Here is a 288,358-nt window from a genome sequence, read left to right on the forward strand (position 1 = left end):
ACACCCATCTCTGAGTCAGGGTTGTGGGTTCAAAGAAAATCTGTTTTTCTTTTTAACTGTCTTTTTATTGTTTATTCGTTCCTGGGGTGTGGGCGTTGCTGGCAAGACTGGTATTTATTGCCCATCCCGAATTGCCCCTTGAGAAGGTGGTGGTGAGCCGCCGCCTTGAACCGTTGCAGTCCGTGTGGTGAAGGTGCTCCCACAGTGCTGTTAGGGAGGGAGTTCCAGGATTTTGACCCAGCGACAATGAAGGAACGGCCGATATATTTCCAAGTCAGGATGGTGTGTAACTGGAAGGGGAACGTGGAGGTGGTGGTGTTCCCATGCGCCTGCTGCCCTTGTCCTTCTAGGTGGTTATTGTGTTCCTAACACAGATGAGGCTGCACACAGGGAGGTGAAAGTAACAGTGACCTCAGTCTTTAATAAGACACTCCAGAGTGAGGAATAGGCCTTAGGGGCCGGCTTATATACAGTGCTCCCAAGGGATGCTGGGATCCCTTGGGACTTCAGGGGATGAGCTCCCTGGTGGTGGAACATGGGAGTGCATGCTTTACAGATACACAACATCACTCCACCCCACAAAGTCAAAGTGAAAACTATTTATAAGGTGAGGCGGTCGGGACAAATGTCTGTTCTGGTGTGTTGGCTGTGCCCTCGCTGGGCTGGCGTGTTGTTGGCACTGCAGGGCTGCTAGGTGAGCCTGGCCTTGCTAGGCTGTTGGGCGTGATGGGTTCGATTTCCTGGTCCGACGTGGTATCGTTGATCCTTTGGGTGTGTGTTGTGGGCTCGAAAAAGGTGGTGTCTGCTGTGGGTTGTTCAGGGCAGTCTGTGAACCGCAGTCTCGTTTGGTCCAGGTGCTTTCTGCAAATTTGTCCATTGACTACAAACACCCTACTCCCTTCTTTAGCTATCACCATGCCCGCGATCCACTTGGGACCATGTCCATAGTTTAGCACATACACAGGGTCATTCAGATCAATTTCCCGTGACACAGTGGCGCGACCATCGTTTACATTTTGTTGCTGCCGCCTGCTCTCTACCTGATCATGCAGGTTCGGGTGAGCCAGCGAGAGTCTGGTTTTAAGTGTCCTTTTCATGAGGAGCTCAGCCGGGGGAACCCCTGTGAGCGAGTGGGGTCTCGTGCGGTAGCTGAGCAGTACTCGGGACAGGCGGGTTTGGAGTGAGCCTTCTGTGACTCGTTTAAGGCTCTGTTTGATAGTTTGTACTGCCCGCTCTTCCTGCCCATTGGACGTTTAAATGGGGCCGAGGTGACATGTTTGATCCCATTGCGGGTCATAAATTCTTTAAATTCGGCACTGGTGAAACGTGGCCCGTTGTCACTGACCAGTATGTCAGGCAGGCCGTGGGTGACAAACATGGTCCTCAGGCTTTCAATGGTGGCAGTGGTGGTGCTTCCCGACATTATTTCACATTCAATCCATTTTGAAAAAGCATCCACCACCACTAGGAACATTTTACCAAGAAACGGGCCCACATAGTCGACATGGATCCTCGACCATGGTCTGGAGGGCCAGGACCACAAACATTTGGTGCCTCTCTGGGCACGTTCCTCAACTGAGCACATACGCTGCATTGCCATACACAGGACTCTAAGTCAAAGTCGATACCTGGCCACCACACATGGGATCTGGCTATCACTTTCATCATTACGATACCCGGGTGTGTGCTGTGGAGATCTGAGATGAACGTCTCCCTGCCCTTTTTTGGTAGCACTACGCAGTTACCCCACAACATGCAGTCTGCCTGAATGGACAGCTCGTCCTTTCGCTGCTGGAACGGCTTGATTAGCTCTTGCATTTCAACAGGGATGCTGGCCCAGCTCCCATGCAGTAAACAGTTTTTTACTAGGGACAACAGAAGATCTTGGCTGTTCCAAGTCCAAATCTGGCGGGCCGTGACAGATGATTTATCATTTTCAATCGCTTCCATGACCATCAACAAGTCTGCGGGTTGCGCCATTTCCACCCCCGTGATGGGCAATGGCAGCCGACTGAGAGCATCCGCACAGTTCTCGGTGCCTGGCCTGTGGCGGATGGTATAGTTATACGCTGATAGCGCGAGTGCCCACCTTTGTATGCAGGCTGAGGCATTAGTATTTATCCCCTTGTTTTCAACAAACAGGGATATGAGAGGCTTGTGATTGTTTTCCAGCTCAAATTTGAGGCCCAAACAGGTACTGATGCATTTTCTTTACCCCGAATACACACGCTAATGCCTCTTTCTCAATCATGCTGTAGGCCCTCTCGGCCTTAGACAAGCTCCTGGAAGCATAGGCGACAGGTTGCAACTTCCCCGCAAAGTTAGCTTGTTGTAATACACACCCGACTCCATACGGCGACACGTCACATGCTAGCACAAGTCTTTTACACGGGTTATACAATACAAGCAGCTTGTTGGAGCATAAAATATTTCTGGCTTCCTCAAAAGCAATTACTGTTTTTCCCCCCATACCCAGTTCTCACCTTTGCACAATAACACATGTAGGGGCTCTAAAAGGCTGCTTAACCCCGGTAAGAATTTACCAAAATAGTTGAGGAGTCCCAGGAACGACCGCAGCTCCGTGACGTTCTGTGGCCTGGGCGCATTCCTGATAGCCTCTGTCTTGGCGTCTGTGGGCCGAATGCCGTCCGCCACGATCTTTCTCCCCAAAAACTCCACTTCTGTTGCCATGAAGACGCATTTCAACCTCTTCAGCCGCAGCCCTACGCGATCCAGTCGCTGGAGGACCTCCTCCAGGTTTTGTAGGTACTCGGCGGTGTACCGACCCGTGACCAATATGTCGTCCTAAAAGACCACCGTGTGTGGTACCGACTTGAGTAGGCTCTCCATGTTTCTCTGGAAGATCGCTGCAGCTGACCGATTCCAAACGGGCATCTGTTGTAGATGAACAGTCCCTTGTGTGTGTTGATGCAGCTGAGACCCTTCGAAGACTCCTCCAGCTCCTACGTCATGTAGGCCGAAGTCAGGTCAAGCTTGGTGAATGTCTTGCCTCCTGCCAGCGTCGCAAATAGCTCGTCTGCCTTAGGTAGAGGGTATTGGTCCTGTAGCGAGAAACGATTAATAGTTAATTTATAATCGCCGCAAATCCTGACCGAGCCATTACTTTTGAGTACTGGAACAATCGGGCTGACCCACTCACTGAATTCCACTGGGGAGATGATGCCCTCGCCTTGCAGTTTGTCCAGCTCGATTTCCACTCTCTCCCTCATCATGTGAGGTACCACTCGCGCCTTGTGGTGAATGGGTCGTGCATCTGGGCCCAAGTGGATCCACACCTTCACCCCAGACATGTTTCCAATGCCTGGCTCAAAAAGGGAAGGAAATTTGTTCAGAACCTGGGTACATGAGGCCTCATCGACATGTGATAGTGCTCGAATGTCATCCCAGTTCCAGCGGATTTTGCCCAGCCAGCTTCTTCCAAGCAGTGTGGGGCCATCGCCCGGGACAATCCAGAGTGGCAGTTCGTGCACCTTGCCCTTGTAGGTGACCTTGACCATGGCACTGCCCAGGACAGTGATAAGCTCTTTGGTGTACGTTCTCAGTTTCATGTGGATGGGGCTCAGGGCTGGTCTGAATGCCTTGTTGCACCACAGTCTCTCAAACATCTTTTTAGTCATGATGGATTGGCTAGCGCCAGTGTTAAGTTCCATGGCTACGGGTAAGCCATTCAATTTTACGTTTAGCATTATAGGTGAACATTTCGTTGAAAATGTATGCATCCCATGTACTTCAGCATCTGCCTCCTCTCTCTGAGGCTCGAATTGCTTTGATCCACCATGGACCGATCTTTCTCTGCAGGTGGTTAGCAGGTTTTGCAGAACTTGCAGCTCGTCTGCAAGATCGTTGGAGGTCCCCCATTGTTCCACAGCTCTTGCAAACATACCCTTTGAAGCGGCATGAATAGGCTGAATGGAAGCCTCCACAATGCCAACAAGGTGTGAATTGCCTTGCATTCATCCTTTGTTGGGGACTCTGAGTCATCTGGGTCACCTGAGGCTGCTGGCAGTTGCAGACTTGTGGTTTCTGCCCTGTACATTTCTGCTCGCAAACACAATTCCAGTTAATTTATGAACATTGCTAGCACTTGTGTGCTGAGAGATTTGTTTGGTGTTATCACTGGTGGACGTAAACGCCTGTGCTATCGCAATGGCCTTACTGAAGGTCGGTGTCTCTACAGTCAAGAGTTTTTGTAGGATGGTTTCGTGGCCAATGCCCGGTACAAAAAAGTCTCTGAGCATTTGCTCCAGGTAGCCATCAAACTCACATTGTCCTGCAAGTCGCCTTTGCTCGGTAACATAGCTCGCCACTTCCTGACCTTCAGATCGCTGGCACGTGTAGAACCAATACCTCACCATCAGCACACTCTCCCTCTGGTTAAGATGCTCCCGAACCAGTGTACACAGCTCCTCATACGACTTATCTGTGGGTTTTACCGGAGCCAGAAGATTCTTCATGAGGCTGTAGGTCGGTGCCCCGTAGACTGTGAGGAGGACCGCTCTACTTTTTGCAGCGCTTCTTTCTCCGTCCGGCTCGTTGGCTACAAAGTACTGGTCTAACCGTTGACATAGGCTTCCCAGTCCTCACCCTCTGAGAACTTCTCCAGGGTGCCCACAGTTTGCTGCATCTTTGCGTTGGATTCGTATACTCGTCGCCAGTTATTGTGTTCCTAACACAGATGAAGCTGCACACAGGGAGGTTAAAGTAACAGTGTTCTCAGTCTTTAATAAGACACTCCAGAGTGAGGAACAAGCCTTAGGGGCCGACTTATATACAGTGCTCCCAAGGGATGCTGGGATCCCTTGGGACTTCAGGGGATGAGCTCCCTAGTGGCAGACCATGTTAGTGCATGCTTTAGAGATACACAACAGTGGTCGAAGTTGTGGGTTCGCAAACTGCTGCAGATGAAGCCTTGACGAGTTGCTGCGGTGCATCTTGTGGATGGTACACTGACGGTGCGCCGGTGATGGAGGGAGTGAATGTTGAAGGTGGTGGATGGGGAGCCAATCAAGCGGGCTGCTTTGTCCTGGATGGTGTCGAACTTCGAGTGTTGTTGGAGCTGCACTCATCCAGGCAAGTGGAAAGTATTCCATCACACTCCTGAATTGTGCCTTGTAGATGGTGGAAAGGCTTTGGGGAGTTAGGAGGTGAGACACTCGCCGCAGAATACCCAGCCTCTGACCTGCTCTGGTAGCCACGGTATTTATGCGGCTGGTCCAGTTAAGTTTCTGGTCAATGGTGACCCCCAGGATGTTGATGGTGGGGGATTCAGCGATGGTAATTCCATTGAATGTCAAGGGGCGGTGGTTAGACTCTCGCTTGTTGGAGATGGTCATTGCCTGGTACTTGTGTGGCGCGAATGTTACTTGCCCCTTCTCAGCCCAAGCCTGAATGTCGTCCAGGTCATGCTGCATGAGGGCACGGACTGCTTATTATCTGAGGAGTTGCGAATGGCACTGAACACTGTGCAGTCATCAGTGAACAGCCCCACTTCTGACCATATGATGGAGGGAAGGGCATTGATGAAGCAGCTGAAGATGGTTGGGCCGAGGACACTGCCCTGAGGAACTCCTGCAGTGATGTTCTGGGGCTGTGATGATTGACCTCCAACCACCACAACTATCTTCCTTTGTGCTAGGTATGGCTCCAGCCAGTGGAGAGTTTTCCCCCAATTCCCATTGACTTCAGTTTTACTCGGGCTCCTTGATGCCACACTCGGTCAAATGCTGCCTTGATGTCAAGGGCAGTCACTCTCGCCTCACCTCTGGAATTCAGCTCTTTTGTCCATGTTTGGACCAAGACTGTAATGAGTTCTGGAGGTGATTGGTCCTGGCGGAACCCAAACTGGGCATTGGTGAACAGGTTATCGGTCTAGATGTGGCAGGACTGCAGAGCTTAGATCCGATCCGTTGATTGTGGGATCACTTATCTGTCTATACCATGCTGCTTCCTCTGTTTAGCATGCATGTAGTCCTGTGTTGCAGGTTACCCAAGTTGGCATCTCATTTTTAGGTATACCTGGTGCTGCTCTTGGCATGCTTTTCTACACTCCTCATTGAACCAGGGTTGGTCCCCTGACTTGATGTAATGGTAGAGTGAGGGATATACTGAGCCATGAGGTTACAGATTGTGGTGGAATACAATTCTGCTGCTGCTGATGGCCCACAGTGCCTCATGGATGCCCAGTTTTGAGCTGCTGGATCTGTTCTGAATCTATCCCATTGAGCACAGTGGTAGTGCCACACAACACGATGGAGGGTGCCCTCGATGTGAAGGCGGGACTTCGTCTCCACAATGAATGTGCGGTGCTCGCTGCTACCAATGCTGTCATGGACAGATGCATCTGCGACAGGAGATTGGTGAGGACGAGGTCAAGTAGTTTTTTCCTTTGTGTTGGTTCTCTCACCACCTGTCGCAGGCCCAGTCTGGCAGCTATGTCCTTCAGGACTTGGCCAGCTCGGTCAGTAGTGGTGCTACCGAGCCAATCTTGGTGATGGACATTGAAGGCCCCCACCCAGAGTACATGCCCTTGCGACCCTCAGTGCTTCTACCAAATAGTGTTCAACATGGAGGAGTACTGATTCATCAGCTGAGGGAGGGCAGGAGGTGGCGATCATCAGGAGGTTTCCTTGCCCATGCTTGGCTTGAAGCCATGAGACTTCATGGGGTCCGGAGCCAATGTTGAGGACTCCCAGGGCCACTCCCTCCCGACGGAATACCACTGTGCCGCTAGTGGGACAGGACATACCCAGGGATGGTGATGGAGGAGTCTGTGACATTGGCTGAAAGGTATGATTCTGTGACTATGACGCTGTCAGGCTGTTGCTTGACTCGTCTGTGATGTCCCCAGATGTTGGTGAGGAGGACTTTGCAGGGTGCCGTTGCCGTGTCCATAGCCGGTGCCGAAATCGATGCCGCGTGGTCCGTCTGGTTTTATTCTGATTGTTTTTTGCAGCAGTTTGACACAACTGAGTGGCTCGCTGGGCCAGTTCAGAGGGCAGTTCAGAGTTAACCACATTGCTGTGGGTCTGGAGTCACATATAGGCCAGATCGGGTAAGGGCGGCAGATTTCCTTCCCTGAGGGACATTAGTGAACCAGATGGGTTTTTACGACAATCCGGTTGTTTCATGGTCACCATTATGATACTGGCTTTTATTTAATTAATTGAATTTAAATTCCCCAGCTGCCATGGTGGGATTTGAATTTGTGCCTCCAGATCATTAGTGCAGACTCTGGGTCACTAGGTCAGTCCATGTTACAATATCATAGTGGTTATGCTGCTCGGTGATGTGCTGGGAATGCAGATTTGGGTTTTGGAGTTCTGGGTGCTGAAATGACTAATATTGGCCTTACTAAGCAGCAATGAAAGGAAGTAAGTGGGCTGGATTCTCGGTTGTCGAACTTCTCAGTAAGTGCCCAGAGGGGGCGTTAATGGAAGCGTAAGAGGTTACCGACCCGGAGCTCAGCGTTTAGCGCCCCGACCGGAAATTTCTTAGCGGCTCACCGGGGGCACAAACCAGTAGTGACCGGCTGCTGCCGATCGCTCCGATCCTGACGTATTCCTGGTGCGACACCCATGCTTACGCCCTGGTCGGTAAATTCGGTGCGTGCGCCTCACTGAGCGCCCGCCAAGAACAGCGTCTGGAGAAACAGTCTTGCAGAGTCGTTAACTGATGGCTACTTAAAGAGATGAGGAATCGCTTCCCTGGGAGGTCACAGTCAGTGCAACATTTACACACAGCACGGTGCGGGAGCCTCCCAGTTTGCAGCGACAGGCACACAGAACAGTACGGGTTGGAAACAAGTGCTTTTGAAAACTTTAATGGGATCATTACTATGCCGTGCCTTTAAGACTCGGCTTTTCCCGGGATCTCATTCGGAGTTCTGCGCATGCGCAATGGATCCGCAAAATGTACCGACCAAACTTTCATTATCGGCCCGCTTCCCCCCACTCCCCCCCCCTCCGCCCTCCTCCCCCCTAGCTCTGGTGTGCAATGGCTCATTTATCGCCCTGTCAGCTCTTTGACCGATTCTGCCAAATTTCTGGGCGGGAGGCGCAAGCTTTTTCAAGGCGCTAAAATTACCGTCCCGTCTGGATTAACGTCGCAATAGAGGTGCGACCAAATTTCTCCACCAATGTATTTTAATCTCATGAGGTCTGAGCATTTTTGTTCCTATCATGTAAATATCAATAAGGAGCATGTGGGGGTCAATTTAGAACTGTCTTTGCCCGGCACTGACGAGCGGGTGAAGGCTGCCCTCGCCATTTTGAAGCCATTACCACCGGCGATGTGGTCGCCGCCATTTTGAAAGGGGGCCTAGCTCCGGGTGTCCAAAGCGCTCGCCTGTTTCAGCCGCTCGGCCCATTTTAACCTGGAAATCCGTCATGAACAGGACCCCCATTACCATTTTTAATCAGTACGGGTCGGGGAATGGGCGCACTGCAGTCCACGGGCAACGGAACCGAAGACGCCCGATCAAAGGCAAGTGTCTAACTATTTCTCGGTGCCCCGGAGGGGGCAGGAGTGACCCACAAACCTAATCGGGGCAGCTGCCTTTCTGGGACCCTCCTCCCCAACTCCGTGACCGCAATCCCTGCCTCCCCCGCCCACCCCCATCCCCCTCTCAACAACCTAACGTGCTGGTGGACTCCCTGGCCTGACCTTCAGGGCGCACTTCATCGGGAGGCCTGTTTGGCGCCTCGCAGCTCATCTGCCAAATTTATGTGAGGCCTTGGGCCTTGAACAGGCAGGCGGGCCACTCTGCCTCCGACACAGATCCCCGTGTTTTCCAGGTGCAAAGAGTGTGAACCCACACCAAGTCCCGCTCGCCCATCACCCGCTGTGCTCGCTGACCTACATTGGCTTCCGGTTAAGCAACGCCTCGATTTCAAAATTCTCATCCTTGTTAAAAAATCCCTCCATGACCTCACCCCTCCCTATCTCTGTAATCTCCTCCAGACCCACAACCCCCCGAAATGTCTGCGCTCCTCTAATTCTGCCCTCCTGAGCATCCCTGATTGTAATCGCTCAACCATCGGTGGCCGTGCCTTCTGTTGCCTGGGCCCCAAGCTCTGGAACTCCTAAACCTCTCTACCTCTCTTTCCTCCTTCAACAGGCTCCTCAAAACCGACCTCTTTGACCAAGCTTTTGGTCACATGCTCTAATTTCTACTTGTGCGGCTCGGTGTAAAATTTTTATCGCATAACACTCCTGTGAAGCGCCTTGGAATGTTTCACTACGTTAAAGGCGCTATATAAATACAAGTTGTTGTTGCTGGAACACTGAAAATGTAACACTCCTGCAGCGATGATCTGCTGACTCTTCTGGAGTTGCTAAGGAGCCATTTAAGCAACGACAAACTGTGGGACTTCCCACCAGTCCACACGTTAGCAAGGAAGGTGCAATATTTTTTGGCACAATGGAGGTTTTGTTTCCGGTTAAGGCAGTAATGGCAAAGCTGAGATCACCCAGCGAAGGGAAGGCGAAACATGACAATTTACGACAAGTAGACCCCCACGATGGGCCGCGAGGGTCATGTCAACGGGCCGCTTACAACTATTTTGTTGCACCTATAAAAACAAATGTAAATCAAACGCCCCCTTATTAAAGAGGCATTAAAACCGACAATTTAAACAAATTCACTTTTAGCAATAATGGTTCCAATTAAAATTTGGTTGCCGGGGGGTGATGATGCACTCCAGTCCCTCCGGCGCCCACCTCTCGCGGACGGCCGCGAGCGTACCGGTGGACATCGCGTGCTCCATCTCCAGGGACACCCTGGCTCAGATGTAACTGCGGAAGAGAGGCAGGCAGTCAGGCTGAACGACCCCCTCGACCGCCCGCTGCCTGGACCGGCTGATGGCCGCCTTGGCCGTGCCCAGGAGCAGTACTAGGAGGAGATCCTCCGACCTGCCCGCTCCCCTCCGCACAGGTTGCCCAAAGATCAGGAGCGTGGGACTGAAGTGCAACCAGAATTTGAGGAGCAGCCCCTTCAAATATTGGAAGAGGAGCTGCAACCTCTCGCATACAACGTAAATATACAACACGGACTCCAACGGGCGGCTTACATCAGCTGCCAATCGGTGCCTGGCCTGGGGACTGTCTGTAATGCGGGGGAAAGTGACAGATAGGGGAATTAGAATGATGAGCAGTAGCGTGATCAGAGGCCGTGCATGTGACTTTGCTAACTGCTCACCGGAGTTTCACGTTGACGAACTGCACGCTCAGCGTGAAAGTTGCTGGAAGAGAAGTGAGAATTTTTACAGAATTGTGAAAATTGCACCACAAAAGGAAGGCCCCCTGCCCCATCGCGGACACTAATCCGTGCGCATGACTAACTGTGCGTATGTCAGCTCAGCAGCAGCAGTGAGGCCGAATGAATTCAGTCCGCTGTTGTCAGTTCTGAACTAGCCCTGGCCCCTTCAAACATCTTCCTGTGACAACTCACTCTTGACGTTGTCTATCCAGCGCTTCCTTGATCATCCTTGTCTTCTTGTTCCCTGGACCTTCAGGGAAAGTAGCCTAGTCTTGCAATGTACCCACACCACCCTTGGACCATCTCATCATCAATAGGCAGTCTCTCGAGTCGAGGATGACTTGCTTCCCCGTCAAAAAGTTCACAGGTGTTTCAATGAAGGACCGAAAATTCCAGGTCCTGAACGACAGCCTTAAGGGTGGAAGATGCCTGTGCGTGGATTTTTTTAACGTGTGGTGGCCTTTATACACCAGCCACCACACGGGCTTGACAGAGCCAGGTCTTGGTCCAGTGGCAAGGGTTAACCAAGACGACTGGAGACCTGCTGTGCTGCGCGGATCTAATGTGCGCACATATCGCAGTGTGGGCTGGCCCCGTGCTGCCCCCTGGGCCCTCGCCCCTCCTGGGCCCTCTATACAAGCGTTGTCTCCTGTCCAAGCCACATGCTTATTATATCAATCCTGATTCTTTGCATCCCAGATACTCCCAATATTCCTCTCAACCACCGCATCTCAGCTGTCAGTATCTTTTGCTCGCCAACCTCTCTCATGTTCCAGCTCTCAGACCTGTATAATAACATGGGGATAACCAACGCTTCATGATCCACATGAGTTGTCCCCCACCCAAATTACCTGGATGTTTGGCCTGCTCCGCAACACGGAGAGCAAGGGCTGACTCACAAAACGTGATCTGAGCTCCTTCGCCCCTCAACCTTCAGGAGTTTGGGAAGAAGAGAAAAGAAAAATTCATTTTATAAAATAAAAATCTCCATCGTCTTGGCTGCCCGTGTCCTAACTCGCACCAAGTCCTGTTCACCCATCACCCCTGTGCTCGCTGACCTACACTGTCTCCCGGTTAAACAAAGCCTCGATTTCAAAATTCTCATTCTTATTTTCAAATCTTTCCATGGCCCTCGCCCCTTCCTATCTCTGTAATCTCCTCCAGCCCCACAATCCTCCCGAGATATCGGCGCTCCTCGAATTCTGCCCTCCTGAGATTCCCTGATTATAATCACTCAACCATCGGTGGCCGTGCCTTCTGTTGCCTGGGCCCCAAGCTCTGGAACTCCCTGCCTAAACCTCATCGCCTCTCTATCCTCCTTCAACGGGCTCCTTACAACCTACCTCTTTGACCAAGCTTTTGGTCACCTGCCCTAATTTGTACTTCAGCGGCTCGGTGTCAAATATTTTTATCGCATAAAACTCCTGTGAAGCGTCACATAGAAACATAGAAACATAGAAAATAGGTGCAGGAGCAGGCCATTCAGCCCTTCTAGCCTGCACCGCCATTCAATGAGTTCATGGCTGAACATGAAACTTCAGTACCCCATTCCTGCTTTCTTGCCATATCCCTTGATCCCCTGAGTAGTAAGGACTTCATCTAACTCCCTTTTGAATATATTTAGTGAATTGGCCCCAACCACTTTCTGTGGCAGAGAATTCCACAGGTTCACCACTCTCTGGGTGAAGAAGTTTCTCCTCATCTCGGTCCTAAATGGCTTACCCCTTATCCTTAGACTGTGACCTCTGGTTCTGGACTTCCCCAACATTGGGAACATTCTTCCTGCATCTAACCTGTCTAAACCCGTCAGGATTTTAAATGATTCTATGAGGTCCCCTCTCATTCTTCTGAACTCCAGTGAATACAAGCCCAGTTGATCCAGTCTTTCTTATTAGGTCAGTCCCACCATCCCGGGAATCAGTCTGGTGAATCTTCGCTGCACTCCCTCAATAGCAAGAATGTCCTTCCTCAAGTTAGGAGACCAAAACTGTACACAATACTCCAGGTGTGGCCTCACCAAGGCCCTGTACAACTGTAGCAACACCTCCCTGCCCCTGTACTCAAATCCCCTTGCTATGAAGGCCAACATGCCACTTGCCCTCTCAACCGCCCGCTGTACCCACATGCCAACCCCCAACGACCGATGCACCATGACACCCAGGTCTCGCCGCACCACCCCCCTCCCAATCCGCCACCACCCAGATAATAGTCTGTCTCTCTGTTTTTACCACCAAAGTGGATAACCTCACATTTATCCACATTATACTTCATCTGCCATGCATTTGCCCACTCACCTAACCTATCCAAGTCACTCCGCAGCCTCACAGCATCCTCCTCGCAGCTCACACTGCCACCTAACTTAGTGTCATCCGCAAATTTGGAGATACTACATTTAATCCCCTCATCTAAATCATTGATGTACAATGTAAACAGCTGTGGCCCCAGCACAGAACCTTGCGGTACCCCACTGCCTGCCATTCTGAAAAGTACCCATTTACTCCTACTCTTTGCTTCCTGTCTGACAACCAGTTCTCAATCCATGTCAGCACACTACCCCCAATCCCATGTGCTTTAACTTTGCACATTAATCTCTTGTGTGGGACCTTGTCGAAAGCCTTCTGAAAGTCCAAACACACCACATCAACTGGTTCTCCCCTGCCCACCCCACTGGAAGCATCCTCAAAAAATTCCAGAAGATTTGCCAAACACGACCTCCCCTCTACAAATCCATGCTGACTTGGACCCACCACGCCACCATTTTCCAAATGCGCTGCTATGACATCCTCAATAATTGACTCCACCACTCCACCCACCACTGAGGTCAGGCCGACCGGTCCACAATCCCCCGCCTTCTCTCTCCCCCCCCCGCAAAAAGTGGGGCCACATCGGCCACCCTCCACTCGATAGGAACTGATCCAGACTCAACGGAATGCCGGAAAATGACTGTCAATGCATCCGCTATTTCCAAGGCCACCTCCTTAAGTACTCTGGGATGCAGTCCATCAGGCCCTGGGGATTTATCGGCCTTCAATCCCATCAATTTTCCCAACACAATTTCCCGACTAATAAAGATTTCCCTCAGTTCCTCCTCCCTACTAGACCCTCTGACCCCTTTTATATCCGGAAGGTTGTTTGTGTCCTCCTTAGTGAATACCGAACCAAAGTACTTGTTCAATTGGTCTGCCATTTCTTTGTTCCCCGTTATGACTTCCCCTGATTCTGACTGCAGGGGACCTACGTTTGTCTTTACTAACCTTTTTCTCTTTACATACCTATAGAAACTTTTACAATCCGCCTTAATGTTCCCTGCAAGCTTCTTCTCGTACTCCATTTTCCCTGCCCTAATCAAACCCTTTGTCCTGCTCTGCTGAGTTCTAAATTTCTCCCAGTCCCCAGGTTCGCTGCTATTTCTGGCCAATTTGTATGCCACTTCCTTGGCTTTAATACTATCCCTGATTTCCCTAGATAGCCACGGTTGAGCCACCTTTCCTTTTTTATTTTTACGCCAGACAGGAATGTACAATTGTTGTAATTCATCCATCCGGTCTCTAAATGTCTGCCATTGCCCATCCACAGTCAACCCCTTAAGTATCATTCGCCAATCTATCCTAGCCAATTCACGCCTCATACCTTCAAAGTTACCCTTCTTTAAGTTCTGGACCATGGTCTCTGAATTAACTGTATCATTCTCCATCCTAATGCAGAATTCCACCATATTATGGTCACTCTTCCCCAAGGGGCCTCGCACAATGAGATTGCTAATTAGTCCTCTCTCATTACACAACACCCAGTTTAAGATGGCCTCCCCCCTAGTTGATTCCTCGACATATTGGTCTAGAAAACCATCCCTTATGCACTCCAGGAAATCCTCCTCCACCGTATTGCTTCCAGTTTGGCTAGCCCAATCTATGTGCATATTAAAGTCACCCATTATAACTGCTGCACCTTTATTGCATGCTCCCCTAATTTCCTGTTTGACGCCCTCCCCAACATCACTACTACTGTTTGGAGGTCTGTACACAACTCCCACTAATGTTTTTTGCCCTTTGGTGTTCTGCAGCTCTACCCATATAGATTCCACATCATCCAAGCTAATGTCCTTCCTAACTATTGCATTAATCTCCTCTTTAACCAGCAATGCTACCCCACCTCCTTTTCCTTTTATTCTAACCTTCCTGAATGTTGAATACCCCTGGATGTTGAGTTCCCAGCTCTGATCATCCTGGAGCCACGTCTCCGTAATCCCAATCACATCACATCACGGGACATTAAAGTCGCTATATAAATACGAGTTGTTGTTGTTGTAGAGTAAACAGACTCCGCTTCTGGGGAAGCTGGATAAAGACATGAGGGAGAAAGGAATAGAAGGATATGGTGATGGGGTGAGATGGAGAGGGTGGGAGGGGGGTGGTGTGGAGCATAAACACCGGCATTGGCTTGTTGGGCGGAACGGCCAGTTTCTGTGCTGTAATTCGACGTGATTATGTTCTCTTCTTTTGTCCCACTATCTACCGTAATCCCACTTCGCTGCCCTATCCCTGTATCCTTTCAAATACTTATCCCAATCTCTATTAAATGATGGTCCAATCCTTTACTCACTCGCCACTTGTGGGGAAACAAGTAATTGTAGAATCATCGCAGCACAGGAGGCCGCCATTCGGCCCATCATGCCTGTCCCGGTTCCGAACGAGCGATCCAATTGGTCCCACTCCGTCCGCTCGATCCCCGTAGCCCTGCAAATGATTCCACTTCGAGTATTTATCCTGTTGCCTTTCATTATTGAATCTGCTTCCACCACCCTTTCAGGCAGTGCATTCCAGACCATAATAACATTTTAATAACCCTCTGCATGTAAACACATTCCAGCTTCCCTCATCATTCTTCCAGTGTCATATATCCCCTTATTTCCCACAGTACAACAGTGACTTCACAAGTACCTCATTGGCTGTTATTACGCTATGGGACATCCTGAGATTGCGAAAGGCGTTATGTAATATTACGTCTACAAGATGCACTGCAGCAACTCGCCAAGGCTTCTTCGGCAGCACCTCCCAAACCCGCCACCTCTACCATCGAGAAGGACAAGGGCAGCAGGCGCATGGGAACACCACCATCTCCACGTTCCCCTCCCAGTCACACACCATCCTGACTTGGAAATATATCGGCCGTTCCTTCATCGTCGCTGGGTCACAATCCTGGAACTCCCTCCCTAACAGCACTGTGGGAGCACCTTCACCACACGGACTGCAGCGGTTCAAGAAGGCGGCTCACCACCACCTTCTCGAGGGCAATTAGGGATGGGCAATAAATGCCGGCCTTGCCAGCGACGGCCACATCCTGGAAGGAATAAAAAAAACTAATAACAAGAACAATCTTTTAGAAAGTAAGATTTGGATTTATATAGCACCTTTTCTCGACCTCGGGACATCTCAAAGCGCTTTACAGCCAATGAAGTACTTTTGGAGTGTAGTCACTGTTGTAATGTGGGAAATGCGGCAGCCAGTTTGTACACAGCAAGCTCCCACAAACAGCAATGTGATAATGACCAGATAATCTGTTTTGGTTATGTTGATTGAGGGATAAATATTGGCCCCAGGACACTGGAGATACTCCCTGCTCTTCTTCAAAAGAGTGCCATGGGATCTTTTACATCCACCTGAGAGGGCAGACGGGACCTCGGTTTAATGTCTCATACGAGAAACGGCACCTCCGACAGTGCAGCGCTCCCTCAGCACTGCACTGGGAGTGTCAGCCTAGAGTGGGACTTGAACCCACAACCTTCTGACTCAGAGGCGAGAAACTGCTGCCCACTGAGCCACAGCTGATGTATTACTACTTGCTATTTTAATATCTTCTATAAATAACTATACTTTTGAAGTTTGGGTCGATGGTTGTAAACTTCCCTAACCCGTATTTCTCACTTTCCGTTTTACGTAGGTCAAACCTGGATAAATACTGGGGAGGCCCGAGAGCTACACAATCTTCCGTTAGGTTAAGAAGTCACACCTCGCCCACAGTGACACACCTCTGCCCTGAGACCTTGGAATCACGGGGACAGAGTATACTCCCTACGTGGAAACTATTGCTTGAATGCTGAGTCAACTTTCCAATGAATTAGTTCATTGATCTGCGAGCGGAACATTAAGTTATGGGGTCGTGTTGATTTGACTGAAGGACCAATTCGCTCCGCATGAAGTCGGTATCGTTGTCAAGCAGCTTCTTTGCAAATCCCTCACTGTCGCCCGCCTTCATTTCTCCTCAACCCATTTAATATTAATGGTCCCCGGTCCGGCAATGCCTCGGTTTGAAAATTCTCATCCTTGCTTACCAATCCTTCCATGGCCCTCGTCCCTCCCTATCTCTGTAATCTGCTCCAGCCCCACAACCCGTCGAGATGTCTGCGCTCCTCAAGATTCACAGCCCTCCAGGCATGACCGAGTTTCCTGGAATTGGGGGTGTCCCCCCCAACCCCCCACAACCTCACCCCTCGCCCCCCCCCCCCCAGAGCGCAGCCTCCAGCAGCCCCGGGAGATTCGTGATTTAAATTTCCCGCTGCAGTGCGCCCCTCACCCCGCCTCGCGCCGTGACGTGGAGTGTGCACAGGAGGGGGCTGGAAACTCGGTGATCGGGGGCTGGGGGATTGGGGGCTCAGTGATCGGGGGCTCGGTGATCGGGGGCTGGGGGATCGGGGGCTCGGTGATCGGGGGCTGGGGGATCGGGGGCTCGGTGATCGGGGGCTCGGTGATCGGGGGCTGGGGGATCGGGGGCTCGGTGATCGGGGGCTCGGTGATCGGGGGCTCGGTGATCGGGGGCTGGGAGATCGGGGGCTGGGGGATCGGGGGCTCGGTGATCCGGGGCTGGGGGATCGGGGGCTCGGTGATCGGGGGCTCGGTGATCGGGGGCTGGGGGATTGGGGGCTCAGTGATCGGGGGCTCGGTGACCGGGGGCTGGGTGATCGGGGGCTGGGTGATCGGGGGCTGGGAGATCGGGGGCTGGGAGATCGGGGGCTCAGTGATCGGGGGCTCGGTGATCGGGGGCTGGCGGCTCAGGGGGCTCACAATCGGGGGGCCCGGTGATCGAGGGCTGGGGGATCGGGGCTCGGCGATCGAGGGGCTGAGGAATCGGGGGGGGCTCGGTGATCGGGGCTTGGTGATCGGGGCTCGGTGATCGGGGGCTCGGTGATCGGGGGCTGGGTGATCGGGGGCTCGGTGATCGGGGGCTGGGTGATCGGGGGCTCGGTGATCGGGGGCTCGGTGATCGGGGGCTGGGGGATCGAGGGCTGGGGGATCGGGGGCTGGGGGATCGGGGGCTGGGGGATCGGGGGCTCGGTGATCGGGGGCTCGGTGATCGGGGGCTGGGGGATCGGGGGCTGGGTGATCGGGGGCTCGGTGATCGGGGGCTGGGTGATCGGAGGCTCGGTGATCGGGGGGCTGGGTGATCGGAGGCTCGGTGATCGAGGGCTCGGTGATCGGGGGCTGGGGGATCGGGGGCTCGGTGATCGAGGGCTCGGTGATCGGGGGCTGGGGGATCGGGGGCTGGGGGATCGGGGGCTGGGGGATCGAGGGCTGGGGGATCGGGGGCTGGGGGATCGGGGGCTGGGGGATCGGGGGCTCGGTGATCGGGGGCTGGGTGATCGGAGGCTCGGTGATCGAGGGCTGGGGGATCGGGGGCTGGGGGATCGGGGGCTCGGTGATCGAGAGCTGGGGGATCGGGGGCTGGGGGATCGGGGGCTCGGTGATCGGGGGCTGGGGGATCGGGGGCTGGGGGATCGGGGCTCGGTGATCGGGGGCTGGGTGATCGGGGGCTGGGGGATCGGGGGCTCGGTGATCGGGGGCTGGGGGATCGGGGGCTCGGTGATCGGGGGCTCGGTGATCGGGGGCTGGGGGATCGGGGCTCGGTGATCGGGGGCTGGGTGATCGGGGGCTGGGGGATCGGGGGCTCGGTGATCGAGGGCTCGGTGATCGAGGGCTGGGGGATCGGGGGCTGGGGGATCGGGGGCTGGGGGATCGGGGGCTCGGTGATCGAGGGCTCGGTGATCGAGGGCTGGGGGATCGGGGGCTGGGTGATTGGGGGCTCGGTGATTGGGGGCTTGGTGATCGGGGGCTCGGTGATCGGGGGCTGGGGGATCGGGGGCTGGGGGATCGGGGGCTCGGTGATCGGGGGCTGGGGGATCGGGGGCTCGGTGATTGGGGGCTGGGGGATCGAGGGCTGGGGGATCGAGGGGCTGGGTGATCGGGGGCCCGGTGATCGGGGGCTGGGGGATCGGGGGCTCGGTGATCGGGGGCTGGGGGATCGGGGTCTCGGTGATCGGGGGCTCGGTGATCGAGGGCTGGGGGATCGGGGGCTCGGTGATCGGGGGCTGGGGGATCGGGGGCTGGGGGATCGGGGGTCCGGTGATCGGGGGCTCAGTGATCGGGGGCTCGGTGATCGAGGGCTGGGGGATCGGGGGCTCGGTGATCGGGGGCTGGGGGATCGGGGGCTCGGTGATCGAGGGCTGGGGGATCGGGGGCTCGGTGATCGGGGGCTGGGGGATCGGGGGCTCGGTGATCGGGGGCTCGGTGATCGAGGTCTGGGGGATCGGGGGCCCGGTGATCGGGGGCTCGGTGATCGAGGTCTGGGGGACCGGGGGCTCACAATCGGGGAACACATTTGAAATGAGGGGGCTCACAAATTGGGGCTTGTCTGATATCAGATGGTGTCTTAAACAGCAGGGTTCCAGAGGCGGGGGAGAGGGGGAGAGAGAGAGAGAGAAGGAGATTTTGGAATGGGGGCTCGGGGAGAGAAGGGGTCTCGGAGGAGAATGATGAGGGGTTGACATGGGGACCAGCATTTCCTCCACAGACAGGATCAGCTCCAGCGACGAGGTGAAAGTGGAGCAGCCAGTAAAGGGTCTGATGGATACCTGGGGACCTCACTGTGGGGAAACAGATTGTTACCCCGGGTAAGTGAGGCAGTATTCTCATTGATAAAAATGGGAGCTCTGTTTGTACGGACTGCCATTACTATCAATGAGAAAACACCCTAAAACACCCAAACACAACATAATAGGTAAATAAACACCTGGGAACTCTGACACCGAGGATTCTTCCTGGAAGACCCAAGGGGGGAGGAAGGTTCTGGAATTGATAGCTATTGGACCATGGGATACTTCACCACATCTGCCATGAAACCACAAGCAAAGGTTGCTGGGAATCCAACCGTAATACGGGAAATGCCATGTGGTCAGAATGTCACATGATCAAACCTCCATGAATGCCTCCCACAACGTTGGCAAACCCTACCGTTCCTCTAATTCTGCCCTCCTGAGCATCCCTGATTATAATCGTCAACCATCGGTGGCCGTGCCTTCAGCTGCCTGGGCCCCAAGCTCTGGAACTCCCTCCCTAAACCTCTCCGCCTCTCTGCCTCTCTTTCCTCCTTCAAGACGCTCCTTGAAACCTAACTCATTGACCAAGCATTTGGTCACCTGCGCTAATTTCTCCTTACGTGGCTCGGTGTCAAATTTTGTTTGATAATCGCTGCTGTGAAGCACCTTGGGACGTTTCACTACGTTAAAGGCACTATATAAATACAAGTTGTTGTTGTCAAAAGGGTGCTGAATGTTTGGAATTCTCTCCCCCAGAGGGCTGTGGCTGCTCAGTGGCTGAGTATATTCAAGACAGAGGTCGATAAACTTTGGGAAACAAAGGGAATTAAGGGATATGGGGAGCGGGCAGGGAAGTGGAGTTGAGGTAGAAGATCAGCCATGATCTCATTGAATGGCGGAGCAGGCTCGAGAGGCCATAGGGCCTACTCCTGCTCCTAATTCTATGTCCCTATTGTTGTTGTCCTATTACTGTCCCGGGAAACCATTGGCCCAGAAATTGAGGTCGGAGGCTTCCTTCGTACGAACACCTCCGACCCGAAACAAATCTGCGAAAGTACCAGGCGGTCCCGGAGGAGCGTAGGATCCCGCCGGAGCCCTTCATTCACTGCGCAGCACACGGGGAGATGCCTTTCAGTACGTGCGTACATGCTGGAGTCACATGGGCCTGGACCACCAATCACCATACAGCATTCTCATTGATAAAAATGGGAGCTCTGTTTGTACGGACTCCCATTACAAGCAATGAGAAGACACCGAAACACAGTGTAATAAATAAATAAAACACCTCACATATTTAAAATTCATTGACATTAAATGTAATTAAATGTTTTAGAAAAAATATAGATTTTTGGGAATTTTTAAAAATGTTTTATAGGGTTAAAAATAAACTTACCTTAATGAGTAAGATTTTTAATATAAAACTGAGTGTTTCACTTTCATTTTTATATGTTTTTACCAGGCGTAAGAGTTTGAAGGACATTCGCTGGGCGTGAGTTGGGCAAATAGCCCGATCTCTCCCGCACGATGTCCTTCTCCCGGGGATGCAGAGGACCTGTGCGGAGATATCTTGACACATCGGAAAAGCCATTTCCTGGCGCATGCGCATCGCGCCCCGAGAACCGGCTTTTGCGAGGCCTCGCCGGGACCGTGCTCACTCCATACGCGCCCGGTGAGGCCGCGATTTATGGCCATGTCCATTGGGCACAGGTGCTTCGTATTGTTGAGGACCGAGGCTTGGCGATTGGTGAGGTGCAACACTACCACCATGTGGTAAAAAACGGCATTGCAGCAAAGCACCTGTTTGGCACAACCGGAACCCAGCAACTCACTTGCTGGAAGAGGCCACTTGAAGGAAGACTGTGCATTTATTTAAAACCGTTATTTAAAATTGTTTTTGCAGCTGTATGCACGCTTCGCTTCATTTTTACCCAATGCTATGTCTTCATCTTTTGCTGTGGGCCCTGCACCTCAGGTGGGCTGAAGGTCGGGGCACCTTCCCAGAGCAATGTCGGTGCTGCTCTGGGTTGGACACCAACTGTAAAACAGCCCTGTTGTGTATTTGCTGCATGGGGTCTTAGCTTAAGAATTCATAGCAACAATTTGCTATTAGGAAATAGCAAAAGGTTTAACAATCACACAACACATTACCACTTCATCCACCAGGCTCACAATTGCACACCTCATCGTGGATGAGACCCAACTGGCTGGGGTTTTATTGAGTCTTGTGAACATCACGTGACTGGGTAAGCCACTCACAATGCAGTAGCTCTACAAACCTGTGAGCTTACTCACAGGGGCGTACATTACACGTACCAAGTGATAATTCCAATTCAAATGGGATATAGATCGTTAAGGGACGATTGTTGAGGTTTTTGGTTTTTGAAAGGATAGAGAGAAACTTTTTCCACTGGTGGGGAGTCTGGGACAAGGGGATACAACCTTAAAACCAGAGCCAAGCCAGACTAGACGGGGGGGGGGGGAGGTGTAATTGATCTATGCCAGGGGCATGAAGTGGGCATCGCCATCCCCTTTTGCACCGCTTTGAATTCAAAGTGAATGGGACACTGTGTAAAACGGACTGCCCATTCGCTACCAGCCCGCTTCGCGCAGGCAGAGGCCAATGTTACCCTCGAATGACCCACACGGGCCGCTGAAGGAACCCACAGAATTGATCCTAATCCCCGCAGGTACTGAATACAGCATCTCCCAGTGCCAGGGTGAGTAAGAACACCACAGTCACATTGAGCTCGTAGGGAGTTCTCCACCGTGGATTTAACATTCATGGAATCATAGAATTATAGAACATTCTGACACAGAAGGAGGCCTTTTGGCCCATCGTGTCCCTGTCGTTCGAAAAAGGGCTACTCAGCTGTAATAGAGCTCCGCCTATTGGATCACTGTGGTAATGCAACGACTGCTGTAAAAACAATGCAAGTCACATGGTGATAGAGAACCAGTGGCAACTCCTGCATCAGATGCACTAGAAACAAGTCGAAGAGAAAGTCAGTCTGAGTCCAAGTCAGGCGGACGAACAGTCTGAAGTTGTAGAGAGACCAAATGTAGATCAAAGGCATCTACGTGAGATAAACTCTCCTCAGGCTCACCCTGGAATGAGTCTAAGTTCGACACCAAGTTTGGAAAGTTCTGTTCAAGAGCGAAGGTATATTCTTCAAGACAGAAAACAATTGGTTACGTTTGATTTATAAATATGGCAAAATAAGTCCATATCTTTGGTTGTGTATAACCATGCAAGTTATTGATGTTGATTATTTTGTTATGGACCAGTTCGCCCAACATCGGTCATTGGGAAAATGTTGGAGTGCATATTAAAGAAGCAGTAGCAGGACATTTGGAAAAGCATAATTCAATCAAGCAGAGTCAGCATGGTTTTATGAAAGGGAAATCACGTTTGACATATTTGCTGGAGTTCTTTGAGGATGTAACGAGTAGGGTGGATAAAGGGGAACCAGTGGATGTGGTGTATTTGGATTTGCAGAAGGCATTCGATAAGGTGCCACATAAAAGATTACTGCACAAGATAAAAGTTCACGGGGTTGGGGGTAATACATTAGCATATGTAGAGGATTGGCTAACTAACAGAACACAGAGAGTCGGGATAAATGGACATTTTCTGGTTGGCAAACAGTAACTAGTGGGGAGCTCCAGGGATCAGTGCTGGGGCCTCAACTATTTACAATCTGTATCAATGACTTGGATGAAGGGACCAAGTGTAATGTAGCCAAGTTTGCTGATGATACAAAGATGGGTGGGAAAGTAAATTGTGAGGAGGACACAAATAATTTGCAAAGGTATTTAGACAGGCTAAGTGATCGGGTAAAAATTTGGCAGATGGAGTATAATGTGTGAAAATGTGAGGTTATCCACTTTGGCAGAAATAATAGAAAAGCAAATTATAATTTAAATGGAGAAAATTTGCAAAGTGCTGCAGTACAGAGGGACCGGGGAGGGGGAGCGAGGAAGGGTCCTTGTGCATGAAACACAAAATGTTAGTCTGCAGGTACAGCAAGTAATCAGGAAGGCAAATGGAATGTTGGCCTTTATTGCAAGGGGGATAGAGTATAAAAGCAGAGAAGTCCTGCTACAACTGTACAGGGTATTGGTGAGGCCACACCTGGAGTACTGTGTACAGTTTTGGTCTCCATATTTAAGAAAGGATATACTTGCTTTGGAGGCAGTTCAGAGAAGGTTGATTCCGGAGATGAGGGGGTTGATTTATGAAGATAGGTTGAGTAGGTTGGGCCTATAATCAGTGGAGTTCAGAAGAATGAGAGGTGATCATATCGAAACATATAAGATGATGAAGGAACTCGACAAGGTGGATGCAGAGAGGATATTTCCAACCATTGGGGAAACTAAAACTAGTGAACATAGAAACATAGAAACATAGCACATAGGTGCAGGAGTAGGCCATTCAGCCCTTCGAGCCTGCACCACCATTCAATATGATCAGGGCTGGTCATGCAACTTCATTACCCCATTCATGCTTTCTCTCCATACCCTTTGATCCTTTTAGCCATAAGGGCCACATCTAACTCCCTTTCAAGTCTCAGAATAAGGGGCCGCCCTTTTAAAACTGAGATGAGGAGGAATTTCTTCTCTCAGAGAGTTGTAAATCTGTGTAATTCTCTGCCCCAGAGAGCTGTGGAGGCTGGGTCATTGAATATATTTAAGGCAGAGATAGACAGATTTTTGAGCGATAAGGGAGTAAAGGGTTATGGGGAGTTGAGTCCATGATCAGATCAGCCATGATCTTATTGAAAGACGGAGCAGGCTCGAGGGGTCAAATGGCCGACACCTGCTCCTATGATGTTTGTATGATGGAGAAGTGTAACAGAGCTCCACCTAGTGGACTACAGTGATAATGCAACTACTGATGCAAATACAAAAAAAGTCACATGATATATTGGGGCCATGTTGTAGAATGTGTGCGTTAGTGATGTTGTAACGAATATATCGCACCAGCATAATGCCACCTTCCAGCACTAGGTCCGTAGCCCTGTAGGTTGTGGCACTTCAGGTGCACATCCAAGTACTTTTTAAATGTGGTGAGGGTTTCTGCCTCTACCACCCTTTCAGGCCGTGAGTTCCAGACCCCCACCGCCCTCTGGGTGAGCATTGGGTCGAACAAATGGCTGAGGACTGTCGGAAGCGAGTGTTACAGCGGGTCTTCTGTCATTCCCTTTCAGTACAGATGGGCATCTCGGAGGAACAGGAAGCAGAACAGTAGGCAGGCATGATGCTACCATCTCCTGGGACCCGCCAGCAAACAAGAAAAGCGTTTGTGCCATAGACCTCACTTTCTCCCCATTCGATCTTCAGGACTGCCTCATGAAATCTGGCGCCTGGGCATGCGATGGATCGAGGGTTGGTGTCGTATTGATGGACAGTCAAGTGAACCAGAGAGAGTTCTGTGACAATGCACAAAGTGAAACCATATGCGCAACACGAGGACAATGGATCTGATGGCCACTCATTAAACACCGTTTATCTCGTCATTTATTTCACGGCTGTTTGTGGGAGCTTGCTGTTTCTTTTATTCATTCCTGAGATGTGGGCGTCGCTGGCAAGGCCGGCATTTATTGCCCATCCCCAACTGCCCCTTCTTGAACCGCTGCAGTCCGTGTGGTGAAGGTGCTCCCACAGTGCTGTTAGGGAGGGAGTTCCAGGATTGTGACCCAGCGACGATGAAGGAACGGCCGATATGTTTCCAAGTCAGGATGGTGTGTGACCTGGAGGGGAACATGGGGTTGATGGTGTTCCCATGCACCTGCTGCCCCTGTGCTTCTAGGTGGTAGAGGTCGTGGGTTTGGGAGGTGCTGCCGAAGGAGCCTTGGCGAGTTGCTGCAGTGCACCTTGTAGATGGTACACACTGCAGCCACGGTGCGCCGGTGGTGGAGGGAGTGAATGTTGAAGGTGGTGGATGGGGGGCCAATCAAGCGGCTGCTTTGTCCTGGATGGTGTCGCGCTTATTGAATGTTGGAGCTGCACTCATCCAGGCAAGTGGAGGGTATTCCATCACACTCCTGAATTGTGCCTTGTAGATGGTGAAAAGGCTTTGGGGAGTCAGGAGGTGAGACACTCGCCGCAGAATACCCAGCCTCTGACCTGCTCTTGTAGCCACAGTATATATGTGGCTGGTCCTGTTAAGTTTCTGGTCAATGGTGACCCCCAGGATGTTGATGGTGGGGGATTCGGTGATGGTAATGCCGTTGAATGTCAAGGGGCGGTGGTTAGACTCCCGCTTGTTGGATATGGTCATTGCCTGGAAATTGTATGGCGCAAATATTACTTGCTCCTTATCAGCCCAAGCCTGAATGTTGTGCAGGTCTTGCTGCATGTGGGCACGGACTGTTTCATTATCTGAGGAGTTGTGAATGGAACTGAGCACTGTGCAGTCATCAGTGAACATCCCCACTTCTGACCTTTTGATGGAGCAAATTGGCTGCTGCGTTTCCCACATTACAACAGTGACTTCAAAAGTGCTTCATTGGCCGTAAAGCGCTTTGGGACATCCTGAGGTGGTGAAAGGCACTATATAAATGCAAGTTCTTTCACAATGGTAAAGCTGCTCCCTCTGCTGGTAGCCAGTGAAGCTGCAGCTGGAGATGAGGCTGAGAACACGGGCCAGTTATTACACCTATACTGACCCCCAGTGGTTATTATCAGTAGTGCTATAATCCCAAAAGGATTGAAATTATCACAGGTTTTCGGACTGAGAATTTTTAAAATCAAGTGCCCTGACCCTATCACAGTGAATCTGCTCTGCAGCAATAAAACCAATCTTACCGATTACTGCCTGCAAAAATAAACATTGAAATTAACTCACAATTTATTTTTGACTTGCAGATTGTAAATAGATATTTTCAATTACTCTTGCACAAATGCGACAATTTAAACAAAACAGACAGATTGGTGGGTGTCTAGCAGTGAAATACAGGGCAATAATTAAACATACAGGTTCTGATAACATGGTTAATGCACCTTGTTAGCACACTTAATAGCTGATTCTCTCAGCCCTTTATTCCTTTTAGTTAAGCTTTCTGCTTTTTATTTTATCCATTTTTCAGGGTTGATTTTTGGTCTCATCAGATTTTAGTGACACCATCCAGGACAAAGCAGCCCGTTTGATATGGCCCCCCATCCACCACCTTCAACATTCACTCCCTCCACCACCGGCGCACCGTGGCTGCAGTGTGTACCATCTACAGGATGCACTGCAGCAACTCGCCAAGGCTTCTTCGGCAGCACCTCCTAAACCCGCGACCTCTACCGCCTAGAAGGACAAGGGCAGCAGGCGCATGGGAACACCACCACCTCCACGTTCCCCTCCCAGTCACACACCATCCTGACTTGGAAATATATCGGCCGTTCCTTCATCGTCGCTGGGTCAAAATCCTGGAACTCCCTCCCTCACAGCACTGTGGGAGCACCTTCACCGCACGGACTGCAGCGGTTCAAGAAGGCGGCTCACCACCACCTTCTCGAGGGGCAATTAGGGATGGGCAATAAATGCCGGCCTTGCCAGCGACGCCCACATCCCAAGACATAATTTTTCTTCAAGAAAGTGCACGTGATCAGCAGCACACCCACCACCCTGAACATCCGTTCCCTCCAACACTCTCCGATCACTCCACCAGTCAAACTGCATTCATTCCCCTTCTCCAATATGTTTATGATTAATAAACGTAAGTGTTCAAACAAAATGTAAATAAAAACACGCAATATTTATTAACTTTTATTTTTCTCCCGACTTGCTCGCTGCTGTTCCCTGCAGATTAGTCGTTAAAATCGTGGGGTCTCCATGGTAACCGTGGGGCTTTGGCAAAAGCCAGCCGTGTATCAACACGCTGGGCCGACGGCAGCACACCACTGGGGGTTTAACGGCTTAAACTTGGAATCAAGGGGTTTGGGGATTGGGCGGGAAAGTGGAGTTGGGGTCGAAGGTCAGCCATGAGTGTCAGCTGTGACTCACGAGAAATAAGAAATAGGAACAGGATTCTGCCATTCGGCCCCTTGAACCTGCTCCGCCATTCAATAAGATCATGGCTGATCGGATCATGGACTCAGCTCCCCATAACCCTTCACTCCCTTATCGCTCAAAAATCTGTCTACCTCCGCCTTAAATATATTCAATGACCCAGCCTCCACAGCTCTCTGGGGCAGAGAATTCCACAGATTTACAACCCTCTGAGAGAAGAAATTCCTCCTCATCTCAGTTTTAAATGGGCGACCCCTTATCCTGAGACTATCACTTGATGTTACACAGGAACAGGAGGAGGCCGTTCAGCCCCTCCAGTCTGTTACACAGGAACAGGAGGAGGCCCATTCAGCCCCTCGAGCCTGTTACACAGGAACAGGAGGAGGCCGTTCAGATCCTCGAGCTTGTTACACAGGAACAGGAGGAGACCATTCAGCCCCTCGAGCTTGTTACACAGGAACAGGAGGAGACCATTCAGCCCCTCGAGCTTGTTACACAGAAACAGGAGGAGACCATTCAGCCCCTCGAGCCTGTTCTGCCGTTCAGTTAGGTCACGCCCGATCTGTATCTCAACTCGATTTACCCACCTTTGCTCCAAATTCCTTTACCTAACAAAAAAAATGAATGATCTTAGAATTGTACCCCCTCAGCATCCATAGCCATTATGTGTGTGGGGCGGGGGGGTTGGGGTGGGGGTGGGAGGGGGAGTTCCAGATTTCCCCCTCCTTCGTGTCACAGAATTGGATGCACGAATACGGAGTGGGCAACCCGCCCAGAAAATGTAACATACGGGATTTATAACGAAACACAGAGCTCGTAGAACATTCCTGCTGACGGGTGAGTCAAAGGGGTAAAATAAACGGGGTCGCCAACACTATTTGGACATATTCCCAGCGGTGTCATGACATGACCTCCCGCCCCCAGCAACCCTGCAGAGAAAAAGAGGCCTTTTACCCCCATTTCCAATGTGTCTGTGGTGAATACACAAAAGTGTTGACAGAATATCAGTGCCCTTCTGACAGTGCACCACTCCCCTGGAGTATCAGCCTAGATTTTTACACCCAATTTCCTGAAGTGGTATTTGAACCTACAGCCTTCTGATCCCCAGGTGAGTGGGCTACCCACTGAGCCACAGCAGTAAGTGTGTAGAAGTTTGGGGATGTCACCATGTAAAAACATGATCAATTAACAGCTGACAATGCACTGGGAGAAACCGGACAGGGTGGTGTACAGTGAACTGGTGCGTTCTCCTGAGAGTGGGACGGCTGATTTTCTGCCTCTGCTTGCATGTGTGTGTGTGTGTCTATCCGTGTGCACATTTACGTGCGTGTACGCGTGAGTTTTTCCTTCAGTGTCATCACTGTAATGTATTTGCTTCATGGGTTCTTTGCTTAAGAATTCATAGCAACACATTGCTATTAAGAACGAGTTGGTTTATTAACAAAGGTTTAACAATCACACGACACATTACCAGTTCATCCACCAGGCTCACAACTGCATACCTCATCGTGGATGACCGAGACCCTACTGGCCGGGGTTTTATTCAGTCTTGTGAACATCACGTGAGACACTCCAAAAGTACTTCATTGGCTGTAAAGCGCTTTGAGACGTCCGGCGGTCGTGAAAGGCGCTATATAAATGCAAGTCTTTCTTTCTTTCAGTGCCAGAACTGTAAGCTGGATTTAATGTACAGCGTGTTATCTTATCCTCAATCAATTGTCACGAAATGACAGCATTTATACCCAGGAAAATACAGTACTTTGGAAACAGACTGATGTAAATAAAAATAACAAGGTTCAGATTCTTAAATCTCCCATTTTGAAGTTTTCCCATCTTTCACTGCTGTTAGTGAAAGCTCCGAATCTGTGATTGCTGTTAGAGGAGAGGAATTGCCCCCTCCTTCACAGACTGAGTCACTTTACCAGGTAGTGATAAGGACACAGTGGTAAGGTCAGCCAGGAATAGTCACTGGAGGTATTCAATACGTGTGTAACTTCACCGCTCACAACAGCACGTATCTAAGGCCCTTCCCTTTGTGTTTTGCAGGTTCATTATCTGACCACAGTTCAGCAGTTCAACGTCCCAGTGCAGAGTAAGGGAGTATTTACTGGATCGGCCACTGTGCAATTTCCTTGTCGACACCAAATAACCTTTACTCTTGATTGGCGTGGCCATTCCTGGAACATTATCGTGTCCAAAACAGTTCGTGCTGCGTTGATTAATACTTGCCAACGTAGAATAGAGCAAAACGCAGTTAGCTGCGGGACAGAGGGAGGGATTGGAATGCTGTGCAAGAACAGGCAGCGATGTGTGTTAGCTGTGGCGCAGTGGGTCAGAAGGTTGTGGGTTCAAGTCCCACTCCAGGGACTTGAGCACAAAAATCTAGGCTGACACTCGCAGTGCTGAGGAGGTGGAGGTGCTGTCTTTTGGATGAGACGTTAAATCGAGGCCCCGTCTGCTCTCTCAGATGGAAGTAAAAGATCCCGTGACACTATTTCAAAGAAGAGCAGGGGAGTTATCCCTCGTGTCCTGTTTATCCCTTAATCAACACAACAAGATATTATCTGATCATTATCACATTGCTGTTTGTGGGAGCTTGCTGTGCGCAAGTTGGTTGCCATGTTTCCCACATTACAACAGTGACCACACTCCGAAAGTACTTCATTGGCTGTAAAGCACTTTGGGAGGTCTGGTGGTCGTGAAAGGCGCTATATAAATACAAGTCTTTCTTTTATCTTAAGTATATCAATTGCCTTTATCATTTGAAACAACTTAATTAGATCACTCCTCAATCGTCTAACCACATGGGGATACAAGCCAGGTTTGTACACAGTGCAGCCACACTGCGCCAGTGCAGCCACACTGCGCCAGTGCCAGAGGGAGTCAATGTTAATGCCGCAGGGCTGTGCCAGATCCAGGAGGTTGAGCTGCAGACGACTTGTGCAACAGGGGCAGATATTCCTGTGGGTGTCTGTTACATCTTTGCTCCCATTGGAACCTTCCAAGCCACCAAGCCATGTGCCAAGTCAGCCAATTGGTAGATGGGTCAAGCTCAATGGAAGAGGCCTCGTCTGTTGGGCCAACATGCACGTCACTTTCACTGCCAGCCAGGAGGCGTCAGCGGCACAGGGAGAGTGGGGATCCCAGGGACACAGGGGACCGTGGATGGCATCGTTAGACGATACTGACCACTGAGCCTGGTCACCACCTCCTAGCAGGCAAGAGGCTGACCCCTGGGGTCAGTGCTCTGACGGGCGACCTTTCTTTAACTGATGACGTACAGCAGAAAGACCACTTTGCCGTCCGTTCGACCAATGCTCGGGCAGGCTCTGTTACAAGCAGTCTATCCCCCCACCCCATCGCCTCACCTCGATTTTCTCACGCAATGCTTTACGTCCCACGAAGAAAATCTGCCCAGTGCTGGTCTCCGCAACAAATTACACAGAATGTACAGCCCAGAAATAGGCCATTCGGCCCAAATGGTGCATGCCGGTGTTTATGCTCCAGACGAGCCTCCTCCCACCCTACTTCATCCAACTCTATCCACATATCCTTCTATTCCTTTCTCCCTCATGCGTTTATCTGGCTTCCTTTCTGGAAAACGACATCCTTTCTGACTGTGACAAGGGTAAACTATCCCTCCTCGTCCTTCTTGACTTGTCTGCGGCCTTTAACACGGTTCACCACTCCATCCTCCTCCAACGCCTCTCCACCGTCATCCAGCTCGGTGGGACTGCACTCCCCTGGTTCCATTCTTATCCATCTAATCGTAGCCAGAGAATCTCCTGCAATGGCTTCTCTTCCCGCCCCCGCCTCGTTACCTCTGGTGTCCCCCAAGGATCTATCCTTGGTCTCCACCTATTTCTCATCTCCATGTTGCCCCTTGGTGACATCATCTGAAAACACAGTGTCAGTTTCCACATGTACACCCAGCTCTACCTCACCACCATTTCTCTCGACCCCTCCACGGTCTCGAAATTGTCAGACTGCTTCCTACCTCATCCAGTTCTGGATGAGCAGAAATTTTCTCCAATTGAATATTGGGAAGACCGAAGCCATTGTCTTTCGGTCCCCACCACAAACTCCGTTCCCTAGCCACTGACTCCATCCCTCTCCCCAACTTCTGTCTGAGGCTGAACCAGACTGTTCGCAACCTTGGTGTCATATTTGACCCTAAATTAGCTTTCACCCACATAGCCGCAGTATAATTAAGACCGCCTTTTTCCACCTCCGTAACATCGCCCGTCTCCGCCCTTGCCTCAGCTCATCCGCTGCTGAAGCCCTCAACCATGCCTTTGAAACCTCTAGACTTGACTATTCCAACGCACTCCTGGCTGACCTCCCATATTCTACCCTGTGTAAACTAGAGGTGATCCAAAACTCGGCTGCCCGTGTCCTAACTCGCACCAAGTCCCGCTCACCCATCACCCCCTGTGCTCACTGACCTACATTGGCTCCCGGTTAAGCAACACTTTGATTTCAAAATTCTCATTCTTATTTTCAAATCCCTCCATGGCCTCGCCCCTCCCTATCTCTGTAATCTCCTCCAACCCCACAACTCCCCGAGATATCTGCGCTCCTCTAATTCTGCCCTCTTGACCATCCCTGATTATAATCGCTCAACCACTGGTGGCCGTGCCTTCTATTGCCTGGGCCCCAAGCTCTGGAACTCCCTGCCTAAATCTCTCCGCCTCTCTACCTCTCTTTCCTCCTTCAAGACACTCCTTAAAATCTACCTCTTTGGCCAAGCTTTTGGTCACCTGCGCTAATTTCTACTTATGTGGCTCGGTGTTAAATTTTTATCGGGTAATACCTTGGGACGCTTCACTACGTTAAAGGCGCTATATAAATACAAGTTGTTGTTGTTGTCACTGCAGGTAGGAGGGGAGCCAAGGGTCGATCCTGTGGGAAATATAAGCAGAGTGTGGGCTTGTCTAGTCACAATGCTCTGGCCATCATGAGTGTGTGGTCGGCTTGACAACCCAGCTGGTCATTTCCTGACAATATGTATGTTCATATCAAGAACTAACACCAGAGAAGGGCCATTTTTGTGATTGGGGCCCAGGAGAGGCGAGGGCCCAGGGGGCAGCACGGGCCAGCCCACACTGCGATATGTGCGCGCACTAGGTCCGTGCAGCAGAGCTGGTCTCCAGTCGTCTTGGTTAATCCTTGCCACTGGACCAAGACCTAGCTCTGTCAAGCCCGTGTGGTGGCTGGTGTGCAACGGCCATCACACGTTAAAAAATCCACGCTCAGGCATCTTCCATCCTTCAGGATGTAGTTCGGGACCTGGAATTTTAGGTCCTTCATTGAAATACCTGTGAACTCATCTTTTTTTTTCGTGGAAGAAAGTCATCCTCATTTCGAGGGACTGCCTATGATGATGATGCATGTTCATATTAACATCTAACACCAGAGAAGGGTCAGTTTTACGCTGTAGGGTCAATGAGAACTGGAGTGACACTGTCCAAACTCAGATCATAATCAGCCTTCATCCCATTGTCCTTGTTGGATTTAACCCCCGAGACATCTCTCGCGACCCTACTCAACTGTTTCCTGCATCAATTCCAATCAGACAGGTGTCAAAGAATACAAGCTTAAAGAGGTAGTCATTATCTGGCTGAACCATCAGAAAATTAGCTTCTTCTGCACGGTTACAGGCCAGGTGCTTAGATGTTATCGATCAGTCAGGGTACAGAGCACTGTTGTCAGCGCTAATCCAACTCATGTTTTATCAGGGCATTATTTGGGTATTCGAAGACTTGACCAGACCTGCACTGTTGCTCATCAAATTGCCTTCTTCTAGATGTCCCATTGGTCCTTTGAACTAGCTTGATTGACAGCTCTGTTCGCAAAGACATCTCAGTGGGGAATATCTTCTGCAGGCTCTCTCCATATCCTCATTTCCACATCATAACAGCCAGATAGAACTCCATGAGGAAAAAAAACATGCATTTTGACGGATCGTAAGTTTGAAGATTCCAAAAATTCAGATGCTTTTTTTTGGTATTACACGTTCAAGAAATGGTTTCAAGTAACTTAACTTCTGTATTTTGTTGTTTACCAACTATAAAACACTCTTGCCTCTGTGTATATATAAAACTTGTAATAAACTCTATTCGAAGTCTTAACCTGAATCTCCTTGGAGCTTCTCAAACTTTGCTGCTGGATTTCTGCTAAAGTTCTGAAGATTTAGCAGCAGACCCGGGAGAAACCACGAGGAAATCCCACCCCCACCTTTTCACCATGCTATTTTTCTACCTATTGAAGAGCTCAGGAGAGAAGGATGTGTCATCCTTCTAGTGCAGTGTAACAATGTATAAGTTACCGGCCTGCCTAGTTGCTGTGAGAACAAATAGAAAATGTTGGAAGACGGTCTGAAGTGTGGATAGTGTTGGCCAATTCTTCTGATGGAGTATAATGTGGGAAACTGTGAGGTTATCCATTTTGGTAGGAAAAATTTAAAAAAGCAAATTATATTTAAATGGGGAGAGATTACAAAATGCTGTGGTACAGAGGGACCTGGGGGGTCCTTGTACATGAAACACAAAAAGTTAGCATGCAGGTACAGCAAGTAATCAGGAAGGCAAATGGAATGTTGGCCTTTATTGCAAGGGGATGGAGAATAAAAGTAGGGAAGTCCTACTACAACTGTACAGGGCGTTGGTGAGGCCACACCTGGAGTACTGCGTACAGTTTTGGTCTTCTTATTTAAGGAGCGATATATTTGCATTGGAGGCAGTTCAGAGAAGGTTCACTAGGTTGATTCCTGAGATGAAGGGGTTGTCTTATGAAGAAAGGTTGAGCAGGTTGGGCCTATATTCCTTGGAGTTTAGAAGAATGAGAGGTGATCTTATTGACATGTATAAGATTCTGAGGGGGATTGACAGGGTAGATGCAGAGAGGATGTTTCCCCTCGTGGGGGAATCTAGAACTAGGGGGCATAGTTTCAGAATAAGGGGTCGCCCATTTAAAATGGAAATGAGGAGGAATTTCTTCTCTCAGAGGGTCGTGAATCTTTGCAATTCTCTACCCCAGAGAGCTGTGGAGGCTGGGTCATTGAATATATTTAAGGTGGAACTAGGTAGATTTTTGAACGTTAAGGAAGTCAAGGGTTATGGGGAGCGGGCAGGGAAGTGGAGTTGGGGCCAAGATCAGATCAGCCATGTTCATATTGAATGGCGGAGCAGGCTCGAGGGGCCAAATGGTCTATTCCTGCTCCTATTGCTTATGGTCTTTGAGAGAGGGAGGGGGAGTGATCAGGAGAGGGAGGGGCAGTGATTTGGAGAGGGCAGGGGAGTAATCGGGAGAGGGAGGGGCAGTGATGGGGATGGGCAATGATTGGGAGATGGAGAGGGAGTGATCGGGAGAGGGAGGGGCAGTAATCGGGAGCGGACGGGCAGTGATCGGGAAAGGGGGAGAGGGGAGTGATCGGGAGGGGGGGGGGAGGGGGAGGGGGCAGTGCTCGAGAGAGAGGGAGGGGCAGTGATGGGGGGGGAGGGGGAGTGATTGGGAGAGGGAGGGGGAGGGGCAGTGATGGCGAGAGGGAGGTGGAGGGGGCAGTGATGGGATGAGGGAGGGGGAGGGGCAGTGATGGGGAGAGGGAGGGGGAGGGGTCAGGGATGGGGAGAGGGACGGGAGGGGAAGTGATGGGGAGAGGGAGAGAGAGGGGGAGTGATGGGGAGAGGGTGGGGGAGGGGGCAGTGATGGGGAGAGGGAGTGATCGGGAGAAGGAGGGGAGGGTGCATTGATCGGGAGAGGGAGGGGGAGGAACGATTGGGAGAGGGAGAGGGAGGGGGAGTGATCAGGAGGGAGAGGGAGAGTGATCGGGAGAGGGAGAGGGAGGGGGCAGTGATGGGGAGAGGAGGGGAGGGGGCAGTGATGGGGAGAGGAGGGGGAGGGGGCAGTGATGGGGAGAGGGAGGGGTAGGGGCAGTGATGGGGAGAGGGAGGGGGAGGGGGCAGGGATGGGGAGAGGGAGGGGAGGGGCAGTGATGAGGAAAGGGAGAGAGAGGGGACAGTGATTGGGAGAGGGAGGGGGAGGGGGCAGTGATAGGGAGAGGGCGGGGGAGGGGGCAGTGATGGGGAGAGGGAGTGATCAGGAGAGAGAGGGGTAGTGATTGGGAGAGGGAGGGGGAGGGTGCATTGATCGGGAGAGGGAGGGGGGAGCAGTGATCGGGAGAGGGCGGGGGAGGGGGAGTGATCGGGAGAGAAAGGGGGAGTGATCGGGAGAGCGAGGGGGAGGGTGCATTGATCGGGAGAGGGAGGGGGGGAGCAGTGATCGGGAGAGGGAGGGGGAGGGGGAGTGATCAGGAGGGAGAGGGGGAGTGATCGGGAGAGGGAGAGGGAGGGGGCAGTGATGGGGAGAGGGAGGGGGAGGGGGCAGTGATGGGAAGGGGGAGGGAGAGGGGGCAGTGATGGGGAGAGGGAGGGGGAATGATCGTGAGAGAGAGGGGGAGTGATCGGGAGAGGGAGGGGGAGGGGGCAGTGATGGGGCGAAGGAGGGAGAGGGGGCAGTGATGGGGAGAGGGAGGGGGAATGATCGGGAGAGAGAGGGGGAGTGATCGGGAGAGCGTGGGGGAGGGTGCATTGATCGGGAGAGGGAGGGGGGGAGCAGTGATCAGGAGAGGGAGGGGGAGGGGGAGTGATCGGGAGGGAGAGGGGGAGTGATCGGGAGAGGGAGAGGGAGGGGGCAGTGATGGGGAGAGCAAGTGGGAGGGGGCAGTGATGGGAAGGGGGAGGGAGAGGGGGCAGTGATAGGGAGAGGGAGGGGGAATGATCGGGAGAGAGAGGGGGAGTGATCGGGAGAGGGAGGGGGAGGGGGCAGTGATGGGGAGAAGGAAGGAGAGGGGGCAGTGATTGGGAGAGAGGGGAAATGATCGGGAGAGAGAGGGGGAATGATCGGGAGAGAGAGGGGGAGTGATTGGGAGAGGGAGGGAGAGGAGGCAGTGATGGGGAGAAGGAGGGAGAGGAGGCAGTGATGGGGAGAGGGAGGGAGAGGGGGCAGTGATGGGGAGAGGGAGCGGGAATGATCGGGAGAGGGAGAGAGAGGGGGCAGTGATGGGGAGAGGGAGGGAGAGGGGGAAGTGATGGGGAGCGGGAAAGGGAGGGGGCAATGATCGGGAGGGGGAGAGGGAGGGGCATTGATGCGGGGGCGAGGGGCAGTGATGGGGAGGGGGTGTGGTCAGTGATGCGGGGAGGGGGCAGTGATCGGGAGGGGGAGGGGCAGTGATGGCTATTATTCTGCCTTCACCACTATGGCGGGCTGTGTCCATTGGCCGTAACGAGTGCGCTCACCCTACCCGCCATATTGGATGCTCAGGCGCCAGTTTTGCGGCATCGAATTCCTCGGCCTGTAAGTGCACCAAATGTCCAGAGGGAGACTCCCCATCAGTGATGTCACTAGAGCAGCCCCACAGGAAGGGGGTTCCCCCTTGAGAGTTTCCATGCCAACAAACTTGACATTAAATATGAACATGAACTGCCTGGACTCACCTTCCCCTTTAAGGTGTTCCCATTAACAGGCCTAAGCCACTGATACTGATAACCACAGTTACCTTTCCAAGGTAGCCGTTTGGAATTGAATAAGTTAATTATCGATGAAATACTTTGGACCCGTTCTCGATTAGCAACATGCTGTGATTCACCTCACAATCTCGGGCAATGTCAGAATGTGTCATTATGTTCATCAAACCCGAGTAACACTCAGCTCTGAATCCTGGACTGCCGCTGCTGCCCTGTCACTGGGACCCGCTGACACATGTAAGCCAAGGGGTAGGCCTCGTCTTTGGTAAGAGCTTCTGTGTGAGCTGTGTAACTCGGCTTAATAATTAATCGGCAATGGGAGGCTGGAACAGCAGCTTTAGTAGCGATTCATGCTTTTGCAAACCAACATCACTAAAACAGGTGATCTGGGTCATTATCACATTGCTGTCTGTGGGAGCTTGCTGTGCGCCAATTGGCCGCCACGCTTCCCACATTACAACAGCGACTGCGCTTCCAAAGTAGTTCATTAGCTGTAAAGCGCTTTGTGAGGTCCTGAGATTGTTCTTTCATTAGATTGTATTCCGATGTGCCCTTTAATGCACTTGTCAGCCTTGTATATTGTGAGTCCGTACTACAATTTGTCTGCCACACATTGCCGTGTTGTAGAGATCCCAGACCAAACTACTGAGGAATCCTCAAGGGTCGAGCTTCTGTGATGCAGTCTAAGATTCGGAAGTCAACCCAACAGCCAAGAGTTTAACGCCCGACCACATCCCCAAAAGAGAAGAGCTGACCATTCCTACAGTAAGGACACACAGCTTCTCCGTGGAGTTGATGAAGCAGTGGTGCCTTTTAAGGAGCAGCTCCCATCAACTAGACACATGTTTCATCAAGCAGGAGTGTCTCTGCCTGTTAATAATTTAGTCACTGAGTAACCAGTGCTAAGCTCATGGTCTACAGGGCTGTAGTGATACCCGCCCTCCTGTATGGCTCAGAAACATGGACCATGTACAGTAGACACCTCAAGTCGCTGGAGAAATACCACCAACGATGCTGCCGCAAGATCCTATAAATCCCCTGGGAGGACAGACGCACCGACATTAGCGTCCTCGACCAGGTCAACATCCCCAGCAATGTAGCATTGACCACACTTGATCAGCTCCGCTGGGCGGGCCACATTGTTCGCATGCCAGACACGAGACTCCCAAAGCAAGCGCTCTACTCGGAACTCCTTCACGGCAAACGTGCCAAAGGAAATGTTACAGGGACACACTCAAAGCCTCCCTGATAAAGTGCAACATCCTCACTGACACCTGGGAGTCCCCGGCCAAAGACCGCCCTAAGTGGAGGAAGTTCATCCGGGAGGGCGCTGAGCACCTCGAGTCTCATCGCCGAGAGCATACAGAAATCAAGCGCAGGCAGCGGAAAGAGCGTGCGGCAAACCAGTCCCACCCACCCCTTCCCTCAGTGACTATCTGTCCCACCTGTGACAGAGACTGTGGTTCCTGTATTGGACTGTTCAGTCACCGAAGGACTCATTTTAAGAATGGAAGCAAGTCCTGCTCGATTCCGAGGGACTGCCTGTGATGATGATGAATGGGGCCTGGAGGGAGAATTGATCTGTCAATAGCATCTGGGCTCTCGATCATCCCGAGTGCCAATGTGCAAATGCTACACCATTGCTCAAGTAAGGATAAACCCAGCAACTACAGGCCGGTCAGTTTAACCTCAGCACTGGGGAAGTTTTTAGAAACGATAATCAGGGACAAAATTAACAGTCACTTGGATAGGTGCGGATTAATTAAGGAAAGCAAGCACGAATTTGTCAAATCGTGTTTAACCAACTTGATCGAGGTTTTTGATGAGGTAACAGAGAGGGCTGATGAGGGCAATGCGGTTGACATGGTGTACATGGATTTCCAAAAGGTGTCCGACAAAGTGCCGCATAATAGGCTTACCAGAAAAGTTGAAGCCCGCGGAATAAAAGGGACAGTGGCAGTGGAATTGGCTCAGTGACAGGAAACAGAATAGGGGTGAATGGTTGTTTTTCAGACTGAAGGAAGGTACACACTGGTGTTCCCCAGGGGTTGGTTCTAGGATCACTGCTTTTCTTGATGTATATTAATGACTTAGGCTCTGTCTTGAATATACTCAAAGTCTGAGCGTCCACAGCCCTCTGCGGTAGAGAATTCCAAAGATTCACCATTCTCTGAGTGAAGAAGTTTCTCCTCATCTCAGTCCTAAATGGCCGACCCCTTAGACTGTGACCCCTGGTTCTAGACTCCCCAGCCAGGGGGAAACATCCTCCCTGCAACTACCCTGTCAAGCCCTGTAAGAATGTTGTATGTTTCAATGTGATCACCTCTCATTCTTCTAAACTCTAGAGAATATAGGCCTCGTCTACTGCTTGCTGTATCTGCATGTTAACTTTCAGTGATTGGTGTACAAGGACACCCAGGTCCCTCTGAACACCAACATTTCCCAATCTCTCACCATTAATAAAATACTCTGCTTTTCTATTTGTCCTACCAAAGTAGGATAACTTCACATTTCTCCACATTATATTCCATGCCATGTTCTTGCCCACTCACTTAGCCTGTCTACATCCCCTTGACGTCTCTTTGCATTCTACTCACTAGTTGCTTTCCTACCTAGCTTTAATATCACCAGCAAACTTGGATATATTACACTCGGTCCCCTCATCTAAATATAGATTGTGAATAGCTGGGGATCAAGCACCGATCCTTGTGGCAGCCTACTAGTTACAGCCTGCCAACCTGAAAATGACCCGTTTGTTCCTACCCTGTTTTCTGTCCATTAACCAATCCTCAATCCAGCCTATTACCACCAATCCCACGATTGGGCAGAGTTTGCACTGCGCAGGCTTTGCTCCATGGTTACTGCCTTTAATGTATGCACCAGTGAGCATGAAAGGGTTGTTTCTCGGTTTTTGGCTGCACTTCAGTCCCACACTCCTGATCTTTGGGCACCCTATGCGGAGGGGAGCAGGTAGGTCCAAAGGCCTCCTCGTAGGACTGCTCCTGGGCACGGCCAAGGGTGCTATCAGCTGGTCCAGGCAACGGGTGGTTGAGGGGGTCATTCAGCCCGACTGTCTGCCTCTCTTCCGCGGTTCCATCCGAGCCAGGGTGTCCCTGGAGATGGAGCACGCGGTGTCCACCGGTACGCTCGCGGCCTTCCGCGAGAGGTGGGCGCCGGAGGGACTGGAGTGCATCATCACACCTGGCAACCAAATTTTAATTTGACCTTTTAAGGTTCACAAAGTTTTATTTGTTAATTTGGCGGTTCTAGTGCCCCTTTAGTAAGAGGGCACTCGGCTTCATCGTTTAGGTGGAGTGTTTGCTAGTGCTGTTGGGGAGGATTTAAACTAATAGGACAGGGGGATGGGAATCTATGCAGGGAGACAGAGGGAAGTAAAATGGGGGCAGAAGCAAAAGATAGAAAGGAGATAAGGAAAAGTGGAGGCAGAAAAATCAAAGACAAAGATCAAAAAGGGCCACATTACAGCATAATTCTAAAAGGACAAAGAGTGTTAAAAAAACAAGCCTGAAAGCTCTGTGTCTCAATGTGAGGAGCATTCGTAATAAGGTGGATGAATTAACTGCGCAGATAGAGGTAAACGGATATGATGTAATTGGGATTACGGAGACATGGCTCCAGGGTGACCAAGGCTGGGAACTCAACATCCAGGGGTATTCAATATTCAGGAAAGATAGACAGAAAGGAAAAGGAGGTGGGGTAGCGTTGTGGTTAAAGAGGAGATTAACACAATATTAAGGAAGGACATTACTGTGGATGAGATGGAATCTATATGGGTAGAGCTGCGAAACACCAAAGGGCAGAAAACGCTAGTGGGAGTTGTGTACAGACCACCAAACAGTAGTAGTGAAGTTGGGGATGGCATCAAACAGGAAATTAGTGATGCGTGCAATAAAGTTACAGCAGTTATCATGGGTGACTTTAATCTACATATAGATTGGGCTAACCAAACTGGTAGCAATATGGTAGAGGAGGATTTTCTGGAGAGTATAAGGGATGGTTTTCTGGACTAATATGTCGAGAAACCAACTAGAGAGCTGGCCATCCTAGACTGGGTGTTGTGTAATGAGAGAGGATTAATTAGCAATCTTGTTGTGCGAGGCCCTTTGGGGAAGAGTGACCATAATATGGTAGAATTCTTCATTAACATGGAGAGTAGCACAGTTAATACAGAGACTACGGTCCTGAACTTAAGGAAAGGTAGCTTCAATGGTACGAGACGTGAATTGGCTAGAATAGACTGGTGAATGATACTTAAACGGTTGACGGTGGATAGGCAATGGCAGACATTTAAAGATCACATGGATGAACTTCAACAATTGTACATCCTTGTCTGGCGTAAAAATAAAACGGGGAAGGTGGCTCAACCGTGGCTTACAAGGGAAATTAGGGATCGTATTAAATCAAAGGAAGATGCATATAAATTGGCCAGAAAAAGCAGCAAACCTGAGGACTGGAAGAAATTTAGAATTCAGCAGAGGAGGACAAAGGGTTTAATTAGGAGGGGGGAAATAGAGTATCAGAGTAAGCTTGCAGGGAACATAAAAACTGACTGCAAAAGCTTCTATAGATATGTAAAGAGAAAAAGATTAGTGAAGGATCAGGTGAATTTATAATAGGGAACAGAGAAATGGCAGACCAATTGAAAAAATACTTTGGTTCTGTCTTCACTAAGGAAGACACAAATAACCTTCTGGAAATACTAGGAGAACGAGGGTCGAGCGAGAAGGAGGAACTAAAGGCAATCCTTATTAGTCAGGAAATTGTGTTAGGGAAATTGATGGGATTGAAGGCCGATAAATCCCCAGGGCCTGATAGTCTGCATCCCAGAGTAGTTAAGGAAGTGGCCCTAGAAATAGTGAATGCATTGGTGGTCATTTTCCAACATTCTATAGACTCTGGATCAGTTCCTATGGATTGGAGGGTAGCTAATGTAACCCCACTTTTTAAAAAAGGAGGGAGAGAGAAAACAAGGAATTATAGACCGGTCAGCCTGACATCGGTGGTGGGGAAAATGTTGGAATCAATTATTAAAGCTGTAATAACAGCGCAATTGGAAAGCAGTGACAGGATTGGTCCAAGTCAGCATGGATTTATGAAAGGAAAATCATGCTTGACAAATCTTCTAGAATTTTTTGAGGATGTAACTAGTATAGTGGACAAGGGGGAGCCAGTGGATGTGGTGCATTTAGACTTTCAAAAGGCTTTTGACAAGGTCCCACACAAGAGTTAGTGTGCAAAATTAAAGCACATGGTACTGGGTGTAATGTACTGATGTGGATAGAGAACTGGTTGGCAGACAGGAAGCAGAGAGTAGGAATAAACTGATCCTTTTCAGAATGGCAGGCAGTGACTAGTGGGGTACCACAAGGTTCAGTGCTGGGACCCCAGATATTTACAATATACATTAATGATTTAGACAAAGGAATTGAATGTACTATCTCCAAGTTTGCAGATGACACTAAGCTGGGTGGCAGTGTCAGCAGTGAGGAGGATGCTAATAGGCTGCAGGGTGACTTGGACAGGTTAGGTGAGTGGGCAAATACATGGCAGATGCGGTATAATGTTGTTAAATGTGAGGTTATCCACTTTGGTGGTAAAAACAGGAGGGCAGATTATTATCTGAATGGTGACAGAATGATAAAGGGGGAAGTGCAATGAGACCTGGGTGACATGGTACATCAGTCATTGAAAGTTGGCATACAGGTGCAGCAGGCGGTGAAGAAGGCAAATGGCATGTTGGCCTTCATAGCGAGAGGATTTGAGTATAGGAGCAGGGAGGTCTTACTACAGTTTTACAGGGCCTTGGTAAGGCCACACCTTGAATATTGTGTACAGTTTTGGTCTCCTAATCTGAGGAAGGGCATTCTTGCTATTGAGCAAGTGCAGCGAAGGTTCACCAGACTGATTCCCGGGATGGCAGGACTGACATATGAAGAAAGACTGGATCGACTAGGCTGCGTTCAATGGAATTTAGAAGAATGAGAGGGGATCTCATAGAAACATATAAAATTCTGATGGGATTGGACAGGTTAGATGCAGGAAGAATGTTCCTGATGTTGGGGAAGTCCAAAACCAGGGGTCACAGTCTATGGATAAGGGGTAAGCCATTTAGGACCGAGATGAGGAGAAACTTCTTCACTCAGAGAGTTGTGGGTATGTTGAATTCTTTACCACAGAAAGTTGTTGGGGCCAGTTCGTTAGATATATTCAAAAGAGAGTTAGATGTGGCCCTCACGGCTAAAGGGATCAAGTGGTATGGAGAGAAAGTAGAAATAGGGTACTGAAATGCATGATCAGCCATGATCATATTGAATGGTGGTGCAGGCTCGAAGGTCCGAATGGCCTACTCCTGCACCTATTTTCTATGTTTCTATGTTTATTTAAAAGAGTTGTAGAGCTGTTGCATTGTGAGCGGCTTAGCCAGTCACGTGATGTTCACAAACCCCAGTCAGTTGATCTCGGTCATCCACGATGAGGTATGCAGTTGTGAGCTCGGTGGATGAACTGGTAATGTGTAGTGTGATTGTTAAACCTTTGTTAATAAACCAATTAGTTCTTAATAGCAATGTGCTATGAATTCTTAAGCAACAAACCCATTAAGCAAATACATTGCACTGCCCAACCTTTATCTCTGGTAAAAACTTTTGCTTTTTGCTGAGTGTGGGGCCAATAACGGCCTTTGTCATAGAAACTCCCAGCCCACTTTCAACTTTTCCAAAACAGAGATGACACATTGCCACCGTATCAATTTAATTTGTAATTGCAACGAGCCACTGCGAAAGGCAATAATCCAACTGAGGGTGTTGGCCTGGTGTTAATAAAACACAGGGGCAAAGGTCAAGTGGTTTATGATCCATTTGAACTTGAGCATCAGGTCCTGCAATCCATTCCTTTTGTCAGGTGCTATGATTTCATGGGAGTGGTGATATTGAGTTTGGAGTTGATTCTCTCCAATGACTAGCCTTACACATGAAAAAGAAAAAAAAAATTTCATCTCTACAGCGCCTTTCATAACTACAGGACGTCCAAAAGCACTTTACAGCCAATGAAGTGTAGTCACTGTTGTAATGTGGGAAACGCGGCAGCCAATTTGCGCACATCAAGCTCCCACAAACAGCAATGTAATAATGACCAGATAATCTGTTTGAGCGATGTTGGCAGAGGAATAAATATTGGCCAGGACACTGGGGATAGTATGCAGGTACAGCAAGTGATCAGGAAAGTCAATGGAATCTTAGCCTTTATTGCAAAGGGGATGGAGTATAAAAGCAGGGAAGCCTTGTTTCAATTATACAGGGTATTGGTGAGGCCACACCTGGAATACTGCACGCAGTTTTGGTTTCCATATTTACGAAAGGATATACTTGCTTTGGAGGCAGTTCAGAGAAGATTCACTAGGTTGATTCCGGAGATGAGGGGGTTGACTTATGAGGAAAGGTTGAGTAGGTTGGGCCTCTACTCATTGGGATTCAAAAGAATGAGAGGTGATCTTATCGAAACGTATAAGATTATGAGGAGGCTTGACATGGTGGATGCAGAGAGAATGTTTCCACTGATGGGGGAGACTAGAACCAGTGGGCGTGATCTTAGAATAAGGGGCCGCCCATTTAAAACTGAGATGAGGAGGAATTTCTTCTCACAGAGAGTTGTGGAATTCACTGCCTCAGAGAGCTGTGGAAGCTGGGACATTGAATAAATTTAAGACAGAAATAGACAGTTTCTTAAATGATAAGGGAATAAGGGGTTATGGGGAGCGGGCAGGGAAGTGGAGCTGAGTCCATGATCGGATCAGCCAAATGGTGGAGCAGGCTCGAGGGGCCGTATGGCCTACTCCTGATGTCTCTCCTTCGAAATAGTGGCATGGGATTGTTTACATCCACCGGAGATATGGTCTGAAAGAGGGCACCTCCAACAGTGCAACATTCCCTGAGCACTGCACTGGTGTGTCAGCCTATATTTATGTGCTCAAGTCTCTGGGGGTGGACTTAAACCCAAAACCTTCAGATTCAGAGGCGAGCATGCTGGCCACTGAGCAACAGCTGACTCGGAGGTCACTGGTACCATTGATCTCTGGTTAAAGTATGAACAATTAAGATCTAATGACTGTGAGCTGAGTGAGCAGGGACTTGGGACTGATTACCAGGAAACAATATAAGCTAAATGTGTCGTGAAAGAGCAAACACTCCCATGTCCTGTTGACATTCTTAAATCAAATAACATTAGCAGTATTCAGAAGCGCTTATGAGTTGGGACTGACTTATTAAGGATTGAATTGCTACAAAATAATGCACAAAATAAACAAGCTGAACTCAAAAGGGTGACCCCTTCTGCTAATATGTTCTACAGGACATTTTATGTGGTTTATAAACAAAGGCCTAGGAATTGGATGATGTGTGTCCCAATTTACATTTATGATCATTTGTCACATTGATCACATTGACATTACATAATTGTTGAAAACAGGTTAACCTGAGGAAGTTTAAGGGCCTATTCCATGATTCCCCTCTCTTCTGCAGTGTCAGTCGTAGCTCAGTGGGTCGCACTCTTGCCTCTGTAAATTAGAGAGTTGTGGGTTCAAGTCCCACTTCCAGGGACTTGAGCACAAAATAATATAGGCTGATACTTCAGTGCAGCACTGAGTAAATGCTGAGGGAACTGGTGGGTTTGGGGTCAGGTGGGATGATAAAATGGAGGTGCTGTCTCCCGGATGAGATGTTAAAATGAGGTCCTGTCTGCTCTCTCGGTGGACATAAAAGATCCCATGGCACTATTTTGAAGAAGAGCAGGTGAGTTATCCCCGGTGTCCTGGCCAATATTTATCCCTCAATCAACATAACAAAAACAGATTATCTGGTCATTACCACATTGCTGTTTGTGGGAGCTTGCTGTGCGCAAATTGGCTGCCTCATTTTGTACATCACAACAGTGACTACACTCCAAAAGTACTTCATTGACTGTAAAGTGCTTTGAGATGTCTGGTGGTCGTGAAAGGCGCTATATAAATACAAGTCTTTCTTTCGTTCTTCGTTACCCGGGCTTGGATCATTGTCTTCCTCTAAACACAGGATAGATCCCAGGCTGATATTGTCATCACTTCTGTAGTGGGCCTGCTGTTCTAAAGTTTCGCATTCAACAAGCTCAGCACGTTTCCCACGAGAAGCACAATGTAAGGTTCGCAATTCACGTCTAAGTGAGTCTTGGGGCCCCCTCCACAACCTCTCCCTCACTTCCTCCTCTCCACAGCCCGGCCTAGTGCCACAGGCCTCCATAACACATCAGCCAGCCCCTCAATCTAGCTGGCTGACCACCGGGGAACGAATACAATTTTTAAAAATGAGGTTAAAAACCAGCATGTCCCACATTTCCGGGGGCGCTCGAACCACACCCCCACCTCCGGGCCCTTGAACTGCCCCGCCTTCCTGTAAATATTGGAGCCAAAGTGTCTATTCTGGGGGCGGGGGTCAGGGCTCAATGAGGGGAATTTTAATCCCCAAAACGGGTGGGTTTGGGGTCAGGTGGGATATTAAAATGTTCAAAATATCAAACCCAACCCCGACCCACCTCGAACCTGTCCACTTTTGGTTTGAACAGAGGCGGGAATTAATCAGATTTAATCTCCATTGTAAATTTAACCCTGGTTTCCCTGGAGGAAACCCGGCAGCTAAAGGGAGGCGAGGGCAACTGGATCGAGCAGGTAATAAGCTTTCCACTGATCTGCTGCATAGAAACATAGAAAATAGGTGCAGGAGCAGGCCATTCAGCCCTTCGAGCCTGCACCGCCATTCAATGAGTTCATGGCTGAACATGAAACTTCAGTACCCCCTTCCTGCTTTCTCGCCATAACCCTTGATCCCCCGAGTAGTAAGGACTTCATCTAACTCCCTTTTGAATATATTTAGTGAATTGGCCTCAACTACTTTCTGTGGTAGAGAATTCCACAGGTAAAGAATAGTGGAGAATGCGGTCATCCAGCGTAACTGCTTCTGCCCCCATGTCCCCCATGATTGGACACCCCTCCCCAGGACACAATGTTTTCCCTCCGACACACAATCTCCCACCAACCCCTCGGTCTTTCCGCGCCTTCCCACCCTCCTCTGCGCTCCCCTGCTGTGGCCTCCGATCTCCCACCAACCTTTCTGATCTTCCCCTCCAAATGCCTCCTATCTCCCCCCACTCTCCAGCCTTTCCCAGCCCTCCCTCCCACCTCTCCGCTCCCCGGTTGTGGCCTGGTGTTGAAAGCCTACTTGCCCGATAGCCAGCCAGCCTCTCTCTCTGGCTGGCTGCAGCCAAAAAACGGAGACAAAACGTGTTAATCCTGCCATTAAATTCAGCAGGGCCTGGGGGAAATCCGTTCTTTCGGGTTTCCCCACCGCAAACTGCAAAACAGATCCCCCGACCCCACTCCACTGGGAGGGATTCAGATTCCTGGGGCATTGGAACCGGTTCTGGGGGAGGTGGGACCAGTACAAACCGGACAGTCTGCACCTGGGCAGGACCGGAACCAATGTCCTAGGTGGAGTGTTTGCTAGTGCTGTTGGGGAGGAGTTAAACTAATATGGCAGGGGGGATGGGAACCAATGCAGGGAGACAGACGGAAACAAAAAGGAGACAAAAACAAAAGACAGAAAGGAGATGAGGAAAAGTGGAGGGCAGAGAAACCCAAGACAAATATCAAAAAGGGCCACTGTACAGCAAAATTCTAAAAGGACAAAGGGTGTTAAAAAAAACAAGCCTGAAGGCTTTATATCTTAATGCAAGGAGTATCCGTAATAAGGTGGATTAATTAACTGTGCAAATAGATGTTAACAAATATGATGTGATTGGGATTACGGAGACATGGCTCCAGGATGATCAGGTCTGGGAACTCAACATTCAGGAAGGATAGAATAAAAGGAAAAGGAGGTGGGGTAGCATTGCTGGTTAAAGAGGAGATTAATGCAATAGTTAGAATGGACATTAGCTTGGATGATGTGGAATCTATATGGGTAGAGCTGCAGAACACCAAAGGGCAAAAAACGTTATTGGGAGTTGTGTACAGACCTCCAAACAGTAGTAGTGATGTTGGGGAGGGCATCAAACAGGAAATTAGGGGTGCATGCAATAAGGGTGCAGCAGTTATAATGGGTGACTTTAATATGCACATAGATTGGGCTAACCAAACTGGAAGCAATACGGTGGAGGAGGATTTCCTGGAGTGCATAAGGGATGGTTTTCTAGACCAATATCTCGAGGAACCAACTAGGGAGGAGGCCATCTTAGACTGGGTGTTGTGTAATGAGAGAGGATTAATTATCAATCCCGTTGTGCGAGTCCCCTTGGGGAAGAGTGACCATAATATGGTGGAATTCTGCATTAGGATGGAGAATGAAACAGTTAATTCAGAGACCAAGGTCCAGAACTTAAAGAAGGGTAACTTTGAAGGTATGAGGTGTGAATTGGCTAGGATTGATTGGCGAATGATACTTAAGGGGTTGACTGTGGATGGGCAATGGCAGACATTTAGAGACCGCATGGATGAACGACAACAATTGTACATTCCTGTCTGTCGTAAAAATAAAAAAGGGGAGGTGGCTCAACCGTGGCTATCAAGGGAAATCAGGGATAGTATTAAAGCCAAGGAAGTGGCATACAAATTGGCCAGAAATAGCAGTGAACCCGGAGACTGGGAGAAATTTAGAACTCAGCAGAGGAGGACAAAGGGTTTGATTAGGGCAGGGAAAATGGAGTACGAGAAGAAGCTTGCAGGGAACATTAAGACGGATTGCAAAAGTTTCAATAGATATGTAAAGAGAAAAAGGTTAGTAAAAACAAACGTAGGTCCCCTGCAGTCAGAATCAGGGGAAGTCATAACGGGGAACAAAGAAATGGCGGACCAATTAAACAAGTACTTTGGTTCGGTATTCACTAAGGAGGACATTAACAACCTTCCGGATATAAGAGGGGTCAGAGGGTCTAGTAAGGAGGAGGAACTGAGGGAAATCCTTATTAATCGGGAAATTGTGTTGGGGAAATTAATGGGATTGAAGGCCGATAAATCCCCAGGGCCTGATGGACTGCATCCCAGAGTACTTAAGGAGGTGGCCTTGGAAATAGCGGATGCATTGACAGTCATTTTCCAACATTCCATTGACTCTGGATCAGTTCCTATCGAGTGGAGGGTAGCCAATGTAACCCCACTTTTTAAAAAAGGAGGGAGAGAGAAAACAGGGAATTATAGACCGGTCAGCCTGACATCGGTAGTGGGTAAAATGATGGAATCAATTATTAAGGATGTCATAGCAGCGCATTTGGAAAGAGGTGACATGATAGGTCCAAGTCAGCATGGATTTGTGAAAGGGAAATCATGCTTGACAAATCTTCTGGAATTTTTTGAGGATGTTTCCAGTAGAGTGGTCAAGGGAGAACCAGTTGATGTGGTATATTTGGACTTTCAGAAGGCTTTCGACAAGGTCCCACACAAGAGATTAATGTGCAAAGTTAAAGCACATGGGATTGGGGGTAGTGTGCTGACATGGATTGAGAACTGGTTGTCAGACAGGAAGCAAAGAGTAGGAGTAAATGGGGACTTTTCAGAATGGCAGGCAGTGACTAGTGGGGTACCGCAAGGTTCTGTGCTGGGGCCCCAGCTGTTTACACTGTACATTAATGATTTAGATGAGGGGATTAAATGTAGTATCTCCAAATTTGCGGATGACACTAAGTTGGGTGGCAGTGTGAGCTGCGAGGAGGATGCTATGAGGCTGCAGAGTGACTTGGATAGGTTAGGTGAGTGGGCAAATGCATGGCAGATGAAGTATAATGTGGATAAATGTGAGGTTATCCACTTTGGTGGCAAAAACAGAGAGACAGACTATTATCTGAATGGTGACAGATTAGGAAAAGGGGAGGTGCAACGAGACCTGGGTGTCATGGTACATCAGTCATTGAAGGTTGGCATGCAGGTACAGCAGGCAGTTAAGAAAGCAAATGGCATGTTGGCCTTCATAGCGAGGGGATTTGAGTACAGGGGCAGGGAGGTGTTGCTACAGTTGTATAGGGCATTGGTGAGGCCACACCTGGAGTATTGTGTACAGTTTTGGTCTCCTAACCTGAGAAAGGACATTCTTGCTATTGAGGGAGTGCAGCGAAGGTTCACCAGACTGATTCCCGGGATGGCAGGACTAACCTATCAAGAAAGACTGGATCAACTGGGCTTGTATTCACTGGAGTTCAGAAGAATGAGAGGGGACCTCATAGAAACATTTAAAATTCTGATGGGTTTAGACAGGTTAGATGCAGGAAGAATGTTCCCAATGTTGGGGAAGTCCAGAACCAGGGGTCACAGTCTAAGGATAAGGGGGAAGCCATTTAGGACCGAGATGAGGAGGATCTTCTTCACCCAGAGAGTGGTGAACCTGTGGAATTCTCTACCACAGAAAGTTGTTGAGGCCAATTCACTAAATATATTCAAAAAGGAGTTAGATGTAGTCCTTACTACTAAGGGGATCAAGAGGTATGGTGAGAAAGCAGGAATGGGGTACTGAAGTTGCATGTTCAGCCATGAACTCATTGAATGGCGGTGCAGGCTAGAAGGGCCAAATGGCCTGCTCCTGCACCTATTTTCTATGTTTCTATGTTTTCCACTCCCACCCCACCTCCGAGCTATCGGAGCAGTAAGCCCTGACCCCACCCCAAATGTAGACATATTGAACCCTGACCCCACTCCAGAATAGAGAGGTTGAACTTTGACCCTACCCCAGAATAGGCACATTGACACATTGCAGGTGGATTCACTCTGGAGCATCCGCGATGCTGAGGATGTCGTGAATAGCGCGTTTAGTGAGCTGGCCACACCGCAGGTAAAGGGTACACAGCCAGATAGGGGATGGGTGACCAACAGGAAGAGCAGTGGAAGGAAGATAGTGCAGGGGTCCCCTGCGGTCATCCCCCTGCAAAACAGACACACCGCTTTGGGTACTGTTGGGGGCGATGACTCATCAGGGGAGAGCAGCAGCATCCAAGTTCATGGCACCGTGGGTGGCTCTGTTGCGCAGGAGGGCAGGAAAAAGAGTGGGAGAGCTATAGTGGTAGGGGATTCTATTGTAAGGGGAATAGATAGACATTTCTGCGGCCATCGAGACTCTATGATGGTATGTTGCCTCCCTGGTGCAAGGGTCAAGGATGTCTCGGAGCGGCTGCAGGACATTTTGAAGGGGGAGGGTGAAGAGCCAGTTGTTGTGGTGCATATAGGTACCAACAATATAGGTAAAAAATGGGATGAGGTACAAGACGAATTTAGGGAAGTAGGAGCTAACTTAAAAAGTAGAACCTCAAAGGTAATAATCTCAGGATTGCTACCAGTGCCACGTGCTCATAGCAGGAATAGCAGGATAGCTCACATGAATACGTGGCTTGAGGAGTGGTGCAGAGGGGAGGGATTCAAATTCCTGGGACATTGGAATCGGTTCTGGGGGAGGTGGGACCAGTACAAACCGGACGGTCTGCACCTGGGCAGGACCGGAACTGATGTTTTAAGGGGAGTGTTTGCTAGTGCTGTTGGGGAGGGGTTAAACTAATATGGCAGGGGGATGGGAACCAATGCAGGGAGACAGAAGGAATTAGAATGGGGGCAGAAGCAAAAGATAGAAAGAAGAAAAGTGGAGAGCAGAGAAACCCAAGACAAAAGGCAAAAAGGGCCACATTACAGCAAAATCCTAAAGGGGCAAAGTGTGTTAAAAAGACAAGCCTGAAGGCCCTGTGCCTCAATGCGAGGAGTATTCGGAATAAGGTGGACGAATTAACTGCGTAGGCAGCAAGTAATGAATAGACACGTTGAACCCTGACCCCGCCCCAGAATAGACACATATGAAGAACGAGTTGGCTAAGGTAGATTGGAAAAATAGATTAAAAGGTATGGCGGTAGATAAGCAGTGGCTAGCATTTAAAGAAATATTTCATAATTCTCAACAAAATACATTCCATTGCGAAACAAAAACTCAACAGGAAAAGGGATCCATCCATGGTTAACTAAAGAAGTTAAGGATAGCATTAGATTGAAAAATAAGCTTGTAGTGTTGCGAAGAATAGTAGTAAGCCTGAGGATTGGCAGAGTTTCAGAAGCCAGCAAAAGGATGACCAAAACATTGATAAAAAGGGAAAGAATAGACTGAGAGAAAACTAGCAAGAAATATAAAAACAGATTGTAAGAGTTTCTACAAGTATGTAAAAGTGAAGAGAGTAGCAAAAGTAAACATTGGTCCCTTAGAGGCTGAGGCAGGAGAAATTATTGTGGGGATTAAGGAAATGGCAGAAACATTAAACAAATATTTTCTTCACAATAGAAGACACAAAAAGCATACCTAAAATGGTGGGGAACCAAGGGTCTAATGAGGGCGAGGAATTTAATGTAATTAATATAAGTGGAGAACAAGTACCAGGAAAACTAATGGGACTAAAAGCCAACAAATCCCCTGGACCTGACGGCTTACATCCGAGGATTCTAAAACAAGTGGCTGCAGAGATAGTGGGCGCACTGGTTTTGATCTTTCAAATTTCCCTAGACTTTAGAACGGTCCCAGCGGATTGAAGGTAGCTAATGTAACCCCGCTATTCAAGAAAGGAGGGAGAGAGAAAACAGGGAACTACAGACCATTTAGCCTGACATCAGTCGTCGGGAAAATGCTGGAATCCATTGTTGAGAAAGTGGTATCAGGGCACTTAGAAAATCATTAGGCAGAGTCAACATTGTTTTATGAAAGGGAAATCATGTTTCACAAATTTATTAGAGTTTTTTGGGGATGTAACTAGCAGGGTAAATAGAGGGGAGCCAGTGGATGTAATATATTTGGATTTCCAAAAGACGTTCGATAAGGTGCCACATAAAAGGTTATTACACAAGATAAGAGATCATGGGATTGGAGGTAATGTATTAGATTAGATAGAGGATTGGTTAATGGACAGAAAACAGAAAGTCGGGATAAACGGATCATTTTCAGGTTGGCAGGCTGTAACTAGTGGGATGCCGCAAGGATCAGTGCTGAGGCCCCAGATATTCACAATCTATATCAATGATTTGGATAAGGGGACTGAGTGCAATGTATCCAAGTTTGCTGAAGATACCAAGCTAGGTGGGACAGTAAGCTGTGAGGAGAACACAAAGCGTCTGCAAAGGGGTATAGACAGAGTGAGTGAGTGGGCAGTAAGGTGGCAGATGGAGTATAATGTGGGGTAATGTGAGTTTATTCGCTTTGGTAGCATGAATAGAAAAACAGAATATTTTTTAAATGGTGAGAAACTTTTAACTGTTGGTGTTCAGAGAGATTTGGGTGTCCCTTGTGCATGAAATACAGAAAGTGAGCCTGCAGGTTCAGCAAACAATAAGGAAGGCCAATGGCATGTTGTCCTTTATTGCAAGGGGGTTGGAGTACAAGAGTAAGGAAGTCTTGCTACAATTGTACAGGGATTTGATGAGACCACACCTGGAGTACTGTGCACAGTTCTGGTCTCCTTATCTAAGGAAGGATATACTTGCCTTGGAGGCGGTGCAACGAAGGTTTACTGGATTGATTTCTGGGATGAGAGGGCTGTCTTATGATGAGGGATTGTGTAGAATGGGCCGATACTTGCTGGAGTCTAGAAGAATGAGAGGTGATCTCATTGAAACATACAAGATTCTGAAGGGGATTGACAGGATAGATGCTGAGAGGTTGTTTACCCGGGCTGGAGTGTCTAGAACTAGGGGGCACAGTCTCAGGATAAGGGGTCGGTCATTTAAGACAGAGATGAGGAGGAATTTCTTCATTCAGAGGGTTGTGAATCTTTAGAATTCTCCGCCCTAGAGGGCTGTGGATGCTGAGTCTCTGAATATATTCAAGGCTGAGATAGATAGATTTTTGGAGTCGAGGGGAATCAAAGGATATGGAGATTGGGCGGGAAAGTGGGTTTGAGGTCAATGTTCAGCCGTGATCTTATTGAATGACGGAGCAGACTAGAGCGCATGTATGTCCTGCTCCTGTTCCTATTTCTTATATTCTTATGTACTCTGACCCCACCCCAGAATAGACACCTTGAACCCTGACCCCAACCCAAAAAGGGCCATTGAACCTTGACCCTACCCCAAAATGGACACATTGAACCCTGACCCCAACCCAAAAAGGGCCATTGAACCCTGACCCCACCCCAAAATAGACACCTTGAACCCTGACTCCAACCCAAAAAGGGCCATTGAACCCTGACCTTACCCCAAAATGGACACATTGAACCCTGACCCCAGCCCCCCAAAATTGCAGAAAATAGAAGAATGGTGAAAGACGAATCCGTTTGTCAGGGATTGCCTTGCCGCGGCAATGTTGGGCATGGACTGCGGAAACGATCGGCAGCTTCTACCTTCACAGGCCAGGTCCCCGTCCTGCACAGGGTTAATACGGAAAGGTATCTGTGGATTTACAAGATGCAACATTTCGGGCTGTTTGCCCAGTTCACGCACTTGGCAAAGCTCCAAATGTCTATTTGCAAATTGTACGCTGCCAGGTACGGGATCCAGACACTGTAACAGAACTGTGAAACTAAAAGGGCCCCTCCCACTCACACTCTTTATCTTGGACGAAAAAGCAGATTATCTGGACCATTATCACATTGCTGTTTGTGGGAGCTTGCTGTGCGCAAATTAGCTGCTGCATTTCCCACATTACAACAGCGACTACTCTCCAAAAGTACTTCATCGGCTGTAAAGCGCTTTGGGATGTCCTGAGGTGGTGATGGTCGCTATATAAATGGAAGCTCTTTCTACTTTCTTTCCTGCACCAGCTCTTAAAACAGACTTGTTTTCAAACCCCAGCCGGCTCATGGGTAATGATATGTAAACCGTGCCAAATCATTTGGTTGTTTAACCACTGAACTTGGCAAAGAGAAGCAGAGGGAGACTGACAGACAGACAGAGCATGCATGGGCAGGCTTGAAGTTAAATGGTGAAGTCCTGAATGGGAAGGAGTGTCCCACGGAGGGAGACTGTAGCAGCTTGTTTGGCTGAGGTCGAGGCACACAGTGGAGACTGAAAGACAAGGATCGCATATCTTGAGCCATTCTGGTGATAGCCGGAGCCAAGTTACAATGTAAGTACTGCAGGCAAATGTTCTCTGCCTCCTGCTTGCGCACCTGTTAGAAAAAGGTTGCAGCAAGCTCGTCCCTGAATACCGTCACGGGAGCGTAACTTTGCAAAACTTTATCCGCTGACCCCTGACGCCAAATCTTCTTGCTTAATTCTGAAGATTGACAGCAGAGGCATTGATAGGATGGGAATCTCAGGTGGGCAAGGACCTAAAGTTGCAAACTTTAATACAAGTGCCCCCCTGATTAAAGGGAGGCACCAAAACCGACAAACTTAAACAAATTGAACTTTAGACATTAAACGGTCAAATTAAAATGTGGTTGCCGGGGGTGACGATGCACTCCAGTCCCTCCGGCGTCCACCTCTCGCGGAAGGCTGTGAGCGTACCGGTGGACACCGCGTGCTCCATCTCCAGGGATGTAACCGCGGAAGAGAGGCAGGCAGTCGGGTTGAACGACCCCCTCGACCGCCCGCTGCCTGGACCGGCTAATGGCCCCCTTGGCCAGGCCCCAGAGCAGTCCTACGAGGAGGCCTTCGGACCTGCCCGCTCCCCTCCGCACAGGGTGATCGGGCAAGGACCTACAATCTGGATGCCGCTCCTTCTCGGTTACCCTACGGAATTGAAACGTTTTAAAGCCAGGTACCCACGACGCAACAAATGTCCTGTTTTGCGGTCTCTTTTCCCGTTATTCTCAGCGCTGCTTTTGGCAGACGATCTCCCTCCCAGAATGCATGGCGCTGCTCTGCTCGCGTCAATTACAATATTGACTACACTCCACGGTTACTTCAATCGGCAGTAAGGCGCTTTGAGATGTCCAGTGGTCGTGAAAGGCGCTATATAAATGCAAGTCTTTCTTTCTTTTCCTACTGCCAGGCTCGGATTTGGGTGGGCCTGGGTGCTAATTGGGTGGGCCCTTGGCCTAACCAGGCCCACCCATGACTAGGCCCCTGTCTCATAGCCAAACAGCAGGTTTTTAAAAAATTCATTCTCAGGATGTGGCCGTTGCTGGCAAGGCCGGCGTTTATTGCCCATGCCTAATTGCCCCTTGAGAAGGTGGTGGTGAGCAGCCTTCTTGAACCGCTGCAGTCCGTGTGGTGAAGGTGCTCCCACAGTGCTGTGAGGGAGGGAGTTCCAGGATTGTGACCCAGCGACGATGAAGGAACGGCCGCTATATTTCCAAGTCAGGATGGTGTGTGACTTGGAGGGGAGCTTGGATGTTCAAACACCATGGGGGCCAGACTTTCGCTAAAGGCCCTCAACGCCCGATTGCCCGCTGAGAAGCACCGCTAACGTTCGGCGACAAAAGCTGGCGAGAATTTCCAGTTTAAAGTTTAAAGTAAGTAAAGCTAATCGCCCGGCGAGAAAATGGGTGTTGCACACTCATTGTTGGCGGTTTTCTCAGCGGGCGACTTCAGAAGTGGCCGATACCAAGGCAAAAACTTTCGTGGAGACTCTCGGCCGGCGGAAAACCAGTTGTAATGCCGAGAAAATGGCCGACAGTGAAGCCGAAAGCCTGGCCCCTTGTTTCACAATCTAACATTTCAACTAGTCTCATACTTATCCTCAGAGACCTCGCAGTTATAGTCCGGTGAGCAATCAGGAAGTAGATTCCGTTGGACCAGTGGGAAAAAAATCATTGCTGTCTTCCAACAGATTTGTTTCTGTGTAAATTTGCAGCAATTGATTCACATGAAACAGGAAGTGAATGTACTCGTCTCAGAAAAGGAGGGTTTTGTATTAATACAATGTTACTGAACAAATATATGATAAGAGGGATGGTGCTGCCTGACTCCAGAAGTTTGTAAGTGAGCTGAATTCTCTCCTCCTAAAGATACACAAGAAAATTAACGCACCTCTGTCTCTTTCCCAACTTCAAATTCATGGGCTTTGTTGGGCCGCGTATAGTGTAACTTTTCAGAGTGCATTACAGGTTGAGCGTCCGAAATCCGCAGTTCCGAAATTCGGAATGCTCTGAAATCCGGACACCGGGCCAATCCGTGGCAGGGTCGTCCGGAAACCAGAAAAGGTTCCCAAAACCGGACTCCCCCGCCTTAGAAACATAGAAACATAGAAACATAGAAAATAGGTGCAGGAGTAGGCCATTCGGCCCTTCTAGCCTGCACCGCCATTCAATGAGTTCATGGCTGAACATTCAACTTCAGTACCCCATTCCTGCTTTCTCGCCATACCCCTTGATCCTCCTAGCAGTAAGGACCTCATCTAACTCCTTTTTGAATATATTTAGTGAATTGGCCTCAACAACTTTCTGTGGTAGAGAATTCCACAGGTTCACCACTCTCTGGGTGAAGAAGTTCCTCCGCATCTCGGTCCTAAATGGCTTACCCCTTATCCTTAGACTGTGACCCCTGGTTCTGGACTTCCCCAACATTGGGAACATTCTTCCTGCATCTAACCTGTCTAACCCCGTCAGAATTTTATATGTTTCTATGAGGTCCCCTCTCATTCTTCTGAACTCCAGTGAATACAAGCCCAGTTGATCCAGTCTTTCTTGATAGGTCAGTCCCGCCATTCCGGGAATCAGTCTGGTGAACCTTCGCTGCACTCCCTCAATAGCAAGAATGTCCTTCCTCAGGTTAGGAGACCAAAACTGTACACAATACTCCAGGTGTGGCCTCACCAAGGCCCTGTACAACTGTAGCAACACCTCCCTGCCCCTGTACTCAAATCCCCTCGCTATGAAGGCCAACATGCCATTTGCTTTCTTAACCGCCTGCTGCACCTGCATGCCAACCTTCAATGACTGATGTACCATGACACCCAGGTCTCTTTGCACCTCCCCTTTTCCTAATCTGTCACCATTCAGATAATAGTCTGTCTCTCTGTTTTTACCACCAAAGTGGATAACCTCACATTTATCCACATTATACTTCATCTGCCATGCATTTGACCCCCGCCTCGGCCGCCCGACCTCCGCCCGACCTACGGCCACCTGACCTCCCCCCTACTTACCTCGGCCGGCCAACCCACCCCCGCCCCCTCACCTCGGCCGCCCGACTTCCCCTCCCCTCCCCCACTCCCCTCCGCTTCCCTCCTCCCCTCCCCCTCTCCCCTCCCCTAACTACTTCGGCCCAGGTAAAGACATTCCAAAATCCGGAAATACCCGGAATCCGGAACGGCCTCGGTCCCGAGGTTTCTGGATTTCGGACGTCACACCTGTACTCCAGGTCACCATTTGCAGGATGCTCTCAGCCGCAGGAGGTATTTGGGCAGCCCCTCAGCAACAACAACTTGTCCTAATATAGCGCCTTTGACGTAGTGAAACGTCCCAAGGTATTATAAGACAAAAATTTGACACTGAGCCAAATAAGAAGAAATTACTGCAGACGACCAAAAGTTTGGTCAAAGAGGTAGGTTTTAAGGAGCAGCTTATAGGAGGAGAGGTAGATAGGTGGGGAGGTTTAGGGAGGGAGTTCCAGAGCTTGGGGCCCAGGCGACAGAAGGCACGGCCACCGATGGCTGAGTGATTATAATCAGGGATGCTCAAGAGGGCAGAATTAGAGGAGCGCAGACATTGCGGGGTGTTATGGGGCTGGAGGAGATTACAGAGATAGGGAGGGGCGAGGTCATGGAGGGATTGGTAAACAAGGATGAGAATTTTGAAATTCAGACGTTGCTTAACCAGAGGCCAATGTAGGTCAGCGAGCACAGGGGTGATGGGTGAGCGGGTCTTGGTGGGAGTTAGGACATGGGCAGCCGAGTTTTGAATGACCTCCAGTTTATGTAGAATGTGGGAGGCCAGATAGGAGTGTGTTGGAATAGTCAAGTCGAGAGGTAACAAAGGCATGGATGAGGGTTGCAGCAGCGGATGAGCTGAGGCAGGGGAGGAGACGGGCGATGCTACAGGGGTGGAAATAGGCGGTCTTGGTTATGCTGCGGATATGTGGCCAGCAGCTCATTTCAGGGTCAAATACGACACTAAGGTTGCGAACAGTCTGGTTCAGCCTCAGTCAGTTGCCAGGGAGAAGGATGAAGTCGGTTGGCTAGGGAACGCAGTTTGTGGCGGGGACCAAAATCAATGGCTTCGGTCTTCCCGATATTTAATTGGAGAAAATTTCCAAGGGGATCTAGAGTAAGGTGGTCCAGCCTCTCCCCCAGTCGGTGCTGTTCTGATCCCCAGATTCTCCCCAAACGCTGACCCTTCTGAATTCACCATAGAGCCATTTTCTCTGCTGTCGGATTTACGGCCTTCGCTGCTTTTTTATTTCTACTCCCCCCGTTGCTACGGAAACCGAGTTTGAGGGGACATGAAGCCTAGCACACAGGCCCACTTTGAACTTGCAAACTCTGTCCGCTTTGCGTCTTGTAACCCTCACTTATTGGACCTGTTCCTGAGCGTTTGACACGGTTGACGGCGTTTTTGTTTCGTCACACTTTTCCCATATAGATCTCCCACTGTCTGGGATTAACCACCCCATTGGCTTGTACAGGCATAGCTGATGAAGAGTTAAATTATGAGGACAGGTTACAGGGACTAGGCTTGTGTTCCTCGAGTTTAGAAGATTAATTGGCAATCTAATTGAGGTGCGTAAGATGATTAAAGAATTCAATAGGGTTAGAGAGCGAAAAACTATTCCCTGGAATTTGTTCTTGGTGAGAGGTCATTTGTAGTAACTTCCTTGTATATTTTTAACAGAAGAGAATCTAGCTCACGACACAACCTCAGGAGTCAGGCAGCACTATCCCTATTATCGTGAATTGGTTTAGTCACAATGTATTAATACGCAACCCTTCCCTTTCTGAGCCCAGTGTAACTTTCACTCCCTCGCATCAATCACTGTAAATGCACACAGCAACAAGGTCGGTGAAAGATTTAAATGATTTATTGGGCTTTTTTTTTGTCCTCTTGACTGTTTAGTCGAAAGCTAATTCCTGGCCTCTGGCCGGACTGGCACTGCGAGGTCACTGATGTAAGATATGAGACTAGCTGAGACGTTAGATTGTGAGACGAGTCTCCTGGAAATGCCACTTGGCTGTGAAAGCGGGGCCTAGTCATGGGTGGGCCTAGTAGCATCCAATGCCAAGTCTGGCAGTCGGACAAAAGCGAGCCACAAAGGCCAGTCTTTGAGGGACACTGCCCAACAGAAACAGCGATAAGAATAACAAAGAAAGACTTGCATTTCTATAGCACCTTTCACGACCACCGGATGTCTCAAAGCGCTTTACAGCCAATGAAGTACTTTTTGAAGTGTAGTCACAAGTGAAGTGCGGGAAACGCGGCAGCCAACTTGCGCACAGCAAGCTCCCACAAACAGCAACGTCATATCTGTTTTTATTATGTTACATAAGAAGATAAGAAATAGGAGCAGGAGTCAGCCATTTGGCCCCTCGAGCCTGCTCCGCCATTCAATAAGATCATGGCTGATCTGATCAAGGACTCAGCTCCACTTCCCTGCCCACTCCCCATAACCCTTTACTCCCTTATCGTTCAAAAATCTGTCTATCTCCCCCTTAAATATATTCAATGACCCAGCCTCCACAGCTCTCTGGGGTAGAGAATTCCACAGATTTACAACCCTCTGAGAGAAGAAATTTCTCCTCATCTCAGTTTTAAATGGGCGACCCCTTATTCTGAGACTATGTCCCCTCGTTTTAGTTTCCCCTATGAGTGGAAATATCCTCTCTGCATCCACCTTGTCGAGCCCCCTCATTATCTTGTATGTTTCGATTCTTTGTTGATTGAGAGATACATATGAGGGATACATGTTTCAAAATAGTGCCATGGGATCTTTCATGTCCACCTATGAGAGAGCAGACGGGGCCTCGGTTTAATAGCTCCAAAAGACGGCACCTCTGACAGTGCAGCACTCTCTCAGCACTGCACTGGACTGTCAGCCTAGAATTATGCACAAACGGTTAATGTAATAATTATGTCTTTCTCTCTTAGGCAGTCCCTCGGAGTCGAGGATGACTTGCTTCCAAACTAAAAATGAGTTCTCAGGTGACTGAACAGTCCAATGCGGGACCTAGTTTCTGTCACAGGTGGGGCAGATGGTGGTTGAAGGGACAGGTGGGTGGGGTGCTTGGTTTGTCCTACGCTCCTTCCGCTATTGGCCCTTGTTGAGTCGAGGTGTTCGGCGCCTTCCAGGATGCTTCTCCTCCACTAACGGTAAAGAGAAGGGCAAGAGGTGGGGGTCGGGGTGGGGGGGTGTGAGCCTCTAAATGCCATCCTGTACAGCTGTCCCGAAATTGTTTCAATGTTACGTCTGTGGCTCCAGGGGTACGTTGCCGGGCAAAAGCTAAGCACTCCGGGAGAGGAATCCCGGTCTTGGGGAGGGAGGAGGGAGGCCGGGGCAAGGTGGGGATGTCGCGGGGGGTGGGTGGGGGTGGGTGACGAAGGATTCTCTGCGGGGCCCGGAGGAACACTCCTTCTCCTCTCGGACCACAAGGAAACTAAACTAAAATATGCCAAACCTACCTTGCCCTGGCCCTGGCTGCTGTTCCGGGCAGGTTTTGGCCCAGCTAGGAGGCCACCACCGCTCGCCTGCTCAGGCCTCTGGTTAAAGCAGCAGCTCGCGACCTCGATGACACAACAGCCCGATCCGCATGTTTAAAGAGGACCCCGTCAGCTTGGGGAAGGGTGTCATGGCCGCCTGCAATTCAAAATGGCCGCCGGCCACGTCTGGGGGCAGGAAAGGAGTGGGCAGTCCCCCATCATCCACTTTAACTGTGGAAACCAGGCCGGGTGAGGGGGGGTTCACATAGAACCCGTGGTTTTGATTGTGGGCTGGGTTGTAAGGTATGGACCTGTGAGTATGCTCACGGGTTTGTTAAGCTGCTGCCCTGCCTCTCTTCCACGGTTACATCCGAGCCAGGGTGTCCCTGGAGACGGAGCACACAGTGTCCACCGGTACACTCGCGGCCTTCCGCGAGAGGTGGGCGCTGGAGGGACTGGAGTGCGTTATCACCCCGGGGAACAGAATTTTAATTTAATTTGGTAAAGTTCCCATGTTAATTTGGACATTTGTGGGTTCTAGTGCCCTCACAAAAGGGGGCACTTGATTTAAAGTTCTTACAAAAATAATTGTAGAGCTGCTGCATTGTGACTTAGCCAGGCACGTGATGTTCACAAGACTCAATAAAACTCCGGCCAGTTGGGTCGAGGCAATCCACGATGAGGTATGCAATTGTGAGCCTAGTGGTTGAACTGGTAATGTGTAGCGTGATTGTTAGAAACATAGAAAATAGGTGCAGGAGTAAGCCATTCGGCACTTCGAGCCTACACCACCATTCAATAAGATCATGGCTGATCATTCCCTCAGTACCCCTTTCCTGCTTTCTCTTCATACCCCTTGAACCCTTGTAGCCGTAAGGGCCATATCGAACTCCCTCTTGAATATATCCAATGAACTGGCATCAACAACTCTCTGTGGCAGGGAATTCCACAGGTTAACAACTCTCTGAGTGAAGAAGTTTCTCCTCAACTCAATCCTAAATGGCCTACCCCTTATCCTAAGACTGTGTCCCCTGGTTCTGGACTTCCCCAACATCGGGAACATTCTACCCGCATAACCTGTCCCGTCCCGTCAGAATTTTATATGTTTCTATGTAATTTTAATAAATTTATTATTGCCCCTTTGTTCTGGACCCCCCCCCCCCCCCACAACCATAGGAAACAGTTTCTCTCTAGCTACCCTATCAACTCTTTTAATCTTAAACACTATTAAAGTGTAGCAAAGTATATTAACCCCTGAGGTCTTTTTTAAGTAGCTATATTTAATGCCCCTCGCTCAGTGTTCCCTGTCCCTCTGGGGCTGTGGGTGGGGGGAGCTGCCTTAACGCTGACTGACCCAAGCGGCTGCTGTTCGCTCCAAGCCAAAACGGGATTTGTCACCGCCTTGTGGCCAGAAATCAAATTTTTCCCGTTGAATATTTAAAGAGGAATATGGATTGCCCAACCGGCAAAAGTTTGGAAAGTGTGTGTGCAATTTCAATTTGCTGGGTGCATAACTGAATGTTCAGGAAGGGTCTACCCTCAGGTCTGTGCTGCTGGAGTTGGCTGATTTTAGCCAAGGGTAGCTGATGGCCAGACACTGCCACTGGCCTCAGTTCTCCTGGATAGGTTAGAAATCAAATCAGGCCCTTCTGATCACTGCAATGAGCCCCCGATGGAAAGTGCGCGCGTGGACACTGATCAAAGGACTCGGCTGTGAAGTCCTCCACAGTTGAACAACTGCCGACAGCCACTGTCCAGAGTCGGGAAGGATGGATACCCATCACCTGAGTGACTCTATCCCAGTGGGAGTCAGGGGGTGTCAGAAGGGCGGTAAGAGAAGGGATAACCAGCCGTGGATAACCAAGGAAATAAAGGAGAGTATTAAATCAAAGACCAATGCATATCAGGTGGCCAAGGTTAGTGGGAAAATAGAAGATTGGGAAAATTTTAAACGACAGCAAAGAATGACTAAGAAAGCAATAAAGAAAGGAAAGATAGATTACAAAGGTCAACTTGCGCAAAACATAAAAACGGATAGTAAAAGCTTTTACAGATATATAAAACGGAAAAGAGTGACTAAAGTAAATGTTGGTCCCTTAGAAGATGAGAAGGGGGATTTAATAATGGGAAATGTAGAAATGGCTGAGACCTTAAACAATTATTTTGCTTCGGTTTTCACAGTGGAAGACACAAAAACCATGCCAAAAATTGCTGGTCACAGGAATGTGGGAAGGGAGGACCTTGAGACAATCACTATCACTAGAGGGATAGTGCTGGACAGGCTAATGAGACTCAAGGTAGACAAGTCCCCTGGTCCTGATGAAATGCATCCCAGGGTATTAAAAGAGATGGCGGAAGTTATAGCAGATGCATTCGTTATAATCTACCAAAATTCTCTGGACTCTGGGGAGGTACCAGCGGATTGGAAAGCAACTAATGTAACGCCTCTGTTTTAAAAAGGGGGCAGACAAAAGGCAGGTAACTATCGACTGGTTAGTTTAACATCTGTAGTGGGGAAAATGCTTGAAGCTATCATGAAGGAAGAAATAGCGGGACATCTAGATAGGAATAGTGCAATCAAGCAGACGCAGCATGGTTTCATGAAGGGGAAATCATGTTTAACTAATTTACTAGAATTCTTTGAGGATATAACGAGCATGGTGGATAGAGGTGTACTGATGGATGTGGTGTATTTAGATTTCCAAAAGGCATTCGATAAGGTGCCACACAAAAGGTTACTGCAGAAGATAAGGGTACGCGGAGTCAGAGGAAATGTATTAGCATGGATAGAGAATTGGCTGGCGAACAGAAAGCAGAGAGTCGGGATAAATGGGTCCTTTTCGGGTTGGAAATCGGTGGTTAGTGGTGTGCCACAGGGATCGGTGCTGGTACCACAACTGTTTACAATATACATAGATGACCTGGAAGAGGGGACAGAGTGTAGTGTAACAAAATTTGCAGATGACACAAAGATTAGTGGGAAAGTGGGTTGTGTAGAGGACACAGAAAGGCTGCAAAAAGATTTAGATAGGTTAAGCGAATGGGCGAAGGTTTGGCAGATGGAATACAATGTTGGAAAGTGTGAGGTCATCCACCTTGGGGAAAAAAACAGCAAAAGGGAATATTATTTGAATGGAGAGAAATTACAACATGCTGCGGTGCAGAGGGACCTGGGGATCCTTGTGCATGAAACTCTTTTGAGTTTCTTGTGCATGAATCCCAAAAAGTTAGTTTGCAGGTGCAGCAGGTAATCAGGAAGGCGAATGGAATGTTGGCCTTCATTGCGAGAGGGATGGAGTACAAAAGAAGGGAGGTCCTTCTGCAACTGTATAGGTTATTGGTGAGGCCGCACCTGGATTACTGCGTGCAGTTTTGGTCACCTTACTTAAGGAAGGATATACTAGCTTTGCAGTGGGTACAGAGACGGTTCACGAGGCTGATTCCGGAGATGAGGGGGTTACCTTATGATGATAGATTGAGTAGACTGGGTCTTTACTCGTTGAAGCTCAGAAGGATGAGGGGAGATCTTATAGAAACATTTAAAATAATGAAAGGGATAGACAAGATAGAGGCAGAGAGGTTGTTTCCACTGGTCGGGGAGACTAGAACTAGGGGGCACAGCCTCAAAATACGGGGGAGCCAATTTAAAACCAAGTTGAGAAGGAATTTCTTCTCCCAGAGGGTTGTGAATCTGTGGAATTCTCTGCCTAAGGAAGCAGTTGAGGCTAGCTCATTGAATGTATTCAAGTCACAGAGAGATAGATTTTTAACCAATAAGGGAATTAAGGGTTACGGGGAGAGGGCGGGTAAGTGGAGCTGAGTCCACAGCCAGATCAGCCATGATCTTGTTGAATGGTAGAGCAGGCTTGAGGGGCTAGATGGCCTACTCCTGTTCCTAATTCTTATGTTCTTATGTTCTTATGTTCTTATGAGGTCCCCTCTCATCCTTCTAAACTCCAATGTATAAAGGCCCAGTTGATCCAGTCTCTCCTCATATGTCAGTCCTGCCATCCCAGGAATCAGTCTGGTGAACCTTCGCTGCACTCCCTCAATAGCAAGAACATCCTTCCTCAGATTAGGAGAGCAGAACTGAATACAATATTCCAGGTGATGCCTCACCAAAGCCTTGTACAACTGCAGTAAGACCTCCCTGCTCCTATACTCAAATCCCCTAGCTATGAAGGCCAACATACCATTTGCCTTCTTCACCGCCTGCTGTACCTGCATGCCAACTTTCAATGACTAATGTACCATGACACCCAGGTCTCGTTGCACCTCCCCTTTTCCTAATCTGCCGCCATTCAGATAATATTCTGACTTCGCATTTTTGCCACCAAAGTGGATAACCTCACATTTATCCACACTATACTGCATCTGCCATGCATTTGCCCACTCACCTAACCTGTCCAAGTCACCCTGCAGCCTCTTAGCATCCTCCTCACAGCTCACACCGTCATCCAGTTTAGTGTCATCTGCAAACTTGGAGATATTACACTCAATTCCTTCATCCAAATCATTGATGTATATTGTAAAGAGCTGGGGTCCCAGCACTGAGCCCTGCGGCACTCCACTAGTCACTGCCTGCCATTCTAAAAAGGACCCGTTTATCCCGACTCTCTGCTTTCTGTCTGCAAACCAGTTCTCTATCCACATCAGTATATTACCCCCAATACCATGTGCTTTGATTTTGCACACCAATCTCTTGTGTGGGACCTTGTCAAAAGCCTTTTGAAAGTCCAAATACACCACATCCACGGTTCTCCCTTGTCCACTCTATTAGCTACATCCTCAAAAAATTCCAGAAGATTTGTCAAGCATGATTTCCCCTTCGTAAATCCAATGCTGACTTGGACCGATCCTGTCACTGCTTTCCAAATGCGTTGCTATTTTATCCTTAATAATTGATTCCAACTTTTTCCCCACTACTGATGTCAGGCTAACTGGTCTATAATTACCCGCTTTCTCTCTCCCTCCTTTTTAAAAAGTGTGTTACATTAGCTACCCTCCAGTCCATAGGAACTGATCCAGAGTTGATAGACTGTTGGAAAATGATCACCAATGCATCCACTATTTCTATACTCTGGGATGCAGACTATCAGGCCCCAGGGATTTATCGGCCTTCAATCCCATCAATTTCCCTAACACAATTTCCCACCTAATAAGGATATCCTTCAGTTCCTCCTTCTCACTAGACCCTCGGTCCCCTAGTACTTTCGGAAGATTATTTGTGGCTTCCTTCGTGAAGACAGAACCAAAGTATTTGTTCAATTGGTCTGCCACTTCTTTGTTCCCCATTAAAAATTCACCTGAATCCGATTGCAAGGGACCTACGTTTGTCTTCACTAATCTTTTTCTCCTCATACATCTATAGAAGCTTTTGCAGTCAGTTTTTATGTTCCCGGCAAGCTTCTTCTCATACTCTATTTTCTCCCTCTTAATTAAACCCTTTGTCCTCCTCTGCTGAATTCTAAATTTCTCCCACTCCTCAGGTTTGTTGCTTTTTCTGTCCAATTTATATGCCTCTTCCTTGGATTTAACACTATCCTTAATTTCTCTTGTTAGCCACCTTCCCCATTTTATTTTCACTCCAGACAGGGATGTACAATTGCTGAAGTTCAGCCATGTGATCTTTAAATGTTTGCCATTGCTTATCCACTGTCAATCCTTTAAGTATCATTTGCCAGTCTATTCCAACCAATTCATGCCTCAAACCATCGAAGTTACCTTTCCTTAAGTTCAGGAATGTATTTTCTGAATTAATTGTTTTCACTTTCCATCTTAATAAAGAATTCTACCATGTTATGGTCACTCTTCACCAACGGGCCTCGCACAACAAGATTGCTCATTAGTCCTTTCTCATTACACATCACCCAGTCTAGGATGGCCAGCTCCCTAGTTGGATCCTCGACATATTGGTCTAGAAAACCATCCCTAAAACCATCCAGGAAATCCTCTTCCACCGCATTGCTACCAGTTTGGTTAGCCCAATCAATATGTAGATTAAAGTTACCCATGATAACTGCTGTACCTTTATTGCATGCATCCCTAATTTCTTGTTTGATGCTGTCCCCAACCTTACTACTACTGTTTGGTGGTCTGTACACAACTCCCACTAGCGTTTTCCGTAGCTCCACCCATACCGATTCCACATCATCCAAGCTAATGTCTTTCCTTACTATTGCATTAATTTCCTCTTTAACCATCACTGCCACCCCGCTTCCTTTTCCTTTCTGTCTATTCTTCCTAAATGTTGAATACCCATGGATGTTGAGTTCCCAGCCTTGGTCACCCTGGAGCCATGTCTCCGTGATGCCAATTACATCATACCCGTTAACTGCTATCTGCGCAGTTAATTTGTCCACCTTATTCCGAATACTCCTCTCATTGAGGCACAGAGCCTTCAGGCTTGTCTTTCTAACACACTTTGCCCCTTTAAAATTTTGCTGTAATGTGGCCCTTTTTGCTTTTTGTCTTAGGTTTCTCTGCCCTCTACTTTTACTTTTCTTCTTTGTTTTTTAGACCTTTGTTAATAAACCAACTAGTTCTTAAGAGCAACGTGTTGCTATGAATTCTTAAGCAAAGAGCCCATGAAGCAAATACATTACATGGGTGTGAAAATTAGTCCAGGGGAAATGTGAAATGCCACCTGAAAAGTGACAAACCCTTACCCTATTATTTGCCAAAGGTGGTGAAGACTCTTAACATTGTGTTCTCTTTATTGTTTCGAAAGAAAGTGGCTTTACATCAAACTAATGAATAGGGCGATTGGGAGAGAGTACACCAGGAATTGGGGGAGAGCCCCTGTAATTGGGAGAGACCAACATGAGGGATTTGGGGAGAGCATCAGTGAATGGGGGATTTGGGGGGAGAGCCCATAGGAATTGTACAAATTGGACAACCAATTGGTGATAGTTCTGTCGATTTGCATCTCAGTATCACTTTACTCGTGAATGATTCAGCAAGAGTGTTTGCACCTTTTTAAATTGGCTGGTGGTACAAGTATCTCACCTCCTGACTGCCCAAAGCCGTTCCACCATCTACAAGGCACAAGTCAGGAGTGTGATGGAATACTCTCCACTTGCCTGGATGAGTGTAGCTCCCACAACACTCAAGAAGCTCGACACCATCCAGGACAAAGCAGCCAGCTTGATTGGCACCCATCCTCCACCTTCAACATTCATTCCCTCCACCACCGGCGCACCGTGGCTGCAGTGTGTATCGTCTACAGGATGCACTGCAGCAACTCGCCAAGGCTTCTTCGGCAGCACCTCCCAAAACCGCCACCTCTACTATCTAGAAGGTCAAGGGCAGCAGGCGCATGGGAACACCACCACCTCCATGTTCCCCTCCAAGTCACACACCATCCTGACTCGGAAATATATCGGCCGTTCCTTCATTGTCGTGGGTCAAAATCCTGAAACTCCCTCCGTAACAGCACTGTGGGAACACCTTCACCACAGGGACTGCAGCGGTTCAAGAAGGCAGCTCACCACCACCTTCTCGAGGGCAGTTGGGGATGGGCAATAAATGCCGGCCTTGCCAGCGATGCCCACATCCTGGAACAAATTTTTATTTTTTAATTCTCATCAGTGATGGGTGACAGACTCCTGCAAGGCCTGACCCTTGGCCTCGGGGATAGCCACGTTCCTTGGCTGTGAAGGTCAGGAAAGGGGTGGAGCCTCAGTTCACTGGCTCTCTGCTGCTGTTAATATTGTCGTGGGATTTCCAGGGGCATTTCTGGGGTGTGCAAGGCCTTCATCTTGAGCATCCCTGATTATAATCGTTCAACCATCGGTAGCCGTGCCTTCTGTTGCCTGAGCCCCAATCTCTGGAACTCCCTGCCTAAACCTCTCTGCCTCTCTTTCCTTCTTCAAGATGCTCGTTAAAACCTTCCTCTTTGACCAAGCTTTTGGTCATCTGCGCTAACTTCTACTTATGCGGCTCGGTGTCAAATTGTTGTATCTCATAACGCTCCTGTGGTGCTATATAAATACAAGTTGTTGTTGTGGATCAAGTGTGGTCAGTGCTTTAATGCTGGGGATGTTGGCCTGGTCGAGGACGCTGATGTTGGTGCGTCTGTCCTCCCAGGGGATTTGTAGGATCCTGTGGAGACATCGTTGGTGGTATCTCTCCAGCGACTTGAAGTGTCTACTGTACATGGTCCAGGTCTCTGAGCCATACAGGAGGGTGGGTATTACTACAGCCCAGTAGACCACGAGCTTGATGTAGACTATGATGATGATGTTGTTGTGGAAGACAGGCCTAGTGGAACCATTCCAATGAGAACAGAAAGCAGAAAGAAAGACTTGCACATAAGGAGATATTGGGACAGAGGACCAAAGATTTGTAAAAATGTGGGTTTTAAGCAACATCAATGGAGGGGAGAGAGGTGGAGAGGTGGAGAGGGTCAGGGAGGGAATTCCAGAGCTTAGGGCCTAGGCAGCTGAACGTTCGACTACCGATGGTGGGGCGTAGGAAGGGGGGGATGCTATACTGGACCGGGAGCCAATGTAGGTCAGCAAGCTTAGAGGTACGATGAGTGGACAGGACACGATGCGAGGCAGCAGCATGTTGGATGAGCTCGTTTATAGAGGATGGAAGGTGGGAGACCAGCCAGGAGAGTGTCCATGACCAGTGAAGGGCTGGAACATGGGGCTGGGGGCACGCAGGGGTAGGGGGATGGAGAGGGAAATCTGCCTTAAATATTCTACAGGAGTACAATCGATTGTCTTTGGGGTTAACTGTTTAGCCTAGGCTGTGCTCACCCAAGCCTGGCAGAAAATGTAGACGGCGATTTTGAGACTTTTTGTCTCTGTGCTGCTTTGACCATTTATCGTAAACAAGTTGTCCAGATTTTTGAAGATCAAATCTTCTTTCCCCTGCCCTCCAATATTGATCTGGGCATTTTCTGTTGTAGCAACTCGGGACCTAATTGGTACAGCTTTATAACATTATGTATGGCACCCTGTATTCTCGCAAACGGAATACGCACCCAAGGTGTTCGTTATCTCGGTGTTACCTGAGTGATTGAGGATCAACTTCAGTGAGTTCCTTTGAGGTTTGTATTCGTCTGCCGACGTGGCGTATTTTGGAGGACATTCTGAGCAGGGCTGCATGGTAACAGGCCCAGGACGTGCTCGCATTCTGAACAAACCATTAGTTAGCATGGCACGAGTTCACGGAAGCAGCGGGGGGCAGTTTTCAACTGTGGTTGTCCATTTTTTGCCCCCCAAAAAAAGGTGTCTGGCAGTTGAAGATTGTGGCGGGGGGGGATGTGGGGTGTGGGGGGTGGGGGTGGGGGCACCTCGGCTTCCCCATTGATGCCAAAGTCCAACCACCCTCCTCGTGTCATTTTCAGTTGGGTCTCTAAATGGGCGAACAGCATGTCCACTTGTTGCAGAATGGGGGGAGGGGAGGGCTCTTTAAATATGCAAATCAGAGTCCTTTACCTCTTTGCAATTTGTAGGTACAAGTGGGCGGCGTTCCCTACCCATTGGTGCCAGGCATTGAGTAGCCCTAATATGCAGTTCTTAAAGGGAACACTCAGCAATAATAATGTGTATTTATATAGCGCCTTTAACATAGTGAAACGTCCCAAGGCGCTTCACAGGAGTATTATGCGATAGAAGTTTGACACCAAGCCACATAAGTAGTGTCATGTATTCAACCAGCATTGTAACCCATGTATAAACTGACCTAAGTTGTACACCGTGAGAACACTGACCACTAGGTGGGAGACACTCCTAACCTGGACCTTCAGGTATAAAAGGGGAAGCTCCACCCACCTTCATCACTTGAGTGCGAAGGAATAAAGGACAGGTCACAGACTGACCTTCTCTCAAGCATGGGCCTCGTGTGCATTTATACTGTGTAGTAAGGACGTATCAATGGCGACGAGAAACTGGGATTTAAACCACGCGAGCATGGCCACTAGCAGAACAGACGAGAGGTACTGTGTTAAGGAATGGTTGGGACATAGATTCAACATTGTTAAAGCAGCACACAGTTCTCCAGGCAGACAAGGGCAGTCAGGCATGCCCCAACATGTAGTCGAACCCAGAGGGGGAGTTCGACAGAGACAATGGCAAGCTGAACAGCGATTCACGCCATTGCAAGGGACAATGCGGCCAGTAATGGGGCCATCAACACCTGTTAATGGTGCATTCAAGGACAATAACAGGGGCAGTCAGGGACGATCGACTGGCAAGGGACCTTTTGTTTCAAACCGCAACTCATGCTGGAGGCGTGGAGGCATACATTCAGCCGGAGTTTGCAGAGATGAGCAAAATACCTGCAGAAATTGCAGAAATGGACACTGGGGGAAATCGCTGGAAGCTGAAGTTCAGCGAGTTAATGTGGAGCACGTATACAGTTCATACACCAGAACGCCACCGATAATGATGAAAGTGCTCCTCAATGGCATCCCAGTATCAATGGAGTTAGACACGGGTGCCAGCCAGTCCCTGATGGGTATCAAACAGTTCGAAAAGTTGTGGGCATCCAAGGCCAGGAGGCCAAAATTATCGCCGATTGACGCATAGCTACGGACTTACACAAAGCAGATCATTCCAGTGTTAGGCAGCGCCACGGTAGTCGTGACCCACAAAGATTCGGAGAACAGGTTGCCACTCTGGATTGTCCCAGGGGACGGTTCTGCACTTCTGGGGAAGAGTTGGCTTGCTGTCATGAACTGGAAATGGGGCGATGTCAATGCAATTTCCTCTGTGAAGCGAGTATCATGCTCACAGGTCCTGGACAAATTTGACTCATTATTTCAACCCGGCATTGGCACTTTCATGGGGGCCAAGGTAGTGATTCACATAAACCCGGACGCCAGACCAGTACACCACAAGGCCAGAGCGGTGCCGTACGTGATGCGGGAAAAGATAGAAGGCGAATTGGACCGCCTGTTGAGGGAAGGCATCATCTCGCCGGTCAAATTCAGTGACTGGGCGAGCCCGATCGTGCCGGTGCTCAAGGCGGATGGGTCGGTCAGGATATGTGGCGATTACAAGGCACCATCAATCGGGTGTCACTGCAAGACCAGTAGCCGCTACCGAGAGCGGAGGACATCTTTGCGACGCTATCCGGTGGCAAACTTTTTTCAAAATTGGACCTGACCTCAGTTTACATGACCCAGGAGCTGGCGAGTGAGTCGAAGAAGCTGACCACCATCACAACACACAAGGAGTTATTTGAGTACAACAGATGTCCGTTCGGGATTCGCTCGGTCGCCGCGATCTTCCAACGAAATATGGAAAGCCTCCTCAAGTCGATTCCAGGGAAGGTGGTTTTTCAGGACGACATCCTCATTACGGGTTACGATACTGAAGAACACCTCCACAACCTGGAGGAGGTGCTACGCAGACTGGACCGGGTAGGTCTGCGACTGAAAAAGGCGAGTGCGTCTTCCTAGCTCCAGAGGTAGAATTCCTGGGGATGAGGGTAGCAGCAGACGGGATCAGCCCTACTGCATCCAAGACGGAAGCGATCCAGAGAGCACCCAGACCCCGTAACACGACGGAGCTGCATTCATTCCTGGGGCTCCTGAACTATTTTGGTAACTTTCTTCCCAAAGTGAGCACGCTGCTAGAGCCGCTACACGTGCTCCTACGCAAAGGTCGCAAATGGGTCTGGGGGGACAGCCAGGAAAGGGCTTTTAATAAAGCACGCAATTTGTTATGTTCCAACAATCTGTTAACGCTATATGACCCATGTAAGAAACTTGTGTTAACGTGCGATGCGTCGTCCTATGGTGTCGGGTGTGTGTTGCAGCATGTCAATGCCAAGGGTCAGTTACAGCCAGTAGCTTATGCCTCCAGGAGTCTGTCCCAGGCAGAAAGGGGCTACGGGATGGTAGAAAAGGAGGCGCTCGCATGTGTATATGAGGTAAAGAAAATGCACCAGTACCTGTTTGGCAGGAAATTTGAGCTGGAGACAGATCACAAACCCCTAACGTCCCTTTTGGCCGACAACAAGGCCATAAATGCAAACGCATCGGCCCGCATACAGAGGTGGGCACTCACGTTAGCTGCCTATGACTACACAATTTGGCACAGACCGGACACCGAAAACTGCGCCGATGCACTCAGCAGGCTCCCACTAGCCACCACTGAGGGGGCTACCGAGCATGGTGCTGAGATGGTCATGGCTGTTGAAGCTTTCGGAAGCGAAGGCTCACCCGTGACAGCCCGTTAGATTAAAGTCTGGACAAATAGAGACCCGCTATTGTCTCTAGTCAAGAAATGTGTCCTGAATGGGGACTGGGCAGCCACGTACAGGGCATGCCCTGAGAAATTTAAACCATTTCACAGGCGCAAGGATGAACTCTCGATTCAGGCCGATTGCCTACTGTGGGGAAATCGCGTAGTCATGCCCCAGATGGGTAGAGAGGTGTTCATCAGAAAACTCCACAATGGGCACCCGGGCATTGTCACGATGAAGGCAATTGCCAGGTCACACGTTTGGTGGCCAGGGATAGACGCAGATCTGGAACTTTGTGTTCGCAGGTGCAACACGTGTGCCCAGCTAGGCCATGCGCCCAGGGAAGCCCCCCTTAGCCCCTGGTCATGGCCCGCCAAGCCTTGGTCACGCATCCATGTGGACTACGCAGGTCCTTTCATGGGGAAAATGTTTTTGGATGTAGTAGACGCCTACTCCAAATGGATCGAGTGTGACGTTTTAAATTCAAGCACATCCTCTGCCACGGTAGAAAGTCTACAGGCAATGTTCGCCGCCCACGGTCTACCGGACATCTTGGTCAGCGACAATGGCCCGTGCTTCACAAGCACTGAATTCCAGGACTTCATGGCAGGCAATGGAATTAACCATGTTAGAACGGCACCGTTCAAGCCAGCCTCAAACGTCCAGGCAGAACGAGCAGTGCAGATAATCAAACAGGGGATGCTCAGAATCCAAGGGGGTTCCCTACAAAGCCGCTTATCACGCCTCCTGTTGGCCTATAGATCCCGACCACACTCGCTCACAGGGGTTCCACCCGCAGAGCTACTAATGAAAAGGACGCTCAAAACCCGATTATCCCTTATACACCCCACCATGAAAAAAATTGTCGAGAGCAGGCGCCAGTCACAATATCACTACCATGACAGGAATGCGAGGGCGCGATGTATTGATGTAAATGATCCTGTTTTTGTCCTCAACTACGCTGCAGGGCCCAAATGGCTCGCAGGCACTGTGGTTGCCAAAAAGGGAAATAGGATTCTGGTAGTTAAACTTACCAATGGACAAATCTGCCGCAAACATGTGGATCAAACAAAAAGGAGGTTCAGCAACCCCATAGAAGAAGCAGAGGAAGAACACGATATAGAGTTCACTCCACCATAGGTGACCGAACACCGGAACCAAAGGGAGGAGAGCCCAGTCACTGTGGGCAGTCCGGACAGGCCTGAGGCACTGCAAACTCAGGCCAGCGCCCAACAACCGGAGCCCCAACTCAGGCGCTCTACAAGGGAGCGTAAACCACCAGAGAGACTCAACCTGTGATCCCAATAAGACTTTGGGGGGGGAGGTGATGTCATGTATTCAATCAGCATTGTAAGCCATGTATAAACTTGACCTAAGTTGTACACCGTGAGAACACTGACCACTAGGTGGGAGACACTCCTAACCTGGACCTTCAGGCATAAAAGGGGAAGCTCCACCCACCAGTGCTCAGGAATAAATGACAGGTCACAGACTGACCTTCTCTCAAGCATGGGCCTCGTGTGCATTTATACTGTGTAGTAAGGACGTATCAAGTAGAAATTAGCACAGGTGACCAAAAGCTTGGTCAAAGAGGTAGGTTTTAAGGAACGTCTTGAAAGAGGAAAGAGAGGTAGAGAGGTGGAGAGGTTTAGAGAGGGAGTTCCAGAGCTTGGAGCCCAGGCAACAGAAGGCACGGCCACCAATGGTTGAGTGATTATAATAAGGATGCTCAGGAGGGCAGAATTAGAGGAGTGCAGATATCTCGGAGGGGTTGTGGGGCTGGAGGGGATTACAGAGATAGGGAGGGGCTCAATGAAAGGCCCCAAATATTTGTTTTTCTTTTTTTCTTTTTGAGAAGCCAAGAGGGGCAGGGGCGTGCTTCCTGCCTCCACGAAAATACCCTGGGTCACCCCTGGGGGGGCGCTCAAACTTGTGTGTGATTATGCTGCAAAGAGAATGGGTCGTCACTGTCTTATCACAATAAGAGACTGGCAGGTCCCTCCGTTGTACCGAGTGACCTCAGCTCTGCTCACCAAATACCTGCTCGGTAAATACACAGCCCTATAGCCATGAACCGGCAGTGCAATTATGCCAAGCATTTTACCAGGCTTTCACGACCACCGAGAGGTGAGAGTGCTGCCCACTGAGCCACGGCTGACACAAAGTGAAACGATCTGGAATCATGCGTTAAAAACGAAACCCGACTTTCAGATACAACTTTCTAATTCTTCAAATAGACAATAATGGAGTTGTCGAACACGTCAAGATTTGCTAAACAATCATCAAGTTAGCTCCAGTTCTGTGAACGGGTGGCATAGGTAGTCGACAAAAAAAAAAACATCTTTTTAAACAAATAGGTGCAGGATGGCTGGCAGACAGTGACACAACTTGACCTTAAATATGAATGGGGAGACAAGTTATGGTGAGATATACACCCCCCCAGTGACCACATAAAAATGACTGGATTTTCTTGCATTACCATGACATTAATAATGAGAACTATTCCACACTACAGACTGCGAGTATTCTTCCTGTAATACCAGCAGTTAAAACATCTTCACTTCATACCTACTAGTTTCTAATGAAATTTATTTTCCTGATCAACAATAACTTGTATTTATTTAATGTAGTAAAACATCCCAAAGCCCTCCACAGGAGAGTTTTCACAAAATTTGACACTGAGCCACATAAGGAGCTATTCGATCAGGTGGCCAAAGGCTTGGCCAAATAGGTAGGTTTGAAGGAGTGTCCTAAAGAAGGAGAAAGAAATACATGCATTTATATAGCGCCTTTCACGTCTCAAAGTGCTTTACAGCCAATGAAGTACTTTTGGAGTGTAGTCACTGTTGTAACATGGGAAATGCAGCAGTCAACTTGCGCACAGCAAGCTCCCACAATCAGCAATGTGATAATTGCCAGATAATCTGTTTTTGTGATGTTGATTAAGGAATAAATATTGGCCAGGACACTGGGGATAACTCATGCCATGGGATCTTTTATGTCCACCTGAGAGAGCAGGCGGGGACTCGGTTTAATGGTCTCATCTGAAAGGCGGCACCTCTGACAGTGCAGCACTCCCCTGGGGGTGTTAGCCTAGATTTTTTTTTAAGTGCTCAAGTTCCTGGAGTGGGACTCGAACCCATGACCTTCTGACTCAGAGGCGAGCGTGCTGCCCACTGAGCTGCAGCAAGCTGAGCAATGCGCGGGGAGGGGGGGTAAATTGGGCAAAGCGTCGCAGAAACATAAGGAAGGCTGAGGGGAACGATAAGATAACGTTCAAGAGAGTGATCACACGCATGTGCCGGTGGGACTTGCGTCGATAAAGATCTGGGCACCATTTGAAGATGCTGGGACGTCCCTTGGTTGGGTAGGTCTATGCTAGATGGTGATGGGCTAAGGAGAGATACAACCTCTTTAACTGTAGTATAGGAACAAGATCACAATGGGAGTTACGGGTTTAAAAGATGATTTACAATGCTAAACAGGGTTGTCCCAATGGGGGCTAAAAATAGGCAAAGTGTTCAGAAACAATTTATCCTTAATTGGCTGGTTCAGAGGTCAAGAGGTTATGAATTCAATGACCTTTCATTATTCTTAACCTCATGTTCTGTTATTCTGTTATGTGACTATACTCCTTTAATTATTGAACTCTTTTTTTTTATATATGCCAACGTGAATCTTAGAACTGGACGATACAAATTCTTTAAGTGATAAGAAGCACGACTACAGTATGGAAAACTCCGGATTTGAAATGGAGGTAAGCATTTTCAGTGTCCTTTGAATATGTTGGATCCACTTTAGTCAGAGTGAGCTAGCTAATTCTATCCGATTCCTGTTATTTGTCCCCTTTCTCTGTAGGACGGTGCATTTTACAAACCCCCAGGTGACCCACTGCCCCAACCTTCGGAAAGGAAAAGGAATCCTAAGTTTCTGAGGTACAGATCACAAGGAATTCTGAATTGTCTCCCTCACACATCAGCGTGGCTTCACCTGTTTGTTTCCAAAGGGAATATAGGAACCTGACCTGAGGATTAGGAGGAGGCCATTCACTCCCTCGAGCCTCCTTCACCATTCGATTAGGTCACGGCTGATCTGCACCGTAACTCCATCTTCCTGCCTTAGCTCCATCTCTCTTGACACCCTGACCGAACAGAGCTCTGTGGGGCCGAAATTGCCCCTCTGGGAAAGGCCTGGGAGGTGCTAATAGAGCGCAGGTGCAGGAGCGCACGGGCTCGGTGTCCAGAACGCTCACCCCCCGGAATTGTCCCCGGGCCTCAGAGCGTGGAAAGTGGTTTGCCGCCGCCACTCCCACCCGCCGTTAATGTACCGGCATCATCGCCGTGCGTGGCGACCCCTTTGCGAGGTCGGCGAGGGGGCGATGCCACCGACAGATTCTCGGTGCGAGGAGCTGTGGTGGCTGGGGCGCCCCGCCAGCTCTTAAAGGGGAGGTGGTCGCGTGGCGGACACCAACTTTTTTCCGTCGGGCCGAGTGGGCTGCAGATTTCGCAGCGGCCCTCTCCTTTAAAATAACGCATCAGCGTGATGCGGGATATCAGTGCCCCGCGAACGTTCGATTACCGCCCCCACATTTTTTTTTGCCTCTAAGAGGCCAATTTCACTCCAGGGCCGGCACTTCCCGCCACGGCGCTAAACTTTCGTGTGATTCAAATTATGGGTTCCAAACTGGGCATGGGGAGATTTCGGCCCCTATCTAGCTCCATTTTGAAAGCTCCAATTGTCCCAGCATTCACATAGCCTTTAGGGGAGGAGAGTTCCAGGTTTACACTCCCTGTTATGTGAAAGAGTGTTTCCTGATTTCACCCCTGAACGGCCAAGATTGCATTTTAGGATTACGTCCCCTCTTTCTTGATTCCCCAGCTGCCACTGTCCCTTTTATTCCACGGGCTTCAATTTTTCTGGCAAGCCTATTTTGTGGCACTTTGTCGAACGCCTTTTGGAAATCCATGTATCCCACATCAACCACATTACCCTCATCAACCCTCTCTGTTACCTCATCAAAAAACTCAATCAAGTTGGTTAAACACGATTTGCCTTTAACAAATCCGTGCTGGGTTTCCTTAATTAAACCACACTTCTCCAAGTGTCTGTTAATTTTGACCCTGATTATTGTTTCTAAAAGCTTCCCCATGCCGAGGTTACACTGACCAGCCTGTAGTTGCTGGGTGTAACCTGTGTTGTTACAGTACCTTTAACATTCAAAAAATGCACCAAAATACTTCACAGGGGAAAAAAAGGGAAATGCTTCAAATGAATTGGAGACTTCCCAACAACTTTATAAAGTGGCACCAGCTTGTTTGTATTTGGTTGTTGGTACAGCTATTGTCTCCGAGAATCCCCAGCCATTCGAGAGTGCTCTTACTGTAACTTTGACAGGATTGCACCAGATTGGCCAGTAACTAAGACTGGACCCAGTGAGTCCGTGCAGCACGCATGCAGTGCTATCACAGAACATTCATCGTTATCAACAGGATCTCCAGCGGCTGATTACTCAGCGGCCTCAACCTGGCCAACATACCCAGCATCGAAGCACTGACCACACTTGATCAGCTCCGCTGGGCAGGCCACATTGTTCGCATGCCTGACACAAGACTCCCAAAGCAAGCGCTCTACTCGGAACTCCTACACGGCAAGCTTCGATGCTGGGGCTGTTGGCCTGGTCAAGGACATTAAGTAATTAGGCGCTGGAGGTCCTGTTGATAACTATGAATGTTCTGTGGTAGCACTGCATGGGTGCTGCACGGACTCACTAGGTCCAGACTTAGTTACTGGCCATTCTGGTGCAGTTCTATCAAAATTACAGTAAGTGCTTTCTCGAATGGCTGGGGATTCTCGGAGACTATAGCTGTACCAACAACTTGTGGGGTGCTGCAGGGATCAGTGCTGGGAAACCAACTATTTACAATCTATATTAACGACTTGAAATAAGGCATTGAGTGTAACATAGCCAATTTTGCTGACGATTCAAAGATGGGAGGAAAAGCAATGTGTGAAGAGGACACAAAATATCTGCAAAAAGACACAGACAGGCTAAGTGAGTGGGCAAAAATTTGGGCAGATGGAGTATAATGTTGGAAAGTTTGAGGTCATGCACTTTGGCAGAAAAAATCAAAGAGCAAGTTATTATTTAAATGGAGAAAGATTGCAAAATGCCACAGTGCAGCGGGACCTGGGGGTACTTGTGCATGAAACACAAAAGGATAGTATGCAGGTACAGCAAGTGATCAGGAAGGCCAAAGGTATCTTGGCCTTTATTGCAAAGGGGATGGAGTATAAAAGCAGGGAAGTCTTGCTACAGCTATATAAGGTATTGATGAGGTCACTGCGGACAGTTTTGGTTTCCATATTTACGAAAGGATATACTTGCTTTGGAGGCAGTTCAGAGACAGTTCACTCGGTTGATTCCGGGGATGAGGGGGCTGACTTATGAGGAAAGGTTGAGTAGGTTGGACCTCTACTCATTGGAATTCAGAAGAATGAGAGGTGATCTGATCGAAACGTGTGAGATTATGAGGGAGCTTGACAAGGTGGCTGCAGAGAGGATGTTTCCACTGATGGGGGAGACTAGAACTAGGGGGCATGATATTAGAATAAGGGGCCGCCCATTTAAAACTGAGATGAGAAATTTCTTGTCTCAGAGGGTTGTAAATCTGTGGAATTTGCTGCCTCAGAGAGCTGTGAAAGCTGGGACATTGAATAAATTTAAGATCGAAATAGACAGTTTCTTAAACAATAAGGGGATAAGGGGTTATGGGAAGCGGGCAGGGAAGTGGAGCTGAGTCCATGATCAGATCAGCCACGATCTTATTGAATGGCGGAGCAGGTTCGAAGGGCCGTATGGCCTACTCCTGTTCCTATTTCTTATGTTCTTATGTTCTTATGAGCCCAAGGTGGGCAGAGGAAACGTTACAAGGACACCCTCAAAGCCTCCTTGATAAAATGCAACATCCCCACCGACACCTGGGAGTTCCTGGCCAAAGACCGCCCAAAGTGGAGAAAGTGCATCAGGGAGGGCGCTGAGCACCTCGAGTCTCGTCGCCGAGAACATGCAGAAAACAAGCGCAGGCAGCAGAAGGAGCATGCGGCAAACCAGACTCCCCACCCATCCTTTCCTTCAACTACTGTCTGTCCCACCTGTGGCAGAGACTGCAATTGGACTGTACAGTCACCTAAGGACTCATTTTTAGAGTGGAAGCAAGTCTTCCTTGATTCTGAGGGACTGCCTTAGACGATGTCACCACTATTCCGCCAGAAGTCACCTTGGCGCGCTCGATTAACATCATTGCTTGCGTTCGGAACTGAACTGGCAGAGAAAGATTTCACACCTGTACAGCAGGAGGCGCTCTTGTGAGGCTGAGCTCTCAGGCACTGTGTTGGGCAGGGTAGATGGAGCTTTACTCAGCAATTGGCTATGTTATACCTGGTCTGGGGAAAAGAGCTCATGGAATAACCTGGAAATCCTTACTCTGAGCGATGAGTTGAAATATTTATGTTTCTCTTTTTCAGCAAAATATCTCAGTCTGTCTCAGGAGCAAAGTTGGCATACAAAGCCCACGCCGCTGTAATCAAACATGTCATCTTGGGCATCGTCATTGCAGGTAAAAGTTTTTAATGGAGGGCACTGGGTGGCAGTTTACCATTTATCTTCTCCTCTGGGACCTGGGTTTAAATCCTCCTGCCACTAATGAGGTGATTTCCCTTTCTTGCCAGCTATAATTTGGGGCAGTCTTAACATTCAGTTTTGGTCAGTGTGAACAGTGTTGGTCTCCTTACCCAATGAAGGATATCCTTGCCTTAGAGGGAGTGCAACAAAGGTTCACCAGACTGATTCCTGGGATGAGGGGATTGCCCTATGAGGAGAGATTGAGTAGACTCGTCATATATTCCCTAGGCACGAAATTGCCCCTTTTTATAGCCCAGTTAGTGCCTCCAGGGGGCGCTAACGGGGCACCAGGACATTGTTGCCCGGGGGAGACAGCGGTATCACTGATGAATTTTGCTGAGGCACAAACTGCTCCCGGACGGTAACTGTATCCCCCTGCCGCCATTACCGCCCCGAAATGAGCAGAACGAAAAATCCAGCCCCGAGCAGTTCAGGTATCATTCTGGTAAACCTATGCTGCACTCCCTCCAAGACCGATATATCCTCCCGAAGGTGTGGTGCCCAGAACTGCTCCCAGTGCTCTAGGTGTGGTGTAACCAGGGCTTTGTACAGCTGCAGCATAACTTCTACCCCCTTGTACTCTAGTCCTCTAGATATAAAGGCCAGCATTCCATTAGCCTCTTTGATTATTCTCTGTACCCGTCCATGACGTTTGAATGACAGATGTACCTTGTCCCCCAAGTCTCTTTGGACCTCCACTGTTTCTAGCTATTCACCAGTTAGAAAGTACTCTGTTCTATCCTTTTATTGGTCCAAAGTGGATGACCTCACACTTATCTGCATTGAAATCCATGTGCCACAGTTTTGCCCAATTCACTTAATCTATTAATGTCTCTTTGTCATTTTACGCCTAAGAAAAATGAAGCTAAAATCCTCAAATGGTTTATTTGTTTCTCTCCCGCCCAGGCTTTTTGGCATTCCTCATCACCGCCTGTGTGCTCGACTTTCAACGGGCCCTCGCTCTCCTCATAATGACCTGTGTGGTTGCTTTCTTCGTCATTTATGATCTCATAAAAAAGCATCTGGGAAAACGGATTGTTGACCTCTTCACCCCTGTGACATCCTTCCTCCAGAAGCACTCCAAGTGGTTTAAATGGTGAGTCACATCATTCAACTCGGTCTGCACACTAAAGCCGCTCTTCCTGTGTGCCCTCTGGTGTTCGATATTGGTCTGGTCGGATTCGCTTTGCTCCCACAGGGCGATTTAAAGAAGGAACGTGCATTTGTACAGCACCTCTCATTGCATCAGGTCATCCCAAAGTGCTTTACAGCCAATAAAGATAGTCTGTTTTCTTTTAGTGATTTTGGTTAAGGGATAAATATTGGCCACGATAAGTTTCCTTGCCATTAATCTAATTTAAAAAAAACGGCAAACATCTTGGAGGAACATATTGAAAGAGCAAGCTCCCACAAGCAATGTGATAACGACCAGATAATCTGTTTTTTTTTGTTATGTTGATTGAAGGTAAATATTGGCCAGGACACCAGGGCGAACTCCCCTGCTCTTCGTCGAAATAGTGCCATAAGAACATAAGAAATAGGAGCAAAAGTCGGCCATACGGCCCCTCGAGCCTGCTCCGCCATTTAATAAAAACATGACTGATCCGATCATGGACTCAGCTCCACTTCCCTGCCCGCTCCCCATAACCCTTATTCCCTTATCGGTTAAGAAACTGTGTTAAATTTATTCAATGTCCCGGCTTCCACAGCTCTCACGTCCACCTGAGAGAGCAGACGGGGCCTCGGTTTAACGTCTCATCCGAAAGACGGCACCTCCGACAGTGCAGCACTCCTCAGTATGTTACAGCAGCATCGGCCTAGATATTTGTGCTCAAGTCCCTGGAGTGGGACTTGAACCCACAAACCTTCTCACTCAGAGAGTGCTACACACTGGCTGACACCATAATGAAATGTGGTGGCTGGTGTGTAACGGCCAGCCCACGTTAAAAGAATTCACGCACGGGCATCTTCCACCCTTTAAAATGAAGTTTGGGACCTGGCCCGCATTGGTCTCATTGGTCACCTTAGAACTCATATTAGTGTAGAAGCAAGTCATCCCTGACTCCGGGGGACTGCCTCAGGGAATGAAACGCTCTAAATTATAAAGCACTTCACTCTAAAATTGGTGCACTCTCCAAAACAGGCTCGACCCTCATCCCAATGTCATAGGTTGTTAAACAAAATGATTTAAAATAAATAAATGGGCTAACGAATGTTTATTTTGCTCCTGTTTCTTTCTACCAGGATCCTTGTCTTTCTGGCCTTGGCGGGGTTGGTCGCCTGGCTTGCCATCGACACAGCAGAGAGGCCGGAGCAGCTGATCTCCTTCGGAGGATTCTGCCTGCTCATCATCCTGCTCTTTATTTTCTCCAAAAGGCCAACGGCGGTGAGTGGCCTCACCAAACCTCCACCAGACGCGAGCCGATCGGACGAGGCCCTGTGACGACAAAATCGGGGGTGTGGGGCGGGCATGGGATGGTGGGGGAGGCTACCAGGTCAGGAGGCCGTGAAGGCCCATTTACCAACTCTCGCCCAAAGCGTGGGGGGGCAGGGGCAGGGGCAGGGGCAGGGCAGGGACAGGGGCAGGGCGGGGGCAGGGTCAGGGTCAGGGTCAGGGGCAGGGCAGGGTCTGGGGCAGGGGCAGAGCGGGGGCAGGATCAGGGTCAGGGTCAGGGTCAGGGTCAGGGCAGGGGCAGGGGCAAGGTCAGGGTCAGGGGCAGGGCAGAGCGGGGGCAGGGGCAGGGCGGGGGCAGACAGAGCAGGGGCAGGGGCAGGGGCAGGGCAGGGTCAGGGTCAGGGGCAAGGTCAGGGGCAGGGGCAGGGCAGGAGCAGGGCAGGGGCAGGGTCAGGGGCAGGGCAGAGGGGGGGCAGGGGCAGGGCGGGGGCAGGGGTAGGGCAGAGCGGGGGCAGGGCAGGGGCAGGGCAGGGGCAGGGCAGAGCGGGGGCAGGGCAGGGGCAGGGCAGAGTGGGGGCACGGCAGGGGCAGGGGCAGGGCAGAGCGGGGGCAGGGCAGGGGCAGGGCAGAGCGGGGGCAGTGGCAGGGGCAGAGCAGAGCGGGGGCAGGGGCAGGGGCAGGGGCGGGGCAGGGGCAGGGGCAGGGGCCGGGCAGAGGGGGGCAGGGGCAGGGCAGGGGCAGGGCAGAGCGGGGGCAGGGGCAGGGCAGGGGCAGGGCAGAGTGGGGGACAGAGTGGGGGCAGTGGCAGGGACAGGGCAGTGGCAGGGCAGGGGCAGGGCTGGGCAGGGGCAGGGCAGAGTGGGGGCAGGGGCAGGGCAGAGCGGGGGCAGGGGCAGGGCAGAGCGGGGGCAGGGGCAGGGCGGGGCAGGGGCAGGGCAGAGCTGGGGCAGGGCAGAGGCAGGGCAGGGGCAGGGCAGAGCAGGGGCAGGGGCAGGGGCAGGGCAGAACAGGGGCAGGGGCAGGGGCAGGGCAGAACAGGGGCAGGGGCAGGGGCAGGGCAGAACAGGGGCAGGGGCAGGGTGGGGGCTGGGCGGGGGCAGGGGCAGGGCAGAACAGGGGCAGGGGCAGGGGCAGGGGCAGGGGCAGGGCAGGGGCAGGGGAAGGGGAAGGGGAAGGGGCAGGGACAGGGTGGGGGGAGGACGGGCAGGGTTGTCCGGCACAGGCCCAACCCCCGGTCGAAGCGAGGCTAATTTTCACAGCCAAGCCCTTGTCTCCGCACCATCGCGGACTGGAAATCCATCCACTGGTCTCTGTATACGCTGCATCCAATGTTCCCTTTAAGCGATCTGCAGGTTCCGCCCAGCCTGTTCATCGGCGTTATAATGGACAAGCCACGCACACACGCGCAGTAATTCAGTGGGTCACACAGCACCTTAAAGGGACCCAGGAAGAAAATTAGCGGCAACATTGACCACATCATGGTCTGATTCAGGTGTGATCCAATTTCTGGGCCTGTGCTTTTTAATAAAAGAATTAAAGGGGCATGGTGATGGAACCAGTAGCTGGTTGGGAAAGGCGGGGAGTCGATTTTTGGAGTGGCCAGGAGAATCATTAATCCCGACTCCCTAAAAAGCCTCATCAGCAGCACTGCTGATGAGGCTGCTCCGAGCCCGGTGCCAATGGCAAGATTGTGCACAGCGCTTCCCACCTGTACTGAAGATTGACACAGCACATAGAGGCATTGGGCACCAAAGTAAAGAAGTTCTGCTCAACCTTTACAAAACACTGGTTCGACCTCAGCTGGAGTATTGTGTCCAATTCTAGGCACCGTACTTTAAGGAGGATATATAACTCCACCCACTGGACTGCTGTGTCATTGCAGCCATTGCTGTTTTATGAGAATAAGCAGTTCAGGTCACCTGACAGGGCTTCCTGAAGTTATGGAAACATAAAAACCTAGAAATTTACAGCGCAGAAGGAGGCCATTTCGGCCCATCGTGTCCGCGCCGGCCGACAAAGAGCCCCACGGCCCTCGGTCAGCAGCCCTGAAGGTTACATATAAACCTATGAACAATGAACAATGGCGGAGAGGTAAAGAGCACCCAGCCCAACCAGTCCGCCCCACACAACTGCCACACCCCTTAAACTGAAACTTCTACACTCCACCCCAACCGGAGCCATGTGATCTCCTGAGAGAGGCAAAAACCAGATTAAAAACCCAGGCTAATTTAGGGATCTTACAGCCATCTTACAGCCTGTGTGTGTTTGTGATGTCGTACTTGTCAATATATGTATACTCTGTACATACTACCACTAGAGGGTGCAACTGTGGGAGGCCCAGGCAGCAGCAGGTATAAAAGGCTGGTCACCACATTGTTGCTTCGCTCTGCAGTTTGAATAAAGAGACTAAGGTCACAGCAGTTCAAGCACAGCACTAGGCCTCGTGGAGTTAGTCTACAGATAAGTAGAGACACATTAACTGGCGACGAGAACAGATCATGGACTTACACGCAGAGATGGCTGCCATTGGTAGTTTAGAAAATATGTCAAGGCCTTAGCGAAGGTGCAGAGGAGATTTGCCAGAATGGTACCGGGGATGAGGGACTTCAGTGACACAGAGAGACTGGAGAAGTTGATCTCCTTAGAGAAGGCTAAGAGGAGATTTGATAGAGCTGTTCAAAATTGTGAGAGGGTTTTTGTTGTGTATGGAGAAAGAGTCAGACTGAACACTGTGAGCTCAAAGTAACGTGTGACCTTAGTCTTTTATTGCCTCTCCAACCTGTGAAGCCTCCTTAGAATTCAGCAGAGGAGGACAAAGGGTTTAATTAGGAGGGGGAAAATAGAGTACGAGAAGAAGCTTGCCGGCAACATAAAAACCGACTGCAAAAGCTTCTATAGATGTATGAAGAGAAAAAGATTAGTGAAGACAAACGTAGGTCCCTTGCAGTCGGATTCAGGTGAATTTATAATGGGGAATAAAGAAGTGGCAGACCAATTGAACAAATACTTTGGTTCTGTCTTCACGAAGGAAGACACAAATAATCTTCTGGAAGTACTAGGGGACCGAGGGTCTAGTGAGAAGGAGGAAGTGAAGGATATCCTTATTAGGCGGGAAATTGTGTTAGGGAAATTGATAGGATTGAAGGCCGATAAATCCCCGGGGCCTAATAGTCTGCCTCCCAGAGTACTTAAGGAAGTGGCCCTAGAAATAGTGGATCGGTGCATTGGTTATCATTTTCCAACAGCCAATCGACTCTGGATCAGTTCCTATGGACTGGAGGGTGGCTAATGTAACACCACTTTTTAAAAAGGCAGGGAGAGAGAAAACGGGTAATTATAGACCGGTTAGCCTGACATCAGTAGTGGGAAAATGTTGGAATCAATTATTAAGGATGAAATAGCAGTGCATTTGGAAAGCAGTGACAGGATTGGTCCAAGTCGGCATGGATTTATAAAGGGGAAATCATGCTTGACAAATCTTCTGAAATTTTTTGAGGATGTAGAGTGGACAAGGGAGAACCATTGGATGTGGTTTATTTGGACTTTCAAAAGGCTTTTGACGCGGTCCCACATAAGAGATTGGTGTACAAAATCAAAGCACATGATATTGGGGGTAATATACTGACGTGGATAGAGAACTGGTTGGCAGACAGGAAGCAGAGAGTCGGGATAAACGGGTTCTTTTCAGAATGGCAGGCAGTGACTAGTGGAGTGCCACAGGGCTCAGTGCTGGGACCCCAGCTCTTTACAATATACATCAATAATTTGGATGAAAGAATTGAGTGTATTATTTCCAAGTTTGCAGATGACACTAAACTAAGCAGTGTGAGCTGTGAGGGGGACGCTAAGAGGCTGCAGGGTGACTTGGACAGGTTAGGTGAGTGGGCAAATGCATGGAAGATGCAGTATAATGTGGATAAATGTGAGGTTATCCACTTTGGGGGCAAAAACGTGAAGACAGAATATTATCTGAATGGTGGCAGATTAGGAAAAGGGGAGGTGCAATGAGACCTGGGTGTCATGGTTCATCAGTCATTGAAAGTTGGCATACAGGTACAGCAGGCGGTGAAGAAGGCAAATGGTATGTTGGCCTTCATAGCGAGGGGATTTGAGTATAGGAGCAGGGAGGTCTTACTGCAGTTGTACAGGACCTTGGTGAGGCCTCACCTGGAATATTGTGTTCAGTTTTGGTCTCCTAATCTGAGGAAGGACGTTCTTGCTATTGAGGGAGTACAGCAAAGGTTCACCAGACTGATTCCTGGGATGGCTGGACTGACATATGAGGAGAGACTGGATCAACTGGGCCTTTATACATTGGAGTTTAGAAGGATGAGAGGGGATCTCACAGAAACATACAAGATTCTGATGGGATGGGACAGTTTAGATGCGGGTAGATTGTTCCCGATGTTAGGAAGTCCAGCACCAGGGGACACAGTCTTAGGATAAGGGGTAGGCCATTTAGGACTGAGATGAGGAGAAACTTCTTCACTCAGAGAGTTGTTAATCTGTGGAATTTCCTGCCGCAGAGAGTTGTTGATACCAGTTCATTGGATATATTCAAGAGGGAGTTAGATATGGCCCTTACGGCTAAAGGGATCAAGGGGTATGTAGCGAAAGCAGGAAAGGGGTACTGAGGGAATGATCAGCCATGATCATATTGAATGGTGGTGTAGGTTCGAAGGGCCGAATGGCCTACTCCTGCACCTATTTTCTATGTTTCTATGTAAATACCTGTGCTCCCAAGGGATTATGGGATCCATTGAGGCTCCAGGGCATGAGCCCTCTGGTGGCTGTACAGAGTAAATACAAGTCCACAGATATAACAATTTTGATGGAGTAAATCAGGAGAAACTATTCCAGTGGCAGGAAGGTCAGTAACCAGAGGGCACAGATTTAAGGTAATTGGTAAAAGAACCGGGAAGAAATGAAGAGAAACCCTTTAACGCAGCGAATTGTTATGATCTGGAACGCACTGCCTGGTAGGCTGGTGAAAGCAGATTCCTTCGAAACTTTCAAAAGGGAATTTACAAAATACTTGAAAAGGAAAAAATCTGCTGAGCTATGGGGGAAAGAGCAGGGGAGTGGGGCTACGAGGATCGCTCTTTCAAAGAGCCAGCACATGCTCGATGGGCCGAATGGCCTCCTTCTGTGTTGTTTTATTCTATTAATCTCTGACTCTATGACCAGGTTGGTCAACAATGTTCATAACAGCCTACACAAAACATGAACACCAAACATTGGCCGCACACTTCACCCCAAACAAGTAGGGTAAGCCTCAAAGGGTGTGCCGATATGGTTGGAGTGTGATGCAGCGATATTTTCGATCTATGCCATTGTTCCAATGATGTACGCTAACTGTCGTTTCCCGCCACCAAGGTGTCTGCGAGAACGCTGTTTATGGGGCTGGGCCTGCAGTTTATTCTTGGCATCTTCATCATCAGGACTGAACCAGGCTTTCAAGCATTCAACTGGCTGGGCATGCAGATTCAGGTACGATCCAAGGGGCTAGGATATAGATGGGGCGTGCGGGGAGTGAGCAAGTATAGGATGCAACCTCCACAAAATGTACTTTTTAATGAACAAATCATCTAAAAATAATATTGCACTTTGATTGCCCACTGGTCTCTGGCGTACACACTGGTCTCTGGAGTATACACTGGTCTCTGGAGTACACACTGGTTTCTGGAGTACACACCGGTCTCTATACACACTGGTCTCTGGAGTATACACTGGTCTCTGGAGTACACACTGGTTTCTGTATACACTGGTCTCTGGAGTATACACTGGTCTCTGGCGTACAAACTGGTTTCTGGAGTACACACTGGTCTCTGTATACACTGGTCTTTGTACACACTGGTCTGGAGTACACACTGATCTTTGTACACATTGGGTCTCTGTACACACTGGTGTCTGGAGTATACACTGGTCTCTGGAGTACACACTGGTCTCTGTATACACTGATCTCTGGAGTACACACTGATCTCTGGAGTATACACTGGTCTCTGGAGTACACACCGGTCTCTGTACACACTGATCTCTGGAGTACACACTGGTCTCTGAAGTATGCACTGGTCTCTGTACACACTGGTTCCTGGTGTACACACTGGTCCCTTGTGTACACACTGGTCCTTGCAGTACACACTGGTTCCTGGTGTACACACTGGTCCCTGGTGTACACACTGGTCCCTGGAGTACACACTGGTCCCTGGTGTACACACTGGTCTCTGTACACACTGGTCTCTGTACACTGGTCTCTAGATTAAACACAGGTCTCTGGAGTATACACTGGTCACAGGTGTGTACACTGCATCCAATGTTTCCTTTAAGCCATACGGCCATGCAGCGATTCCATCCAGCTTGCTCATCGGCATTATAATGGACAAACCACGCACACAAGCGCGGTAAATCAATGGGCCAGCAGCACCTTAAAGGGACCGTGCACCCAAAAAGACAATTAGTGGGAATGTTGACCGCATCATGGTCTGATTCAGACGTGATCCAATTTCTGGGCCTGTGCTTTTTAATAAAAGAATTAAAGTGGCGAAAGTAGCAGACGTTGTATCAATTAGTCGGACGGTTTGAGGTGCAGAGGGCAGAGGACGGTCGGTTGGCAGAGGCTGTGAGCCGGTGTATATGGTTTAAGTTTTAGTCCTCAATAAAGCTATTCCATTTCATTCAATCTTGGATTACACAGCACTCTGAGATAACTTCAAGATAGAAACCTCACAGTTACCTGCTCTAATTCTTCCCTCTTTCATTTTTTCTTATAGACCTTTTTGAACTATACAACAGCAGGATCCAGCTTTCTGTTTGGTGACGAATTGATCAATGGCATTTTCGCCTTTCAGGTCAGTCTTGTACTTTCTGATATTCAGGTGAATGTGGTCTCCTGCCCAAATCATAGTTGGGATGTAATTATCAGGTTAAAATCATTTATTTGGTGCCCCCCACCAATCCCAATGATATTACAATAAACGATTTTATGGGATGTTAACAATAACAACACCGTGCATTTTTATAGGGCCTTTAACATAGTAAAATGTCCCCGGGCACTTCGCAACAGCGTTATCAGACAAAATTTGACACCAAGCCACATACCCTGATATTAGCGCAGATGACCAAAAGCTGGGACAAATACGTAGGTTTTAAGGAGCTTTTTCCAGTCATCGACCCGAATCGTTAACTGTGTTTCTCTCTCCACAGACCCTGCCTGACCTGCCAAGTGTTTCCAACATGTACTGTTTCCAGCATCCGCAATATTTTGCTTTTGTATTAATGTTTAATTCACTGCCGCTTCTCTTCCAGGAAAGCCCACCTTGAAGAAGTTCTGCTCTTCTCTCTGACAGGATTTCCGTTTGTCTCTTTTGCCTTCTTCATCTTCATTGCTTTCTGTCACATCACTAACTTTTTCCCGTTCTGACGAAGGGTCACCGACCCAAAACGTTAACTCTCTTTCTCTCTCCACAGATGCTGTCTGACCTGCTGATTGTTTCCAGCATGCCCTGTTTTTATTTCAGGTTTTAAGGAGCGTCTTAAAGGAGCAGAGAGAGGTAATGAGGCCAACAGAAGGCACAGACATGAATGGTGGAGCGATTATAATCGGGGTTGCTCAAGAAGCCAGAATTGGAAGAGCGCAGATATCTCGGGGGGGGGGGCGCGGTTGTGGGGCACGAGGAGATTACAGAGATCGCGAGGGGCGAGCCATGGAGGGATTCGAGCACATGGATGAGAATTCTGAAATCGAGGCGTGACCGGACCGGGAGCCAATGTAGGTCAGCGAGCACAGGGGTTGCAAAGTATTGCAAAATAGAACGAGCTAAATATTGCTGCTCTGATAAATGAAAAAATTGCTATCTACCTTCCGCAACAATTCCAGTTATCTATTGAGAGCGGCTGATCCAGACGGCCAGTTCCGTGACCGATGTATCATTCACTCAGGGAGACCAACAATGCCGATCGGATTGAATCGGAATGAAATACTAGAAGGGTTGCTGTTGCAATCCATGTGACTGCAATTCCGAGTCAGCAGCTCAGGCTTAATCGGCGCTTCAGGTCAAAAGCTTGTCACCAGAGCTAAACTTCTAAAAAAAGACTTGCATTTCTATAGCATCTTTTAACACCAGCACCGCATCCGAGTGTCAGCCTCAGTCACGTGCTCCAGTCCTGTGGTTGGCAGTGGAGAAATAAATGTGTTTTTGCCTTTCGCCTCGTGCTAAGTTCGCTGCATTAGTTCCTTCAGTCTTTGAGGTGATGTTCCATCTCTCTGTCCACAGGCATTGCCGATTGTGGTTTTCTTCAGCTGCGTGATGTCCATTCTCTACTACGTCGGTGCAATGCAGTGGCTGATCATCAAGGTACAGAGAATTACATCGCATCTACAGCCCAGAAACAGGTCCGTGCCGGAGTTTATGCTCCACACGAGCCTCCTCCCACCCTTACTCCATCTCATCCCATCAGAATATCCTTCTATTCCTATCTCCCTCGTGTATTTATCTAGCTTCCCCTTAACTGCGTTTGCATAACAGAAGAATTAGGAGCAGGAGTCGGCCATTCGGCCCCTCGAGCCTGCTCCGCCATTCAATAAGATCATGGCTGATCTGATCATGGGCTCAGCTCCACTTCCCTGCCCGCTCCCCATAACCCTCGACTCCCTTAGCGCTCAAAAATCTGTCTATCTCCACCTTAAATATATTCAATGGCCCAGCCTCCACAGCTCTCTGGGGTAGAGAATTCCAAAGATTCACGACCCTCTGAGAGAAGAAATTCCTCCTCATTTCCATTTTAAATGGGCGACCCCTTATTCTGAAACTATGCCCCCTAGTTGTAGATTCCCTCACGAGGGGAAACATCCTCTCTGCATCTACCCTGTCGAGCCCCCTCAGAATTTTATATGTTTCAATAAGATCACCTCTCATTCTTCTAAACTCCAATTAGTATAGGCCCAATCTGCCCAACCTTTCTTCATAAGACAACCCTTTCATCTCAGGAGTCAACCGAGTGAACCTTCTCTGAACTGCCTCCAATGCAAGTATATCTTTGCTATTCGCTTCAACCCCCCGCTGGGGCTGCGAGATCCACATTCTCACCACCCTCTGGGTAAAGACATTTCTCCTGTTGGATTTATTTGTGTTGATCTTATATTTATGACCCTTATGTTTGGACTCCAAGTCTAACCTTATCAAATCCCTTGATAACCTTAAAGACCACGATAAGTCACCCTTCAGCCTTCATTAAGGCTGAGAATAATAAGGTAGAATAAGAAACGCTTTTATTATATTTGTTCATTAAATTTAATGTGAGATTCCCTCCCTCTCTTCTTATTTAAGGTACTGATACGCTGGCCCCACTGATTTCTCAGAGTTTTACCACAGCCACACCATCCTCTATGAGTGAACGCACTGAGGAATGACCTGCTCCACCTCTGACCCTATGACACTATGTTGGAAGGTCACATATGACGGGAATGATTGGGACATTGCCCATGTGGGAGTGCGGGGCCTTTATTCAGCACTTCCTCATGGTGGCACAGCGGAGAGTGAGAAGTCAGCACGCGGTGACAATGTGAAGTAAAGTCCATCTCCCACCACCCTGTCGTGTAGCTGTCCCTGCTGCTCCGCCACGCTGTGCCACCCCACCACACTGTGCCATCCCGCCACACTGTGCCACCCCGCCACACTGTGCCACCCCGCCACACTGTGCCACCCCACCACACTGTGCCATCCCACCACACTGTGCCACCCCGCCACACTGTGCCAGCCCAACACCCTTTGCTACCCCACCAATCTTTGCCACCTCACCAAACTATGCCATCCCACCATGCTGTGCCACACCACCAATCTTTGCTACCTCACCAAACTGCTCCATGCCACCACACTGTGCCACCCTGCCAACCTAATGCCACCCCACCTCCATTTTGATGCTTTAAACAGAAATCAACCATTGTTGTATCCAACTTCATCCCAATATGTCGTCTGTGTGAAATCCTCAATGGTGCTGGGTGTTGTTTTAACAGATCGCATGGTTGATGCAGGTGACGATGGGCACATCGGCAACGGAGACTCTGAGCGTCGCTGGCAATATCTTTGTGGGACAGGTAGGTAGCAGACGAAAGGCAAAGCTTTTCCTCGAGTTACGTGACAGCCGTTCTACCTTCCCTCATCCCGACCCCTCTCCCCCGCCTTTGATGAGAAGACCAACAAGATAATTAAATCTAAAGAGGAGGACTTGAGGTGGCGTCAGCGATTGCTATCCCCGGACGCACAGCAAGTCTCCCAAGTCTCTGGGTCAGTCAGGAACAACAAGCCAATGACTGGAATGTTTATAAAAATCGATCCACCTTCTGAAACCTATTGCGTATGTGGCAGACGGATGTTTCTTTTTCCAGACAGAGTTCCTGTAACATAACAATGAAGGAATGTTCATTTCTTTTCAGACCGAGGCCCCACTGCTCATCCGACCCTATTTGTCAGATATGACCAAGTCCGAAATTCATGCGGTAATGACCGGCGGCTTTGCCACGATCGCTGGCAGTGTACTCGGAGCATACATCTCCTTTGGGGTAAGTGTGCTGCTATGCTTCAGCCTCCCTCCCCCCCCCCCCCCCACACACTCTATTGGTGCACTATCTATAGCTACACACTGTTGCCTCTCCTGAACCCTTCACACAAAGGGTCGTTTGGATATTTGGAACTCTTCTCCCACTCCAGAGATTTGAGCACATAAATCTAGGCTGACACTCCCAGTGCAGCCTTCGGCCGCCTAAAGAAAAGAGTGTTTGAAGACCAAATCTAGCACCAAGCTCATGGTCTACAGGGCTGCAGTAATACCCACCCTCCTCTATGGATCTGAGGCATGGACGATGTATAGACGGCACCTCAAGTCGCTGGAGATATATCACCAAGATTCTGCAAATCCCCTGGGAGGACAGACACATCAACATCAGTGTCCTCGACCAGGCTAACATCCCCAGTATTGAAGCACTGTCCACACTCGATCAGCTTCGCTGGGCAGGCCACATAGTTCGCATGCCAGATACGAGACTCCCTAAGCAAATGCTTTATGCGGAGCTCCTTCATGGTAAACGAGCCAAAGGTGGGCACCATCAAAGCCTCCCTGATAAAGTGCGACATCACCACTGACACCTGGGGGACCCTGGCCGTAGACCGCCCGAGGTGGAGAAAGTGCATCCAGGAGGGCGTTGAGCTCTTCAAGTCTCAACGCAAAGAGCGTGAAGAGGTCAGGTGCCGACAGCGGAAGGAGCACGCGGCAAACCAGCCCCACCCACCCCTTCCCTCGACGAATGTCTGTCCCAGCTGTAACAGGGTCTGTGGCTCTCATATCGGACTGTTCAGCCACCAAAGAACTCACTTTGGGAGTGGAAGCAAGTCTTCCTCGATTCCGAGGGACTGCCTATGATGATGAGTGCTGAGGGAGTGCTGCACTGTCGGAGCTGCCGTCTTTCGGATGAGACGTTAAACCGAGGCCACATCTGCTCTTTCAGGTGGACGCAAAAGATCCCATGGCACTATTTCGAAGAAAAGCAGAGGAGTTATCCCCGGTGTCCTGGCCAATATGGATCCCTCAATCAACATTACAAAAAAAAAACAGATTATCTGGCCATTATCACATTGCTGTTTGTGGGAGCTTGCTGTGCGCAAATTGGCTGCCGCGTTTCCCACATTACAACAGTGACTACACCCCAAAAGTACTTCACTGGCTGTAAAGCGCTTTGAAACGTCCGGTGGTTGTGAAAGGCGCTATATAAATCCAAGTCTTTCTTTTCTCTTCAAAAAGCTGGAGGCCAATTGAAAATGTCAAAACTGAGATTGATCATTTTTTGATAGGCAAGGGCATTAAGGGTTAGAGAATAATGTTTAGATACTAGATCAGCCATGATCAAATTGAATGGTGGAACAAGCTTGAGGGGTTGAATGGCCCATTCTTGTTCCTATATTCCTATGAATGGCAGTAGCATGCACTGGTCTAACAATTACCCTTTTCTCAATGGGTTATGCACCGGAGCTCCATGTGGACTACCCACCACTCACTATTAATCTCCCCAATAACAGAAAAAACACTTTAGAGCATATAATTCTGGTTAAAGGTGTTGTGTTCCTAACACAGATGAGACTGCACACAGGGAGGTTAAAGTAACAGTGACCTCAGTCTTTATTAAGACACTCCAGAGTGAGGAACAGGCCTTAGGGGCCAGCTTATATACAGTGCTCCCAAGGGATCCCATCATCCCTTGGGAATTCTGGGGATGCGCTCCTTGGTGGCGGAACATGGGAGTGCATGCTTTACAGATACACAACATCACTCCCCCCCCCAAAGTCAAAGTGAAAACTATTTACAAGGTGAGGTGGTCGGGAGCTTTTTTTTCCCTGGTGGACCGCCTCGGTACAAATGTCTGTTCTGGTGTGTTGGCTGTGCCCTCGCTGGGCTGGCGTGTTGTTGACCCTGCAGGGCTGCTGGGTGAGCCTGGCCTTGCTGGGCTGTTGGGCGTGATGGATTCGATTTCCTGGTTCGGTGTGGTGTCGTTGATCCTTTGGGTGTGTGTTGTGGGCTCGAAAAAGGTGGTGTCTGCTGTGGGTTGTTCAGGGCAGTCTGTGAACCGCAGCCTCGTTTGGTCCAGGTGCTTTCTGCAAATTTGTCCATTGTCTAGTTTGACTACAAACACCCTATTCCCTTCTTTAGCTATCACCGTGCCCGCGATCCACTTGGGACCATGTCCATAGTTTAGCACATACACAGGGTCATTCAGATCAATTTCCCGTGACACAGTGGCGCGACCATCGTTTACATTTTGTTGCTGCCGCCTGCTCTCTACCTGATCATGCAGGTTGGGGTGAACCAGCGAGAGGCTCAGCCAGGGGCACCCATGTGGGGTCTCGTGCAGTAGTACTCGGGACAGGCGGGTTTGGAGTGAGCCTTCTGTGACTCGTTTAAGGCTCTGTTTGATTGTTTTCACTGCCCGCTCTGCCTGCCCATTGGAGGCTGGTTTAAACGGGGCTGAGGTGACATGATTGATCCCATTGCGGGTCATGAATTCTTTAAATTCGGCACTGGTGAAACATGGCCCGTTGTCACTGACCAGTATGTCAGGCAGGCCGTGGGTGGCAAACATGGCCCTCAGGCTTTCAATGGTGGCGGTGGTGGTGCTTCCCGACATTATTTCACATTCAATCTATTTTGAAAAAGCATCCACCACCACCAAGAACATTTTACCGAGAAACGGGCCCGCATAGTCGACATGAATCCTCGACCATGGTCTGGAGGGCCAGGACCACAAACTTAGTGGTGCCTCTCTGGGCGCGTTGCTCAACTGAGCACATACGCTGCATTGCCGTACACAGGACTAAGTCAGAGTCGATACCGGGCCGCCACACGTGGGATCTGGCTATCGCTTTCATCATTCCTATACCTAGATGTGTGCTGTGGAGATCCGAGATGAACGTCTCCCTGCCCTTTTTGGGTAGCACTACGCTGTTACCTCACGACAGGCAGTCTGCCTGAAGGGACAGCTCGTCCTTTCGCCGCTGGAATGGCTTGATTGGCTCTTGCATTTCAACGGGGATGCTGGCCCAGCTCCCATGCAGTACACAGTTTTTTACTAGGGACAGCAGAGGATCTTGGTTGGTCCAAGTCCTAATCTGGCGGGCCGTGACAGGTGATTTATCATTTTCAAACGCTTCCATGACCATTAACAAGTCTGCGGGCTGCGCCATTTCCACTCCCGTGGTGGGCAATGGTAGCCGACTGAGAGCATCCGCACAGTTCTCGGTGCCTGGCCTGTGGTGGATGGTGTAGTTATATGCTGATAGCGCAAGTGCCCACCTTTGTATACAGGCTGAGGCATTAGTATTTATCCCCTTGTTTTCAGCGAACAGGGATATGAGGGGCTTGTGATCGGTTTCCAGCTCAAATTTGAGGCTAAACAGGTACTGATGCATTTTCTTTACCCCGAACAAACACGCTAATGCCTCTTTCTCAATCATGCTGTAGGCCCTATCAGCCTTAGACAAGCTCCTGGAAGCATAGGCGACAGGTTGCAACTTCCCCGTAATGTTAGCTTGTTGTAATACACACCCAACTCTGTACGACGACGCATCACATGCTAGCATAAATCTTTTACACGGGTTATACAATACAAGCAGCTTGTTGGAGCATAAAATGTTTCTGGCTTTCTCAAAAGCAATTACTTAGTTTTTTTCCCCATACCCAGTTCTCACCTTTACGCAATAACACATGTAGGGGCTCTAAGACGGTGCTTAACCCCGGTAGGAAGTTACCAAAATAGTTGAGGAGTCCCAGGAACGACCGCAGCTCCGTGACATTCTGTGGCCTGGGCGTGTTCCTGATAGCCTCTGTCTTGGTGTCTGTGGACCAAATGCCATCTGCCGCTATCTTTCTCCCCAAAAACTCCATTTCTGTTGCCATGAAGACGCATTTCAACCTCTTCAGCCGCAGCCCTACGTGATCCAGTCGCTAAGGACCTCCTCCAGGTTTTCTAGGTGCTCGACGGTGTCCCGACCCGTGACCAATATGTTGTCCTGAAAAACCACTGTGTGTGGTACCGACTTGAATAGGCTCTCCATGTTTTTCTGGAAGATCGCTGCAGCCGACCGAATTCCAAACGGGCATCTGTTGTAGATGAACAGTCCCTTGTGCGTGTTGATGCAGGTGAGGCCCTTCGAAGACTCCTCCAGCTCCTGCGTCATGTAGGCCGAAGTCAGGTCGAGCTTGGTGAACGTCTTGCCTCCTGCCAGCGTCGCAAATAGGTTGTCTGGCTTAGCGGGTATTGGTCCTGTATCGAGAAACGATTAATAGTTACTTTATAATCGCCGCAAATCCTGACCGAGACATCACTTTTGAGTACTGGAACAATCGGGCTGGCCCATTCGCTGAATTCCACTGGGGAGATGATGCCCTTGCGTTGCAGCCTGTCCAGCTCAATTTCCACTCTCTCCCTCATCATGTGAGGTACCGCTCGCGCCTTGTGGTGAGTGGGTCGTGCCTCTGGGACCAAGTGGATCCGCACCTTCGCCCCAGAAACGTTTCCAATGCCTGGCTCAAAAAGGGAAGGAAATTTGTTAAGAGCCTGGGTACATGAGGCCTCATCGACATGTGATAGCGCTCGGATGTCATCCCAGTTCCAGCGGATTTTGCCCAGCCAGCTCCTTCCAAGCAGTGTGGGGCCATCACCCGGGACAATCCAGAGTGGCAGTTCGTGCACCGTGCCCTCATAGGTGACCTTGACCATGGCACTGCCCAGGATAGTGATGAGCTCTTTGGTGTACGTTCTCAGTTTCATGTGGATGGGGCTCAGGGCTGGTCTGAGTGCCTTGTTGCACCACAGTCTCTCAAACATCTTTTTACTCATGATGGATTAGCTAGCGCCCATGTCCAGTTCCATGGCAACGGGTAAGCCATTCAATTTTACATTTAGCATTATAGGTGGACATTTCTTCGAAAATGTGTGAACCCCGTGTACTTCAGCATCTGCCTCCTCTCTCTGAGGCTCGAAATTGCTTTGATCCACCAAGGACCGATCTTCCTCTGCCACGTGGTGGTTAGCAGGTTTTGCAGAGCTTGCAGCTCATTTTCAAGCTCGTTGGAGGTGCCCCATTGTTCCACAGCTCTTGCAAACATACCCTTTGAAGTGGCATGAATAGGCTGAATGGAAGCCTCCACAACGCCAACAAGGTGTGAATTGCCTTGCATTCATCCTTTGTTGCGGACTCTGAGTCATCTGGGTCACCTGAGGCCTGCTGGCAGTTGCAGACTCGTGGTTTCTGCCCTGTACATTTCTGCTAGCAAACACAGTTCCAGTTAATTTATGAACATTGCTAGCACTTGTGTGCTGAGAGATTTGTTTGGTGTTATCACTGGTGGACATAAACCACATTGCTATCACAATGGCCTTACTGAGGGTCGGTGTCTCTACAGTCAAAAGTTTTCGTAAGATGATCTCATGGCCAATGCCCAGTACAAAAAGGTCTCTGAGCATTTGCTCCAGCTAGCCATCAAACTCACATTGTCCTGCAAGTCGCCTTAACTTGGCGACGTAGCTCGCCACTTCCTGACCTTCAGATCGCTGGCATGTGTGGAACCGATACCTCGCCATCAGCACGCTCTCCCTCGGGTTAAGATGCTCCCGAGCTAGTGTACACAGCTCCTCATATGACTTATCTGTGGGTTTCACCGGAGCCAGAAGATTCTTCATGAGGCTGTAGGTCGGTGCCCCGCAGACTGTGAGGAGGATCGCTCTCCTTTTTGCAGCGCTTCCTTCTCCGTCCAGCTCGTTGGCTACAAAGTACTGGTCTAGCCATTCGACATCGGCTTCCCAGTCCTCACCCTCCAAGAACTTCTCCAGGATGCCCACAATTTGCTGCATCTTTGCGTTGGATTCGTATACTCGTCGCCAGTTGTTGTGTTCCTAACACAGATGAGACTGAACACAGGGAGGTTAAAGTAACAGTGACCTCAGTCTTTAATAAGACACTCCAGAGAGAGGAACAGGCCTTTGGGGCCAGCTTAGATACAGTGCTCCCAAGGGATGCTGGGAACACTTGGGACTTCAGGGGATGAGCTCCCTGGTGGCGGAACATGGGAGTGCATGCTTTACAGATACATATCAAAAGGTGCAAGTGAGTATTATGTATATAGATTAGGATTATGCTGAAGCATAAGTAAACAGAAACAAACAATAGTATGATTACTTATAAAGTAACCAAGGTTGAATCAGTCTGTAAGAGTTTTAAAACATTTTCTTCCACATATATATATTCCGTACATTTCTTACACTGTCCAAAAAGTTGCTTGAATGTGTGATTATGGTATTTGTTCGTGAGCAAGACATGTCTGTCTTCCACATTTAGTCACAATCAAACTCTAGATCAAAGCAGAACATTTATACTTGGTCTGTTCCTTTACAGAAGCCAGATCCATTTCTCAACATGCAGGGATTCCTTGTGGAGCCCGGAAAACTCCTGCTCCTCCTATCTTTCAAAAAAAGATGCTCTTCCCTGGGCCCCTTCTGACCCTGGGTTCACCTCCTGACCATTTCCCAGCACTGAACTTTACCAAAGAAACCACAATATTGAACAGTAAAATCTGTCTAAAGTTATATGTAAAAAAAAAGTCTTGCATTGACATAGCCGGGCGTCTCAAAGCGTTTTACAGCCAATGAAGTACTTTTGGAGTGTGGTCACTGTTGTAATGTGGGAAATGCGGCAGCCAATTTGTGCACAGCAAGCTCCCACAAACCATAATGTGATAATGACCAGATCATCTGTTTTTTTGTTGTTGATTGAGGGATAAATATTGGCCAGGACACCATGGATAACACTCCTTCAAAATAGTGCCATGGAATTTTTTACGTCCATGTGAGAGAGCAGGCAGGGCCTCAGTTTAACGTCTCATCTGAAAGGCGGCACCACCAACAGTGCAGCACTCCCTTAGCACTGCACTGGAGTGTCAGCCTAGATTTATGTGCTCAAGTTCCTGGAGTGGGACTTGAACCCACAACCTTCTGGCTCAGAAATGAGTGGGCTACCCACTGAGCCACATACTTCCTAATATAAGTCTTAATTTGGTCGGTTAATTTCAATTCTGTCCCAACTGCAAAGCTTAAAAAAATAATAACGCTGTCAAAAAATTGAGAGATATGTTATGGTGGTCAGTTTCTGTTCCGTCAACTGCTTCAATTATGTGACATTCTGATCTTGCATTACAGATTAGCGCATCCAGTTTGATAGCCGCCTCAGTAATGGCGGCACCTTGCGCACTTGCTCTGTCGAAGCTCAGCTACCCTGAAATCGAAGAATCCAAGTTCAAGAGTGAAGAAGGAGTGATAATAGATTGTGGGTGTGTAATACTAGCCGCTACTCATAGCGTTCATTTCATGGCGGAACAACCCGGGACTGCTGTTATTATATACAACTACTGGGGGTGAAAATACCCAGCGGGGCCGATCGGTGAGTCGGGCGGAAAATAAAAATGGCAGCGCGTGCTGCTCCCGACCTCCCCTTTAACCTCCGCCCCGGGAGCAGAGGTCAGCCAGGGTTCACGGCCCGTCAGGCTGGCACTAACGTCGCTCACAGGGCGCTGGCCGATTTACACCGTGGGGCGGAAAGGGGTCGGCATGCCACTAAGGGGGTTGGCGCACGCAGCAATGACACCATCGGCATTGCGTGGCGGCCCGGGGCGTATCTTCTCAGCGCCTCCGCTAACTCCTGGGCCATTTTGCTCAAACCTTGCCCCCCCCCCCACTCCCCGGGTGAAAACAGTTTCAGGAGGCACTAATGAGAGGTGCAAACCAGGGCAATTTCGAACTCCCCGCTATGTGCAGGAGTGGGTTGTGCTATAGGTTTAGTACGGTAACTTCAGATCCAGCCCAGATTGCTTGGAATGAATGGTTGCTCTTCTACGGGCTACCAAGGTCCCCGGGTTGGATTTAGAGGCCGGTTGTCCTGATCTCCTGCACTATCCCTAACTCACAAATACCCCTGCTGCCGTCAGGAGAGTCTGCCGACGTTGCCATCAGGAGTTCGGCGACTCTGTACATTAAAACTAACAAGTCCCGTCCCCGCCTCGAACTCGTTGGCTGACGCAGTGGTGTCAATATACATTCCGATCTTTAACAAACGTGTCTTCAGTTATGTGGGCGGACTGGAGATGCTGGGGTTGTTCTCCTTAGAGCAGAGAAGGTTAAGATGAGATTTGACAGAGGTGTTGAAAATCATGAAGGGTTTAGATAGAGTAAATAAGGAGAGACTGTTTCCAGTGGCAGAAGGGTCGCTAACCAGAGGACACAGATCTAAGGTGATTGGCAAAAGAACCAGAGGCGAGTTGAGGGAAAAAAGATCACACAGCGAGTTGTTGTGATCTGGAACGCGCTGCCTGAAAGGGTGGTGGAAGCAGATTCAACAGCAACTTTCAAAGGGGAATTGAGTAAGGGAAAAAATTGCAGGGCTATGGGGAAAGAGCAGGGGGAGTGGGACTGACTGGGTAGTTCTTTCAAAGAGCCGGCACAGGCACGATGGGCCGAATGGCCTCCCTCTGTGCTGTATCGCTCTATGATTTGCTCAATTTCTCAGTCATGCAAGAGCGCGTTGTCAGCCATGTTGGAATGAAAGTAACTATTGCTCTTTCACTTATTCAGCGGAGAACAGAATGTTCTGGAAGCGGCCAGTAACGGCGCCTCTGCCTCCATTCATCTGGTGGCCAACATCGCGGTGAACCTACTCGCCTTTTTAGCTGTGCTGGAGTTTTTAAACGCAGCGCTCTCCTGGTTTGGAGGGATGGTGGATTATCCCAAGCTCAGTTTCCAGGTACAGCACATTTATTCCGCAGAGCTCCGCCTGCCACGGGGTCGGAAACCTGCGCTGGCCACTCCGCCACCCCACGGAGAACGATGTCAGGGAGACAGACTTTGCTCAGTGCAAGACAGCTCATGGTAACCTCACCCGCTAATTTATAGCCATCGCAAGCTGTCACAGCAACTCAGTCAGCCTTAAATCAGTGAGGAATAGTCAGGAGAAGCAATAAAGTGGAAAGACGAGGGAATCATTTTGTGAAAGATAATGACTTATTTCAACAAGCAGAGTTACAGAGAAATTACACCATTACATCAGGCCGTTTGGCCCAGCCAGTCAGTGTTGGTATTTATCCTCCACATGATTAGGGCTCCTAACCAGTGTCCCCGCCCTTTTCCCATATCTCTTGCTCCCCGATTCCTGCTCCAACGATCGATATAACCTGTTCTTGAGGGCTAGAAATACCGGGCGACAACTTTTCAGGGAGCGCAAAAAGTATCGCCGGGCGGAAAAGATTTGCCGCTGCCTGGAACTTCCGCTCCGAGAGGGAAGTGAAACGTTAAATCAAGCGCTAACCACTTCCTTTCGAGCGCTGAAGGGAGTGAGAGGGGCTGCTCCGGGTAGCGCTGCCATCTTTGGAGGCCCCTACCCTCGCGTAAAGGGAAGAGCCAATGACGGGCTGAATGAATCTTACTGCTGTCTCTGTGGGGCCACGGGACCTGTGCTACGCACCTAGCAGCCCCGAGTGCTCTGAGAAAGGGCAGGGCTCATCAATCGCCGGGGGCAAAGGAAATCAGAAGGCACCAGAATGGAGAGGTAAATAAATGTTGCCCTACCTGACCACCGCTCCCCAAGCGGCCGGCCGAGGTGACAATGCCTCCCGCAGCTCCCGCTGTTGACGCCCGGAGATGCTGCAGGGAGCGGGACCGAATATCACATCCGGGGCGGTAATGGGTAACGGATGGCATCAAGAAAGCGAGGTGGTAAGCGTTAGCAACAGCGCAAACCCACCAGGGAAGCTTGCGGGTGTCGGTGATTTCCCCGCTCCCGGTCAGTAACGTGACATCAACCCACTCTCTTTTTGAAAATGAATATTACACTGGTTACTGTCCAAATCCCAATTTCTCGAGCTGCACTACTTCTTCCTCCAGTTCCCTTCAGATCCTTGAATGTATCTTGCCGGGACCGATTCCTATGGCGGGGATTCTAGCGGGGTCACCAGTGGACAACTGAGGAGAGCGGGATTGAGGAAAATGAGGGAGTATATTGGTAAAAGTGACAGGTCTATTTGGCAGAAAAGGTTGAACCAAAGCTATCATCAATATAGAGAGTGGTATTCAGAATGATATAATAAAGATAAAGGAGGTTGAAGTGTACGGGTACATTTTGCAGGCTGGAATTTGGGTTACAGCACGTGATCGGCGCAAAGGTACTGATGACCCTGTGAATGAGTTCATTTCATTCACAGTATCCAAACAGCGCACTCAACTGCTTCCGGCTAAATCCACGACAGTGACTTCCGATTAATAATGACATAGGAGATACGGCACAGAAGGTCTACCTGTCCATGCCAGTGTTTATGGTCCATACGAACGTACGAACAATGACAGACAGGTAAAGACCGTCTGGTCCATCGAGTCTGTCCCACACAATTGCGCTACCTTGTGTATCACAACATATACACTCCACCCCACCCCAAACCATGGGATCTCCTGGGAAAGGCAGGAAAACAAATAAAAAACCCAGGTCAATTTGCGGGGAAAAGAATCTGGGAAATTCCTCTCCGACCCATCGAGGCAATCGAAACTAGTCCAGGAGATCGCTCTGGCCCGGAATTCCCTGCAGTACCGACCTTCTGTAAGAGTTAATCTCCATCGCAGCCAGAAACAAATCCAGCTTTTGCTTGAAGGAATTCAGCGAGTCTGCATCCACCACATGAGAGGGCAGCTTGTTAGGAGTCTGCTGTTCTCTGGGGAAAGAGCCACCTCCTGACATCTAACCTAGATCTAGCCTGATACAACTTAAATTTGTGCCCCCTGGTCCTGCCTAACCTATTTCATTGAAATAAACAGTCAGCTGGAACACTGTCCATTTCCTTCATTATCTTATAAACCTCAATCATATCTCCCCTCAATCATATCATCCAGACGAGGCTCCGTCCACCCCTCTCCATATCACCCTATTCCACTTCTATTCCTGTCTCCCTCGTGTGTTTATCCAGCTTCCCCTTAACTGCCTCTATACTATTCGCCTCAACCAGTCCCTGTGGTAGTGAGTTCCACATTCTAACCACCCTTCTGGCATTTGTCTTGAATTCCCGATTGGATTTATTAGTGACCATCTTATATTTATGGCCTCTAGATTTGGACTCCCCCACAAGTGGAAATATTTTCGCGATGTTTACCCTACTGTTATATATTTGCTTCAGGAGTTTTTTGATTAGGAATTCATAGCAACACGTTGCTATTAAGAACGAGTTGGTTTATTAGCAAAGGTTTAACAATCACACATTACCAGTTCATCCATCAGACTCACAACTCATCGTAGATCCCCTGAACCCAACTGGCTGGGGTTTTATTGAGTCTTGTGAACATCACGTGACTGGCTAAGCCACCCCCAACTCAACAGCTCTACAACTATTTTAATTGTAACTTTAAATCAAGTGCCCACTTCTGGTAAGGGTGCTAGAAGCCACAAATTTCCAAATAAAATTTTAAAGGAAACTTAAATCAAATTATAATTTGGTAATGGTGCACTCTAGTCCCTCCGGCGCCCACCTTTCGAGGAAGGCCGCGAGCGTACCGGTGGACACTGCATGCTCCATCTCCAGGTACACCCTGGCTCGGAAGAGAGGCAGGCAGTCGGGCTGAACGACCCCCTCGACCGCCCGCTGCCTGGACCGGCTGATGGCCCCCTTGGCCGTGCCCAGGAGCAGTCCTACGAGGGGGCCTTCCGACCTGCTCGCTACCCTCCGCACAGAGTGCCCAAAGATCAGGAGTGTGGGACTGAAGTGCAACCAGAATTTGAGGAGCAGCCCCTTCAACTATTGGAACAGGGGCTGTAACCTTGCACACTCAGTAAAAACAAGGAACACGGATTCTTCCAGACCGCAGAAATTGCAGGAGGCCTGGGAGCCCGTGAACCGACTTAAAAACTTATTGCACATGACTGTTCCGTGCACCACCCCCAGGACAAGTCCTCAATAAATAGAGGGAGGACTCCACATAGAGTGCACTCCATTGGAAATCCCCGCCTCCTCCGGACGGCAAGATGGTGCGCCATGACGTGTCCGGACGGCAGATGAGGGTGACAACGTGGAGAGTGTGCAAGAGCAGCCCATACAGGAAACCCCTCTGCACAGAACTGAAAGGCACAGAGGGGATTTCCCCAAGGAGGCTCAAGTTGTGAGGCACCGGTTCGCAAGGGAGGTTTCGGGGCTTGGCGCCGATGAGGAATTCCGTCCGGACGGGGGTCAGTTCGGATGAGATCGCCCCACGCTCTTGAGCCTCCTCTTGCTACATGGGCCTTCAACAGCTCTACAACTATTTTGGTTCAACAGCTCTACAAGTCTTTTGTTGCAAAAACAAAATCAATTAAATCAAGTGCCCCCTGATTAAGAGCGGGGGACACTCCAAACAGTTTTCAAGAGCCCTTTTTTTGGGGGGGGGTGGTTGGTTTTTTATGTGAGGTTTTTTGTGCTTTTTTTGGGCACTAAAACCACAAATTATACAAGTGCCCCCTGGCTAAAAGGGAGGGGACACTAAAACCCGGCACAATAAAACAAATTAAACTTTAAAACATATAAAATCAAATTAAAATTTGGTTGCCAGGGGTGATGATGCACTCCAGTCTCTCTGGCGCCCACCTCTCGCGGAAGGCCGCGAGCGTACCAGTGGACACCGTGTGCTCCATCTCCAGGGACACCCTGGCTCGGATGTAACCGCGGAAGAGAGGCAGGCAGTCAGGTTGAACGACCCCCTCGACCGCCCGCTGCCTGGACCGGCTGATGGCACCCTTGGCCGTGCCCAGGAGCAGTCCTACGAGGAGGCCCTCGGACCTACCCGCTCCCCTCCGCACAGGGTGCCCAAAGATCAGGAGAGTGGGACTGAAGTGCAACCAGAATTTCAGGAGCAGCCCCTTTAAATAATGGAATAGGGGCTGCAACCTCACACATTCCATAAAAACATGGAACACGGACTCCTCCAGACCGCAGAAATTGCAGGCGGCCTGGGAGCCCGTAAACCGACTTAAATATTTATTGCACGGGACTGCTCCATGCACCACCCTCCAGGCCAAGTCCCCAATAAATAGGGGGAGGTCTCCCGCGTCGAGTGCGCTCCATTGGGGACCCCAACCTCCTCCAGATGGCAAAATGGTGCGCCCGGACGGCAACGTGGAGAGGGTGCAGGAGCAGCCTGTACAGGAAACCCCTCCGCGCAGAACTGAAAGGCACGGAGGGGATTTCCCCGAGGCAGTCAAGTTGTGAGGCGCCAGCTCCCGAGGGAGGTTCCGGGGCTTGGCGCCAATGAGGAATTCCATCCGGATGGGGGTCAGTTTGGGTGGGATCACCCCACATGCTTGAGCCTCCTCTTGCTACATGGGCCTTCAATAGAGCTCTACAACTCTTTTGATTTAAAGACTACTGCACCGAGTAATCCCAGACAGTCCCCCATCCAAGTACTAACCAGTCCTGACTCTGCTTAGCTTCCAAAATTAGACAAGATCAGGCATTTTCAGACTAGCATGCCCATAGGCTCAGCCCTACAACTCTTATAGTTGCACAAAACAAACGTTTAAATCAAGCGCTCCCCCAATCTGGGGGACACTCCAAGCATTTTTCCAGGCCCTTTTTTTTTTGTTTTAAATCTGTGAGCATCCTCACAGGTGCATACATTAACTTTTCTTAATCTTAAAGTCCTCTTTCAGGTCAGCACTCAACCTTCTCTCGAGAAAAGAGCCCCAGCCTTTTCAATATTTCCCGATAGGTGCAGGTATACCTCTCAGCTCTGGTTTCAACCTTAAAAATAATAAAATATGCTTAATTGCCCTAACTGCATTCTGCAAGCTCGCTTATGTCTAGTGGGAGCTGGAAGTCCTGAATGAGGTCTATTCTATATTGTTTATGCAGGTCATCTGCTCCTATGTCTTCATGCCACTTGCCTTCATGATGGGCGCGGACTGGAACGATTCTTTCCTCGTGGCCGAACTGATTGGAATCAAACTCTTTCTCAATGAGTTTGTGGCCTACCAGAAGCTTTCCATGTACCAGCAAAAGCGCCTGGATGGCATGGCCGAATTTATTGATGGGAAGAAGCAGTGGATATCAGTGAGTATGCACAGCGCCGACAAGGGGTTTGGGCTCAATTTCAGCCTATAAGGAGTCAGTCCCCAAAGAATGCTGACAGCCAATGGATTCAAACCCGGGAGAGTGCACTGACTCCAACGTGCCGCCCAGTCCCATTGGCCCAGAAATTCCGGTCGCAGGCTTCCCGCAGACAATTGCCTCCGACCTGAAACATTTCTACGAAAGTATCCGGTGGTCCGGGAGGAGCATGGGATTCTGGTGGGGAGTCCTTCTCTTCCCGCGCTGCGAAGCGCGCTCCCGTCCTCCAGGTTCCCACGCAGAAGGTGCAGTCACGTGCTCAACCAATCAGGTACAGTATTCCACAGCATCCTCATTAATAGCAATAACTCCGTATCTATGAACTCTCATTGCTATTAATGAGAAAAAAAAATCAAAGGCACTAAACACCATAATAAAAAACACATCTCACATAATTAAAATTAATTGAAATTAAAGCTAATAAATATCTGAGAGAAAAATGTTTTTTCCGAGTTAAAAATTTTTTAAAAATTATGCTTAAAAATAAATGTAACGTAGTGGGCAGGGTTTTTTTTTAAATAATATGTTTTTTTAATGTAATTTAATTATATTTTTGTGTGTTTTAAAACACTTACGCCTGTAAAAGTATGCTATGCACCTGCTTTTATCAGGCGCAAGAATTTTGAGGACATTTGCTGGGCAAGATATGGGTAAATCCAGCAGTCTTGCCCGTGCAAATGCCCTCGCTCCCGAGAAGCGCCGATCCATCAAGCTCGAGCTTGACAAATTGGAAAAGCCGGTTTTCTGCGCATGCGCATTGTGTGCTGAAAACCGGCTTTTGCGATACCTTCCCGGGTCCGTACACACTCCGTACACACTCTGTAGGGACCCGAGGAGGCCTGACTTTCAGGGCTATTAAGTCATCTTTATAGCCTTACTGCTAGTTTTGTGTGGTAAATTTGAGTAAGGAGAAAACAAGCGGAGAGGGTGGCCATCTTAACCCGACTCGCTCAGCAGAAACCCGGCGGGCTGGCAATTAAAATCGTCCCGGGCTCTTGCCTGTCCGAGAGCCATCATGATCGCAATATCTGCAATTTTAAGCTGCTCTCCTGAGCAGGCAGCACGGACAGGCGCCAGCCCGGAGCCAACAGGGTCCTTCTTCACATACGCATGTTGTGGCCTGATGACATCATGGAGACCCCGACTGCAATTTTAACTCAGGCCTGAGTGGGGAATCCACCTGGAGTTAAAATCAGGACCGCATTTCAGTTAAGAACCTTACAACCAGCAAATTGTAGACTGGATTTGTGCCCAGGTTTAGCTCCGGCGCACCGTGCCACCAATTTCCTCCGGTTTGGGGATTTCATATTCAGTTAAGTCACAAGCAACGTTACGTAACCCAAATTAGGAGCAGTTCCTGGATGCACCTGTGGGATCAGTACGCTACGGCAGTGCCCCTGATGAATGGGAAAGGTTGACGCTTTCTGTTTTATTTTCTGTAGATCAGAGCAGAAACATTGTGCACATATGCCCTTTGTGGCTTCGCGAACTTCTCTTCAATCGGTGTGATGCTTGGAGGACTCTGTGAGTAACTGGTACAAAAATCAGCCAATCAATGTGCACGTACTAAAAGGCCTTCACTGTCACAAGTTAATGGAATGTATGCGCCTGTGAGGATGCCCTGAGTCCGTTAGGTGCGTCGAGGAGGCTCAGGCACGTGGGGAGATCCCGTCCAAACTGATCCCCTGTATGGACAGAATTCCTCACCAGCGCCAAGCCCCCGAAACCTCCCTCGGGAGCCGGCGCCTCACAACTTGAGCCTCCTCCGGGAAATCCCCTCCGTGCCTTTCAATTCTGCGTGGAGGGGATTCCTGTACGGGCTGCTCTTGCACACTCTCCACTTTGCCATCCTCGTCTGCCGTCTGGAGACGCCATGGCGCACCATCTTGCCATCCAGAGGAGGCGAGGGTCCCCAATGGAGTGCTTGCTACGTGGGAGACCTCTCTTTATCAATTGGGGACTTTGCCTGGAGGGTGTTGCACGGGGAAGTCTCATGCAATAAGTTTTTAAGTCGGTTCACGGACTCCCAGGCCACCTACGTTTTCTGCAGTCTGGAGGAGTCCGTGTTCCATGTGAATGTTGAATGTGGCGAGGTTGCAGCCCCTCTTCCATTATTTGAAGGGGTTGCTCCTCGATTTTTGGCTGCACTTCAGTCCCATGCTCCTGATCATTGGGCACCTAGTGCGAAGGGGAGCGGGCAGGTCGGAAGGCCTCCTCGTAGGACTGACCAAGGTGGCCATCACCCGGTCGAGGGGGTCGTTCAGCCTGACTGCCTGCCTCTCTTCCGCGGCTACATTCGCGCCAGGTTGTCCCTGGAAATGGAGCACGCGGTTTCCACCGGTACGCTCGCGGCCTTCCGCGAGAGGTGGGCGCCTGAGGGACTGGAGTGCACCATTACCAAATTATAATTTGATTTAAGTTTCCTTTAAAATTTTATTTGGAAATTTGTGGGTTCTAGCGCCCTTACCAGAAGGGGGCACTTGATTTAAAGTTACAATTAAAATAGTTGTAGAGCTGTTGCATGGTGAGTGGCTTAGCCAGTCACGTGATGTTCACAAGACTCAATAAAACCCCAGCCAGTTGGGTCTAGGTCATCGACGATGAGGTATGCAGTTGTGAGCCTGGTGGATGAACTGGTAATGTGTCGTGTGATTGTTAAACCTTTGCTAATAAACCAACTCGTTCTTAATAGCAATGTGTTGCTCTGAATTCTTAAGCATATAACCCACGAAGCAAATAGATTACAGATAAATCTCTGAAATCTTCAAGTGTTTTAAAACCATGTCACCAAACCACTACTTTCTGCTTTCCCTCGTCCGTTCTGATTAATTCTTCCCAGTTTATTTTCCTCCTATTGCTTGCCTCCTCTCCTGAAGACACGTTTGGAGAATGGCTCCAGGCTTCTTTCACCCAATGAAGTCAAAAGTACTTCATTGGAAGTAAAGCACTTTATGACCCTTGTACATGGCTTTCTTTGACCTAACAAAGGCCTTTGACACTCAACCGCAAGGGATTATGGAGCGTGCGCCTCTGTTTCGGCTTCCCGCAAAAGTTCGGCACCATCCTCCGCCTGCTCCATGACGACATGCAAGCGGTGATCCTGACCAACGGATCCACCACAGACCCAATCCACGTCCGGACCGGGGTCAAGCAGGGTTGCGTCATCGCGCCAACACTCTTCTCGATCTTCCTTGCTGCAATGCTCCATCTTACTCTCAACAAGCTCCTCGCTGGGGTGGAACTAAACTAAAGAACCAATGGGAACCTGTTCAACCTTCGCTGCCTCCAGGCTAGATCCAAGGTTGTCCCATCCTCTGTCATCGAGCTACAGTACACGGATGACACCTGCATCTGCGCACATTCAGAGGCCGAACTCCAAACCGTCGTCAACACCTTCACCGAGGCGTACCAAAGCATGGGCCTTACACTAAACATCCGTAAGACAAAGCTCCTCCACCAAACTGACCCCGCCTCACAGCACTGCCCCCAGTCATCAAAATCCACAGCGCAGCCTTGGACAACGTGGACCATTTTTCCTACCTCGCGAGCCTACTATCAGCAAAGGCAGATATCGACGATGAGGTCCAACACCGCCTCCAGTGAAGACCAGGACCTCAAATCTGGCACCATGCTTATGGTCTACAGGGCAGTAGTGATACCCGCCCTCCTGTATGGCTCAGAGATGTGGACTATATACAGTAGACACCTCAAAGCGTTGGAGAAGTACCACCAGCGCTGCTCCCACAAGATCCTGCAAATCCACTGGGAGGATAGACGCACCAACGTCAGTGTTCTCGATCAGGCCAACATCCCCAGCATCGAAGCATTGACCACACTCGACCAGCTCCGTTGGGCGGGCCACATCATCCGCATGCCCGACACGAGACTCCCAAAGCAAGCGCTCTACTCGGAACTGCCACACGTCAAGCGAGCCCCAGGTGGGCAGAGGAAACGTTGCAAGGACACCCTCGAAGCCTCCTTGATAAAATGCAACGTCCCCACCGACACCTGGGAGTCCCTGGCCAAAGACCGCCCTAAGTGGAGGAAGTGCATCCGGGAGGGTGCTGAGCACCTCGAGTCTCATCGCCGAGAGCATGCAGAAACCAAGCGCAGGCAGCGGAAGGAGCGTGCGGCAAACCAGTCCCACCCACCCCTTCCCTCAACCACTGTCTGTCCCACCTGTGACAGAGACTGTAATTCCCGTATTGGACTGTTCAGTCACCTGAGAACTCACTTTTAGAGTGGAAGCAAGTCTTCCTCGATTTCGAGGGACTGCCTGTGATGATGATGAGTTAAGTGACATGTCACTATTTTATCATGTCATTTGGGGCATAAGAGCATAATCAATGTAATATAATATCAATATAAACTGCTAAAGCTGCAGTGTAAAATTTGGTTTGTAGCAGATTTAGACCGAACTTCCACTTATAGAGCATCTTTCACATTCTTGGTGCACTTCGCAGCCAATGAAGTACTTTTGGAGTGTAGTCACATGTTGTAATGTAGGGAAGCCAATTTGTGCAGAGCAAGCTCCCACAAACAGCAACTGAGATAAATGACCAGGTTATTGGTGGTGTTGACTGAGCAATAAATGTCGGCCAAAACACTGGGAGAACTCTCTGCTCTTCTTCACACAGTGCCGTGGGATACTCTATGTCCATCTGTACAGGTTCATTGTCTCACCCAAAAGCCGGCACCTCTGACAGTGCAGCACTCCCTCAGTACTGCACGGAAAATGTCAGCCTAGATTATGTAGGGAGGATGTTTCCCCTTGGTTGGGAGTCTAGAACCAGGGGTCACAGTCTCAGAATAAGGGGTCGACCATTTCGGACCGAGGGGAGGAGAAATTCCTTCACTCAGAGGGTGGTGAATCTTTGGAATTCTCTACCCCAGAGGGCTGTGGAGGCTCAGTCGTTGAGTATATTCAAGACAGAGATCGATAGATTTTCGGATACTAAGGGAATCAAGGGATATGGGCACAGTGCAGGAAGGAAGAGTTGAGGTCGAAGATCAGCCATGATCTTATTGATTGGCAGAGCAGGCTCGAGGGGACATTTGTCCTTCTCCTGATCCTATTTCTTATATTCTTATGTGCTCATGCCGTGCAGTGGGGCTTGAACCCATGTCTTCTGATACAGAAGAAGGAGTCCTGTCACTGAGCCAAACCGACACGTTTGGCATCCAACATCACAGTTAGTGTTTGGAGTAGGCTGCTTCAGGAACTGAACCTGTTTGGAGCTCCCTCCGTACGGCAACACCATCCCTTTTAGAGCTCAATGCAAAGAATTGCGCATAAGACCTGCTCCTACAGTGTCAGCCGTCGCACTCTCGCTTCTGAGTCAGAAGGTTACATAAGAATACAAGAAATAGGAGCAGGAGTAGGCCATACGGCCCCTCGAGCCTGCTCCGCCATTCAATAATATCATGGCTGATCTGATCATTGACTCAGCTCCACTTCCCTGCCCGCTCCCCATAACCCCTTATCCCTTTATTGTCTATTTCTGTCTTAAATTTATTCAATGTCCCAGCTTCCAAAGCTCTCTGAGGCAGCGAATTCCACAGATTTACAACCCTCTGAGGAAAGAAATTTCTCCTCATCTCTGTTTTAAATGGGCAGCCCCTTATTCTGAGATCATGCCCTCTAGTTCTAGTCTCCCCCATCAGTGGAAACATCCTCTCTGAATCCACCTTGTCAAGTCCCCTCATAATCTTATACGTTTCGATAAGATCAGCTCTCCTTCTTCTGAATTCCAATGAGTAGAGGCCCAACCTACTCAACCTTTCCTCATAAGTCAACCCCTTATCTCCGGAATCAACCTAGTGAACCTTCTCTGAACTGCCTCTAAAGCAACTATATCCTTTCGTAAATATGGAAACCAAAACTGCACGCAGTATTCCAGGTGTGGCCTCACCAATACCCTGTACAGCTGTAGCAAGACTTCCCTGCTTTTATACTCCATCCCCTTTGCAATAAAGGCCAAGATACCATGTGGGTTGCGGGTTCAAGACCACTCCAGGGACTTAAGCACAAAATTCAGGCCAGTCGATTCCAGAGATGAGGGGGTTGACTTATGAAGATAGGTTGAGTAGGTTGGGCCTCTACTCATTGGAGTTCAGAAGAATGAGAGGTGATCTTATCAAAACATAAGATCATGAAGGAGCTTGACAAGGTGGATGCAGAGAGGATATGTCCACTCAGGGGAAATTAAAACTAGGGGACATAGTCACAGAATAAGGGGCTGCCCATTTAAAACTGAGATGAGGATGAATTTCTTCTCTCAGAGGGTTGTAAATCTGTGGAATTCTCTGCCCCAGAGAGCTGTGGAGGCTGGGTCATTGAATATATTTAAGGCGGAGATAGACAGATTTTTGAACGATAAGGGAGTGAAGGGTTATGGAGAGCGGACGGGGAAGTGGAGCTGAGCCCAGGATCAGGCTCGAGGGGTCAAGTGGCCTACTCCTGCTCATATTTCTTATGTTCTTATGTGCAGTGCTGAGGGAGTGCTGCACTGCCTTTCAGACGAGACATTAAACTGAGGCCCCCATCCTCTCTCTCAGATGGGTGCGGCACTATTTCAAAGAAATGTTGGGGAAATTCACCAATATTTATCCCTCAACCAACATCTGGGCATTATCAGTCACCACACTGCAAAAAGTACTTCATTGGCTGTAAAGCGCTTTGGGACGACCTGAGGTCGTGAAAGACGCTATATAAATGCAAGTTCTTTCTTTCTTTCCGTTCGACTCAACTACATTTCTTTTTCTCTCTCTCTGCAGCCAGCATAGCTCCAAATCGTAAGAGCGACATAGCGGAGATCGTAATCCGCGCCTTGATCACGGGATTCCTCACCTCGTTGGTGAACGCGTGCGTCGCAGGTAGGCAGCCTGCTCGTAACGTTACACTTTCGTCTGCAGCGCTTGTTAATTCTGTCGCGCGTCCCCTCCCTCACCCCGCACCAAGCATGAACCAAACATCCCGCAAGGAAAAAGCGTCAACCCCTAATCGTGGCCGGGCTCTTACATTTATTTTCCCGTGTCTTAGGAATTCTCTTCGTGCCCAGGGACATTGTGGACTGTGTGAGTTACCTCAACAGCACTACCTTCAACGGAACCACTGCCGACACCTACACCTGCTGCCAAGATCTATACGGCAGGTCAGTTCCTCTGCTGTTCGATGCTGAATCCTGGGCGTGAAATTGGTCTCTGCCAGTGGCGGGGAAACAGCAACTTGTATTTATATAGCGCCTTTAACATCCCCCAGGCAATTCGCAGCAGTGTTATGCGATAAATATTTGACAGCGAACCACCAAAGTAGAAATTAGCGCAGGTGACCAAAAGCTTGGTCAAAGAGGGAGGTTTTAAGGGGCGTCTTGAAGGAGGAAAGAGAGGTAGAGAGACGGAAAAGTTTAGGCAGGGAGTTCCAGAGCTTGGGGCTCAGGCAACAGAAGGCACGGCCACCGATGGTTGAGTGATTATAATCAGCGATGCTACGGAGGGCAGAATTAGAGGGGCGCACACATCTCAAGGGAGGTTGTGGGGCTGGAGGAGATTACAGAGATAGGGAGGGGTGAGGGCCATGGAGGGATTTGAAAATAAGGATGAGAGTTTTGAGATCGAGGCGTTGCTTAACTGGAAGCCAATGTAGGTCAGCGAGCACAGGGGGTGATGGGTGAGCGGGACTCGGTGCGTGGTAGGACACGGGTCAGCCGAGTTTTGGATCACCTCTAGTTTACGTAGGGTAGAATGTGGGAGGCCAGCTAGGAGAGCGTTGCAATAGTCAATAGTGATGCCCATTTTACACTGCTCACCAGTTTTCTTTCTCAGTGACTTCGAGCCACTGGCAAAGACCAATGTAACCCCCTCTCTCAGGCGACCTACCTACCAGCAGCCTTTTTCTAGTCTTAAGACCAATTGGTTCATAGTTCTTGCTGACTGCGGCTGATTGAACTGGTCTGCCCTGCATGACGCTCCAGCTTTTTATAAAAGAAAGACTTGCATTTATATAGCGCCCTTCACAACCACCGGAAATCTCAAAGTGCTTTACAGCCAATGAAGTACTTTCGAAGTGTAGTCACTGTTGTAATGTGGGAAACACGGCTGCCAATTTGCGCACAGCAAGCTCCCACAAACAGTCATGTGATAATGACCAGATAATCTGGTTTTTTTTGTTATGTTGAGGGATAAATATTGGCCCCAGGCCACTGGGGATAACTCCTCCTGCTCTTCTTCGAAATAGTGCCGTGGGATCTTTTACGTCCACTTGAGAGAGCAGACAGGGTCTAGGTTTAACGTCTCATCTGTAAAACGGCACCTCCGACAGTGCAGCACTCCCTCAGCACTGCACTGGAGTGTCAGCCTGGATTTATGTGCTCGAGTCCCTGGAGTGGGATTATGAATCCATTAACTTTTGGCCCAGAGGTGAGGGTGCTACCCACTGAGCCACAGCTGACACTACCAGCAAGTCCTGTTTTGCAGGTTATTTGGGAGGGTGTAGGGCTTGCTGCAGGGTGGGCGGGGTGCCAACTCTTGCATTAGAACTCCAGCGAGCTGGATTCAAACACAAATGGTGAAGGCAGGGAGGTTTCACAGGGGTGACTGATGATCTGGCACTTCCGGCAGGGGAGCAGTGCTCAGTGGGAGCTTCCCTCGGGAAATATTTGCCATGCAGCCCAGCGATTGGCTTGCGTTCACCGCTGCGGTTCTCCAAGTTACGCCACCTTGCCGAGACAACCGGATCCTGGAATGACCCCTCAGACCCTCAAACCCCACCTCCTTTCCGAAAGAACAAACGGCAATTTAGTTCCAAGTGGCAGGGCTGAAATATTGTCTTGCATTCTTAATCAGTGTGAGCTGTGGCTCAGTGGGCAGCACTCTCGCCTCTGAATCAGAAGGTTGTGGGTTCACAGTCCCACTCCAGAAACTAGAGCGCATAAATCTAGGCTGACACCCCCAGTGCAGTGCTGAGGGAGTGCCACACTGTTGGAGGTTCTGTCTTTCGGATGAGACGTTAAAACGAGGCCCTGTCTGCTCTCTCAGGTGGACATAAAAGATCCCAGGGCACTATTTCGAAGAAGAGCAGGGGAGTTGTCCCTGGTGTCCTGGCCAATATTTATCCCTCAATCAAAAAAAACCCAGATTATTTGGTCATTATCACACTGCTGTTTGTGGGAGCTTGCTGTGCGCAAATTGGCTGCTGCGTTTTCCCACATTACAACAGTGACTACACTCCAAAAGTACTTCATTGGCTGTAAAGTGCTTTGGGATGTCTGGTGAAAAGTGCGATATAAATGCAAGTCTTTATACTTTATTCATGCCTCTCTTTCCCCGAAGTTAAAAACAACATAAACTCAAGTTATTATATTTAAAACATCAAAAAAAGATATAAAAAAATGCAACATCTATGGCCCTCCCAGAATTCTCCACCTCACATGTTCGATTGCAGAACCCCTTGGCAATATTGGCCCGTCTCATTGGCTGAATATCGCAGCACAGCCTGCAATGCCAGTCCATGATTGGCCGGTTGTCTTGACCAGACAACTATGTCTGGGGGACACCACCACTTAATAGGCCACATGGCCCACTGTATGCAAAACAGGACTTGCTGATAGTGTCAGCTGTGGTTCAGTGGGTAGCACCCTCACCTCTGGGCCAAAAGGTAATGGATTCCTAATCCCTCTCTCATACTGAGGGAACGGTAGCATAGCGGTATGTTACCGGATTAGTAATCCACAGGCCTGGACTAATGATCTGGTGACGTCAGTTCAAATCACACCACGGCAGCTGGGGGAATTTGAATTCAGTTAATTAAATAAATCTGGAATGAAAAGCTATTGTAAGAAATAGAGCAGTAACAGGAGTTGGCCATTCGGCCCCTTGAGCCTGCTCCGTCATTCAATAAGATCATGGCTGATCTGATCTTGGCCTCAACTCCACTTCCCTGCCTGCTCCCCATAACCCTTGACTCGCTTATCGTTCAAAAATCTGTCCATCTCCACCTTGAATATATTCAAAGATCCAGCCTCCACAGCTCTCTGGGGCAGAGAATTCCAAAGATTCACGACCCTCTGAGAGAAGAAATGCCTCCTCATCTCCGTCTTAAATGGGCGGCCCCTTATTCTGAAACTATGCCCCCTAGTTCTAGATTCCCCCACGAGGGGAAACATCTACCCTGTCAAGTCCCCTCAGAACCTTATATGTTTCAATAAGATCACCTCTCATTCTTCTAAATTCCAGTGAGTACAGGCCCAACCTGCTCGACCTTCCCTCATAAGACAACCCCTTCATCTCAGGAATCAACCGAGTGAACCTTCTCTGAACTGCCGTAACAGTGACCATGAAACTACCAGATTGCCGTAAAAACCCATCTGGTTCATTAATGCTCTTTAGGGAAGGAAATCTGCTGTCCTTACCCGGTCTGGCCTATATGTGACTCCAGACCCACAGCAATGTGGTTGACTCTGAAATGCCCCAGCGAGACCCTCATGCGCAATTAGGGATGGGCAATAAATGCCGGCCTGGCCAGCAACGCCCACATCCCAGGTACGAATGAAAAAACAAAAGACTCTTGCTCTTTCTTCTCTGTATACTCACGAGCAATTCCAACCCAAAGACTCGCAGCCTGTCGCTGCCTCTGACCACCCAAAAACCCAGCCTCACATACGCCGACCAGAACTGGCAAAAGCAAACAGCATCCAAAAATCTGACACAGGCCCCAAAATGGCTGACCACTTACGTACCGCACAACAGAAAGTGAGCCCTGATTAAAAGCTTGCGAGCAAGGCCATTGCCTTGAAGTCTTTGCCTCAAAGTTAAATCGCTGTGTATTGTGTGTGGGGGTCAGGGGGCTTGTTGACTGACAGGCCTTTTGCTGCCCCGTACTTATGTTCAGATCTGTTGTTACCTTACTGACCCTCTCTTTCTCTCCACAGTGTGGTGGCCACTGGAAATGGAAGCATTAACTTCGATGGACAATGGTCAAGTGTTGATCAGAGTTTTAAGTTTTTATCTAGCTGTTGTGGTGTGTATAACTCTAGTGCGTGTATAGTGTGAATTATACTATTCCCCTCCTTCCCCCCGCCCCTTGTAAATAAGATAACATGTATAAGCCAAACAAACATTTGCTTCTTAATCTGATAAATCGTATCACCACACAGTCCTGAAGCACAGAGATTGCCTCCATTAGTTCCCTACAGGGCAAGGGTTGGAGCTGTGTGTTCTGTTACATGTACGTCTAGTTCTAAGTGCGGCATTGATTGTCCTCCCTTTTGTACTGAGTTTTTAATGTGACATCATCGCAGTGATCCTCGATTGTCTATTTGTCAATCTGTTGTGGAGGGGGAAGAGAGAGAGTGAGACCCACACAATGACATCACCAAAATGTGCCTAAATTGTCCATCAGTCTGTTAGGGAGCGGGGAAGAGAAAGAGAGAGACACACACTGTTATGTATGTAAACTTTATAATAGTGTAAGACTTGCCACCAGGGGGGGCGCACCTGTTGGAGACCCATGAGTCACCTGCACACCTCGTGCAAGCAAGTATAAAAGTTTGTCTGCCATGCTGCTTCTTCACTCTGGAGTTTGATTAAAGAGACCAAGGTCACATCAGTTTGAGCTTACGGCATACAGTCTTGTGGAGTTATTCTGAACATAACAATTGGCGACGAACTTTCACACAGTGATGGCTGCCATTGGTATTCTTGAGAGATTTGCTGAGGGTGATGATTAGGAAGCCTTCATTGAGCATCTTGACCAGTACTTCGTGGCCAACGAGCTGGATATGGACAGTAATGCGGTCAAGCAAAAAAAAGCAGGGCGATTCTCCTCACCGTTTGTGGGTCCACGATATACGGCCTCATCAAAGATCTGCTAGCACCGACAAAACCAACAGACAAGAACATATGCAGAGTTGAGGAACAACTCAAGCCAAAGGAGAGCAGTTTAATAGCCAGGTTTCGCTTTAATATGCAACATTGCTCCGAGGATGTGGCGAGCTATGTCGCCGACCTAAGACGCTTTGCAGGACTGTGCAAATTTGCTGGATTTTTGGGGGAAATGTGGTGGAACTTTTTCGTGCTTGGAATCGGCCACGAGGTCATTCTTCACCAACTGCCGTCTGCCGAATCCCTAGATCTGAGCAAGGCCATCACGATAGCCCAGGCTTTCATGTCCACAAACAATAACACTAAGCAGATATCTTCTGAGCATCGAAGCTCACCGGCAAGTACTGTGCATAAAATAACGCCTTCAGCAAGCAGAACTGTACAAGCCCTACACGCCTGCAGAGCGCTGTCTTCAGTGGATGATGCCTCGTGCGCTATTTGAGCCAGGCATCGGCAACTTCACAGGTGCCAAAGATCCATCTAGTCCCTGATGCACGGTCCGTTCATCATAAGGCCTGAGCAGTTCCATATATGATGCAGGAAAAAGTCGAGATCGGACTTCAACGAGAGGGAATTATATCACCAGTCGAGTTCAACAAGAGGGCCAGTCCAATTATTCCGGTGTTGAAAAGCGATGGCATGGTCAGAATCTGCGGAGACTACAAAGTAATGATCAACCGAGTCTCGTTACAGGACCAGTACCCACAACCCAAAGCGGAGGACCTGTTCGCAACGTTAGCAGGGGGGAAGTCGTTCACCAAGCTGGATCTAACCTCTGCTTACATGACACAGGAGCTGGCCGAACCTTCGAAAAGATTGATGTGCATCAACACGCACAAAGGACTGTTCGTATACCACAGATGCCCTTTTGGGATTCGCTCGGTTGCTGCCATTTTCCAGAGGAACATGGAGAATCTGCTGAAATCGGTTCCGCACACCATTGTGTTTCAAGACGACATCCTGATCGCTGGTCTTGACACCACCGAACACTTGCACAACCTGGAAGAGGTTCTAAAGCGACTGGACAGAGTGGGACTCAGGCTGAAACGCTCCAAGTGTGTTTTCCTGGCACCAGAGGTAGAATTTTGGGTGAGAAAGATTGCGGTAGATGGCATCAGACCCACGGACTCTAAGACGGAGGCCATCAAGAATGCACCCAGACCACAGAATGTGATGGAGCTGCGTTCATTCCTGGGACACCTCAACTATTTTGGTAACTTTCTACCCGGGTTGAGCACTTTGCTGGAAATCTTTGCATTTATTGCTACGTAAGGGTGACGACTGGGTTTGGGGTAAAGCTCAAGAGACAGCCTTTAACAAGGCCAGAAACCTGCTATGTTCTAACAAGTTACTTGTATTTATGACCCGTGTAAACGTTTAGTACTAGCTTGTGATGCATCTTCGTACAGGGTCGGGTGTGTGTTACAGCAAGCCAATGTGTTAGGCAAACTGCAACCAGTTGCATATGCGTCCCGAAGTTTATCTAAGGCTGAAAGAGCCTACAGTGTGGTTGAGAAAGAAGCATTAGCATGCGTATACGGAGCTAAGAAAATGCACCAATACCGATTTGGGCTCCGGTTTGAGCTCGAAACCGACCACAAACCGTTCATTTCGTTGTTCTCAGAAAGCAAAGGTATTAACACCAATGCTTCATCCCGCATCCAAAGATGGCCACTAACATTATCGGCGTATGACTGTTTAATCCGCCACAGACCAGGCACTGAGAACTGTGCGGATGCCCTCAGTCGGCTACCATTGCCCACCACCGGGGTGGAAATGGCGCAACCCGCAGATTTGCTCCTTGTAATGGATGTTTTTGAGAGCGAGGGATCACCTGTCATGGCTCGCCAGATCAGGACCTGGACCAGCCAGGACCCGGTGCTATCACTAGTAAAAAACTGCATCCTTAATGGGAGCTGGTCGGCGGTGCCAGGGGAAATGCAAGACGAAATTAAGCCGTTTTACCGACACAAGGATGAAATGTCCATCCAATCGGATTGTCTCCTATGGGGGAATCGCGTGGTTTTGCCAAAAACGGCAGGGAAACGTTTATAAGCGACCTTCACAGTACCCACCCAGGCATAGTCATGATGAAGGCTATTGCGATGTCGCATGTTTGGTGGCCCGGCATTGATTCGGACTTAAAATCATGCGTACACCAGTGCAACACGTGCTCACAATTGAGCAATGCACCAAGGGAGACCCCATTGAGTCTGTGGTCATGGCCCTCCAAACCTTGGTCCAGGGTCCACGTAGATTTCGCTGGCCCCTTTCCAGGAAAGATGTTCCTAGTAGCAGTGGACGCTTACTCTAAATGGATTGAATGTGTAATAATGTCATCATGTGCATCCACTGCCACCATCGAAAGCCTCCGGGCCATGTTCGCCACCCATGGTTTGCCCGACGACCTTGTTAGTGACAATGGGCTGTGTTTCATCAACTTGGAGTTCAACGAGTTCATGACCCGCAATGGCATCAAACATGTCAGGTCTGCCCCATTTAAGCCCGCATCCAACGGTCAAACGGAACAGGCAGACCAAACTATCAAGCAGAGCTTGAAACGCGTGACGGATGGTTCCCTGCAGACCCAGTTATCTCGGATTCTGTTCAGCTACCGCACGCGACCCCACTCACTCACCGGGGATCCCCTTGCAGAATTGTTAATGAAGAGAGCACTGAAAACCAGGCTCTCCTTAGTCCACCCGGATCTCAATGATCATGTAGAAACCCAGCGTCACCGGCATAACATGTACCACGATCGCGTGGCTGCAACACATGACATTGAGGTGAATGACCCTGGGTTGCTGGCACTGTTTTAGCCAATGAGGGGAATAGAGTGTTTGTTGTCAAACTTCTGAATGGACAAGACGTGCAGAAAGCATTTGGATCAGACCAAACTGCGATTCACTGACAACCAAGAACAGTTTGGAGAGGACATTACCATCATTAATCCACCAACACACACCCAACCAGCAGTCGACCTCGCTGTCAACCACGAGGATGAACCCACCGTGCCCGACAGTCCGATCAGACCAGCCACACTGCAGTGCAGCAATGATCCGACCGACTCACCCATGCCAGGACTTCAACTTAGGCGATCAACCCGGGAACGCAGAGCCCCTGATCACCTCAACTTGTAAATCACTTGTATCTAAGACTTTGGGGGGGGTAGTGATGTTATGTATGTAAACTTTATAGTAGTGTAAGACTTGCCACCAGGAGGGCGCACCTGTTGGCTACCCAAGGGTCACCTGCACACCTCGTGCAAGCAAGTATAAAAGGTTGTCTGCCGTGCTGCTTCTTCACTCTGGGGTTTGATTAAAGAGACTACGGTCACATCAGTTTGAGCTTACAGCACACAGTCTTGTGGAGTTATTCTGAATATAACACACACCCACCGTGACATCACCATAATGTGCCTCGATTGTCCATCAACCTGTAAGGGAGCGGGGAAGAGAAAGAGAGACACACACACCGTGACATCACCACAATGTGCCTCGATTGTCCAAGTTGTCCATTTATCGGTCTGCTGTGGAGGGGGGAAGGGAGAACGTGACACACAAGCAGTGACGTTCTCACAATGAGCCTCAGCTAACTGATTCACCAACCTGTTAGGGCGATCAATCAGCAACTGTCAGGAAAAGGTCGCAATTGTCCTTACAATGGCGAATGTAACAGCACCCGCCCCGTCTCCCCACTATCTTCACTTACAGTCAGAATCAATGCCTTGTCAATCTGGTCTATATGACCCAATAACGATGGCGTCCCTGGGAACAGCAAGTGACTACACTCCAGTATAATCAGGCAGTGAAGCATCTGGCAAATAGTGGGCTGCGCTATCCACGAATGCGGCCATTTCTTGGATCTGAACAGTTTGACCTATCACCCCCACTGTTGTTCTGGCCCCTCCTCCGGATTGAGGTATAGAGTTAGCACCACCCAATCAGAGGCAGGACTGTTTACTGTTGGGACTTTTCCGAAGGGTCAGGCCACTTCACTTTCACTTGGGATTTTTCACAAGTGGAAAAATCTAACAGTGCAAAACTCAAATCTAATCTATACCTTACTCAATGGATTCACTTCAAAGAATGCAAATTAAGATTGTAATGTATTTACTTCAGGGTTCTTTGCTTAAGAATTCATAGCAGCACATTGCTATTAAGAACTAGTTGGTTTATTAGCAAAGGTTTACAATCACACGACACATTACCAGTTCATCCACCAGGCTCACAACCACCTGCCTCATCATGGACCCCCCCGAACCCAACTGGCCGGGGTTTTATTGAGTCTTGTGAACATCACGTGACTGGCTAAGCCACTCACAACTCAACAGCTCTACAAACCTGTGAGTATACTCACCGATGCATACATTACAAAGATTAAGGGCATGGCTGAGTCCATTAAGAGGGCATCCGAATGCCTTTATTACCTCTAGACATGACTATTCCAACGCACTCCTGGTCGGCCTCCTACTTAAACTTGAGGTCATCCAAAACTCGGCTGCCCGTGTCCTAACTCACACTAAGTCCCACTCACCTATCACCCCTGTGCTCGCTGACCTACATTGTCTCCCGGTTAAGCAATGCCTCGATTTCAAAATTCTCATCCTTGTTTACAAATCCCTCCATGACCTCGCCCCTCCCTATCGCTGTAATCTCCTCCAGCCCCACAACCTCCCCGAGATGTCTGCGCTCCTCAAATTCTGCCCTCTTGAGCATCCCCGATTATAATCGCTCAGCCATCGGTGGCCGTGCCTTCTGTTGCCTGAGCCCCAAGTTCTGGAACTCCCTCCCTAAATCTCTCCGCCTCTAGTTCCTCCTTTAACCATGCGTTTGGTCATCTGCATAATTTCTTCTTATGTGGCTCGGTGTCAATTTTTTTGTTGCCTTATAACGCTCCTGTCAAGCGCCTTGGAACATTTTACTACATTAAAGGCGCTATATAAATATAAGTTGTTGTTGAATGAGATCCGCTGAAGTCCAAGGGGGTGAATTTCCGAGGAGCGAGGTGGCGGGGGGGAGAATTTCCTGCCTGTCCGACATCACCAGCAGGCAAGCCACGGGAACTCCCTAAAATCGGCATTACCGTAGGGGTTTCCAACGCTCCAGGTCTGCCCTGGAGCCTCCAGGAATTGAAGATTAATCTCCGGGACACTGCTGCAAGCAAAGCCGGGAGAAAAATCACAGGAACGTTAAAAGAAAAAATTCTTTGGAATTATTAGTGATAAAAAGAACGGAGATGGGAGGAAAAGGCTGTTTGATTGACAGTCACGTATCATCCAATCGGGTTCTCTTTCCAATTGTTCGTCGAAACGATGGACGTGTCACGCAACCAATGGAGGGAGTGTGGGGGGGGGCGGGGTGTTTGGAGGCAGGAGATCATGTGATGACACTTCCAGGAAAATGGCCAACCAGAGTTGTCGACCCATGAAGGGCACCTGCGCCATTTTGGTCCTCGGCTCTGGCTCTGAAGATGTGCAGGACGAGCGGAAGAACCAGTGTGGACCTTCACTCCCCCCCCCCACCCCTCCCCCTCCACCAAGTGCCCTAGCTACACGGAGGTCAAGAAGTGGTCTGCTGTGGGCTGAAGCAGCCCTGCCCTGTAGCTGAAGGGGCGGGAGTCGCTGTGACTTCTGAGCATGTTACATCAGCTGACAGTTCAAAGCAGTTCAGGCGGGGGCTTCAAGAAGCCATCCCGATGCCTGTAACAAAAGATGGGCCGAATCCTCCGAGACCCCATGCCAGTCAGTTTCGGTCTCCTAATCTGAGGAAGGACGTTCTTGCTATTGAGGGAGTGCAGCGAAGGTTCACCAGATTGATTCCCGGGATGGCAGGACTGACATATGAGGTGAGACTGGATCAACTGGGCTTGTATCCACTGTAGTTTAGAAGAATGAGAGGGGATCTTATACAAACATATAAAATTCTGATGGGACTGGACAGGTTAGAGGAAGGAAGAATGTTCCCGTTGCTGAGAAGTTCCAGAACCAGGGGTCACAGTCTAAGAATAAGGGGTAGGCCATTTAGGACCGAGATGAGGAGAAACTTCTTCATTCAGAGAGTTGTGAACCTGTGGAATTCCCTGCTGCAGAAAGTTGTTGAGGCCAGTTCATTAGATATATTCAAGAGGGAGTTAGATATGGCCCTTACGGTCAAAGGGATCAAGGGGTATGGAGAGAAAGCAGGAAAGGGGTACTGAGGTTGAATGATCAGCCATGATCTTATTGAATGGTGGTTCAGGCTCAAAGGGCTGAATGGCCTACTCCTGCACCTAATTTCTATGTTTCTATGTTTCTAGAATCATACGGCATTGATGGTCCATTCGGCCCATACTGATTGTGCCGGCTCTTTGAAAGAGCGATCCAATTATTCCTCTCGCTCTGTTCTTTCCCTCTCGACACCGGGGATAACTCCCCTGCTCTTCGTCGACATAGTGCCATGGGATCTTTTACATCCACCTGAGAGAGCAGACGGGGCCTCGGTTTAACGCCTCATCCGAAAGACAGCACCTTCAACAGTGCAGCACTCCCTCAGCACTGCACTGGGAGTGTCAGCCTAGATTCTTTGTGCTCAAGTCCCTGGAGTGGGACTTGAACCCACGACCTGTTGACTCAGAGGCGAGGGTGCTGCCCACGACTGGCAAATGGCGGGCCCTTGCCCACTGTCTGCTATTTTGCAACGCGCAAGTGGATCTGCCGACGGTACTGGGGTCTCTGCCAAATTCCGCCCGATCATCCCGTCATTTTTAAGAGGATGGTTCTGAGCAAACCCGCATGTGCAGGGTGGATTTGTTCTGGGTTTAGTGCCTGAACACAGGCACGAATATTGGGTGCTAAACCTTTGCGCTTGTTCTGTGCCTGAATAGTACTGCTCTTGAGTGTTCTGCTTTTCAGATGCCGAAAGAAAGACTCTTTAAAGCACCTTGCACAACCCCAGGACATCCCACAGCGCTGCCCAGCCAATTAAGTTCTTTTTTTGAAGTGTAATCATAAGAACATAAGAAATAGGAGCAGGAGTCGGCCATTTGATCCCTCGAGCCTGCTCCGCCATTCAATAAAATCATGGCTGATCTGATCTTGGCCTCAACTCCACTTCCCTGCCTGCTCCCCATGACCCTTTATTCCCTCATCATTCAAAAATCTGTCTATCTCCGCCTTAAATATATTCAATGACCCAGCCTCCACAGCTCTCTGGGGCAGAGAATTCCACAGATTTACAACCCTCAGAGAAGAAATTCCTCCTCATCTCAGTTTTAAATGGGTAGCCCCTTATTCTGAGACTATGCCCCCCAGTTCTAGTCTCCCCCATCAATGGAAACATCCTCTCTGCATCCACCTTGTTAAGCCCCCTTATTATCCTATATGTCTCGATAAGATCATCTCTCATTCTTCTGAACTCCAATGAGTATAGGCCCAACCTACTCAACCTATCTTCGGAATCAACCGAGTGAACCTTCCCTGAACAGCCTCCAATGCAAGTATATCCTTCCTTAAATACGGAGACCAAAACTGCACGCAGTACTCCAGATGTGTTTCACCAATACCCTGTGCAGTTGTAGTCACTGTTGTAGTGTAGCAAACACGGCACAGCAAGGTCCCACACAGCAACAAGACAAATGACCAGCTAACCCGTTTTTTCATGGCGTGGGTTGAGGGATAAATATTGGCCAGGACTCCCCTGGCCCTCTTTGAATTGTGTCACGGGATCTTTTATGTCCATCCAAGAGAGGGTCTCAGATGAACACCACAGCCGAAAGACGACACCTCTGACAGTGCCGCACTCCCTCAGTACTACATTGGACTCTCACCTTAGGTCGTGTGCTGGGACTCTGGGATGAGAGCGCTAACCACTGGGCCATACCCCACTGTGCCTGTAGGGAGCACAGCATTGTAAATTACATGGAAATGAGTGTCAGACGCCTCGGTGCAGTTCAGGAGCAGACTGCTCCGAAAACAAATATCTGCTGCTACCTCTCCCAGAGCTGCCATTTACCGTCTTCAGGGACAGGCTGATATTTTGTCAAATTATTGGCATTGCCAAATAAAAAAAATAAATGTTTAATACTTGCTTCGGACTGTTTTTTTCACTTACCAATGGAGGCTGCATTCAGTATGCCGAACAAAAGCAGGAGCAGTTGCCACAGGAACTGGAGAAGAGTGTCAATCGACACGACTGTGACAGTTAATGTGTTGGAGGCGGAGCGGGACTTGTGGCAGGACTCGCAGCAAACAGTCTATACCTTACAGCCAACAAATTCTATTTACTCAGCAAACAGGGTCTATTTAAACAGCGTACCACAGCAAACAGTCTACAGAATCTATTTTTAAAAAGAATCTCTACGCGCTGCAGCAAAGAGAACTCATGACCAAAACTACAGCAGCGGCTCCCGATTAAAGCAAGAGTATTTCTCCAGCAAAATGGAGAGTAGTTACATACAAATTATACAAGTAAAAGCAATCACAGTCACTTACAACAGGACAGTCTCCAGGCAGGATTGACGGGGGGGAATTACCCAATCATTAAAATTATGGCCGGGCTAGCGATATCACTATATGCAGCCTAACTGGAGTGGTGGCTCAAATATAAACAGAGTGTTTCAGCTAATTTCCCTACTCAGCTTGTTCCTGCGGGCTTTATATAGTTTGGTGCAGGAACTATCTGATACTCACTGTTATTTTGCCTGGGCAGACAGAGTGGCTTCACCGGGACACGCACGGATACACAAGCACCAGACACCGGTAATACATAACGAGCGATCCAGTAAAACTAAAAGAGCATGCCAGTAATGGGAAACAGTCATTTGGTTATCAGGGCCAATATCATCATCACAGGCAGTCCCTCCAACGAACAAAAAAAAAGGTCCCTCGAACGAGGATGACTTGCTTCCACATGAGTTCACAGATCTTTCAATGCAGGACCCGATGTTCCAGTCCTGAACTCCAGTTGAGGGGGTGGAAGATGCCTGTGCGTGGATTTTGTTTAACGTGTGGTGACCGTTGCACATCAGCCACCACACGGGCTCGACAGAGCGCGGCCTTTATCCAGTGGCAAGGGTTGAACCAGGACGACTGGAGACCAGCTCTGCTGCACGGACCTAGTGCGCGCACATATCGCAGTGTGGGCTGGGCCCGTGCTGCCCCCTGGGCCCTCGGCTCTTCTGGGCCCCGTACCCTCAGTCGCCGCCCACGATGTTCCAGGGCCCAATGCTCCAGCTCTATTTATAGCCCCGACCTGCGGTAGTGTTCTCACCAATAAGGCAGGTCATAACCTACGGTGCCCACCGGTCGCAGCAGGTACTGACCAAATTGGTGGGCACCGGGTAATCGTGCCCCATACTCACCCGGCCATGCTAGGGTTGCCAATTCCTCGGGACGTGCTCCTGGAGGTTTCATCGCATGACTTCTCATCTCCAACTGCCCCTCCCTCACGTTCGGTCGACCAACATGTCCATCTTCGCAGCGCACCGCCTTCCAATTGAGAAACGAACAGACTCTTCCTTACCCGATTGATGCTTCTCAACTTCAGTTAAACAGCCCTTTTACCCCCATCTCCAATGGGCCTTTTTTTAACATAAGAACATAAGAATTAGGAACAGCAGTAGTCCATTCGCCCCTCGAGCCTGCTCCGCCATTCAATAAGATCATGGCTGATCATGGAGTCAACTCCACTTCCCTGCCCGCTCCCCATAACCCTTGACTCCCTTATCATTCCAAAATTTGTCTTTTTTATAACTACTCAACAAAAGTGTTCAAATATATATTTTTTTAAAGCACAGAATCTTTTTAATGACCTGGTGAGTTTCCTCCAGGATTGCCCGCAGCAGTATCCCCACCCCTCCCCCCACCTCCCTCCGCCCCTTGGAGACCAATCTATTCAATTCCTGGAGACTCCAGGACAATCCTGGAGTGTTGGCAAACCGAGGTCACGCGCTATCTCACTGAAGCGTATAAAATTCCTACAGGGCCAGATAGGTTAGATGAGGGAGGACATTTCCTCTGGAACCAGGGGTCACCGTCTCAGAATAAGGGGTCGGCTATTTAGGACTGAGATGAGGAGAAACTTCTTCACTCAGAGAGTGGTGAATCTTTGGAATTCTCAACCCCAAAGGGCTGTGGAGGCTCAGTCTTTGAACATATTCAAGACAAGAGATCGATAGGTTTTTGGATATTGAATCGAGGGATATGGGAATAGGGAAAGTGGAATTGAGGTAGAAGATCAGCCATGGTCTTATTGAATGGTGGAGCAGGCTCGAGGGAGCAAATGGCCAACTCCTGCTCCTGATTCTTATGTTCTTATAAGAGTATATCCTAGTTCTGTGCTCAGGAGGCCTTGGGCTGATTTTCGGTCCATTGCCGCCTCCCGGCATCCAGATGACTGGAGACCAGCTCTGCTGCACGGACCTAGTGCGCACACATATCGCAGTGTGGGCTGGGCCCGTGCTGCCCCTGGGCCCTCGGCTCTTCTGGGCCCCGTACCCTCATTCGCCGCAGCTCCGCCCACGATGTTCCAGGGCCCGGCGCTCCAGCTCTATTTATAACCCTGACCTGCGGTAGTGTTGTCACCGGTAAGGCAGGTCATAACCTACGGTGCCCACCGGTCATAGGTTTTTTTCTCCGGAAGGGCCGAAAGCATTTCCGGGCAGGCAGCCGCCTCCAGCGCCCCGCGGGACACTGGGTGCCGGGTTTGCGGGGGCGCGGAGCAGTACCGCCCGGGGGAGGCGGGACGGTGTGCAACTGGTTGCGACACCGGCTCGATATTTGGTTTGCGCCCGATCCGTAGCGCCCCGTAGCGCCCCCTAGTGGGACCGCCTGTGAAAGATGGCGGTCCAAGCTGTACTGCCACACTTAGGAAAGGAATGTTGACCTCATATAAGTGGGATTGTTTTTTATTTCTGCCATTAATGTTGACGTGGCGGCAGTAATGTATTGGGAATGTTTTTGGTATTTTTTCAAAATTATTTTCCACAGAAGCCTCTCTTAGGGCGTTAGGCCGGCTGTTTAGCTCGGGATTTCCAGTTGCTCAGCTGGCCTAGCGCACTACAAGTGGTGTGGACCGCCTTCCTTAGTGCCCTACTCCACACTCAGGGCCCAGCTGATGAATTTTACGGCAGGAGACGGAAACCATTTCCTGCCGCAAACTTGACACTCCGCCCGGATTAACTCCGCGACCAAGACGCGACTGAATTTCCAGCCCCTTAAGTTTTCACCTGCACAGCGCCTGCCGATTACTTTGCAGGCACCATTCTGCACCAAACGTGCAGACAACTGTCAAAAGGGAGCAAAATGGATCGCATGAGAGGTTGACGGCTGCCTGTCAGGAAGCAGATTGATATATAGCTCGCTCTGAAGGTGGCTTGAACTTCCAATTGACCGAGTTACTGATTAACCTTCCACCACCGTGTGGTTAAATGCATACCAGACAGCTTACACTGCCGTATCTTTAAATAAGCATCTCAAAGCATTGGCTGCCTCACTTGCTTTGCCACCTCATTCGAAGTCCAAAGTGCAAACCGCCCTATCAAACCAGACAGAATCCACATAAACAGCAAACTTCAGAACTTGTATCTAGATCAGTAAAACCTGGAGCTATAATTAACCAGAACATTGCAAATAACAAACCTTTATTGACTCAATCAAAATTTCCAAAGAATCAATACTTAATATGTGATTAATCCTTAACAGACGGTAGTAAATAAAAATCGTACGGGTTGCCTTGAACAAAGAGTAGATTTGCTCGAAATCTGTCAATTAACAAGCTGCTACGAGAAACAATAAGAAGAATAAAACCGGTCGACCACCCAGCATTGAACTCGACACCAGCTACGGACACGACAAAGATACACCCAGCCCAGCCGACCCGGCAAAGTCCTCCTCACCAACATCTGGGGACTTGTGCCAAAATTGGGAGAGCTGCCCCACAGACTAGTCAAGCAACAGCCAGACATAGTCATACTCACAGAATCATACCTTTCAGCCAATGTCCCAGACACCTCTATCACCATCACTAGGTATATACTGTCCCACCGGCAGGACAGACCCACCAGGGGTGGCAGCACAGTGGTATACAGTCAGGAGTGAGTGGCCCTGGGAGTCCTCAACATTGACTCCGGACCCCATGATGTCTCATGGCTTCAGGTCAAGCATCGGCAAGGAAACCTCCTGATGATCACCACCTACCGCCCTCCCTCAGCTGATGAATCAGTACTCCTCCGTGTTGAACACTACTTGGAAGAAGCACTGAGCATAGCAAGGGCACAGAATGTACTCTGGATGGGGGACTTCAATGCCCATCACCAAGATTGGCTCGGTGGCACCATTACTGACCGAGCTGGCCAAGTCCTGAAGGACATCGCTACCAGACTGGGCCTGCGACAGATGGTGAGAGAAGCAACAGATAGGGGAGTTACAGAGAAACTATTTCTGCTGGTTGGGGAGTCTAGAACGAGGGGGCATAGTCTAAAGATTAGAGGCAGACCTTTCAGGAGTGAAATTATGAAACACTTCTACACACACAGTGTGGTAGAAGTTTGGAACTCTCTTCCGCAATTGACAATTGATGCTAAACCAAGCAGGTCGAGCATAGGCAAGGAAACCTCCTGCTGATTACCACCTACCGCCCTCCCTCAGCTGATGAATCAGTACTCCTCCATGTTGAACACCACTTGGAAGAAGCACTGAGAGTAGCAAGGGCACACAATGTACTCTGGGGGGGAACTTCAATGTCCATCCCCAAGATTGTGGTTAATTTTGGCTAATTTTAAATCGGAGATTGATGGTTTTTTGTTACAGTGTTAAGGGATATGGGCCAAAGGCGAGCATATGGAGTTTGGTCGCAGATTAGCCATGGTCTCATCGAATGGCGGAACAGGATCGAGGGGCTGAATGGCCTACTCCTGTTCCGATGGTCCTATAAAAGATATTATGCCTAGTGTCCACTACACATTCCCAGTGCCTGTGGTGTCCACTGGCCAGGGAAGGACTGCTCCAGGGTGCCTTTTCTGCCTAAACCAATAAGGAGACACAGTGTTGCCAAAGAGTAAACACAAGTGCCTCCTATTTAGAGGGGCACAACGATTAAGGAACTCAACCATAAAAGAAAGGAAATTGATTTAAAAAAATTTAGTATTATTCCCAGTGTCCACAATGGCGTCCAGGCCCTGTGGTGCCCATCGTTCGGGAAGGCCTCAAGTGTATCAGTGGACAAGCCGTGCTTCTTCTCCAGGGATTCCCGGACGCGGACGACACTGCAGCACAGAGGCAAGCAGCCCAAGCGAACTGCTGCAGGGTGCAGACTTGTCACAACATTTCCCCAAGCAGTCAGAGTTTTTGGTGACTTCCATACAGATGAACTTTCAAAGCTGGTAGCTGCCATTCAATTTTTTGTTTAGTGGAAGGCTGGGTTTTTTAGGTATCAGCCAGGGCTCAGTGGGAAGCACCCTCGCTGCTGAGTCAGAAGGTTGTGGGTTCAAGTCCCACTCCAGGGGCTTGAGCACATAAATCTAGGCTGACATTCCAGTGCAGTGCTGAAGGAGCGCTGCACTGTTGGAGGTGCCGTCTTTTGGATGAGACGTTAAACTATCTGCCCTCTCAGGTGGACATTAACTATCCCATGGCATTATTTCAAAGAAGAGTGCATAAGAACATAAGAAATAGGAGCAGGAGTAGGCCATTTGGCCCCTCGAGCCTGCTCCGCGAGTAGGTGAGCTCTCCTGGTGTCCAGGCCAATATTTTTAAAAATCAGGTTATCTGGTCATTATCACATGTCTGTTTATAGTTTTTATAGAAAAGTTTGTTTGTTGGGGGGGACCTTCCTGTGTGTAAATTGGCTGCCGTATTTCCTATGTTACAACACCAATTTCACTTCAAAAGTATGTCATTGACTGTAAAGTACTTTGGGACGTCCTGAGATCAGGATTGGTGCTATAGAAATGCAAGTTCTTTCTTTTTTGTGGGGCCGGTTTCTGCACGGGGTAAGTTAACTTTCAAACGGATGCTGATGGGCGAGTTACCGCAGTGTATCCTAAAGTCATAAGCAGTGGCCGTTCCACTGGCGCTTACACTTTCTCTGATGGCTGGGGATGGTCAGTGAAGACCAGCTCCAGTGCCGACACATTATGCTCTGTGCAGAATGGGTGGGTGCTCTAGGCAGCCATCTTTCTTGGTGGCCTTCCCTTGAAGCAGCAAGTCAATTCATGGTTACCTGTGTGAGCCAGGACACTTAGAGCACTCCCTGCGCATCTTCAAATGGGGCCAGGAGATCTTTTATATCCATTTAGTCAGCCGGGATCTTGCGGAGACATCAGAATGCATGCAGAAATCAAGCGCAGGCAGCGGAAAGAGCGTGCGGCAAACCAGTCCCACCCACCCTTTCCCTCAACCACTATCTGTCCCACCTGTGACAGGGACTATGGTTCTCGTATTGGACTGTTCAGCCACCTAAGGACTCATTTTTAGAGTGGAAGTAAGTCTTCCTCGATTCTGAGGAACTGCCTATGATGACGAGTCAGCTAGGGACCAGTGGGTAGCACTCTGACCTCTGCGTCAGAAGGTTGTGGGGTCAAGTCCCACTCCAGAGACTTGACCACAAAAATCTAAGTTGACACTCCATCATCATCATCATAGGCGGTCCCTCAAATGAGGATGACTTGCTTCCACTTGAGTTCACAGATATTTCAATGAAGGACCCGATGTTCCGGTCCTGAACTCCAATTGAAGGGATGGAAGATACCTGTGCGTGGATTTTTTTAACGTGTGGTGACCGTTGCACATCATAATGGGGAACAAAGAAATGGCAGGCCAATTGAACAAATACTTTGAAGACACAAATAACTTTCCAGAAGTACTAGGGGACCGAGGGTCTCGTGAGAAGAGGAACTGAAGGATATCCTTATTAGGCGGGAAATTGTGTTAGGGAAATTGATGGGATTGAAGGCCGATAAATCCCCGGGGCCTGATAGTCTGCATCCTGGAGTACTTAAGGAAGTGGCCCTAGAAATAGTGGATGCATTGGTGATCATTTTCCAACAGTCTATCGACTCTGGATCAGTTCCTATGGACTGGAGGGTAGCTAATGTAATACCACTTTTTAAAAAGGGGGGGAGAGAGAAAGCGGGTAATTATAGACCGGTTAGCCTGACATCAGTAGTGGGGAAAATGTTGGAATCAATTATTAAGGATGAAATAGAAGTGCATTTGGAAAGCAGTGACAGGATCGGTCCAAGTCAGCATAGATTTACGAAGGGGAAATCATACTTGACAAATCTTCTGGAATTTTTTGAGGATGTAACTATAGAGTGGACAAGGGAGAACCAGTGGATGTGGTGTATTTGGAATTCAAAAGACTTTTGACAAGGTCCCACACAAGAGATTGGTGTGCAAAATCAAAGCACATGGTATTGGGGGTAATATACTGACGTGGATAGAGAACTGGTTGGCAGACAGGAAGCAGAGAGTCGGGATAAACGGATCCTTTTCAGAATGGCAGGCAGTGATTAGTGGAGTGCCGCAGGGCTCAGTGCTGGGACCCCAGCTCTACGCAAAATACATCAATGATTTGGATGAAGGAATTGAGTGTAATATCTCCAAGTTTGCAGATGACATTAAACTGGTTGGCGGTGTGAGCTGTTAGGGGGACACTAGGAGGTTGCAAGGTGACTTGGACAGGTTAGGTGAGTGGGCAAATGCATGGCAGATGCAGTATAATGTGGATAAATGTGAGGTTATTCACTTAGGGGCAAAAACGCGAAGACAGAATATTATCTGAATGGCGGCAGATTAGGAAAAGGGGAGGTGCAATGAGACCTGGGTGTCATGGTTCAGCAGTCATTGAAAGTGGTACAGCAGGTGGTGAAGAAGGCAAATGGTATGTTGGCCTTCATAGCTAAGGGATTTGAGTATAGGAGCAGGGAAGTCTTACTGCAGTTGTACAGGGCCTTGGTGAGGCCTCACCTGGAATATTGTGTTCAGTTTTGGTCTCCTAATCTGAGGAAGGACGTTCTTGCTATTGAGGGAGTGCGGCGAAGGTTCACCAGACTGATTCCTGGGATGGCTGGACTGACATATGAGGAGAGACTGGATCAACTGGGCCTTTATACATTGCAGTTTAGAAGGATGAGAGGGGATCTCATAGAAACATACAAGATTCTGATGGGGCGGGACAGTTTAGATGCGGGTTGATTGTTCCCGATGTTGGGGAAATCCAGAACCATGGGACACAGTCTTAGGATAAGGGGTAGGCCGTTTAGGACTGAGATGAGGAGAAACTTCTTCACTCAGAGAGTTGTTAACCTGTGGAATTCCCTGCCGCAGAGAGTTGTTGATACCAGTTCATTGGATATATTCAAGAGGGAGTTAGATATGGCCCTTACAGCTAAAGGGATCAAGGGGTATGGAGCGAAAGCAGGAAAGGGGTACTGAGGGAATGATCAGCCATGATCATATTGAATGGTGGTGTAGGTTCGAAGGGCCGAATGGCCTACTCCTGCACCTATTTTCTATGTTTCTATCAGCCACCACACGGGCTTGGACACTCCTGAGGAAGTGCTGCACTGTCGGAGGTGCCGTCTTTCGGATGAGACGTTAAACCAAGGCTCTGTTTGCCCTCTCAGGTGGAGGCAAAAGATCCCACGGCACTATTATTATGAAGTACTTCATTGGCTGTAAAGCGCTTTGGGACGTCCTGAGGTCATGAAAGGTGCTATAGAAATGCAAGTTTTTTTTAAATTCAACTTGAGGGTTATGAAGTACATTGCTAAATTCTTCAAGGAGTGGCAGGAAGCTTTTAATGGGAAAGTGACTGGGTCATGCGATAAGGAGATTTTATTAGGAATGACACCTTGACCTTTGCTGAAATCAGATAAACCCAGCTTCTTGATCAAGTGTTCAATTCACTCCGCCCTTAACAGGCATGGAAGGCCGGTTATAATGTCTGAAATATTGCTGAGGCTACAATCACATGATATGTTAAGTATGTGTGACAGTCGGGGAGATAGGTTTATCAGGCTGACCTTGCTATGTAAACATACAGGAGGGTCAAGGAGACTTCTGAAAGCAGGTAAGCGTGTGGGCACGGAATCAAAGTGAAAGGAAACTCCTCTCCAGTCCAACTCCAAGCTTCAATTATAATGTTGGCGAGTCACTGCCGGACGCGACTAATGTCAACGACATAAAGTTGTTGCGCGTGCGCAGTTCCAATAGCCTCTTTGTTTTTCTCACCGGACTTCGTTGTCAGCAGTCATTTTGATAGAATGGAGATTGCGTTAGTTTTGCTGGTCGCCAGAATCATTCACAGCCCAGCTTCTTAAATGTAGCCACGGCGCCCAAAGGTTCAGGAAAGGTCAGTAACTGTTTATAAACTCCTAATGCATGTAAAAAGCTAATGACCACGATTCGATGTAAATATTTGGACAACAACACAACTTTTATTTATATAGCGCCTTTAACGACGAGAAGACTTTGCAGGTTTCACGGTGAAGTTGTGCAAACAACCTGTTTAGATGATAGGAAAGATCTTTTTGTTTAAAAAAAAGAGAAACATATAAAACTTGGGTTAAAGTTAAGCCTGCAGCTTTTGGCTGAGGAATCGCGGCTATTTTCAATGTGGGACCGTCTCGAATTCAAAAAGAGTCGGACAGAAAAGACTGTGAACATTATCCCGCTAAGTTGCGTGTTTATTAATCAAAATGCGAATGGGAAAATGTGCGCGTTTTAAATTTTATTCGCATTTCTTTATAATAAAATTATTTCCAACAAGGGAAAAACCCCGCTAGATTGGCATTTCCGCAGACCTCCGTCTGTGGTGAAAGTTATTTTTTAAATTTGGAAGCCGACAGCTTGTCATTGAAAGTTGGCATGCAGGTACAGCAGGCGGTGAAGAAGGCAAATGGCATGTTGGCTTTCATAGCTAGGGGATTTGAGTATAGGAGCAGGGAGGTCTTACTTCAGTTGTACAGGGCCTTGGTGAGGCCTCACCTGGAATATTGTGTTCAGTTTTGGTCTCCTAATCTGAGGAAGGACGTTCTTGCTATTGAGGAAGTGCAGCGAAGGTTCACCAGACTGATTCCCGGAATGGCTGGACTGACAAATGAGGAGAGACTGGATCAACTGGGCCTTTATACATTGGAGTTTAGAAGGATGAGAGGAGATCTCATAGAAACGTATAAGATTCTGACAGGACTGGACAGGTTAGATGAGGGAAGAATGTTCCTGATGTTGGGGAAGTCCAGAACCAGTGGACACAGTCTTAGGATAAGAGGTAGGCCATTTAGGACTGAGAGGAGGAGAAACTTCTTCACTCAGACAGTTGTTAACCTGTGGAATTCCCTGCCGCAGAGAGTTGTTGATGCCAGTTCATTGGATATATTCAAGAGGGAGTTAGATATGGTCCTTACGGCTAAAGGGATCAAGGGGTATGGAGAGAAAGCAGGAAAGGGGTACTGAGGTGAATGATCAACCATGATCTTATTGAATGGTGGTGCAGGCTCGAAGGGCCGAATGGCCTACTCCTGCACCTATTTTCTATGTTTCTATGTTTCCTCCAGTAGCTTGTGATTTGTTGGTAGGAGTCACTCCGCCATGTCCTCACTGAAGTAATCAGCAAGCATTAATACCTGTGTCATATCTGAATAGCGGCCGATTAGGAAAAGGGGAGGTGCAGCGAGACCTGGTTGTCATGGTACATCAGTCATTGAAAGTTGGCATGCAGGTACAGCAGGCGGTGAAGAAGGCAAATGGCATGTTGGCTTTCATAGCTAGGGGATTTGAGTATAGGAGCAGGGAGGTCTTACTTCAGTTGTACAGGGCCTTGGTGAGGCCTCACCTGGAATATTGTGTTCAGTTTTGGTCTCCTAATCTGAGGAAGGACGTTCTTGCCATTGAGGAAGTGCAGCAAAGGTTCACCAGACTGATTCCCGGAATGGCTGGACTGACATGAGGAGAGACTGGATCAACTGGGCCTTTATACATTGGAGTTTAGAAGGATAAGAGGAGATCTCATAGAAACATATAAGATTCTGACGGGACTGGACAGGTTAGATGAGGAAAGAATGTTCCCGATGTTGGGGAAGTCCAGAACCAGGGGACATAGTCTAAGGATAAGGGGTAAGCCATTTAGGACTGAGATGAGGAGAAACTTCTTCATTCAGAGAGTTGTGAACCTGTCGAATTCTCTACCGCAGAGAGTTGTTGAGGCCAGTTCGTTGGATATATTCAAGAGGGCGTTATATATGGCCCTTACCGCTAAAGGGATCAAGGGGTATAGAGAGAAAGCAGGAAAGGGGTACTGAGGTGAATGATCAGCCATGATCTTATTGAATGGTGGTGCAGGCTCGAAGGGCCCAATGGCCTAATCCTGCACCTATTTTCTATGTTTCTATAGAATCGTTCGGCACAGAAGGAGGCCGTTTAGCCCATCGTGCCTGTGCCAGCTCTTTGAAACAAACATCCAATTAGTCCCACTGCCTCCAGCTCTTCCCTCAGAGCCCTGCAAATGTTTCCTTTCAAGTATATATCCAATTTGCGTTTGCAAGCTACCATTGACTCTGCTTCCACCAACCTTCCAGAGCACAACATCCCGATTATTCCACTTGGCCCTCGCTGACTTTGGATCATTTTTATACAACAGCGATAGACCTCACAACGACGTCAATCTTCACTCTTCTGGCTTTCAATTGGTTGAAAACGAATGGCGCATAGGAATAGTTTGTAACAACTCAAAACCCAGTGGACAGAGGGAGAAACATAAAAGGGTTTGAAGGTCCGTTTTTTAAAAAAATATACTTAAATGCAAGTGACGGACTAAACCAGGAAAAATAAAAGGTAGAATTAGTTTGGGTCTAATACTACAATAATAAAGCTGCTCAGAACAACCTGAAGCATAAGAACATAAGAAATAGGAGCAGGAGTAGACCATGCGGCCCCTCGAGCCTGCTCCGCCATTTAATACGATCATGGCTGATCTGATCATTGTCTCAGGTCCACTTCCCCGCCCGCTCCCCATAACCCCTTAATCCCTTATCGGTTCAGAAGCAGTAGGAGTGACATTCAGAGCGAGGACATCTTTTCAGCAGTGAGAGGGATGAAAAACTTGGATTTATATAGCGCCTCGCACGACCATCGGACGTCTCAAAGCGCTTTACAGTCAATGAAGTAGTCACTGTTGTAATGTAGGAAATGCAGTAGACAACATGCACACAGCAAGCTCCCACAAACAGCACTGTGAGAATGACCAGATAATCTGTTTGTTGATTGAGGGATAAATATTGTCCAGGACACCGGGGATAACTACGCTGCTCTTCTTCGAAATTCCACCCACTTGAGAGGGCAGACAGGACCTCAGTTTAACATCTAATCCGAAAGACGGCACCTCCGACAGTGCAGCGCTCCCTCAGCACTGCACTAGCGTGTCAACGTAGATTTACGTGCTCAAGTTCCTGGAGTGAGACTTGAACCCACAACCTTCTGATTGAGAGACAAGAGTGCTGCCCACTGAGCCACAGCCTTTATTGTGTAGATTAGGATTTCAAGTTGTCAATTTTGGAGGACAAGCTTTGGCAGAGATGAAAGGAGGGGGCAGGGAAGGGAGTTGGAGAGTGAGCATTGAGGGATGGAGAGACTGGAGATGGAGAACAGTCAGGTCGTGGCACATTTTTCAGCTTGGTGGGCAATCAAACTTTGTTTCCTTTCAAATGCATTGAGGTAAAGTTAAGCTGATTTCTTTATAACTAAAAGAAAAATCGAATCAAAGCAATTTCAGTTGGACAATATTTTATTTCTTTCCTCTTAGTGTGATACAGTGATGTGAATTTGAAAAGACTTGAGTTTGAGGGACGTGCATATTAACCTCGGTACCTTCATTATTAACATAGTCAATACATTGAAAATCAAACTTCCTTTTTATAATGAAATGGTTACAATGAAACACCTCTTATAATGAAATCTTATAACATAACTCCCTTTAGAATGAAATTTATTTTATAACAGTACTCCCCTTGATATTGAAACTTCCCAAATTGTTAAATATTTCTAAAGTCCCAGTGGAACTAATTATTAATTTAACTCTTCATATCATGAAACTCCTCAATGAAATTGTGATGTGGTATTTTTGATGCATATATAAAGGGGGTTCCACTGTATTCCAGTTACAGTTGAGCAGGAATAGTCTAAACAATATTAATGGAACATACATTTGTTTCAATCAGATAGCAGTCAATGCTTACATGATACAAATGTGAAGAGAAATGCTTTTTTCCCCACACCGAGCCTGATTTTTAAACATTCTCAAACAGCCGGTGAGTGATCAGAATCGTAGAATTTTACAGCACAGAAGGAGGCCATTCGGCCCATCGTGCCTGTGCCAGCTCTTTGAAAGAATGATCCAATTAGTCATTCGTCCAGCTCCCCCAGCTCTTTTCCCATAACCCTGCTAATTATTCCTCTTCAAATACATGTCCAATTGCCTTTTGAAAGTTCCACCACCCATTCAGGTCGTGCGTTCCAGATCTCAACAACCCTCCCTGTGAAAACCTCTCTCCTCATTTCCCCTCTAGTTCATTTGCCAATTATTTTAAATCTGTGACCCCGGGTTACCGACCCTCCTGCCAGAGGAAAGAGTTTACCCCTACTTGCTCTGTCAAAAAAATTCATCATTTTGAACTCCTCTATTCGGTCTCCCCCTTAACCTTCTCTGCTCTAAAGAGAACAATCCCAGCTTCTCCAATCTCGGCACTTACCTGAAATCCCTCATTCCTGGTATCATAAGAACATAAGATTTAGGAGCAGGAGGAGGCCATTCGGCCCTTCGAGCCTGGTAAAGCTCCTGTACACAAAATATTAAACACCTTGGGGTAAAGTTTCCTGGTCCTGAACCTGATGCCTGGACATAGTGAACGTCGGAAGGTCGGGGAAGTGTCTGTTACAGGCACGTGATTCTATCCGCCAGATTTTCCTCTCATTTAAATTGGAAAGACTTTTAATAACAGGGTTTTCCCCAGATCTATGGCTAAGAGCAGAATCAAGTGTTCCCACTTGCTCCTCCCACCCTGCCCTCATCCCTCACCCATTCACATGCCTAATATTGCCCGTTCCCCCACACCCCACTACCTCTCCAAATGATAGGGAAATATCGAAGGTCTCTCACTCCGACCACCTCCTGCACCAATTACCCTAAGCGCCTGTTACTTCCTACCCGCCCATGCATCCTACTCCTTCCTTCTCCCTCCTAACACATCCCACCACTGGTCACCTCGCTCACTGGCCTTTATTCTGCTTGGGCCGATGGACAATACAATCTGTGTCCTACATCCCTCTCACCAACCACCAATTGGGACCCAGAGCACGTCACTGACCTCCTGACCTGAAGCACAGTCTGATTCTCCCACCAACCTCTCCCTCTCCCCTATCATCTTCCACCCCGAGCACCCATCACTTCCTAGCCCCACTGTCTCCCTTTCACACATTCTTGTCCAAATGGTTTTGATCTCAGTCTTTACAATGAAGCCCTTCATATCTTGCCTGAGTTTCCCCAATACTATTCAATTAGTGTTACAGGCAGCAGTTGAATTTCCTCATATTGCACATCACCGTGCAGAAAACCGGTATGCTCTCTGCCATACCATCCACCACCTCCCACCTGAAATATCACAAGGGCCACAGGGAAGCTGAAGGAATCTGGGGTGACTGTACAAAGTAAGAGGAAGAGACAGAACAAAAAGAGGAGAAAGAGGAGAGAAAGGGAAATGGAGAGTGACTGGGAAATGGAGAGCGCGAGACACACTCACACACAATCAGAAGAGCAGACACACAAGGAACTTGCAACACAGAGTCAGGAAAGAGAGGCACTTTTCCTCTGGCTCTGTGGCTATTGCCATGGGAGATACACTAGAATGTACAGTCAATGTCTTAAATCAGGTGTCACACCTCAGCTGTCACACTTTAGAATTCATGCAAATTTCTGTGTCGCACTTGCACACAATTAAGTGAGATTTCATAGTCATAAAACAATGTCACAATCATCACTTAATAGGTCCAAAACCCAGTAGGAACAATTACCACCAATTGGCAATTGGTCGTCAGCAGACAGCCACCAATAAGAACATAAGAAATAGGAGCAGGAGCAGGCCATACGGCCCCTCGAACCTGCTCCGCCATTCAATAAGATCATGGCTGCATAACCCCTTACTGTCTATTTCTGTTTTAAATTTTTTTTAATGTCCCAGCTTCCACAGCTCTCAGAGGCAGAGAATTCCACAGATTTACAACCGTCGGAGAAGAAATTTCTCTTCATCTCAGTTTTAAATGGGCGGCCCCTTATTCTAAGATCATGCCCCCTAGTTCTAGTCTCCCCCATCAGTGGAAACATCCTCTCTGCATCCACCTTGTCAAGCCCCCTCATAATCTTATACGCTTCGATAAGATCACCTCTCATTCTTCTGAATTCCAATGAGTAGAGGCTCAACCTACTCAACCTTTCCTCATAAATCTACCCCCTCATCTCCGGAATCAACCGAGTGAACCTTCTCTGAACTGCCTCCAAAGCAAGTATATCCTTTCGTATATATGAAAACCAAAACTGCACGCAGTATTCCAGGTGTGGCCTCACCAATACCCTGTATAGCTGTAGCAAGACTTCCCTACTTTTATACTCCATCCCCTTTGCAACAAAGGCCAAGATTCCATTGGGCAAAATCAATGAACCCATCCCAAATACTTTCTGATTATCCTTTCAGCCAGAAGATTGGTTCCTCATTAAGCTGAGGAACTTGCTGCTGGAAATAAGATTTGTAACACAAGAACGGCATTAAATATTAAATAAACAAGAAAATGACTGAATTTGCCTGTACAATGTATTTTGCCGGGGGCCTGTGCTTCTCTGAGAAGCCTAGCACTCGAGTTGGTGGAGTTTCCCAGGGCTTTCACTTTGTTGGGTGAGAGAAAGGGATCAACAAGGCGGCAGTCTACAACTCCCATAATTCACTTCACCACCTAGTGGCCCACTGTAGTCTCACTTCCCTGTCCTTCCAATGGTCTCAATCACTTTGTAAAGCAATCTCCCTGAACCCGTTAGCATAACTCTCTGGCCAAAGAGGCAGGGTTTAAGCTGGGTCTTGAAGGAGGAGAGAGAGAGGTGGCGTGGTGTAGGTTCGGGGACGGAACACACAGCTGCCATATGATTGACAGTAAGATTGCTTTTTGAAAACCCTTCTGTCCAGTGATGGAAAAAAATACAGAGGATGGTCACCAGTAACAGAAAGGCAGCCATTATAAAGGAGCACTGACATTTATTTATATAAAAAGGGTTAAAACAATGTGCAGCATGAACTTCAGCTGAGTTAACTTTGAGAGTGAGAAACAATGCAAACGACTATATTCAATGAGTTGTTTCTTTGCCAAATACAAATGGCTGCAAGTCTCAAATTAATCTTTTCTCTCCCCATACATTGTCCATCGATTTTAAACTTCTCATCCTCGTGTTCAAATTCCTCTGTGTAACTCCCTCCATCTCTGTAACCTCCTCCAGCCCTACCACCCTCCGAGAACTCTGCTCTCCACCAACCCCAACCATTTTATGCATCCCCCACTGACGTCGCCCACCATTGGCAGCCGTGTCTTCCCCCCCTGAACCTTCGCCACGCCACCTCTCTCTCCCCCTTCGAGACCCAGCTTAAACTCTGCCTCTTTGGCCAAGCGTTTGGTCACCTGTCCTAATGTCTCCTTCTTCGGCTTGGTGTCAATTTTTGTCTGACTTACGCTGCTGTGAAGCATCTTGGGATGTTTTATAAAGATCAAGGGCTGGATTTTTGTCTTTGCTGACTTCGGGGCAGTAATGGCGGTGGGTGGTAAAGTTAGCACCCGGGAACAGTTTGCGCCTCAGTCATCAAAATTGGGCAGCTGGGCCCCCGAGTGCCGGGGAGGGGGGGGGGGGGGGGGTGGGGAGAGCGCTAAGGGAGGTGTTGCACACCTCTCTCAGGGCGCTAGACCGGGCGAGCATGTGAAAATCCCGGGTTGAACAGCCGACCTGGGAGCGCTCTGAGAGGGGGCCTGGGGAGTAAATTAAAAACCTGGGAAAAGAAAACACCAAAAACATTCCCAATACATAGCCCACGCCACCACAACATAAATCGCGAAACAAAGAATAAACAGGTACTTACCTCACTGCAGCCGGTGTAGGTTGGACAGCCCGCTTTCACAGGCGGTCCCAGCAGGGGGCGCTGCGGGGCGTACTGGTCGGACGGGAGTCAAAATGCGAGCCGGTGTTGCAACCAGCGGCGTTGCACACCGGCTCAACTCTTGCAGGTAATGCTCGGCGCACCGCAAAACCAGCCCCCAAAACCCCCGTCCAGAAGAGCTCACCGCTGCCACTGCCGCCCCTCCGGGGAGAAAGCAGAGGCGGACATCATCGGAAAATCCGCCCCCAAAGGTGCTATATCAATGCAAATTATTGTTATATTAGAGAGTTCAATAAGAACAGCCTTATTTATTTGATTTATGTGTATGGGAGTGAATTCAAGAATTCGCAATGAGGGCAGAACATTCTGAAAGGACTATACCAATAGTCAGGTTTAGAGGATGATTTGGAACAGAAATCTTGTGCTTATTTAAGTAGAATCTTTTGGTAATGCAAGTGCTATTGCAAAGATATTTAGTAAAGGGGGAAAAATGCAAATTCGTTTCATTTGCTGTTAGGGTTTATATTTCTTGGTCCATACTGTAATGAATTGTGCCCATATTAGAATTAACTAGATTAGATCAAGGATTCTGACGAAGGGTCATCGACCTGAAATGTTAACTCTGTTTCTCTCTCCACAGATGCTGCCCGACCTGCTGAGTGTTTCCAGCATTTTCTGTTTTTATTTCAGATTCCAGCATCCGCAGTGTTTTGCTTTTGTAGTAGGTTGGACTAGTTTGCCCAACTGATAATCAAAGCGATGAGCTGCTACATTCAGTCTTTCAAGAAAGAGTTTAATTGAGATTTTGTGGAACTGAGTGGTGCGGTAGGTTAGACACTGGGGAGGAAAAAGAAAAGCACCTTTCACCTCGGGACGACCCAAAGCGTTTTACAGCCAATGAAGTACTTTCGGAGTGTAGTCACTGTTGTGCGCACAGCAAGCTCCCTCAAACAGCAATGTGATAATGACCAGATAATCTGTTTTTGTTATGTTAATTGAGGAATAAATATTGGCCCCAGGACACCAGGGATCACTCCACTGCTCTTCATCGAAATAGTGCCATGGGATCTTTTACATCCACCTGAGAGAGCAGACGGGGCCTTGGTTTAACGTCTCATCTGAAAGACGGCACCTCCGACAGTGCAACACCCTCTCAGCACTGCACTGGGAGTGTCAGCCTAGATTTATGTGCTCAAGTCTCTGGAGTAGCCAAATTAATAATATATATATAATATATATATGCATATATAAAACAACTTGTATTTATATAGCACCTTCAATGTAGTAAAACAGCCCTGCAATATTTTTGCTTCATGGTTTCTTTGCTGTTAAGAACTAGATGGAGTATTAACAAAGGTTTAACAATCACACTACACATTACCAGTTCATCCACTAGGCCCACAACTGCATACCTCGTCATGAATGACCTAGACCCAACTGGCTGAGGTTTTACTGAGTTTTGTGAACATCACATGACTGGCTAAGCCACTCCCAATGCAACAGCTCGACAAAGCTGTGAGCATGTTCACTGGTGAATACAGTACAAGCCCAAGGCACTTCACAGGAGCATAAATCAGACAAAATTTGATACTGAGCTAAAGAAGGAGACATTAGGGCAGGTGACCAAAACAAAGGAGGGAATTTCAAATCGAGGTTTGTCCAATTATTCGTCATAACTTTGGTGGAAGAGTCAATGGAAACCCCAGAACTGATGACTGGGAGAACATCAGCAGAAATTCATTCCCTCTCTCGTCACTTCATAAACTTGGTTCAAATCCAACTGGACGGATGAGCAGGAAGGGGGGGGGGGGGGGGGGAGGGGGAGAAGAGAGTCTCTTCATTCTGCTGGCTCTAAGGGTCCTATGTGAAATGGGTTTTGCCAATTTTAATCCAGTTCTAGTGGGCACGGGTTCATGGCACAAATCAATGCCAATTTGGCATTAAGTGGCAGTGTCATTCGGACAGGCCCAACAATGGTTGCTGTGGGAAATGTACAAGCACCCCACCGGTGCAGTAGAGGGCGCTCTTCTGAGGTGGGAGCAAAGGCAAGTGATTGGGACAAAGCAGAGGTCGCTGTTCCCTGTCTCAAACTGTGCTGTACCAGACCTGGCTAATGTCTGATCATAACACTGGGTGCCCAGAATGGCATTAACATTCCTCACTTTGCCAAACACAATTGAGGCGTTTCAAATTATAAAAAGGGTGGGAGAAATTATTTCCTCTGTTGCGGGAATCCAAACAAAACAGGGCACAATCTCAAAATTGGAGCCCGCCCTTTCAGGAGTAAAATCAGGAAGCACTTCTTCACACGAAGGGTAGTGGGAATCTAGAACCCACTCCCCCAAAACGCTGTGAATGTTGGAACAATTGAAATTTTCGAGACTGAGATTTTTATTAGCTAAGGTTATCAAGGGATATGGGGTAAAAGGAGGATAAATGGAGTTAAGGTACAGGTCAGCCATGATCTAATTGAATAGGGGGAGGGGGGGGTACGAGACAGGCTCGAGGGGATGAGTGACCTACTCCTATTGCAAAAATTCTATTTTTTTGCTCAAATCGTTGTATTTATACCTTCAGCCCATGAAGTAAATGCAGAAGGTAAAACATAAGAAATAGGGGCAGGAGTAGGCCACTCAGCCCCTCGAACCTGCTCGGCCATTTAATAAGATCATGGTTGATCTGATCTTGGCCTCAACTCCACTTTCCTGCCCACTCTCCATAAGCCTGGACTCCTCTGCAGTTCAAAAATCTGTCTATCTCCGCCTTGAATATATTCAATGAATATTCAGTAAAATATTAATGTTTAACGCAGTTTAAAGTTGAAAGAATATAAATCTCTTAATAGGTTCTTCTACAGCAAGCTGGGATGTAACATATTCAGAATTCCCAAGGTGTACACGAGCGGTTAATTCATGGACAGGTGTCCATTTAAGCAGCTGGTGATGACTCCGCCATTCACACCCTATCGCGACTCGTCCTTTGTTTCCTAACTTGTGCCATTATCATCTCAATTCGGCCCATCATCCCATTTGTCTCTCAAATCTCTCCTGCCTTCCACCCTATCACAGACCTTCCCTTTTGTTCTTTCCTCCCCTCCCCCTTCACTGTCCCTGCACTTCCTTAAAAACATAGAAACATAGAAAATAGGTGCAGGAGTAGGCCATTCGGCCCTTCGAGCCTGCACCACCATTCAATATGATCATGGCTGTTCATGCAACTTCAGTACCCCATTCCTGCTTTCTCTTCATACCCCTTGATCCCTTTAGCTGTAAGGGTCACATCTAACTCCCTTTTGAATATATCCAACGAACTGGCCTCAACAACTTTCTGTGGTAGAGAATTCCACAGGTTCACAATTTTCTGGGTGAAAAAGTTTCGCATCTCGGTCCTAAATGGCTTACCCCTTATCCTTAGACTGTGACCCCTGGTTCTGGACTTCCCCAACAACCTTTAAGAACCTTTACATCTCGAACTTTTGCCAGTTCTGACGAAGGGTCGTCGACCCGAAACGTGAACTCTACCTGACCCCTCAGATTTCCAGCATTTTCTAGTTGTATTCCATTTAAGCAATGTTTGACTGGTGTGGGGGGGGAAAAAAACATTTTAGGCTCACAACTGTCCGTGACAGAAGTAATCCAACACAAGCACTGATAACCAGAATCTGTTCTGTTCTCGATATGCCTGTCAGTCAGTGGAATCATCCAGTCAAGAGACACAAGCCAAGGGCGGGGCCCAGAAGACAAAAAAGAAGCATCTCTAAGATATCTGGGACTATGTCCACTGACTCTCACTTTAGCTGTACCACTGACCTGGTTCGTCTGGCACAGGTCCAGTTATATGTAGCATAACTGCAGGAAATTCTCAGAACCAGTCCTAACTCGGAATAGAGCTGTATCGACGGATCCGCTCATTTAATGTAAACAGCACACAAGACTTCAAGAAAATTAGCGCCTGTATATATACAGGCTCTTCCTACGTCACCCGTTCTATTTTGTCGTTGGTGCATGTTTGGCCAAACGCGCAGCCACTGCCATCAGAGCCGAATGACTCACTGGCCCAATCATATCAATTATCGCTAGTCCGAAAGCTGAAGCGGAAGGGTTTTCAACTCTAACGTGTGGTCATTAATGGCTGTGCCAAGCCTTTGGGATTGCATGCTAATGGCACCTTTGGGGGTGGGGGGGGGGTGGTGACAGTGTTCGGGTCAGTGTGGTTTTACTGTATCGAATAGCAGCAGCGAAATATGCAAATACCTCCATCCTGCCAGCAGCCCCCCCCCCACCTGGCTCTCCAGTAAGAGCTACATGGTCTGTGGGATGACCAATCACTACCCGAGAATACTCACTCCAATACCTCAACTTTAAAAAAAAATTTTCCCATAAATATATATATACACACAATGTGCATTTCACCCTCATGACTGTCTGGTGTAGAAGTACCAACTTGCATTGGTACGCTGCAGCGTTACCACGGTTTCCGCTGTGCCAAGTCACGGGGTTGCAGCACCAAGTGCGAATGGCCACACCGCCATCCTGGGGAACAGCAGGGCTGAGATCCAAAGTGGGCCGATCGTGATGAGTTTTTTTTTCTGCGCTCAGGGTGCACTCACTTCCGGTCAACTTGGATCTTGCTGCCATTCCAGATCACTCCCGCACCAGACATTTCGTCAAGCAACTACAACAGGCGGACCGGTCCACACTGGGGGCATCCCCACAACTGTGCCCCAAGTTCAAATGCTGGGTGTGGATTTGGAAATAGCCACTCCTTCGCAAGACTGATCTCAAGCCAATAGGCCAGAAAAGCCAATACATTGTACCCCTGAGCCGACACGTTGGTTAAATATGTCATTCAACTGGGCCAGCTCCACGATGCCATAGCAGCACTTGCAATTGACCAACGCCCTGTCTGAATGCTTAATGCGCTGGCGTTGCATTCCTGTGTGTGCGACATTAGGGCAAGAGTTCACCGCTGAACTTTGCCCATCGGGATTCCTACCCTTCCAATTGACAGGTGGTGCGGTTTAACTAGGTCTCCGCACTGAGCCAAAGGACGTGTACCCAATGTGGGCATTTGTGTCAGGAGTTTGGCTCAGAACGATTGGTTGTGTTCTCAAGCCATTCTGGCTGAGCGTTTGTGCTCAATATGTGGAACATGGAGCACGTCCCACCCTTTTTATTGTTCCATCCGGTGTCCGTATTCAACACTCCTAGGTCAAGTGCAGAAGTTGCTGTACACTGGAGTTCAGACACCTCTACTCTGCCCCAGCAACATGCCTCAATTGGCAACATGCATTCCCATTGGCCACACCAATTATTCTGGTGGGCTCCAATAGGCTGCTTCGCTTTGCGGCTCTGTGCAATCGGAGCGCCAGGAAAGCAACATCATAAGAATTTTGAGCAGGAGTCGGCCATTCAATAAGATCATGGCTGATCTTCTACCTCAATTCCACTTTCTTGCCCGATTCCCATATCCCTCCATTCCCTCAATAGCCCTTAACATCAGAACGACCGTCATGTGTCGCTCGCCTGTCTTTACACTTGGCGTCTGGCACTCGGCTCCTGTATTCACGCAGGGAGGTAACAACAGACCCAGACTGCTGTAGGTTAGACGATGTGGCGTGCTATCGACTCCACAAGACCCGAGCATCAGGAGTCAATGGCACTGGTGTGACTGCGAGGGGAACGTCGGAATTTTATTCCGAATGGATAAGCCAAGATGGGCCAAACGCCTCATCTATGTCTATGTCGCGTCCCCTGTGTGCATTGACATAAAAGTGCCTTATGAATGGGCTACCGACTTAGTGCCGCAGTCAGTTGAAGTTTGTGCTGGGGACTGGGTTCAAAGTACCAAGAGTAATTAGCTGGCCAGTGAGAAAATGAATGATAATCCTATCACCCTCAGCTGGCCCTGAATCCAGGGGCGAGAAGACAACCAGAGCAGATTTTCCTACAGTTCTGTTTTTGGATTCCTTAGCAGCGACACAGAGAGGAAAATTGGGCGGGGAGGATCACATCTTGGTCACGCACCCCTCCCAATTTTCCATCTTATTTGAACGGCTGGACAAAAAAAATCAGGGAAGGCATCCATTATGCACTTGTGATCCTCCCCCAAGCAAATTTAACCAAACAGCGAAAAGATACGAACGTAGGGGATGGCATGTCAGCACCAGGAAGTGGGACTGGGGATATCACCGTCTGCCAACGCCACCTGAATCCACAAACGGGGCACTCGGAGAAGAGGTGCGGTAACCCATGTCATTCAGTATTGGGGTTTTGTGGCGACAGATTGAGCCGGATCACTCGGCTTAGCGAGCTACAAACTCTTGCCACTCCTTCGCCCCAACCTCGCCACTCCTGCTGTACCTGCCCACACTGCAATCAGCCGTCGCCCTCCTGCAGCAGAGTTCGGGGCCCTGAAGAGGCGAGGGCCCAGGGACAACACAGGCCAGCCCACACTGCGATGTGTGTGCGCACTAGGTCCATGCAGCAGAGCTTGGTCTCCAGTCGCCTTGGTTAATCCTTGCCACTGGACCAAGACCTAGCTCGGTCAAGCCCGTGTGGTGGTTGGGGTGCAACGGCCACCATATGTTAAAAAAAATCCACGCACAGGCATCTTCCACCCTTCAGGATGTAGTTTGGGGATCCGGAATATTAGGTCCTTCGTTGAAACATCTGTGAACTCATCTCTTTTCGGCGTGGAAGCAAGTCATCCTCGTTTCGAGGGACCGCCTATGATTAGTGAGCTAGAATCAGCCTGTACACTGCCGTGAACAACCTCGGCCAAGTGTCCTTACGTTCCACCACTTGCCGAGGGACATTTCCCAAATAGAGTCACGTTCTTCAGTCATTGCAAAAAAGAAAATAACAAACACAAAGCAAACTAAGACCAGCATTTTTGAAGAGTTATCCTTGAATCAAATACAAAACGTGTGTCAATCTCCCAATAATGGTCCCAGGTAGCCCTCCATCCGACTAGTTATAATATATACCGAATAGTTTGCTTACCCGTAATCTGCTGCTAAAAGAAAAAAGAAATACTCGTAACACTAAAGTACCCATCACATGGCACAGTGCATCTTTAGGGTCTTAATCACTGCCATCTTTAGCACCCTTTCATCTATGTCTTACCACCTCAGCATGCCTGTCACAGAGGTCATCCCTGCCCTAAACTCAAAAGCCAATTAAAAAACAAGAATAAAGCATACTCTATATATTATAAAGAACAGCAAACTGCAGGCGGTGAGGTCAAGAGCAAATGCCCAGGTTCTGCCGATGCTCAAAAAACACACAAGCACAGTTCTCCTGCTTTGTGGCATCTCCAGACTCCCCCGGAGGCAGCACTTGTCACTCAAATGTCACCCACCCACGTTCGTCCTCCTAATTTAAAACCCCCGGAAGCTTTTTGTGGACGTTCAGTACCCGGGGACATTATTGCCGATGACACTTTAACCATCGTTGGGTTTCTCGTATCCCTCATTTGACTCAAATCTTTCCACATTAAACAATTGCTTGCCAAAAAAAAACCAAAGTGCTTGATACCCTGCCGCAGTCCGATGGCCGGTGGCTCCAACGTTCCTACCGCAGCTTGACAAACTTGGGGATCTCCACAGTTTTGTGTTTTAGTCCTTGCTGGGTGGTGTCCTCTGCACTGCCCGCTTTCCGGGTGGTGCTGGGGCTTGTCGCGCTCTTCCGAGACGCCTGTGGGCTCGACAGGCCTTTCCGTTGGGCCAATGGGCTCGACAGGCCTTTCCGTTGGGCCAATGGGCTGGACTGGCCCTTCCTCTGGACTTGTGGGCTGGACTGAGCGGAGTGAGTCTTCCTGGTCATCAATGGGCTCTTGGACTTGGCCTTATAAGTTTGGAGACAATCGAAGCTCTTCAGTGACTTTAGTCCCAGTGCCTCACAGTAGCGGTTGCACTGATGGGCAGTGGCAAACTCTTCAATAACCGAGGAAGAACAGTTTCCTGTCAGACCCTGATACCTGCAAAAAGAAACCCAATTCAATTTTGAGCACCACAAACAGGGAGAGGGAGGCGTAATGTCTGCACCTGCGAGCTTGCTCAGAGCCTGGTGCAGCTGTTGAGTCGTGAGTGGCTTAGCCAAAGACTCCCAAAGCTAGCGCTCTACTGGGAACTCCTACACGGCAGGCGAGCCCCAGGTGAGCAGAGGAAACGCCTCAAGGACACCTTGATAAAGTGCAACATCCCCACCGACACCTGGGAGTCCCTGGCCAAAGACTGCCGTAAGTGGAGGAAGAGCATCCAGGAGGGCGCTGAGCACCTCAAGTCTCGTTGCCGAGAGCATGCAGAAATCAAGCGCAGGCAGCGGAAGGAGCGTGCGGCAAACCTGTCCCACCCACCTTTTCCTTCAACCACTGTCTGTCCCACCTGTGACAGAGACTGTAGTTCCCACATTGGACTGTTCAGTCACCTACGAACTCATTTTTTTTTTTTTTTATATAGAGTGGAAGCAAGTCTGCCTCGATTTCGAGGGACTGCCTATGATGAGCCAGTCACGTGATGATCACAAGACTCAATAAAACCCCAGCCAGTTGGGCTCAGGGGTATCCACGATGAGGCAGGTGGTTGTGAGCCTGGTGGATGAACGGTAATGTGTAATGTGATTGTTAAACCTTTGTTAATAAACCAACTAGTACTTAATAGCAATGTGTTGCTATGAATTCTTAAGCAAAGAACCCATGAAGCAAATTACATTACAGGAGGGAATAGTCAGAAGCGACCCTCCCACCTCTCGTAATGGAGCTCTTTAAGATTATGAAAGGGTTCGATAGGCTAGACATATAGAAAGAGTTTCCACTTATAAGGGAGACCAAAACTAGGGACCATCAATATAAGATGGTCACTAATAAATCCAACAGGGAATTCAGGAGAAACTTCTTCACCCAGAGAGTGGTTAGAATGAGGAATGGTTGAGGCAAATAGCAAAAATGCATTTAACGGGAAGCTAGATTAACACATGAGGGAGAAAGGAATAGAAGGTTATGCTGCTCAGGTGAGAAGAGGGATGGGAGGAAGCTCGTGTGGAGCATAAACATCGGCACGGACCCGTTGAGCCGATTGGCCTGTTTCTGTGCCGTACATTTTATGTAACTCTAAATAATCAGCAGGCCTAACTTCTTCATATGCACTCTTCCATTAATATTTTAGATACAAATTATAATTTGCTTAAATCTGTGAATGCTTCCTTTCATCAAGCTGATGGAAGTCAATGGTTTTGTAGTGTCAGCATCAAGCAGTGACAGTCAGGTACAGAGTGAAGCACCTTCCACACTTCTCAAACAACGTGCCCTCTTCCGAAGATTGTCTACTACTGTACCCGTGTGAATCTTTCCATTTCACACACCGGTCGTTCTACGTATCCCGCTCTCAATTAATTTGCCAAAATCAAATGGAAGCAGAAAATGCTCGAGTTATGCAGTAAAGGGAAGATGTGTCTCTGACAGAGCCTCTAGAATTGCGGATTAAGACACAAAACACTGACTAATCGCTCGCTTTCAAACTCCGCTGCATTCCCAGAGTTTTCTGTTTTTCCTTTCCATCTCTTGTTAATTTTAAGTGCCAATTTGGGTCGATTAGTCAGTTTTGTGCTCTGCATCCATGCCACAAGGCAATGGGTTGAGAATAGCCAAAGATATTTCACTTATGTTACATTTACTTCCATTATAAAATTCTCATCCTTGTTTTCAAATCCCTCTATGGCCTCACCCCTCCCTATCTCTGTAATCTCCTCCAGCTCCACAACTCCCCTCCCGAGATATTGTTGTAAATCTGTGGAATTCTCTTCCCCAGAGAGCTGTGGAGGCTGGGTCATTGAATATATTTAAGGCGGAGATAGACAGATTTTTGAGCAATAAAGGAGTGAAGGGTTATGGGGTGCGGGCGGGGAAGTGGAGCTGAGCCCAGGATCAGATCAGCCAGGATCATATTAAATGGCAGATGCTCGAGGGACCAAATGGCCGATTCCTGCTCCTATTTCTTATGTTCTTATATCTGCGCTCCTCTAATTTTGCCCTCTTGACCATCCCTGATTAGAATCGCTCAACCCTTGGTGGCCGTGCCTTCTGTTGCCTGGGTCCCAAGCTCTGGAACTCCGCCTCTCTACCTCTCTTTCCTCCTTCAAGATGCTCCTTTAAAAGATGCTCATTGATCAATCTTTTGGTCACCTGACCTAATACCTCCTTATGTGGTTCGGTGTCAAATTTAGTTTGAAGCACCTGCCGCCTTTTGCTACACTAAAGAAAAAAAAAAGAAAAGAAAAAAAAAGGCACTATGTAACTGTAAGTTGTTGTTGTTACATATGACAGAGAGAGGAGACTTTTTTCAGTCTGGACTGGATTCAAATTGAGCTTGAAAGAGTGGTGTTCTATGATAAGAATATAAGAAATAGGAACAGGAGTCGGCCATACGGCCCCTCGAGCCTGCTCCGCCATTCAATAAGATCATGGCTGATCTGATCATGGACTCAGCTCCACTTCCCTGCCCGCTCCCCATAACCCCTTATCCTTTAAGAAACTGTCTATCTCTGTCTTAAATTTATTCAATGTCCCAGCTTCCACAGCTCTCTGAAGCAGAGAATTCCACAGATTTACAAACCTCCAAGAGAAGAAATTCCTCCTCATCTCTGTTTTAAATGGACGTCCCCTTATTCTAAGAGTATGCTCCCTAGTTCTAGTCTTCCCCATCAGTGGAAACATCCTCTCTGCATCCACTTTGTTGAGCCCCCTCATAATCTTATACGTTTCTATACGATCACCTCTCATTCTTCTGAATTCCAATGTGTTTAGGCCCAACCTACTCAACCTTTCCTCATAAGTCAACCCCCTCATCCCCGGAATCAACCTAGTGAATCTTCTCTGAACTGCCTCCAAAGCAAGTATATCCTTTTGTAAATATGGAAACCAAAACTGCACGCAGTATTCCAGGTGTGGCCTCACCAATACCCTGTATAGCTGTAGCAAGACTTCCCTGCTATTATACTCCATCTCCTTTGCATTATGATTAAGTTTGATCTGGATAAATCACAACCTTTACCTACCCTTTGGAATTCGTTGCAATCTGTACATCTGTGATCTTCAGTCCCACTCCTGTATAGAGAAGCACACAGACAGAAAACAACACAGTTCAGTGAGCTGCCTCATTCGATTTAAAGTAACACACCCTCGAATTCCCCTGGGACCACGCTCCCCCGACGCTGACCAACGGACCCTCTAAGCTGCTCGGCCGCACAGCAGTTTGCTGGACCCCCCCGCCGCCCTTAAAGGGGCCGTGCACACGAAAGATAAAACTCTGGGGGAACAGTGGTGCTGACCCTACCTTGGGGAGTCAGTGGGAGGGCATCTCATTGACGTGAGGCAGGTGGGCACTGCTTCACAACGGGTGCATCTCCCATTGGTCGCTTCACCCAACAGCTATAGTCTTGGCCCCATCAACCCCTTGAAGAAGAGGACTGATGTGGCAAAGCTGTTTTGAAGAACATTTAGGGGGTCCAGGGTGTTTGAGGGGGGCAAGTGGGAGCCCCATATGCCCTTGTGGAGGCCAGTACACCTCTACTATTGGCGTCCGGTCTGCACCAGTCTCAGCAGAGCAGAAACTCCCAGCTTACAGAGTCCCCACCTCTTGGCTCTGCTCCATGACTGAAATGTATCCACTGGTGAGCATGTTCACAGGTTTGTAGAGCTGTTGATACGCGGAGGGGATTCCTGTATGGACTGCTCTTGCACATTCTCCACCTTGCCATCCTCATCTGCCGTCCGGATACGTCATGGCGCACCATCTTGCCATCCGGAGGAGGTGGGGGTCCCCAATGGAATGCACTCTAAGCGGAAGTCCTCCCCCTATTTATTGTGGACTTGACCTGGAGGGTGTTGCACGGAGCAGTCCTGTGCAATAAGCTCTTAAGTCGGTTCATGGGCTCTCAGGCTGCTTGCAATTTCTGCGGTCTGGAGGAGACCGTGTTCCACATCTATGTGGAATGTGCGAGGTTGCAGCCCCTCTTCCAATATTTGAAGGGGCTGCTCCTCAAATTCCGGTTGCACTTCAGTCCCACGTTCCTGATCTTTGGGCACTCTGTGTGGAGGGGAGCGGGTAGGTCCGAGGGCTTCCACGTAGGACTGCTCCTGGGCACGGCCAAGGGGGCCAGCAACCGATCCAGGCAGCGGGCGGTCGAGGGGGTCGTTCAGCCCGACTGCCTGCCTCTCTTCCGCGGTTACACCCGAGCCAGGGTGTCCCTGGAGATGGAGCAGGCGGTGTCCACCGGTACACTCGCGGCCTTCCGCGAGAGGTGGGCGCCGGAGGGACTGCAGTGCATCATCACCCCCGGCAACCAAATTTTAATTTGATCTGTTTAATGTCTAAAGTTTAATTTGTCGGTTTTAGTGCCCCTTCAATAAGGGAGCACTTGATTTATAGTTTCCACTCAAAATAGCTGTAGAGCTGTTGAGTTGGGAGTGGCTTAGCCAGTCACGTGATGTTCACAAGACTCAATAGCTCGACAAACCTGTGAACATACAGGTGCATACATTACAATGGCCATCATTTAGCTACTAAGGGACAGGTGGAGGTTTTGACCCTTATAAAGCAGCTATAGAACGGCAGAAACTTAGCAGAACCCCCCCTTTGGGGAATTTCGATCTCCGCAGCTTACAACCCTTGGAGAGTTGGACCTTCCCCAGGTGCAGAGAGAGCTCACACAGAAGCTTCACCTGGCATCAAGGCTCAATGCTGTTGCTTTCCATCTCGACACCAGGGCTGGACTTTATTAGGGTCGATTTTTCAGCTGACAGCATCACTGACGCTGGCGTCGAATGGACAAGCAAGAGTCGGGAAATTGAATTGAGCTCCATAGCGCCAGAAGCTGGTCGTAACTCACAGAATGATACACCACAGAAGGAGGCCATTCAGCCCATCGTGCCTGTGCCGGCTCTTTGAACGAGCGATCCCAGTTGTCCCATTCCCTTGCTCTTTCCCCCCATAGGCCTGCATATATTTTGCTTCTCAGGTATATATCCAATTCCCTTTTGAAAGTTCGTATTGAATCTGCTTCCACCGCACTTTCTGGCAGGGTTTTCCAGATCACAACAACTCGCTGCGTAAAAACAACTCTCCTCTGGTTCTTTGCCAATGAAGCTGGGTAACACTCAATGGTCTGTAATTCTGTGCAAGAGGCTGGATGGAGCCAGTGCACTGTGTAAATATTAGCATACAAACACTCAACACTATTTACTTTGGCGGTGAGGCACTGACAGAGCCAGTTTAGAGACTATAAATGGAACATTCAAAAGTTCAGTGTTTGTATTCCACCATTCCGTTCTACTTGTTCAGAGCCCAGGCCCGATGGCAAGATCATCCGCCAGAGAATTCTCACATATTACAACCAGAACACGTGGTAACTCCAACAGAGACACACAGTCACCAGACTGCCAGGGACCTCAGACACAGTAATACAGGCACCACACTGTGAGAGATCTCAGACACAGGATGAGGGGTGATCTTATAGAAACATTTAAAATAATGAAAGGGATAGACAAGATAGAGGCAGAGAGGTTGTTTCCACTGGTCGGGGAGACTAGAACTAGGGGGCACAGCCTCAAAATACGGGGGAGCCAATTTAAAACCGAGTTGAGAAGGAATTTCTTCTCCCAGAGGGTTGTGAATCTGTGGAATTCTCTGCCCAAGGAAGCAGTTGAGGCTAGCTCATTGAATGTATTCAAGTCACAGATAGATAGATTTTTAACCAATAAGGGAATTAAGGGTTACAGGGAGCGGGCGGGTAAGTGGAGCTGAGTCCATGGCCAGATCAGCCATGATCTTGTTGAATGGTGGAGCAGACTCGAGGGGCTAGATGGCCTACTCCTGTTCCTAATTCTTATGTTCTTATGAGATGGAGGAACGAGCCACCAATAGTGTGCATGGATGCTCCCATGGATACCGAGGTGGCCATTGACATTGGACAGATGTAAAGATGCAAAACTTAGGCACTATATAACAAGGCATGTGACTAAACACACAGCTGGTAAACAGCATGGGAAATGGAATGTGGCGGACTCAATAAAACACAAAATAACATGTGCCCGCTGCGACTAGATCTACAGGGACCTGAGGCACATTAGACTCTCTCAAACACCATTTTTCTCAGATTAACGAGTGTATGCATACATTACGGGGCGAATTTTCCAGACTTCTGGGCTCCGTTTTTCGCCCCGGAGCGGCGGCAACAGCGGGGCTGAGGTGTTCTGGGCGGGCGGTCAGCCCCCAGCGCCCCGCAGCGATCTCCGGGTCCGGTTTAGCGGCGGCGCGGAGCAGCACCGCCCGGAAGAGCTGCGCCCGGTGTGCAACGCCCCCTGGCGGTGACATCGGTGAGCTTTTTGAGGTCCCGCCCGACCCGTCCGTCCCGCAGCGCGCCCCGCGCGACGGCCTGGGAAATCGGGCGGTCCAACCTGCACCGACTGCAGAGAGCGAAGTAATGCCGTCCTAAGACAAGCGTGATTGGTTTTTCTTTTAATTTTTTTTTGCGATTTGTATTGTGGAAGGTTATTGTGTTTTTTTTCTCCCCAGGCGTCTCTCGGAGCGCTCCCGGCCCGGCTCTTTAGCTCAGGAGTTTCCCACCCTAACGCCCCGAGAGAGAACACCTCCCTTAGCGCTGCCCCCCGCCCCCCCCCCGCCCCACACTCAGGGCCCAGCTGCACAATGTTACTGACTGAGGCGCAAACTGTTCCCGGGCGCTAACTTTACCGCCCCGCCGCCATTACCGCCCCGAAATCATCAACGCCGAAAATTCAGCCCAACGACTGTACCAGGCAAGAAATTAGACTGATACACGGGCAGAGAAATCAGACGGATGGAAGCATGCCCAAGAATACGGAAATGGCATTTGACAAATTCTTGAGACACAAGCAAACAGGAGACTTGGCCTACTGCCTGCATGTTTTCAACATTGTGCCCAGCTGTGCCACTGTACAGATTGGCATGTGCTCACTAAAAATAATTTTACATGGGATACATCACTGAAATCACCCCATTCACAGTGCACTGGATACTTTGGAATATCCTTTACAGCCTGGTCTATTTCCAGATGTTCAGTTTGGGCTCTAAAATGCACTGGCCTCTCAAGCAAAATGTTCTTTTGCTCCACACTTTCTCAATGGAATTGTCAAGCAGCCATTCTCGAGCAGTAATTCCCACCACACTCCGGTGTTAGCGAGAGCTTTGTGTGCACTAGGCACGAAGGCAACCCACCAGGTCCGGTGTTAACCCCGGGCAACAATCTCGCACTCCTCCGTTTTATTCACAGAGACCTATACTCGTCATCGGTCAGGGCAGGTCATTGGTGCCTAGTCAAAGGGCAGGCCGCTAGTGCTGTTCAGCGATATAAAATGAGCCAAAGGTGGGCAGAGGAAACGTTACAAGGACACCCTCAAAGCCTCCCTGACAAAGTGCAACATCCCCACCAACACCTGGGAGTCCCTGGCCAAAGACCGCCCTAAGTGGAGGAAGTGCATCCGGGAGGGTGCTGAGCACCTCGGGTCTCGTCGCCGAGAGCATGCAGAAATCAAGCGCAGGCAGCGGAAGGAGCGTGCGGCAAACCTGTCCCACCCACCCTTACCCTCAACAACTATCTGTCCCACCTGTGACAGGGACTGTGGTTCTCGTATTGGACTGTTCAGCCACCTAAGGACTCACGCTTAGAGTAGCAGCAAGTCTTCCTCGATTCCGAGAGACTGCCTATGATTTGATTTAATTTGTACAGTACAGGCTCCCTCATTGAGTTCTCCATGTTTACATTGTTGAAAAACAGACACCAGTAATGACTGTGTGTTTTCATTGTTGTACAGTAGGGATGTATGAATGATGGGCTGTATTTATATTGCTGCAAAACAGACGGCATGTAAATTTGTTTGAATTTAGGCTGTTGTACAGTAAGGGAGTGTGATTACCGATGTTCTGTGTAATTTCTTTTGGCTGCGTGGCCCAATCAAAATTTTGCACATGCGCATTTCTTTTCAATTGAAAAGCCGGCTCCTCGGCTGCAAGGGACCCCTAGAGCAAGGGAGCATTGGTGATCACTGGTGGAGCAGGGTGGATAAGGGGGAACCAGTAGATCTAGCATATTTGGATTTCCAGAAGGTATTCGATAAGGTGCCACATAAAAGGTGCCACAAGATAAGAGTTCACGGGGTCAGGGGTAATATATTAGCATGGATGGAGGATTGGCTAACTAACAGAAAACAGAGAGTCGGGATAAACGGGTCATTTTCAGGTTGGCAAACTGTAACTAGTGGGGTGCTGCAGGGATCAGTGCTGGGTCCTCAACTGTTTACATTCTGTATCAATGACTTGACTGAAGGGACCGAGTATAATGTAGCCAAGTTTGTTGGCCTTTATTGCAGAAGAGATGGAGTATAAAAGTAGGGAACGTTGTGATGAGTCAGCGTGCTGTGACACGTTCACATCGCACTGACATCATCAGCACGGCGCTGATGAGCTGAGCTCGGCGAGTACCGCACCAACGCTCCGTTACCGCCGCCAACATTTTTTTGCCTCTAAGAGGCCAATTCCGCTTCCTGTGCCAGCGCAAAAGAAATCATATGCAGCGAATTGACCGCAAACTCAGCCCCATGGTGTCTATTTCACTGAGCTTTATAGCTCAGGGGAGCCAGTGTAATCGACCTGTAATCGCACTCGGTCAAGTACACGTTGCCTGGCTCGGGGTACATAGAAACATAGAAAATAGGTGCAGGAGTAGGCCATTCGGCCCTTCTAGCCTGCACCGCCATTCAATGAGTTCATGGCTGAACATGCAACTTCAGTACCCCATTCCTGCTTTCTCACCATACCCCTTGATTCCCCCAGTAGTAAGGACTTCATCTAACTCCTTTTTGAATATATTTAGTGAATTGGCCTCAACAACTTTCTGTGGTAGAGAATTCCACAGGTTCACCACTCTCTGGGTGAAGAAATTCCTCCTCATCTCGGTCCTAAATGGCTTCCCCCTTATCCTTAGACTGTGTCCCCTGGTTCTGGACTTCCCCAACATTGGGAACATTCTTCCTGCATCTAACCTGTCTAACCCCGTCAGAATTTTAAACGTTTCTATGAGGTCCCCTCTCATTCTTCTGAACTCCAGTGAATACAAGCCCAGTTGATCCAGTCTTTCTTGATAGGTCAGTCCCGCCATCCCGGGAATCAGTCTGGTGAACCTTCGCTGTACTCCCTCAATAGCAAGAATGTCCTTCCTCAGGTTAGGAGACCAAAACTGTACACAATACTCCAGGTGTGGCCTCACCAAGGCCCTGTACAATTGTAGCAACACCTCCCTGCCCCTGTACTCAAATCCCCTCGCTATGAAGACCAACATGCCATTTGCTTTCTTAACCGCCTGCTGTACCTGCATGCCAACCTTCAATGACTGATGTACCATGACACCCAGGTCTCTTTGCACCTCCCATTTTCCTAATCTGTCACCATTCAGATAATAGTCTGTCTCTCTGTTTTTACCACCAAAGTGGATAACCTCACATTTATCCAGATTATACTTCATCTGCCATGAATTTGCCCACTCACCTAACCTATCCAAGTCGCTCTGCAGCCTCATAGCATCCTCCTCGCAGCTCACACTGCCACCCAACTTAGTGTCATCCGCAAATTTGGAGATACTACATTTAATCCCCTCGTCTAAATCATTAATGTACAGTGTAAACAGCTGGGGCCCCAGCACAGAACCTTGCGGTACCCCACTAGTCACTGCCTGCCATTCTGAAAAGTCCCCATTTACTCCTACTCTTTGCTTCCTGTCTGCCAACCAGTTCTCAATCCATGTCAGCACACTACCCCCAGTCCCATGTGCTTTAACTTTGCACATTAATCTCTTGTGTGGGACCTTGTCGAAAGCCTTCTGAAAGTCCAAATATACCACATCAACTGGTTCTCCCTTGTCCACTCTACTGGAAACATCCTCAAAAAATTCCAGAAGATTTGTCAAGCATGATTTCCCTTTCACAAATCCATGCTGACTTGGACCTATTATATTACCTCTTTCCAAATGCACTGCTATGACATCCTTAATAATTGATTCCATCATTTTACCCACTACCAATGTCAGGCTGACCGGTCTATAATTCCCTGTTTTCTCTCTCCCTCCTTTTTTAAAAAGTGGGGTTACATTGGCTACCCTCCACTCCATAGGAACTGATCCAGAGTCAATGGAATGTTGGAAAATGACTGTCAATGCATCCGCTATTTCCAAGGCCACCTCCTTAAGTACTCTGGGATGCAGTCCATCAGGCCCTGGGGATTTATCGGCCTTCAATCCCATCAATTTCCCCAACACAGTTTCCCGACTAATAAGGATTTCCCTCAGTTCCTCCTCCTTACTAGACCCTCTGACCCCTTTTATATCCGGAAGGTTGTTTGTGTCCTCCTCAGTGAATACCGAACCAAAGTACTTGTTCAATTGGTCCGCCATTTCTTTGTTCCCCGTTATGACTTCCCCTGATTCTGACTGCAGGGGACCTACGTTTGTCTTTACTAACCTTTTTCTCTTTACATATCTATAGAAACGTTTGCAATCCGTCTTAATGTTCCCTGCAAGCTTCTTCTCATACTCTATTTTCCCTGCCCTAATCAAACCCTTTGTCCTCCTCTGCGGAGTTCTAAATTTCTCCCAGTCCCCGGGTTCGCTGCTATTTCTGGCCAATTTGTATGCCACTTCCTTGGCTTTAATGCTATCCCTGATTTCCCTTGATAGCCACGGTTGAGCCACCTTCCCTTTTTTATTTTTACGCCAGACAGGAATGTACAATTGTTGTAGTTCATCCATGCGGTGTCTAAATGTCTGCCATTGCCCATCCACAGTCAACCCCTTCAGTATCATTCACCAATCTATCCTAGCCAATTCACGCCTCATACCTTCAAAGTTACCCTTCTTTAAGTTCTGGACCATGGTCTCTGAATTAACTGTTTCATTCTCTATCCTAATGCAGAATTCCACCATATTATGGTCACTCTTCCCCAAGGGGCCTCGCACAACGAGACTGCTAATTAATCCTCTCTCATTACACAACACCCAGTCTAAGATGGCCTCCCCCCTAGTTGGTTCCTCGACATATTGGTCTAAAAAACCATCCCTTATGCACTCCAGGAAATCCTCCTCCACCGTATTGCTTCCAGTTTGGTTAACCCAATCTATGTGCATATTAAAGTCACCCATTATAACTACTGCACCTTTATTGCACGCACCCCCAATTTCATGTTTGATGCCCTCCCCAACATCACTACTACTGTTTGGAGGTCTGTACACAACTCCCACTAACGTTTTTTGCCCTTTGGTATTCTGGAGCTCTACCCATATAGATTCCACATCATCCAAGCTAATGTCCTTCCGAACTATTGCCTTAATTTGCTTCTTCACCAGCAATGCTACCCCACCTCCTTTTCCTTTTATTCTATCTTTCCTGAATGTTGAATACCCCTGGATGTTGAGTTCCCAGCCCTGATCATCCTGGAGCCACGTCTCCGTAATCCCAATCACATCATATTTGTTAACATCTATTTGCACAGTTAATTCATCCACCTTATTGCGGATACTCCTTGCAATAAGACACAAAGTACTTTGTGAGCAATCCGATCGGTTCGGCACAGTGCAAGTTTAACCCTACCTTGCAAGTCAGTTATTAGCAAATTGCCGTTCGTCCATTGGTAAATCCAGTGTTGAAAGGTGTGACACTTCAGTTCAATTTCAGAGCCACTTTTCTCCGTCAGATTTTTGCTCTTGTCTTCCATAGAATACTTCATGAATTGTCCATTCAAATCTTTCTCTATGGTTGCATAAGGGATATTATTGGCGGGGCGATAGAGCAAGTGCAAAGGAAGTATCCTGGAAACACAAATTCCAAGTTAGCAACAAATGACTGACAGACATGCTTTTGAAAATAAAGATATACAAATAATAGAATTGTGCGTCAAAACCACTTACTCGGGCACTGGGCCAAAGGCTTCTACCACCCGAGCCTCAGCTGCGAATATTTTAATGTATTCTCTCGCTGTGTTTTGAAGCTTACATTCCTGTAAATTTTTAAAAAAGAATTAGCAGGAAGAATTCCGTTGTGTCCCGTATTTTAGGGCGGTAACAGTCGGCAGGCGCGAGACTTTGCGTCAGGTGCAGAAGTCCCGCCTCTCGCAAGAAATTGGGGTTACCGCTCCGGAAGGAGGTGAAGCCCAAAATAACGGGGCGGACGGGTCGGGGGCGGGGCGGACAGGTCGGGGCGCAGCGATACCCACGGGCCACGTAGCGCTGTCATGTAGCGGGGGCTCTTCCCGTCTGTAAAGTCCTGTCCCCTCAGTACAGATTCACACGAGGCATGTAGTGAAGTCAAGGTCACTCTGGACCTGCACCTTTATTTCACAGCTCTGGAATGCTGCACTTGCCTGATTCCTGTCCTTATGTACCTGTCTCTTGCAAGTGCACCCCTGGTGGTAGGTTATGCTGGTGGTTACAGGTCATATCTTATTACAGTCATGTATAGCATGTTAGGATACAGTTATATATAATAATGTAAGATACATGACATCACCCTCCCCCAAGGTCTTATTGTCTTTATTGGTTCAGTCTCTCAGGTGGTCAACGCTCTTGCATGGAGCGTCGGAGTTGTAGTTCAGTTGTTTGCCTTGGTGTCTGTTTTTCTTTGGGTGTGGTTGCTGGTATCTCGCCTGAGCTGTGTGTTTCAATTGGTGTGATTGTTGTTGACTCGCCTGGGCTGTCTGTTGGGATTGCCCTTTCCTCAGGTTGTTCCCTCTGTCTGTCCACCAGGTGTGGTGCGAGTTCCACATTGTAGTCTGCCTCTGGTTCCGCAATGTTGTTGGTAAATCTGCTTTTGACTTGGTCTACATGCCTCCGGCAGGTTTTGCCATTGTCCATTTGTACTACCAGTAGCCTGTTTCCTTCCCTGCCCGTTACTGCAAGCCATTTGGGACCCCTGCCATAGTTTAGTACAAACACTTTGTCCCCTATCTCATTCCATCTCCCCCTCGAATTTCTGTCATGGTACTCAGTCAGCTTACGGCGCTTTGCCTCAACGATTTCGTGCACGTCTGGGAAGATTAATGAGAGCCTTGTTTTTAAAGTCCTTTTCATCAACAGTTGCGCGGGGGGGGATCCCAGTCAATGAGTGCGGACGAGATCTGTATGCCAGCAGCAGTCGCGACAGGCGACCCTGCAGCGTGGGACCTTGGATTTTAAGCATGCCTTGTTTAATGATTTGCACTGCTCTCTCCGCCTGGACGTTGGAGGCCGGCTTGAACGGTGCCGTCTTGACGTGATTAATGCCGTGGTCAATTATAAAGTCTTGGAATTCTGCGCTGGTGAAGCACGGACCATTCACTGACCAATATGTCAGGGATTCCGTGCATTGCAAACATGGTTGCGAGGCTCTCCACAGTGGTGGAGGTTGTGCTCGAGTTTAAAATGGTGCATTCGATCCACTTTGAAAATGCATCTACAACTACGAGGAACATTTTGCCCATGAATGGGCCCGCATAGTCTACATGTACCCGCGACCACGGTTTGTTGGCCAGGGCCAGGGGCTCAGTGGAGCCTCCCTGGGGGCACAAATGGTGCACCTTCAGACGCAGAGCTCCAAGTCCGCGTCAATACCAGGCCACCAGACGAGAGATCTGGCTATGGCTTTCATGAGAACGATCCCCGGGTGCTGGTGGTGGAGCTCCCGGACAAATGCCTCTCTGCCTCGCAGAGGCATGACTACTCGGCTGCCCCACATCAGGCAGTCTGCTTGGAGTGATAGCTCATGCATGCGCCTGTGAAAGGATTTTAATTCCTCGGGGCAGGCATCACGAGCCTCTGCCCAGTCACCTGTTAGGACACATCTGTTTACTAAGGATAACATGGGGTCGCTGGCCGTCCAGGCTCTGATTTGGCGAGCTGTCGTGGGTGAACCTGTGGACTCAAAGGCATTGATTGCCATGACTATCTCACAGTCCTGTTCGTCAGACCCTTCCGTGGTCGCCAGGGATAGCCTGCTGAGCACGTCGGCCCAGTTGTCTGTGCCTTATGGTATAGTCGTAGGACGCCAGCATGAGTGCCCACCGTTGAATTCGCGCCGAGGCGTTGGCGTTTATTGCCTTGCTCTCGGATAGGAGGGACGTGAGGGGCTTGTGGTCGGTTTCTAATGCGAACTTGGCCCCGAAAAAGTTATTGGTGCATCTTTTTGACACGCATGCGAGTGCCTCCTTCTCTACCATTCCGTACCCGCACTCCGCCCGCGAAAGTGACCTGGAGGCATAAGCTATGGGTTGTAATTTGCCTGCACTATTGACATGTTGCAAAACGCACCCGACCCCATACGCTGACGCATTGCATGTGAGAACTAGCCTTTTACCTGGATCAAAGAAAGTCAAAACACTGTTGGAACACAGAAGGCGCGTTCCTGGGCGTCTCCCCAAAACCAATCGCACCCCTTCCCGAGTAGCACGTGGAGAGGCTCCAGCAGCGTGCTTAAGTTCTGCATTAAGTAATTGAGTAGCCAGAGAAAGGCGCGCAGTTCTGAGACATTCCGGAGCCTGGGTGCCAGGCGAATTGCTTCTGTTTTGGACTCTGTTGGGCGGATTCCATCAGCGGCAATCCTTCTGCCCAAAAATTCAACCTCGGGTGCGAGAAACAGGCACTTGGATTTCTTGACTCGTAGGCCTACCCGATCCAACCGCTTTAGTACTTCCTCCAAATTACGGAGATGGGAGTCGGTGTCCCTGTCCATGATAAGTATGTCGTCTTGAAATACAACCGTCCCCGGGATGGACTTGAGCAGACTCTCCATGTTGCGCTGGAATATGGCAGCTGCCGACCTGATGCCGAATGGGCATCGATTATATATGAAAAGGCCTCGATGTGTTTTAATGGTGGTGAGTAGCTTGGATTCCTCGGTCAATTACGCAGATGTGAGGTCTAGTTTTGAGAAAAGTTTAACTCCAGCCAATGTGGCAAATAAGTCCTCCGCTCTGGGCAGCGGGTACTGGTCCTGTAGGGAGACTCTGTTCATGGTAGATTTGTAGTCCCCACAGATTCGTACGGATCCATCAGGCTTCATGACTGGGACGATGGGACTTGCCCAGTCGCTAAATTCCACAGGTGATATAATGCCTTCCCGCAGAAGCCTGTCTAGTTCGTGTTCAATCTTTTCGCTCATCACATAGGGTACAGCTTTGGCCTTGTGATGGACCGGTCTAGCATCCTGTGTGATGTAGATTTTGACTTTGGCCCCTTTGAAAGTGCCCACACCTGGCTGAAAGAGATGTTCAAATCGCTTTATAACTGTTGAGCAGGAGGTCCGTTCCTCTAATGACATGGCATGGACATCATCCCATTTCCAGTTTAGTTTTGCCAGCCAGCTTCTCCCCAGCAGTGTTGGGGGGTCTCCGGGGACAATCCACAGGGGAAGTCGGTTCACTGTCCCTTTGTGTGTGACAGAGAGCATGGCGCTGCCGAGGACTGGTACGATTTCTTTGGTATAGGTCCTTAGTGTGGTGTCGACCCTTCTTTTTGGTCTGTCTCTTTTATGCAGCCACAGTTGTTCAAATTGTTGAGCGCCCATGAGAGATTGACTCGCTCCCGTATCCAGCTCCATGTTGACAGATATCCCATTGAGTAGGAGGCGTCCTGTTGTAGGAACAGCGGCCATTGATCGTGTTGACCCGCTGTACACCGGTGTCCCGGGTACTGTCCCCACCATCTTCTGGTCCGCTTTCCGACCCATCCGATTCGTATACCAGCCGAGCTGCCGTCTTTTTGCACATGCGGGCCAAATGCCCTGTATATTCACAATTGCTGCAAACAGCCTGCTGAAATCGACATCCCCTTGCCGAGTGCCCACCCCCACACCTCCAGCACAGACCCGTTCCATTGTTTAAAGAATGAGCTGCATCTGGCTGATCTCTCTTGAGCTTCTCTCAGTTTGTAGTTGATTGCTCGCATTGTGGGTTGATGAGGTGTGAACGGCTGTTCCTGTGGCCCTTGATGGCTTCTGGCGCCACTGCCTGCTGTCGAGAGCCTGTTCTCCCGGTTTTGTCTGTGTGTGGGGGTAGCAGCTTGTTTAGTGCTGTGAACTTCTTGTTCCGATATTTCGTTAGTTGTCGTACCTGCATTGTAAATCAACCTCGTTTCTTCTTCTCCTACCAAGAATGTCTGTGCAACCAGTGCTGCTGCCTCTAAGGTCAAGTTCTTGGTTTCTATGAGCTTTCAGAATATGCCTGCGTGGCCTATTCCTTCAATAAAAAAGTCTCTCAGTACTTCTCTCCTCAGTTCATCGAAGAACTCACATAAACTAGCCAACCTCCGAAGTTCCGCCACGAAGTCGGGTATGCTCTGGCCCACACAGCATCTGTAGTTGTAGAACCTGTGTCTAGACATGTGTAGGCTGCTCGCTGGCTTCAGGTGGTCTCTTACCAGTGTGCTCAATTCTTCAAACGACTTGCTTGCTGGTTTCTTGGGTGCCAGCAGATCCTTCATTAAAGTGTATGTTTTCGAGCCACAGCTGGTCAAGAGATGGGCTCTTCTCTTGTTGGGCGACGATAAGGCAGACCAGTCTTTGGTCACAAAGCTTTGCTGGAGCCTTTCTATAAAGTCTTCCCAATTGTCTCCCGCATTGATCTGATCCGTTGTTTGCCATTCTGTGGATTCTGTAATCCCGTAACTCGTCGCCACTGTAAAGTCCTGTCCCCTCAGTACAGATTCACACGAGGCATGTGGTGAAGTCAAGGTCACTCTGGACCTGCACCTTTATTTCACAGCTCTGGAATGTTGCACTTGCCCGAGACCTGTCCTTATATACCTGTCTCTTGCAAGTGCACCCCTGGTGGTAAGGTATGCTGGTGGTTACAGGTCATATCTTATTACAGTCATGTATAGCATGTTAGGATACAGTTATATATAATAATGTAAGATACATGACACCGTCATTAAAGGGGAGGGCCCAAGCTGCATACTCTGCAGTGAAGAAAGGTTCCTACCTGGACCACCAGTGAGCATGGAGCTTACCGATCGCGACACGGATCCCGCGTTCAAAGCAGCAGGACAAAATTGGTATAATTTTTTTAAACCCATACCTCCCATGTAACTTGTGCCCAGTGAGCAGCCGGCCGCCTGGTTCACCTCCCCGGAATCTGTCGCTGTCATCGTCCAGTACAGCTTCGGGGGGGCGATACCCACTATGGGGGCGCAGCACATGGTGACGACATCATTGCCGGCGGAGCAGGGCACTACGGCTTACCGCCACCGCTAAACTCCCGCTGAATTTAGCAGGAGTCGTTAGCGGTGCCCCACTGGCGCCCCCTGGGGGCAGTAACGGGAGGTGCAAGCACCTTGAATTTCTCGGCCTCAGTCCCCTCACAGATAGATTCAAAATGTTGTCGTCATCACCATCGTCATTAACACCACCACCAGAGTAAGGACATTAAAGTCTTATAGCATAGATTGACCAGGAATGGGAAACAGAGGAGGGAGACTTGAGATATTGGAACTATTCCCGCTGTAGCAGATAAGGCCGTTTTTCAGAGAGTTTTTATCATATAATTCTGATAGAGTGAATAGGAAAAGACTGTTTTATCCGGCTGGGAAGTCACTGATGGAGGGCGAGAGTGAGGAGAGATGCGTACCGACAGTAGGGCCCATTTTGATGAGCGAGTATGCTTTTTTAAAATTCAAGTATTTTCCATTTGTTTACATCAGCCTTTCTGTTGAATTATTAAACACTAATTTTTACTTAAACAGTGAGTGCTAATCATATCAGGAAAATCTGGAGTTGGGAAAGCGAGCAGTAGTTTCCATAGGTAGTCACGATGGAATCCACCCTGATCTCATGAACCGTCTCTAGCCAGAAGCAGCCCCTTACCTGCATAGTGATATCATGGTTGCTTGCGACAAGGCCATTTTCACTCTTGGTCCCGTAAGAAATGCAGTTCCGCACTTTGATTATGCAAGTCGCGCCAGATTCGAATATCGGTTCCAATCCGTAGATAACCTTCACCCGGCTAGCCTTGCGCCGAAACCCGTCGCCAAAATTCAGCTCCTTTGTCATAATTCTGCCGAAGAGTTTGTTGCCCCAGAAACCTGCGTCCGTCAGACCTTTGGTGATGAGCATCGGCATCATCTCAATCTCCTCGCCCACTGTAACACAGAACCAAACCGGCGAGGACGCACTGGATTATAAACAATGGCGGAGCTATGATTATTAACGCAACATCAGCAGGGGGGGGGGGCGGGGGGACAATGGGGTTTTCTATCTTACCTTCAATTTCTTCTCTTGAGATAAATGCATATAACACTGCAAGAAACAAAACCAGTTAGATTTTCATTCAAAATAACACAGCAATGTATTGAACAACGGTGACAACAAATTAAAACAGACTTGCATGTATATAGCGCCTTTCACAATCTCAGGATGTCCCAAATCGCTTTACAGCCAATAAAGTACTTTTGGAGTGTAGTCACTGTTGTAATGTGGGAAACGCGGCAGCCAATTTGCACACAGCAAGCTAAACTCCCACAAACAGCAATGTGATAATGACCAAATAATCTGTATTATGTTGATTGTGGGATAAATATTGGCCAGGACACCGAAATAGTGGCATGGAATCTTTTACATCCACCTGAGCGAGCAGATGGGGCCTCGGTTTAATGTCTCATCCGAAAAACAGCACCTCCGACAGTACGGCACTCCCTCAGCACTGCACTGGGAGTGTCAGCCTAGATTTATGTGCTCAAGCCCCTGGAGTGGGACTTGAACCCACAACCTGCTGACTCAGGGGCAAGAGTGCCACCCACTGAGCCACAGCTGATTCTCGAGGGGGGGGGTCGGCCATTTAGGACCGAGATGAGGAGAAATGTCTTCACTCAGAGGGTGGCGAATGTTTGGCATTCTGTACCTCAGAGGGCTGTGGATGCTCAGTTGTTGAGCATATTCAAGACAGGGATCGCTAGAGTTTTGGATGTTAAGGGAACCAAGGGGATCGTGCGGGAAGATGGAGTTGAGGTAGAAGATCAGCCATGATCTTATTGAATGGCGGAAAAAGGCCGAATGGCCTGCTTCTGCTCCTATTTTTTATGTTATGTTCAAAGATTCTTGCTGCCACACATTCTGCAACTGTTCAGCATAGATTTGCCACAGTCCCCGCTGTGACGGGTTCAGGAGAGCCTTCGGACAGCTGGCAGGCCAAGTAACCAAGCTTGCCCATGGCCTCCCAATGTGGCACTGCCTTCCTGCCTTACCAAAACACCATGTACCGCTCCACACAGTTCAGTGAGGTGCCGAAGATTCTCCCTCACCTTCGCTGCTGAAGAGGAAATCGGTGGCATCAGAACCGTATTCATTCTCCATGACACATCGGTAAACGCCGCAGTCCTTCGCCGAGGCCTGGACAATTGCCAATGACACTTGACTCTCATCACCAGTGCTGAAAAAACACAATGAGGAAAGGATCAGACGGCACTGGCAGTAAACGCCTCGGGCCAAGGGACCATTCCCTCAGAGACCGTTTCCCCCGAACGGAAACATTCCATGGAGGAGAAATTCGCTCGCACACCTCAGTTGGGGCGATGTCCCGGGCGGGGCGGGAAATTTTGTGCGGGCAAATGGTTTGCGTCTGCCGCGGCAAAATTCACCAGCTGGGCCCGGAGTGTGGGGCGGGGCACTAAGGGAGACGTTCCTCACCTCTCTTAGGGCGCTAGGCCGGCTGAGCAACTGAAAATCCCCGAGCTATACAGCCGGCCTCGGAGCGCCATAACAGAGGCCTCAGGGGGGGGAAAAAAACCTGAAAAACACATTGCCAATAAATAACTCACGCCACCCAACATAAATCGCAAAAAAAACCAATCACACTTACCCGAGGTGGACATCACTTACCTCACTGCACCAGGGGGCGCTACGGAGCGCTATGGGTTGGTCGGGAACCAAAAGAAAATCGATCCGGTGTTGCAACCAGGGGACGCTGCACACCGGCTCACCTCTCCCAGGCGGTAATGCTCCATGCCCCGCTGAAACCGGCCCCAAAAACCCCGGCGGGACGCTGGAAGCTGGCCGCCCGCCTAGAGGTGTTTACCGCCGCCATTGCCGACTCTCCGGGGTGCTAACAGGGGCGGCAGAAGACCGAAAATCCAGCCCCAGCTCTCTTATCTGTTGGCCTGTTTTCCTGCGGCACAGTTAGAGATTGCAAGCCCCCCGTCACTCAATGAGGTCCTCTTCAAAGAGCTGGAGTCCACAGCTCGGAGGTTTGGCCTTTGTGAAGCTAACACTTCCCCTAATGTCCAAATGCACCATTAATGTTTCTATAGGTGGCATCGGCAGCTCCACTTCATAGCGAGGGGATTTGAGTACAGGGGCAGGGATGTGTTGCTACAGTTGTACAGGGCCTTGGTGAGGCCACACCTGGAGTATTGTGTACAGTTTTGGTCTCTTAACTTGAGGAAGGACATTCTTGCTATTGAGGGAGTGCAGCGAAGGTTCACCAGACTGATTCCCAGGATGGCGGGACTGACATATCAAGAAAGACTGGATCAACTGGGCTTGTATTCACTGGAGTTCAGAAGAATGAGAGGGGATCTCATAGAAACGTTTAAAATTCTGACGGGTTTAGACAGGTTAGATGCAGGAAGAATGTTCCCGATGCTGGGGAAGTCCAGAACCAGGGGTCACAGTCAAAGGATAAGAGGTAAGCCATTTAGGACCGAGATGAGGAGAAACTTCTTCACCCAGTGAGTGGTGAACCTGTGGAATTCTCTACCACAGAAAGTTGTTGAGGCCAATTCACTAAATATATTCAAAAAGGAGTTAGATGTAGTCCTTACTACTAGAGGGATCAAGGGGTATGGCGAGAAAGCAGGAATGGGGTACTGAAGTTGCATGTTCAGCCATGAACTCATTGAATGGCGGTGCAAGCTCGAAGGGCCGAATGGCCTACTCCTGCACCTATTTTCTATGTTTCTATGTTTCTATGTAACTGGTAGAGTGGACAAGGGAGAACCAGTGGATGTTGTGTATTTGGACTTTCAGCAGGCTTTTGACAAGAGATTAGTGTGCAAAATTAAAGCACATGGTATTGGGGGTGGGGCAGGTCGCGCTGTGGGGGTGGGGCAGGTCGCGCTGTGGGGGTGGGGGCAGGTCACGCTGTGGGGGGGGGGCAGGTCGCGCTGTTGGGGGGGGGGCAGGTCGCGCTGTGGGGGGGGGGGCAGGTCGCGCTGTGGGGGGGGGGGGCAGGTCGCGCTGTGGGGGGGGGCAGGTCGCGCTGTGGGGGGGGGGCAGGTCGCGCTGTGGGGGGGGTGCAGGTCGCGCTGTGGGGGGGGGGGTGCAGGTCGCGCTGTGAGGGGGGGGGGCAGTGAGGGATGCTGGCTCCCTTTGGAGCAGAAGTGTAGCTTCCTGTTAAAGGGCAGGTACTAAGCAGCATGGCTTGACCTTACAGCAAGAGTTAACAGCATTTCCCCAGTCTCTTAGACCTGGGAGAAAATGCAACAAAAATGAGGGCGAGATGAGGCTGCAAGTAATGGAACAATTAGTTAAATGAGCGAAGTGAGTATTGGCACCACCGTGTTAGCCAATGAGTTGGAGGCAGGATGGGCCTTATATTAGGACTTTTTTTTTCATTCCCAGGATGTGGGTGTTGCTGGCAAGGCCGGCATTTATTGCCCATCCCCAATTGCCCTTGAACAACTGATTTGCTTGTTGGGCCATTTCAGCGGGGCAGTTAAGAGTCAATCACATGGTGTGGGTCTGGAGTCACATATAGGCCAGACCGGGTAAGAGCGGCAGATTTCCTTCCCTAAAAGGACATTACACAAAGTCTATTTTGCAGCGAAGTCTATTTACTCAGCAAACAGAATCTATTTAAGCAGTCTCTACGCACTCCACCCGTCCCAAAGATCCTTTGTTACCCGATTAGATGGTTCTTGACAAACAGCCTTTTTATAGTTAATAAACAAGAGAGTTGAAAGAATTTTTTTTTTTTTTTTAAATGCCCTTACGTTATTTTCTCCTGGGTTGTTCTGGAGATTAATTGTCAATCTCTGGAGACTCTGGGATAATCCTGGTGTTGGCAACCCTAACCCCAGCGGTTTTGCATAGTGCTGGACATGTGCCTGGTGCCTGACCAGAATCCCGCTCCCTATTAGGGCGAGAAATTCGGTACTGTCCGCTTTGAGGCGGTGCCTGCGCCGGGGCACTATCGTTGGGCGATACAACTGAATATCGCACTAAGAGGAGAGTGTAGTGCTAAGGGAGAGTTGCACACTCCTCTTCGGGCGCTAACGGAGCGATAGCGCAGGAGGCCGACTCAATTGCTGACGCGAGGATGCCGGCATCCTAGCGGCTGAAGATGAAAATTAAAATCCTGCTGAAAATGTCAATAAACTTCACCCACACTTCCCCACTACTGCAACAAATAAACAGAAGTTGGAAAAGTAAAATTTCAGCCCTTTCCTTGCACCCCGGATGATATCGGCGGGGGATCGTCACTGGACCGACTGCTTTCCCCGTCCAGTCTCAGCGCCAGGTGCTACCGCAGGCGAGAGTCAATTTTGCAACTATGGGGCCACGGGGGCGTTGCACACTTAATGATGTCACTCAGTGGGCGGGGCTCGCGGGCGCAGCCTAATCGGTCAGCGCCACCGCCAAACCTTCACTGGAGTTTACGGCGCTCGGACAGGAGCTGCTTAATGGCCTCTTAGCGCCCTTCTCTGGCGCTAACGGTGGTGCTAAACAGCCCAATTTCTCCCCCATGACTTTGATCAGCTGCTTATAGCATTGCCCAGATGAAACTACAGTACGGAATCTATCCATTTGGATAAAATGACCTAAACATCTATCACTCGGCCCCTGGTGCAAGAAGGAAAGTTGCATAAGCTGGCAACAGTTACCTCCGTTTCAACTTGTCCACGTGAAGTCCGTCTTTCTGCCATGTAATGGTGGAATCGCTCAACACGTTGAAGAACTGGCACCAAAGCTTCAGGTTCCCAGAAGCATCCGAAAATTGCTCTGCTCTAATCTTTCGAATCACCTGAGGAGCTAAAGGAGGCAAAATGTAAAAATGTCGGTCACCAGCGGCACAGAGAAGCAGGACCTCAAAGCAACAGTGAATGGTGACCATTGAGAACGTCCACCAATTTCAGGTCTCATCCCAGCCCTGGCTGAAATGCTCCTGTAGTGTACGCACCCGTGAGCATGCTCACAGGTTCGTTGAGCTGATGAGTTGTGAGTGACAAGACTCAATAAAACCCCAGCCAGTTGGGCTTGGTGGATCCACGATGAGGTACGTGGTTGTGAGCCTGGTGGATGAACTGGTAATGTGTCGTGTGATTGTTAAACCTTTTGCTACTAAACCAACTAGTTCTTAATAGTAATGTGTTGCTATGAGTTCTTAAGCAAAGCACCCATGAAGCAAATACATTACAAAACAAATACATTACAGCTCTCAGAGACCAGCTTTATTTCAGGACACGCCGTGGGCAAACTCACCTCACTACAAGAGTAAGAGGCAAAGTCAGGACGTATATATAGTCTGCCTCACCGGTAGGATAAACGGACTAATTCTCCGTTCCCCACAGTGTATTCCTTCCATATGATCCAGCTAGCAAGATGCGTTTGTGTAAAATTAAACCGTCAGATTAAATTTTATTTCTTTTTCAATTTAGTTTAATGCCGATTATGACAAAAATGGAACGCACTTTAAGGGAAGCCAGGATTACTGGCTCAATATTCCAACTGTGTTTGCCAATGTGCAGTGCAATGATAATCATAAAACCTTCATCCAAGTCACTGTGGCACTTGCGCGAGATGCTACTGCAATAAAACTGTCACTGATCCCTTCCCTCCCCGTGACAGTGACAATTCTACAATATGACACAAGCTGGTCTCGCTCGCTCTCTCTCTCTCCCCATCTTCCCAGACACAGCCGTCCCCCATCCAGAAAATCACATTTAGTACCAACAACCATTTGGATTTATATCGTGCCTGCAATGTAGTAAAACATCCCACAGCACTTCACAGGAGCATTATCAGGCAAATTCTGACACCGAGTCATACAAGGAGATATTAGGACAGGCTCGAAGGGCCGAGTGACCTGCTCCTGCACCTATTTTCTATGTTTCTACAACAACAACTTGTATTTATATAGCACCTTTAACGTAGTAAAACATCCCAAGGCGCTTCACAAGAGTATTATGAGATAACAATTTGACACTGAGCCGCAAAAGTAGAAATTAGCGCAGGTGAGCAAGCTGGTCACAGAGGTAGGTTTTAAGGAGCGTCTTGAAGGAGGAAAGAGAGGTAGAGAGGCGGAGAGGTTTAAAGAGGGAGTTCCAGAGCTTGGGGTCCAGGCAACAGAAGGCACGGCCACCAAAGGTTGAGCGATTATAATCAGGGATGTTCAGGAGGGCAGAATTAGAGGAGCGCAGATATCTCGGGGGGGGTTGTGGGGCTGGAGGAGATTACAGAGATAGGGAGGGGCGAGGTCATGGAGGGATTTGAAAATAAGGATGAGAATTCTGATAGCCAAGTTTTGGATCACCTCTAGTTTACGTAGGGTAGAATGTGGGAGGCCAGCCAGGAGCGCGTTGGAATAGTCAAGTCTAGAGGTAACAAAGTAACAAAGGCATGGATGAGGGCTTCAGCAGCAGATGAGCTGAGGCAAGGGCGATGTTACGGCGCGTCCTGAAGGAGGAAAGAAGTAGAGGGGCGCAGAGGTTTAGCGAGGGGATTCCAGAGTTTAGGGCCTGGACAGCGGAAGGCCCGTGGTGGAGCAAAGTAAATCAGAGATGCCAGATTTAGAGGAACTCTCAGTTCTTGGCGGGTTGTAGGGCCAGAGATGTTTTAGATCCAGCAGAGTCATGAACACGCAATGTTTTTTTAAAAAAAAAAAGAGATTAGCTTGTCTGTTCTCCATCTCTCTACCGAGTGGCCAATCTCAACAACGCTTCCTTACGGGAAGAGAGAAAAATCGGGATCCGGCCCAAAATCATCATCTGCAACGCGCTGCCTGAAAGGGCGATGTAAACATATTCAATTGTGACTTTCAAAAGGGAAATCGGAGATACACGTGAAAAGGAAAAATCTGCCGGGCTATGGGGGAAGAATAGGAGAGTAGGAGAAATTGGAAGAGCTGACACTGGCACGATGGGCCGAAGGCAGCTGTAAGATACTGTGAGCTCTGTGGTGTATGTAGCACACAAATCACTGACTCCACACGGTCTGGTGTTGATCTAACTGCTGTGACCTTCGTCCTTTATTGTTCAGCTCCAGAGTGCCTCTCAGGTGTGGTGGTCAGCCTTATATAGTGCCAGTTGCAGGTACTACCAGGTTTCCCACCACAGCGCCCTCTGTGGAGTGGCATAGTGCTTAAATGTAATGTAAGGGACTGGGATGATACACACATCATTACATAATATCACCTTGCCCCCCCGCCCCCCAACCAGGATGCAGGAAAACGATACACACATCATTACATAACAAGCTCAAACGTGATAGGGACAAGCTGCAGAGAAATGAACAAGCGATGTTTTTAAAGAGATTAGCTTCTGGCCGTTCTCCTTCTCTCGCAGAGGTGGAGTTTCTGTCGGGAAACCCAGAAGTTCGGGTTTCCCTGCATGCCGTGGCGTTTTGCTTAACAGATTCCCTGCCCGGAAGTCAGCTTGATTGACACGTTTGGCTTTTAGTTGGGCAGGTAGCCCCCCCGGGGGGGTGCCCGCAGCTGCAGGTAAGCTGGAGCGGGTCGGGAGTTACAACAGTCTATTTTACAGCAAAGTCTATTGACTCACCAAACAGCAAACAGAGTCCTATTTAAACAGAGTCTCTACGCACTGCACCGTCACGCACCAATAACCCCAGGAAGAGGTTAGATCCTTGACCCGAGAGGGGAGGGAGCTCCAATCTCGGGGCAGCCGATCTACGACCCCTGGTTGGGGGGGGGGGGGGGGGCGATTTATGGCTGGGTGGGTCTGAAGGGGGTGGGGGGGGGGAAAGCACTTACCTTCTCCCACTTCCCCCCCCCCGCTAAGCTATCCTTGCCTCCCTTCAGCTGCCGCGATTCCTGCAGCCTGGGAAACCTGGCCCACCGGGGTTAAACATGAAAAGCAGCCTCATTCAAATATTTTGGGGGTCGAAATTGGGCTTTGTAAGCCGCCCGTTACCCCGCACGCTCAGCGGTGTCGACACCTCACCCGTCGGCTCGTTGGCAGAGGCGCCATGAGGCAAAGCCGCGGCGCGTGGTGAGGTCATCCAGCGTGCAACACCGCTTTGACGTCTCTGTCGCGACACGGTTCCCGTACCGACAGGCGGCCGTACAGCCTGGAAAAAGCGGTCGTAACAGAGCGGAGCTCGGGCGGAATCGGCCAGAAAGGAAGATAAGTTTTTCTCTTTATTTATTTCTGCATGTTTTCATTAGTTTTAAGAATGAGGAAGTGCGTGTGGATCGGAGAAGTTTTTAGTTCGTTTTTTGCTTCCTTTTTTTTCCAGCGCGACAGCAGCGCCTCCCCTCAACGGGGAAATTCAGTCGGCCTCCTGAGCTCCCGCCCGAGGGTGTGTGTGCAATGCCACTTTTAGAGCTGTGCTCTCATCTTTGGGCGTAAAAACTGAATTTAGGACTTTGAGGCTGTACCTAACACGCAGCGGTAAAATCAGCGCTCAGGCAGTGACACCGTCTCAAAACCAGCGGGACCCAATTTCAACCCTTAACTTGTCCCAATGCCATCTCCTTTTGTCTCGCACCATCATCCCTTTTGTCTCTCGAATCTCTCCTGTCTTCCACCCTATCACAGACCTTCCCTTTTGTTCTCTCCGGCCTTCTCCTCTTTCCCTGCCCCTGCACTTGCTTAAAACCCGTTACATCTCTAACTTTTTCCAGTTCTGACGAAATATAGAAACATAGAAAATAGGTGCAGGAGTAGGCCATTCGGCCCTTCGAGCCTGCAACGCCATTCAATGAGTTCATGGCTGAACGTGCAACTTCAGTACCCCATTCCTGCTTTCTCGCCATACCCTTTGATCCCCCTAGTAGTAAGGACTACATCTAACTCCTTTTTGAATATATTTAGTGAATTGGCCTCAACAACTTTCTGTGGTAGAGAATTCCACAGGTTCACCACTCTCTGGGTGAAGAAGTTTCTCCTCATCTCGGTCCTAAATGGCTTACCCCTTATCCTAAGACTGTGACCCCTGGTTCTGGACTTCCCCAACATTGGGAACATTCTTCCTGCATCTAACCTGTCCAACCCCGTCAGAATTTTAAACGTTTCTATGAGGTCCCCTCTCATTCTTCTGAACTCCAGTGAATACAAGCCTAGTTGATCCAGTCTTTCTTGATATGTCAGTCCTGGGAATCAGTCTGGTGAACCTTCGCTGCACTCCCTCAATAGCAAGAACGTCCTTCCTCAAGTTAAGAGACCAAAACTGTACACAATATTCCAGGTGTGGCCTCACCAAGGCCCTGTACAACTGTAGCAACACCTCCCTGCCCCTGTACTCAAATCCCCTCATTATGAAGGCCATCATGCCATTTGCTTTCTTAACCGCCTGCTGTACCTGCATGCCAACCTTCAATGATTGATGTACCATGACACCCAGGTCTCGTTGCACCTCTCCTTTTCCTAATCTGTCACCATTCAGATAATAGTCTGACTCTCTGTTTTTACCACCAAAGTGGATAACCTCACATTTATCCACATTGTACTTCATCTGCCATTCATTTGCCCACTCACCTAACCTATCCAAATCACTCTGCAGCCTCATAGCATCCTCCTCGCAGCTCACACTGCCACCCAACTTAGTGTCATCCGCAAATTTGGAGATACTACATTAAATCCCCTCATCTAAATCATTAATGTACAATGTAAACAGCTGGGGCCCCAGCACAGAACCTTGCGGTACCCCACTAGTCACTGCCTGTCATTGTGAAAAGTACCCATTTACTACTACTCTTTGCTTCCTGTCTGACAACCAGTTCTCAATCCACGTCAGCACACTAACCCCAATCCCATGTGCTTTAACTTTTCACATTAATCTCTTGTGTGGGACCTTGTCGAAAGCCTTCTGAAAGTCCAAGTACACCACATTAACTGATTCTCCCTTGTCCACTCTACTGGAAACATCCTCAAAAAATTCCATAAGATTTGTCAAGCATAATTTCCCTTTCATAAATCATGCTGACGAATGATCACCGACCTGAAACGTTAACCTTGTTTCTCTCTCTACGGACGCTGCCTCGCACGCTGAGTATTTCCAGCATTTTCTGTTTATGCTTCATCCAAAAGCTGCCACCTGGGAGCGGATTGGCTGCCCGCCCCTTGTCCCGCCTCCGTTAAAGCTGGAAGGGGGCGGGTCAGAGATTTTTTACGTTTCTAAGGAGCCACTATGGGGCGCATTTGTCGGGCTTTTGCGCTCCGTTTTTCGCCGCAGAGGGGCAGCAATGGGGGTGAGGTGTTTTGGGCGGGCGGTCAGCCTCCAGCGCCTCGCGGGGTTTTCGGGGCCGGGTTTTGCGACGGCGCGGAGCAGCACCGCCCGGAAGAGCCGCGCCCGGCAAGCAACGCCCCTGGTTGTGACTCCCGCCCGAACCACGCGCCCCGTAGTGACCACCGCCTGGGAAATAAGGCCCAACCTATACCGAGTGCAGAGAGGCGAGGAGTGGACTCCGAAGGCAAGTGTGATTGTTTATTCTTTTCAGTTTTTTTGCGATTTGTGTTGTGGTGGCGTGGGCAATGTTCTGGGAATGTTTTTGTGGGTTTTTATTTTTCTCCCCAGGCAACTCTCGGAGCTCTTTAGCTCAGGAGTTTCCCACCCGAACGCCCGAGAGAGGTGAACAACGCCTCCCTTAGCGCTGCGCCCCCACACTCCGGGCCCAGCCACCCAATTTTGCAGACTGAGGCGCAAACTGTTCCCGGGCGCAAACTTTACCGCCCCGCCGCCATTACCGCCCCAAAATCATCAAAGCCGCAAATCCAGCCTTTCAAAGGGAGCAGGGTGAGAGATAGCTGCACACCACTATGGCTCCAACTCTCCGACCCACGCCCCCTGGGACAACGGGTCCTTGCCGCGAACACGGAATTTTCTCCAGGGTCTCAGTCGCACTCCTACCTTTAAAGGGGTTCTTCGTTGATTTGACCTCGTCCGCTTTCACTTCGCTTTTAACGGAGGCCGATTTGGAGTCCTTGGCGGTCTCTCCTTTGGCCAGCGGCGAGCTCCCGCCTACGTCTCCGGGCTCCTCGTAGAGCTTCGGCACTTCGAGCATGGACATCTTCCGGGACACGGTGGGGGAGCGCCGCTCCGCCGGCGCAGCCGGGGTCACCGCGGGGGCCTGCAGTAGCGCCGCCCCTCGCCGGGGGGGCGGCGGGAATAGGCTCGACGGGTCCTCGGCGTGACCGGCCTCCCCCTGCCCGTGCGGCAGTCTCTTCGCCCCCTCCTCTTTCTTCGGCTGCGTTGGCGCATCGGGCGCCGGCCCATCCGGATCGTCCGGCTGCTTCGAGCGCGGCAGGAAGATCTTGCGGCGGGCGCCCGAGGCAAGCTCCGCTGGCGTGGCGGACGGGATGACGGGCGGGGCGTCGTTGGGCTTGATCTTGGCGCTGGAACCTGGCGGTAGAGGCGCGGCGGGTACGTCTCTCTTCAGCGCCTCGTTGTCCTCGGCACTGACGGCGGCTGGGCTTTTACGCGGTATGTTCTCCACCACAATGGCCGGTACTTGGCTTACTTCTGCCGCGCCGGTGTCCGACACGTTCTTTGCTGTTTGTGACTCGCTGCCAGACAGTACATCGTCCGCGCTTGGTATTGCTGGTTTTGGAATGGAGACCGCTTCCTCACTTGGAATACACGTCACTTCCAACAGCTTGCTTCCATCCCCGGTCACCTCTTTCACCGCACTCTCTCCCACTGTGCCGACCAGACACGGGGCTGTGTAATCATCTGCTTGGCCTCCAGCCGGTGATAAAGCACTTACACCTTGCCCTTCCACTGCACCTTCAGGACTCTCAACATCCAAGGTTGGCGGGAGAGTAGAGGCCTCCCCGATGCCTGGCTCCTCTGGTGCCCCCGTTATATTTAGCTCTGTGTGGCCCACGGCGGGGTTTTCCCGAGGCTCCGCCGTGACAGAAGCAGCCGGGCGCGGCAATGCCTGTGTATCGGCAGGCGTGGGAGCACCGGTGGCGCGGTGGTGTCCGGGAGTGTCCGGTGGCACGGCGGCAGGGAGGGCGGAGTCAAGGTCCACCTCCGCCGCCGGCGAGGCCAAGATCAAGGCGTCTGCGTTCGGCTCCTCCGCGGCGGGCAGCTCCGCGTGGTCAACGCCCGCCCCCGCCACCGGTCCAACAGGGCCGCGTTCTGCTTCAGCGGCGTGGGGACGTTCGGTGCTGGCCGGCAATGCCGGTGGTGGGGGGTGGACAGTCTCTACCGCGGTGGCCGGCCGCGTTTGCGCCGCGTTGCGAGGTGGGAGCACGCCCTGGCCGGGGATACCGCTTGGCTTTGGCTGCGTGCCGTCGGAGGTCGGGGTGGCTGGAGCGGTCTCCTCACCGGAGATGCCGTTTTGCTCGGAGATGTCCGTCAGGTCCGATTTCTCCGCAGCGACAGGCAATGACTTAGAAGGGTGTGGAACTTCTTTCGATGGTTGCAATGCGCCGTGCGATGGCGGTTTGGGCACAGGCGAGATAGTGGGCGTCGCTTCCGGTTTCTCCACATCGGCGGCGGGAGATATGTCACCCAATAGGAAACTGGGTATCTTTAGGTAAGACAGGAACTTCCCGACGATGTTGGCGCCGAAACTGTCCGCGGATGCGTTCCCCGGCACACTCTCCTCAGGCACTACTTCCTCCGCACGATCGACATCCAGCCATTCGCCTCCAGCCTCGGCAATCACTGCCTCGGGTACGTTTTCGTCCGTGGCGGTTGCTTCGACGAAGGGAGGTGCCAGGTCGACGGAAGCTCCTTCCGCCGACGTACAGCCGGCCTTTTGGCTTGCCGTGGTTGTCGCCTCCTTCGCTTCAGGGGGCGCGTTGTCTGCGGGGGCTGGGCCCGCTCCGGGGTTTCGAGGCACGTCCACGATTGGGGCGCGATCGCCAGCGGGAGCAACGTCCATCGCTTCGACGTCGCTTCCGAGGTCCGGACCTGGCTGGCTGGCCGTCTGCGTAAACTGGTTCCTCTTCCCGGCGGCCGGCTGCTTTTCCTCGGCGCCCTGAGGCGGTAACGCGCCCCGGCCGGGGGAGTCGCTTGGCTGCGGCTGCGCCCCCTCGGAGGCCGGGGTCTCCGGGGCGGCAGGCCCACCCGAGGGGTCTTTTGGCTCAGAGATGTTCGAGGTGTCCAATTTCTCCCGCTCACCATTAACACTGTGCACATCCCCTGCCTTCTCAGCAACTGGTGAGGCATCAGGTCTCGCCTGTTCCTTACACCCCACCACCTGAAATACAAAACAAAAAAGAGAGATGAAATCAGTAACATGATTTATACCACCAAAAGAAAGACTTACATTTATACAGTGCCTTTCACGAGCACCGGGCTTCTCAAAGCGCTTTACAGCCAATGAAATACTTTTGGAGTGTAGTCACTGTTGTAATAGAAACATAGAAAATAGGTGCAGGAGTAGGCCATTCGGCTCTTTAAGCCTGCACCACCATTCAATAAGATCATGGCTGATCATGCAACTTCAGTACCCCATTCCTGCTTTCTCTCCATACCCCTTGATCCCTTTAGCCGTAAGGGCCATATCTAACGCAGTAGCCAATTTGCACACAGCAAGTTGCAGCAGTGTGATAATGATCAGATAATCTGTTTTTTTTAAGTTGTTCATTGAGGGATAAATATTGTTCAGGACGCCGGGGATAACCCCCCTGCTCTTTTTCGAAATAATGCCATGGGATCTTTTACATCCACTTAAGAGCAGACGTGATCTCGGTTTAACGTCTCGTCCAAAAGATGGTCCCTCCAATAGTGCAGCACTCCCTCAGCACTGCACTGGAGTGGGACTTGAACCCACAACCTTCTGACTCAGAGGCGAGAGTGCTGCCCACTGAGCCACAGCCTACACTGTAAAAGGAACCCAAACAGCAGAGAATGAAAGACAGACAAACAAAATAAGACAACAAGAAAGACTGGGAAAGAGAAGGAATATCAGCATCCACAGTAATGCATTAATAGAGGAGATAAATGTTTGATGAATGAAAACAAATAAGGCAAAGTATGTATCTGTGCCTTTTATATACATTTTCACTCCGGCACATGGTAAATGGCCGTCGCACAGATTTGTTCACGGGGCCGGAAACAGCTGTAGTCAATAGTTCAGACGCCACATTGAGTTCATTGTAAGAAACATTCCAATCGTGAAACAACAAAAGGAATTATGAAAGGGAATTGAAATTGTCATGTATCCTACATGGTTACTGCTTGCACTATTACAAGGTGTGCCACCAGAGGGCACTACGGTGGGAGACTTCAGCTTACCTGTACAGGTGTGCCTGGCCTAGTATAAAAGGCAGGCCACCAGGTGTGATCCTCACTCTGGAGTTATCAATAAAGGACTAAGGTCACTACAGTTCAAGTACAACACACTGCCTCGTGGAGTCATTATCAGAGCATCTAAAGACATAACAGAAATGAATGTTGACACGAGGGAGTTATGGGGCTCAAACACCACTCCCATCACTGCCTCAATCTGACCATCATATCGTTCAATCTGAAGACAACACAGGGGCAGAGAATGCAAACGTTGCTCAGTGCAGCGGACCACCCTGAGCAGAGCAGTTTATGGCGCCTTCTCTTGCTTCCAACAATAACTAGAGATCAAATGTGTCAACATCACAAGGTGTCAATTGAATTATGAATACAAACCAGGCAAATCTGCAGCCCAGGCACATAGCACGTCAATAAATCAGTGCTAACTGGGTGAGATTCAGGAGTGGTGGGGCACGATTACTGGCGTGTGAATAGTGAAAACAGGTTGTGCGAAGGTGATCTCCTTCAGCTTACTGTTCCAGGCGTCGGGGCCTCTTACAATGACTCCTCGGCGCTGGATTTTTGGGTCTTCCGCGCTCCGTTTCTCACCGGAGCGGCGGCAATGGCGGGGTGAGGTGTTCTGGGCGGGCGGTCAGCCTCCAGCACCCCCCGCAGCGATCTTCGGGTCCGGTTTTGGGCGGCGAGGAGCAGCACCGCCCGGAGGAGCTGCGCCCGGGGGCAACACCGGCGCGGGTTTAAGCTCCTGACCCACCCGTCCGCCCAGCGGCACGCTCCGCACTGACCGCCTGGGAAAACCATTCCGTCGGCGAAGAGCTGAGTAACGACTCCTGAGGCCAGTGTGATTGCTTTTTCTTTTCATTTTTTTTTGCGATTTGTGTTGTGGTGGCATGGGCAATGTTTTTGTGGTTTTTGTTTTAGGGTTCCCCCCCCCCCTCTCCCCCCAGGCGTCTCTCGGAGCGCTCCCGGCCCGGCTCTTTAGCTCGGGAGTTTCCCACGCTAGCGCTGAGAGAGGTGTACAATGCCTCCCTTAGTGCCCCGCCCTGACTCAGGGCCCAGCTGCCCAATGTTACTGACCGAGGCGCAAACTGTTTCCGCCGCTAACTTTCCCGCCCCGCCGCCATTACCGCCCCGAAATCAGCAAAGCAAGCTCCCGCAAACAGCAATGTGATAATGACCAGATAATCGTTTTTTATTCTGTTGATTGAGGGATAAATATTGGCCAGGTCACCGGGGATAATTCCCCTGCTCTTCGAAATCTTTTATGTCCACCTGAGACAGCAGACGGGACCTCGGTTTAACGTCTCATCTGAAAGATGACACCTGACAGCGCAGCACTCCTTCGGGAGTCAGCCTAGATTTATGTGCTCAAGTTCCTGGAGTGGAACTTGAACCCACGACCTTCTGACCCAGAGTGTGCTGCCCACGGAGTCACAGCTGACACTGTGAAAAGAGACGGTGGCTGTTTGTGGAAGCTTGCTGTGCGCAAATTGGCTGCTGCGTTTCCCATATTACAAAGCAACCACACTCCAAAAGTACTCCATTGGCTGTAAAGCGCTTTGAGACGTCCAGTGGTCATGAACGGAGCTATATAAATGCAAGTCTTTTCTTTTTTTAACCGACAAAGTGCCGTTTGCTTAATAAATGGGGAACGGGGATCTGAGACACACAACACCTCCGAGCCATTGCTCCCATGCTCGCCAACGCACTTCAAGCATCGCACTTGGGGATCACACTTGGCTCAAATTCCATGTTCCTGCGAAAGCAACAAATACCAAGTGATCTGGGAAAGTGTCAACCAGCACGGAGAAGGAATGAATGACATCAATGATGATGTTCAAAAACTATTAAAAATAGGCATAAGCAACAACTAACATTCTCCGGGATGTGGGCATTGCTGGCAAGGCCGGCATTTATTGCCCATCCCTTATTGCCCTCGAGAAGGTGGTAGTGAGCCGCCTTCTTGAACCGCTGCAGTCCGTGTGGTGAAGGTGCTCCCACAGTGCTGTTAGGGAGGGAGTTCCAGCATTGTGACCCAGCGACGATGAAGGAACGGCCGATATATTTCCAAGTCAGGATGGTGTGTGACTTGGAGGGGAACGTGGAGTTGATGGTGTTGCCATGCCTTTGCTGCCCTTGTCCGTCTAGGCGGTAGAGGTCACAGGTTTGGGAGGTGCTGCCGAAGAAGCCTTGGCGAGTTGCTGCAGTGCGTCTTGTAGATGGTACACACTGCAGCCACGGTGCGCCGGTGGTGGAGGGAGTGAATGGTTAAGGTGGTGGGTAGCGTGCCGATCAAGGCGGCTGCTTTGTCCTGGATGGTGTCGAGCTCCCAGAGAGTGTTATTGGAGCTGCACTCATCCAGGGCCTTGCAGGTGGTAGAGAGGCTTTGGGAGTCAGGAGGCGAGACACTCACTGCAGAATACCCAGCTTCCGACCTGCGCTCAGCGCCATGACATTTATGTGACTGGTCTATTTCAGTCTTTGGTCAATGGTGACCCCCAGCATGTTGATGGTGGGGGATGCAGCAATGGTAATGCCACTGGATATTAAGGGGAGGTGGTTACGCTTTCTCTTCTTGCAGATGGTCATTGCCTGGCACATGTGTGGCACGAACATTACTTGCCACTTAACATGCAGGCATAGAATAGACTGCTTCATTGTCTGAGGAATTGTGAATGGAGCTGAACACGATGCAATCAGCAGCAAACAGCTTCACTTCTGACATGATGGAGAGAAGGTAATTGGTGAAGCAGCTGAAGATAGTTGGATGCCGCCCTAGAGAGTCCCCGCAACAATGTCGTGGGGCTGACATGATTGGCCTCCAACAACCGCAGCCATCTTCCTTTGTGCCAGGTACGACTCCAGCCACTGGAGAGTCTCTCCCCTGATTCCCATCGACTTCAGTTGCACCAGGGTTCCTTAGTATCACCCTCGGTCAAATGCTGCCTTAATGTCAAGGTCATTCACTGCCCCTCACCTCTGGAATTCAGCTCTTGTGACCATGTTTCTGCCAGAATCCAAACTTAGCATCGGTGAGCAGGTTATAGAATCGTACAACGATACAGCGCAGAATAAGGCCATTCGGCCCATCGTGCCGATCAAAGATAGTCTCTTTGAAAGAGCTATCCAATTAGTACCATTACTCAGCCCTTTCTCCATAGCCCAGCAAAATTTCACCCTTCAAGTATGTATCCAATTCCCTTTTGACACTTATTATTACATCTGTTTCCATCACCATTTCAGGCAGTGAATTCCCGATTGATGAGAAAATGCTACTTAATAGCACTGTTGATGACACCTTCCATAACTTTGCTGATGATTGAGAGTGGGCTGATAGGATGGAAATTGGCCAGGATGGACTTGTCCTGTTTTTGGACAGGACATACCTGGCAACTTTCCACATTGTCGGATAGATCCCAGTCTTGTTGCTGTACTGGAACAGCTTGGCTAGAGGGGCGGCTAGTTCTGGAGCACAGGTCTTCAGCACTACAGCCGGGAGGGCCCATAATCCTTGCTGTGTCCAATGTGTTCAGTCTTTTCTTGATATCACGTGGTATCAATCGAATTGGCTGAAGACTGGCTTCTGTGATGGTGGGGACCTCAGGCGGAGGCTGAGGTGGGTAATCTACTTGGCACTTCTGGCTAGGAATGGTTAGAATCATAGAATGGTTACAGCACAGAAGGAAGCCATTCAGCCCATCGAGCCCGTGCCGACTCTCTGTAAGAGCACTTCAGCTAGTCCCACTCCCACGTCCTTGCCCCGTAACCCTGCAATTTTTTTCCCTTCAGATACTTATCCAATTCCCTTTCAGGCAGTGCATTCCAGATCATAAACTGGCTGCATAAAAAAGTTTTTCCTCACAATGCCAGAAGAACCAAAGGCAATCACCTTAAATCCATGTCCTCTGGTTCTTGACCCTTCTGCCAATGGGAACAGTTTCCCTCTATCCACTCTGTCCAGACTCATGATTTTGAACACCTCCATCAAATTTCCTCTGCTCAAAGGTGAATAAGCCCAGCTTCTCCAGTCTATCCACTTAAAGGATTCCTCATTCCTGGAACCATTCTTGTAAATCGTTTCTGCACCCTCTCTAAGGCCTTCACATCCTTCCTAAAGTGCGGTTCCCAGAATTGAACACAATACTGGGCACCACATTTTAGGAAGGATGTGAAGGCCTTCGAGAGGGGGCAGAAAACATTTACGAGAATGATTCCAGGGATGAGGGGCTTCAGTTACGATACACTGGAGAAGCTGAAGTTGTTCTCCTTGGAGCAGAGAAGGTCGAGAGGAGATTTGATCGAGGTGTTCAAAATCATGAGGGGTCTGGACAGAGTAGATAGAGAGAAACTGTTCCCATTGGCGGAAGGGTCGAGAACCAGAGGACACAGATTTAAGGCGATTGGCAAAAGAACCAAAGGCAACACGAAGAAAAGCTTTTTTACGCAGCGAGTGGTTCGGATCAGGAACACACGGCCTGAAAGGGTGGTGGAGGCAGACTTAATTGTGGTTTTCAAAAGGGAGTTGGTTAAGTATCTGAAGGAAAAAAAAATTGCAGGACTACAGGGAGTGGGACTGGCTGAGGTGCTCTTGTAGTGAGCCGGCACGGGCTCGACGGGCCTCCCTCTGTGTTGTAACCGTTCTATGATTCTACTCTCTGTTTCCTGTCACTTAGCTAATTTCGTATCCATGCTACCATTGTCCCTTTTATTCCATGAGCTTCAACTTTGCTGGCAAGCCTATTATATGGCACTTTATCAAATGCCTTTTGGAAGGCCATGTACACCACTTCAACTACATTGTCCTCATCAACCCCTCTCTGTGTTCTCATCAAAAAACTCAATCAAGTAATCAAGACGGTGGGATAGGACATACCTTGGGACAGTGCAGAAGGAATCTGTCAGGCTGTTGCTTGACTAGTCTGTGGGACAGCTCTCCCAACTTTGGCACCAGTTCCCAGGTGTTAGTGAGGAGAACTTTGCAGGGTTGACTGGGCTGGGTGTGCCGTCACCATATCCTTATCTGATCTTAGGTTGTAGACGAGCAGTCCGTCTACATAATAATTCTTATTATTTTTTTCAGTAGTGGTTTGAAAGAGCTGAGTGGCTTGCTGGGCCATTTCAGAGGCCAGTTATGAGTCATCCACATTTACGCGAGATTAGAATCATGTCTGGGCCAGACCGGGTAAGGACAGCAGGTTTCCTTCCTTAAAGTTATAGCGGGCCCCACAGTACAACCTGAAGGATTGAACCTTCCTCGCAAACAGTGGACAAACATCGACCGTGAGCCACCTTCTCCATAGGTGGAAGATTAAAGCGACCGTGGAGCTCCTAATCAGACCCTGGAGCCCATTGAGTATTGCCCTCAGAGGGAATTCGCAGGCAGCCTACTAGATATCCACATTATTACACCAGAAGCTTTGGCCTGGATATCCAACTTAGATATTGACGTTTGATTTGCTTTGCTACTGCCATACGGAAGAGTGAACTAGTTGGGTTTTTACGACAATCCGACAGCTTCATGGTCACTTTTACTGAGACCAGCTTTCTACTTCCAGATTTAGTTTGGGTTTTTTTTTTAAAAACTGAATTCGAATTCCCCAGCTGCCGTGGAGAGATTGGAACTCAAATTCTCTGGATTATTAGTCCAGGCCTCTGGATTACTCCTGCTGATCCTACTGAGTGAGGGATATTACTGAGCAAGGGATATTATTGAACAAGGGATATTACTAGATATTACTGAGTCAGGGATATTACTGAGCGAGGGACATTACAAGATATTACTGAGTGAGGGATATTACAGAGTCAGGGATATTACTAAGCGAGGGATATTACTAGATATTACTGAGTGAGGGATATTAGAGTCAGGGATATTACTAGATATTACTGAGTGAGGGATATTACTGATCGAGGGATATTACTAGATATTACTGAGTGAGTGATATTACTGAGCGAGAGCTATTACTAGATATTACTGAGCGAGGGATATTACTGAGCGAGGGATATTACTAGATATTACTGAGTGAGGGATGTTACTGAGTGAGGGATGTTACTAGATATTACTGAGTGAGGGATGTTACTGAGTGAGGGATGTTACTAGATATTACTGAGTGAGGGATGTTACCGAGTGAGGGATATTACTAGATATTATTGAGTGAGGGATATTACCGAGAGAGGAATATTACTTAGCGAGGGATATTACTAGATATTATTGAGTGAGGGATATTATTGAGTGAGGGATAGTACTGAGCGAGGGATATTACTAGATATTACTGAGCGAGGGATATTACTAGATATTACTGAGCGAGAGATATTACTGAGTGAGGGATATTACTAAGCGACGGATATTACTAGATATTACTGAGTGAGGGATGTTACTAGATATTACTGAGTGAGGGATATTACTGAGAGGGATATTACTGAGTGAAGGATATTACTAGATATTACTGAGTGAGGGATGTTACTGAGTGAGGGATATTATTGAATGAGGGATATTATTAGATATTAATGAGTGAGGGATATTACTGAGTGAGGGATATTACTGAATGAGGGATATTACTGAATGAGGGATATTACTGAATGAGGGATGTTACTAGATATTACTGAGAGGGATATTACTGAGTGAGGGATATTACTAGATATTACTGAGCGAGGGATATTACTAGATATTACTGAGTGAGGGATGTTACTGAGTGAGGGATATTACTGAATGAGGGCTATTACTAGATATTACTGAGTGAGGGATATTACTAGATATTACTGAGTGCGAGATATTACTGAGCGAGGGATATTACTAGATATTACTGAGTGTGGGATATTCCTGAATGAGGGATATTACTGAGCGAGGGATATTACTAGATATTACTGAGTGAGGGATATTACTGAGCGAGGGATGTTACTAGATAGTACTGAGTGAGGGATATTACTGAGCGAGGGATGTTACTAGATATTACTGAGCGAGGGATATTACTAGATATTACTGAGCGAGGGATATTACTAGATATTACTGAGTGAGGGATATTACTGAGCGAGGGATGTTACTAGATAGTACTGAGTGAGGGATATTACTGAGCGTGGGATGTTACTAGATAGTACTGAGTGAGGGATATTACTGAGCGTGGGATATTACTAGATATTACTGAGCGAGGGATATTACTGAGTGAGGGATATTACTAGGTATTACTGAGTGAGGGATGTTACTGAATGAGGGATATTACTGAATGAGGGATATTACTGAATGAGGGATATTACTAGATATTACTGAGTGAGGGATATTACTAGATATTACTGAGAGGGATATTACTGAGTGAGGGATATTACTAGATATTACTGAGCGAGGGATATTACTAGATATTACTGAGTGAGGGATATTACTAGATATTACTGAGTGAGGGATGTTACCGAGTGAGGGATATTACTAGATATTACTGAGTGCGGGATATTACTGAGCGAGGGATATTACTAGATATTACTGCGTGTGGGATATTCCTGAATGAGGGATATTACTGAGCGAGGGATATTACTAGATATTACTGAGTGAGGGATATTACTGAGCGAGGGATGTTACTAGATATTACTGAGTGAGGGATATTACTGAGCGAGGGATGTTACTAGATATTACTGAGTGAGGGATATTACTAGATATTACTGAGCGAGGGATATTACTAAGCGAGGGATATTACTAGATATTACTGAGCGAGGGATATTACTGAGTGAGGGATATTACTAGGTATTACTGAGTGAGGGATGTTACTGAATGAGGGATATTACTGAATGAGGGATATTACTAGATATTACTGAGAGGGATATTACTGAGTGAGGGATATTACTAGATATTACTGAGCGAGGGATATTACTAGATATTACTGAGTGAGGGATATTACTAGATATTACTGAGTGAGGGATATTACTGAGCGAGGGATATTACTAGATATTACTGAGTGTGGGATATTCCTGAATGAGGGATATTACTGAGCGAGGGATATTACTAGATATTACTGAGTGTGGGATATTCCTGAATGAGGGATATTACTGAGCGAGGGATATTACTAGATATTACTGAGTGAGGGATATTACTGAGCGAGGGATGTTACTAGATATTACTGAGCGAGGGATATTACTAAGCGAGGGATATTACTGAGCGAGGGATATTACTGAGTGAGGGATATTACTAGGTATTACTGAGTGAGGGATGTTACTGAATGAGGGATATTACTGAATGAGGGATATTACTAGATATTACTGAGTGAGGGATATTACTAGATATTACTGAGAGGGATATTACTGAGTGAGGGATATTACTAGATATTACTGAGCGAGGGATATTACTAGATATTACTGAGTGAGGGATATTACTAGATATTACTGAGTGAGGGATGTTACCGAGTGAGGGATATTACTAGATATTACTGAGTGCGGGATATTACTGAGCGAGGGATATTACTAGATATTACTGAGTGTGGGATATTCCTGAATGAGGGATATTACTGAGCGAGGGATATTACTAGATATTACTGAGTGAGGGATATTACTGAGCGAGGGATGTTACTAGATATTACTGAGTGAGGGATATTACTGAGCGAGGGATGTTACTAGTTATTACTGAGCGAGGGATATTACTAGATATTACTGAGCGAGAGATATTACTAGATATTACTGAGCGAGTGATATTACTAAGCGAGGGATATTACTAGATATTACTGAGCGAGGGATATTACTGAGTGAGGGATATTACTAGGTATTACTGAGTGAGAGATGTTACTGAATGAGGGATATTACTGAATGAGGGATATTACTAGATATTACTGAGTGAGGGATATTACTAGATATTACTGAGAGGGATATTACTGAGTGAGGGATATTGCTAGATATTACTGAGCGAGGGATATTACTAGATATTACTGAGTGAGGGATATTACTAGATATTACTGAGTGCGGGATATTACTGAGCGAGGGATATTACTAGATATTACTGAGTGTGGGATATTCCTGAATGAGGGATATTACTGAGCGAGGGATATTACTAGATATTACTGAGTGAGGGATATTACTAGATGTTACTGAGTGAGGGATATTACTGAATGAGAGATATTACTAGATATTACTGAGTGAGGGATATTACTGAGCGAGGGATATTACTAGATATTACTGAGTGAGGGATATTACTGAGCGAGGGATATTACTAGAGATTACTGAGCGAGGGATATTACTGAGCGAGGGATATTACTAGAGATTACTGAGCGAGGGATATTACTGAGCGTGAGAAGTTACTAGATGTTACTGAGTGAGGGATATTACTGAACGAGGGATGGTGCTGAACATCTGCAGTAAATGGTGCTGAAGTTCATCGCCCCGTTCTACACTTTGTCACAAGTGTGCGCAGTCTGATCAAACCTTTTTAAAGTCACAGGGCTGGGGAGACAAGAAAGACTAACGTTTATTTAGCGCCTTTCACGACCAATGGACGTCCCAAAGCGCTTTACAGCCAATGAAGTACTTTTGGAGTGTAGTCACTGTTGTAATGTGGGAAACGCAGCAGCCAATTTGCGCACAGCAAGCTCCCACAAACAGCAATGTGATAATGACCAGATAATCTGTTTTTTTGTGATGTTGATTGAGGGATAAATATTGGCCAGGACACCGGGGATAACTCCCCTGCTCTTCTTCAAAATAGTGCCATGGGATCTTTTACGTCCACCTGAAAGGGTAGACAGGGCCTCGGTTTATCATCTCATCCGAAAGACGGCACCTCCGACAGTGCAGCACGCCCTCAGCACTGCACTGGAGTGTCAGCCTAGATTTTTGTGCTCAAATCTCTGGAGTGGGACTTGAACCCACAACCTTCTGACTCAGAGGCGAGAGTGCTGCCCACTGAGCCACGGCTGACACTGTAAAGGAACACAAACAGCAGAGAGTGAAAGACAGACAAACAAAAAAAAGACAGCAAAAAGGACTGGGAACTCCATCATCATAGGCAGTCCCTCGAAATCGAGGAAGACTTGCTTCCACTCTAAAAGTGAGTTCTCAGGTGACTGTACAGTCCAATACGGGAATTACAGTCTCTGTCACGGGTGGGACAGACAGTGGTGGGAGGAAAGGGTGGGTTTGGGGTCCGGCTCAGCAAAGCCCCAGCTCTGCACGAGGTAGAAAAGGCCATCAGTCAGCTGAAAAACAACAAGGCATCGGGAGCAGATGGAATTCCCGCTGAGGCACTAAAGTATGTCGGAGAGGCACTATTAGCACGAATGCATGACCTCATCTCTCTCATCTGAAAGGACTGGGAACGACCACAGCTGACAAAGCAGATCTAAAATACTTACATTTTTCCGTCACATTTCTCAATCAGAGGAAGTTGTATTTTGAATGCACAGGAAGCCAAGATTAAAAGGGGAAAAATTAAAATATAGAACAGTATTAATCCTTCCGTTGGAGAAGTGTGGTAAAACAAGTCAAGTAAGAATGTAACCAGACGGCCTACTCGGCTGTGACCTAAGCACTGAAGAAAGACAGGACCCACCTGAAATTCCCGCGATTTCAGTTTAGATTTTGAGTAGCATAACATTGTTTGAAACAGATGAGAAGCGCGTTAAGTTATAGTGTAGAAAGTAAATATCCATTCATTTTTGACGCTGTTCTTGATAAAATGAGATGTCCCTGATTTTAGCCACTTATCCTTAATTTTTGGGGCCTTGTCCCCGATTCCCATGCCTGCAGGTTGAGCAACACATCCCAAAGTACTTACAAATGTCTATTCATAGCTGCAGTTTATTTATGACCATCGCTCTAGCATATATATTCTTATTTGGATAATTGGTGATCAAAGCTGCTTATCAAAAAGGGCTAGAAGGGCAACTCTGCTCCTTGTTATCTTTCTATTTCAGAAACCCGACTTGCTTCATGCTGAAAAGTGTGATATCTCTTATTTAATAACAATAGAGCATTATCTGTAAGACTGACAGCGGCAGCTATCTTTGTAACACAGGAACACAAGAACTACGAGCAGGAGTAGGCCTCGGGCCTGCCCCGCCATTCAATAAGATCATGGCTGATCTACCACCTCAACTCCACTTTCCTGCACTATCTCCATATCCCTGAATATCCCCTTGGAGGGCAGACGATCAGGCCAACATCCCCAGCATCGAAGCACTGACCACACTCGACCAGCTCCGCTGGGCGGGCCACATCGTTCGCACGCCTGACACGAGACTACCAAAGCAAGTGCTCTACTCGGAACTCCTACACGGCAAGTGAGCCCCAGGTGGGCAGAGGAAACATTTCGAAGACACCCTCATAGCCTCCTTGATAAAATGCATCATCCCCACCGGCACCTTAAGTGGAGGAAGAGCATCCGGGAGGGTGCTGAGCACCTCGAGTCTCATCGCCGAGAGCATGCAGAAATCAAGCGCAGGCAGCGGAAGGAGCGTGCGGTAAACCAGTCCCACCCACCCTTTCCCTCAACGACTGTCTGTCCCACCTGTGACGGAGACTCTAATTCCCGTATTGGACTGCACAGTCATCTGAGAACTCACTTTTAGAGTGGAAGCAAGTCTTCCTCAATTCCAAGGGACTGCCTATAATGATGAATATCCAAAAAATCTTATCAACCTCTGTCTTGAATATACCCAATGACTGAACCTCCTCAGTCCTTTGTGGTACAGAATTCCAAAGATTCACAACCTTCTGAGTGAAGAAATTTCTCCTCATCTCAGTCCTAAATGGCCAACCTCTTATTCTAAGACAGTGACCCCTGGTTCTAAACTCCCCAGCCAGGGGAAACATCCTCCCTGCATCTACCCTGTCAAGTCCTGTAAGAACTGTGTATGTTTCAATGAAATTCCCTCTCATTCTTCTAAATTCTAGAGAATATAGGCCTAGTCTGCTCAATCTCTGCTCGTAGGACAATCTCCACATCCCAGGAATCAGTCTGGTAAACCTTCATTGCGCTCCCTCAATGGCAAGTATATCTTTCTTTAGGTAGGGAGAAAACTGTACACAATACTCCAGGCGCAGTCTCACCAGGGCCCTATATAATTTCAGTAAGACATCTTTACTCTTATATTCAAAGAAGATCATAAGAAATAGGAGCAGGAGTAGGCTATTTGGGCCCTTGAGCCTGCTCTGCCATTCAAGAAGATCACAGCTGATCTGATCTTGGCCTCAACTCCACTTCCCTGCCCGCTCCCCATAATCCTTGACTCCCTTATCATTCATGAGAGGTAATCTCACTGAAACAGACAAATAACACTTCATTAGATCTCTGTGCTTGAAACCTCTGGCTTTATCATTTCCAAAGCACTCACCAATATCCGGTGACAGATACAGATGATGATTCCAATGCACTCCTGGCTGGCCTTCCATCTTCCACCTTCCATAAACTTCAGCTCATCCAAAACTCTGCTGCCTGTGTCCTAACCTGCAACAAGTCCCGCTCACCCACCACCCCGGTGCTCGCTGACCTACATTGGCTCCAGGTCCAGCCACACCTCGATTTTAAAATTCACATCCTTGTTTTCAAATCCCTCCATAGCCTCGCCCCTCCCTATCTCTGCAACCTCCTCCATATCTACAAGCCTCCGAGATCTCTGCGTTCCTCCAATTCTGGATTCTTGCGCATCCACCATTGGTGGTACAATCCACAGGCCAGCCCACCCTGCGATATGTGCCTGTACTAGGTCCGTGCAGCAGAGCAGATCTCCAGTCATCCTGGTTCAACCCTTGCCACTGGACCAAGACTTAGCTCTGTCGAGCCCATGTGGTGGCTGATGTGCAACGGTCATCACACGTTAAAAAAATTCCCACACAGGCATCTTCCACCCCCTCAATTGGAGTTCAAGACTGGAACATCGGGTCCTTCATTGAAACATCTGTGAACTCGTGCGGAAGCAAGTCATCCTCGTTCGAGGGACCGCCTATGAATAAGTGAATCCTCCATTGATGCACCGTGCCTTCAGCTACCTAGACCCAATCCCTAAACCTCTCCGCCTCTCCATCCTCCTTAAAGACTCTCTTTAAAAACCTCCTCTTTGACCAAGCTTTGGTCCTAATGGCACAGCGTCAGTTTTTAATCAGAAATACGCTCCTGTGAAGCTCCTTGGGGTGTTTCACTACAGTAAAGCTGCTATATAAATGCAAGTTTTTGTTGATAAGTTGGGAAGCAAACATACAAGTGGTCAAGGGCCCACAGCCTTCTGCACAGTCCATATACGAGAACATAAAGTGCACGGAACAGAAAAGGCCAATCGCTCATTAGGTCCACTTCTTCCACACACTGTACGGACTACAATATCCTGCGGGTTAGGATGTGGGCAGCAGAGGTTTGAATGAGCTCAAGTTTCACAGATCATCTTAAAAGGAGCAGAAAGGGAGGTTCAGGGAGAGAATTCCAGAGCTTAGGGCCCAGGCAGCTGAAGGCACGACCACCGATGGCTAAGCGAAGGAAATCGATCACGCACAAAGGTCCAGAATTGGAGGAGCGCAGAGATCTCGGTGGCTTGCTATTAAGAACTAGTTGGTTTATTAACAGAGGTTTATCACACTACACATTACCAGTTCAGCCACTCGGCTCACAACTGCATACCCAATCGTGGATGACCGAGACCCAACTGACTGGGGTTTTATTGAGTCTTGTGAACATCATGTGACTGGCTCAGCCACTCAATGCAACAGCTCTACAACTATTTTAGTTGTATCAGTAATCAAGTGCCCCCTGATTAAAAAAGGGGGGGGGGCACACTCCAAAAACTTTTCAAGTGTCCCCTTGTTTTTTTTTTGTTTTTTTTGAGGGCACTAGAAACACAAATTATACAAGTGCCCCCTGGCTAAAAGGGGGGAAGGGGGTGCACTAAAACCGACAACTTAAACTTTAGACATTAAATCAAATTAAAATTTGGTTGCCGGGGGTGACGATGCACTCCAGTCCCTCCGGCAACAGCTCACAGGTGCATACATTACAGTGGACTCTACCCCCCCCCATGTTTTATTTCCCCGGGGAAAGTTGTGCATAAATACTCCCTGAACTACAATCGTCATCAAGTGAAACTCCAGAATATTCATCCCTCCTGACAACTCCACTATTCAACGCTGGCCTGCTGCCCACAGGAAAGAAAGTTGTTGGGTTTATAAAGTACATTCCACATCCTCAAGGCATCCCAAAGCACCTCACAGACAAATAATTACTTTTCAACTGTTGTCGTGCAGGTAAAAGTGACAGCCAATTTGTGCACAGCAAGATACCACAAACTGCAATGAGGAGCTACTCTGTCTTTTTGGTAGTGCTGGTGAGAAGGACAAATATTGGCCAAGACACTGGGCTTGTCTGAATAATGCCATGGAATTTCTGCGTTCAGCTGATCAGATAGACGGGACTTCAGTTTAGCGCCTCATCAGAACGACTATAACACAGCACTGAAGTGTAATTAAATCTCGCAATGACCCCTTGCAGACCTCTGGGTTCTTATGACCTGATATTTCTTGCACGGTAAACTGAACTCTCAGCGACTTTGTTCTCAGACAGATTGGTAATCTCCACGCCCTGAGGGGGCTCGACAAGGTGGATGCAGAGAGGATATTTCCACTCATAGGGGAAACTAAAACTAGCAGACATAGCCTCAGAATAAGGGGCCGCCCATTTAAAACTGAGATGAGGAGGAACTGCTTCTCAGAGGGTCGTAAATCTGTGGAATTCTCTGCGCCAGAGAGCTGTGGAGGCTGGGTCGTTGAATATATTTAAGGCGTAGATGGATTTTTGAGCGATAAGGGAGTAATAGGGTTATAGCGAGCGGGCAGAGAAGTGGAGCTGAGCCCAGGATCAGATCAGCCATGATCTTATTGAATGGCGGAACAGGCTCGAGGGGCCGAATGGCCTACTCCTGCTCCTGCTCCTATTTCTTATCTTATGTTCTAACCAACCTTGCCATGCATGACAGATGTCATCCTTGACCCTAGACTTACAATAGAAAATTAATGGTGATGTTTTGCTAACCGCCTCCATAAATATACAAGTTGAACTATTGTTCAAAGCAGGCTTTGTCTTACTACATGCACAGAGTGCCAGGAATACCATAGAAGCCAGCGTCTGTAAACAAAGGCAACCCCAGGCTCAATGCAATAAAAGGCGGCTTGGGCAATGTTCTGCATGATTTCCATGAACAAGTATGAAATGTTCAGATAAAGTGGTGGGTAATTCCATCACAACTGTGTGTACGCTTTAGACAGACCCCGTCAATAAACAGCACCGCTTGGATTTGGCAGCCAAGGATTCCTTGCAGTTTGACTGGCTGGTTCTCACTGCAAGGGTTACCATCATCATCAAAGGCAGTCCCTTGAGTCGAGGATGACTTGCTTCCACGTCAAAAAGTTCACAGGTGTTTCAATGAAGGGCCTAATATTCCAGATCCCGAAGTGCATGTTGAAGGGTGGAAGATGCCTGTGCGTGGATTTTTTTAAAAATGTGTGGTGGCCGTTGCACACCAGCCACCACACGGGCTTGACAGAGCCAGGTCTTGGTCCAGTGGCAAGGATTAACCAAGACGACTGGAGACCAGCTCTGCTGCACGGACCTAGTGCGCACACATATCACAGTGTGGCGGCATACCACTCCAGGGAGCAGCACGTGTTGGAGCAGGAGAGCAATGGCAGTGAAAAGGGGCGTCACCAAGATCTAGGTCAGTGATTGGAGCACGGGCACGTACAGCCGGAGCGGCGAGGTCAGGGCGAAGGAGCGGCAAGAGATTGTAGAGGGATGTTATCGGGACCCAGGAGAGACGAGGGCCCAGGGGCAAGGGCTACACTTAGACCAAGAGTGCCCCTTTCTCCAACAGGTTAGCGGCAGATAAGGGAGGCTGTAATGGATTGCATAGAAAGCATGGCACAGAGTGCCAGCCGGTGGCTCAGTGGGCAGCACCCTCTCCTCGGAGTCAGAAGGTCGTGGGTTCAAGTCCCACTCCAGGAACTTGAGCACCTAAATCCAGGCTGACACTCCAGTGCAGTGCTGAGGGAGTGCTGCACTGTCGTAGGTGCCATCTTTCAGATGAGACGTTAAACCGAAGCCCCATCTGCTCTCGCAAGCGGACATAAAAGATCCCATGCACTCTCGAAGAAGAGCAGGGGAGTTATGTCCGGTCCTGCCCAATATATTTATCCCAAAAAACAACATAATGATCAGATAATCTGTCTTTTGTTATCACATTGCTGTTTGTGGGAGCTTGCTGTGCGCAAATTAGCTGCCACGTTTCCCACATTACAACAGCGACTACACTCCAAAAGTACTTCATTGGCTGTAAAGCGCTTGGAGACGTCCGGTGGTCGTGAAAGGCACCTAATAAATGCAGGTCGTTCTATCAGAAACAGGCCATTCGGCCCAATCTGCCCGTGCCGAAGAAAGCTAAATGGCTTTGTTGTAGGAAGTAGGCACCTGCAGAATATATCAAAACTCATAAGTTTAAAGTGGCCACACATAAAATGGCTGCCCAGGCATGATGGGAAATCAGGCAGTCAAGCTGTGAACTATTGACTGTGCAATGACCGAGCAATAACCCGGTGAGGCCCACTACCAGGAATGCCTTGGATGCAGGATAAGAATAATAAACCAATTATTTCCCCAAGAAGAAAGAGATAGGAAGAGAACCTATCTCCTGTAACAAGGTCATCAATCAGCCCGAGCTGACAATAACCGAACATGTAGTTCCTGAGACACCAGGGGAATTCTATTGGGTTAAAAGAACCTATATGTAATCTATAATCGTTGTGATTGGCTTGTGTCCAGCCGTGATGGGCTGAGTAACTGTAGTAAACTGTTTTAACTGTTGTAAAACATATAAAAGTCCATGTAACCCTTTGTTCTGTGGAGAGAAGCCTGGATTCAGTCCTGAGACTTCCTCCCCGCTGAGCGTTAATAAAGGCCGCATCTGGCATTGAACCAACTCAGACTGTTGAGTGATTCTTCTGAGAAAACATTCACACTAACAGCTTCCTGGGTAGGGGCTGCACCCTTCAGCTTTCCATGTCTCAATAAGAACTGAGAGAAAGATGCTTTTGCCCAGGGGAGGTGCCTTTAAATGGATCAGTGAAGGAAGATCATACTGAGGCCATTATATACTGACACCAAGGCACAAGGGACCACACCTTTGACTTTCTTCACTGACAACCTACTTGTGGTACAGGTTGAATGTATGCTCACAGGTTTGTAGAGCTGTTGCAGCGGGCAGGTCCGAAGGCCTCCTCGTGGGACTGCTCCTGGGCCTGGCCAAGGGGCCATCAACTGGTCCAGGCAGCGGGCGGTTGAGGGGGTTGTTCAGCCCGACTGCCTGCCTCTCTTCTGCGGTTACATCCGAGCCAGGGTGTCCCTGGAGATGGAGCATGCGGTGTCCACTGGTATGCTCGCGGCCTTCCGCGAGAGGTGGGCGCCGGAATTTGACTGTTTATAGTTCACAAAGTTTTATTTGTTAATTTGTCAGTTTTAGTGCCTCTTTAATAAGGGGGCACTCAGCTTTATCATTTAATGAAAATAGTTGTCGAGCTGTTGCATTGAGTGGCTTCGCCAGTCACGTGATGTTCACAAGACTCAATAAAACCCCAGCCTGTTGGGTCTAGGTCATCCACGATGGGGCATGCAGTTGCGAGCCTGGTGGATGAACTGGGGCACAATGGACTACGTACAGCAGGCACCTCAAAACACTGGAGAAGTACCACCAACGCTGCTTCCGCAAGCTCCTGCAAATCCATTGGCAGGATAGGCGCACCAACATCAGTATCCTCGCTCAGGCCAACATCCCCAGCATCGAAGCACTGGCCACACTCGATCAGCTCCGCTGGACGGCCCACATCACCCACATGCCTGACACGAGACTCCCAAAACAAGCGCTCTACTCGGGAGCTCCAACACGGCAGGCGAGCCCCAGGTGGGCAGAGGAAACGCTTCAAGGACACTCTCCAAGCCTCCTTGATAAAGTGAAACAATTCCCACTGACTCCTGGGAATCCCTGGCCCGAGACTGGCCAAGTGGAGGAAGAGCATCCGGGAAGGCGCTGAACACAGAGTCTATTCACCGAGAGCAAGCTGAAGGCAAGCGTTGACAACCCAGGCTCCCCATCCACTGTTCTTTCAACCCACCTGTGACAGAGACTGTAGGTCCCGCATTGGACTCTTCAGTCACCGGAGAACTCATTTCTAGTGTGGAAGCAAGTCATCCTCAACTCCGAGGGACTGCCTATGATGATGACGGATGAACTGGTAATGCGTAGTGTGATTGTTAAAGCTTTGTTAATAAACCAACCAGTCCTTAATAGCAATGTGTTGCTATGAATTCTTAAGCAAAGAGCCCACCAAGTAAATACATTACAACAGGAACGATGCTTCCTGTGGAAGAATAAAAAAACAAAACACGGCTAATCTATTTATAACTCTCTCAGCAGCTGAGGAACCATTCACTGCCCACACCTCTGCAAACGATATCGTCTTGCGTGGTTTCCAAAAGAAAGTGTTAAGAAGAGGGTCAACTTTATTTCTAATTAGCTGATATTTTCCTGGCCGGTGCCCCGGTGTACATGTGTTCTGGTATCATGTGTACCCAACATAGATGAGCGTGTGGTTTTTGCCTCGCATTCTGGAGGTGACCCATCGCTGCTATCAAAAGCACACAGCCACAGCAGATGTCATCATACTCAACAACTGTCAAACAGTGCATGCTTAATGCCGCTATAAATAGGCCTGAAGTGCCTCTTGTATTACCCTCCAGCCCAACTGGAACACAGTCTGCCGTGAGGTCATGCGGGACGAAGAAGGCGCTTACCTCAGCGAGGGCTTCGCGGGCCAGTTGCTGCGTCGGCGAGCTTGCTTTCGGGCCTTCGCCAGGCTCCCCTCGCGCAAGTGGCAGCGACGCGCTTGGCTTGTCCTCGGGGTGAGGGAGTGCCGGAGGCTGCAAGGGCTGGAAAGCGGGTCGTGGAGTCGTATCCGGCACACAGAGAGGGGCACTGAAGGCCGGGGGAGCCCCTTTCCCGGACACGCCGACGTAGCCCAGGCCGCACTCGAAAGATTCACTCCTGTTGCTGGGCTCAGGGGACTGCCGAATATCATCGGCTATGTTGCGGTCAAAGGTGTCTTTATTTTGAATTTCTGACTGGACACAGGGCATTGCGATGTCCATTGCAGCCCCCAACGTTTCCACAGTTTGCGGATCCTCAGATGCCGTGCCTCGTTTCGGGTCACAGGTCGGCATCGCGGACGTTAAGTTCGGCACGTCAACGCTCTCCCTTGAAACAGCCTCCTGACGGTTAATGCGTCCCCGGAGCAGGGAGCTAGGCTTGTCAGCAGTCTCCACCACTTGAGGCAGTTGTGGTTGCCTGTGCTTCTTGGGTTCCTGAATAGTGTCAAAGTACATATCTTTCATCGAGAAATACACATCTCTGGCTGGGGACTGGGGACTGGAATACATTGGCTCTTGATCAATGGCTGACTTTGCATCATTTGTGAACTTAGTCCCTTCGGGTCCTGCGTCCTTGGCTGACCGGCAATCTAATGGCAATAGGTCCTTTTCTTTGCCACCTTTTGGACTGGAAGGCACTGCCAAGTGTTGCCTCCGTCCAAACGTCACTGATGATACCTGCTTATCAATCTCCATGTAGTCTCTAGACTGAAAGGGCCGGGGAACCCCATGCGGCTTGTTTCTCTTCGAAGTGTCTGGGAGGCACGATGGCAAAAGGCCAGGGTCCTTGCTGCCACCCACACCATTCTGTGCATTGTCAGCGCAGATGCCCTGGGAGTTGCCCTCGGCTTTCCCCATCGGTACCTCGCCCTCTTCTTCCGAAAGCCTCCTTTTTTTCTTTCTGGCCGCAAACTCCTTCCCCGTGGGCCGCGCGGCAACTAGCTCAGCCGCTTCGTAGAGGTAGTCGCTGAACGAAATGCCATTCTCCACCAAGCCCTCCAGTGAATTATCCGCCGGCGGTTTCCCATCTTTAACCGCCACAAGCGGGGTCCCTTGGGGACCCGTCACGTAGCCATTTTGAACCTCGGGCGCCGGAGCGGGCGGTTTGTCCGTCGTATCGGCGTTCGGCGTGCCCGTCACGTTCTGGTCCTCGAGATCGGGGACGTGCACTTTGACCCCAGCCTCCTCGTTGTCCAAAGAGTCAAATGAGCGTGCGTTGGCTTCGCCGGGTGACTTCCGCTTGCGCTGGGCCCGCTCCGGACTCGCCACCCGCAGGGGATCGCGGCGTTGAGCGTTGGCTGCGAGCGCCATGTTCTCCTTGCCCCGATTCTGCTCCAGCTCCCGCCGTTTGGTCTCCGCCTTCTGCTTGATCCTGGCAAACCAGCGCTGGTGGATCTTGTATTCGTCCATGGTGCCCACCTCCAGGACACCCGAACAGGACACGATCCCCTTGTTGTTCCTGGCCGAAGCCTGGTAAATGGCCGCATCATCTTCTGTACACCTGTTGGCACAAACGTGTCGAGGTTAATCAGCAGCTTTCCTCCTCTCCCCACAAAACTGAAGCCGGTCAGGAAATTAAGTGTTCAGTACGCAGGGATACGGACATTGAAATGTGCACTGATATGGGACAACATCAGATGAAGTTGGGTAGGGGTCAGGGGGTAGTCACTCTCATAGGAACAGGAGGAGGCCATTCAGCCCCTCGAGCCTGTTCCGCCATTCAATTAGATCATGGCTCATCCCTATCTTAACTCCATCTACCTGTCTTGGTTCTGTACCCCTTGCCTATCAAACATCTATCAAACTCAGTCAACGCAGGAATCCCAAACCCGCCACCTCTACCACCTAGGAGGACAAGACCACCACCACCTCCACATTCCCCTCCAAGTCACATACCATCCTGACTTGGAAATATAGCGGCCGTTCCTTCATCGTCGCTGGGTCCAAATCCTGGAACTCCCTCCCCAACACCATGGTGGGAGTACCTTCACCACACGGACTGCAGCGGTTCAAGGCGGCGGCTCACCACCACCTTCTCAAGGGGCAATTAGGAATGGGCAATAAATGTTTGCCTTGCCGTCGACGGCCACATCCCATGAACGAATAAAAAAAAAAATTCCAGATGTTGGAGAAATCAATAGCACAGTACACCCATGAAAATGTGAGCCTAAAACTTGCCTTCGGCTTACAGTAAAATAAATACAAGGAGCAGGTCCCCATGTAAGTCAGAACTGGGTTTCCGCGTGACATAACCAGAGCAGCACCTGTCAGGAAGGGAAAGGTGACAGCGGTAGCTCTTCCGAGATGGGAACTATAAAACTAAGCAGTGACAAACCGTCATAGTGTCAGCTGTGTCTCAGTGGCTAGCACCCTCGCATCTGAGTCAGGAGGTTGTGGGTTCAAGAGCCTCAAGCACATAAACCTCAACTGACACTCCCAGTGCCGTGCTGAGGGGGTGCAACACTGTCGGGGATACCGTCTTTCGGATGAGATGTTAAACCGAGGCCCCGTCTGCTCTCTCAGGTGGACGTAAAAGATCCCGCGGCGCTATTTCGAGGAAGAGCAGGGGAGTTATCCTCGGTGTCCCGGCCAATATATATCCCTCAATCAACATCACTAAAAAAAAAAAAATTATCTGGTGATTAACACATTGCTGTGCGCAAATTGGCTGCCACCTTTACCGCATTGCAACAGTAACTACACTTTGTTGGTTATAAAGCGCTTTGGGATATCCTGAGATTGTGAAAGGCGCTATAGAAATGCAAGTCTATCTTTTTTTTTTAAAAAGGCGAAGCAGGTTAAGTACATGAGGGAGAAAGGAATAGAAGGGTATGCTGATAGGGTGAGGTGAAGCAAGGTAGGAGGAGGCTCGTGTGGAGCATAACAATAGATCTGTTGGGCCGAATGGCTTGTTTCTGTGCTCTGAATTTCTATGTAGTTCCATGATAATGGACATGCAGCAAGAGTGGAGCTTGATTTCTGATTAATTTTTAATCTACTTGTTTAATCAAAGAGTTTCCCCTCGATTGCATCCTTCTCATTACTCCAACTTTAATATACAAATTATCCAATCCCTTACAGTGATCACAATAATTATATAATAATGGATACCCGAGAGTGATTAAAAGGCTATAATCTAATCAAGGTGATTAGGTAGTTTCTATATGGAATCAGTAAAGGATATCGCGGAGAATTACAAGGCTGTAGTATAATTGAGGGGTTTGGATGGTACATACATACAGTAATGGATACTGTAATGTATTTGCTTCATGGGTTTTGAACAAAGGTTATACAATCGCACTACACATTACCAGTTCATCCACCAGGCTCACAACTGATGACCTAGACCCAACTGGCTGGGGTTTTATTGAGTCTTGTGAACATCACGTGACTGGCTAAGCCACTCACAAGGCAACAGCTCCAGAACTATTTTAGTTGAAGACAATAATCAAGTGTCCCTGATTAAGGGGGGGGGGGGCACACTTCAAAAACTTCAGGTGCCCCCTTGTTTCCCCCCCCCCCCCCCCCCCCCCCCAAGGGTACCAAAACACAAATTATACAAATGCCCCATGGCTAAAGGGGAGGGGGGGCACTAAAACCGGCGAATTAAATAAATTAAACTTTAAAACATATAAAATCAAATTAAAATTTGGTTGCCAGGGGTGATGATGCACTCCAGTCCCTCCGGCGCCCACCTCTCGCGGAAGGCCGCGAGCGTACCGGTGGACACTGCGTGCTCCATCTCCAGGGACACCCTTGCTCGGATATAACCGCGGAAGAGAGGCAGGCAGTCGGGCTGAACAACCCCCTCGACCGCCCGCTGCCTGGACCGGCTGATGGCACCCTTGCCGTGCCCAGGAGCAGTCCTACGAGGAGGCCCTCGGACCTACCCGCTCCCCTCCGCACAGGGTGCCCAAAGATCAGGGGTGTGGGACTGAAGTGCAACCAGAATTTGAGGAGCAGCCCCTTTAAATAATGGAACAGGGGCTGCAACCTCACACATTCCATAAAAACGTGGAACACAGAATCCTCCAGACCGCAGAAATTGCAGGCGGCCTGGGAGCCCGTGAACCGACTTAAAAATTTATTGCACGGGACTGCTCTGTGCACCACCCTCCAGGCCAAGTCCCCGATAAATAGAGGGAGGACTCCCGCGTAGAGTGCACTCCATCGGGGACCCCCGCCTCCTCCGGACAGCAAGGTGGTGCACCATGGCATGTCCGGACGGCAAACGAGGATGGCAAGGTGGAGAGTGTGCAGGAGCAGCCCGTACAGGAAACCCCTCCGCGCAGAACTGAAAGGCACGGAGGGGATTTCCCCGAGGTGGCTCAAGTTGTGAGGCGCCAGCTCCCGAGGGAGGTTCCGGGGCTTGGCGCCGATGAGGAATTCGCAACAGCTCCACAAACCTGTGAGCATACGGACAGGTGCATATATTACAGATACCTGGGAATAAATTACAGGCTGCAATGTAATCCAGGGCAGGTCATAATCCGTGACAACAAAGCTTAAATGGGTTATAAGCATCATCTGAATCCCGATGTTAGATTACTGTCTGAAAGTCACTTGCTGTACAGGCTGAGCGTCCAAAATCCAGAAACCTCAGGATCAAGGCCGTTCCGGATTCCGGGTATTTCCGAATTTTGCAACGTCTTTGTCTGGGCCGAGGTAGGTGGGGTCGGGCAGCCGATGTAAGGGGGCGAGGTCGGCCCGCTGCAGGCAAGGGGGAGACCGGAACGGAGGGGGGGCGGGGCGAGGTCGGGCTGCGCGAAGTCAGGGTGGGCAAAGTCGAGGTGAAGTCGGGCTACAGCAAGGTCGGGCCAGAGCAGGGACGAGGTTGGGGCAAAGTTGGCCCGCCAAGGCTGGGGGGGGGGGGGGGGGGAAGAGGCGGGGGGAGGGTCTGGATTTCGGAACATCCTCCCGTTTCCGGACGACCCCGTCACGGCTCAGCCCGGTGTCCGGAATCCGGAACATTTTGGAACACCGGACGCTCAACCTGTATTACGTATTAATTTACATAATGGTGACACTAACTAATGGTTATCACCGTCACTGGGACTGACAGGGAGTTATGGGGACATCGTCACGTCAGGTACACAGGGAGATCATTGTCTGGAAATTGGACAATCACAGAATCTTCGAGTAGTACAGCACCGAAGGACATTATTCGGCCCTTGATTCTTTCAAAGAGCAATCCGGTTTGTCCCACTCCCCCGCTCTTTCCCCATAGCACTACAATTTTGTTCTCCTTCAAGTATTTATCCAACTCCCTTTGGAAGGCTACTAGTGAATCTGTATCCAAGCCCCATCAAGCAGTGCATTCCCGATCCTAACCACTCGTTGCGTAAAACAGTTTTCCCTCAAGCCTCCTCTGGTCCTTTTGCCAATCACCTTAAATCTGTGCCCTCTGGTTATCGACCCTTCAGCTATTGGAAATATTTTACTCCATCTAAACCCTTCATCATTTTAAACACCTCTCTCAAATCTCCTCTCAGCCTTCTCTATGTACAGTATAATCTGATCAGCCATTTTTAGACGCTGCCAGACACAGAGCTTAAGTACATTTTACAGGACATTTAAAAAGCTTTTTCCTTGAGGTCACTACTTTCCACTGAAACCGCATCAATTCCACCCACCCGGTCAGCCTGCTCGGATTGAATATTGATCAAACAAAAAAGGAAGACAGTCATGGTGTGGAGTTCAGTCCCATCTTGGCTGTAGTTTCTTCAAAGCAAATTAAAGATTGTACGGGTGAAATCTGGGTCCGTATCGCTCTGATGCAGAGGGAGCTTTGCACTGCACCGATCATGTACTGTACACGATTCAGAAATACTTGCTAGGTACTGCAGGAGTTTTATCTATCAACCCATGCTATACATCACTGTGGGATGGTCGATGGGGCGTCTGTACTATATTTCACCACGATTGCTTCATAGTGTGGAGTTGAGAGAGCTTCACTCTGGTGAATCAATGCTGTATCTAACCTGGGAGTGTATGATAGTGCGTGGTAGACCAAGCTTTGGTTCCGAGCAACTATCTATTGATTTTTTTTAAAAAAGATTACACGTAGGCATATATTTTGTGAAGACGTGCAGGGGTGAGGGGGGGGGGGGGGTGTAAAAAGAAAGAATTGCATTTATATAGCGTCTTTCATGACCACCGGACATCTCAAAGCACTTGACAGCCAATTAAGTATTTTTGGAGTGTAGTCACTGTTGTAATGTGGGAAACACAGCAGCCAACTTGCGCACAGCAAGCTCCCACAAACAGCAATGTGACAGTGCCCAGATGATCTGTTTCTTTGTTATGTTGATTGAGGGAAAATTCCTCTGCTCTCTTTCAAAAAATAGTGGCATCAGATCTTTTACGTCCACCTGAGAGAGCAGATGGGGCCTCGGTTTAGCATCTCATCCGAAAGGCGGCACACCTCCATCAGTGCAGCACTCCCTCAGCACTGCACTGAAGTGTCAGCCTAGATTTTTGTAAGTCCCTGGAGTGGGATTTGAACCCACAACCTTCTGACTCAGAGGCGAGTGTGCTGCCCACTGAGCCACAGCTGACACTTTTTGTGTACCCGGTTATTGATATTGTTCTGCATAATCTGATGCTGATGTGTTTAGCAATTAAGGCAATTGGTTAGGTCTTGGCTTCTGGAGTTTTGTTGGGGATGGGGGTGGGGGAGTAGAGGACAAAGGGTCCGACCTACATTGATCAGTAGACTGGCTAGTTGAAATTGGTAAATCCAGAAGGAGCTTTATCCTGAACCTAACCCATGATATATTTTGATGGGGCAGTGTAAAGGGTATCCATTTAAACTGAGGTATCCACCCAATGCTATATCTGGTTCAGAGGTGTTAGATGGGGCAATGTCGAGTAGGTATACTCTACATTAAGAAAAAGACAGACTTGCATTTATATAGCACCTTTCACGACAACCGGATGTTGCAAAGCGCTTTACAGCCAATGAAGTACTTTTGAAGTGTAGTCACTGATGTAATGTGGGAAACGCGGCAGCCAATTTGCGCACAGCAAGCTCCCACAAACAGCAATGTGATAATGACCAGATAATCTGTTTTAGTGATGTTGATTGAGGGATAAATATTGGCCAGGACACTGGGGAGAACTCCCCTGCTCTTCTTCGAAATAGTGCCCTGGGATCTTTTACGTCCAGCCGTGAGAGCAGACGGGGCCTCGGTTGAGCATCTCATCTAAAAGACAGCACCTCCGACAGTGCAGCGCTCCCTCAGTACTGCACTGGAGTGTCAGCCTAGATTTTCATGCTCAAGTCCTTGGAGTGGGACTCGAACCCACAACCTTCTGACTCAAGAGGCGAGCGTGCTGCCCACTGAGCCACAGCTGACACGGTGAAGTTCCATCTCCCACCACAGGCACCTCTCATTGCGATGAGCACAAACACCAGTAAAGTGACAACACAAGGGACAAGGGACAGGTCATGATGTCGATACTTGGCCATCAATGAGTAGTGCTGTAACAGTAATACCTTCCTCCCACCAGAAGTGGCACTGTAACATCCGAAACTCAATAGAAAAAGGTGGCCTGTTATCCTTGCTACAGCGCCACCTCTGGAGCAAGCCTCTCTCAGCCTGTAACAACCAAAGGGGCTGAATGGCCTCTTTAGGCAACACATAGGTGCAGCACAGCTGAGCATTAATACACATCTCCCAGATCAAGTTAGCAAATATTGGAGGAACAACAACGCATTGAGAGGAAATCTTGACTTTCAGAGCAAAGATCTAGGGACCATAAATACAAGATCATCACTAATAAATCCAATGGGGAATTTTTTTAAAAATTTGTTCATGGGATATGAGCATCGCTGGCAAGGCCAGCATTTATTGCCCATCCCCAACTGCCCCTGAGAAGATGGTGTTCAGCCGCCTTCTTGAACCACTGCAGTCCATGTGGTGAAGGTGCTCCCACAGTGCTGTTAGGGAGGGAGTGCCAGGACTGTGACCCAGCGACCATGAAGGAACGGCCGATATATTTCCAAGTCAGGATGGTGTGTGACTTGGAGGGGAATGTGGACGTGGTGGTGTTCCCGTGCGCCTGCTGACCTTAACCTTCTAGGTGGTAGAGGTCGTGGGTTTGGGAGGTGCTGCTATCCTTCGAGAACGTTCTTTCCCCAGAGATTGGTGAGAAAGCGGAACTTGCTACCACAAAGGCGAATTATGTGAATGCATTTAAGGGGAAGCTCGATAAGCATATGAGGGAGCAAGGAATAGAAAGGTATGCTGATAGGCTGAGATGAAATGGGTGTGGAGCATAACCACGACTGTATGTAATTCGATATAATCTCCGCGCCCCCTGTTCCATTTTCAGGAGTGCCGCCCTCCCCCACTTACTTGTACAGCTGAAGTGAGTGCTTCTTTCCATAGCGGAATATTTGGTACTTGGGAAGGCCACAGTATCGGTCCATCTCCTTGTCATCTTTGTACCATGTGATCTCTGGGGCTGGGTGGCCTAGCAACGGAACACATCCAAGTCAGACACTGTGTCACACACACACACACACAGGAATATTGTGGCTCAACCAGGGTTACAACATGGTTAAAAAACAAAACAAACATGCCACAAATATTCAGGACCGGTGCTTTTTTTTTTTAAAGACACAATGGGCTGGATTTTCGGCGTTGATGATTTTGGGGCGGTAATGGCGGCGGGGCGGTAAAGTTAGCGCCCGGGAATAGTTTGTGCCTCGGTAGGTAAGTTTGGGCAGCTGGGCCCTGAGTCGGGGGGGCGCAGCACTAAGGGAGGCGTTGTACACTTCTCTTGGGCACTAGCATGGGAAACTCCAGAGCTAGAAAGAGCCGGGCGTGCTCCCAGAGACGCCTGGGGAGGGGGCGGGGGGGGGGGGGGGATGCAAGGGGGAACGCAAAGGGAAACCTAAAAAAAAGACAGAGACAGGTTAGATGCAGGAAGAATGTTCCCGATGTTGGGGAAGTCCAGAACCAGGGGTCACAGTCTAAGGATAAGGGATAAGCCATTTAGGACCGAGATGAGGAGAAACGTCTTCACTCAGAGAATTGTGAACCTGTGGAATTCTCTACCACAAAAAGTTGTTGAGGCCAGTTTGTTAGATATATTCAAAAGGGAGTTAAATGTGGCCCTTAAGACTAAAGGGATCAAGGGCTATGGAGAGAAAGCAGGAATGGGGTACTAAAGTTGCATGATCAGCCATGATCATATTGAATGGTGGTGCAGGCTCGAAGGGCCGAATGGCCTACTCCTGCACCTACTTTCTATGTTTCTATGTAAAAGCATTCCCAAAACATTGCCCACACCACCACAACACAAATCGGGAAAGAAATGTTGAAGAAAAAACAATCACGCTTACCTTCGGAGTTCATTACTTCCCTCCCTGCAGACGGTTATATTGGAACGCCTGACCTCTACATCATGTTTGCTGGCTGGGGCAGCAATTCAGGCAGAGATGAAAATGGCATCAGGAGCCATAATTATGCCAAGTGACCCCAATTTGAATGCATTTATTGATCAATTTGGCACTTGCCGGTTTCTGGCCGTCTAAGTCGAGGCCTGCCCAAAAATCAGAAGGGGCAGATAACCAGCGGCAGGTTGGCACTTCAACGCCGCTCGTTATTTTGGAGCTGTTTTTAAAAGAAAGACTTGCATTCATATTGCGCCTTTCACAACCACCGGATGTCTCAAAGCGCTTTACAGCCAATGAAGTACTTTTGAAGTGTAATCACTGTTGTAATGTGGGAAACGCGGCAGCCAATTTGCGCACAACAAGCTCCCACAAACAAGCAATGTGACAATGACCAGATAATCTGTTTTTATGTTATGTTGATTGATGGATAAATATTGGCCCAGGACACCGGGGAGAACTCCCCTGCTCTTCGAAATAGTGCTGCAGGATCTTTTACATCCACCTGGACCTCGGTTTAATGTCTCATCTGAAAGACGGCACCTCCGACAGTGCGGCACTCCCTCAGCACTGCACTGGAGTGTCAGCCTCAATTAATTGGAAAGCTCTTTCAAAGAGCCGACACAGGTAGAGTGGGCCGAATGGGATCCTTCTGTATTGTGCAATCGTACGACACGAAGAAGTGTGCAACGCCATACACGAGTACATTTTCCTCTTTCTTCGTCCTGTACACTACACTTAACCTTCACGGTGTGTGCTTTATTGCATCGATGAGTTCTTTCCATTGGACTTGTACATTGCTGGAAGGTGCTATAACCAAGGTCCCTGACAGAAGTCCGAGCACTGCAAAAGGAGGCCAGCACCAGAGGCCTTCAGCGTGGGGAAAGTCATGTGATCTTCTCTCACATGTGATCTTCTCTCATGTCTCTTCCCGTGCACGCAAGACATATGGTGTGTTACGAAAATAAAATCCAATCAATGTGCAATATCATTTTTGCCATTGTGCAAAGCTGTAAACTGAGACTGGGGATGTAGCAGAGTCACAAAACATGTCCCGGGAGCTGTGGTGTTGCTCTTGATGATTTATTGGCCTCAATTATTGCTCCGACACTTCTGGGACTAACAGCCACAGTCCACATTGGTGTCCATTCCAACCCAGATCATATTCTGTATTAAAAACACGTCCTTTCCAAGAATAATCCAACCCAGATCATCACCACTGCAGTTCCTCGGAATCGAGGAAGACTTGCTTCCACTCCAAAAGTGAGTTCTCAGGTGGCTGAACTGTCCAATATGGGAATTAAAGTCTCTGTTACAGGTGGGACAGACAGTGGTTGAAGGAAAGGGAGGGTGGGGAGTCTGGTTTGCCGGACGCTCCTTCCGCTGCTGCGCTTGGTTTCTGCATGCTCTCGGTGACGAGACTCAAGGTGCTCAGCACCCTCCCGGATGCTCTTCCTCCATTTCGGGCGGTCTTTGGCCAGGGACTCCTCGGTGTCAGTGGAGATGTTGCACTTTATCAAGGAGGCTTTGAGGGTGTCCTTGTAACGTTTCCTCTTCCACCTGGAGCTCGTTTGCTGTGCAGGAGTTCCGAGTAGAGCGCTTGCTTTGGGAGTCTTGTGGCGGGCATGCGAACAATGTGGCTCGTTCAGCAGAGCTGGTCGAGTGTGGTCAATGCTTCGATGCTGGGAATGTTGGCTTGATCGAGAACACTGACATTGGTGCATCTGTCCTCCCAGAGGTTTTGCAGGATCTTGCAGAGGCATCGCTGGTGATATTTCTCCAGTGATTTGAGGTGTCTACTGTACATGGTCTGCGTCTCTGAGCCATACAGGAGCGTGGATATCACTACAGCCCTGTAGACCATGAGCTTGCTGGCAGATTTGAGGGCCTGATCTTCGGCCGCCTGAGGAAAATAGTGTTCGAAGGCTGCACTGGTGCACTGGAGGCGGTGTTGGACCTCGTTGTTGATGTCTGCCTTTGCTGATAGTAGGCTCCCGAGGTATGGAAAGTGGTCCTCGTTGTCCAGGGCCGCGCCGTGGATCTTGATGACTGGGGGGGGGCAGTGCTGTGTGGCGGGGTCAGGTTGATAGAGGACCTTTGTCTTACGGATGTTTAGTGTAAGACCCATGCTTTCGCACGCCTCGGTGAAGATGTTGACGATGGTTTGGAGTTTGGCCTTTGAATGTTTGGGACACCGTCAAGTCAGAAACTAACCGCACAGCAGATCATTATTAAATTACTGCAATGTAAATGGCCATTGTCTCCGTAAGAGATCCCATCGTACTATGCAAGATAGCGTAATGAGATTCATCATCGAACAAACCCATTTGGGCCGATTTTCGATCTGTTGCCAGCACTGTTCGCACCCCGGAGAAGCGGTAATTGCGGCGGGGATGGTTTCCGGGCGGGCGGCCAGCGGCCAGCGGCCAGCGCCCCGTTGGGACATTCGCTGCCGGGTTTGCGGAGTGGTGGACCAGTACCGCCCGTGAGAGGCAAGCCCGTGTGCAACGCCCCCTGGTCGCGACACAGGCTCGAAATTTGAAATTCGCCCGATCCGCAGCGCCCCCTAGTGGGACCGCCTGGGAAAGCGGGCGGTCCGAGCTGTTCCGGTGGCGGTGAGGGAAGGAATGTCGACCCGAGGCAAGCGTGATTGTTTTTTTTATATTTTTATTTTTGCGATTCATGTTTATGTGGGGTGAGCAAGGTATTGGGAATGCTTTTTGTGGGTTTTTTTTTGTCGATTTTCGTTTTTCAGGAAAGCCTCTCTTTATGGCGCTCCGAGGCCGGCTGTTTAGCTTGGGATTTTCGCTTGTTCAGCCGGCCTAGCACCCTAAAAGAGGTGTGCAACGCCTCCCTTAGCGTTCCGCCCCACACTCAGGGCCCAGATGGTGAATTTTGTGGCTGTGGACGCAAACCATTTCCCGGCGCAAAATTTACCGCCCCGGCACCATTGGTGTCCAACCAAATTTTCACTCCATTGCAATATCAGCCTCTGCATTGAGCCTATGATTCACAGGGGGCTGAATTATTTCAGTGGCAGCACTATTGCCTCAGAGTCAGAGAGTTATAGGTTCACACCAGAAACTGGTGTGCATAAGAAATAGGAGGAGTAGGCCATTCGGCCCCTCGAGCCTGCACCACCATTCAATAAGATCTTGGTTGATCATTCCTTCAGTACCCCATTCCTGCTTTCTCTCCATACCCCTTGATCCCTTTAGCCGCAAGGGCCATATCTAACTCCCTCTTGAATGGCTCTTATTCTTATACGTTTCAATAAGATCACCAATAATCGAGGCGGCCCTGTCGGAGGTGCCATCTTTCGGATGAGACATTAAACCGAGGTCCCTGTCTCCTTTCTCAAGCGGAGGTCATGGCTGATCTGATCCTGGCCTCAACACCACTTCCCCGCTCGCCCCCCCCCCATAACCCTCGACTCCCTTATCGTTCAAAGATCTGTCTATCTCCACCTTAAAATATATTCAATGACCCAGCCTCCACAGCTCTCTGGGACAGAGAATGCCACACATTTACAACCCTCAGAGAAGAAATTCCTCCTCATCTCAGCTCTAAATGGGCGGCCCCTTATTCTGAAACTATGCCCCCTAGTTCTAGATTCCCCAACGAGGGGAAACATCCTCTCTGCATCTACCCTGTCGAGCCCCCTCAGAATCTTATACGTTTCAATAAGATCACCAATAATCGAGGCGGCCCTGTCGGAGGTGCCGTCTTTCGGATGAGACATTAAACCGAGGTCCCTGTCTCCCCTCTCAGGTGGACGTAAATGATCCTGTGGCCACTATTTCGCCGAGTTCTCCCTTGTATCCCGGCCAACATTCCTACAATGCAACCTACAGTGACCACACTTCAAAAGTATTTCATTGGCTGTGAAGTCAATGAAAGTCCCAAGGTTGTGAAAGGCGCTATATAAATGCAAATCTTTCTTTTTCATCTATCATCTGTCTCGCAAACACCATAAACATGAGTCCGTCGTCTTCTTGAACTCCACTAAGACAGATAACCCAGTCGTTTATCACTGCTGTTTGTGGGAGCTTGCTGTGCGCAAATTGGCAGCCGTTTTCTCACACTGTTGCAGCGACTACACTGCTAAAAATGCTTCATTGGCTACAAAGTGCTTGGAGCTGTCTTTAGGTAGTGAAAGGTGCTATACAAATGAAACTTCTTTCATCCTACTGTGATTTTCAGGAAGCTTCACACATCCTCGGTAAGAATGGATAGGCAGACCTTAGACTGTGTATTCAGCCACTGTGACGGTGGCTTGGTAGTATGGTTGATTAAGAAATTAACATTTATTTTATTCCAAATTGCAAACTGGAATGGACCTCCCCCTCCCCCAACCCCACCCCCTCCCCCAACCCCACCAGTTTCAATAAGGGCATTTCACAGGACAGAACAAATTGCATCGTATGTGAATATATTATCATAAAAACATAGAAAATAGGTGCAGGAGTAGGCCATTCGTCCCTTCGAGCCTGCACCACCATTCAATAAGATCATGGCTGATCATTCGCTTCAGTACCCCTTTCCTGCTTTCTCTCCATACCCCTTGATCCCTTTAGCCGTAAGGGCCTTATCTAACTCCCCCTTGACTATATCCAATGAACTGGCATAGGCAGTCCCTCGAAACGCAGATGACATGCTTCCATGCCAAAAAAGGATGAGTTTACAGGTGTTTCAATGAAGGATCCAATATCCCAGGTCCTGAACTACATGTTGAAGGGTGGAAGATGCCTGTGCGTGGATCTTTTTAACATGGGGTGACCGTTGCACACCAGTCACCACACGGGCTTGACAGAGCTAGGTCTTGGACCAGTGGCAAGGGTTAACCAAGACGACTGGAGACCAGCTCTGCTGCATAGACCTAGTGCGCAGTGTGGGCTGGCCCATGCTGCCCCTGGGCCCCGAACTCACGCCTCTCCTGGGCCCCGATCACACATCCCTCCACAGTCTAACAGTTGTGAATATATTACATGAGATTGATGAAGTCTGTGTCTCAAAGTTGCTTCTGAATTTTTAGCCCCAATTTTAACATCCATCCCCGCGCCACCCCCCCCCCCCCCGCGCCCGTCACGCCCACTAAACAGGCTGCGGCCTGCTGCTGCTCTCGCCCCCACCCCCGCCCGCCACCGTGATGTCATTGACGCTGAGTTCAGACAGGAGTCGGGCCTAGTGTATTTAAAATGAGGCCCAAGAGTTTGTTTATAATTCGTTCCCGGGATGAGGGCGTCGCTGGCAAGGCCAGTATTTATTGTCCGTCCTTAATTGCCCTCGAGAAGGTGGTGGTGAGCCGCCTTCAGTGAATACAACGGAGTGTCTCACTGGGCCATTTCAGAGCGCAGTTAAGAGTCAGCCACATTGCTGGGGGTCTGGAGTCACATATAGGCCCAGACCAGGTAAGGACGGGAGATTTCCTTCCCTAAAAAGGACATTAGTGAACCAGATCGGTTTTTACAACAATCCGGTAGTTTCATGGTCACCATTATAGATACCAGCTGTGTCAGCTGTGGCTCAGTGGGCGACACTCTCGCCTCGGAGTCAGAAGGTTGTGGGTTCAAGTCCCACTCCAGAGACTTGAGCACAAAAATCTAGGCTGACACTTCAGTGCAGTGCTGAGGGAGCGCTGCACTGTCGGAGGTGCCGTCTTTTGGATGAGATGCTAAACTGATCAGCTCTCTCAGGTGGATGTAAAAGATCCCATGGCACTATTTCGAAGAAGAGCAGGGGAGTTATCCCCAGTGTCCTGGACAATATTTATCCCTCAATCAACATCACAAAAACAGATGATCGGGTCATTATCACATTGCTGTTTGTGGGAGCTGGTGTGTGCAAATTGGCTGTCGCGTTCCCCACATTGCAACAGTGACTGCACTCCCCAGACACTGAAGGCAAAGCAGTGGCTTACAACTGGAAGTAGGCCAGCTGCCCAAAGGGGGTAGTCGGTGATGAAATATCTCACACATGATCTGATCTGCTTCAACAAGAGCCAAGCATGTTAGATGGTACAAATAGTTTGAACTCATCCAATACAACGCAAAAATGTGTCCTGTGACAGAGAGCAATAAACCAGGGCAGCAAATGGACACACGGTGAATAATAAATTCGAAACAAGCAACCCCCCCCCCCCCCCCACTGGCCCCGCCCCCATACAGAAACACTACGTTCCTCAATCAACTGATCTATGTTGGTGACTCTTTCCTCTCGGCAACGTGAGGAATTTGTGTGTTGGGATCTGGAATAATTTCACACCATGCAACCCCAGGTCAGTATAAAACAGTAGCAGCTGATTAACTCCCTCCCCTATATTCTCAGGTGGACATAAAAGATCCCACGGCACTATTTCGAAGAAGAGCAGGGGAGTTATCCCTGGTCAATACTTATCCCTCACTCGACATAACAAAAAAAACAGATTATCGGGTCATTATCACATTGCTGTGGGAGCTTGCTGTGCACAAATTGGCTGCCGTGTTTCCCACATTACAACAGTGACTACACTCCAAAAGTACTTAATTGGCTGTAAAGCACTTTGAGACGTCCAGTGGTCGTGAATGGCGCTATATAAATCCAAGTCTTCCTTTTTTCCTTGTTGGGATTCCAACACTATAGTTAACAAGCCACACGAATAATGATTTGGTCACAATACACAAGATGTATATACCAGCAATAAAGCCACCTTGGCACATGAAACCATGCAACATTCTCATCAGAAGAGCATGACTGAGTTCCTATATAATTACCTGTCACAATGCAAGTGAACTTGATGTCGCTCTCTTCAGATACAGAGTGGGATTTAAGTGTGGCTTCAAAGCCTGGCTGCGTCTCTTCAGTTATCTGAGCGATGATGGTGCAAAACGTTTGCCTGAAAGAAAAGATGACCAACAGTGTCAGCCGTGGCTCAGTGAGTAGCACTCTCTCGCCTCTGGGTCAGAAGGTTGTGGGTTCAAGTCCCATTCCAGAACTGACACTCACGTGGACGTAAAAGATCCCACGGCACTCTTTGGAAGAAGAGCAGGGGAATCCTGCTCAATATTTATCCCTCAATCAGCATCACTCAAACAGATTATCTGGTCATTATCACACTGCTGATTGTGGGAGCTTGCTGTGCGCAAATTGGCTGCCACGTTTCCCACATTACAACAGTGACTACACTCCAAAATTATTTCAGTTGCTGTAAAGCGCTTTGTGACATCACGAAACAGTGAAAGGCGCTATATAAATCCAAGTCATTCTTTCTTTTTAATAGTGCTCAAAATGTTCTTCACAAATATCGGGGTACAGATTCCACCAAGTCCGATCCCAAGTTGCGCATTTTAAGCAGCATGCAGAAACAGCGAACGGTAACCAATTTTAACCCCGTGTACGCAGTGGAATCCAATAGAGAATTCATCACAAACTAGAATGGGCTATTTTGCCATCCCGGTTTTTAAATTGGCCTCCATAATCAATCCGTGCTACAGTGAGTTTTAAATTTAGCCATAAAAATGCTTGTGTCAGTAAATATTAATTGCAAGAATCCTACACTTCTCACCATTGACAGGTTCAAGAATGGACGGATGCAGATCACAAACGATGGCTAGCCAGATGCAAGTTATAAGTTTCAATCTAATTGAGAGGTATAAGCAATTTTCACATTGGAAAAATATGAATGGGTGCATATATTGAAGGGCTGTAATTTAATTGAGGTAATTGGGCAATTAGTGTACAGAATAATGGATAGGTGGGAGTGAGCTACAGGCTGTGATCTTGATGAGTTAAGGTGGCGTCTGTATAGAGTAATGGACATAACGGAGTGCGCTACAAAACCCTAATCCAATCATAAACAAAGCTCAACCAATAGCAACTAGAAATTACAGTTGGAGGTAATAAAATGGTCCACGTGTTTGTGTGACATTCTTCTGTCTGCTATTTTAAGAGACATTACCCCATTCATTTCAAATGGAGTTAACACCTCCACTGAAACACTGAAGCAGAGGAATGTCACGGAGACATCGGCCGCGAACAGCGTTGATGGCGCACCTGTTGTGGGTCCAAATGGCGGGGAGGGCGCGCGAGCACACACTCCCTGCCCGCCATATTGGTAAAGGCTGAAGTAGAGGCGATAGGGCCCGTTTCTGCATGAATGGTTGGCCCCTTTGCATGGGCAATTGGCTGGGGGGGGGGGGGGGGGCCTAATGCCTGGTTCAGGACCCCTTCTCGAAATTGAGCTGCCCTAATCGCTGCCTGCACCACGTTCAGGATAAATATGTCCACATGCGGCCTAGCCAGGCCGGCACCAAAAAGGTAGGTTTTTTTTACAAACAATACTGACCTGAATGGTAGGACACCGAGAAGTGTAGAGGAACAGAAGGACCTGGGAGTGCAGGTCCACAGATCCCTGAAGGTAGCAGGCCAGGTAGATAAGGTGATTGAGAAGGCATACGGAATACTTGTATTCTATGCCTCGGCTAATAAAGGCAAGAGCAGGGTGGTTATGCTTGAACTGTGTAAAACACTGGTTAGGCCACAGCTAGGGTACTGCGTACAGTTCTGGTCACCGCATTACAAGAAGGGCATGATTGCACTGGAGAGGGTACAGAGGAGATTTACGAGGATGTTGCCGGGAGTGGAGAATCTTAGCTACCGAGGACAGATTGGATAGGTTGGATTTGGTTTTTTTGGAACAGAGGAGGCTGAGGGGAGACCTCATTGAGGTGTATAAAATTATGAGGGGCCTAGATAAAATGGATAGAAAGGATCTTGTTCCCTTAGCAGAGGGGTCCACAACCAGGGAGCATAAATTTAAAGTATTTGGTAGACGGTTTAGAGAGGAGATGAGGAGAAATTTCTTCATCTAGAGAATGGTGGGGGGGCCCAGAACTCACTGCCTGAAAGGGTGGTAGAGGCAGAAACCCTCACCACATTTAAAAAGTACTTAGATGTGCACTTGAAGTGCTGTAACCTACAGGGCTACGGACCAAGAGCTGGAAAGTGGCATTAGGCTGGTTTGCTCTTTGTCGGCCGGCATGGACACGATGGGCCGAATGGCCTCCTTCCGTGCTGTAAATTTCTATGATTCTATTCTATGAATGTGGAGCCAGATGTCAGACATTGCTGTTCCCGGATCCACAGCAGTCCCCCGAAGACCACTGCCAGCCCCTATACTCGCCTCCCCTCCTCCCCCCAGTGGCCCGAAATCTAAACCCGCTTCGGTGCCGAGCCACCTGGGGTCGCAGAGGTTATTAACAACAACTTGTATTTATATAGCGCCTTTAACGTAGTAAAACATCCCAAGGCGCTTCACAGGAGACAAAACATTTGACGCCAAGCCACATAAGAAGAAATTAGCGCAGGTGACCAAAAACTTAGTCAAAGAGATCGGTTTTAAGGAGCATCTTGAATTGGAAAGAGAGATAGAGAGGCGGAGAGGTTTAGGCAGGGAGTTCCAGAGCTTGGGGCCCAGGCAACAGAAGGCACAGCCACCGATGGTTGAGCGATTATAATCAGGGATGCTCAAGAGGGCAGACATCTTGGGGGTAGCTTGTGGGGCTGGAGGAGATTACAGAGATAGGGAGGGGTGAGGCCATGGAGGGATCTGAAGACAAGGATGAGAATTTTGAAATCGAGGCGCTGCTTAACCGGGAGCCAATGTAGGTCAGCGAGCACGGGGGGGGGCGGGGGGGTGATGGGTGAGTTAGGACACGGGCAGCCAAGGTTTGGATCAGCTCTAGATTACATAGGGTAGAATGTGGGAGGCCAGGCAGGAGTATATTGGAATAGTCAAGTCTAGAGGTAACAATGGGATGAGGGTTTCAGCAGCGGATGAGCTGAGACAAGGGCGGAGATGGGCGATGTTACTGAGGTGGAAACAGGCGGCCTTCGTTCTGCTGCGGATATGTATTCAGAAGCTCATTTCAGGCTCAAATAGGGCACCAAGGAGAGTCTAAAAGGAGGAACGTGGGGTGCCAAAGGCTTTAGGGAGAACAATTCAGGGCTTCGGCCCAAGTGACTGAAGGCACGGCTTCCAAATGTACACCAAAGACAGTGAGCGCTCCACCGTCTCGCGACCCCTTCACTGGCTCTACGCTTCGATTGCTTGTCCGACAGCAATTGGACGGGTCGCAATTTCCTGCAGTTAAACATCAAGGAGATCGAAGCCATCATCTTTGGCCCCTGCCACAAACTCTCGCCACTGACTCCATTCCCCGCTCTGGCCATTATCTCAGGCTGGGCCATACACCATTCGCAGTTTAAGCATTCTATTCGCCCCGGAGCTGAGCTTCCGACCCCACTGCAAAGACCCTCCTACTTCCACCTCGGCCCATCTGCAGTTGGAGCCCTCGTCCATGCCTTTCTCACCTTCACACTCAACTATCCAATTCCTCCAGCCTTTCAGCTGTGGCTCAGTGAGTCAGAAGGTTGTGGGTTCAAGTCCCACTCCAGGGACTTGAGCATGAAAATCTAGGCTGACGCTCCAGTGCAGTGCTGAGGGAGTGCTGCACTGTCGGAGGTGCCGTCGTTTGGATGAGACGTTAAACCGAGGCCCCGTCTGCTCTCTCAGGTGGACGTAAAAGATCCCAGGGCACTATTTCGAAGAAGAGCAGGGGAGTTATCCCCAGTGTCCTGGCCAATATTTATCCCTCAATCAACATAACAAAACAGATTATCTGATCATTATCACATTGCTGTTTGTGGGAGCTTGCTGTGCGCAAATTGGCTGCCGCGTTTCCCACATTACAACAGTGACTACACTCTAAAAGTACTTCATTGGCTGTAAAGCGCTTTGAGACGTCCGGTGGTTGTGAAAGGTGCTATATAAATGCAAGTCTCTCTTGTTTCTTTACCCAGGAGACAATGCGTTGGTACTTGTTTATGTGCATTGTTTCAAAGGATAGACTCCCTAATATATCAATAGTGCATCATTAAACGTGATTGGGTTCTTCTCCAGTTAAGACTTAATCAACATTTTTTTTTCCCCTGAGAAATGTTGGCACGAGTAGAACTTTAATTTGTGCCCGAAAAGTTTCCTTTTATTTTCTCCCCTTTCCTTTCCAGAGGTCATGACTCCTGCTGAGCTACTCCATAGATGCCGGCAACCCTGAGGGGCGTGCCTCATGCCTGAATGCCCTCCAGCTATTTGACCAAGGCAGCATCACAGCCAAACCCGGTTCAGTCCTCATCTGATCTGCGCTGGAGTAAAACACCTCCAGTGACGTCAAACCCTTCATTCCCCCTCAGCACACACCCCGCCATCCCCCCTCTCCCTCGTTCCAGGGCTTGGAGTCAACAGCAGTGACTCTATTGTGTCTCCTGCTGAGGTCAGTTCCCTCAGCAACAAACCAGTGACCAAAGTGGGGGGTGGTTTCCTGGTCTACAGGGTTCAATGCCACACCACGCAGCTCAGTTACCCAGCAAGGTAACTACAGGGTACCTCTCAATGACACAAGTCTACACAGCAGTGTGTCACTGAGATAACACGGAGGTCCAGCGCAAGCATTCTGTGTCTGAACACCTCGTCGCCAAGAGCGTGCAGAAACCAAGTGCAGGCAGCAGAAAGAGCGTGCAGCAAACCTGTCCCACCCATCCAGTCCCTCAACGACTATCTGTCTATTTGTGACAGAGACTATGGCTCTTGTATTGGACTGTTCAGCCACCTAAGGACTCATTTTAAGAGTGGAAGCAAGTCTTCCTCGATCCCGAGAGACTGCCTATGATGACGATGATGGTGTCTGACAAATCACTTCTCTAATCTCCGCTCGCTGTGGATGTATTTTGGGAATTGTATTCTGAAGAGACTGAGGGCTAGAAGTTCGGTTGGTTAGCACCGCACCACCCGTTAAGCCCCTCCCACCCGAGCGCCACACTGTCAGCGCCTGCCGCGAACTTCAGTGAAGGTTTAGCGGCGGCGCTGACAGTTTGTGTTGCGCTCGCTAGCCCCGCCCACTGGATGATGTCACCGAGCGTGCAATGCCCCCGTAGCCCCGCGTTTGCAAAATTGACTCTCTTGTCTGCAGTAGCGCCTGGCGTCGAGACCGGTGGGGGAAAGCAGTCGGTCCGGCAACGATCCCGGGGCGATGTCATCCACAGCGCATTACTGCAGTGACTACACTTCAAAAGTACTTAATTGGCTGTAAAGCTCTTTGGGACGTGCAGTGGTCATGAAAATGCAAGTTTTTCTTTCTTTAAGGAAATGATTTGTATGATAGATGACAAAGATGGGCCGAATGGCCTTCATCCATAACCTCCTCAGGATTTAGCGCGTATTGACAGCACATTACTTTCAGGGGACACAGACCATTGGTGGCACCGATGATGGAAATGGTCCACAGAGGAAACAAGTAGAAAAAAAGGGTCAAAAAACAAACTTAAAGGCACTTTGTCTAAATGCACGTAGCATTTGTAACAAAATAGATGAGTTGACGGCACAAATTGAGACAAATGGGTATGATCTGATAGCCATTACAGAGACGTGGTTGCAAGGTGACCAGGACTGGGAATTAAATATTCAGGGTATTTGACAATCCGGAAGGACAGACAGAAAGGAAAAGGAGGTGGGATAGCTCTATTGATAAAGGATCAAATCACTGCATTAGTGAGAAACAATATTGGCTCAAATGATAAGGGTGTTAAAACAGTTTGGGTGGAGATAAGGAACAAGAAGGGGAAAAAGTCGCTGGTGGCCGTAGTCTATCGACCCCCGAACAGTAGCAGCTCTGTTGGTCGGAGCATAAACCAGGAAATAGTGTGGGAACAGCAATAATCATGGGTGATTTTAACCTTCATATTGATTGGACAAATCAAATTGGTCAGGGTAGCCTTGAGGAGGAGTTCATAGAGTGCATAAGGGACGGGTTCCTTGAGCAGTCTAACAGAACCAACCAGGGGGCAGGCTATCTTAGATCTGGTCCTGTGTAATGAAACAGGACTAATAAACAATCTCCTAGTAAAGGATCCCCTTGGAATGAGTGATCATAGCATGATTGAATTTCAAATTCAGATAGAGGGTGAGAAAGTTGGATCGCTAACCAGCGTACTAAGCTTAAATAAAGGAGACTACGAAGGTATGAGGGCAGAGTTGGGTAAAGTGAACTGGGAAAATAGATTAAAGTGTAGGACGGTTGATGAACAGTGATATACATTTAAGGAGATATTTCACAACTCTCAAGAAAAATATATTCCAGTGAGGAGGAAAGGGTGTAAGAGAAAAGATAGCCATCCGTGACTAACTAAATAAATAAAGGACAGTATCCAATTAAAAACAAGGGCATACAAAGTGGCCAAAACTAGTGGGAGGACAGAAGACTGGGAAGTTTTTAAAAGCCAGCAAAGAACGACTATAAAAAATGATTAAGAAAGGGAAGATAGACTATGAAAGTAAACTACCACAAAATATAAAAACAGATAGCAAGAGTTTCTATCGGTATATAAAAAGGAAAAGGGTGGCTAAAGTAAATGTTGGACCCTTAGAGGACGTGACCGGGGAATTAGTAATGGGGAACATAGAGATGGCAGACACTCTGAACAAATATTTTGTATCAGTCTTTACGGTAGAGGACACCAACAATATTCCAACAGTGGATAGTCAAGGGGCTATAGGGGGGGAGGAACTTAACGCAATCACAATCACTAAGGAGGTGGTACTCAGTAAGGTAATGGGACTAAAGGCAGATAAATTCCCTGGACCTGATGGTTTGCATCCTAGGATCTTAAGAGAAGTAGCGGCAGGGATTGTGGATGCATTGGTTGTAATTTACCAAAATTCGCTGGATTCTGGGGGGGGTCCCAGCAGATTGGAAAACTGCAAATGTAACGCCCCTATTTAAAAAAGGAGGCAGACAAAAAGCAGGAAACTATAGACCAGTTAGCCTAACATCTGTGGTTGGGAAAATGTTGGAGTCTATTATTAAAGAAGCAGTAGCAGGACATTTGGAAAAGCAAAATTCGGTCAGGCAGAGTCAGCATGGATTTATGAAGGGGAAGTCATGTTTGACAAATTTGCTGGAGTTCTTTGAGGATGTAACGAACAGGGTGGATAAAGGGGAACCAGTGGATGCGGTGTATTTGGACTTCCAGAAGGCATTTGACAAGGTGCCACATAAAAGGTTACTGCACAAGATAAAAGTTCACTGCATACTATCCTTTTGTGTTTCATGCACAAGTACCCCCAGGTCCCTCTGTACTGCGGCACTTTGCAATATTTCTCTATTTAAATAATAACTTGCTCTTTGATTTTTTTTTCTGCCAAAGTGCATGACCTCACACTTTCCAACATTATAACTCCATCTGCCAAATTCTTGCCCACTCACTTAGCCTGTCTATGTCCTCCTGCAGCCCCTTTATATCCTCCTCACACATTGCCCTTCCTCCCATTTTTGTATCGTCAGCAAACGTTACTCTCAGTCCCTTCTTCCAAGTCGTTAATTGTAAATAGTTGAGGTCCCAGCATTGATCCCTGCTGCACCCCACTCGTTACTGATTGCCAACCAGAGAATGAACCATTTATCCTGCCTCTCTGTTTGTCAGCCATTTATGCTGTCGATTTTCAGGCAGTGTATACAATGGGCTGCAGATCTGATATCACCCGACTTACACCGGTTAAAATTGCCCACGGTATGTTAGAGGATGCCCTATTTTATAAAGGCAGGTGCATTACATCGAACTTACAGCACAGAAACAGGCCATTCGGCTCACTGGTCAATGTCGTTGTTTATGCCCCACACGAGCCGCCTCCCACACTATTTCATCTCACCCCCATCAGCATAGCCTTCTATTCTTCTCTTCCTCATGTACTCATCGAGCTCCCCTGCTCCCCCTTAAAAGGCACCTGCGCTATTCACCCCCATTACTCCATGTGGTAGCGAGTTCCACATTTTACAATGTAATGTGCAGTGTATTATTCTGCTGCTGAGGCGGAGCTCGGTTTATTATGGCCTGTCCCTTTAAGTCAGCGTGGCGGAAATTAATATAAAGGGGAATATTAACCGAGGTCGATCCACGGAAGTCTGCGTTGGCGGGTGCTTGTAAATTCCCAGCTCCGGGTCAGAAGAAACCTGCGGATTTCGCTCCTCTAATCCTGCCCCCTTGGGCATCCCTGATTATAATCGCTCAACCATTGGTGGCCGTGCCTTCTGTTGCCTGAGCCCCAAGCTCTGGAACTCTCTCCCTAAACCTCTCCGCCTCGTTTTCCTCCTTCAAGACGCTCCTTAAAACCTACCTCTTTGACCAAGCTTTTGGTCACCTGTGCCAATTTCTACTTATGCGGCTCAGTGTCAAATTTTTGTCTCAAAACTCCTGTGAAGCGCCTTGGGACATTTTATTATGTTAAAGCCGCTATATAAACACAAGTTGTTCATTTGACACGAGAAATGCGGCAACTAAAGTGCGATTGGTATAATCAATCAATCTCAGGGCCCTGCCCCTGATAAGTCAGATGACACACTGCATTATAAGGACAGGAGTGCTCAATGCATTACTCCGCTATTCGAAATAAAGTCACGGAAATAGATGCACTAATAAAATGACAGAAACTTGGCTTCAGTGCAGAAGAGCTAATTATTCCCGGCTACAATATTTCCTGGAAAGATGGGGAAGAAATTAAAGGGGCAATTGCCAACCCCTGCAGAGGTTTAGCTGATGGTGGAACCCAGTCAGGGTCAATCTAGGTTTAGTTAAGAAATAGTGAGGGAGCACCGAATAGTGGGAAAGACATCAAGGATGAGAATGGGAAGGCGTTTTGGGGGGGGGGGGTTGCAGTCGTAACTCCCTCCCTAACAGCACTGTGGGAGCACCTTCAACACACGGACTGCAGCGGTTCAAGAAGGAGGCTCACCACCACCTTCTCAAAAAGCAAAAAGACTTGCATTTTATATAGCGCCTTTCGTGACCACCGGATGTCACAAAGCGCTTTACAGCCAATGTAGTCACTGTTATAATGTGGGAAACGAGGCAGCCAACTTGTGCACAGCAAGCTCCCACAAACTTTCACGTCCACCTGAGAGCGCAGACGGGGCCTCGGTTTAACGTCTCATCTGAAAGACGGCACCTCCGACAGTGCAGCTGAGTATCAGCCTAGATTTATGTGCTCAAGTCCCTGGTGTGGGACTTGAACCCACAACCGTCTGACTCAAAGGCGAGAGTGCTGCCCACTGAGCCACAGCTGACACTGGGAATGGGCAATAAATGCTGGCTTTGCCAGCGACGCCCACATCCCAGGAACAAATTTTTTTAAAGTAAGAGGATTGCAGTTCGGGTGGTGTGGGGGGGGCGGGGGGGGGGGGGAGTTTCGGTAAGCTATAATGAGACAAACTTTTGTGGTCAAAACAGGGAGCATTCTTGGAATGCCTGTCAGAGTGTTTCCCTGGTTACAGTATTAAATGTCTAAGAGCGGCTGTGCTGGACTTGGTAACAGAGCAGGGTATATGATCCGAAGGTTGAGGAATGTGGGAAATAGTGAGTATAACTTAACCAGGGTCACACTGAAAATAGGTAAAGAAAAAGATAAAGCTGTTAAGAGTGAAAATGAGCTCATTTCAGCAGGCTGAAACTGGTCAAGATTAACTGGTTGGTAGACTGACAGATCAAACATTGAACGAGCAGGAGTAAATGAGTTACATCAAAGGCAGGGGTTCCATGGACAGAGAGCTAGGTCAGAAAAGGCATTTGACAAACATGGAGTATAACACAGAAGAAAACTATGAAAGGAAGAGTAAAGAGTGATTAGAGAAGCGAGGAGCAAAAATATGAACTAAGACTCAACATGAAGAGAGCTGTGGAGGCTGGGTCACTGAATATATTTAAAGTGGAGATAGATTTTTGAACGATAAGGGAGTCGAGGGTTATGGGGAGCAGGGAGGGAAGTGGAGTTGAGGCCAGGATCAGATCAACCATGATCGTATTGAATGGCGGAGCAGGCTCGAGGGGCCAAGTGGCCGACTCCTGCTCCTATTTCTTATGCAAGAGAAATAGCAACATCTTTTATATTTGCCCGGAGAAAGGTTAGAATGGGGAACTCGTTGCCACAGGGAGTAGTTGAGGCGAAGAGAGTTGATGCGTTTAAGGGGAAGCTGGATAAAGACACGAGAGATAAAGGAATAGAAGGATATGCTGACAGGGTGAGATGAAGCAGGGTGGGAGGAGGCTCGAGTGGAGCATAGAGCTGGTGGATTGAATGGTCTGCTTCTGTGCTGTAAATTCTGGTGGAACCACGTGGAAACAAAGGAGGCCATTTTGAATTTCACATTGGTTTTGATGGTAGGACTGCGGGACTGAGGGGGTGAAAGTGTCACTTTTACAGATAAATATTCAACAGGAAAGTATTTTTTAAAAAGTTGCATCACTGTGCGAGAAAGTTGAAAGTTGAAAGGAAGCAGCCACCAAACTACAGGCTAGGTAGTCCTAATCCAACTGTGTGAAAACTTCCAAAGGACGACGGTAGTGAACACCTGGAAAGGTATCGGCCTCATCAGAGACAACAACAACTTGCATCTATATAGCACCTTTAACGTAGTGAAACATCCGAAGGAGCTTCACAGCAGCATTAGGAAATTTAAAAAACTGACACCGAGTCGCCTAAGTAGAAATTAGCGCAGGTGACCGAAAGCTTGGTCAAAGAGGTAGATTTTAAGGAGCGTCTTGAAGGAGGAAAGAGAGGTAGAGAGGTGGCGAGGTTTAAAGAGGGAGTTCCAGAGCTTGGGGTCCAGGCAACAGAAGGCACGGCCACCGATGGTTGAGCGATTATAATCAGGGATGCTCAAGGGCAGAATTAGAGGAGCGCAGACATCTCGGGGGTGGGGGGGGTCGGCATGGGGTTGTATTAATTGATATTTTGAGGAAATAGATGAAATTGAAGTATATATAAATGGATTTTCAAAGAAATTTGATGAGATGCCATGTAGAGAATTGGTAAAGAATTAAAACATGCCGTATTAAAGGGAATGTAGTCACACAGATAGGAGACACGAAGCCAAGTGTAAGAACATTAGGCCATTCGGCCCCATTCAATAAGATCATGGCTGATATTCTACCTCAACTCCACTTTCCTGCACTGTCCCCGTATCCCTTAATATTCAAAAATCCATCGATCTCCATCTTGAATATACTCAAAGATTGAGCCTCCACAGCCCTCTGGGGTCGAGAATTCCAAAAATTCACAACCCATCTGAGTGAAGAAGTTTCTCAGTCCTAATTGGCCGACCCCTTATCCCGAGAGTGCAGAGTTCAATGGGTGTTTCTCTGATTGGTGGGAGGTGACTGCTGGTGTGTCCCAGCGACCTCTTTTCTTTTCTGTTTATATAAATGGTTTGGGTTTCGACACGAGGAATGATATTGAAGTTTTGCAGATGATATCAAGTTAGGGGGCATGCTAAAATGTGAGGAAAGATGCCAGAGATGGCATGGAACGACAAACAGCTTAGCGAAGCGAGCAAGGAAATGGCAGTGAAATGTGTTGCGAAGGAAAAATACCCTAAATGCTAACACTCAGGAGGAACCGAGTAATATTGGTGGTAAATACATCATCTTTAAAGACAAGAGTAAAAAAGACCGTAAAGGGGCAAATGAGATTCTGGGAGACATTAATATAAAGGCAAAGAAATTATGTTGAATTTGCACAAGACAATGGTTTGGATGCAGTTGAAATATTGCATGGATCATAAGAACATACGAATTAGGAGCAAGAGTCGGCCATTCGGCCCCTCGAGCCTGCTCCACCATTCAATGAGATCATGGCTGATCTTCTACCTCAACTCCACTTTCCTGCACTGTCCCCATTTCTCTTCATTCCCTTAATATTCAAAAATCTAGCGATCTCCGTCTTGAATATACTCACTGAGCCTCCACAGCCCTCTGGGTACAGAATTTCAGAGATTCACCACCCTCTGAGTGAAGAAGTTTCTCCTCATCTCAGTCTTAAATGGCCGACCCCTTATTCTGAGACTGTGAACCCTGGTTCTAGACTTCCCCAACCAAAGGAAACATCCTCCCTGCATCTACCCTGTCAAGCCCTGGACACCACATTATAGGAAAGGTATTAGAGGATTGGAAATGCTACAGCAAAGAAAGACTCCTGGATGGGAATGGTGTAGTTATAACAAACTTGAAAAATTGGGGCTTTCTTCACTGACAGCTTAAAGGGGATTCAATAGTGATTTTCAATTGATGAAAAATTGAGAGAGAGGATAAATAGTGGGAAAATATTTCCACTAGTTGGTGACGGTAACAAGGGGGAAGAGAGTCAGGATTATCACTTGAAGAATGGAAAGGGAAGTTCAAAGAAATATTTCCACATAGTCGCTGGGTCAGAATCCTGGAACTCCCTCCCTAACAGCACTGTGGGAGCACCTTCACCACACGGACTGCAGCGGTTCACCACCACTTTCTCAAGGGGCAATTAGGGATGGGCAATAAATGCCGGCCTTGCCAGCCACGCCCACATCCCGTGAACGAGTAAAAAAAAAACAAAGAACACGAAATGCTCTGCCACAAGTGACTTTTGATGAATTGTGATTACTTAAAAGGAAACTGTGTAAGCAGTTAAAAGAATGTGGGGAAAGGACGGGGGGGTGGGGGGGGGCGGAGAAATAGGATCGGAGCAGATAGTTCCAGTTGAAGAGTTAGCACAGATACAATGGGCTGAGTGGTCCCCTTCTATACGGTCGGCTGGATTTTCGCTCTTTTGCCACCACCTGTTTGCGCCCCGGAGGGTCAGCAATGGCGACGGAAGGCATTTCCGGGCGGGCGGGACATTTGGTGCCAGGTTTGTGGGGACGTGGAGCAGTATCGCCCGGGAGAGGCGAGCCGGTGTGTTACTGCCCCTGGTTGTGATACCGGCTCGAAATTTAAAACTCGCCCGATCCACAGCGCCCCCTATTGGGACCGCCTGGGAAAGCGGGCAGTCCGAGCTGTAGTGGCCGCAGTGAGGGAAGGCATGTCGACGTGAGGCAAGTGTGGTTGCTTTTTATTTTTTTAATCATGTGAATGTGGCGTCAGGAAAGTATTGGGAATGTTTTTGCTGGGTGTTTTTCAGATTTCCCCCCCTCCCCCACCCCAATGAGCCTCTCCAAGGCCGGCTGTTTAGCTCGGGATTTTCAATTGCTCAGCCGGCCGAGAGCCCAGCGAGAGGTATGCAACGCCTCCCTTAGCGCTCCGCCCCAAACTCCAGGCCCAACTGGTGAATTTTGCGGCTGGAGACGCAAACCATTTCCTGGCGCAGAATTTACCGCCCCGCCCGGGTTAACACTGCAACAGAATTTCCACCCCCTGTAACTTTAATGAATCTGTGGAGGTAGCGTTGTGTCTATTTAAGACCACAAAGTCTAATTATTGTTAAGTAAACCCCTGCTCAGACCAATCAATGTTTAACTGTTGTTTGATCAGGAAACGTTGCAGTTTGCTAATAAGTGGGATTTGATTTACTGACAGTATAACTGATTGAAGCACACATAAAGGATGCTGGGAACCTACCTCCATCACACTCCATGGCACTCCCAACTGACAAGAAATGAAAGCGTTCAGAAACAAATAAGTTAATGTTATATATGAAAAAGCTACATTTATATATTATTGTATGTACAAAAAAGCTCAGCAAAACTCTCATTGGCTGGCCATATTTTGCCAAGAGCAGAAGGAGATCGCTGGTATAATGGGCTGCAGCTTGCGCTTGGCTACCATAGGCCACATCCCACATCCTTCTACACATCAGATGTCAGCTTAACCCTACAGCCGAGCCAGGGTGTCCCTGGAGATGGAGCACGCGGCCTTCCGCAAGAGGTGGGCAGCGGAGGGACTGGAGTGCATCATCACCCCCGGCAACCAAATTTTAATTTGATTTAAGATTACCATCGAAAGTTTAATTTGTTCTATGTGTTGGTTTTAGTGCCCCCCCTTGAAGTCAGGAGGCACTTGATTTGCAGCAACTTAAAATAGTTGTCAGCTTAACCCTGGGATCACAACTGGGAGGAAGTTTAGTTCGGCCTCGGCTGGAGTATTGGGTCACATTCTTGGGCACCACACTATAGGAAGGACGTCAAGGCCTTGGAAAGTGTGCAGAGGAGATTTACTAGAACGATACAGGTTGAACCTCCCTTATCCGGAACCCTCGGGACCTGGCCCGTTCTGGATAAGGGAGTTTTCCGGACGAGGGTTGGTCACGTTAAATTGGATGGAACAGGTACTGAGCAAGGGGATATCGGGGCTGGCTGGCTTGGGGCTGGGAGTGCAGCAGAGAGATCATGGGAGGGGTGGGGGAGGGGACGGTGGATCGCGGGGTCAGGCCGGCGATTGCGGGAGTCAGCAGCAAGGAAGGACTTCAATTGGCTCATGTCGGAGTGGCCGGGAATGGTTCTGGACGAGGGGTGGGTTCCGGATAAAGGAGGTTCAACCAGTACCATGGATGCAGGACTTCAGTTATGTGAGATTGTTCTGCTTATAGCGGAGAATGTTAAGGGGAGATTTAATAGAGGTGTTCAGAATTATGAAGAGTACATGGGGAGAAACTGTTTCCACTGGCAGGAGGGTCAGTAACCAGAGGAAACAGATTTAAGATAACTGGCAAAACGTTTTGGATATTAAGGGAACTTTTGGACATTAAGGGAATCAAGGGATAGAGGGAGAGTGCAGGAAAGTGGAGTTGAGGTAGATCATCAGCCATGGACTCAGTGAATGGCGAAGCAGGCTTGAGGGGCCTTATGACCTACTCCTATTTCTTATGTTCTTATGTAAAAGAATCAGGATGGGAGACGGGGAAACATTTGTTACGCAGAGAGTGGTTACAAACAGGATTGCGCTGCCTGAAAGGGCGGTGGAAGCAGATTCAACAGTAACTTTCAAAAGGGAGTTGGATAAATACTTGAAAAGAAAAAATGTTATAGGGCTATGGGGAAAGAGCGGGGGGGAGTGGTATCTCATTGGGCCACTCTTTCAAAGAGCCGGCACAGGCACGATGGGCCGAATCGCCCGATTCTGTGCTGTAAGGTACTATGGGGGAATTTTAACCCTGCATTATGGGCGAGAGGGGCAGGAGGAACATAAGAACATAAGAAATAGGAGCAGGAGTAGACCGTTTGGCCCTTCGAGCCTGCTCCACCATTCAATAAGATCGTGGCTGATCTGATCCTAGACTCAACTCCACTTTTCTGCCTGTTCCCCATAACCCTTTACTCCCCTATCGCTCAAAAATCTGTCTATCTCCACCTTAAATATATTCAATAACCCAGCCTCCACAGCTCTCTGAGAATTCCAAAGATTCACAAACCTCAGAAGAAATTCCTCCTCATTTCCGTCTTAAATGGGCGGCCCCTTATTCTGAAACTATGCCCCCTAGTCCTAGATTCCCCCACGAGGGGAAACATCCTCTCTGCATCTACCCTGTCAAGCCCCCTCAGAATCTTATATGTTTCAATACGATCACGGTTAAATTATTAAAAGTAGGAAATCCGATCCCATCCCACCACAAGCACGCCTACTTCTGGTTTAACCAGGGCGCGTTGCAAATCGGCCGAATAACCTGCTCGAGAATTATAATATGTTAATGAGGCGGCATGCCTCAGATTTTGGCAGCCGTTTGGAAACTCAGCCGCGAAGGAAGGTGAGAATTGCTAGATCCAGCAGGTCAATGCCTCTCCAGTACTGCGTGTGGGCCATGGAGGAGCAACGCGATCACAAGCCCTCCCGCAATCACCACAAGCTCCCAACTCCCGAGATCACCACCACCCACCCCCCTTGATCACCACAAGCCCCTCCCTCCCCGATCACAAGCCCCACGTCCCCCCCGCGATCACCACAAGCCCCACGCCCCCACCCCGCGATCACAGGCCCCACGCCCCCCCCCGCGATCACAAGCCCCACGCCCCCCCCCCGCGATCACCACAAGCCCCACGCCCCCCCCCCGGCGATCGCCACAAGCCCCACGCCCCCCCCGCGATCGCCACAAGCCCCACGCCCCCCCCCCCGCGATCGCCACAAGCACCCCCCGCGATCGCCACAAGCCCCACGCCCCAGCGATCACAAGCCCCACCCCCCGCGATCATCACAAGCCCCACCCCCCGCGATCATCACAAGCCCCACCCCCCGCGATCACCACAAGCCCCACCCCCCCCGCGATCACCACAAGCCCCACCCCCCCCGCGATCACCACAAGCCCCACCCCCCCCGCGATCACCACAAGCCCCACCCCCCCCGCGATCACCACAAGCCCCACCCCCCCCCGCGATCACCACAAGCCCCACCCCCCCCGCGATCACCACAAGCCCCACCCCCCCCGCGATCACAAGCCCCACCCCCCCCGCGATCACCACAAGCCCCACCCCCCCCGCGATCACCACAAGCCCCACCACCCCCGCGATCACCACAAGCCCCACCCCCCCCGCGATCACCACAAGCCCCACCCCCCCGCGATCACCACAAGCCCCACCCCCCCGCGATCACCACAAGCCCCACCCCCCCCCGCGATCACCACAAGCCCCACCCCCCCCGCGATCACCACAAGCCCCACCCCCCCCCGCGATCACCACAAGCCCCACCCCCCCGCGATCACCACAAGCCCCACCCCCCCGCGATCACCAAAAGCCCCACCCCCCCGCGATCACCACAAGCCCCACCCCCCCGCGATCACCACAAGCCCCACCCCCCCCGCGATCACCACAAGCCCCACCCCCCCGCGATCACCACAAGCCCCACCCCCCCGCGATCACCACAAGCCCCACCCCCCCGCGATCACCACAAGCCCCACCCCCCCGCGATCACCACAAGCCCCACCCCCCCGCGATCACCACAAGCCCCACCCCTCCCGCGATCACCACAAGCCCCACCCCCCCGCGATCACCACAAGACACCCGCGATCACCCTCCCACAATCACCACAAGCCCCCCCCCCCCTGCGATCACCACACACACCCCCACTAGACACTATGTCTCCCTCCCTGCCTCCTCTCCGGTCCCCAACTGCGGCATTAAACACCTGGCTTTCCCGCGCGCCAGCCTCTCCGGCTGCAGGGCGGGAAACTGAGTCCAATAATTCAAACGAGGTCCTAAATTCAGGGGGACCTCCGTCTTTCCTGAATTTCAGGGTCTCCTGGCCGCTGACGGCAGCCCCCATTCGCTCAAATACCCTCGCCCCAATATATGCAAACGACCCTGATATCTGCTGTAAGTCCTTTTTTTATTTATTCGTTCCTGGGATGTGGGCGTCGCTGGTAAGACCAGCATTTATTGCCCATCCCCAACTGCTTCCGAGAAGGTGGTGGTGAGCCGCCGCCTTGAACCGCTGCAGTCCGTGTGGTGAAGGTGCTCCCACAGTGCTGTTAGGGAGGGAGTTCCAGGATTTTGACTGAGCGAGTGTAGGAATTGGGACCTATTTTCAACTTAGGATGGTGTGTGACTTGGAGGGGAACGTGGAGGTGATGGTGTTCCCCTGTGCCCTCTCAGTGGTAGAGGTCGTGGGTTTGGGAGGTGCTGCCGAAGAAGCCTTGGCGAGTTGCTGCAGTGTATCTTGTAGATGGGGCACACTGCAGCCACGGTGTGCCGGTGGTGGAGGGAGTGAATGTTAAAGGTGGTGGATGGGGGGGGCCGATCAAGCGGGCTGCTTTGTCCTGGATGGTGTCCAGCTTCTTGAGTGTTGTTGGAGCTGCACTCATCCAGGCAAGGGGAGTTTATTCCATCACACTCCTGAACTCCCTGGGATTCAGGCTGACATTGGATTGATGTGGCATTGTAAGAGTAGTGGAATATGGGACTCTCTCAAAGCTGTTGAGTTTGGGGGGGGGGGGCAGACAATCGAAAATATCAAAACTGAGATTGATACATCTTTGATGGACAAGGGGATTAAGGGTTAGGGAACTAAAGTGGGTAGATTGAGTCGAGATATAGATCAGTCTTGATCTGATTGCATGGCAGAACAGGCTTGAGGGGCTGCATGGCTTGCTCCTGTTCCTATGTTATGTTCCCGTAGTGTCAGCTGTGGCTCAGTGGGCAGCACACTCGCCTCGGAGTCAGAAGGTTGTGGGTTCATAATCCCACTCCAGGGACTTGAGCACATAAATCCAGGCTGACGCTCCCAGTGCAGTACTGAGGGAGTGCTGCACTGTCAGAGGTGCCGTCTTTCAGATGAGACATTAAACCGAGGCTCCGTCTGCTCTCCCAGATGGATGTAAAAGATCCCATGGCCACTATTTCAAAGAAGAGCAGGGAAGTTATCATCAGTGTCCTGGCCAATATTTATCACTCAATCAATATAACAAAAACAGATTATCTGGTCATTATCACATTGCTGTTTGTGGGAGCTTGCTGTACACAAATTGGCTGCCCTGTTACCCACATTACAACAGTGACTGCATTCCAAAATTACTTCACCGACTCCATTCCTCTCCCCAATTTTTGTCTGAGGCTCAACCTTGGTGTCATATTTGACCCTGAAATTAGCTTTCGATCACATATCCGCAGCATAACTAAGGCCGCCTATTCGCAACTCCGCCCCTGCCTCAGCTCATCCGCTGCTGAAGTCTTCATCAACGCCTCGGTTACCTCTAGACTTGACTATTCCAACACTTCTGGCTGGCCTCCTACATTCTACCCGACGTAAACTAGAGGTGGTCCAAAACTCGGCAGCTCATGCCCTAACTCGCGCACAGAGTCCCGCTCACCCATCACCCCCTGTGCTCGCTGACCTACATTGGCTGCCGGTTAAGCAACACTTCGATTTCAAAATTCTCATCCTTGTTTTCAAATCCCTCCATGGCCTCGCCCCTCCCTATCTCTGTAATCTCCTCCAGCCCCACAACCCCCCCCCCCCCCCCCCCCCGAGATATCTGCGCTCCTCTAATTCTGCCCTCTTGAGCATCCCTGATTATAATCGCCCCAACCATCGGTGGCCGTGCCTTCTGTTGCCTAGGCCCCAAGCTCTGGAACTCCCTGCCTAAACCTCTCCGCCTCTCTTTCCTCCTTTAAGACGCTCCTTAAAACCTACCTCTTTGACCAAGCTTTTGGTCACCTGCGCTAGTTTCTACTTCTGCGGCGTCACATTTTTATAGCGCATAACACTCCTGTGAAGCGCCTTGGGACGTTTCACTGTGTTAAAGGCGCTATATAAGTACAAGTTGTTGTTGTAAAGCGCTTTGAGACGTCCGGTGGTCGTGAAAGGCGCTACATAAATGCAAGTCTTTTCTGAAATTGACTGCTCACCTGTTCTCAGGCCTCACGTTGAGAAAGTAGCTGCGACTGGAGTCTCCCCGGGCGGGTGGTTCGTCCTCCTGGTCATTATCAAGGGAGGAATAACGCCCGTTGATGGAATAAGACTTGACATCGCGCTTAGAACTCATTCTTTCCTCTCCGCCGTTGGAACTTGTGCAGACAGGATTTCCCCGCAAACGCTCGGCTCCTGACAGTGAAAGATTTCAGCTCCCCCTTCGGAATTTCAATCCAACGAAGCGTCCCGAATCAAACCAGATACAAAACCCTGTCGGTTTCATGTACAGCTGTTGGGAGGAAATTTCCACCGAAATTAAATTAGTTGCTACAACTCTCAAATGAGAAACATCCCATTTCAAAAATCGATTAACATAAATAGTAATTAATATATATATATATATATAAAAATTTAACACTGAAATTGTAGCCAATTTTCTCAAGTTCATTTTTTTTTAAAGATTTTTTAAATCAGTGCTTTTGCAATTACAAAAAACATTAAGAACATTTGCAAATTAAACAAAAAATAAGTAGCATTGGTGCAAAGCTATAACGGTGCTAATATTTGAGTTCAAAAATAGACCGGCGGCAGCTTCAGAGGGCTGTCTTGTGAGGCATTCGTTTTCCTTGAGAAATCAGACTTTACCTTGTCGCCAGGAGTGTGTTTGACAATGGATCTGTGGCTAAAAAGTCTCCAATGTGGATAATAATGGCTCTAATACAATGGAAGCTGGTCTGTGCTCACCATATCGCCTCCTCTGAGATTTGCCCGAGTGGCTGCAGCTGTCAATCACCACTCCCTCCCTGTCCCAGGACTATTTAAGGAACCCTTGCAGTCTGCAAATGGCGCTTTCAGAAAAGTCGACCATTTTTTGCATCCTCGCACAAAACAACAAACACACGGGTTCAACCACACACACAAAAAAAATAATAACAGTAGGTGCAATTAGTCAGGGGTGGCTGGAGAGGTTTTGCGCGTGTGTTGCTCTTCAGTTCCCCAAGTTGCGTTGGTGTTGTGCTGCTGTGGGTCGCATGTTGTGAGCGTCTGACTCACCAGCGCATGCCAGGCGAGTTTTGGCCAAGGGCTCAACAAACTCAGCCGGAGCCGTCAATCAAAGGCTGCAGGACAACCCTGCCATGGGCTAAAAGGAGATGATGCAGCCCACCACCCCCTGTGTTTTAAATGGAATAGTGCGTATGGGTTAACGCCGTTGCACTGCACTCACCTCCGAGTCCCGAACGTTGCGGGTTGCACGTGGATTGTCCGGGGGTCCCCAGGAATTGCCAACAGCAACTTGCATTTATATGGCGCCTTTAACGTAGTGAAACGTCCCAAGGTGCTTCACGGGATCGTTATAAGGCGGCTGCTTTGCTGCTCCCCAGTTGGATTGTTTTAGGTTCAGAAACGCCAGGCGCTTACGATCTATTAGCTCTTGGATCTCCTGGTTCTTCAAACCACTCCTGGTTGAGTGACCCAGCGTCTCTTCGCAGGCACTGGTTATGGTGGCCTGGAGGGCAGACCAAGCGCTGTGGGCACTCTGCGTCTCTGGGTCATCAAGGGTCGCCAGGTTAGCAGTGAGGCGCTGGCTGTATAGGGCTCTCTTAGCTGGGTCTTTGAGTGCCCCGGCATTGAAACAAATAACTTCGACACCGACATAAGGAGAAATTACGGCAGGTGACCAAAAGCTCGGTCAAAGAGGTAGGTTTCAAGGAGCTTCTTAAAGGAGGAAAGAGAGGTAGAGATTAATCCCTTGGGCGCTGATCAACCCTGGAGAAAAATCGTAGGGACGTTTATTATTTTCTTTTTCATTTTTGTTACAAAAATATTGGAGATGTGTGTGGGGGAATGCTATGTGAGTGGGCGGGATGGTTGGAGGTGGTCGGGTCATGGAACCAGGAATGTGGCCAACTAGAGTTGGCAACCCGAGTTCAGACCCCATTACAGAACCGAGACCCTCGCTCCAGTGTGGTACTGAGGCCAAACCCCATTACAGAACCGAGACCCTCGCTCCAGTGTGGTACTGAGGCCAAACCCCATTACAGAACCGAGACCCTCGCTCCAGTGTGGTACTGAGGCCAACACTCCTGTGTGGTACTGAGGCCCACACTCCAGTGCGGTACTGAGGCCAACACTCCAGTGCGGTACTAAGACCGACACTCCAGTGCAGTACTGAGGCCGACACTCCAGTGCGGTACTGAGACTCTTACTCCAGTGCTGAGGCCAAACCCCATTACAGAACCGAGACCCTCGCTCCAGTGTGGTACTGAGGCTCAATTTTCCCCAGTGATTTGTGCCGTTTTTTTGGCGCGCGCTGCTTTTTTTGGCCTAAATTTTCAAATCCAAGTTTCCCCAAAGATTGTAACTCAGTTAATTACGATTTTTAAAGGGTTTTTTTTCGTCTTAGGGGGCGTGACCTGATGTCTGCGCCAGTTTTTCACATTTAAGCAAGTTTGGCCAACTTACATTTCTCCTAGGACGGCGTATGTGACCACTCCCAAAAAACCTTCTGGGCACTTAAGAAAAGCCAGCGCACATCAAAAAATCGGTGCAGAAAGACGCCATTGTTTTTATGCAACGTTTTGGAGGGAGTGAAGAACACATTAAATATGCATCATGAAGCTTAATTTTTTCACACTTAAAATACTGAGCGGTACTGAGGCCGATGCTCCAGTGCGGTACTGAGGCCAACACTCCAGTGCGGTACTGAGCATTTCTTCATTTCTTTTGGTGAAACTTTTATGTGACCTCTGCTGGTGTCCAGCCTCTGGTCTCAATCACAGTAACCAGTGCCTCCACTTCATCCTGTAAGAAATTCTTGGTCCTCGAGCCGCGTTGCAGTTTGTATTGCAGCTCCGATTTTTCCAATGAGAATTAAAGTTCTCACACACAACTGGCTCTTTAAAATGGCCGAATGCAGACCGGGAGCTGTACTGGGCATGCGCGCCCATAACAGTCACGTCAAAAATGTCCTTTTTTTTTCGCGCATGCGCAGAAGGTGCGGCATCATTTTTTTGGCGCAGACGTTAGACTCCGCCCCCCCCCCGCCCCCCCCCCCCCCCGAAGCTAAAGGACAGGCTGCGCGGCATCAAATTCAAAAAATAAAACAGGAAAACTTGCTAGTTGTTTTGGTGTAGTTGGGGCCCAAGAAAAACGGGTGTAACTCTTGGGGAATTGGGGAAAATTGAGCCCAAGATTCTGAGGGTCTTGACAGGGTAGATGCAGAGAGGATGTTTCCCCTCGTGGGGAATCTAGAATGAGGGGGCATCGTTTCAGAATAAGGGGTCGCTAATTTAAAATGGAGATGAGGAGGAATTTCTTCTCTGAGGGTTGTGAATCTTTGGAATTCTCTGCCCCAGAGAGCTGTGGATTGAGTCATTGAATATATTCAAGGCCTAGATAGACAGACTCTTAAACAATAGGGGAATCAAGGGTTATGGGGGAACAGGCAGGAAAGTGGAGTTGAGGCCAAGATCAGATCAGCCATGATCTTATTGAATGGCGGAGCAGGCTCGAGGGGCCGTATGGCCTACTCCTGCTCCTATTTCTTATGTTCTTATCTGTAAGTACCAAAAATACTGGGAGTTAGGAACCCATAACAAATCTTAGATCCTCAAACCTATTTCGCTAATATATGTCATCATTCTGTACTGAGTCTTACAAACCTGACTTATGTCTGCATCGGCCATGAAGGTACAAGGATCTGCTCTGGAAACCCATATTGGAATATTAGGCAGGAGGTTCCAGCACCCTCACTATCTACACCGCAACCTTCCCTGCACCGTGCTATTGACAGGTTTGGGGTTAGTGGTCAGGGTTAACGTTAGTGGCTAGGGTGTTAGGGGTTAGTGGGTAGGGTTAGAGTTGCAGTTGGGTTACGGGTTAGTGGTGAGGGTTGTGGGTTAGGATATTAGGGTTAGATTGCTGGATTGTGGAGTTAGGTTGGAGATTAAGGTTAGGGGTTGTGGTTTGGGTGTTAGGGTTAGTTGGTAAAGACATTTATGGGCAACACATAGGCCCCGAACTTGGTGGACTCACCGAGTTTTTTGGGCGGTCTCCCCTCGGTGCCAGTTTCCTCTCGGCCACCCGCCGGTGGGAGGGAAGGACCCCTGGGAACCGCCCGCTGACGGTCACTAGCGCACAAGGAGCGTAAGTGTTCTTCCGCCCGCCGAGCTGCCAGATTCCTCCGGGCGGGAGTCGGCGGAGGAGGGGGAAGGACCGCTTCATGGAGGCAGGTCTAACCTCAACGTTAAGTATGAAGACCTGCAAAAAAAGGTCAGTAAAATTCTTTTCTTCATTTTGTTTACAGCCATTCAGGTGGTTGGGGTCCCCTGAAGGCTTTCCAGTGGGTTTTTTTGTGTAAATTTTTATTTTTATGTGTTCCCCCCTCCCCCCCTCCCTGGGCTCAACTCAATCCTCGGCGGCACTTTGGCGAGAATCGCATTGCCGCCGAGACTGGGAGCTCCCGCCCGCTGCCGCCCACATCCAGGGCGTAAGTAAGTTTTTTTTGCCGCCGGGCGGTCTTTGCAGATCTTTTTGAGGAATCTCCTGGCCAACGTACCATCAGGTATCTCGGCGATACTTTGGGCGGCACTTGGGCCCATAGTCAGTAGCAGAAACGGTATGAAATTTACCCACGTATCAGACTAAGTGAAAATGCCTTCAAGGGTAAGCTGATACACAGACATAAAAATAGGGTCAAAAGTACAAAAAAAACTATAACACCAAGCAGAGCCCCAGAAATGGAAAGTAGGGGATTACATAGAACATAGAAAACATAGAAAATAGGTGCAGGAGTAGGCCATTCGGCCCTTCGAGCCTGCACCACCATTCAATAAGATCATGGCAGATCACTCACCTCAGTACCCCTTTCCTGCTTTCTCTCCATACCCCTTGATCCCTTTAGCCGTAAGGGCCATATCTAACTCCTTGAATATATCCAACGAACCAACAACTCTCTGCGGTAGGGAATTCCACAGGTTAACAACTCTCAGTGAAGAAGTTTCTCCTCATCTCAGTCCTAAATGGCTTACCCCCTAACCTTAAACTATGTCCCCTGGTTCTGGACTTACCCAACATCAGGAACATTCTTCCTGCATCTAACCTGTCCAGTCCCGTCAATTTTATATGTTTCTATGAGATCCCCTCTCATCTTTCTAAACTCCAGTGAATACAGGCCCAGTCGATCCAGTCTCTCCTCATGTCAGTCCTGTCATCCCGGGAATCAGTCTGGTGAACCTTTGCTGCATTCCCTCAATAGCAAGAACGTCCTTCCTCAGATTAGGAGACCAAAACTGAACACAATATTCCAGGTGAGGCCTCACCAAGGGCCTGTACAACTGCAGTAAGACCTCCCTGCTCCTATACTCAAATCCCCTAGCTATGAAGGCCAACATACCATTTGTCTTCACCGCCTGTTGTACCTGTATGCCAACTTTCAATGATTAATGTACCATGACACCCAGGTCTCATTGCAACTCCCCTTTTCCTAATCTGCTGCCATTCAGATAATATTCTCCCTTCGTGTTTTTGCCATCAAAGTGGTTAGCCTCACATTTATCCACATTATACTGCATCTGCCATGCGTTTGCCCACTCACCTAACCCTGTCCAAGTCACCCTGCAGCCACTTAGCGTCCTCCTCACAGCTCGCACCGCCACCCAGCTTAGTGTCATCTGCAAACTTGGAGATATTACACTCAATTCCTTCTAAATTAATGTATATTCCCTGCCTGCCATTCTGAAAAGGACCCGTTTATCCTGACTCTCTCCTTCCTGTCTGCCAACCAGTTCTCTATCCACATCAGTACATTACCCCTAATACCATGTGCTTTAATTTTGCGCACCAATCACTTGTGTGGGACCTTGTCAAAAGCCTTTTGAAAGTCCAAATACACCACACCCACTCTTACCAGTTACATCCTCAAAAAATTCTAGAAGATTTGTCAAGCATGACAAATTTCCCTTTCATAAATCCATGCTGACTTGGACCGATCCTGTCACTGCTTTCCAAATGCGCTGCTATTTCAGCTTTATTGATTCCAACATTTTCCCCAATACTAATGTCAGGCTAACTGGGTAACTCTTTGGGTAAAGAAGTTTCTTCCTAATTCCCTATTGGATTTCTTGGTGACTATCTTATATTGATGGCCTCTAGTTATGCTCTTCTCCACAAGTGGAAACATTCTCTCTGTATCCACTCTATCAAAACCTTTCATCATTTTAAAGACCTCTATGAGGTCATCCCTTAGCCTTCTTTTTTCAAGAGAAAAGAGACCAGCCTGTTCCCTTTCCTGATATGTATACCCTCGCATTTCTGGTATCATCCTTGTAAATCTTCTCTGCAGCCTCTCCAGTGCCTCTATATCCTTTTTATAATATGGCGACCAAAACTGTATGCAGTACTCCAAGTGTGGTCTAACCAAGGTTCGATACAAGTTTAGCATAACTTCACTACTTTTCAATTCTATGGGCCCAAGTTTCCACAAGAAAAAAAACGGGCGCCCCTCCGAGCTGGGCGCCCGTTTTTCGCGCCAAAAACGGCGCCTAAAAAAATCCTCGGTATTCTCCACACACTTACAGGTCCTCTGGCCCTCGGCGCAGCCAGCACGAGCTGTGGGGGGGGCGGAGCCAGGTCCCGGCACTGAAAACAGTGCCGGGACGTCTGCACATGCGTGCTACAGTGGGCACGCAAGTGCAGCAGCTTCAGGCGCCGAACTGTGTGGGAGGGGCCCGAAGCACGCAGCCCCTAGCCCTGGCTGAATGGCCTCACTGGGGCTGCGTGAATGAGGCTCCTCCCACGGCCAGCTCCTGCTCCCCCCCCCGACCAGACCCGACACTCGCTCCCTACCCACCGCCACCCCGCTGACCAGACCCGACCCGACACCCGCTCCCTCCCCCCCGACTGACCTGACCCGACCCGCGCTCCTGTTCCCCGACCCGCCCCCCCTCCTCTCTCTTCCCCCCCCCGCTCTCTCTCCCCCCCCCTCCGCTCTCTCTCCCTCCCTCCCTCCCCTCTCTCTCTCTCCCTCCCCTCTCTCTCTCCCTCCCCTCTCTCTCCATCCCTCCCCTCTCTCTCTCTCCCTCCCCTCTCTCTCTCTCCCTCCCTCCCCTCTCTCTCCCTCCCTCCCCCTTTCTCTCTCTCCCCCTCCCTCCCCCCCTCTCTCTCTCCCTCCCTCCCCCCTCTCTCTCTCTCTCTCTCTCCCCCTCCCGCTCAGCGGCACGAACGGCTGCAGAATTCTCCCTGGCTGAAGCACTTTCACACAGGTAGGAAGATGGTTTATTTAATCTTTTCTTGGCTTATAAATGTTTATTCAGGTTGGATTTATTTGTATAATATTTGTAGAAGTATAAATAAGGATTTATTGTCGAATTTAATGAGTTCCCTTCCCCCCCTCCCCCCACCTCGTTCTGGACGCCTAATTTATAACCTGCGCCTGATTTTTTAATGTGTAGAACAGGTTTTTTCAGTTCTACAAAAATCTTCACTGGCTCCATTCTACTTTAGTTTGGAGTACATTTTCACTGTGGAAACTTTCAAATCAGGCGTCAGTGGCCGGACACGCCCCCTTTTGAAGAAAAAATTCTGTTCTAAACTAGAACTGTTCTACCTGACTAGAACTGCAGAAAAAAAAATGTGGAGAATTGCGATTTCTAAAATAGTCCATTCTCCACCAGTTGCTCTTAAAAATCAGGCGCGAATCATGTGGAAACTTGGGCCCTATATCTCTGGAAATAAACCCTAGTGCTTGGTTTGCTTTTTTTATGGCCTCACTAACCCATGGTGCTATTTTTCATGATGTACACAAATGTAACTTTGCCCATTCACTCTGTGGCTCCTTCCTGGTGTTACTGAGCACTCACGGCTTATTTTGCTCAGTGAAATAACATTTTGTAAGCGTGGCAGTCTCATGACCAGCTCAGAAGCATTTCCCGATCAGAGAAGTCCTGCTACAACTGTACAGGGTATTGGTGAGGCCACACCTAGAGGACTGAATTTAGAATTCAGCAGAGGAGGACAAAGGGTTTAATTAGGAGGGGGAAAATAGAGTATGAGAGTAAGCTTGCAGGGAACATAAAAACTGACTGCAAAAGCTTCTATAGATATGTATAGAGAAAAAGATTAGTGAAGGATCAGGTGAATTTATAATGGGGAACAGAGAAATGGCAGACCAATTGAAAAAATACTTTGGTTCTTTCTTCACTAAGGAAGACACAAATAACCTTCCGGAAATACTAGGGGACCGAGGGTCTAGCGAGAAGGAGGAACTGAAGGAAATCCTTATTAGTCAAGAAATTGTGTTAGGGAAATTGATGGGATTGAAGGCCGATAAATCCCAAGGGCCTGATAGACTGCATCACAGAGTACTTAAGGGAGTGGCCCTAGAAATAGTGGATGCATTGGTGGTCATTTTCCAACATTCTATAGACTCTGGATCAGTTCCTATGGATTGGAGGGTAGCTAATGTAACCCCATTTTTTAAAAAAGGAGTGAGAGAGAAAACAGGGAATTATAGACCGGTCCATAATAACTTTTAAAACAGAAGTGGAAAAATATAAAAAGCTATGGGGAAAAGGTGGCATCGGTAGTGGGGAAAATGTTGGAATCAATTATTAAAGATGTAATAGCAGTCCATTTGGAAAGCAGTGACAGGATCGGTCCAAGTTAGCATGGATTTATGAAAGGGAAATCATGCTTGACAAATCTTCTGGAATTTTTTGAGGAATGCAGGAAGAATGTTCCCAATGTTGGGGAAATCCAGAACCAGGGGTCACAGTCTAAGGATAAGAGGTAAGCCATTTAGGACCGAGATGAGGAGAAACTTCTTCACCCAGAGAGTGGTGAATCTGTGGAATTCTCTACCACAGAAAGTTGTTAAGGCCAATTCACTAAATGTATTCAAAAAGGAGTTAGATGTAGTCCTTACTACTAGGGGGATCAAGGGGTATGGCGAGAAAGCAGGAATGGGGTACTGAAGTTGCATGTTCAGCCATGAACTCGTTGAATGGCTGTGCAGGCTCGAAGGGCCGAATGGACTACTCCTGCACCTATTTTCTATGTTTCTATGTTTCTATGTAACTGGTAGAGTGGACAAGGGAGAACCAGTGGATGTTGTGTATTTGGACTTTCAGCAGGCTTTTGACAAGAGATTAGTGTGCAAAATGAAAGCACATGGTATTGGGGGTAACGTATTGATGTGGATAGAGAACTAGTCGGCAGACAGGAAGCAAAGAGTAGGAATAAATGGGTCCTTTTCAGAATGGCAGGCAGTGACTAGTGGGGTACCGCAGGGTTCAGTGCTGGGACCCCAGCTATTTACAATATACATTAATGATTTGGACGAAGGAATTGAATGTAATATCTCCAAGTTTGCGGATGACACTAAGCTGGGTGACTGTGAACTGTGAGGAGGATGCTAAGAGGCTGCAGGGTGACTTGGACAGGTTAGGTGAGTGGGAAATGCATGGCAGATGCAGTATAATGTGGATAAATGTGAGGTTATCCACTTTGGTGGCAAAAACAGGAAGGCAGAATATTATCTGAATGGTGATAGATTAGGAAAAGGGGAGGTGCAACAAGATCTGGGTGTCACGATACATCAGTCATTGAAAGTTGGCATGCAGGTACAGCGGTGAAGAAGGCAAATGGCTTGTTGGCCTTCATAGCGAGAGGATTTGAGTATAGGATCAGGGAGGTCTTCAGTTGTACAAAGCCACACCTTCAATATTGTGTACCGTTTTGGTCTCCTAATCTGAGGAAGGACATTCTTGCTATTGAGGGAGTGCAGCGAAGGTTCATCAGACTGATTCCCAGGATGGCAGGACTTACATATGAAGAAAGACTGGATCGACTAGGCTTATATTCATTGAAATTTAGAAGAATGAGACGGGACCTCATAGAAACATATAAAATTCTGACGGGATTGGACAGGTTAGATGCAGGAAGAATGTTCCCGATATTGGGGAAGTCCAGAGCCAGGGGTCACAGTCTAAGAATAAGGGTAAGCCATTTAGGACCGAGAAGAGGAGAAACTTCTTCACTCAGAGAATTGTGAACCCTTGGAATTCTCTACCACAGAAAGTTGTTGAGGCCAGTTCATTAGATATATTCAAAAGGGAGTTAGATGTTCCCCTTATGGCTAAAGGGATCAAGGGATATGGAGAGAAGGCAGGAATGGGGTACTGAAGTTGCATGATCAGCCATGATCATATTGAATGGTGGTGCAGGCTTGAAGGGCCGAATGGCCTACTCCTGCACCTATTTTCTATGTTTCTATATTTTTGTATTTTTTCTATGTACAGTTCTGGTCTCCATATTTAAGGAAGGATATACTTGCATTGGAGGCTGTTCAGAGAAGGTTCACCAGGTTGATTCCAGAGATGAGGGGGTTGACTTATGAGGATAGGTTGAGTAGGTTGGGCCTATACACATTGGAGTTCAGATGAATGAGAGGTGATCTTATCGAAACTTGTAAGATAATGAGGGGGCTCGACAAGGTGGATGCAGAGAGGATATTTCCACACATAGGGGAAACTAAAACTAGGGCACATAGTCTTAGAATAAGGGGCCACCCATTTATCACTGAGATGAGGAGAAATTTCTTCTCTCAGAGGGTTGTAAGTCTGTGGAGTTCTCTGCCCCAGAGAGTTGTGAAGGCTGGGTCATTGAATATATTTAAGGCGGAGATAGATAGATTTTTGAGCGATAAGGGAGTTAAGGGGAGCAGTCGGGGAAGTGGAGCTGAGACCAAGATCAGATCAGCCATGAACTTATTGAATGATGGAGCAGGCTCGAGGTGCCAAATGGCCTACTCCTGCTCCTATTTCTTATGTTCTTATCACATAAAAGGTTCACATAAGTCAACACAGGGATGTAATAAAGAAAGAAAGACTTGCATTTATATAGCGCCTTTCACGACCACCAGGCATCTCAAAGCGCTTTGTAGCCAATGAAGTACTTTTTGGAGTGTAGTCACTGTTGTAATGTGGGAAACATGGTAGCCAACTTGCGCACAGCAAGCTCCCAGTAATGTGATAATGACCAGATAATCTGTTTTTGTTCTGTTGGTTGAGGGATAAATATTGCCCAGAGGATAACTCCCCTGCTCTTCTTCAAAATAGTGCCGTGGGATCTTTTACATCCACCTGAGAGAGCAGATGGGGCCTCGGTTTAACGTCTCATCCGAAGGACAGCACCTCCGACAGTGCAGCACTCCCTCAGCACTGCATTGGTGCTCAAGTCCTGGAGTGTGACTTGAACCCACAACCTCCTGACTTGGAAAATGAAGGAGCATGAGCTTTAGTGCACAAGTCATAGAAGATCCATGCACAGTTTCACGAGGCGACTACAAAATAAAATAGGGTGTATTACCAGGACGATTAAATACAAGAACAAAAATACTTTTCTGTACAAGGCGTCATCTAGAATACTGGGTCCAGTTTTGGGTCAGAAAAGAAATCATAGGAAGACCACTAGATTGGATCCTAGTTGAAATGCCCTCGGTTACTATAATAGATATATGTAGTTCTGGATATTGTACAGAATATATCGAATATATCCTGTATAGCTGCAGTTGTGCTCACAGGGCTAGACATTTCGTAGCTTTTGAATAATCACAAAAGTATCACCGGGTGAAAATGATTTGCTGTTCCTGGGAATTTCCACTTTAGCGGTCCAAGAAGGAAGTGAAATGTTCAATCAAGCGCCAGCACTTCCCTTAGAGCGCTAAATGGAGCGAGAGGGACGATAGCGGCAGAGCACTAAAGCAATGTTCCGTGCAGCGCTGCCGGCATCAGAGGCTCCTTCCCTCGCTTAAAGGGTAGGGCCAATGATGGATTGAAACATTCTTACTGCTCTCCCTTTGGAGCCACGGGACCTGCACTCTGTGCATAGCAGCCCCAAGCGCTCTCAGAAAGTGGAGGACTGAGAAATCAGCAGTCAAACTCAATCAGGAGGCCAGCAATAAAGTTTGCCCGACCTGACCACCACTGCCGGTAATTAGCGCTCCCCAAGCGGCCGGCCGAGGTGACAACGCCTCCTGGTGCTGCCGTTGTTGACGCCTGGCGATGCTTCAGGGGGGCGGGACCGAATATCACATCCGGGGCGGTAATGGGGGGCTGTGCACCAGATGGCGTCACGATCTACGGGGCGCAAGAGAGCAAGGCGGTAAGTGTTAGCACCGGCGCAAAACCACCGGGGATGTTCGCGGGTGTCGGTGAATTCGCTGCGCCCGGTCGGTAACCCCGTAATGCCCCGTTACCGGCCCGCAGGTACTAACGGGAGGTGCAAGGCAAATGAATTTCCCCCCCCCCCCACCCATCGTGTGTAGTATAATATACACTATTGTACCTTATACGTTGTACTTGTTTACAGTGGACAATATACCTTCAGTTCCTCTGTCACTATTGCACCAAATTCAGCACACCCAAAACAAAATGGCAACAAGATTTTTCAAGAGTGTTAAAATAAACTGTGGACTATATGGTCAACTGGTTAACCGCGCGTTTAATCAGTCCACAGTTCTGTTGATGCTTGTTGAACAATTGCTTTTGTAAGTCATTGATAGTGATCTGTTACCCTGTGTTACATGTGTATTCGGACTTTGCAGTACTTTACATTACTGTACTTTGCAGTACAGTGCTCGCTGACCTACATTGCATTCCAGTTAACCAACGCCTCGATTTCAAAACTCTTTGACCAAGCTTTTGGTCACCTGCGCTAATTTCTACTTATGCAGCTCAGCGTCAATTTTTTTAACTCATAATACTCCTGTGAAGCGCCTTGGGATCGTTTCACTACGTCAAAGACGTTATATAAATACATGTTGTTGACAATTTGTAGTACCTAGCTACGTTGAAGCAAACTGTTCAATGCTCTCATCTCACAATGATTAACTGGGTTTCCAAATTTTCCATCAGAGATTTCTTTAGTTCCGTTCCAATAATATTATATCTGCGAGATGTACTGATAGAAAGAAAAAAGAAAGACTTGCATTTATATAGCGCCTTTCATGACAACCAATGAAGTACTTTTTGAAGTGCAGTCACTTATAATGCAGGAAACGCAGCAGCCAATTTGTGTGCACAGCAAGCTCCCAAAAGCAGCAATGTGATAATGACTAGATAATCTGGGTTTTTTTGTTCTGTTGATTGAGGGATAAATATTGGCCAGGACACCGGGGATAACTCCCCTGCTCTTCTTCAAAATAGTGCCATGGGATCTTTTACACCCACTCGAGAGGTTTAACATCGCATCTGAAAGACGGCACCTCCGATGGTGCGGCGCTCCCTCAGCACTGCACTGGAGTGTCAGCCTAGATTTAGGGCAGACTTCCAAATCGTCAACCTGTGAACACTGCAGTTATAAATAGCACCATGTTCTTGGTAACAGCAATATACAGTACTGTATGTTCCAGGTCACCCTGAGGTCAACCCATGCAATGGTCAGTATGGATAAGTAGGATATTAGTAAATGAGAGATTTTGAGCTCCTTCCCCCCCTCAGATAAATACTAATAGCCAAGGAAACATTTGTACATGTATCATATTGCGTTGTGCAGAGGTCATTTTGCAATGTCCCTCTCTCCTGCTGTGCAGCCTCCCAACATAACAGTGCAGATTGTAGAATTAGCTCTATGTTGTCATAGTTCTATCTCCAGTTTGTGCCGCCCAAAGAGGTCTTGTGCAGGGTACAGAAACTTGCAACATCTTATATATATATATATGTGTCTTGCATGTGTGCAATGTGCAAGCCAGGACAGTACAACAACAACAAATTGTATTTATATAGCGCCTTTAACATAGTGAAACATCCCAAAGCGCTTCACAGGAGTATTATGAGTTACAAAATTTGACACCGAGCCACATAAGTAGAAATTAGGGCAGGTGACCAAAAAGTTTGGTCAAAGAGGTATGTTTTAAGGAGCGTCTTGAAGGAGGAAAGAATGGTAGAGAGAGGTTCAGACAGGGAGTTCCAGAGCTTGGGGCCCAAGCAGCTGAAGGCACGGCCACCGATGGTTGAGTGATTATAATCAGGGATGCTCAGGAGGGCAGAATTAGAGGAGCGCAGACATCTCGGGGGTGTTGTGGGGGCTGGAGGAGATTACAAGGATGAGGAGGGGCGAGGCCATGGAGGGATTTGAAAACAAGGATGAGAATTTTGAAATCGAGGCGTTGCTTAACTGGGAGCCAATGTTGGTCAGCGAGCACAGGGGTGAGGGGTGAGCGGGACTTGGTGCGAGATAGAAACTGCTCTATCAATACTATACAGTGCAATTATAATGAGTAGGACTTTGTTTGGGGTCACTTATAAAATCCTACAGAAGTAAAAAGTGATTTAATTATGACGAGAAAAATAATTCTGTTCTGTTAGCCTTGTCATTTAAACATTGGGGTAACCCAGTCCTAAGATGGATTCCATTGAATCCAAAATGGCTGCTCACAAATGCTTTGTCTGTATCCTATGCACATATATCTTTGATCAAGAATGAAATGTCTCCCTTGATGGGGTCAGCGTAATGAAATTCCTCAAGCACACGCCATTCAGCAGACTAATTTCCTAACATCGCCACATGTTGAGAAAGTCTATTGGAGGTGCAGGAGAGTTCCAGGTATGCAATAATCTAATTGTTTACTAAGATGTTAAGACCAATAACATTTTGATCACTCGATTTCTTCAAACAAATGACCATTAATTTCAAGGGGATCAGTGTCTTTAAATTCCACAACTTTTTCGGGTCAAAATGAGTAAATAATAAGAATGATCGAAATAAGCAAAAGAGCGGCAAGGATGAGGAGAACTAGCCAAGGCACAAGACACCAAGGGGCCGAAGTTGCCCCTTTTTATAGCCCCGTTAGCGCCTCTGGGGGCGAGGGGGGGGGGGGGTGTGATAGCACCTCCCGGGAAATTGCCCCAGAGGTTTGGGGGGGGGGGGGGCACTGTGCCAGTAGCGCTGCGCCCTGTGATTTGCAGCCCGCCCTTGGTCGCCCGGCATGTCAATCGTCATGGCAGCTCACCTTCCCACATCCACCTGAGAAGCAAACAGACTCTTTGCTCTAAATATATTCCAACTGCCGCCCTTTCTCCATCCCCAGTGCTTTGTATCACTAATAGCGAAAGCGTTGAAAGAAAATTGTAAAAAAACGCACTGGCTCGTGTGGAGCATAAACACTGGCACGGAACTGTTGGGCCGAATGGCTTGTTTCTGTGCAGTTAATTCTTCGTGATACCGTTTTTATTAATGTCCCGATGATTTTTCTCCTGGGTGTTTGCTCACGGCGGTGCCCCTGGAGATCAATCTTCAATTCCTGGAGACTCCAGGCCAATCCTGGAGGGTTGGGAACCAGAGGCAGCACAGTAAGTGGGAGAACATGTCGCCACTCACAGAGCTACGGGCGGGACTGCTGCCACACTGTGTGCAGGCAGTGCAACTACTGGGGCAATTGTAACCGCGCCCGCCTGTGGGGAGACTGACGGGATCGGGAGCAACACTGGTGTCACAACCCGCCCCCGTCCTACTCCCCATTAACTTCATTTTCTCTTTGGTGTTCAATGGGCGAGATTCTTGCGAAAGGTCTCCTGTTTTAAGAGGTGGTTGGATGGGCACTTAAAGTGCCGTAACCTGGAGCTGCTAATTGGGATTAGACTGGATAACCTCTTGTTGGCCAGCGCAGATACGATGGTAAGTACTGCAGGGAATCGAATGTGGCTAGGGTGATCTCCTGGACTAGTTTTGATCGCCTGGATGGGTCGGAGAGGAATTTTCCCAGATTTTTTTCTCCCTAAATTAGCCTGGGTTTTTATCTGTTTTTTGTCTCTCCCAGGAGATCGCATGGCTCTGGGTGGGGTGGAGTGTAGAATGTTTCGGTGCAAGGGGTGTCGCAGTTGTGTGGGGCGGACTGGTTGGGCCGGATGCTCTTTACCTTTCCGCCATTGTTCATTGCTCATAGGTTTATATGTAACCTTCAGGGCTGCTGACCGAGGGCCGTGCGGCTCTTTGTCGGCCGGCGCGGACACGATGAGCCGAAACGGCCTCCTTCTGCGCTGTAAATTTCTATATTTCTATGTTTGATTTTCTGCATCTTCTCAGACTTTCCGCAGCAGTGGGTCACAGCCCGGCCCCCAGAAAACGCAGCCTTTTGGACTAATTCAGATGAGAAAGGGGTAAATTGTTAAGAAAGAGCTGCTTACCCTAATAATAATAACTTTTATTTATATAGCGCCTTTAACGTAGCACAATGCCCCGAGGCGCTTCACAGCAGTGTTACAAGACAAAACAGATAAATTTGACACCGAGCCACAAAAGAAGAAATTAGGGCAAGTGTCCAAAAGCTTGGTCAAAGAGGTAGGTTTTAAGGAGTGTCTTAAAGGAGGAAAGAGAGGTAGAGAGGCGGAGAGGTTTAGGGAGGGAGTTCCAGAGCTTGGGGCCCAAACAGCTGAAGGCACGGCCACCGAGGGTTGAGCAGTTATAATGAGGGGTGTTCAGGAGGACAAAATTTGAGGAGCGCAAACATCTTGTGGAGTTGTGAGGCTGAAGGAGATTACAGAGATAGGGAGGGGCAAGGCCAATCAATGACAAAAGTAACTGGCCTTTGGGGAAAGCCTGATTAATAAATCTTGAGAATCGCTCCTTGTGATAGACATGTTCGAGGTCAGTCGGCCAATATCTGTACAGAACCTTTCTCAACAACAGGCCCATTGTCCTTGAGCGGAATTTGGATGAAGCAATAAGATGCAGGTACAGGTAGGGGTCAGCAGAAGGTTAACACTGGAGCCCAACCTTGTTAACAATTAACCTTCCGAGGAGAAGTAATTTGATTTGTTCGGGCCGTCGGGCCCCACCAAGGTCGTCAGGTGGGCCGGTAAGGAGGCCCCGAGGTAAGGGCAGCGGCGGCGAGGGTCGTCAGGTCCGGATTCCGGAACATTTTACGGATTTCAGACGACCCTGCCACCGATCGTCCCGAATCCCGGAACATTCCGGATTCCGGAACTCCTAATTCTTGACGCTGCACCTGTAAATATTGCAATGCAGCAGTGATGTGACCGACCTAGTTATTCCAGAGCCCTGAACTAATAACCCAGAGAAATTGAGTTCAAATCCCACCATGGCAGTTTGAGAATTTGAATTCCGTTTAAATAAAAATCTGGAAATAAAAAGCCGGGATCAGTAAAAGTCACCATGAAGCTGTCAGATTGTCGTATAAATCCAACTGGTTCACTTACTGGCCTTTAGGGAAGGAAACCTGCCGTCCTTACCCGATCTGGGCCTATAGGTGACTCCAGTCCCACACCAATGTGGTTGACCCTTAACTGCAGTCTAAAGTGGCCCAGCGATATGCAAGAGGCCAGAATTGGAGGAGTGCAGAGATCTCAGAGGGTTGTAGGGCTAGCGAGGTTTGGCTCGAGCCAAACAGAGAAATTCAGGATAGGCCTTGCCAGTGACACCTGCAACACCAAGAATGAATTTTTTTAAATGCAGCAAATGTTACAAATGTATAAAGGAATGATTGACAATCAGATTGAAAGAATAGCAACAGAAGTCTCTGACTCTGATGTATAAAAGAAGGGGATTCTGCTCTAGTCTGTGTGCCTCTCTCCTCACGATCTCTGTAACCTCTCTAGCCCGACAATCCTCCGAGGTCTCTGCACTCCTCCAATTCTGGCCTCTTGTGTTTCCCCGATTTTCATCGCTCCACCATCGGTGGCCGTGCCTTCTGTTGCCTGGACCCCAAGCTCTGGAACTCACTTCCTAAACCTCTCCGTCTCTCTACCTCTCTTTCCTCCTTTAAGACGCTCCTTAAAACCTACCTCTTTGACCAAGCTTTTGGTATTTGTCCGAATATTTGGTGGAGCACGGAGTTGGGAAATTTAGAAGTATACTGTATTGTACTTAGCCACAGTCCTTAATTTGTGGATTTTGATCAAGCCAGTTGAGATTTTGATTTAGATTTTTTTTAAAGTAGAATAACACCCAACATCACATAAGAACATAAGAATTAGAAGCAAGAGTCAGCCATTCAGTAAGATCATGGCTGATCTTCTACCTCAACTCCACTTTCCTGCATTGTCCCCATATCCCTCAATTCCCTTAATATCCAAAAATCTATCGATCTCTGTCTTGAATACACTCAAAGACTGAGCCTCCACAGCCCTCTGGGGTAGAGAATTCCAAAGATTCACCACCCTCTGAATGAAGAAGTTTCTTCTCATCTCAGTCCTAAATGGCCGACCCCTTATTCTGAGACTGTGACCCCTGGTTCTAGACTTCCCAGCCAGGGGGAAACATCCTCCCTGCATCTACCCTGTCAAGCCCTGTAAGAATTTTGAACGTTCAATGAGATCACCTCTCATTCTTCTAAACTCTAGAGAACATAGGCCTAGTCTACTCAATCTCTCCTCATAGGACAATCCTCCCATCCCAGGAATCAGTCTGGCAAACCTTCGTTGCACTCCCTCTATGGCCACTATATCCTTCCTTAGGTAAGGAGACCAAAACTGTGCACGATACGCCAGGTGCGGTCTCACCAGAGCCCTATATAATTGCAGTAAAACATCTTTACTCATACTTGAGCCCCAAGTGGGCAGAGGAAACGCTTCAAGGACACCCTCAAAGCCTCCTTGAAAAAATGCAACATCCCCACCGACTCTTGGGAGCCCCTGGCCCAAGAGCGCTCAAAGTGGAGGAGTAGCATCCGGGAAGGCGCCGAATACTTTGAGTCTCATCGCTGGGAGCACACAGAAACCAAGTCCAAACAGCGGAAGGAGCGCTCGACAACCCAAGCACCCCACCCACCCGTCCTTCCAACCACCGTCTGCCCCACCTGTGACAGAGACTGTAGATCCTGCATTGGTCTCATCAGTCACCTTAGAACTCATGTTAGTGTGGAAGCATCATCATCATCATCATCATAGGCAGTCCCTCAAAATCGAGGAAGACTTCCTCCACTTAGGGCGGTCTCTGGCCAGGGACTCTTAGGTGTCGGTGGGGATGTTGCATTTTATCAAGGAGGCTTTGAGGGTATCCTTGAAGCAAGTCATCCTTAACTCCGGGGGACTGCCGAAAAAGAAGAAGATACTCAAATCCTCTTGTAATAAAGGCCAACATACCATTTGTTTTCTTAATTGCTTGCTGTACCTGCATGTGAACTTTCGGTGATTCTTCTAGTTTTAGTAACAAAGTCTTCAACTGTGTTTCCTTAGTTTAGTTTGAGAGCTGTTATTGCGCCCTAAGTAGAACATGGGTAGGAAACCAGCAAAGACTGAGCACTGGGAAGCGGGCAAACGAGGGAGGAGGGCAGGCGGTAGAGGCCCAAGGGGGAGCATGATTAGCTAAGCAGTGGAGCCAAGGGGTGCGGGCAGCAATTGGCTCTGAGCTCTGAGCGGGGCAGGGGTCGGGCAGGGGTCGGGCAGGCACGGGAGCCAGAGTGGGAATTGGAGACCCGACGTGGAAGCAGGCCGCAGATGGGGTGGCCAGAGGTTAAGCATCGCCACAACTGGAAGGGCGAACAATTGACAGGCCAGAGGTCGAAGGCCTTACTATGGCTGTCATGTGTGGAGGAGAGGAAGCTGTCAGGGTTGTGAGAGGCTCAAGGCCCAAATAGGCCGAGTAAATAAAAAAACAAAGACATTTTACATTAAAAGTAAAAGATTAAAAGAAAAAAAGACAAGCTAAAAATAAATATCAAATGTGTAGCACCACCTAGAGGAAAAGAGCTCAATAGCTCTTTGGGGAGGAGCAGCGCCCCCTAGTGTTGGGAGGACTAAAAGATGAGTATATACATCATCATCATCATAGGCAGTCCCTCGAATCGAGGATGACTTGCTTCCACGTCAAAAAGTTCACAGGTGTTTCAATGAAGGACCTAATATTCCAGACCCCGAACTAAGTCCTCAAGGGTGGAAGATGCCGGGTGCGTGGATTTTTTTAACGTGTGGTGGCCGTTGCACACCAGCCACCACACGGGCTTGACAGAGCTAGGTCTTGGTCCAGCAGCAAGGATTAACCAAGACCAGCTCTGCTGCACGGGTCTAGTGCGCACACATATTACAGTGTGGGCTGGGCCGTGCTGTCCCTGGGCCTTCGCCTCTTCTGGGCCCCGAACTCTCGCCTCAACTGGGCCCCGATCACATCCCTCTACACCTTACAGTTAGAAGCCAGAGGTGACTCCAAACATGCAGCAACATTATGGTACAGAAAGTAAATGTGATAAGCAGGAAATGTGTGCTAGATGCAAAATAGATCACAAAAAGAGATTGTCTGGTCATTAGCAAATTGCTGTTTGTGGGAGCTTGCTGTGCGTAAATTGGCTGCTGCGTTTCGCACATTACAACAGTGACTACCCTTCAAAAACGTATTTCATTGGTTGTAAAGCGCTTTGGGATGTCCTGAGGCCATGAAAGATGCTATATAAATGCAAGTCTTGGCTTTATCCATTTAAAGTTTTAGAAACAACATTTCCATTTAGAATCTTTAATAATAGATAGACAGCACCTCCGACAGTGCAGCGCTCCTTCAGCACTGCACTGGAGCATCAACCTAGATTTATGTGTTCAAGTCTCTGGAGTGGGACTTGAACCCATAACCTTCTGACTCAGAAGCAACGATGCTACCCACTGAGCCACAGCTGATAGACGCTCCATTGCAAACAGTTGAGAAATGTGTGGCAATTCAGATTAGTGTTAAGCGTGGAAAATATAATACAGAAATAGGGTTCAGTTGTGGTATAAGGTGAGTAATGAAATGCGTGAGAAGGGGAATTACCCAACTTTGAACTGCTGTGTCGGGGAGCTGCTTCTGCCAAAAAGTTAGTATCAAAAATTTGGACAATCGCTGCCCACAATAATGAGACAAAAATGTGTGTGCTGCGTGGGGTTGCCAACACAGGAGGTTTTGTCACATGACCTCCCACCTCCAATATCCTTTCTCCCCCCCCGCACCACGGCTCCAACATTTTTCTAACTAATAAATAAGAGTGAAAATAAGAAAACACGCAATCTTTTTTCAACGCCCCCATGACTTTTCTCCCGGACTGTGCTGGCGACAGTGTCATGGGGATTAATTCTCGAACCCCAAACACTCCCCAGGCCTAGTCTCAGCGGGCGAGGCTGTCTGTCGGCAGCAGGGATCCATAAAACTTTGCCTGGGATAGTTAACCTGTCGTGCACGGCACACAGATGTGACAATGCATAAAGCATCAGGCCTTAAATTAGACCGTTTGATTATAGTTCCAGGAAGTGATACTGAAACTACAGCGTATTCGTGAGACCTCGAAAACAGGATTGTGTCCAGCTGTGATAACTGCACTCACGTTTTCTGAATAACAACAGTGACTACACGTCTAAAGCACTTCATTGGCCGTGAAGCGTCTTTCTTTTTCTTTTAGCCTTCCTTCCAACAACTTACACCCATATAATGTATTTAACGTAGCAAAGCAGCCCGAGGCACTTAGCAAGAGCGATATCAGTAAAAACATTTATGACACCGAGCGGCCGACAGATGACCAAAAGCTTGGTCAAAGAGGTAAGTTTTAAGTAGCGTCTTAAGGGAGGTAGAGAGGCAGAGAGGTTTAGGGAGGGAATTCCAGAGCTTGGGGCCAAGGCAGCTGAAGGCACAGCCACCATAGGGGGAGCGATTAAAATCTTGGAGCGCAGACATCGCAAAGGCTTATTGGGCTTGATGAGATTATAGAGATAGGGAGGGGCAAGGCCATTGAGGGAATTAATTCTCTTATTTATTTTCTTTCTTTCTATCTTTCTTTCATTAAAAGAGTTGGGACTCTGTACCTTAGAGCAGCGTAGACTTAGGGGGGATTTGATTGAGGTTTATAAGATAATGAAGGGAATAGACGGTGTTCCAGCTGACCGTTTATTTCAATGCAATAGGCTAGGCAGGACCAGGGGGCACAAATTTAAGTTACATAAGGCTAGATCTAGGTTAGATGTCAGGAGGTGGCTCTTTTCCCAGAGAACAGTAGACCCCTGGAACAATCTGCCGTCTCATGTGATCGATACAAACTCACTGAACTCCTTCAAGCAAAAGTTGGATTTGTTTCTGTCTGCGGGGGAGATCGCCTCTGACAGAAGGTAGGTACTGCAGGGAATTTAATGGCCAGAATGATCTCCTGGACTAGTTTCGATCGCCTAGATGGGACAGAAAGGAATTTCCAAGGTTTTTTTCTCTCCCAAATTGGCCTAGGTTTTTTATGTTTTTTTGCCTCTCCTGGGAGCTCACATGGTTTCATAGAAACATAGAAATTTACAGCGCAGAAGGAGGCCATTTCGGCCCATCGTATCTGCACCGGCCGACAAAGAGCAGCACAGCCCTCGGTCAGCAGCCCTAAAGGTTACATATAAACCTATGAACAATGACAGAAAGGCAAAGAGCACCCAGCCCAAACAGTCCCCCCCACATACAACTGCGATACCCCTTATACTGAAACATTCTACACTCCACCCCAACCGGAGCCATGTGATCTCCTGGAAGAGGCAAAAACCAGATAAAAGCCCAGGCCAATTCTGGGAAAATTCCTCTCCAACCCATCCAGGTGATCGAAACTAGTCCAGGAGATCACCCTGGCCGTATTCTATTCCCTGCAGTACTTACCATTATATCTGCTCCGTCCAACAAAAGGTCATCCAGTCTAATCCCAATTACCAGCTCTAGGTCCGTAACCCTGCAGGTTGCTGCACTTTAAGTGCCCATCCAAGTGGTGAGGGTTTCTGCATCCACCACTCTTCCAGGCAGCGAGTTCCAGATCCCCAGAACCCTCTGCGTAAAGAAGCCCCCCTCAAATCCCCTCTAAACCTTCCACCAAACACCTTAAAACTATGCCCCCTCATAATAGACCCCTCCACCAATGGAAATAGACCCTTACTTTCCAATACGTCCAGGCCCCTCAATATTTTGTACACCTCAATGAGGTCTCCTCTCAACCTCCTCTGTTCCAATGAGAACAAACCCAGCCTTTCCAATCTGTCCTCATAGCTAAGATTCTCCATTCCAGGCAGCATCCTAGGAAATCTTCTCTGCTGCCTCTCGAGTGCAATCACGTCCTTCCTATAATATGGCGACCAGAACTGCTCCAGCTGTGGCCTAACCAAAGTATTATACAATTTAAGCATAACCTCCCTGCTCTTATATTCTATGCCTCGGCCAATAAAGGCAAGCATTCCGTATGCCTTCTTAACCACCTTATCCACCTGGCCTGCTGTTTTCAGGGACAAGCACTCCAAGGTCCCTTTGTTCATCTACACTATTAAGTGGCCTACCGCTTAATGTGTATACCCTTTCCTTATTAGCCCTCCCAAAGTGCATCACCTCACACTTCTCTGAATTAAATTCCATTTGCCACTGCTCTGCCCACCTGACCAGTAGATTGATATCCTTCTGCAGCCCATGACTTTCCTCTTCATTATTAACCACACAGCCAATTTTAGTGTCGTCTGCAAACTTCTTAATCATACTCCCTATATTCAAATCTAAATCGTTGATATATACCACAAAAAGCAAGGGACCCAGTACTGAGCCCTGCGGAACCCCACTGGAAACATCCTTCCAGTCACACAAACATCCATCAATCATTAACCTTTGCTTCCTACCTCCAAGCCAATTTTGGATCCAACTTGCCACTTTGCCCTGGATTCCATGGGCTTTAACCTTCGTGACCAGTCTACCATGTGGGACTTTATCAAAAGCTTTGCTAAAGTCCATATATACATCGTACGCATTACCCTCATCGACCCTCTTGGTTACCTCCTCAAAAAATGCAATCAGGTTAGTCAGACACGATCTTCCCTTAACAAATCGTGCTTACTGTCCCTAATTAATCCTTGCCTTTCCAAATGCAGGTTTATCCTGTCTTTCAGGATTTTTTCCAATAATTTTCCCACAACTGAGGTTAGGCTGACAGGCCTGTAATTACTCGGCCTATCCCTTTCTCCCTTCTTAAACAAGGGTACTACATTAGCAGTCCTCCAATCCTCCGGCACCATGCCCAGATCCAAAGAGGACTGGAAAATGATGGTCAAGGCCTGGGGACTTATCTACTTTTAAAGCTGCTAAACCCCTTAATACTTCCTCTCTCACTATATTTATTTCATCCAGAATATCACACTCCTCCTCGATAGCAGTACCTGCATTGGCCCTTTCCTTTGTGAAAACAGTCGCAAAGTATTCATTAAGAACCCTCCTAACATCTTCTGCCTCCACACAGAAATTACCTTCATGGCCTCTAATAGGCCCTACCCTTTCTTTAGTTACCCTCTTACTCTTAATATATTTAAAAAACATCTTTGGGTTTTCCTTAATTTACTGGCCAAGTATTTCTCATGCTCTCTCTTAGCATTCCTAATATCCTTTTTAATTTTGCATCTTAACTTTCTATATTCTTCTAAAGATTCTATAGTATTTAGCCGTTGATACATGACACAAGCGTCCCTTATTTTCTTAATCCTCCCCTGGAAATCCCTAGACATCCAAGGGGCTCTAGAATTATTTTTCCCATCCTTTTTCTTTAAGGGCATATGTTTGGCCTGAGCCTTCCGGATCTCCTCAAATGCCTCCCACTGTTCCGGCACTGATTTACCCACAAGTAGCTGTTTTCAGTCCACTATGGCCAAATTGCTCTTTAACTTAGCAAAATTAGCTTTTCCCCAATTTGGAACTTTTATTCCAGGCCTATTCTTGTCCTTAACCATAACCAACTTGAATCTGACTGAATTATGGTCACTGGCACCCAAGTGCTCTCCCACTAATACCCCTTCAACCTGCCCAGCTTCATTCCCTAAAACTAAATCCAAGACCGCCCCCTCTCGTGTTGGGCTTGCTACATACTGACTAAAAAAGTTCTCTTGAGTGCATTTCAAGAATTCCACACCCTCTATACCCTTCACACTAGATTTGTCCCAATGAATATTTGGATAGTTAAAATCCCCTACTATTACTACCCTATGGTTTTTGGACTTCACAGTAATTTGCCTACATATTTGCTCCTCTATCTCCCTCCCACTGTTTGGGGGGTCTATAATACATGCCCAGCAGTGTGATTGCCCCTTTTTTATTTTTCAATTCGACCCATATGGCCTCATTTGATGATCCCTCTAACATATCATCCCTCCTCACCGCTGTAATATTTTCTTTAATCAATACCGCGACCCCCCCCTTTTTACCCAAGTTCCAATGCCTCAAGAATTTAAAGCCCTCCCTCCTACACCAACTTTCTAGCCACGTGCTCATCCTCTCTATCCTTCTATTCTGAGACTCATTAGCACATGGCACCGGTAGTAGCCCGGAGATTACTACCTTTGAGGTCCTACCCTTTCATTTTCTTCCTAGCTCCCTGAATTCTTCCTGTAGGACCTCATTTCTCTTTCTACCTATGTCGTTGGTCCCAATATGAACCACGACCTCCAGCTGTTTACCCTCCCCCCCAGGATGCCCTGCGTCCGCTCTGTGACATCCTTGACCCTGGCACAAGGGAGGCACCAAACCATTCAGGAGTCATGACTACGGCCGCAGGAACGCCTGTCTGTTCCTCTAACTATTGAATCCCCTATCACTAGCGCTCTTTTGTTCTTCATCCCTCCCCCTGTGCAGCTGAGCCGCCCATGGTGCCTTGGAATTGGCTCTGGCTGCACTCCCCAGAGGCACCATCGTCCTTACCGAAAGCAAGGTGGACTCACGGGGGAGGTCTCCTGCGCTACCTGCCTAGCACACTAACTATGTCTGGTGGTCACCCACTTCTCCTTTACTTGCACGCCTTTAAGCTGCGGGGTGACTACCTCCTGAAACATGCTATCCACGTAGTTCTTTGCCTCGCGGATGCACCTTATTGACTCCACCTGCTGCTCCAGCTCCGAAACGTGGAGCTCGAGCAGTTGAAGCTGGAGATACCTCCTGCACACATGATTGTCTAGGCTGCGCGAAACATTCAGGACATCCTACATGCTGCAGGATGTGCACTCCACGGGACTGAACTTCACTGCCATCCCTCTAGTTAGCCTTATCTAGTTTAAAATCTACTTAAAAAGAAATAGAGAAAAGAGAGCTACTTACAACTCACCTCACTGACCTCTGTGACCTCCCGAACTCACTGACCTCTGTGGCCTCCCGACCTCCGAACTCCCGACCTACTTAACAAAAAGAGAAAAGAGAGCTACTTACGAACTCACCTCACCGACCTCCGAGGCCTCCGAACTCCAGACTCGCCAACCTCACAGGGTCTACCGACCTCACAGTGTCTACCGACTCACCGACCTCAGGGCTTACTGACTCACCGACCTCAGGGCCTACCGACTCACCGACCTCAGGGCTTACCGACTCACCGACCTCAGGGCGTACCGACTCACCGACCTCAGGGCTTACCGACTCACCGACCTCAGGGCTTACCGACTCGCCGACCTCAGGGCTTACTGACTCACCGACCTCAGGGCTTACTGACTCACCGACCTCAGGGCCTACCGACTCACCGACCTCAGGGCTTACCGACTCGCCGACCTCAGGGCTTACTGACTCACCGACCTCAGGGCCTACCGACTCACCGACCTCAGGGCTTACCGACTCACCGACCTCAGGGCGTACCGACTCACCGACCTCAGGGCTTACCGACTCACCGACCTCAGGGCTTACCGACTCGCCGACCTCAGGGCTTACTGACTCACCGACCTCAGGGCTTACTGACTCACCGACCTCAGGGCCTACCGACTCACCGACCTCAGGGCTTACCGACTCGCCGACCTCAGGGCTTACTGACTCACCGACCTCAGGGCCTACCGACTCGCCGACCTCAGGGCTTACTGACTCACCGACCTCAGGGCCTACCGACTCACCGACCTCAGGGCTTACCGACTCACCGACCTCAGGGCTTACCGACTCACCGACCTCAGGGCTTACCGACTCGCCGACCTCAGGGCTTACCGACTCACCGACCTCAGGGCTTACCGACTCACCGACCTCAGGGCTTACCGACTCGCCGACCTCAGGGCTTACCGACTCGCCGACCTCAGGGCTTACCGACTCGCCGACCCTCAGGACCTACCGACTCACCGACCTCAGGGCTTACTGACTCACCGACCTCAGGGCTTACCGACTCACCGACCTCAGGGCTTACCGACTCGCCGACCTCAGGGCTTACCGACTCACCGACCTCAGGGCCTACCGACTCACCAACCTCAGGGCTTACCGACTCGCTGACTCTCCTGCTCTCGAACTCTCCCGAACTCGGACTCTCCCACTCTCAGGTGGGGTGGAGTGTATATGTTGTGATACACAAGGTATCACAATTGTGGGGGACAGACTCGATGGACCAGATGGTCTTTACCTGTCCGTCATTGTTCGTATGTTCTTTCTTTCTCTGTGAAGAGGAAGAGGACAAAGTTACATCTTCCCTTTCTGTCCCAGTCCTTGTTCACCTATGCTTCATAATTCAAGGTGACACTGAACCCATGCCCCATTTAAAGAGTTCTCAGACAATTTCTTCTTCACGAGGTGAGATGAGGAGAACTTCTTTTACACAGCGAGTTGTTATGATCTGAAATGAGCTGCATGAATAGGTGGTGGGGGCAGTTCCAATAGTAAATTTCAACAACAACAACAACTTGTGTATTTATATATCGCCTTTAACACGGCAAAACGTCCCAAGGTGCTTCACAGGAGCAATTAGCAAACAAAATTTGACACCGAGCCACATAAGGAGAAAAAAGGACAGGTGACCAAAAGCTTGTTCAAAGAGGTAGGGTTTAAGGAGCGTCTTAAAGGAGGAAAGAGAGGTAGAGAGGCGGAGAGGTTTATGGAGGGTGTTTCCGAGCTTAGAAGCAGAAGGTATGCCCAATGGTGGAACATTTAAAATCGGAGATGCTCAGGAGGGCAGAATTAGAGGAGCGCAGACATCTCGGGGGTGTTTTGGGGCTGGAAGAGATTACAGAGATGGGGGAGGGGGGGGCGAGGACATGGAGGGATTTGAAAACAAGGATGAGAATTTAGAAATCGAGGCGTTGTTTAACCAGGAGCTAAAGTAGGTCAGCGAGCACAGGGGTGATGGGTGAGTGGGACTTGGTGCGAGTTAGGACATGGGCAGCCGAATTTTGGATGACCTCAAGTTTACAGAGGGTAGCATGTTAGAGGCCAGCCAGGAGTGCGTTGGAATAGTCAAGTCTAGAGGTAACAAAGGCATGGATGAGGGTTTCTGCAGTGGATGAGCTGCAGCAAGGGGTAGTGTCGAGCGGTGTTATGGAGGTGGAAACAGGCGGTCTTTGTGATGGCGGGGTATGTGGTCAGATACTCATCTCAGGGTCAAATATGACACCAACTCTGGTTCAGCCTCAGACAGTTGCCAGGGGGAGTGATGGAGTCAGTGGTGAGGGAACGGAGTTTGTGGCAGGGACTGAAGACAATGGCTTCAGTCTTCCCACTACAAGCAGTCTGACAATTCAGAGACCGTGGAGGGATCGAGAGAGGTGGTGGAGAGGTAGAGTTGGGTGTGGTCAGCGTACATGTGGAAACTGACACTGTGTTTTCGGATGATGTCGCCAAGGGGCAGCATGTAGATAAGAAATATGTGGGTCTAAGGATAGATCCTTGGGGGACACCAGAGGTAACAATGCGGGATTGGAAGAGAATCTCTGGCTACCATTAGATAGATGGGAATGGAACCAGGCGAGTGCAGTCCCACCCAGCTGGACGATGGTGGAGAGGCGTTGGAGGAGGATGGAGTGGTCAACCGTGTCAAAGGCTGCAGACAGGTCCAGAAGGACGAGGAGGGATAGTTTACCTTTGTCACAGTCACAAAGGATGTCATTTGTGACTTCGATAAGAGCCATTTCAGTACTGTGGCAGGGCTATAAACCTGATTGGAGGGATTCAAACATGGAGTTCCAGGAAAGTTGTGCATGGTTTTGGGAGGCGACAACACGTTCAAGGACTTTGGAGAGGAAAGGAAGGTTGGAGATGGGGCAGTAGTTTGCAAAGGACAGAGGGGTCGAGGGTTGTTGTTTGAGAAGGGAGATGATGATGGCAGGTTTGAAGGAGAGGGGAACAGTACCCGAGGCGAGAGAACCGGTAACAATATCAGCTAACATGGGAGTTAAGAAGAGAAGCTGGGTGGTCAGCAGTTTAGTGGGAATAGGGTTGAGGGAGTAGGAGGTGGATCTGATGGACAGGATGAGATCGGAGCGGACATGAGGGCAAGAGAGAAACGAGAGAGAATACAAGTTCAGGGCTAGGGCAGGGACAGAGCCTTGGAGGAATAGGATGTATACTTCAAAAGCAAATATTTGGGCAAGAATAAAGGAGTGGGACTAGTTGATAGCTCTTTCAGAAAGCCAGCACAGGCACGATGGGTCAAATAGCCTCTTTCTGTGCTGTGTTACAAAGTATTTACCGCACAGAAACAGGCCATTCAGCCCAACAGGTCCATGCTGGTGTTTATGAAGAAAGAAAGATTTGCATTTATATAGCACCTTTCATGACCACCGGATGTCTCAAAGCGCTTTACAGCCAATGAAGTACTTTTGGAGTGTAGTCACTGTTGTAATGTGGGAAATGCAGCAGGCAATCTTGCACACAGCAAGCTCCCACAAACAGTAATGTGATAATGACCAGACAATCTATTTTTGTTATGTTTATTAACATTGGCCAAGACACCGGGATACCTCCCCTGCTCTTCTTCAAAATAGTGCCATGGGATCTTTTACATCCACCTGAGAGGGCAGACAGGGCCTCGGTTTAACATCTCACCTCCGACAGTGCAGCACTCCCTCAGCACTGCACTGGGAACGTCAGCCTAGACTTATGTGCTCAAGTCCCTGGAGTGGGACTTGAACCCACAACCTTCTGACTCAGAGGCGAGTGTGCTACCCACTGAGCTGACACAGGCTGTGGAAAGAGCGTGCGGCAAACCAGTCCCACCCACCCCTTCCCTCAACGACTATCTGTCCCACCCCTGACACGGACTGTGGTTCTCGTATTGGACTGTACAGTCACCTAAGAACTCATATTAAGAGTGGAAGCAAGTCTTCCTTGATTCCAAGGGACTGCCTATGATGATAATGAGCTGACACCCCACACGAGCCTCTGCCCACCTTTCTTCATCTAATCCCATCAACATATCCTTCTATTCCTTTCGCCCTCATGTGCTTATCCAGCTTCCCTTACGATTCTATGATTTTAGATCAGTCTTCAGGACCGTTACAAAGGGCATGATACTTTTCAGGGAGTGGGTCAGTAATCGCCACTTCAGTTCAGACTGTATTGTACTTACTGAGCCGACTGTGTCACCTCGCAGGTCATACATACACCCCATTTGGCAGCAATATACTCGGCAAATGTAAAACATATGACGACAACAATGCATGGCCAGATGCTGTTGCCTGAGAGAAGACAAGGCTCGAATTAAATGGTGTCTGTTGGTAGCTCGCTTGCCTCTGAGTCAGAAGATCATTGGTTCAAGTCCCTGTAACCTTGGCTGACACTGCGGTGCAGTACCGAGGGAGCGCAGCACTGTCGGAGGGGCCGTCTTTCGATGAGATGTTAAACCGAGGCCCCGTCTGCCCTCTCAGGTAGACGTAAATGATCCCACGGCACTATTTCGAAGAAAACCAGGGGAGTTATCCCCGGTGTCTTGGCCAATATTTATTCCTACTACCAACATAGCAAAACAGATTAACTGGTCCTTTATCTAATGTGCTCTTTGTGGGATCTTGCTGTGTCTAATTGAGCCCCGCACATGTCTAGAGATCAAAGGTGACTCAACAGTTATTAATTGGCTATAAAGGGCTTTGGGGATGTGTATGAAAGGCTCTAAATAAATACAAGTCCGTTCTTAAAAGACTTGCATTTGTATAGCGCCTTTCACAACCACCTGACGTCCCAAAGCGCTTTTGGAGTGTAGTCCCTGTTGTAATGTAGGAAATGCAGGATAATCTGTTTTTAGTGATTTTGGTTGATAAATATTGGCCCAGGATAACTTCCCTGCTCCTCTTCAAAATAGTGCCATGGGATCTTTTGTTTTTACATCTGAGAGAGCAGACGGGGCCTCGGTTTAACGTCTCATCTGAAAGACGGCACCTCCGACAGTGCAGCACTCCCTCAGCACTGCACAGGAGCATCAGCCTAGATTTTTGTGCTCAAGTCTGAGAAGTGGGACTTGAACCCACAGCCTGTTAACTGATGGAGAGTGCTGCCCACTGAGCCGCTTAACGAATTGAACAAGTAGTAACATTTTGCATGAAGAGCAGGAATCTGACCCTGAGAGGGAGGACTGGTGTCAGAGACAGCGACGGGGGCGCTAGGACCTAGCGGGGCCTGTGCGGCGGAACTTTCCAAAAAGAAAGTTGGGTTTTTTCTCTCGCTTTCAGTTGCATGCGAGTTAACTTCCGGGGATTTTCTTGGGGCCCGGAGTAAATGAAATGATTGCCGCGGATGGTGAGACCGCTGCTGCTGCTGCCGCTGCGGGCCGGCTGTAGGTGTGGGTGAGGTTTTGGAGGTCGCTTGGGAGCTTGTGGGAAGCTCACCCTCTTCCCTCCCTGTCCCCCTTGGAGACTGTGCCCCAGCGATCGGGGCAGTCTGCAGCACCGCTCCCGATGCCGGCTGGTCCCAACTCCTCCACAGGTGAGCGAGCAAACCCGGGGCTTTGGGGAAACTGATCACTTTTTAATTTCGTGGGGGGGGGACTTTGGGGAAGCTGATCACTTGTCAATTTCAGCGGGGGGGGGGGGCGAATGCAGAGAACCCCGCTGCAAATTTTAGAATTAAAACTCTAAAATGTAACCGCTCGTCTTCTGGCCGACCCCTTTCCCCCTGCTGTGAGCTTAGGGAAAGACTTGCATTTGTATAGTGCCTTTCACGACCCCTCCGGATGTCTCAACGCACTTCGACAGCCAATGAAGTACTTTTTGGAGTGCAGTCACTGTTTGTAAAGTGGGAGACTGTTGTAATGTGGGAAATTCAGCAGGCAGTTTGCGCACAGCAAGCTCCCACAATCGGCAATGTGATAATGACCAGATCAACTGTTTTTTTTTAATGATGTTGATTGAGGGATAAATATTGGTACCAGGGGAGAACTCCCCCTGCTCTTCTTCGAAACAGTGCCAGAGCCTTGGTGAACAGAAAGTTGGGTGAGTCTGCCATATGGAGTGGTGAGGGGAATTTGGTGAGAGTGGGAATTTCGAATTTCAGGGGCAACACTAGTTAGCCCACAGCTGGAGTACTGCGTGCAGTTCTGGTCACCACATCACAGGAAATATGTGATTGCACTAGAGAGGGTACAGAGGACATTTAAGAGGAAGTTGTCTGGACTGGAGAATTTTAGCAATGAGGAAAGATTGACTAGGCTGGGTTTGTTTTCTTTGGAACAGAGGAGGCTGAGGGGAGACCTTATTGAGGTGTATAAAATTATGAGGGGCCTAGATAGAGTGGATTGGAAGGACCTGTTTCCCTTAGCAGAGGGCTCAACAACCAGAGGGCATAGATTGAAAGTAATTGGTAGGAGGTTTCTTCACCCAGAGGGTGGTGGGTGTGTGGAACTCACTGCCTGAAAGGGTGGTAGAGGCAGAAACCCTCACCACATTTAAAAAGTACTTGGCGTGTCCCAACCTACAGGGCTACGGACCAAGAGCTGGAAAGTGAGATTGGCCAGATAGATCTTTGTCGGCCGACACGGACATGAAGGGCCGAAATGGCCTCCTTCCGTGCTGTAAATTTCTATCATTCTCTGAGCAACTATATAAATAATTAGATCTAAAGGGATAAAATTAAGATGAACTAAATAGAGGATGCCAACATTAAAGCAATTCAAATTACATGAAATAAAAATCTGGTTTATATAAATCAATAATCATTAGGAATAAGGAAATACTAAACTAAAAATATAGGTAAGCACAATGATGGGGCAACAATTCCTTCAGCATGTGGGAACTGCAGGATGCTTCATGTGTCCTGGATCACAATGTGTCTTGTAACACTCCTGTGAAGCACCTTGGGACGTTTCACTACGTTAAAGGCGCTATATAAATACAAGTTGTTGTTGTTGTTGTTGAAGTGCCTCCAGTTGCTCGAACTCAGCGAGCGGAGCGGCTGGGATCACAGCAGGGCAGACGGGAGGCTGAGAATTTCCTGGCGTGCACGTTCCAGGAAGTGGTCACCCGGCAGCTACAGAGTGTCCAGGAAGAGAGTAAGCGGGTGGCCATCTGTCAGGGTAGGAAGTGCTGTTGATTGCATCATTCGAGGAGCCAAAGCTGACGACATTTTAGAGCAGGGTCTAAAGGTTCGAGAATATGAACTGAGGAGGAGCAACTTCTGTTAACACTAGGAGCTTTGGGATCAAGGAACTCATTGATCTAGGCATCAAGTATGATCCTAGTATTGCAATTTATGGTCTGGATTTCCAGGTGGTTGTGGGACGGCTTGGTTTCAGTATTTCTGGTAAAATGGTGAAAAGGAGACGCATTGGTTCATAGCACAAAATCTCCAAGGAGGAATCAATGAGATGCTTTCAGCAGAAATAGGATAGCATCTTCCTGCCTGGAAAGTCTTTTGAAGAGCAAGTGAAACATGCAATGAAAGCAAATTGAGAGGGTAAAAAAGTAGGAAAGTCAGTGCAGGAGTCTCCCGGGGGACTATGCCTCTCTCAATTCAGTGCGCGAATGCCCGGAGTGTGGTCAGTGAGATTGGTAAGCTGCAGGCAGAAGTAGCTGCATGGGATCATGCTGTAGTGCCAATGGAATACAACGTGGGAAAGTGTGAAGTTATCCACTTTGGTCGGAAAAGCAGAATTTTTTTTTGAATGGTGAGAGACTGGGAAATGTTTGCATTCAGAGTGACCTGGGGGTCCTTGTAGACGGATCACAGAAAGTTCACATGCAGGTACAGCAAGCAATTAAGAAAGCTAATGGTATGTTAGCTTCTGTTACCAAAGGGTTCAGAGTAAAGAAGTCTTACTATAATTATACAGGGCAATAGTGAGGCCACACCTGGAGTACTGAGTACAGTTCTGCTGTCCTTACCTTCACGGCAAACAAGCCAAAGGTGGGTAGAGGAAACGTCTCACAAGGACACCCTCAAAGCCTCCTTGATAAAGTGCAACATCCCCACCGACACCTGGGAATCCCTGGCCAAAGACCGCCCTAAGTGGAGGAAGTGCATCCGGGAGGGCGCTGAGCACCTCGAGTCTTGGCGCCGAGAGCATGCAGGCAGTGGAAAGAGCGTGCGACAAACCTGTCCCACCCTCCCCTTCCCTCAACGACTATCTGCCCCACCTGTGACAGGGACTATGGTTCTCGTATTGAACTGTTCAGCCACCTAGGAACTCATTTTTAGAGTGGAAGCAAGTCTTCCTCGATTCCGAGGGACTGCCTATGATGATGACCTAAGGAAAGACATACTTGCCTTAGAGGGAGTGCAGCGAAGGTTCACTCGGCTGGTTCCTGGGAGGAGGGGATTGCCCAAGGAGGAGAGATTGAGTAGATTAGGCCTATATTCACTAGCATTTAAAGGGTTTTGTGAGAGTAAATAAGGAGACACTGTTTCCAGTGACAGGATGGTTGGTAGCCAGAGGACACAGATTTAAGTTAATTGCCAAAAGAACTGGGGCGACAAGAGGGGGAAAACAATTACACCATGTGCTGTTGTGATATGGAATGCGCTTTCAAAAGGAAATTGGATACATACTTGAAAAAGAAAAAATGCTGGGCCAAGGGGAATGAATAGGGGATTGGGACTAATTTTACCGCTTCTTCAAAGAGATGACACAGGCACGACAGGCTGAATGTCCTCCTTCTGCGCTGTATCGTTCTATGATTCAATGATTTACTGGCTCTGTGCTTCAGAGCTGGGTGAGGGAAGGTGTCCCCTCAGGTGCGATGTCCAGGTGTGCCCAGTACTGAGGGGAGCTGTGGGGTGGGACTTCCACTCCTCCCTGGTGTTCTGGTTTAGGATCAGTTGTGAGCTGGGCACCAAATGTCCCCGGTGTCAGCCGTGGCTCACTGGGCAGCACTCTCGCCTCCAGGTCAGAAGGTTGTGGGTTCAAGTCCCACTCGAGCACATAAATCTAGGCTGACGCTCCCAGTGCAGTGCTGAGGGAGTGCTGCACTGTCGGAGGTGCCGTCTTTCGGATGAGACATTAAACCGAGGCCCTCTCTGCTCTCGCAGGTGGACGTTAAAGATCCCATGGCGCTATTTTGAAGAAGAGCAGGGGAGTTATCCTGTCGAATATTTATCCACAAACCAACATCACTTTTTAAAAAAAAAATTAACTGGTCATTATCACATTGCTGTTTGTGGGAGCTTGCTGTGCGCAAATTGGCTGCCGCGTTTCCCACACTCCAAAAGTACTTGATTGGCTGTAAAGCGCTTTGAGATGTCCTGCGGTAGTGAAAGGCGCTATAGAAATCTTTCTTTTAAATACAAACTAATTACTTTTTTCTCTTTGCAATGATAAAAATATACTGAGAAGTAGGTTTATAGCCATGTCTGGCAGGGTCTACTCTTGATCATTTCAAATTCTTTTTTTTAGGGGGACTAAAATTTTGAATTATCTAATGATTTGAATGAATCAAGGTCAGTAACACAACGAAATGAGACTGAGTGCTTAAAGGCCGGCATTTATTGCCCATCCCTAATTGCCCCTTGAGAAGGTGGTGGTGAGCTGCCTTCTTGAACCGCTGCAGTCCGTGTGGTGAAGGTGCTCCCACAGTGCTGTTAGGGAGGGAGTTCCAGGATTTTGACCCAGCGACGATGAAGGAACGGCGATATATTTCCAAGTCAGGATGGTGTGTGACTTGGAGGGGAACGTGGAGGTGGTGGTGTTCCCATGTGCCTGCTGCCCTTGTCCTTCCAGGTGGTGAAGGTGGCAGGTTTGGGAGGTGCTGCCGAAGAAGCCTTGGCGAGTTGCTGCAGTGCGTCTTGTAGATGGTACACACTGCAGCCACGGTGCATCGGAGGTGGAGGGAGTGAATGTTTAAGGTGGTGGATGAGGTGCCGATCCAGCGGGCTGCTTTGTCCTGGATGGCACTGAATTAAGAGTGCAGCAGAGCAGGTCTCAAGTCGTCTTCGTTAACCCTTACCACTGGACCAAGACGGAGCTCTGTCAAGCCCGTGTGGTGGCTGATGTGCAACGGTCACCACACATTAAAAAAAATCCACACACAGGCATTTTCCACCCCCTCAATTGGAGTTCAGGACTGGAACATCGGGTCCTTCATTGAAGCACCTGTGAACTCATCCCTTTTTGGCGTGGAAGCAAGTCATCCTCATGATGTACTCATTGCGGGCAGCACAGGCTGCAGAGTCATGGTGGGAGTTGTATGTACCTCGTGTGGGTAATAAGGGTCCCATGCACACAGTATACTCTGCAAATCTATAGGCGGAGCTGCATGTACACATTAATATTGTGCATACCATTAATTAGTCATACCGCACAGAAAGAGGCCATTCGGCTCGTCGTGCCTGTGCCGGCTCTTTGAAAGAGCGATAATATTAGTCCCCACACCCTCGCTCTTTTCCTCCATAGCACTGCAAAAGTTTCCTTTTCTAGTATATAACCAATCCCCCTTTTTAAAGTTGCCATTGAATCTGCGTCCACTGCCCTTTTAGTGTATTCAGTCTTTTCAGTGTATTCCAGATCATCATGGACCGCTGCATTAGAGAAACACATTCTCATCTTCCCTCTGGTTCTTTTGACAATTCGCTCAGATCTGAGTCCTCTGGTTAATGACCTTCCTGGGTCTCGAAACATTTTCTCCCAATCTACTGTTATCAAAACCTCTCATCATTTTGGATACCTCTATTAAATCTCCCTTTAACCTTCTCTGCTGTAAGGAGAACAATCCCAGCTTCTCCAGTCTCTCCCTCATTCCTGCTATCATTCCGGTAAATCTCCTCTGCATCCTGTCCAAGGCCTTGACATCCTTCCAAAATGTGGTGCCCAGAATTGGACACAATACTTCAACTGAGGCCTACCTAGTGATTTAGCATAGATTCCTTGCTTTTGAACATGAGAACATAGGAAATAGGAGCAGGAGTCGGCCATACGGCCCCTCGAGCCCGCTCCGCCATTCAATAAGATCATGGCTGATCCGATCATGGACTCAGCTCCAATTCCCTGCCCGCTCCCCATAACCTTGAATTCCCTTATCGCTCAAAAATCCGTCTATCTCCGCCTTAAATATATTCAATGACCCAGCCTCCACAGCTCTCTGGGGCAGAGAATTCCACAGGTTTACAACCCTCTGAGAGAAGAAATTTCTCCTCATCTCAGTTTTAAATGGGCGGCCCCTTATTCTGAGACTATGTCCCCTAGTTTTAGTTTCCTCTATGAGTGGAAATATCCTCACCTTGTCGAGCCCCCTCATTATCTTATAAGTTTCGATAAGATCACCTCTCATTCATCTGAACTCCAATGTGTATAGGCCCAACCTACTCAACCTATAAATCAACCCTCTCATCTCCGGAATCAAACTAGTGAACCTTCTCTGAACAGCCTCCAATGCAAGCCTCTAAGCCTCGACTTATAAAGCCCAGGATCCCGTATGCATTTTTTTTAAACAGGCTTATTGACTTGTGCTGCCACCTTTGTAAATATGAACCCCCCGCAGATCTCTCTGTTCCTACAGCCGCTTGAACACAGTGCGGCAGTTGTGGGCTGCCTATGTGCATGGTGGCAGTGCAAGATGCTTCTACTCTGGGGGTGAGGGGGATGTGGTATAGGCCGTGGGTGCATAGTGTGGGTACTGAGGGTTGCACGTACATGTTAAAGAAAAAAGAAGGACTTGCATTTATATAGCAGCTCTCACGAGCACCGGATATCTCAAAAAGTTCTTTACAGCAAATGAAGTACTTTTGGAGTGTAGTCACTGTTATAATCATCTTCATAGGTAGTCCCTCGGAATCGAGGAAGACTTGCTTCCATTCTAAAAATGAGTTCTTCGGTGACTGAACCATCTAATACGAGAGCCACAGTCTCTGTTATAGGTGGGACAGATAGTCGTTGAGGGAAATGGAGGGTGGGACTGGTTTGCCGCATGTTCGTTCTGCATGCTCTCGGCGACGAGACTCGAGGTGCTCAGCGGCCTCCCGGATGCACTTCCTCCACTTAGGGCGGTCTTTGGCCAGGGACTCCCAGGTGTTGGTGGGGATGTTGCATTTTATCAAGGAGGCTTTGAGGGTGTCCTTGAAATGTTTCCTCCTCCCACCTTTGGCTCGTTTGCCGTGAAGGAGTTCCGAGTAGAGCATTTGCTTTGGGAGTCTTGTGTCAGGCATGTGAGCAATGTGGCCTGCCCAGTGGAGCCAATCGCGTGTGGTCAGTCCTTCAATACTGGGGATGTTGGCCTGGTCAAGGACACTAACATTGGTGTGTCTGTTCTCCCAGGATCTTGCGGAGACATCGTTGCTGGTATTTCTCTAGCAATTTGAGGTGTCCACTGTGTATGGTCCATGTCTCTGAGCCATACAGGAGGGTGGGTATTACTACAGCCCTGTAGATCATGAGCTTGATGGCAGATTTGAAGGCCTGACCTCCTGACTGTTGTATTGTGTGATGTGCGGCTGCCAATTTGCGCACAGCAAGCTCCCACAAACAGCAAAGTGATCATGACCAGATAATCTGTTTTTATGACATTGATTGAGGGATAAATATTGGCCAGGACACCAGGGATAACTCCCCTGCTCTTCCTTGAAATAGTGCCACGGGATCTTTTACATCCACCTGAGAGGGCAGAGGGGGCCCTGGTTTAACGTCTCATCCGAAAGACGGCACGTCCCTCAGCACTGCACTGAAGTGTCGCCTAGATTTTTGTGCTCAAGTTCCTGGGGTGGGACTTGAACCCACAACCTTCCGACTCAGAGGCGAGAGTGTAGCTGGCAGTACACAATGCTGCTGATGCGGGGGTACATGCGTATATAAATACCACAGCCTGCAGCTGGAATTCCCTCCCGAGACCTCTGCCTCTCTCTCTCTCTCTCCTCCTTTAAGACGCCCCTTGAAACTGACTTCTGTGACTTGCCCTAAAATCTCTCTATGTGGCTCGGTGTCAAATTTTGTCTGATAACACGCCCCGGGGGGACATTTTACTATGTTTATAGGCGCTACATAAATGCAGGTTTTTGTTGTTGCTGCACCTGCATAGAGTGGACTCTTGACCGGAAGAGCAAAGATTCCCTTTAAAGCAATTACTTCAGAAGATGTGTTAAAATGTAGGTCAGAGGCTTCTTGTCAATGCATCGAATGGGGATCTGGCTCGGAAAAGCAGAAATTGAAACCGAATATCTGCGGGTTTGCTTGGCAGATATTTTTTTCAATGGGCTGATACAGCAAGAAAAAAAAAAAATCTTTAAAAATAGTCTCCTGCCACAGTTTTAGCGAAGAGATGGTGAAATGACGGATCACTGGATACACGTGGGTTACGCGAGCAGGTGTAGTGACTTACCAAAAAGAAGCAGAGTGTGGTTTTGGACTTCAAACCACACGGCCACACTGAAAGTCGTTTATTTCTCTGTAGAACACCTTTTCTCCATTTATTTTATTTGTGCTATATAATTGTGCTATATTATCTGATTGTAGTGAACTTTTTTTTTTCCTGGGGATTTTTTTTTTCTCTGCCCTCTTGAGCATCCCTGATTATAATCACTCAACCACTGGTGGCCGTGCCTTCAGCTACCTGGACCCAAGCTCTGGAACTCCCTCCCTAAACCTCTCCGCCTCTCTGCCTCTCTTTCCTCCTTTAAAGACGCTCCTTAAAACCTACCTCTTTGACCAAGCTTTTGGTCACCTGCCCTAATTTCTCCTTGTGTGGCTCGGGGTCAAATCTTTTGTCTCATAATACTCCTGTGAAGCGCCTTGGGATGTTTCACTATGGTAAAGGTGCTATATTAATACACATTGTTGTTGTTGGGATAGTGGCCGAGTTTGTTCTTAACACTTCGTAGTGTCAGTTTCCAGTATCCGGAAGTTTGAAATAGAGAGAATGTTGTCGAAATTGGGTAACTATAGCAACACTGCTGTTCAAGTCATGTAAACTCATGCCTTAACTCAAAAGGCAATGGTCATTCAACCTCAGGACCTTCTTTTGAGTATCTTAATAGTTATGATATATATCCTTTGTTGGTTTTTGAATATCCGATAATATATTGAAAGTCTTGCCCATATAGCATGCACTTTATGTGTCACACTTGCTTCCTGTTGCACGCTCCCTGTCACAATCCCCATCACACACAATTGGTAATGTCCGCGTTGCTGTAAAACAGCGGAACCGCTAATCTACAGAGAAATGTTATCCACTAATTGGTCTCCGAGTCACCCCGCGAGGAATTGGCTTGCCACTGATCTCAGAACGTGTCTCTTTGGGAAACTGTTAGACCGTGTGGCTTTCAAGCAGTCGTCCAGATTGCATGCTCGGCTCCCCTTAGCAGCAGAATGATACATCGGGCCGGATTTCCATTCCGATCGCGCCTCAGTTGGGCGCAGACCGGAGGGGGCGGTAATGGCTCTGGGAACGATTATCGCCCCGGGGCGGCCAGCGTCCAGCACCCCGCCGGGAAATGCGGTGCCGGTTTTATGGCGGTGCGGAGCAGTGCCGCCCGGGAGCGTCATGCCGGTGTGTCGACGTCCCCCTGGTATCATCCCGATCTCGTGTTTCTGTTTCGTGCTGACCCCCCCTAGCGTCCCTTAGCCAACCCGCCCGAGAGAGCGGGTGGTCGGAGCTGTTCCAGCAGCGGTGAGGGGCGGGAATGACTGCGTGAGGTAAGTGTGATGGGTTTTTTCTTTTTAGAAACATAGAAACATAGAAAATAGGTGCAGGAGCAGGCCATTCAGCCCTTCTAGCCTGCACCGCCATTCAATGAGTTCATGGCTGAACATGAAACTTCAGTAACCCCTTCCTGCTTTCTCACCATACCCCTTGATCCCCCGAGTAGTAAGGACTTCATCTAACTCCCTTTTGAATATATTTAGTGAATTGGCCTCAACTATTTTCTGTGGTAGAGAATTCCACAAGTTCACCACTCTCTGGGTGAAGAAGTTTCTCCTCATCTCGGTCCTTAATGGCTTAGCCCTTATCCTTAGATTGTGACCCCTGGTTCTGGACTTCCCCAACATTGGGAACATTCTTCCTGCATCTAACCTGTCTAAACCCGTCAGAATTTTTTATGTTTCTATGAGGTCACCTCTCATTCTTCTGAACTCCAGTGAATACAAGCCCAATTGATCCAGTCTTTCTTGATAGGTCAGTCCCACCATCCCGGGAATCAGTCTGGTGAATCTTCGCTGCACTCCCTCAATAGCAAGAATGTCCTTCCTCAAGTTAGGAGACCAAAACTGTACACAATACTCCAGGTGTGGCCTCACCAAGGCCCTGTACAACTGTAGCAACACCTCCCTGCCCCTGTACTCAAATCCCCTCGCTATGAAGGCCAACATGCCATTTGCTTTCTTAACCGCCTGCTGTACCTGCATGCCAACCTTCAATGACTGATGTACCATGACACCCAGGTCTCGTTGCACCTTCCCTTTTCCTAATCTGTCACCATTCAGATAATAGTCTGTCTCTCTGTTTTTACCACAAAAGTGGATAACCTCACATTTATCCACATTATACTTCATCTGCCATGCATTTGCCCACTCACCTAACCTATCTTTTGTTTTATCTTTGCGATGTATCATCATTTGGGGTGAGCAATATATTGGGAATGTTTTTGGTGGCGATTTGTTTTCTCCCGGGGTGGCCTCTCTTGGGTCACACCAAGGCCGGCTCTTTCGGTTTTCAGTTGCTCTCCCGGCCTAGCGCCCTAAGATAAATGGAGAACGCCTCCCTTGCGCTCCGCTCCACTCTCAGGGCACGGCAACCGAATTTGTTGATTGTCGTCGCAAACCATTTCCCGGCGCAAAATTTACCGCCCCGCCGCCATTAGCGCCCTAAGAAGCCTCCAACCGAAAATCCAGCCCAATGTGTCTTATCCACGTGGAACAGTGCATCCTCTTGACTGTGAGCAATGGCACGGGAGATCCGCCAGTCTGCATTTTATTTAAGCTGGAAGAGTGTTGAAGACAACATTACAGAGGCAGTTGCTTGGAGGAGTTGCAGAAGCCATGACAGTTTGATGGAGTTTGAGTTATTGTCATTAGCAAACATTAATTACTAGCTCAGGATGCTTCAGCGATTATGCCAGTTCAACTTTGCGTGCTCCTTCCCACTTGTTGGAGCCAATGCAGCTAGTGAGGTCAACAGCGTTCACTGTCGGAATGAAAAATATCAAAAATAATGAGAACTGGTTTGCAACTGATTGTATCATCATCATAGGCAGTCCCTCGGAATCGAGGAAGACTTGCTTCCACTCTAAAAATGAGTCCTTAGGTGGCGGAACAGTCCAATACGAGAACCACGGTCCCTGTCACAGGTGGGACAGACAGTCGTTGTGGGAAAGGATGGGTGGGACAGGTTTGCCGCACGCTCCTTCCGCTGCCTGCGCTTGGTTTCTGCATGCTCTCGCCGACGAGAATCGAGGTGCTCAGCGCCCTCCCGGATGCACTTCCTCCACTTGGGGCGGTCTTTGACCAGGGACGCCCAGGTGTTGGTGGGGATGTTGCACTTTATCAGGGAGGCTTTGAGGGTGTCCCTGTAACATTTCCTCTGCCCACCTTTGGCTCGCTTGCCGTGAAGGAGTTCCGAGTAGAGCGCTTGCTTTGGGAGTCTCGGCAAACGAGTAACTGATTGATAGAGCTGTACTATTGAGTAATATTGTAAAGAGGTTTAACTTTTTTGATGGGAGATAGAAAACTCAATACTGATATTCAATACAAAACAGGGGGATTGATGAATCAGTTCAAGATTAACATAGCATGTGAAGAAAATAGTTAGGAAATATCTTGCAACATCATTCACTTTCTTGTGATCTATTTAAAGGGGAGTGGGACTTCAAACAAATAGCAAAGTGCATTGCCTTTTAAGGAAACGTGTACAAATGTAATTAAGTTTTGAAACACGACAAACAATATCTCTGGGGAAAGTTCCATATGCACTTCATATAAAGAGTGTCAGCCCTGACTCAGTTGGTAGCACTTTCACCTCTGAGTGAGAAGTTTGACGCCCCACTCCAGAGTCTTGGCCACAAAAATCTAAGCTGAGACTCCAGAGGCGCACTGAACACGTGCTGCATTGCCGGAGGTGTCGTCTTTCAGATGAGACGTTAAGCCTGCCCTCTCGGGTGGATGTAAAAGATTCCAAGGCACTATTTTGAAGAATGGCTGGGGAGTTGTCCTCGGTGTCATGGCCAATATTTATCCCTCAATCAACATCACCAAAACAGACTATCTGGTCATTATCACATTGATGTTTGCGGGAGCTTGCTGTGCACACCTTGGCTGCTGCGTCTCCCACATTACAACAGTGACTACACTCCAAAAGTACTTCATTGGCTGTAAAGCGCTTTGGGACATCCTGAGGTCGTGATATGCACTATATGAATGCGTTTTTATAAAAAATATTATAGTGTGGAATGGGAAAAGCAAGAGTGATTTGTACTGTTGGGAAAATGAGCCACATGACAGATTGTCATTAAAATGTGCTCGATGTTCAGTAAATTTTGTATAAAATTCACTCTTAAAGAAAGAAAGACTTGCATTTATATAGCGCCTTTCATGACCACCGGACTTTGAGCACTTTGTAAAGCACTTTGAGACATCCGGTGGTCGCGAAAGGCGCTATATAAATGCAAGTCTTTCTTTCTTTGTAACAGGATTAGGATTACTGCACGCAGGGAGATTAAACGCCGGCATGGATTGGTTGGGCCAAGTGGCCTGTATTCCGATTATAATTTCTATGTTGTTCAAGTCAATGTGCTTGCCCTGCCTCGGGCTGAAGCTAGGAAGCAGCAGCATCTGAAGATTGTCTGGAATGTGATGTCTGCACATGCTTTTCATACAGAGGATCTCCTGTGGTGTTGGTTACAGCGGGTCAAGGGTTATACTGTTACAAGGCAGGGTGGGGCGGTGTTGCTGGAGTGTGGAAGGGATGTACCTCTCCAGGGAAAAAATTTGGAAAGAAGTTTCAAAGAGATCTTCCCAAAATGGTTTGAGCTAGGTTCCTGGAAAATAACTGGGGGCTTTTCTTTACTACATCTAAGCAGTAGATGCCACTGCTACACAAGCAAGCCTTATACGCAGCATGGATTATTTTTGAATACTTAATATCAACAAGAACAAGTTGTATGTCATAGAATCATAGAAATTTACAGCATGGAAGGAGGCCATTTCGGCCCATCGTGTCCGCGCCGGCCGACAAAGAGCTACCCAGCCTAATCCCACTTTCCAGCTCTTGGTCCGTAGCCCTGAAGGTTATGGCACTTCAAGTGCACATCCAAGTACTTTTTAAATGTGGTGAGGGTTTCTGCCTCTACCACCCTTTCAGGCGGTGAGTTCCAGACCCCCACCACCCTCTGGTTGAAGAAATTTCCCCTCAAATCCCCTCTAATCCTCCTACTAATTACTTTAAATCCATGACCCCTGGTTACTGACCCCTCTGCTAAGGGAAACAGGCCCTTGCTATCCACTCTATCCAGGCCCCTCATAATTTTATATGCCTCAATAAGGTCTCCCCTCAGCCTCCTCTGTTCCAAAGAAAACAATCCCAGCCTATCCAATCTTTCCTCATAGCTAAATTTCACCAGTCCAGGCAACATCCTGGTAAATCTCCTCTGTACCCTCTCCAGTACAATCACATCTTTCCTGTAACGTGGTGACCAGAACTGCACGCTCCAGCTGTGGCCTGACTAGTGTTTTATACAGTTCGAGTGCTTCATTGCGCTTTAACGTAGACAAATGTCCCATTACAGAGGCGTAAAATGGGATGTTGAGCCAGAGTAGGAGATCTCAAGAAGGGTGACTAAAGGCTTGGTCATAGGGATGGGTTTTTAGGAGCATCTTGTAGTTAGAGAGGGAGGTGGAGAGGCAGAGGGTGTTCAGGGGGGGAAATTTCAGAGCATGGGCCAATACGGCTGAAGGCACGGCCACCAAGAATGGGATGAAGAGGAGGTGGATGCAGAGTTAGTGGATCAGAGGATGCGGGGGTGGGGGAGGGGCTGCAAGGCTGGAGGAGGTTACAGAGGGTCAAGGTAAGAGGGGAATGAAACAAGTGTAGTAAAGACTGTTCAGGTGCTGGATTTTCGGGTCCTCTGCGTTCCGTTTCTCGCCCCGGAGCTGCGGCAATGGCGGTGGTGAGGTGTTCTGGGCGGGCGGTCAGCCTCCAGCGCCCTGCGGCGATCCTCGGCTCCGGTTTTGCGGCGGTGCGGAGCAGCACCGCCCGGCGGAGCTGTGCTCGGTGTGCAACGCCCCCTGGTGGCGACACCGGCGCGAGTTTTAATTGGTGTCCGCCCCACAGCGCGCCCCGCACTGACCGCCTGGGAAATTAGGGCGGTCCAACGATACCGACGGCAGAGAGGTGAATAATGGACTCCTGAGGTAAGTGTGACTGTTTTTTTCCTTGAATTTGTTTTGCGATTTGTGTTGTGCTGGGGTGGGCGATGTTCTGGGAATGTTTTTGTGCCTGTTTTTTAGGTTTCCCCCTGTCCCCGCCGCCCCCCCCAGACGTCTCTGGGAGCGCTCCCAGCCCGGCTCTTGAGCTCGGGAGTTTCCCACGCTAACGCTCCGAGAGAGGTGTACAACGCCTCCCTTAGCGCTGCGTCCCCTGACTCAGGGCCCAGCTGCCCACACTTACCCACTGAGCCATAAACTGTTCCCACCGCCATTACTGCCCCAAAAACATCAAAGCCAAAAATGCAGCCTCTAGGCTTTCCGTAGAGGTTGAGGGAATCGAGTGGTTACCTGGGAGGTGTAGTTCGGTCTGCTTTTTCTTTTCTCACACAACAACTTGCATTTGTGTAGCATCCCTTAAGTTCCGTTCTCTTCCCCTCCTGTCCTGGGGTACAGGTCCGAGCTTCTGCCCTTCCGTACTGCGTCCAAGTGTATGTGTGTGACTCAGCCACAGCCAAATCGGATCCTGTCCTCATCTGCACTTCCAGCACGGTTCACCGGAGCAGAAATCACAAGCAGGCACCCAGAACTACTTTCTCTCTCTCTCTGTAATGTATTTGCTTTGTGGGTTCCTTGCTTAAGCATTCATAGCAAAAACATTGCTATTAAGAACTGGTTGGTTTATTAGCAAAACCACACTACACATTAACCCTTGCCACTGGATAAAGGCCTAGCTCTGTCAAGCCCGTGTGGTGGCTGGTGTGCAACGGTCACCACACATTAAAAGAAATCCACGCACAGGCATCTTCCACCCCCTCAACTGGAGTTCAGGACTGGAACATCGGGTCCTTCATTGAAACATCTGTGAACTCTTGTGGAAGCAAGTCATCCTCGTTCCAGGGAACGCCGATGATGATGACATTACCAGTTCATCCACCAGGCTCACAACCACCTGCCTCATCGTGGATCCCTCGGACCCAACTGACTGGGTTTTATTGAGTCTTGTGAACATCACGTGACTGGCTTAGCCACTCCCATGCAACAGCTCTGCAAACCTGCGAGCATATTCACAGGTTCATACATTAAACTCTCCCTCCCTCGCTCTCCCTTCAGCCCAGAGATTCTGAGGCCCATTTTGCATGTCTAATGCATGCTGGTTTCTTGATTACCACTCCGAGACAGAGACCTGCTTGTACTATTAGTGAATATACTGGTCAGGTGATGCTTCATATTTCCTAGTAAATTCCTCATCATCACAGGCAGTCCCTTGAAATCGAATTACTTGTGACATTGCCCACATCAGTTGATGAATATAAGTTTTATAAGTTGTACATACAAGATGGCGACAGAGTTTGGTGGAAGGGCGGGGTGGAGAGACATTGAAAACTCGCTCCACAGAGCCACCTAGTGGACACAACCTCCATAACAACAACTTATATTTATATAGCACCTTTAACATAGTGAAATGTCCCAAGCCGCTTCACAGGAGTGTTACGAGATGAAAAATTTGAAAATAAGAAAATTGATTGGGGAAAATAGTTGACACGGCAGCTTGCAACAACAAATTGTTAACACAAAAGCATAAGCCAAAAATGGTAACTAGATGAATAGGTTTTTGGACAGAACACGTGTGCCTTGCGCAGGAGGTTTGAACAGAATATCGATGAGTTGCTGCTTTGCGAGTACATTATTGAATGTGCCTTTCGGGTCTCAGTAGTGTTTGGGAGCAAGGTAAAAATTGACCATGGGATTCAGCACACATGGAACATGAAAGATGGAATTGAAAAGCCGAGAAATTCTGTTAAACTTATCGAGTTAAACTTGGGGCTCCTTTTTTTTCTCTTTTTTTTTAAGAGAAAGAGAAGACTGAGAGGCGACCTGATGGGAGGACTTTAAAATTATGAATTGGTTTGATGAGGTGGACGTAAAGAGAAGTTGCCACTTGTGGGCGAGACCATCAATATAAGGTAGTCATTAATAAATCCAATAGGGAATTCGGGAGAAACCTCTTTACCCAGAGAGTGGTTAGAATGTGGAACTCACTACCACAGTGAGTGGTTGAGGTGAATAGTATAGATGCATTTAAGACGAAGTTAGGTAAGTACATGAGGGAGAAAGGAATAGAAGGATATGTTGATGGGGTTAGATGAAGAGGGGAGGGACGAGCATAAAGCAGAGTGATGGATCCTGGGATCAGTTGGGCCAAATGGCCTGTTTCTGTCTGTGCATTCTACCTAATTACAATAAATTGTCGCCAATTGACCACATTGACTTCTGCGACCTGATCTCTGATCTGTGCTCCCAGCAACTGATGCTCCACACATACAGCTCGACATTCACACTGCAGGGCAAAGCTGGACATAACCCACTGCGTGTATCCCAATGCTGCCTCACCCCGGGCTCCGAGACAGGGACCATATACAGTAGACACCTCAAATCGCTGGAGAAATAACACCAACGATGTCTCCGCAAGATCCTGCAAATCCCTGGGAGGACAGGCGTACCAACGTCAGTGTTCTCGATCAGGCCAACATCCCCAGCATCAAAGCACTGACCACACTCGACCAGCTCCGTTGGACGGGCCGCATTGTTCGCATGCCCGACACAAGACTCCCAAAGCAAGCGCTCTACTTGGAACTCCTACACGGCAAGCGAACTTACCTGACGGTCTGGGGAGGTTGGGAGACTTCTGGTCCTGGGGCC

The 288,358-nt window shown here is 48.9% G+C and overlaps 2 protein-coding genes across 4 annotated transcripts; one reads left to right on the forward strand and one right to left on the reverse strand.

The window, feature by feature from the left end:
* Positions 1 to 28,619: 28,619 nt before the first annotated feature.
* On the reverse strand, positions 28,620 to 241,222 carry alpk3a (alpha-kinase 3a). Of its 3 annotated transcripts, none has more exons than XM_070865104.1 (14): positions 240,859 to 241,222; positions 240,210 to 240,502; positions 220,800 to 220,921; positions 213,005 to 213,122; positions 204,513 to 206,145; positions 182,378 to 184,679; positions 176,173 to 176,320; positions 172,594 to 172,721; positions 171,557 to 171,592; positions 171,161 to 171,435; positions 165,238 to 165,326; positions 164,921 to 165,138; positions 156,304 to 156,352; positions 28,620 to 28,817 (listed from the first exon to the last, which is right to left on the reverse strand). In XM_070865104.1, exons 2-14 carry the CDS (start codon positions 240,344 to 240,346, stop codon positions 28,799 to 28,801), a joined length of 5,274 nt encoding a protein of 1,757 aa, XP_070721205.1. In that variant the 5' UTR covers positions 240,347 to 240,502; positions 240,859 to 241,222; the 3' UTR covers positions 28,620 to 28,798. The 3 variants fall into 3 exon arrangements, with proteins under 3 accessions (XP_070721205.1, XP_070721204.1, XP_070721203.1); XM_070865103.1 differs by lacking the exon at positions 28,620 to 28,817 and adding an exon at positions 140,833 to 153,229 and having other exon boundaries at positions 240,958 to 241,222; XM_070865102.1 differs by lacking the exon at positions 28,620 to 28,817 and adding an exon at positions 140,833 to 153,229.
* slc28a1 (solute carrier family 28 member 1) lies at positions 75,500 to 119,257 on the forward strand. The gene is made up of 18 exons (XM_070864788.1): positions 75,500 to 75,557; positions 77,114 to 77,187; positions 77,289 to 77,365; positions 80,955 to 81,046; positions 82,018 to 82,207; positions 83,356 to 83,497; positions 88,883 to 88,996; positions 90,277 to 90,354; positions 91,780 to 91,860; positions 93,519 to 93,599; positions 93,939 to 94,064; positions 101,244 to 101,374; positions 102,672 to 102,840; positions 107,954 to 108,151; positions 109,651 to 109,732; positions 114,986 to 115,084; positions 115,251 to 115,362; positions 119,137 to 119,257. The coding sequence occupies exons 1-18, from the start codon at positions 75,500 to 75,502 to the stop codon at positions 119,255 to 119,257; spliced, it is 2,025 nt and encodes a 674-aa protein (XP_070720889.1).
* Positions 241,223 to 288,358: the final 47,136 nt, after the last annotated feature.

This window comes from Pristiophorus japonicus, chromosome 21 (genome assembly GCF_044704955.1).
Source record: "Pristiophorus japonicus isolate sPriJap1 chromosome 21, sPriJap1.hap1, whole genome shotgun sequence".
Classification (NCBI taxonomy): Eukaryota; Metazoa; Chordata; class Chondrichthyes; family Pristiophoridae; genus Pristiophorus; species Pristiophorus japonicus.

Coding starts and splice junctions, on each gene's coding strand:
- slc28a1 (XM_070864788.1), top strand. CDS start 75,500: ATGAACCGGCAGTGCAATTATGCCAAGCATTTTACCAGGCTTTCACGA. Junction 101,375..102,671: donor GGAGTGATAATAGATTGTGG/GTGTGTAATACT, acceptor TCACTTATTCAG/CGGAGAACAGAATGTTCTGG. Junction 115,363..119,136: donor TGCCAAGATCTATACGGCAG/GTCAGTTCCTCT, acceptor TTCTCTCCACAG/TGTGGTGGCCACTGGAAATG.
- alpk3a (XM_070865103.1), bottom strand. CDS start 240,346: ATGAGTTCTAAGCGCGATGTCAAGTCTTATTCCATCAACGGGCGTTAT. Junction 165,327..171,160: donor ACCATGATATCACTATGCAG/GTAAGGGGCTGC, acceptor AAAAATTTACAG/GAATGTAAGCTTCAAAACAC. Junction 156,353..164,920: donor GCTAATAACTGACTTGCAAG/GTAGGGTTAAAC, acceptor TTCTCTATACAG/GAGTGGGACTGAAGATCACA.